A 288,358-nucleotide genomic window follows, 5' to 3' on the forward strand; every position below is an offset into this window, starting at 1 on the left:
GATCAGGCTTCTGTGATTTATTGTTTATTGCCTGCAACCTGCCCATGACTTTTACTAAAAATACCCGTGACAAAATGTTACGCTTCCCCTCTGCCTTCCCCCACACCAGGTTTAGTAACATCGTCTCAGCTAGAGCTGGTTCAGTATTAGAAGAAAAAAAGCAAAACAAAAACCACCTGATGCACAAATAGGTTTGTGAATAAAGGTGCTGAGTTTGATTTGCTGTGACACAAACTCATATTCGTCATCACTTGCGAGTGTGTAGATAAATCATCGAGCATTCACAAATCCTGTTTATGAAGCACCAAAGTTTCTTAAGGATAGGGTCACATAAGACAACAAACACAGTGAAATGGTCAAAGGAAACAGTTCATAAACAACCCATAGGTTGAAAAATATTCTTGCAAAGTATTCAGTGAATGCTTGGGAATAAACAATGCATTAAAAAAAAAAGGCTCAGTTCATGAATGATTCCTTAACTAGAAACAGATCTTAATTCATAACAAGTAGTTCAACCACTTCTAATCCGAACTGGTTCTGATACACTTATTCTGGGACTTGACGTTAAAAGGGCCCTTGACTGGATTGCAGGATGCATTTTGTTTGGATTTTTGCATGTCTTTAATTTTTCATACATGTCTCTAAATCTCCATTGCCAATATTATATTCTGCTCAAATGGATTTTATATCAGAGGAGAAATTTGGCAGCTATAGCTTGTTAGCTGTTATTCAGGGCTTGTCTACAGATACAGTGCTGCAGCAGCAAAGCTGCACCAATGCGGCTACGCCTCTGCAGCGCTTAGTGAAGAAGCTGCCTACACCGAGAGAGCTTCTCCTGTCAGTGTAGGGACTCTGCTTCCTGGAGAGGTGGTAGCTATGTCAACGGGAGAAGCCCTTCCATCAACATAGCACTGTCTACACCAGAAGTTTGGTCAGTATAACTGCATTGCTCAGGGGTGTGGAAAATCCATACCTCTGAGCAACATAGTTATACCGAGGGAAGTCTGTAGTGTAGACCAAGTCTCAGTAAGTGCAAGTGAGAGGAGTCAACACATAGGTAAATTTTATGTGAGCAACAAGTTACTTCTTTGTCCACCTAGATCTGTCAATGCTTGGAATTATTAAAGTTATGAATTTTGTTATAGTTTCATTAGGATTTAAAAACTAATTAAAAAAAATGATAACAGACCATCCTTGCCTTTAGCACTTCTGTCATTGTGATCCACAGTTTACCAGCAGTTCAACTATTTGCGCTGCATCCAAGAGTGCTAAAGGAGTTGGCGGATGTGATTGCAGAGCCATTGGCCATTATCTTTGAAAAGTCATGGCGATCCGGGGGAGGTCCCAGAGGACTGGAAAAAGGCTAATGTAGTGCCCATCTTTAAAAAAGGGAAGAAGGAGGATCCAGGGAATTACAGGCCAGTCAGCCTCACCTCAGTCCCTGGAAAAATCACAGAGCAGGTCCTCAAGGAATCAATTCTGAAGCACTTAGAGGAGAGGAAAGTGATCTGGAACAGTCAGCATGGATCCACCAAGGGCAAGTCATGCCTGACTAATCTCATTGCCTTCTATGATGAGATAACTGGCTCTGTGGATGAGGGGAAAGCAGTGGACGTGTTATTCCTTGACTTTAGCAAAGCTTTTTGACATGGTCTCCCACAGTATTCTTGCCAGCAAGTTAAAGAAGTATGGGCTGGATGAATGGATTATAATTAAGTATGCCAATGAAGAGTAGTTGAACTAGCTTAATGGAGCAGAGAAGTGGTCTTTTAAGTTGTAGTTACATTTAAAGTCCTTAATTTTATTAGAGATCATATCTGCCACAGATTTAGACCAAGCCTGCAGAAAAGGATTATTGGAGGCTTGATTTGTTCTACCACATGGATTTCTCCTTTGTCTGATAAGACTGTATTTCTTTTGGAGTGTAGTCAAATGGCTCACTGAGATCAGTGGAAAACTCCCATTTACTTCACTGTAAGTAGTATTAGTCCTATCAAAAAGACAACTGAGTCTGTTCTTTTAGGGAGTGAGGTGGCAAGGGATTGCTGGAGCCTCTGAGGATATGGTAATTTAAATAGCTGCATAGATTTATTTCAAATCACTAGTTTTTTGCACTTTGGTCTCTATCTTGCAAGTCTTTGCAGTATATAGAGCTGCTGTCATTGAGTCAGAATGTGGAGTGTGGCTGCATACACCAGAGATCATCCTCTATTTTGAATGTCAAGTATATGAACTGCAGGGACAGATAAAGCTGTGCTGGACCCGGAATTGCTGATTTGTGGGAATACGTTTATTTAGTTCTGAATTGGAACAGAACCAAGAATTTTCAAATTTCCCATAAAATGAAATCCCCCTTCCCCAAAAATGGTTTTAGGTCAATTGAAATGTTTCATTTTGATTTTGACATTTCAATTTATGTTAGCTGTGCTAAAATAAGCAACAGAGAAAAGAGAGGTAGCTAACCTGGAAGAGAGAGCCAATGTTAGATTTTTCTACAAGTTAGGTAAGACCAAGCTCTTCATGATTAAGGGCAAAAAATAATATAATGACAATTTTTGACTGGATAGAGAGATATGCCTATACAGTTGTGTAATAATGGTCATTTGGTTAGTCAGCCCCAAGTTTGGGGTTCTTTGTAAAATAAGATCATTAATAATCTCCAAAATTATTCCCTTTCAGACAAAGATGAGCAGAAGAGAAAAAGGAGTATGGAGATTAAAAAAAGGACCAACGAAAAGCCTGAGCGGTAAGCAAAAAAGAATAGGAGAGGAATGATAAGACTAAGAGGAGAGGGGGGAAAAAGGAGAGAGAGGGAGGGGTTGAAAGGGCACCACAAGATGGGTCTGAAGGGGGTACCCCAGAAAAGGTTACCTGATGGGGAATTTAACTCATTGTTCTGATACTTCCAAAAATGGGGACCATATATCTCAAAACTTCTCAGTTGTTTCTGTTGTGAAACATTAGTCCTTCCATTGCCTGCAAACTGTGCAAATCAGAGCACCATTCTTTGATAGTTGGACACACTTAAGACTTCCACCATTGCAGAATTAGACATTTGGCTATGATCAGAGCTCTACCCAACCATAATTTTTCAAAGATTTCAGTTTCCAAGATGGATTGGTTAGGCCTAAAGTGGCGCAGTGAGTGTGATCCATCAGATCCCCCCTTAGTGGTCTCTTTTCTAAGCTGAACAGTCCCAGTCTTTAAATCTCTCCTCATATGAAGGTCGTTCCAGGCCCTGAATTATTTTTGTGGCCCATCTCTGTACCTTTTCCAGTTCTAATATAACTTTTTGAGATGGAGTGACCAGAACTGCACACAGTATGCAAGGTGCAGACGTACCATGGATTTATAGAGTGGCATTCTGATATTTTCTGTCTTATTATCTATCCCTTTTCTAATGGCACCTAAGATTGTTAGCTTTGTTTACTGCTGCTGCACATTGAGTGGAAGTTTTCAGACAACTATCCATGATGACCCCAAGATCTCTTTCTTGAATGGAAGCACCTAATTTGGACCCTATCGTTTTGTATGTATAGTTGGGATTCTGTTTTCCAATGTGCATTATTTTCCAATGTGCATTATTTTGTGCTTACCAACACTAAATTTCATCTGCCATTTTGTTGCCCAGTCATCCAGTTTTGTAACTCTTCACAGTCAGCTTTGTAACTATCTTGAGTAATTTAATATTGTCTTCAAACTTTGCCACTTCACTGCTTACCACATTTTCCAGATCATTTATGAATATAGTGAACAGCACAAGTCCAGTACAGATCCTTGGGCAGCTGAGGCAGGAATACATACTAGACAATGGCCTGGGTAGACAGTGTAACTTTTTCAGAAATCACCAAGGGCCTGTGGGTCTGGTGTGGCAGAGCATGTTTAAGTTGAAGGTACTGACATTCCTCCTTTGGGTGGTGAGTTGATCCCAAAGGTGAGGAAAGAGCACAAAAGAATCACTTTCAGTTATATGGTTTATGCTCAAAAACCTTTCTTTAATCCAATCAGACCATAGAATGGATGTATGTGCAATTAAGATTCTGGAATTATCTCAGATTGAAGTCTCTGAATGTAACAAGGGATGACACTTCAATTTAAAAGCCAACATTTCAATGCTTTCAATGTTTTCAGAATATAAAATAAAACAACATTTTCAGCAAAGTCATTTTGAAACAAAAAATCAAAATGCTCCATTCCAAAAATGTAGAAACTGAGGGTATGTCTACACTGCAATAAATAATCCGTGGCACTGAGTCTCAGAGCCTGGGTCAGCTGACTCAGGCTCGTGGGGCTCAAGCTGCGGGGCTATAAAATTCCAGTGTAGAAGTTTGGGCTCTGGCTCGAGCTCTGAGATCCTCCCCATCTATGGGGTATCAACTCCTGGGCTCCAGCTCAAGCCGAACATTTACACTGCAGTTTTGTACCCTCACAGCCCAAGTCCTGTGAGCCCAAGTCAGCTGACCCAGGTCAGCCACGGCCATGCAGCACATCTTTGATCTCAGTGTAGACAAACCCTGAATGTTTTGACCTTCTCACAATATTCATTTCTATTTATTTATTTATTTATAAATGAAATTTCATCAAATCTACATGTTCCCACAGGGAGCTTCCATTTCAAACAAAACAGCATTTTCTGATGGGGGAAAAAGTCTGTCAGAAAATTTTTGACCAGCTCTAGGGACAGACCAGGGAGCTTTAGATTGCTGCAGACAGTAGGCTCTGGTTATTGTGTGCTACCGTGTTTAAATACAAAGAATGTAACTGTTATATACAAACTCTCCATGTCTTCATGCAAAGAACTATGCACTGCAGGGAGGGCAAAACTGCTGCACTCCATTGCAAGTGAGTGGAGGCCAAATGTGGATGCCCATAAGATGCAACACGAGATATAGCTCTCTACACTTAGGCTCTGATTCTCAGTTCATCTGTTTCTAGACATGGAGAATGCACAAGGTAGTTTAAATTACTGTTGCATTCTCCATGTTCGGCAGCAGCAGGGAGCATACCTGGGCCCCCTGTTTAAATTACAGCAGCCACAGGGTGGCTCTAACCTATGCCCTGATTCCATTGCCCTCTAAGAGCACTGAGAAGCAGAGAATAGCAGTTGCACAATGCGCTCCCCTCTTCCCCTCCCCCCTCAGCATTCCCCCTATATCCAGGGCTGGGAGCAAGGCTGCTGTAGAGTCTTAAGGCCACCTCTGAGCTGGCATTAGAAACTTCCAGTATGAGGGGTATTCTCTAGGGGACTTTTCTGCCTCTTTTACAATTCCTTTATGCCACCAGAGAAGCATGAAGGGGTCTTACTGTAAAATAGAATTGGGCCCTAAATCTCAAGTCCTGTTCAAGCCTGCATATTTTCTCTCAAGACTGCATGTTAATAAAGGAAGTGGGGAGGGGAGAGGGTGAGAAAGAGCAGATGTGTCTGAGGCATGGGCTTTAACACAATCCTTATCATGCTAATGAGGGATTTAGTTACACACTTTTGTCTTTGGTGTTATTCCTGCTCCTGGCCAAGAGTAATTTGGTGGCCCTGCAGCAGCTCTCATTATGCAGGATCATTTTCCCTGTACTCTCTCTGTCCTGCTCATCTCTTTCACCTTATGCTTATATATGCAACGTTCTGTATCCATGCCATGCAGCATCAAATCCCCCATGACTCTAGTACTATGTTCATTCATAGATCCAGAAATGTCAAGAAGAAGTGAAATTAGCCCACTCTTTACCCTGCTACTTTCTGGGTGAAATGTAACACCTTTTATAGCTTTCATTACCAGCTGTAATGTAATGAAATATAATTCTGTTCTTATTAGCTATTGGGAGGTTTCATTTTCCCAACAGTCAAATATTTCAGAAGAATATAGAAAGCTGGATCTGGCTGCAAAGATTGACAATAAGTCTAACGTAAAAAAAACAAAAACAGGACCAGATTCAACTCTATAGTAATAGGTTGCAACTCCCAATGAAGTAAGCTAAGTGCCAAATATGCTAATTTTGTTCACTATACAGACCCATAATGCACATTCAAACTTTCTCCAATTTGAAAAGGAGTACTTGTGGCACCTTAGAGACTAACCAATTTATTTGAGCATAAGCTTTCGTGAGCTACAGCTCACTTCATCGGATGCATACTGTGGAAAGTGTAGAAGATCTTTTTATACACACAAGCATGAAAAAATACCTCCCCCCCACCCCACTCTCCTGCTGGTAATAGCTTATCTAAAGTGATCACTCTCCTTACAATGTGTATGATAATCAAGGTGGGCCATTTCCAGCACAAATCCAGGTTTTCTCACCCCCCCCCCCACAAACCCACTCTTCTGCTGGTAATAGCTTATCTAAAGTGACCACTCTCCTTACAATGTGTATGATAATCAAGGTGGGCCATTTCCAGCACAAATCCAGGGTTTAACAAGAACGTCTGGGGAGGGGGGGTAGGAAAAAACAAGGGGAAATAGGTTACCTTGCATAATGACTTAGCCACTCCCAGTCTCTATTCAAGCCTAAGTTAAATGGAAATGGCCCACCTTGATTATCAATACACATTGTAAGGAGAGTGGTCACTTTAGATAAGCTATTACCAGCAGGAGAGTCGGTTTGTGTGTTGGGGGGTGTGTGTGAGAAAACCTGGATTTGTGCTGGAAATGGCCCAACTTGATTATCATACACATTGTAAGGAGAGTGATCACTTTAGATAAGCTATTACCAGCAGGAGAGTGGGGTGTGGGGAGGTATTTTTTCATGCTTTGTGTGTAGAAAAAGATCTTCTACACTTTCCACAGTATGCATCCGATGAAGTGAGCTGTAGCTCACGAAAGCTTATGCTCAAATAAATTGGTTAGTCTCTAAGGTGCCACAAGTACTCCTTTTCTTTTGCGAATACAGACTAACACGGCTGTTACTCTGAAACCTTTCTCCAATTTGACAAGCCTGTCCCAGGTACTGGAGTTTTTTAAATTTCTTTTGGATTTACTCCAGAATCTCAGATTGACAGATTATTTAAACACTGTAAAATGTTTTTACTTGGCTGAAAGGTGAATATTTTGTTTTAATGGAAGAGACTTTGGGGACCTGATTTTCCACGGCCTTGTACCTTGCATAGTCATTTATATCTTTTCAAGAGGGTACAAAACATTACAGTGGGAGGAGACTTTCAAAGGCACAGTGAGGCACCCAACTCTACTGACTTTGAAAATCTCCCCCTATGTGACAGATTCTGCATTCTGTCCTGGTTCCTTTTATGCTGCTCTGAAAATGGGACCTCAGAGCTAGTGCAACTGGTCCCACAGTATTCCTCCAGCGTAGGGGCTCTTTGCTTAGCATAAAATAACTCCACATCTCATTCCCCAACAGCAGTCCCCCGTGCAAGGAATCTATCAAGGAAGGGAGATTTGCACCTAGAGTGTACTGCACACCAGCTATTCTCAGCTGCTGAAATAGTCCTTGGTAGGCTCCCAGTCAACTCAAGAACATGGGACACACCAAAGTATCTTAAAGCCACCTATGCACTCTATCCTGATCTTGTGTCAATCACAGCTTGGTGACTCAGTCCCAAATATTCTGATTTAGTAATATTTTTCACTCCCTCTGCACATGTGCAAGGCTCCAACCCTGCAAATCTCTTAAGCACATGCTTAACTTAACTAAAAAATACTTATCTTCTTAGCCAAGGTGCAAGGCAATAGAAAGTCTCTGTTATGTCCAGGTTCTTTCACTAAGTAGCTTGTAAAACCTACTTTTCATCATCAGATAAGGACTGATCAGTTGCATGATTGATCCTCGGTGCTGGAACAGTTTCTCCTTGTTAAAATCTCAGAACTCTGGTTATTACTTTTTCTAAATATCATGCTTCATGGTTTCTTCCCTTGGACACAAACGATAATGGGTTTTTTGTTCTGTAGATGAAGTGGCACTATGTCAACGTTTTCTTGAATTTGTAAGTGTGCCTTGGTTTATTTTATCTTTCTGAGTTCCTTGGATACATCTTTCCTGATAAGAGTAGCAACATTTCAGACTCTTTCAATATATGTGCTCTTGTGCAGACTAAAGTTATTCTCATGCATATTGGACCACATGCCTTCTAAGAGTTTGATTTTCAGCTTCATGTCAACGCAGCTCCATTTTTTGTGGGTATAAAATGCAAGGTGATCAGCCCAAGCCATGTTTTCTAACCCAACTATCTGTGATTCAGTGACATTTTGTAAATATCTGATGCATTTGGAAGTACATTAGCAAAGTAGGTTACAATAGTGCCAAATTGTCGGTATTCAACAGATTGACTGAATATTTTTTCCATATGGAAATTCACATGTAACAACTGTACAGCCAAGAATAATTTCTTGTTTACCAAGATAATAACCATATTACTAGATGCTTAGCAAGAATTTTTCCTAAAACTCATCTTCATATTACGTCCCTGGCTTAAAAGTTTTTTTTATTCTGTAATCACTGAAGTTTTTTCAATACAAGACAATATATCTCTATTTAGTCCCCAATTTGCCTTCTAGAAGTCAGTTTGTTCAAAATGCTCTGAGTCATACAGTGTCTTACTTGTTTAAATTAGGGCTTCCCTGTTCAAACAACCCCACTCTATTTCTTTGCAAAGTTATTTAATTGACATCCTTTCGTCTATGAGAGATGGTGGGAATTGCAGCCTATGATGTAGATAGTTTGCAATCTCTCATGTGTCTTAATCGTCCAGTCCGAGATTTGCATGGTCTTTGACAGTTATTGCAAATGTATGTATCTTGGTTGGGGAGCTGCTTGCTTCCAGCAGGCTCTTTTCTCTTCAAGCTGTAGGAGCCAGCTTCTGTCATGGACTTTGATATCCTGATGGAGACGATGACGCCACTTGTTACAATCTCTTGCCAAGATTTCCCATTGGTCAGGGTTAATTCCAAATTCCTTTATATCTCACTTGTGTGTGTCTTTATAGTGAAGCTTGGGATGTCCTATTGTTCTTGTTCCCTCTGATATCTCCCCGTATAGCATGTCCTTGGGTATATGTCAGTCTTGCAACCTACTCAGATGGCCCAGCTAGCATAGTTATTGTCTTTGCTTTAGCAGGGCTTTCACACTTGGTAATTTGCCCTTTGAAGAACCTCTGCGTTGGTGATTTTGTCCTGCGATTTGGTGTTAAGTATGCAGCATAAACAGGGTAGGTGGAAACTGTTTAACCTTTGCTCCTGATGAGCATAAGTTGTCCATGTTTCCCCACCATACATGAGAGTGCTGAGGATGCACTCTTGGTACACTAACATTTTGGCCTTGATGGTAATCATTGAGTTGTTCCATGCTCTTTTAGTTAGTCTCCTAAGATGATGGCAGCCTTTCCAATGTGAACATTTAGTTCTTCATCCAATGAGATGTTGGTGGTCACTGTAGAACCTAAATAGCTGAACTTTTGGTCTACTTCTAGCTGGTTTGCGTTTAAGGTGATTGAAGGATCTTGTGGTCCCCCCTTTTCTAATACAACCATTTTCTTAATGCTGATGGTGAGAGAAAATGCCTGACAAGCACTTGAAAGGCGGTTCATTGTGGGCTATGAGGGCAGTATCATCAGCAAATAGAAGTTTCCTGATTAGCACCTTTTTGACTTTGGTCTTTGACTTAAGTTGAGACAGGCTGAGGAGTTTCCAATTTGATCTTGTGTGGAGATACACTCCATCTTTCATGTCCTTAAACGCAGAGTTCAGGAGTACCAAGAAGAAGATTCCAAATAGTGTAGGGGCAAGAACACATCCTTGCTCCACTCCACTTTTCATCTCAAAGCTGTCCGAAGTGGACCTGTCAACTGGACAGTTGTTCTCATGTTGTTGTGGAATGAACGTATAAGACTTAACAGGGTTGATGGGCATCCTATCTTTTCTACTATTGCAAATAGACCTGCTCTGCTGACTGTGTCAAATGCTTTGACTTCAATGCAAAGTTATTTAGGCAGCCAAAAATGGGACATTTATTTGAGGGAGATGTGAACATTCTGGCTCTGATGAGGATGATGAGTTCCATGTAGATCCACTGAGTTCCAGAGCATTTTGTTTTCAATCTTCTATGTTGGAGATGCTCTGAGTTTCTCTTTTTCCTTCAATAGTCTGATATCCTATGACTTGTATTTCTTATGAAAAGCTCTGCCACGGAACAGTTATTCCTCTTTTCCAGTCCTATACAAGGTCTGCTGCCAAAGCATTAGAATAGGATGGGAACAATAAACAGAGAGTCCCAGTTAAACAGTAGGCACTGGTGGGCTGAGCGACAGGTCACAGGAAACCATGAGCAACATCACTTTGCTGTGTGTGTGTGTCAGTATGATTCATACTGAATTTTGTATGACATTGTAAAGCTACAAGACTTGGCAGGAGTCTAAATCTTGTTTTAATAACTAGGTGGTGCCACACATCTAAATTTGTTAGTCTCTAAGGTGCCACAAGTCCTCCTTTTCTTTTTTGCGAATACAGACTAACACGGCTGCTACTCTGAAACCATTTCCAAGTGTCTGTCCTACTGGCTTCTGGTGAGAAGCCTGTGTTTAAACTACAGAAACACCACTGCTGATCTTGAGTGGCTTTCTTGGATTCTCATGACCATCTCCTGCCCTCTGGCTCCACATCACAATGACCCAAACTCCAGTTGAAGAGGCCTAGACAGAGCTTCATCTGTAGAATGTTGTTGGATCCCTGAGGGTTAGTCTGAGGCACCCGTTTCCAGACCAATGCAAGTCACTCTTTCTCCTGGAATCTGAGCATGCTGCCTCTACAGGGCTCCTAATGACCAGGCGGCGGCCAGGATTCCAACTCATTATAAGCTAGAAAATATTGTGAAACCTTGTTTCAAAAGTAAGTTAGGCTGCAAATGTAGGTCTGATTTAATGAAATGCTGATTTTATTTTTACCTATTTATTTCGTCATTTAAACATTCCCCTGTGTTGGACACCTAAACACACACACATTGTAGCTATGCATAAGGACCAGAAGGTGAAAGAGACTTTAAACAAAAAGCAAAATTAACTAATCTAATTACATAGTCCAAACCAAGATCATGATCCTGCAGATCTCCACATGGGTAGAGTCCTGCACCTGAGTAGACCACCACTGACTTCAGTGATGCTGTCTGAAAGCACAGGGACCACTGTCCAGAGTTCTTTGCTGTATCAGGGCCTTAGGGCCTGATCCTCCCCTTTATTGAATTAGTGGGAGTTTTGTCATTGAGAGATATAGCATAAAGCAAAAAGCATAAATGGTGTAAAGCAAAATAAATTTTAAAAAAGCCTTATATTATAAATAATTATATTTATACCTCTATTACTGCCCTTTATTTTAAAACCTAAAAGTGCTTTAACAAACAATTAACTGATCTTCTCAACACCCCTGTGGATTGTCATGTATAAAATTATTCCTTTCATAGAGGGAGATATTGAAATATAGAGAAGTTATATAATAACCCAAGGTGGTACTAGTACCTCAGGTAAGGATATTTTTTTAACTACAGTAAAACCCCTTTGGTTAACCAAGAGGTGTATACATTGGATAGCTGAGAACTGAGTTTGCTCTGTGTACCATCTTGTTAATGTGCTTTTAAATATATCCTCTCTTTCACAATTAGACTGAGTGAAGTTACTGAGAAGTCAGGTGAGCAAGGTAAAATTGGGCACTTAAAACTATGCTGTTATGTCAGTGTCAATGACTCCATTTGTTCATCTAGCACCCTCGGTGTTCCACACACTATGGGATTACCGTGGTGGGTATTGACTCCCAGTATTTGTTTGTTTGTTTGTTGTTGAAGACTCCTCTGACCCAGTTAAAATCTTTCCTGTGTGAAAGCAATTTACATGCATATGTGATTTTGCGCCTGTACATGGGATACTGCTAAGCAGCTGATATTTCATGAAACTTTGCTGACAGACACTCATAGCATGCTGTCTAGTTACATAACTGTAAGTACCCACTTTTATTTTATTAAAAGCTCACTTATAACTTGCAATTTGACCTCCATTGGCTCAAATCTAATACTTGAAGACATGACGGCAAAGCAAATGTCAGTAATTCTTTCCAGTCAGAGAAGATGCCTGTTTTCCATTCAACAGAATTATATCAACATTATTTTACTTAAAAAAACAAAAAACTGTTAGTAAATTTAGTATTCATGGAATGAGGGCCTAATATCACAAGGTTGATATGTGTGTTGTGCAAATAGATACTATATGGTTTGAGGAGGGCTTTTCCAGTGGCACTGTTGTGTTTCTCAGCTGTTACAGACCATGCCTTCTTTCAATTTACATATTGGGACTATTCCCCTCCCAAAGTACATGGATTATGTTTGAAGTCCTTTATGGAAAAGTCCTAGAGACTTTTTTTGAGCCATCATATAAGAATCAATAGAGAACTATGTAGGGTGGTTAAAAAACACTGATCTGTAGGACGATAATTTGCAAGAGCATTTAATATGTTTTCGAGTACATCTATAAAACACACTCACATTTCTGTCTAGCCCTATTGGTTTTATCTCTATTAAATTCAATCAGACTTATGGGGATAATAGGGAGCCTTTATGAGGGCATTCTAATGAAATGGAGAAGGCATTAGGAGGTCCTTTGTTATTGTACAGTGCCCAGAACTCAATGGCCCCCTTGTCTTCCCGGATTGCCTTCTCCTCTTGCACTTTCCCCAGCTCCCCCCAGCCAAGACTTTTAGGCACATGCTTCCTTTCACAAATCCACAGGCACATGTGGTTCCCAAACCAGTATTTTTCTCAAGAGTCACCAGATGCACGATATACATTAACCCGTAAGGCTTTTGCATCTTACCTAAACTCCTTGCTCTCTGGTGCCAGCCCACCACTGTGGGGCGGTATGGGGGAGGACATGTTGCCTACCGGTATGGTAATTAACATAAAGGAAATCCACTGAGGGTGTCTGGCTATAAACTATAAACGTATTATGTTTTCAATTTACCCATATTCAAACTAGTTTTTAATTAAAAAAAATAACTTATTAACAATGACACCTGCACTAGAGTGTATTTGTATAAAAAGGTGATTTTTAATGGATAGGCTCCTATATTTAAATTTAGATACATAGTGATTTAGCTATCAAATTTTCAGACAAACACAAGTTGCAGGGGGACTTGTGTGCATACATGTGACAAAGAGAGAAAGGGGGAGGGCTAGTGGGTGTGTGTTTTGGATTTTTGGAGGAGGAAGCTCTAAAGGGAACATTTGAAATCCAGGTTTTTTCAAATTACATATCGTTATTTCTATCGTAATGTTTGCAGGACAAAGATTAACAGTTTATGATCATGATGTAATTAAGCAATCTGGAAAAAACAATTTAGAAAAATATTGTGTGTATTTTTTCAAAACAGATACCATATATCAATTGAGTGCACAATAGCCTCATCATTAACAACAGAATGACAGACACAAAAACACTAACAGTAAACAAAATGACAGCAGAAATAGAAAATCTATAACAGAACAAGACAATACAGGCAAACCCCTGTTTACCTGTGTAAATTTAAAATCATTGGGAATATTCAGCGGAGTCAGAAGGGCAGGATTTGATCCCTTGATATAAATGCTCATGTAGAGCTGGCAGTTGTTTTAACCAGAGATTACACTATCCCTGATATTCATGTGTGATGTGATGTGATATTCATGTGTGATATAATGTGACCTATAAGAATCAGAGACCCAAAATGGAGCATGCACAACTTCTCAAATGTATATTTTAGTTCAATATGTAAACTTTAAAAATAAACCATATTTACACTAATGCTTCTCCTAAAGTCAGCTTATTCAAAAGCCACTGCTTCTTGAAAATATTATTCAGATGATGAGCATATTTGGATAGATGCCCTGTGGGCAACAAACTATCTACTCCACCCAAAAGACTCTGCTGCCCTGATCTTATTTCAGATTCTTTTGCACCCCCAGAGTTTTCACTTTTTCCAGTGCTGTAATGGCTACTGCACTGAAATGAGTCAGAACTTATTCCAGAATTATCTGCAGGTTAGAATCATAGAATCATAGAATATCAGGGTTTGAAGGGACCTCAGGAGGTCATCTAGTCCAACCCCCTGCTCAAAGCAGGACTGATCCCCGACTAAATCATCCCAGCCAGGGCTTTGTCAAGCCTTGTCAAGGTTGCATCTTAACAATAAATAGATGCATATTGAAAACATCTCCAGGCAATCAGAGGATCATTTGGGGATAATGTCATGTTTCTCTCTTCCTACCTGCCCTCTGTATTCCCTTTATTCTTTGCTGTTTATGAGACAAACTGTTGTCATTAGGTTATTATCACTGTTTTTTCCATAGACTTTCTCATATGTCAAGTGAATCTGATCCAGAGTTCGGACCCCAAATCCCTCCAGTAACTCATAATAAATCGGTGGAGGTTACTTTGGCTGCCAGCTCTCCCTGCCAGTTCTGCTCTTCTGAAGGTGGACAGGAGGCCCTGGCAGTTTTCTAAATTCTGCATTAGCCCCTGAGTTTTGCACACCTCCCTTTAAAAGACCCTAGGTTTTCTCATTCTCCCCTGGGGTAGTCATGCATATGAAGAGAAAGATATTAACCACACTTTATTGTTGAGGCAGTGGAAACATTTATCTGTCTTTTTCAAAGTCTGGAAACATCACAGGAGAGAGATATTCCTGTATCTACCTTGGGTTGTTCACATACATTAGAAATTTATACTGTGTTCTATGGCACTCATCATATTTATAGATAATACCCATCTGGATCTGAACTTCCCGAAAGTTCAGAGGTGTTTTTTGGACTCAGGTTTATGGTTTAAAGAGAAGGACCAGACCTCAAAGTTAAGATCCAGATCTGAGTTTCTGGGTGTACAATAACCTAGGATTTTGGTTTAGGCCTGTCTCTAAGTATATCAATGTGTTTTGAGCATAGTCTTTGGTTCCAAAATGGGGGCGTTTGGGCTGCCTGGGGCTGAGGCGGGGAGCCCGGCAGCTGCGGTGGGGGACTCTGACGGGGGGGCTAAGGGGCAGGGCCTTGGGGAGAAGGGATGGGGCCAGGGGCTAGCCTCCCCGAACGGGTGGTTACACCAATGCACATGTACCAGTGGCTGAAATCAGGGCTGATCCCATGTGTAGATTAGGTCTCAATTTGCTAACAGAAAAGGAGTACTTGTGGCACCTTAGAGACTAACCAATTTATTTGAGCATGAGCTTTCCGATGAAGTGAGCTGTAGCTCACGAAAGCTCATGCTCAAATAAATTGGTTAGTCTCTAAGGTGCCACAAGTACTCCTTTTCTTTTTGCGAATACAGACTAACACAGCTGTTACTCTGAAATTTGCTCACAGGTTCCAAATGCAGTGATGTTGTTTATGATGTAAATACTTGTATCTTACAAATAAGACTGAGATCAGCAACTCCTTTCAATAGCCCACTTAAGCACAATCAATTGGTAATAATGTTTGACCACTATCAACCTGGTTCAAATTCATACAAGGTACATAGAGATGAAAGGATCTGCATTCCACAGCAATTGATAGTATCATTGTGTCCTCTGCAGAGCACATTTGAAAACAAAGCAAGACATTTTCTGAAGTAAAAAGAACTGAATTGTCTGCTGCAACAGAATATTATTTTTTTAGATCTCCCCTAGGCAGATCCATTGTTTAAACAAGCATTTCCTTGTACCCCAAAGTGCAGAGTTATTTTGTTTTTGGCCCTTGAATAAATAAAAGAAGTTTGCAAAAAGAAAAGGAGTACTTGTGGCACCTTAGAGACTAACCAATTTATTTGAGCATAAGCTTTCGTGAGCTACAGCTCACTTCATCGGATGCTGTAGCTCACGAAAGCTTATGCTCAAATAAATTGGTTAGTCTCTAAGGTGCCACAAGTACTCCTTTTCTTTTTGCGAATACAGACTAACACGGCTGTTACTCTGAAACCTGTCAAAGAAGTTTGTAACTTAAAGACATTTTAAAAAGGAAGGAATTCCTTCCTTTTAAACCACATGGGTCTAGATGGTTTCTACTCACCCAAAGGATATTTTTTTATAATTCCAATTCATTCCTAGTTACCTTACTGTGTTTAAAGCTGTTTAAAACCAAGGATAACTTGAATAAAGTTGACTGTATAGCTCAGGAGTTCTCAAACTGGGGGTCCATGACCCCTCAGGGGGGTTGCAAGGTGGTTACATGGGGGTCGCAAGCTGTCAGCTCTGTGGGGCTGACAGCCCTGAGCTCCCATTAAAGTAAATGACCCCTCCTGAAAATGCACTCCATGCATCTGAAGAAGTGGTTTTTTATTCACAAAAGCTTATGCCCAAATAAATCTGTTAGTCTTTAAGGTGCCACCTGACTTCTCATTGTTTTGTGGATACAGACTAACATGGCTACCCCTCTGATACTGGTATAGCTGGTCCTCCTCATGAGTATTCAGAATAAGAATCTATGACAGAAGATGGCAAGTGATTTATGTACTGCTATAGACTAGGTAAAGCATATACTAAGAACCAGACACATCAATTTTGTATCCTGCTCAGATAATAGGGTTTTCAGTAAGAAGAAGTGCAATTTTTCAATTTTAAAAACTTCCATTATCAAACTTTTTCATTATTTGAAAACAAATAAGGAGACTGTTACGTCAATCACGAAGAAAACAATTTAGCACTTCAATTACTGTCTTTCTTTCAGGCAGTTTTCTTAGGCCCATCTTATTAGAGTGTTCTTCAGAGGGACAAAATCAATCTCTCAGGATTTAGAGATCCTGGTCACCATTTTTTCTGTAAAGGGAAGTGACAAACTGCTGTGTTATCAAATAGAAGCTTGGAACTGCAAGACAATTTTTGTTGATAGATTCCCTAATGCATGTGAGATAAGGAGGGACATTTTCAAGGCCACTAATTGGCCCAAGGTTTTTCTCTTTTCTATGGTTTATGCTTCCCCCTCTTTTTTGTTACCCTCATTTCCTTCCTTCTTCAGTCAATGTGTGGTCTGATTTATGGTGTTGTGAAAGGTGTGAATTACTTGCACATTAGCCATCATTAGTATATAAATACATAGCATGAAACTCCCAATAGAAAGAGTTACAGAGGCCATGCAGTACCTGTACCGAGCTTTGGTAAGGGTATCAGTCAGGTTAAAGCACTCTGTTTTGTCTGGCAGTTGTTTTGCAGTGCTGTGGCAACAAAGAAGGACAGATGCCTGGGCTTACCTTTCCAGGCCATGTGGGTCTTGGTGAGCAACTTTAGATGAGGTGGTTCCTAGGTGTAAACTTCAGGCACTGGGGCAGGAAGAAGAGGCTGTTTTGAAGCTGAGAGATTTCTATGGGTATTTCCATAGAGTCTACACTGCAAAGAAAACCTGCGTGTAGATGTTTGGGCTCAGGCTGCCCAAGCCCAGCCTCTGAGATCCTCCACCCTTGACTACATTGCTATTTTGAGCCCACAAGCCTGAGTCAATTAACACAGGTTCTGAGACTCGGCCCTGTGGGTCTTTTATTGTGGTGTAGGCCTGGACATATACAAAGGAATGAGACAGCTGCTTCCGGGGCTCAGTAGAGGTGCCTGACATGAGGTCTGTGCAAGAGTGAGTTGTGTGTGTACAGTTTGTTACCACTTCTGTTCAAGCCAATGGGACTTATGTACATTTTGAAAATGAACAAATTACATGAAGAAAAGGTCACGTATTATACTCCAAAACGGAAACTGACCTACAGGCCCTGAAAATCTACCAGTGCTCAGCAAAAAGGCAACATTAATAGAGGTAACCTAAGCCACGTTCAGTAGGGTGTGGGTGTGTGTGTGTGTGAGAGGAGATTTTGTTGTTGTTTTTTTTTAACTATCACAATTCATATATTCAAAAACAGATTCCATCTTCCCCTAAAATGTAAGGATGTTCAGATCTGGGATTCTGGTTCAAGCTTATCTCTATTTAATATGCTTCACATCTTATGCTTTTCCTGTGATTGCACTGAAGACTGGTGATCTAGGCAGGGGACACAGTGGCAAAAGGTAACAACTAACTTCATATAAGAACCTATATAGGACAAACCGAACCTCCCTTTTTTAACAATGTTTTCATTACAACGGCTCTCCTCTTTAGGCAGATTCATCAAGATGATTCCCTTTGTTGGATTTCTTTATGTAAGTGCATGTTATGATCATGTTTAGGTTGCTTTTTTCAATTTGATGGAGTTAAGTAGAATTAGGGTTCTTTATCAATGCAATTCTCTGAGTAGCAAATATGGTTAAAAAGGAAAAAAAAATACAACGCTCCCTCCTCCATCCTTTAAAATGACACGCCAGGGAAAGCTTTAAGTTTACCCTTCACCTCATGTGGACAAATTATTTGCTGCCCTGTTAGTAATGGTGAGACCTACAATGCTATATTTCCTCCATCTCAATGACCCCTTGCCTCTACAATGAGCAAGTTTGAGAAGAAAATCTCACTATTTTAATAAAAAGTAACGAGGAATGTCTGCTTCCTCCAGCTTTTAATAGTGGCCCAGTGGCAGAGAGGAAGTAGGCAGCACATTCACTGAAGTGAACTGTTTCTCTTGAAAGTTGTTCCCTTAGGGTTTCTCATTCCCAGCACCACACCCAACTCTGCTCCACTCCCAAGGAGAGCAGATTTCCAGTATGGATCTGCATTGCCTGGAAATTTGTGGAAATCAAGCTAAAAAGGTAAAGAAAGTGAGATTTCCTATCTCTGTGTGTAGACATTATGTAATCGGGGGAATAGTCCCGCTATTGTGGGGAACTTTCCTGGCTTCTGCACTACCCCGGTGAAGTAGGCTAGTGAAAGGATCTGAGTCCTCACTCCCACTTCCTTTACCCAGTGGCCTCCCTGCCCTTGAGGACTCCCTTCCCACTCTCCTGTCTGGCAGAGTCCTCGTACCCCAACAAGGCTGGGCCCAGGATTCCTGGGGGGCTTGACTCCCAACCCTGCTGTGGTCACCTAGGATAGGGGCTAGGGGTGTCCCCACTTTGGGATACTCTCTCTGCACTGGGCACTTCTCTGACCCACTGACCATTACATACAAGTTTAAGCAAATGCAAGTTATTTAATCAACAATTAATTTAAAAAGAATAAGGGAAAATAAGAAAGGTTAAAGGTCAAAGGTTAAAGGAGAAAGGTCAACCCGCTCTGCAAGCAGGGAACATCACAAAACAGTGTCTCTGGAATGTCAGGGCAGTTCACAGTCTGTTCCTTGTAAGTCCCAGGCCTTCTTCTCAGGCCTTGGCTGTGCTGCAGGGATGCTGTGGGTTGGACACTTGCTCTGGTGGTGGCCTCACGCTCTCAGACTCTAAGTGGTAGGATGCTTCTGCCCAGTGTCGCCTCCGCCCTGTCGGGGTTACGAGCCAAGCCTGGCCTGCAGAGCCTCCTGGCTGAGGCATCTCCCTGTGCTGGGCCCGCTGCCCAGGGTCCCCCTCGCTCTCCCCAGCTGCTCACCGCATCCAGCTCCGGACTGCTCCAGCCCCAGCTCCACCACTCTGTCTCAGCACTGCTGCTACTCTGCCTCCAGCTCCCTGGGCTGCTTTCTTTGGCCCCTCTGCCTCTAGTTGCTACAGCTCTGCTCCCAGGACAGGTTCTGCTCTGCAGGCTGCTTCTGTGACTCTGCTCCCAGCACTGACCTGCTTCGTGGGCTGCTTTTCTGGCCCCTCTGGCTCTGGTTGCTGCAGCTTTCTCCTCAGGGCAAGTCTGCTCTCTCTGGGCTGTGCCTCTGGCTTTGGGGCTGCAGCTCTGCTCCCAGGAGAGGGTCTGCTCTCTCTGGATCTGGCACAGCTCTGCTCCCCAGCTCAGCTCGGCCCCTGCTTCTCCTTAGCTCGGCCCCACTCTGTCTGACCCAGGCAAATCCAGCTCACAAGGAGGACGGGACCCTCCCTGGCCTCCTGACTCCCTGATTAGCCTGCCTGCCTGTCATTCAGGCTGACCTGGAGCATTGGCCTCTCCCCATTGTTTCCTGGGGACTATCAGTCTCAGGTCCTGATTTCCCATAGATCCTTCCCCTTTTAGTCCTGGGAGCTAGCCAACCAAAACACCCCCACTGAATATTAGTAAGGGGACAACAGTCCCCTTACATATAACAAACCCCATCCAGAACTGCTGCGGCTGGAGCCATTCATTTTATACTAATATTTGGAGTGGCATGAGCTAAACTGCTGTTTGTGTCTCCCATTTTGTGCTCCAATAACTTTTCTGAAAAACAGACAAACAAAAAAACCCCTAGAATTAGTATTTTCATCTCAATGAGATTTTTAAAAGTTTTATTAACCCTGACTCAGGCGTTACTGTCAACAGGGGAGTTTGCAAATAGTTTGAGAGGGTTCTGTGTAGGTATTTGAAAGCACCTAATCACCATAGTATGTAAGTGCTAAGCTGTCTAGTCTTTTTGATTTTAATATCCACCACAGGGTTTTATACTGCACCCATTAATACAATATCTGGGTGCCCATTGATTTTTATTGCTGGGCATTAGACTATGTCTTCCCTGACAAACAGTGCAAGAACTAACCTAGTTTAGCTCTTTTCACCATGAAATCCTAGTGGAGACAAGGTGCAGGCAGCAGTATTTACCACAACATAGTTAGGTGAACTTAACACTGTACCCTCCACCAAGGTGTCACTTTGCCTAGTTACATCAGGGTAAAAACTGCCCATGCCTTGTCTCCACTAGGATTTCAGAGTGAGCCAGTATGTTAAAAACGTAGATGTTCATCAATAAAGCGCCTTTATAAATATATTAAAATTACTGCTCTAACTCCTAGGGTGCTGTGAGAGGCCTAATTAGTTAATGCTAGTAAAGCACTTGGGCAGTGTAAATGTATAGTAGAATACATGTAACAAAGCAACTGCACCTAGGCACTATGCAGAGCAGGCTGCCTTTGCAAGCTAGGAATAGCAACTCTTTGGAGGGGGGTGGGCAGGTAACCCCTCCACACCCCTCGAATCTGCAGCTGCCAGACTAAGCATTTTTCATTCTTGCCCCACTGACTGATTTTACATTTTGACACAGGATACAGCTACAGCCCATGCCACCCCCAATACAGCTACAGCCCATAGCCCTAGGTTACAAGCTTCAGCTCCCTGCCTGCCCCCTATCAAGTTACACATACAGCTCCAGTCCAGTGACAGTCCCAACCCCCTGCCTCCAGGATACAGCTCCAGCTCCCCCACCAGTCAAACTCCCAGCTCCTCTGGATGTAGACACACCTCTCCCAGTCACCCCCTGGACGCTCACCACTAAGCTCCAGCACCCCCAGTCACCCCCCTACCTCCACCACAGAGCTCCATTCCCGCAGTCACCCCCCTACCCCCACCACAGAGCTCCAGCCCCCCGTTCACCCCCCTACCCCCACCACAGAGCTCCAGCCCCCCCCGTTCACCCCCCTACCCCCACCACAGAGCTCCAGCCCCCCCCGTTCACCCCCTAACCCCCACCACAGAGCTCCAGCCCCCCCCCCCGTTCACCCCCTACCCCCCACCACAGAGCTCCAGCCCCCCCCCCGTTCACCCCCCTACCCCCACCACAGAGCTCCAGCCCCCCGTTCACCCCCCTACCCCCACCACAGAGCTCTAGCCCCCCAGTCCACCCCCTACCCCCACCACAGAGCTCCAGCCCCCCAGTCAACCCGTACCCCAACCCACAGAGCTCCACCCCGGACCCTCACCACAGAGCTCCCGCCTCCCTATCCCCACCACACAGCTCCCGGCCCGCCCCCGGGACACTCCTGCCGGCGGCGCGGCTCCTTTAAGAAGTATCTGCGAGAGCAGCGCGGAAGCGGCCGGTGCCGGGGTGAGACCCGCAGCTTAGCGGCCGGGCAGGGGCAGGAGGCGGGGTGCGCTGCGCCGGCTCTGGGGCAGCGGAGCAGCCACTCCGAGGACCGGGTCGGACCCCTGCAGGCCGGCGGCAGGACAGTTGCTGCCGGGCTCGCTAGAGAGTTAGCGCCGGGGCCGCCGCCGGTACACGGGGCGCAACAGGGTAACTCCCGCAGCTCAGCTCCGGGCGGGGCGGGCCAGGCGCCGCCTCCCCCCGGGACAACCCCCCTCCCCCGGGGCACGGCTCTGGTCCGGGGGGTGGGCAGAGAATTACAACCCCGCCAGGGACGCCCCCCCCCGGGCACCGCTCTTTCCGGGTGTGGGCGCCGGGGATCCCCTCCCCCGGGCAGACTCCGCTCCTGGCGCGGGGGGCCGAGGGGCACGAGCTGACTGTGTCTGCCCTCCCGGCTCTGTCTCCCCGGCCGCCTGGGTCCCCCCCCACCCGTGCAGCTGGGGACGCTGCTGGGGAGGGGGCGCGGTACGGCCGCGGCTCGCTGAGCGGTGTCCCGGCCCCTCTCCCCCAGAGTCACTCGCAGCCGGGCTGCTGCGGGGCACTGAGCAGCGCCCGCTCCCCGCGCTGCGCCGCGCTGCGTGCCTTGGCCGTGCGCACGCCCCCCGCCGGGCTGGGAGCCGCCTGCCGCGCTCGCTCGGGGAAGTTCCCCTTTGTTGGTAACTCTCCTTTCTCCTGCAGTGCCGCGGGCGCAGGGCGGCGCCGAGCAGGTGGCCGTGCGGCGGGGCCTTCGATGAGCACACCCGCCTGCAGCGAGGTAAGGGCGGGGGATCCTGTCTTTGCCTCTCGCGCGTGCCGAGCGGGGACCCCCGCGCGCGCCGCGGTCTGCAGGCTGGGGACCATCCCCTGTGACCAAGGAGCCCCGCTCTCAGCTGTCGCCTGGGGTCAGGAGGCAGCATTTGCCTTGAGAGGGGCTTGCTTCAGGTAAAGCGGTGTGTTACCTGGTGACTGCATGGCTCAAGGGCTGTTTGCCCATGGCAATCTTTGGGGGTGTAGTGAGACTGAGAGGGGTGACGGACTTTTTCTCCAAATATCCCCACTCCCCTTTGTCCCCCACACCTACAGACTACTACTTCTTTTTAAAATCTGGATAACGCCTAGTAGATAACCAACAGCTAATCAGACAAGCGTTGCAGGAGGTTGTGCAAGCCAGTGTTAAGTCTCTTGTTGAGCCCAGGGGGAGTTTGACTTCTCCTCCCCACCTCACGGTAAGGACTGCTGGCAATACAGTAAATAAATGAGTGAGGTAGCGCACCCTTTACAAGAATCCCCTTAAAGGCCAAGTGACAGCTTTGTACTGCCCTCTTTAAATCATGCGCTGAAAACAGATATCACATGATTTTAAATGGACAGTATCAGTTTCATCTAAGTTCAGATATCTTGTTTACTTATCACTATTTATACCGGTTACTTACATTTTGCCTTACTTTCCACGTGAGCAACGATTCAAAGATCATTTCACCATTGTGTATAGTGAGTTTCACTTTCAGGGCCTTAATTTTGAAATATTTAGTTGTAAATACTTCAAGACAATGGTATTGTTTACAAATTGAAGAAAAACTTATGTTGGATTTAGGTTTTGCAAAAGCTTTTTTTCCCCTTAAAAACTTACCTTAAGTTGTCGTTTTTTTAAAAAAAAAATTCAGCTCTATTCAATGCAGGAAAAAAATCTTGCAGGGCTGTTGGTTGGTAATTTGCCTGCATTTGTCTAAAAGTAGCCTCATAACTTTTTGTTGTAATTGCTTATTTTAATACTAGGTCAGGTGTTGAAGTCTCTGCATATAGTTATCCATAGTGAAGCAGAGCTATGATAAACAATTGTCCACAAAATTTCTGTCTTGTACAGTGACTAGAGCATATAGGAAAATATTTAGTGCAGACACTATTGAACTGTATTACCTAGACAAGGACAACTTTCACTAAAATGAACTTTCCTTTATCTTGACATCCTCCCTGGACTCGGAGCTGGTAGCAGTGTTATCTGTAGTGCAGCAGAGGGTGCTCTTCCATTATTGCACTCATTCTTATTGCCAGGCAAGTAAGGATGAAGTTTAAAAAATATGAAGGAAGTGTCATTTCTCTTTACTGAAGAAGTTGTTAGAGGCGTGTATGTGTGAGAGAGATCTTCTGATTTTGGTTAGTTTGGAAGAGTGCGAAGAGGAAAGAATCAGCACAATATCTGGTTACTGTTATGCATAAACTCTTGATTTGGCCCACAAGCCCAAAACCAAAAGATGAGTTGATTAGCTGCCTCCTCCCGTAGGAAGTCTGCAGTGGGATTTTGGCCTGCCGTTTCCTATTGTCCCTTGTCTTTTTGCAGAAGTATGAGTAGAAGGGGAAACAAATATGTTTAGATGGACAGGAAAAATACAAGTAGATGAGTAGATACTAATGTTTATAAACTCAGTAATGTATTTGCAGGATACTGCCTGCAGTGCAGAAGCACTGTACTATAGTTGACTGTTTAAAGGCTTGCTTTGGAACTGCTCTGCTTAACAATGCTCCTTAGTTCAGGCATGTGGTTGTGGATTATGATTCTCATGAGAGCTTGAAGGGGTCTTGCAACAGACTGATTACATATGGATTTAGAGCTTGGCAGGGGGCAATAGGCAGAGGTTGGAAAGCAAACAAGAGTAGGAGACATTATCAGTTTATTCTTGATGTTGTGCTTGGGCTTCAACAGCTGTTAGTGTCATTTGAGCTAAATAGTCCCATGTTAATGTCCCTGGTACTAAAGAGTGGGGCTTTTATATTAGTTAACTATCGTTTTTGGAGGGGTAGTTCACATATACTCAAATGAAATATAGCAGCTAAGAAGTACAGTCTGGCTTAATACAAATGGTGGGCTTCTTAAAAAAAAAAATCATTTATTTTTGTTAAATGCTGACAAACATCTTTCAATATTTCGAAGTCTCATACAAATTTAAAAAATAATAGCCGTTTGAAAATATAATGGAAAACTCTTTTGACCAGCTGTTCCCAGTAAATCTGTAGCTTGGTTGGTGCTGTTCACAATAGTAAGACTGAACCATATTTTAACTATGATGGGATATTATTCAGGGTCTGATGTATACACCACCCTATATGACTCCATGCCCCAGCTCTACCCATATACCGTGGGCCTGCCCCTGTTACCATTGTCTGCTGGGATATCTGCTTGGGGCCTATTGCACTCTTCTGTTGCATAGGTCCTGCTAGGGACAGTGCTTGGCTGCTTCCAGGTGTAGCTAACACTCTATTGAGATGCATGCAGTAGTTCACTCCTATCAGAGTTGTTATTTCCGGCTGTCCGTAGAGTCTCTCAGACAGTTTATTATAAGGTGGGTGCATAACTGGTTGACAGACTGTACTCAACAGTAGTTTATCAATGGTTTGCTGTCAAACTGGAGGGTGTATTTAGTGGGGTCCTGCAGGGGTCAGTCCTGGTCCAGTACTAGTCAATGTTTTCGTTAATTGGATAATGTAATCGAGTGTGCCTATGAAATTTGCAGGTGACACCAAGCTGGGAGGGATTGCAAGCACTTTGGAGGTCAGGTTTAAAATTCAAAATGACTTTGACAAACTGGAGGGTTGGTCTGAATTCAACAAGATGAAATTAAATAAAGACCAAGTGGAAAGTACTTCACTTAGGAAGGAAAAATCAAATGCATAACTATAAAATGGGAATAATTGTCTATGTAGTAATACTGCTGAAGAGGATCTGGGGGTTACAGTGGCACTGGCGAGGCCCCAGCTGGAGTACTGTGTCAAATTCTGGGCACCACAGTTTAGGAAGGATGTGGACAAATTTGAAAGAGTCAAGAGGAGAGCAACAGAAATGATAAAAGGTTTAGAAAACCTGACCTATGAGGAAAGGTTGAAAAAACTGGGCATGTTTAGTTTTGAGAAAAGAAGACTGAGGAGGTGATCTGATAAGTCTTCTACTATATTATGGGCTGTCATAAAGAGGACGGCCATTAATCACTGGGGGAGTTGTAAACAAGGGATTTACAATTCTGTAAGAGGGCTGTGCAAGCATCACACGGTGGGATATTGCTCAACTTTGTGACTCAGCAAAGCCCACCAGGACATGTCTGGGCTAGTGTTTTCCAGGCACATGGACTGAATGTATAAAATAAGGGTCAGTGGCATCATGATTTTACCTTTCTTGTCCCCCCACCTACACTGGAAGCAACAAGAACACTGAGAAGACAAAGATTTGAACTGATGAGACTGGTCCCAGATTTAGAAGGGAAGCTTATGTATTAACAATTGTACATAGAGTGGGGTGAGAAAAACTGTTTGATTGAAATACTGCTTAGTCTAATAAGGTTTAAGATTTAAACTGTGTGCTTTTATTTTCTTTGGTAACTATCTCTGACTTTTGTGACTACCACTTATAATCACTTAAAATATATCTTTCTGTAGTTAATAAATCTGGTTTATATTTCATTTAAAACAGTGTGTTCTGCTTGAAGTGCTTGGGAAATCTCAGCTCGGTTTACAAAGGCCAGAGTGTGTTCTCTCCACATGAGGGAGGGGTGGACTGAGTAGTGAACTTACACTGGCCAGGCTTCTACCAGGGCAAGATGGTACAGCTCTGGGGTGCAAGGCTGGGGGCTTGGGAGATTTTCTGGTGCCTTTCTCTGTGTTATTTGTGAGTGGCTCAGGTACAATTCCTGCAATTTAGCTGGGTGTGGGGCTCCACGTGCTGTTGTACTGAGCGATAACAGCATGTTGGAGGAGTTTGCTGCTTGTCACTAGCAAAGCATTGTGAGAGACAGCCCAGGCTGGAGAGTTAAGGGGGCACATCACTACCCCAGTTCCAGGTTGTAGCCTGAGGATCTTGTCACAAGGGGTATCACAGCTTCTCTTCCCCTGGAGTTGCATACAGTCCCTTGCTCACAGTGATATATAAACTTAGTACAATATGGTCGCCAAAGATATAGCTGTCACATAAATGGCACAGAAATGTCTCTTCTCCTCTCCTCTCCAATGATGAATGTGTAACTCCCGTTAGATAGTAAATTCTGAGTTATGTGCATTTCACCAAAGTAAGTTATGAAGGTTCATTACCTAGTTTGTGTTTTGGTGTCCATCACAGCTGGAAGAAATGGAAGTCTCCTTCATGTTGCTAAACATCCATCATTTGTCAACACCACTCAATCTTGTATTATCCTCATTAACTTAAATGTATATCCCAAATTAAAAAAAAATAGTAAGAGAAGCAGAAAAGTGCCACCATAGCTAAACAACAAAGTAAAAGAAGCAGTGAGAGACAAAAAGGCATCCTTTAAAAACTGGAAGTTAAATCCTAGTGAGGAAAATAGAAAGGAACATAAACACTGGCAAATGTAGTATAAAAATATAATTAGGAAGGCCAAAAAAGAATTTGAAGAAGAGCTAACCAAAGACTCAAAAAGTAATAGCAATTTTTTTTAAAAGTACATTGGAAGCAGAAAACCTGTTAAATGATTGAGGTCCTAAAGGAGCACTCAAGGACGATTAGGCCATTGTGGAGAAACTAAATGCATCGGTCTTCATGGTTGAGGATGTGAGGGAGGTTTCCAAACTTGAGCCATTCTTCTTCCTTGGCAAATCTGAAGAACTATCCCAGATTGAGGTGTCGTCAGAGGAGGTTTTGGAACAAATTGATAAACTAAACAGTAATAAGTCATCACGACCAGATGGTATGTATTCACACAAAAATTCTGAAGGAGCTCAAATGTGAAATTGCAGAACTACTAACTGTAGTTTGTAACCTGTCATTTAAACCAGCTTCTGTACCAAATGGCTGAAGGATAGCTAATGTGACGCCAATTTTTAAAAAGTGTTCCAGAGGTGATCCTGGCAGTTACAAGCTGGTAAGCTTGACTTCAATATTGAGCAAAGTGGTTGAAACTATAGTGAAGAACAAAATTGTCAGACACATAGATGAACATAATTTGTTGGGGAAGAGTTTTTGTCAAGGGAAATCATGCCTCACCAGTCTACTAGAATTCTTTGAGTGAGTCAACAAGGGTGATCCAGTGGGTATTGTGTACTTAGATTTTCAGAAAGCCTTTGGCAAGGTACCTCACCAAAGGCTCTTAAGCAAAGTAAGCTGTCATGGGATAAGAGGGAAGGTCCTCTCATGGTTTGGTAACTGATTAAAAGATAGGAAACAAAGGGTAGGAATAAATGGTCAGGTTTCAGAATGGAGAGGGGTAAATAGTGGTGTCCTCCAGGGGTCTGTACTGGGACCAGTCCCATTCAAAATAATTCATAAATGATCTGGAAAAAGGGGTAAAAAGTGAGGTGGCAAAATATGCAGATGATACAAAACTATTCCAGATAGTTAAGTCCCAAAGAGACTGCGAAGAGCTACATAGGGATCTTACAAAACTGGGTGACTGAGCAACAAAATGGCAGATGATATTCATTGTTGATAAATGCAAAGTAATGCACATTGGAAAACATAATCCCAACTATACATACGAAATGATGGGGTCTAAATTAGCTGTTACCACTCTAGAAAGAGATCTTGGAGTTATTGTGGATAGATCTCTGAAAACATCCACTCAGTGAATACTGTGTGCAGATGTGGTCATCCCATCTCAAAAAAGATCTATTGGAAAGGGTTCAGAAAAGGGTAACAAAAACTATTAGGGGTGTGGAACGACTTCTGTATGAGGAGAGATTATTAAGACTGGGACTTTTCAGCTTGGAAAAGAGACGACTAAGGGGTATATCATAGAGGTCTATAAAATCATGACTGGTGTGGAGAAAGTAAATAAGGAAGTGTTATTTACTCCTTCTCATAACACAAGAACTAAGGGTCACCAAATGAAATTAATAGGCAGCAGGTTTAAAACAAACAAAAGGAAGTATTTTTTCACATAACACACAATCAACCCTGTGGAATTCCCTGCCAGAGGATGTTGTGAAGGCCAAGACTATACCAGGGTTCAAAAAAGAACTAGAGAAGTTCATGGATGATAGGTCCATCAATGGCTGTTAGCAAGGATGGGTAGGGATGGTGTCCCTAGCCTCTGTTTGCCTGAAGCTGGGGAATGGATGACAGGGGATGGATCACTTGATAATTACCTGTTCTGTTCATTCCATCTGGGGCACCTGGCATTGGCCACTGTTGGAAGACAGGATACTAGCTGAGACTGGACCTAGATGGACCTTTGTTCTGATCCAGCATGGCCATTCTTACGTTTTTATCCTCAACAAGAAAGGTGGTGCCTCTGATGTAATGCTTCTGAGGGAATGTCTACACCCTGCATGGGTGCCGCTGCAGGGTTTCTAGATACTCAGGCCTGGTTTACACTAGGAAATTAGGTTAGTACAACTACATCGCGTGGGGTGTGAAAAATCCACACCCCCATGAGCAACTCAGTTAAACCGACCTAACCCCCGTTGTAGTCAGTGCTAGGCTGATAGGAGAATTCTCCCGTCAACCTAGCTACTGCCTCTCGGGGAGGTGGAGTACCTGTGCCAACAAGAGAACCCCTCCCAATGGTGTAAATAGTGTCGTCACTGAAGCGTTACAGCTGGGTAGCTGCGGCTGTGCCGCTGCAGCATTTTAAGTGTAGACAGACCCTTGCCATGATGGAGGGGGTTCTTCTGCCTCTGTAGTCAGTCCGTCTCTCTGAGAGGCAGTAGCTAGGTCGACAGAAGAATTCTTCCATTGTTCTAGTGGTGTCTATACCGGTGTTAGAGCTGCTTAATTACATCACACAGGTCATGAAATTTTTCACGGCCTTAAGCAATATAGTTAGGTCAGCTTAACTTTGTAGTATATAGACCAACCCTAATAAGAGTTCATGACTTGGAAATTGGAAGATCACTTGGGGACTGGGGAGACAAAACTTTAATACAAGTCCTTATTTAAGTTCAGTATTTGGAATTTGTTACCGTTGCATTATATTAGGACATAGCTAAACACTGCTTGCAATATGTTACCAGTGATTGCATAACAACTAGCAAATGATGACACCCTCATGTGTAAAACGCAAACTGACGGGAGGGTATTGTCTTGCTGTTTTAGGAAGTAAGCTTGTATTTTCATAAAAGTAGGTCACATGAGATTTTCTCTTCCCAAAAAAAATAATCTTCCAAAATGCTAGATTTCTTTGTAAACTAGCTAACTTATATGCAGGCAGGCTCTATCTTAGAAAGTTTACAAACTTGGTTTTCTTTGCTTCCTTCATACTACCTCAAACTACAGTGGTAAGAAGGAACCTTTGTGTATTGCAGATGGCAACTTACACAGTACTGTAGAACTGAACAAACTTGTTTTGGCAACCACTGGTGGAAAGCAAACGTTAAATTCAGAACATTTTTAGTGACACAAAGGGACTATCTGTTTTCGAGGTTAACTTGTGATTTAGAATCTTGTATCTTTTTGTCCAATTGGAAAATAGGCTGTCTATTTTGGTGATCAAGCTGCTGCTTTTAGGATGAAAGTCATACTTCGTAAATGTGAACTCCATTTGTATCCACTTGCTGTGCTTTGTCTATGAAGAAAGGAGCAGCTGTAGTGCATGCGCCAGACCTGCATTTGGCTGTTGCTGCCATTGTGTTGTGTATAAACACGTACCATTATTTTGGATCACATAGCCTGTTCAAAAGTGTCTTGCATTCCCCAGCTGTTCCGCAACTTTTCCATCTCCGAGCTTGCCAGCTGCCTAGAACAGGCAACTGTAGCTACATGTGTTGCTTTTGTGTTAAGTATTAGAGAAGCTGATTTTTTTTTTTTTTTTTTACTTTTTGTTAAATACTAGTAATTGTAACTAGCTGTGTTATTCCTAATGGGTTGGTTACTAAAGAGACTGTCTGTATTTGTGTTTAAAATTTTTAATGTGAATAAACTAAGGTCTTAGAAGAAAATGTATCTGCGGTATGTTAGTGATTGATTTGCATATAAAACATCTTAGACATTTGATTTTAGGTATAAAATGGAAAGGTTCAGAGTTACTTAACTAAAAATATACTCAACAGCACTTGTTTTTGCTGTGGGTGTATTTTAGTGGCCTTTATAGAAAACTAGTCTAAAAGACCCCTGTGCTTTGAGGAGAAGTCACCTCTCGAAATCACATTAATAATCTGTTTTCCTTTCTTCCCCATTTCATTGAGGGATGCCTACTCTTAACTGGTAGTCTTCTGCTACCTTAAATAAAACTCAAGACCAAATAACTCAGAGGGTTTGGCCAAATGTTTTTGTTTCACTGATGATACTGTTAGGATCAGATGGTTAGGAATAAAATGTAGCTCTCAAAATTTTCCGAAGGATTAGGTAGGGCTGCTGCTTGTGGTTTAGGTGAGAGCATTTTATGTATATCTTGTATTTAAAGCAGACCCCATTTGTTTAGCAAGTTAAATTCAAAACTTTGCTGCATAGTGGAGCGACTTTGATAGCAGGGGGCCATTTGCTTTAACTTGCTCTTAGCTCATATCATTTTAAACATTTCTCAAAACAAGGTGTTGTGCAATGCAATGAGCTACTACATATAGGGAACTAACAAGCTGTCAGGTCCTGCATAGTAAAGGACTTAAGGTGGCTGTTTATTTGAGACATCCAGGCCAATGATGTTTTTGTCCATAGTTTGTATGTTTTCCTCTTTCTATTGTAACAAGACATCTGGAATTGTCTCTAGATGGTTATTTATCTGTTACGGTAACACGTAAAGGCCCCAGTCAGGTTTGCATAAATAAACTAGAAAGAAGATAAAAAGAAAAGGAGTACTTGTGGCACCTTAGAGACTAACAAATTTATTTGAGCATAAGTTTTCGTGACTACAGCTCACTTCATCGGATGATCCGATGAAGTGAGCTGTAGCTCACAAAAGTTTATGCTCAAATAAATTTGTTAGTCTCTAAGGTGCCACAAGTACTCCTTTTCTTTTTGCGAATACTGAATAACACGGCTGCTACTCTGAAACCTAGAAAGAACATGTTTATCTTGGCAAACCAAAGCTTCCTATCTCTCTGTGTGCTGCCTGTCAAGGGAGAGGTGAACTCCAAGACTTCCACTGGAGAAGCTGGATTAAACAGAGAGGAACCTGAACCTGATCATATCCTCACTCATTGTAAGGCAGTTTGGTGGGCTGGTGGTCTCTCCATGTGGGGAATGACCTCTTACAAAGCTGGGCAATGTCTCTGCCATATGCTTTCCCACCTTTTCCATTGTTCTCCAGGACCACAAAAAAGGTAGGAGGGCGAGAGCTGCGGTTATACGGTGGTATGCCTTTCTGGCTGAAGAGTCTGTGGCTCACAAGCCTGATTAATCTTTCCAATGTCTCTGTCTCTCGGGTGTTTTGCTATTGGGACCAGACACGTTTGATTTGGGTGAGGTGATCGTTCTCAGAGACCCCTAAAGAGAAGTCAACAAATAGAACATATTCTACTGGCTGGTGCAAAGCCCATAGTGTAACTACCATATGAAACAAATGAGACATAGCCTTGAGTTCCTCCAAGAGGATCTTGATTTGGATATGTGAGTGTCCAAGGAAAAGTCAAGACTGTGTCATTATCATCATGTTCCCATTACGCCTCTGGCATTTAGGGCAGCAACGAAGCTCCTCCACTTCTGTCTGTTTCTGGAAAGTCTTTCAGTGGTTCCCCAGCTGTGCCCCAGGTTTTTCAGCTCAGCTTCCACAGCTTTTCACCATGTTGTTTTCGGGTGGCTTTGTTTCCGCTTGCCTTCAGGTGTCCATATTATTGCTACTCTGTTGATGGAATCAGTTTCCATCCAAAGTACATGACCAATCCATCTCCAATGTCTCCTGGCAATGATGGTGCTCAGATCCTCTTTTTGTCAATAGAGCTTGGTTTGAGATTGTTCTGGGCCAAAAGATCAGGACAATTTTTCTGAGGCAGGTTGAATGGAATGAAGACAGTTTGGATATGTCATACTTTCTCATTCCTTAGCATTCTGCACTATAACGTAATGTTGAAAGTATGCAGCTCTGATAAGTCTTGAGTTTGGTTTTGGTGGTGTATTTTGATGGTTTCCAGACTGTATTTAAACTCCTGAAGGTGTTCCTGGATTTACTGATTTTGTTCCGGACATCCTGCCTCGTTCTACCATCCTGGCTGATGGTGCTGCCCAAGTATCTGAGTGTTTCTACTTTGGTGAGAACATAATCCTCTATTTCTGCTGGTGGTGGTGAGTCAATATTAAAGGTCTTGATATGTCTTATTGCGGTTGATTTTCAGTCCAGTTTGCTGGCCGAATGCGTTGAGTCGAGTTGTTTTTTCTTGTATATGATGTTGGGTATGTGATAGGAGAGTGAGATCATCTGCGAAGTCCAGGTCTTCAAGGGATGAGAAGGGTGTACGTTTAATGCCTCTTGGCATGTCTTCTGTTGTATGCTGCATTACCCAGTTGATGGCAGTGTTGAAGAGGATTGCAGAAGTGACACACCCCCGACATACTCCTGTTTTGACTTCAAAACTGAGCTCACTGTGATCAACACTGCAAGTAAAGTTGAAATAAAAGCTTTTGATGATGATGATTATATGGAGAGGGATTCCATATGCCCGCAGAATGAACCATAGGCTGGTCCTCTGAATGCTATCAAAAGCCTTCTCAAAGTCTATGAAGTTTATGTAGGATTGCCGTTGCCATTCTAAGCATTATTCTGTTATGTTTCGTAGAGTGAAGATCTGGTCTGTGCATCCACGCCCTTTCCGAAAACCGGATTGCTCTTTTCTGAGAAAGTTATCAACTGCCTCTGATATATGTTGGACTATGATTTTACACAATACGTAGCTTGGCACAGATTAAAGTTTGATACCATGCCAGTTATTACAATCACTGATAGTTCCTTTCTTTGGTATATTCACTATAACCCCATTGGTCCACTCATCTGGCACTTTTTCCCTTTCCCAGACTGATGTAAATAGAGGGGCCAGGATAGATGCTGCTAACTCAGAATTTACCCTGAACAATTCTACATTCAAGTTATCCTTGCCAGGAGCTTTCCCATTTAAGGATTTGGTGGCTTGAATGATCTTTTCCTTAGTTGGGGTGTCTGTGTTGATATCAAGATCATCTTCTGCCTCCTGGATGTTTGCTTCCTTTTTAGGTGGCTCCCTGTTCAGCAATTCTTTAAAATGCTCTGTCCAGCACTTCTTTCTGTTGATAGGTGGCCTTGTTTGTCCCTGATGAGTATTTGTTAGTGTCTGTGGTTTACCACTAATAAGCCATGTCATTGTATAGACAGTTCCTTGTTCACCACGAACAGCTGCATCCTCTGCTTGTGTTGCCAGCTTATCAATATAATGTCATTTGTCTGCTCTCATAAGGTGTTTGACCTCCTGATGTGCCTTGCTATTCTGCTTGCAATATTTATCCATTAGCTTCTGGGATTTTGTGTCTGAAACGTTATTGATAATGTTTAAGAAAAGACAGTTTTTTACAAATCCTAATGCTTAATGCTTTCTTAAGGTAACAACCCTTATTCCAGCTGCATAAGGTCATAGAGCCCAATCTTGGAACCTCATTCTGCTTCTTGCAGCACTATCCAGTTTGACCTCCCTGCAGGAGATGTCAGTTATATTTCCTGTCCATTAAAATGACCTCCCAATGGCTACCGTTTTTATTCAGATGAGTTTGGAATTTGGGGGGAGGCTCTTAGATGAGACCCAGTATTGTACTTTTAGTTGAGACAAGTGGAAATTCTCGCTATTGTCGTAGCATTCATTTCCAAAATAAACTGATGTTTTTTCTAGGGCTGTCAATTAATCACAGTTAACTCATGCGATTAACTAAAAAAAATTAATTGCGATTAATTGCACTGTTAAACAATAGAACACCAATTGAAACTTATTAAATATGTTGGATGTTTTTTCTACATTTTCATATATTGTATTTTGTGTAATTGAAATCAAAGTGTATATTTATTATTTTTACACTGCAAATATTTGTAAACAAAAGAAATGGTATTTTTCAATTCACATCATACAAGTACTGTAGTGCAATCTCTTTGTCGTGAAAGTGCAACTTACAAATGTAGGGGGGTTTTTGTTACATAACTGCACTTAAAGATAAAACACTGTAAAATTTTAGAGCCTGCAAGTCCACTCAGTCCTACTTCTTGTACAGACAGTCACTCAGACAAACAAGTTTGTTTATATTTACAGGAGATAATGCTGCCCTCTTCTTATTTAAATTGAGAACAGGCATTTGTATGGCACTTTTGTAGCTGGAATTGCAAGGTATTTATGTGCCAGATATGCTAAACATTCATATGCCCCTTCATGCTTCGGCCACCATTCCAGTGGACGTGCTTCCATGCTGATGACGCTCGTTAAAAAAATAATGGGTTAATTAAATTTGTGACTGAACTCCTTGGGGGAGAATTGTATGTCGCCTGTTCTGTTTTACCCACGTTCTGCTATATATTTGATGTTATAGTAGTCTCGGATGATGACCCAGCACATGTTGTTCATTTTAAGAACACTTTGACTGCAGATTTGACAAAACGCAAGATACCAATGTGAGATTTCTAAAGATAGCTACAGCACTCAACCCAAGACTAAAGAATCTGAAGTGCCTTCCAAAATCTGAGAGGGATGAGGTGTGGAGCATGCGTTCAGAAGTCTTAAAAGAGCAACACTCCAATATGGAAACTACAGAACCCGAACCACCAAAAATGAAAATCAACTTTCTGCTAGTGGCATCTGATTCAGACAATGAAAATGAACATGCGTTGGTCCGCACTGCTTTGGATCGTTATCAAGCAGAACCTGTCATCAGCATGTTTCCTGGAATGGTGGTTGAAGCATGAAGGGACACATGAATCTTTAGCGCATCTGGCACGTAAATATCTTGCAGTGCTGGCTACAACAGTGCAATGAGAATGCCTGTTCAGGTGACATTGTAAACGAGAAGAGGGCAGCATTATCTCCTGCAAAATGTAAACAGATTTGTTTGTCTGAGTGATTGGCTGAACAAGAAGTAGGACTGAGTGGACTTTCAGGCTCTAAAATTTTACATTGGTTTATTTTTGAATGCATTTTTTTTTTTTACATAATTCTACATTTGTAAGTTCAACTTTCATCATAAAGAGATTGCACTACAGTACTCTCGTTTTTTACAGTGCAAATACTTGTAATCAAAAATAAATATAAAGTGAACACTGTGCACTTTGTATTCTGTGTTATAATTGAAATAATATATTTGAAAATGTAGAAAACATCCAAAATATTTAAATAAATGGTATTCTATTATTCTTTAACAGTGCGATTAATTGCAATTAATTTTTTAATCTCTTGAAAGGCCTAGTTTTTTCTTATGTTCAAAACTCGACTTTGATGTTTGGGAGCACTGATAATTTCAGGGTAGAGAAATCTTGTCTCCTGTGTTGAGATCTGCTAATTTGGACACCAATGTAAATTCATCAAATTTTATATATTAGTTCTTATCTTCAGCCAGTGCCTTTTTTTGGCAGAAGACTTCTGAATGTCTTAAACCTGGAGAAGAGGGACATTTATATAACCTACTTCATTTATGATATTCAAGAATGATCTTGCTTTCCACTCAGGGGAGACACTGCTGCAAAAATTCCATTGCAACTGATCTGTGAACTTTAGCACAATGAAAAATAGGAGAATTTATCTGTGCATACCTGAACAATTTTTTTTCAAATTATAAGGTCCACAGATCCAGCCCACCCTGCAGACAAGTAGATTTCCCAGAAGAGGGACAGAAATTGACATCCAAAGATCTGGGTTCATTTCATTAAGAGGACTTTCCTACACTCTGCGCTAGGAAAAATTGTGCCTTTTCTTCAAAGTATATTTAACAATTTGTAATTATGGGTATGTTTACACTGCAGTTAGACACCCATAGCTAGCTCATGCCAGCTGACTTGGGCTCGAGCTAAGGGGCTGTTTAATTGTGGTGTACACATTTGGGCTCGGGCTGCCCTAGCTGTGGGACCCTCCCACCTCGCAGGGTCCTCGAGCCTGGGCTCCAGCCGAGCCCAAACGTCTACACCACAATTAACCAGTCTCCTTAGCCTGAGCCCTGCGAGCCTGATTCAGCTGACACTGGCTAGCCACGGGTTTTTAACTATCAATATAATGTCACGGGTTTTTAGTTAGTGTAGACATTCCCTTAGGAAAGTAGACTTGAATTATCCTGGCTGTGGAATTTTGTCTCAACTGAAGAGAACTTCAGTTGCTGGGCATTCCCACTGCTACCAGTTGATGAGATGTCTGATTCTTCCTGAAAGCTGTAAGCAGGTTGAAGTACCCATTGACATGGACCTTGTTACCATAAGAAGAAACTTTCAGATAATTTTTTTTTTTTTTTTTTGGTCCTATGTCCATTGCCAGTTCTAGTTGACTCTTGCCAATTCTTGTTTTAATGACTGTATTCAGCAACAACAGTACTACCTAGGTTATAGTAATAGGAGGATTTCTTTGGTTTAATAATAGTGCACTGCTTTGAAAAAGCCAATTGAAATTTTATTTGATGTTTTCAATTTAATGTAGCATATTTAAGGGTCTGTTTTTTATATGTTTCCAAATAGCTGAAATACATTTCCCTCAAATTGCTAATGGTCTTAAAAGAAAATGAAACCTTAACTGTTTCTGGATAAACACTTTTGCAATGTGAAAAACTATTCTTTCGGGATTAACATCAGAGCACTAATATTCAGATTTATTTTTGTCTTGAAAGTTACAGCAAAAATCTTGCTCTGCTGGTTGAAACTATTACTGTGTTTGTGCACTCAAATTAGTGTAACTGTGTACCAGAGTCCTAAAGTATTAGCTTAAAATGTATAATTAGTTAATTTGGAAAAAGTGTTTAAGAAACTAACCCCTGTGCTAACTCTGATAGTTCTACAGATTTGCATAGCTCTTTATGAAAACAAATAGACACAGAGTTCCTGCCCTGAAGAGCTGACAACTTAAATTAAGTCAAGAGTAGGTGTTCTTATGCTCTTAGGTGAGGGTAGGGGAAGATGAGTAAAAAGATAGTAATCCATTGTTGGAGGGGTCAATGGATACATTTGGAGACTTTTTATTGTTTTAAATGACTAATATGAGTCTCTCTACAGTGAGTGTCCAGAAGGGATTTAAAGGAAAGTGGAGTTGAGGCAAATATGATCAGGAAAGGGTTTCCAGGCTGCTAAAAGAAAGAACAGAGATATGTATTGGGTGAGGGGGGAGGACAAAGGAAGCAGTGGAGTGCGTGGCTTGGGCTGAGCAGAGGGAGAGGAGAGTAGTTGAGAGGTAAAAAAGAGAATAAGGAACTTGAACTTGGGAGGCAATAGGGAGCCAACTAAGGGATTTGAAATGGGACTGAATGTGGCCAAATAATCAGAAAGGTAGCCTTTTTTCAGGGGAATTTTGGACTAGAAGGGGATGAGGCTAGCGCCAGGAAAGCAAGAGGAGGCAGTTGAAGACCTAAGACATTAAAAGCTTTTTATGGTGGAAATCAAGATGTGTTTTGTAGTGGCAGTAGGAGAGTGGTGGTGGTGAAGAGAGAGAGAATGGCATGTTTGTAAATGTAGATGAAGAGACTATTTCACCCATTTTTCCTTAAACTGACACAATTTTTCCTCCCTGTTAACTGATTAAGTTTATAGTAAACACTTTTTCCTGTGGGAATGGAGTAAAATTCTCTTCAGTCAGTTTCACCACCCTTTTAAAGGCTAGTGGCTCTCCACCCTGCAACATCTTCTGCCCTCCATAAGACTGACAGCTGAGAGGGTTCCATGGGGCAAAGCTTTAAAGCCCTGAACACCCCTAGAGACAAGGAGACCAGCAGGGCAGAGAGGATTTTTGCATCAGAGCACTAATATTCTGACCTCAGAGACGTCTTGAATTCAGCATTTCAGTCTTTGACTCCTCCAGCTGTAGTCAATGGATTTCTTGTGGGCATCTAATGGTATCTGCCTGTTCAGTCACCATGCTTCCTACTTGCATCTTCCTTCCCCACCCCCGGCCTCTTCCATTGTCCACTATAACTTAAAGCCTCCCTGGATGTCTGTGTAGTGTTTCAAAATAAAACCTAAAAATAGGAAGAGGCTAAAGTAAAAAATGATTTGAACTTCCTAGTAGTGCATATTGTTACTTGCACATTCATTGTGTAATCTTATGACTGTTACCTTTGTCCTCCCTCCTGTCATCTGCCATTGACTCAAGCTGGATTAACTCTTCACGTTAGGTATAATGCCTTCTTATGTTTGTATAGCACCTAACACTGTGGGTTTAATCCTGACTGGGGTCTCTGAGCATACCAGAACATAAATAATTAACATATTTACAATCATGCCTTTAAACACAGGCTTACAGTTTTCTGGATATAGCTTTTCATGTTTTTATTCATCTTTAAATGTCATACTCCTTGACCTATTGTGTGGGGTCACCAATCTGGACTGTTTTCTTTCCAAAACACAGTTCCTAATTTCCTTGAGGTAATGATTGGTGGTGTGAACTCACTATCAGCAAGAATAAGTCTATCTGTGATCCTTCCTAGGGGAATCCAGAAGTAATCATTTCTTTACTTGGTGGCTATATGTTACCTCCTAGAATGCAGAAGACTGGTACAGGGTTATTTTTACATAATACCTGAACAGCATAATATCTGGCGCATGCATGACACTGTATTTGGCATATAAAATGCCTTTTCCACATTGTGTTTGTCGTGTTTTTGTTCCTCTTCTTGAGGGTTGGAAGAGAAGGTATTCTAATCTAATATTTTTAGGTAAAACACTACAGTATGAAGTATAGTAAATCTGCATATAGAAATATTTGTAGGGAGTCCACGTATGTGTACAGGATTCAAATTGAAATAACTTTTAGATTTGGATTGAAACTACTTTGAATAAAATGTGCTGGGGGGAGGAGCTGTTAAATAAGTGATGTGGGACCAGTCTGAACAAGCAAAAATAACTTCTTGAGATTTGTTACGTTAGTCAGATATGCTGTATTTAACTTCTATTGCTGCAGGGTATTGAGTGCGCTTTGTATTTTTAACATTTCAGGTCTGGAAGAGGTCACTATAGCTCAGCTAAGGTGTATAATTTTATTATATTACAATAATGCCCCAAATGTTTTAGGCACTGTGCAAATCTCAGAATGGCACAGTCCTTTTACAGCCTTAAAAAGAAAGGGGATGTGCTGGTGGGGAGTGGGGAAGTGAACATCCAAGGTGAGACCTGAATCCACAGTCCCTGGTTTGGGAACCCAGTGTCTTTTCCTTTAGGCAACTGGGGTAAGGGTAATGGATGAGTTATTTTTACCTGCCCTGCAGTCTATTTCTTGTTGACACATTATGTTGTGCATGCTCTTCCCCAGGCTCTGCAAGAATGCATCTATCAGTAACAAAATCTGAAACTGAATAGGCAGATATAGTGATAAAGAGAGAGGGGAGGGGTTTGGGTTTGCATATGCGTGGTGTTGCTGTTCAGCCTTTCTAAAAGACCTTTCCAAACACAAGAGTTTAAAAACAAAACAAAAACCAACCACCCAAACTTGTACATATTTTTAAAGAATTAACATAAACTCAAACACAACAACACTGGCAATGATTAAGTTGCTCTGAGAAAACTGAATTTGAGTGCAGTAGTTGATGATGTCCCTGTAACTCAAACAAATGCCACATTTGTTAAGCAAATGTATCTCTTTTGTCACAAGTTTGCATAGGAACTCTTAACCATACCAGTTTTTCCTGAACTAAGTCACGTTGTCTTGGCATTACAGAAATTAGTTGTTTTATGCAACCCCCTAAAAAAGTTTCCATGAACGAATTAGTTCCATTCTAGAAGACTAGGTATTCTTCCTCTTGCAGGAAACCACAAGTTCTTATTGTGTAAAACTTCTGTTACTTTTGTGAAACAGTCATTGGTTTTGTGTTAGGTGTTGAGAATGTTTAGCTTATTTGGACTAACCTCTAGAGAGCTGCTGTAAGAAATTTTACTGCTTGGTAATAAGTGAAAACTCACTTCCTCAAAGCTTCCTAGTCCCTAATGTTCACTTTGCGCATTATTGGGTAAGTTGTTTTTTTTTTTTTTTCAGGAGTTCAAACACCCCCCCCCCCCCCCCCCCCTACTCAGGAGTTCAAACACCCCCCCCCCCCCCGCCCCGGCCCAAAAATAAAAAAAATCAGTTGCCGTGTATCCACCAAAGCCATGACTTATGCAATCTAAATATAAAACAGTTGGCTATGTTCATTCAGTATAGTGTTTTAGTTGATTATATGCTGGAATTAACTGTCACTTTAGCTTTAAAAATGTATCGTACTGCATCACTTGCTTTTGTTACAACTTGTTGCCCTTTCTGCCTTTTTTCACACTGATCATGGGATATGTCTTTGTTTTCAGTGTCTTTCTCTTGCACTCTTATGTATCTGTTGCTACGTTATTTTGTCTTCTGTTTTTAAAAATCTATCCCAGTCTTCCAAAATCAATCAATATTCCTTTCCTCCCTGCAGCCCAGATCTTTGTGTGTAACTTGCAAGCTCATTTTAGATTGAAAAGCTGTTTGAACATTTTCTGTGAAGCACCTACCACTTGAATTTATTCAAGTGACACCATCATAGGACCTAATCACATTAGCCACGCCATCAGGGGCTCGTTCACCTGCACATCTACCCATGTGATGTATGCCATCATGTGCCAGCAATGTCCCTCTGTCATGTACATTGGCCAAACCAGACAGTCTCTACGCAAAAGAATAAATGGACACACCTCTGACATCAGAAATCATAACATTCAAAAACTGGTAGGAGAACACTTCTACCTCTGTGGCCACTCAGTAAAAGATTTAAGGGTGGCAATTTTGCAACGGAACAGCTTCAAAAACAGACTCCAACGAGAAACTGCTGAGCTTGAATTAATATGCAAACTAGATACCATTAACTTGGGTTTGAATAGAGACTAGGAGTGGCTGGGTCATTACACATATTGAATCTATTTCCCCATGTTAAGAATCCTCACACCTTCTTGTCAACTGTCTATATGGGCTATCTTGATTATCACTATAGAAGTTTTTTTCTCCTGCTGATAATAGCTCATCTTAACTAATTAGCCTCTCGCAGTTTGTATGGCAACTTCCAACTTATCTGTATGCATATATATTTTTTCTTACTATATGTTCCATTCTATGCATCCGATGAAGTGAGCTGTAGCCCACGAAAGCTTATGCTCTAATAAATGTGTTAGTCTTTAAGGTGCCACAAGTACTCCTGTTCTTTTTGCACCTACCACACTTGTGGGTGCTATAAAATAGCTGGTAATCAACCTTTTTCCAAACCACACTTATACAGCACCCAGCTTAATCTTTCCCACCACCCTATCCACACACAGCCCTGCATCCCTTATACTTGTTGCCCTCACCATGACTGTCACCCTCCTCTCTGGCAATTTTCTCAAGACTAATATATGAGATTGAGACAAACGCCTCAAGGATAAACTAAGATGAGGCTCTCCATTGTTGAGGGGTAATGCCCAGCAACACTCTTAGCTACTGGGGAAGGGAGCACGTTGGGATTGCTCCCAGGGTTCTGTTCCTGGATCTTCCTCAGTGGTTCCATCTTTTACTAACTGAATGCTGTGGGAGTTCGATCAATGTGGAGTCTCCCAGCAACCTTGTCAGTCAGAAGGGAGGAGTGTTGTGTTCCTCTACTACACCAAAGCATCCTGGATGCTGTGAGGCTAGAAATCGTACACCTTTCTGATAACATACCCCTCTGCAGCCTCTGATTTTTGGGTTGTTGTCCTCAGGGAATAGTTTTAGTGGCTATCTCTGTTACAGCTCTTCGCTTTTCCAGGTAGCCATAGAATGAAATGGACTGTGTCAATTTCATAGCTGCCCATATCCACCTCAATAGCAACAATGAAAACAATATTTTGGTCCATTTTTGCTCTGGTGCGACATTGGAAAGGTATGAGAAGTGGTAATGGCAATGGAGTTGTCTGTCCACAGACTTCAGTAAACCACACTGGATCTGTTCATGTCTATTATTTTGCAACCATAAGGGTTAGGAGCTCAGCTTTTTAAGAAAATGAAAACTAAAGTTCTGTAGAAGTTGATTGTGTCACCTGAATGCAATCTGTATAAGCAAGTGGATTATTTTTTAAGTCCTGCATGATGCAAACAACTGTGCAGCTCTTCGCTTGGAGGACTGAGATTGTGTGGAAGCTCGCCCAGCACTTAGCCACCACTGTTTATAGTAATAGACAAAAGTTCCTGAGAAACTTAATGGGTATAAAAACTTTTGGAACTCTAAAATACAGTTCACACCAGAAGTCTCTACTGCATATTACCAAACCCCTTTTCTTGTGCTATATTTTATAGTAACATATTAGGTCATGTATAATTATGTTGTCTTGCAGAGATGTGGCTAGCATGCAAAAGGAACATTGCAGCAGTCCAGGAAAATAATGAAGTAGCTTGAAAAATGGGGGGCAGTATTAGTCTTGTTTGTACTGCACCCCAAATGCAATGCAATAACTTTTCAGACAGATTGCTTAATGAATCGTGATCTTCACTTGGTTTATACAGAAGTTAAACATGTCCTACAGAATTTCTTGAAACTCTTTCAAGAATTCTGACTGTACATATGAGAAAAACACACAAACCCTTTCTTCCATCAGCTGGCAATTTGCCACTTCTCTTGCCACTCTAATTTTCAGAGATTGAATCTTTTCCCTGTTACACTGTAAATACATCTCTTGGAAAAGGCTCACAGAATTTGAAATAAGGCTTACCTGTCTAGTGACAGAATCATCTTTTGGATTCTTCTGTAGGAATGCCCTGTGAAATGTCTTTTGTACTGTAAAACGCACCCTGAATCTATTTGGTAAAAAACTATTTTTTGGTGCCGCGTCTGAAAATTTCTCAGAACTCAGAACTATTTTTTGGTGCCGCTAGCCTCGGGACCACCGGAGCAGCATAGGTCCCGGGGTCTCGGAGCAGTGGCTGGCTGGGGCCAGTCAACCCCTGTCGCCAGTGCAGGGGCTAGCCATTGGCCCCTGGAGCCCTCCAGAGCAGCAGAGCCCTGGGGCCCCAGGAGCTGCTAAGATTTAGTCAGAGGTATTTAGACAGTAAAAGTTATGAACACGTCACGGGCCGTGAATTTTTGTTTATTACCCATGACCTGTCCATGACTTACTAAAAAAACCAACCATGACTAAATCTTAGCCTTAATAATGAGAATTTACAGAAGTGTAATGCACTCTGCAATTATATTCACTTCAAAAAAACTCATACTGATGAAGGATTATATTGCTGTGCAGAGCTGGCTGGGTCCTTTAACTATTCAAATTTTAATCTGAAAGCGATGTTTGGGACTTCTGTAAAGTATAACACTTTAGTAAAGATGATGTAATGCTATTTTTGGGGTGGGGGTTGCTGGACTCTGACATACTTGAATGTCACTGCTGTTATTTCAGGCCATACATCTGTCATGATGTTTGAAGTTTGATTTCTCATTTCTCCAACACATTTTTTTACTTACTTACCTTTGTGTAGCTTATTTATCTGAGTTTCTCAGGTTCTTTGCAAGTGTTATGTCTGACCTCAGCCCTGTGACACAGATACTACAGATAAGCAGAGCCACAGAGAGGAGAAGTTACAGGTCTAAGGGGTAGCATCCAAAAGCAGAGAGTTGATGAGAATTCACAGTGTCTGGGTTTATCTGCTTTAAACACTAGACTACCCTAGCAAGATCAAAATACTTAAAACCATGTTCTGTGTTGAAATATCTAAGTGTTCTAATACCTCAAGTATTGGAAGGGGCACGCTAACTGAAAACATAACTCAGGAACAAAACCAAAATATGTTAAGCATACGGTCAAATCTCTTAAAATGTAGGTTTTTAAATTTATAGCAAATAGGTACAATAGGTATAAGAGGTATACGCTGTTGGTCTCTGTATTATGGCCAAATGTCTTGTCCCATTTGAAAAAGGCATGGTGAAGCAAATCAGTCCTACTGAAGTCAATGGGCCTTCTCTGGCCCTAATAACTTAAAACTTGCTAATGCACATCCTGATGTAGCCTGTTGCTTTCAAAGCATGGCTTATATGTGAAGTTCTTTGGACTATTTGGACCTCTTTCCTTGCTTTCGTTTCTAAAAGTTGACTGCTCTCTCAGTAGCAGTTTGTGGCCTGACCGCCATTAAAATTGCACCCTATTCTAAAAGCCAGTATTGGACTGAAGCCATCTGTTCCCAGCTCACTCCCTACTCATGCATGTGGGTTAACTATCTGCAGGTTCAGAAATTGCTGCTGGAAGTGGCAATTTGGCAGTCTAGGAGGAAGGAAGTAATTTAAAATAGTCACTTCCTACTTTCCGTAATCTTCGTTACCTTTGAAATTATACCCTGTAAACTTTATTTAAAGAGGCACTCTTTAAAAAACAAAACTGAATTTCATTTAAAAATGAGTTTCAGGTACAATGTCTGCCCTGAGTCCCATACTAACTTTTATGATTTTTACAGTAACATTATCCTAGTTTATAATGTCTTTTGTTGTCCTGTTGCTGTGTGAATTATCCACATAAATGGGAAACTGAGTCTACAGGAGAAATAGCAAGATTGACTATACAGTGTGTATCTGATAGCAAAATAAACTTTTTAAATTTTTTTTTCCTCATTTAGTTTTTCAGTTAGTAGATTTTTAAAAAAATAAATCATCCAATGGAACATAGTATAAGTTCAAACAGGGAAAAGGAAAAAAAACCTATCACTTTTTTTCACCTGTTTTCCTGAGCTGCTTCACTCGGTGAACATGAGCACTTTTTTCAGTGAAGTCCAGCTCTGAGGTAGTGAGGGTTGCTACAGCAATGTGCCACAGTTGGGCCCAATTGGATTGTGGCTCTGGATGATTGGCATCCCGATCTTTATTCTAATACAGTGGTGCACAACCTTATTACACAGGAGGGCCACAAAAACCTACGTACAACCTTGTGTGGTCCAAACAGATTCTACATATTTTAATAAGATTTAAAGTCACCTGTATTGATTTATATTTTAAGTTGAGCTTGTTTAATTTGTATTAGACAACACTATACCTAGAAACAAGCTATTTACAGACTTGTGGAAACGAAAATGATGTAAACCTGATGACAAAATGCTAATGAGATAGCTGTTAGTATATTGTGTTGAAGCAGGCCATGGGCCTTATGAAATGCTCTGGAGCGCCGTGTACAGCCCGCATTCCATAGCTTGGGTATCCCTGTAATATGTACTTAACACTGCAGGCTGTAAGGGAAATTTAGTGCTGAAAGTGGAGACATATTGGCATGAGATAGCATGAGCTGTCATTGAAATTCTGGAACTGATTTTGTCACTACCATGATGCATCTCTTCCAAACTTTAAAAGGAAGGGGGAATAATGGGGGAGGAGGGAAAGGAGAGGTTTGGAAGGAGCGATGGTTTCGTTGAATGTGGTCAGGATTGGAACATATTCTGGGTCACTTCATGCTGATGGAGGAAAAAAAAAAGTTTGAGACCTATTTTGTCTTTAACGACCTGTACAGACTCTTTGGGCAGGTTATTGGAGACACGTACCTTAGCTAAGATGGTGATGGGCTGCAGCATACGTTTGTTAATAAGGACTAATTTTTCAACAAACTTAACAATTGGGATTTACTTTGACTGAAAGGGGTCAAATGGCTTGCTTGAGTTAGCATAATGCAAGTATCTGGTTGATGTGATCCTGGAACTGATTTGGTTCCTAGCCATTTGCTGTAACCACTAAATACTGCCACCAGTGCATATTTGGTTACAAAGGAGTTATGAAAAAGCCGTATAAACTGCCGTGTATGTGAACATCATGCATAACTGTATTAAATGCTGTCTTAAAAGCGGCTTTTAAAAAATCCAGTAAATCTGCTGACTTCAAACAAGTGGGTAGTATCTGACATCATTGGCCCAGTAGACTCTACTGGCTTCCTAGAGATTGCTAATTGTATCAAGCTACTGTTGCTACTTCTCCTGGACCCTGACTTCATAGTTTTGGGAATCTGTGGCATCTGAGGTGCAGCTTGGCAAAATAACCTCTAAAACAAAGAAATTAACTGTATCAGCTCTATAGGTGGAAGGAAGTAGTTAATTTTCTTCTGGGAGCCAGTGCATCCTCAATCCTATTGATCCTGTCTCTGTAGGATTACTGTGAGGCTGTCAGAGGACTTCCTGGGTTTTTCCAGGTGGCTTCTACTGTACCTGCCAAGCACTGCCCACTATTTCAGGCTCCTGAAGGTACATAGAGTATTTTGGAGTTGGCTATTAAGTAATTGCCAGACCTTCTGTAGAGAAGAGACTGAGTAGGTGGGTTGTTGTTTTTTAAAATTAAAAGTCCTGGTTTCTGTCGCCCCAGCCGGCCCTCTGAAGAGCAAGACTCCTCCGTTATTTTTTAAAATTTGGTTCATTACATATGTCCTATAACAGAGTATTTTCTTAAACTATTAGCGATATGTAACTTTAAAAATGCTTTTTATTGTAAAATTGATTACGTTTGACTTCATTTCCCATGACAAACATTAATTGCAATATTGTGCTATAACTTCCTTTTACAATTTATAATTACAATTTTTCTATTTACCCTTATTTACAATCCATGATACAAATGAAGATACCACAGGTGATTTGAGAGAAATGGTCAAGATAATGTAAAGTAACTGTTGCATGGCCACTTTTCTTTCAACACTTTTTACCAAGAATTATGTGTTAATCCATAATATACAAACCCTGTAGTAAATTATGCTAAACAAAAAACAAGGAAATTCAAATATACAACAGACTTTTTATTTAATCTACTGTGTCATAAATATTTATTGATTTTTTTTTTTCCAAACAGTGGGCTATTTTAATCTGATGAATTTAATTGTTCTTTTTGTGTGTGGGAATCAAATCAGTTTCCAGCCCTAATTCTGTATTACTTTAAGTCCTGCCATTATCATTAGACTTCAGATTGGAAATTTAATTGTAGAATACCTTGAAGTTGGACTGCTGCTGCGCGTGTTGCCAAAAGCAGGTGCAGCCACTGTACAAGTTTACTCCTTTAACTTTGAGTTTTCTCATGATCTGCAATACCCCAGACTTCCAATTTTTGTCTAGAAGATCAAATATGACACTTGGATTGAATTCTGAGATTTCTGTGATTTATATCAATGGTGGTGAGTGGCTGAAATCTACGGCTTGGCTGCACTAGAAAGTTTTGCCATTTTAATTATACCAGTGTAGTTAAAGTCCCCTGGTATGGACTCAACTACACTGGTATAGCTTACTCTGATTCGGGAACTGAAATAAGTTATACTGGTATAAGGCACCTTTATGCCAGTATAAATATGTGACACTAGATGTTTTATTGGTATAAATGTATCCGCAAAATATTGGCATAGTTATACTGGTACTACTTTTAAGTGTAGACCAACCAATATTCCAGATATCAGTCTTCACCCATAGGTAAAGAGACTGACAACTCTGCAGAGGCCTTTTGGGGGTTGGGGCAAGAGAAAAGGGTGGCAGGCAGGTGGGTAGATTAAAGCTTGGAAACTATCCACATTTTACTTGAGTGCAACTGCTCAATTGCATTGAATTTGCCATATAAAAGCAAAACTCAGTAACAGTCTATCCTCAGATCAAAAGATATCTTTACTTCTTAACTTTTCCTGGCTATTTTACTGACAAAATATTACACTATACAACTCCAAGAGGGTTAGACTACTTTAGGGCTTGTTTAAGTTTGTAAGCTTGAAGTGCAGGACCACTGCCCACAAAATAATTCCTTAGAGCTCAAAGTTGACGTGTGTGTTGGACTATATTGACAATTCTTACCTCATTTTTCTCAAGCATCAATTGTAACATCAGCTTAATTAATCTTATCAAGACATACTATCTCCTGCACTAATGGAAGGGGAAGGACTGATCTAACTCTTCCATCTCTAATATCTGATTCATTGCTGAAAGTATTGGTATTTCATCTGGTTGTGGAATGTAGCAAAAGTATCTTTCTTCTTTTTTGAAAAAATCTCTATAGCCCCTCTGTACCCGGTATTGGATTCTAATGTTGTTGGCTGAGGAAATGTGGTCCCCATAAATTTGCAGTCTAGAGGATTTATCTGCAGAAGTCTTAAAGTTGTCCTTTGTTTTCTAAAATACTTCCTAGACTTGCTCCAACCTGTTTTGTATCTCTTGTCTCTGCTCCGTTCCCTTCCTTTTAATGTCAGTTGAAAGCCTTTCTCCCTTGCCTACAGCTCTGAATTTCTTCTCTTTCTGCAACTGTGTTTCTCCCTGGTTGCACCCCAAAGCACTTTGTAGAGTAAAACGTTAATTTGTGTGAAATGTGCCGTACAAAAGTTAGCATATACACAAGGTGGCGAGTATACCACCCCTAAATTCCTCAACTGGAGTGGGGGCAACGGAGCATATACTATGTATTGTAAGGGCTAAGGAGAAATTATTTTACTAAACTGGTTTCTGCTGCTGCTTAATGCAAATAATACTATTCAGCCTGATTCTGCAGAGTTTTTAAGAGGGGAGAGAGCCAGATGTGGAATTATAGGAGGAGGGAGGGAGGTGCTTTAAAGCAGGCACTGATGGAACTATATCTCCCTCTGGTCAGAGTTTTTGTGCTCTCAGACTCCAGCCTGAACTCCATATTGTTTATAGATGAAGTATTTTTGTAAATCTCTGCCAAAGTAAATAGGAATGACAGAGACAGCCTGTTAAGTCCAGTTTGGTCATAATTACTGTGGCTTCCCTCGAAAATCTCCCTCCTAGACTAATACACTTCTTCCTTTGTGAACTGAATCAAGGTAATTAAATATATTTTGTGAAAGTTTTTCTTCTCATGTGTTTTAAAAATGACAAGTAGATCTGCCATGTCTCAATGTCTGAACCCACAAAATGTGTCTTTCAGACACATTTCTCTCAGGCTTGGTCTAGACTAGCAATTTATGTCGTTATAACTACGTCACTCAGAGGTATGGAAAATCCACACCCCTGAGCAATGCTGTTATGCTGACTTGACTTCCAGTACAGACAGCGCTATGTCGATGGGAGGGCTTCTCCCAGTAACATAGCTCCTACCTCTCGGGGAGGTGGAGTACCTATGCTGATGGGAGAAACCCTCCCAGTGGCATAGGTAATGTCTTCACTGAAATGCTACAACAGGGAGCTGCATCAGTGCAGCTGTGCCGCTGCAGCTTTTTAAGTGTAGACAAGCCCTGAGTCTGACACATTCTTAAATGTAACCCGAATTAGCCACAGTGAATGGTCTACCAAGGATGATTAGGGATCCAGATATTGAAAGCAGAGGGATTATGGTCCAATCCTCTTGCCTTAAATAAGGGAAAGTCAAATGCCGAACGTTCCTTCCATTTCCTGATCTAGCCTTTTCTGGAGGCAGGACTTGTTTGTGACTGAATAGTGTTTGGTAGAGTAAGTTTCACTTTCCTTATATTCTGATTTCTGAGTTTTGTATTCTGTCATATTTCTCTCCTCAATCTCTTCTGTTGTTTTTTCCTTACTTCCATTTTCACTTCTGGGTCTTGGCCAAACGTTCTTTCCCAACCTGCTCCAGATAATTTTGGTGTTAGATACTGGTACTGAAGCTAACCATGATGCAAGTAATGCTGTTGAGGGCTCCTTGGTTATAGGGATTGCCATGATGTCCTAACAAGTTAGAAATCATGCACTATTGGACTGGGATGATGTGACTGTGATGCTTCCATGCACCTGAAAAGAACCCCCCTACCTCAGTTAGGGGGCATTATTGTGCAGCGGAGAGGAAAAGGAGGGAAATGAGACATGCTGTTTTAGGGGTAGGGAGAGATCTGCTGCAGAATAGGTATATGGTTAAATGAGCATTTCTGTTAGGAAACCCCTAATAGAGATTTCTACTTCTGATCCTCCTTTAAAATTCTATGAGTGACTTTGTTGCATCTAAACATAACCTCTGGTCAGGGTGGATAAAAATCAATTATTTTTTAAAAACAATCTGTTTTTTATTTAAATCGTTTTTTTTTATAAAATGTTTTTTTCCTCAAAAAGCATCCAAAGATCATTTTAATTAAGGTACATTGTAGCTCAAAGATATCTCATCATGGAATAGGGATTATAAATTCTATAGAGAGACAATATATTCATGTAATGTTTAAGAAAAGTTTTGAAAATGAGTTCCAATAGTTCATGGATTAGGGTCCCAATTTTATGGGGTTCCAGAGTCTCCTGTATAGATTATTTAGGTTAATCTTTATATCTACCCAATGGGATTCAGTGCTCAGTCTGAAGATACCATCAGAGATGCTTAGTTTTGCAATTCTCAAACTGGATTTGTGTCTCCAGAGGTAACATGCTTGTTAACAGCAAAAACGTTTTTAAATAAATATATAGGTGAGAAATAACAGACCTCAACTTCAATTTCAAAAAGTTCAATGAATAGAAGATTGTTGGGGGTGGAATAGACCTGGACAAGGAGAAGAACTCTGGAGATAAATGTGAGAAGCAAGGGACATGCAATATTTTAACAAAACAAGCATATGTTTGCCGTTGAAGAAAAATATCCAGAATACTTAACGTTGTTGTTTTAGTTAAATAAAACAATTTAAATGTCTGTCTGGTGAAGTTCTCCTCCTAATACAGCATGGCAAGAAAATCCTCCAAATATTAATGATTAACCTGTTGAATTGGAAATATTTATGAAGTCATTAGGAGGTGAACTATCTGCCTCAATTACCTTTGGTAAATGAAATAACCAAACAATTATTCATTTTCTGATATAGCTGTAAAACTAATCTGAAAAGTTTTCAAAATAAATCACTGTTTAAAAATGTATACAGGTGAGTCGTATTTAACTTACGCGAATTCAACTATACGCATTCGGCAAAAAAAAGAAAAGAAAAATAAGATACCTGTAAATAGTACGGGCGATTCCGCCCATCATTTCACTCAATGAGCATATGCCCTGGAGTGAGCGTGAGATGGGAGACGTGAATCTGCTGTTCTCCCAGTCAGTCTCACTTCCCACATGCCTCTCATTGTGTGAGCATCTCGCTGCGCTGAGTGTGATTCTAGCATTTCAAGATGCTGTATGTATTTTTCGTACAACATGGCCCCTAAATGCAAGCCAACTACTTCATCTGGTGCTCAACTGAAGAAACAGTGATCTGTTCCAATGCTGGACGAAAAACTGGCTGTGTTGGACTTATTTAGAGACATTGGTCTCCAACGTGGTGCGTAAATATGGCCGCAACGAATCTAGCGATAGTTGCCGATCACCATGTTTTTCAAGAAAAAACAACCAGCAGCAGATGAGCCTATGCAATCAACTTCTTGAGCTGAACCAGAGCCAACCACTTTGTCTATGACTTGTTCTCCGTCACCTCCGTCTCCTGGATCGACATCAAGCCCTGATGACCCCCTGTAATTAAAAATACAGTACTGTAAAATTATTTTGCATATGTACTCTTTATTATATACTGTACATTACTGTATACATTATACATATTACTGTACAGGGTTGTATACACAAAACCATGTACAGTATACCATACTTTATGGCGATTTTAAGGGATTTTCAAGGGTAATTTTGACTATATACACTATTTTCTCCTTATGCGCTGACTTTAGAACCTAACCCCCGTGTAAGATGCGACTCCACTGTAGTGTGTACCTTCTAAAAATGAAACCTACATCTCTCTGCATTGTGAAGAATATATGTTAAGGTTATAGCAACCAACAAGAATGCACTTTTATGTAGAAAACCGTGAGTAAATTGAGTCTTCCTAACTAGTGATTCAAATCATGATTTAAATCAATTTGTTTTAAATCAAATCCACCCTGCCTCTGGTTTTAGCCAAATATATACAAAACTTTTATTGTTGCACTGTTGTGCTGCTTTTGACAGGTGATGTTGTCCAGGATACAGAATTGTGGTTGTTATGCTAATGAAACTTCAGTGGGACATGACCAAATCATTAATGTTGTCTTGGCCAAATCTAGATTTGAGTCTGGCTCTTTAGAGATAAAAGGACTGTGAACTAATCGCTGCTCCGCATATCCCCAAACAGATTTATAGTACAGCTGAATGTTCTTAATGAAAAGGTCAAAATGATCTTCCAACTTTAATAGCCAGTACCATCTGTGAGTGTGTGACTTATCAAGTAATGAAAACTGACCAAGTGGAAACTTACTCTGTCTTCTTGCTTAAGAGTTAACTTGAGTGGAATTGAGACTTTGGCTGGTAAATGAGGCTGCCAAATTTCAGCAGGGTGAAGATCAAAGCCCCACTTTTGTCCCTTTTGTTGGCTCTTGTTTTTGGGACCGCTGTGGGTCCTGGACTCTCTACTGTTGTCTCTTAACCTGGATGTCTTGACCCTTTTATAATACCCACCACCTTTTCTCTCCCTTTCCCCATTTCCAAACTCTCCTGTCTCTCTGTTCCAGAAGACAGCATGATAATCCTGTTCTTCATCCACTCCTCCTTTCCTCTGACCCATGCTCTACCCAATTGGCAATCATACAAGAATGGGCTAGCAGTATGAAGGCAGAGCTCCTCCCGCCGGCAAGATAGTAGGAAGGAAGATATTACCATCTAAAAAAACAAGAAAAGTAACTAGGACCAAAGATTTTAAGTTATGTGGCCAAAAACTGGGCAGACATTAATTGAATAAGCTTAAAAATTAAAATGCACACATTTTGGTGTGCCGCTAGTTTTCTCCTTAATTCTTGCTGTGCAGAAATGGACACTTACTTTTAAATAGCATTTGAGCCTTTTGTTGGGGAAGAAAATTATGAAGAAAAGGTGACATTTGTGATTCAGTGGATTTCCATTCTATTAATAAGATTATAACCAGCTCCCTTGCTGCTTACAATAATGGTTTACAGCTTTCTATTCCCAGTATTGCAAGTATTGCTGCTGTTAAACCAGATGCTGAGAAGCAGTAGCGTGTGAAATGCCAGTTACAACAAACTTAATTATAAAATACTGTAAGTGGCGAAAAGTGTTTCATTGCAAACACTTTTAGGCTGACCCAGTAAAACGAATGTGGAATACTTCTATAGTGGAAATACAAACTTCTGTACTGCTGTTGAAAAAATAAGTGCTGGAGTGGTTCAGACTATTGTCATCTGTGGTAGATTTCAGAGTAACAGCCGTGTTAGTCTGTATTCGCAAAAAGAAAAGGAGTACTTGTGGCACCTTAGAGACTAACCAATTTATTTGAGCATGAGCTTTCGTGAGCTATAGCTCACTTCATCGGATGCATACTGTGGAAACTGCAGAAGACATTATATACACACAGAGACCATTTCATGCAGTTTCCACAGTATGCATCCGATGAAGTGAGCTGTAGCTCACGAAAGCTCATGCTCAAATAAATTGGTTAGTCTCTAAGGTGCCACAAGTCCTCCTTTTCTATCTGTGGTAGAGTCACTTTACCATAGAGGTTGCTTGTAATTAAGGCTTGCAGTGCTGGCACTTAAGAGAAAACTGATAGTGAAGCAGACTCTTGCTCTTAAAACAGTGCCAGAGGTGGGTATAGTAACTCTTCAGTAAATCTTGGTTGCTGCGTGGCCGGGGATCAGTGTCTGCTGCCTGTGGCTGGGGCTTGGCACCCAGGGCCAGCAAGCAGGACTGGGTGTCAGAGCACACGACTGGGGGTCGTTGCTCAGAGCCAGCGGCTGCTGCTGAGGTTGGGGGTCGGTGCCTGGGGCCAGCAGCAGCTGTCAGGGTCAGGGATTGGAGCCTGCCGCTGCATGGCCAGAGGTTGGAGCCTGAGCTGAAGCCCCATAGCTGAATGCCAGGGCCGCGTGGCCAGAGCTGAGGGTCTGAAACCCTGCAGCTGGAGCCTAGTGTTGGCGCATGAAGTCCCATGGCTGGAGCCCTGGTCTGTGCAACCCGGCTCCTAAGTCCCGCCACTGGAGCGCACCTCCCAGCCACCCCAGGGCTGAAGCCCGAGCCTCATTTCTCTCCCTGTCTCCCCCAGGTCGAGAACTCACCGTGCTCCTGCAGCGTTGTGCCCCACCTTTCTCCAGGGGCCATGCAGGGCTGCACATCCAGGAGGAACAAGGAGTGGGGAGGGGCCAATGCTCCTCCCCCCGCCCCCCATCACAGCTCAGGAAGCTGTCGTGGCCGCAGGGAAACCCTCTGGGGGCCATATGCAGCCATGGTGGCCACATTTGCGAAAGGCTGGGGATAAGTTACAGCTTTGTGGAACTATTACCCACTAGTAGTTTGTCTCCAGAAAGTGAGTTGCAATCTTGCTGATCACAAATCTGCTGTATCGGGAGGCTACAATCTCATATTTAAATAGATCAGTCTTTTCTGCATGCACCAGTTGCTAGATGCTGTATTTAGCATGCCAAAAGAATTCCATCCTTTGGTTCAAACCTGCTTCTGGGTGTATTGCAAAGATTCTGTAGAACTGTACACTAGATCTGAAAATAAATACATACAATTTTTAAAATAAATAAACTTTTAACTTCAAATGGGAGTAGATAAAGGAACAAGATTTTGGTAATACACCTCTACCCCGATATAATGCGACCCGATAAAACACGAATTCGGATATAATGCAGTAAAGCAGGGCTCCGGGAGGACGGAGCTGCACGCTTCGGTGGATCAAAGCAAGTTCGATATAATGCGGTTTCACCTATAATGCGGTAAGATTTTTTTTGGCTCCCGAGGACAGCGTTATATCGGGGTAGAGGTGTACACTGGAAATTGACTAGAGCTAAATATTAGCAGTATTCTGACTTTGCTGGGGTATACGTAGGACTGTCTTATTTGAAAAATTCTTACTCAATTAACTGACATTAATGTCCAAATTAAATGATGTTTCTTTGTGAGACATTTTGCTTCTGAACCCAGGTTAGAGTGGAAAATGTTTCAGATTTTCAGTACTTCTCCCCAAATTAAAGTGCTGTGGAAAGTAAGAGACCAAGGATAAAACAAAAGCTGATAGTGAAGACCATACAAGATGACCATCATCAGATATCAGGTGGAATAACTCAGGCTTTTGTGAATGAGTGCTTTAATTTTTTTATACCAGGCATCTACATTAAAAGCTTAGAATAGTTAGACATCCTTCCTATTGTGATTTCATATTCTATCATAAGTGCTTGTAAACTGGGAAATACCAAGCTAGACAAACAAAACAAAGTTTAGCTCCTGGCAGTTACATCTTGCACTTACCTTTTTGAGGAAGAAATATTATGCTGAATTTCAGAGTGCTTAAACAAGTATGTTGGGGGTGGGGTGGGGGGAAGGGAATTACCATAGATATGAAAGCCAGAACACTCAAGTCTCCAAGCATGGAAGAATGTTACTCAAAAAAATCCCTCTGAATGCTCAGAAGCCAGTCTAACAAATACAAGCATGGCTACTTAAACTTACTTATACACTTATTAAACCTGTTTTGCAGCCCCTGTAATGAAACTTTTCTTAAACAATTGATGCTTAAGGGCTGGAGAAAACAGGTATCATGGAACAGTGTCATGCTTCAGCTGTGTACAAGTATTGTTTGATCACAGAACTTCTAAATTGAAGAATTCTTTATAGTTTGTTGTAGGTGAGATAGGCACTCTATAACTGAAGAGTTTTTATATTTCCTTCAAGCATCTGTGAGAACTTCTTGAAACTGTAAAATTTTTAATATTTCTCTGAGTACCTAGTTTAATCTGATGGTTTATAATTAAGGCTAAGATTTTGGCATATGTATTTTTATAAAAATAGACAGGATGCTGGCAATAAACAATGAATCACTGAAATGTACACACTAAGGGTATGTCTACACTACCCGCCGGATCGGCGGGTAGCGGTCGATATATTGGGAGTCGATTTATCGTGTCTAGTCTAGAAGCGATAAATCGATCCCCGAGCATTCTCCCGTTGACTCCGGAACTCCAGCACCGTGAGAGGCGCAAGCGGAGTCGACGCGGGAGCGGTGGCAGTCGACTTACCGGTGTGAAGACGCCACAGTAAGTCTATCTAGGTACGTTGACTTCAGCGACGCTATTCTCGTAGCTGAAGTTGCATATCTTACATCGACACCCCCCCCTCCCCCCCCCGTGTAGACCAGGGCTAATGCAGTTTTCACTACATCAGTTCTGAAGCCTAAGCCCCACTGTGCGGGGCTAAATTACTGGAATTTTCAAGAAGTCACTGAGGTCTCGTAAAATCACAGAATCTGTGACCTCTTTGATAGATTCGTAGGCTTACTTGTAATGGCAAGCGACACTTGGCATTCACTATTCGCTCTCTTGTAGCAGCTCATCTTAAATTTGTAAGATGTATTGTGCAGATTAGCTGAGTCACTGAAATACAATTACAAAGGAAGCCTGACAAATTGAGCTTGATGTAGTAGTTTCTCTAAATTGCTGCAGATACTTAAATTACACAGCTATTACCTCATTAAGCATACCAACTAGTTCTATTTCACTGCAAAAATATGGAATCTATACATCAAAACTCCTGTTTAGAGATTTACCACGATATGATATATAAAAGCTTAAAATGAAGCAATGAAATGAGAAGAGCTTTGGATTCTAGTGACACTCCTACTCCTGGCACATGTGCTATGTTTCTGCATTTGCACACAAATTGGCTTTTATTAATTGAATTTTGGAGCTGGAGTGAGAAAAGAGGCTTATATGTTCCAAGTTGCCAAAAATTATTTTTACCAAGATAATCAAGGATGATGGAGTGAACTTAAATTGAACATTAGGGTAGAATCAACTTCCCTGGAGTGGGTGTCTCAGACACAAGAACTTAAAAGTCAAGACAGATTTAACAGATAATTGAAGTCCTGGCAGCGTACTAAACACTGTACAAGATCCGCCTCTGCCTTGAGGAGGCTGCAGTCAAAATAGCATCTTAAATATGATACATGCCCTGGAACTAACCAGAGAGTGCACCCTGGAAGTGTGCATGTTGCAGACTGGATTATTTGATTTGGAAGTCTAATTGTGAAATAGCTGTTTGGTGTAGAGGCCAAATCTAATTCCAGTAGCCCAGATGGGTGGATCCTGAGGACTAGCTTCAAATGGCTGATGTGAAAGGTTCCACACAGCACCAATCACTTCATCCTGAACTCAGTTTCTGACTGCTTGGAGGAGGCTATAGTCAACTCCCACACTTGCTGTGCCATCCTGGAAATATCCAGTTTTTGGACTTTTTCTCTGCTCCTTCTCCCCAGTTCAGCTTTTGCACATTCCAAAACTTGGAATTCCCCTTGAACTTGCTACAGCTGTGCCATTAGGATCATGGAAATACTCACTCACTCACCCCTAGCAAACTGAGGTTCCTATCTTACCATGCCTAGCATAGCATTGCTGTGCTCCTGAGGGCATTGGCTTTCATAAGACTTGACTAACTTGTTTAAACAGACATTGTCAGTCTAAAAATGTATAGACTGCCCCATAACCAATGTGGTACCTGAAACTGTTCAGTTTTTTGGGTTGTTTTTTTTTTTTTTTTTTTAAGTGGAGTGAATTTCAAATTGACTGTATCCATGTAATTTCTTTGGATAGTTGCCTGGTTTAAAAACTTGGAGCACTAGTAGCATACATACAGTACCAAGATATGCTGTGTAAACAGGAGATCACTGGGTAATTGACTCTAAAGTATTCCCAGGTCTTGAAAAATGCACTTGCTCACTCACTGTTGATAAATAGAACATGTTTATGGTAGATGAGCTTGATGGCAGTCAGGTGCTGAATAACTTGGTTGTTAGTGCTGTTCCAGATGCTCCTTCTAAGCAATGTGGACAGTAAAGAGAGGGCGTTCTTTTTGTTACCTTCCAGACACAGTGTCCAAGTAGTAGAGGATGGAGTCCGTGCCTGCTGTTGCTCATAGAATTCCAAGTAGCAGCAGTGTAATGAAGGTGGGGGGAGTGAGGGAAAATGGGATGGAGGGCTTCCCATTTGATCAGTGATCCAGACTTAAGACACTTGTTAACAAAGCCTGATATGAAAGATAGAGCCTCCAGGCAATGTTTAGGATGAGCATCCTGTTGGGATCCCAGCAGTTGTAAGGGGCGGTACTGGGTTTTTCACAGCCTGATGCTCCTGTAGCTGTAAGTGAAATGAACTACTCAGTCCCATCACTTATGTGTATGCCTGGTTACAAAGCTTTTCTTTTAAATATTTTAAAGTAGACTTTACCATAATGCTGTGCTGGTCCATTTTTTCACTTGGTTGATCGGAAACTGTAAAGTCCCATCTCAAGTCACTTCTGTACAGTAGAGACAACATAATTTGCCTCTTTAACAAGAGCTATATATATATATGCTCATGCACCTGTAATTCCTTTTCATTGCTTTTTCAATAGTCTGTCAAGAAGCTTTAATCTTTGTTTAGAATTCATCTATGTTATTCACCAGCTTTGTATGGTAGTGACATTGAAATAATTAAATATAATAGAAATGCTGTCTTCTAAATACAGTACATCGTCCTGTTGCTGGTTTGCAAGACATGGATTATAATAAATACACAATCAAATCTTTTTGACTTTAGATATAAAGTAGAACGTAGGTTTTTATCGTCCACAAGGTAGATCTATTGAAAGGTGACAAGAGAGATTGTAGGCATATGAAACAGTGCATAGCACATATTGCCCTTGAGTAGAAACAGTAAGAGTGGGGATAGCAAGGGGTAAGAGGAGCACAAAGTGCTATGAAATCTAATCCACTAGATGGCATATACTGCAATTGTTTTATCTACTTGGGTGAATTATCCAAAACTTTGTTTATAAATTGAACTGGGTTTTTTACAGTGTGATTGGAACTCTGATTTCATAAAACAAATGAGGTTACAAGAGGGGAGTCTGAAGGCTCCTTCAGCTTTTCAGATAAGGTGACATCCATTACTTACTGGTTTTAAAATACCTGGAGGAGATGCACATCTTTAGAATTGTGTGATTTCTCCAGGTAATGGCTAGGTAAGTTGGAGAAGGAAAAGCTTCATTAGAAGACTCACTCCATTCCCCTGTTCAAGAAAAATTGTTCTTTACAGTACTCTTCCTACTGTTCTGTCTAGTTTAGCGTTAAAAGTCAAGTGACTGGGGTTTCCAGCATTTCCTCGTTCCACAGGCTAATACATCTTGCTGTCAAATATTTCCTGGCTTATATTCTAGTTCTGCTAACAAAATGACAATTTTTTTTCTTCAAGTTACTGCTTTGGGGCTGTTTAATTCTCTAGTCTGAATATAACCTCAAATACATTTATCAGTTTGAGGTTGACTAATACTGGTTAGATAATTGAGGAGGTGAGAGTAAGGAAGAGCATATAATTTTTTCTCCTTCCAGATGGCTAAAAAACAGCTTCTTATCTTATCTGAAGGCAGAGGAGAGAGACAGCTAACAAGCAGAGTTCAGCCTTGACTATTCTGGGACACTTATTATACCCTTCTTCCCCTGCCCCTAAGTAGCCAGCTTGTGAAGGCATTCGTGGTACATGTCATATGGTTGATTTCTTTGATTAGAGAACTTACAAAGCTGCATGAACACTTTTGGTGTACAAATGTATATCTGCATGAACCTTCTTCAGCTTTTCTCTTTCTGCAATATTTTTACAAACAGATGTAAAAGCAACAGGTGAATAAGGAATCATGGATTAGGAAGCAAACTTTTGGTGGTGGTGATGCAAATTTCTGCTTTAAAGTACTATTTTTGTAGTATGTACCCAGCTCTTGGAAAGCAAGATGCTTTTATGTTTATTTCCATTTGATTCTATTGCATTTGGACTTCTTTAGATACTTAGTTTAGACAGCCATAAATCATTCATGTGGTCTCCTCTTGCCTTTACAGATTGCTTTGCAAACTGTCTTTGCTTCATGAAATCCTGACCTATGCCCTCTTGATAATGGGGACAGACTGGTTTTATGGCATTGTTAAAAATTACTACAGTTGCTTATGTGTCATACGAGCTTAAATCTTGGACCATGGAGTTTTCCTGTAAGGAAATGTTACAAGAAATCTTGGAAAAGAGGTCGCACAGGATGAACAAGCACTTCCTGTAAGTCATCATCTCATGGTTTCTGATTGGATAGTATTCTTAATGGTTGAACTAATCCATTCCCCATACTATATACTTGGAGGGTGTCATTATTACAGAGCTTTTCCAGCATAGCCACAGTCGAGACACAACATAAGCTGGTAGAAGGAGCTCTTTTGGCAGTGTAGCCACACCACCTCCAAAATGACATTAGCTACGTTGTCAGAAGCACTCTTCTGTTGGCAAAGAAGCATCTACATGGGGGTTTTGCCAGCATAGTTATGTCAGATAGGAGGTGAGGTCTTTCCACACTCCTAGCACACACAGTTATGCTATCAAAACTTTGTAGTGTAGACCATGTTTCATTGAGAGTGTTGCTGAATGTAGGTTAAGTTGAACAAGTGGAACTTTATTAAATCCTGCATTACGGGGTAGCTGTGTTAGTCTGTATCCACAAAAACAATAAGGAGTCCGGTGCCTCCTTAAAGACTAACAGATTTATTTGGGCATAAGCTTTCATGGGTAAAGAGGTTTTTTATCCACGAAAGCTTATGCCCAAATAAATCTGTTAGTCTTTAAGGAGGCACCGGACTCCTCATTTTTATTAAATCCTGTGCATGTGGCTGAGTTGCTTCCAGACTAACCCACATATTCTTTGTTCCCCTGGAGTCCTGTCAATAACAGTCCTTCCAGGGAACATTGGCCCTTTGACTCCAGTTCCACTAATCATAATATATCTTCCCTATTTTAGAAATATTTTAATATAAACATTTAAAACCAATAATTGACTCCCAGACCCTCACCTTGTGTCCCTTTGATCAAAGGTTGCTAGTACATAGCTAAATTGTTTTGCCATAGACTCAGGTGGTTACATAGTCTTTAAGGTAGTTTAGTGTCTTCAAAAGGCAACCACACCAGAAGCTGACCTATCTCCGTCTGAGTCAAGTTAGCAAACTATCTCTCTGTGGCGTCTCCTCCTTCCCTGTGAGGTTGGTTCTCGGCCTCCATTCTGTGATGTCCTCTGTGTGCTCTCTCGGTGTTGTCTTCTGGCTCACAAATGCCTCCTGTTCCTTTGGATCACTTGTCCCTATTGTGTAGACATTGTATGAGCTGGGTGACACTGCACCCCTCATGACTCATTAGTTAATGTCTTATGGTATTTCTCTAATGGCGGGATCCTCCCAAGAGTGCCTGTCTCTAGGGCCAGTGGTCCTTGGCTGACCTCCCAAAAATGTGAATCATAATCCACTGTAGTCAGATATTGCTTTTCTTGAAGGTAGGTAGGTGTTCTCCCACCTTTCCCCATGTCCGGATGTGCAGTTCATGCAGTAACAATCATTCTTCTGGCGGTTATCACATGACTGGCAGGAGTCGCACTCTTTTATCAAGGAGCTGAGTTCTATGTTCCTTCCTGGCCTAGTAAACACACTTGTGAGCCCATCTAAGACAGCTGTCAATGCCCAGGTGTGAGGTGCACCTGTGTGTGGTGTGAGGAAGGGAGGAGAAGTGTTTTTTGTTTTTGTGTGTGGTGTTTTGCATGACATCCTCACATAAAGAGTCAGGGACAACAGCTCAGTGTCTTCTAATATGACTTCATCCTGCACATTCAGTTCATCTTTAATTTTCTCCTACCACTACTTGGCTTTTGTCTGCTGGTCACCCTTCCAATATCACTCTCTTCAGGTTCCACTGTGGGGTCTATTTCCAGTTTGTAGCTTTTCTTCGAGGAATCCGGTCACCTTTGAAACATCCCCATATGCTTTTATAATTGTCTCCATTGTCCATGTCAGTCCTGCTTCTTGCACTGCAGCTGTAAAATTCTGCTTCCCCGGTGTTGATCTGATCAGATCCATGACTCGTACTGCAGTATTTCTACAAGAGGGAATACCATCCACCGCTACAAACTTCAGTTGGTACCAGCTGTTATTTTTCAGATTAATTACTATGAAGTCACATTTTCTTACAGACTGCATTGTTACTGTTAATGTACTCTTGTACGTTATTGGATTGCTTCTTCTCTTTGTAATGGGATGAAGTAGATTCTAACACACCCAAAGAATCACATTGCAGGAGGCCCCACTCTCCAGCTGAAATCTCACAGGGTGTTTCCCTATTAACATTGTTGTTGGCATAAAAGTTGGTATTGTCCCTTATTGCTTTCCTGTACTGACAACCTGACTTGATACGCTCTCATACTCAGGAGAGAGTCAAGATGTCATCACCACTGTCTGATGTAGAGTGTCTTCCTTTTGTATAAGTTTGCTTGAATCTTTCTGACACCTTCCTCTGCTCTTGCACACACTGCTGAAATGGTTCATCTTGCCTCATTCCTTTTCAATGCTGTCCTAGGTCAGGGCACGTCTCCTTTATCTGCTCATGATGTCTCCCACAGTAAATGCGATTCACTGTGGGTATGGGTCTCTGGCCTGCTCTCCTTTGCTGTTGTCTCATTGCATGTGTGATGTCTGAGTGTGTTGTGTCTCCTAGGGCTTTCATCCGTTCTCTGATACTTCTCCTGTACGCACCACATGTAAGCATCTGTCCAATGTAAGATTGCTTTCCTGGAGCAGCCACTCCTGCAGGTGTTTGATTTCAGGTGCCACAGACTTTCCTGTCCCAAATCAGGGAGTCTGTCAGGTCCCTGAAATTGCATGTAACAGCCAGCATGCGTAAGGCAGAATCATAGAGGTCTATCCCGTCCCTTCCCCTTCAGATTGGTCTCAAGTGAAAAACCTGTGTGGCTCCACAGTTTCGTTCTGCCCTGGAGTGCAATAAGTCCCAAGGGCTCTCACAACTGCTGAGAGTCTTGAGGCACTGGTGAGCTTCAGAGTGGTGCAGATCTGTTTGCCTTGTTCCCCATTAAGTTTGCTCCTGGGGGAATTCTGCACCACTGGATGTGCACATAATTAATGAGCTGTGCATATTTTTATTTTTTTGGCGCAGAGAATAGCTTCTGCTGGAAAGTTGCTGCAGTTCCTCCTTTTGCCAAACAGAGGGCACTATGGTGCTAGAACAAAGCAACCTCCCCTAGCAGAAAGAACTTTGGCTGGAAAGTTGCTGCAGTTCCGCCTTTTTCCCTACAAGAGGGTGCTGTGGTGATAGAACAGAGCAGCAGCTCCTGGCCAGCAAGGGAAGAGAGAGAGCCTGCAGTGCCTTCTTCACAGTGCCTGTCGGGCCAGGTCAGGAGGCAGGGGCTATGGGGAGACAGACAGCGTGGGACAGCTAGGGAGTCACAGATGGGCTCATAAGAGCTAGTGGGAGAGGACAGACTGGGGCAGGGGCTGAATGCAGGTGGAGGTGCAGGGCCACAGGGAGGGGAGGGGGTGACTGAGTAGGGCACAGAGACCCATGGGGAAGGGGTGCAGGGACACATGGAGATGGAGGAGGGGTGTCGGGAGGGGATAGGACACGTGGACAGGAGCAGATGTGCCTGACTGAATGGGAGGGGCTAGGTGTCAGCCAAGGTCTGCATGGGGAAAGCTCCCTAACAACCCCTTCCCTCCCCCCCCCCCCCAAAAAAAACCCAACAACAAAACCCCAACAACCCTGTTCCATACTTTTCCCACCCATACCCAACAACCATCCAAGTTCACAGGTTCCTTTCCTGCAATTACTTCTGTCTCTTTCAGCTCCTCCATTACCCCTGACTACCCGAAGCCTTTGCACTGCTTCTGAGGGGTGTGGGATATACGGTTCTGTACTGTAGTTTAAATGAATTATTATTCAGAATTTTGTATTAATATGCTAGTAAGGAATCTATTTGTCAAAAAATATTTCCTGAATTTCTCTTGTTGTCTGTATTGTTACAAACATGCTTGCTGACAAGTATTTTGAAATAAATTACCAAAAATAATTGAAACTGGTATGATTATATTGTGGTGTTTTGAGAAAATATGCAGAATTTTGCAGAATTTTAAAATATTATGCACAGAATTTTTAATATTTTGGTGCAGAATTCCCCCAGGAGTAATTAAGGTAAAGTAACAATTTTATTTTCCTGTTGCTGTTGTCCTCTTAGGGGGCCAGGTCTCTGTGCAGATCAAATGCCTCCTTCCACCTGTTCCATTGCTGGGCTAGCTTTGTGTCTGCAAGATCCAGAGCTCTGGAGAGCTTCAGACAGAGTTCCATGGCTCATGCTTCCAGCTGCTGCACTGCAGAGAGCTCACAACTCAGACATTGCCACCAGTGTTCCCTCTAATTTTTTACCTCCATGTGCAGAATGAATTTTGTTATGTGCACCAATATGGGCTGGGGTAGAGCGTTGGGGAACAGGGGGGTGAGGGCTGGGGGTGCAGGATTTGGGGTGCAGTTGGGGGCTCAGGGCTGGGGCAGAAGGTTGGGATGTGGGAGGGTGCAGGCTCTGGGGTGGGGTCGGGGATGAGGGGTTTGGGGTACAGGCTTCCCTGGAGCTACGGTGGGGAGAGAGGGCTTCCCCCAGCCCTCTCCCGGCTGCGGCAGGCCTGGGCCAGGCTGAGAGAGGGGCTCTTCTCCCCGGGAGCTCCAGAGGGCCTGGGCTGGGGGAGGGGCGCCACTCCCTGTCTGCCTGCGCGGCCCTTGAGAGCCTGCAGCGTGGCCGCGCAACTTACAGGGAACATAGATTGCCACCATGTTTCACTCACAAAGAGTGATGCTGAATGCTGTTAACTTGAACAAGTAGAGCTTTATTAATCCCTGTGCACTGCTCTGTCTATGAGGCTTGAAGACACTCAGCCAAACTCCCACCTTCACTGTTTCACTCTTGTCTTGTCAATGACAGTCCCTCCAGGGAACGTTGGCCCTCTGGCTGTAGTTCCACTGATCATGATGTAGACCAGGCCTAATACTCAAGGATGCCAAGCTGGCTTGAGGACCTCCATATAAGATAAAATTAAATTCAATGTTTCACAAGTAAACTGTGTACTTCTGACCAAGAATACACAATTAACTTCTGACACTCCTGTAGGAATCTTGTTTATTGGATTACAGTGCGTACAGACAGTGATCTAATCAGTGACAGGCCTGTTTATGTTAAGGACCACTGCTTTTTAATCAAGGTAGCTGATAGGACAGACTCTTGTGTCTGTAACAAATCCTTTATATGGAATTGGATTACTGATTAAATTAAACTAGGTCAATATATTCTATTTACTGACAACTCTACACTATAATATATACAATGCATCATGCTATCAGTGGCAAAATATGAAATCCTGCTTAGAAATCCTGCACTGGGGTTATATGATTAGTCACTAACAAGATACACAATGTATTCTGAGCCATGTTCGTTGTGGCTAAAATCATATTAAGCATAAGGCTTTGAGCACAAAGCTTAGAGAAAAGCTGGTGTATTCTACATGCCCTTTTTATGTGATTTTGTTGTTGTTTTGTTGTTGCATTCCTCCTAGAGGGGAGGTAGTGGGGGTGGGGAGCAAAGGAGGATAAATTGAGCAACTTGTGTCTAATATTCCCGTGTCCATTTTCTTAATGTTTGTACGCTGGCTGTAAGAATGGTTGACCTATCTCATCCATCTGTTTTTCCCATTTCCCAGGAAAAATGTCTTTTTATCTTTTAAAATCAAAAGCAAAAAACTTATGATTTCAGAAAAGACTAGAAATGTTATAGGTAATATACTTTTTTGAACGGTAGACATATGTTAGTCTAATTTTTAACTAGAATAAATTGTAGACCATTGTTCTTCAAAAAGTCTGTCATAAATTTTCAAGCTAACGCTTAAAATACTTTTTGCACTCTTAACTTTTTGAAACATCTAATAATGAATAGTTCTTTTGTTTAGTTTTTTTCTAAAATAGCGTCAATCTAGTATGTTTACACAAATATAAATCTTCTGGAAACAAATGCATTACTGTGCGGATTCTTACATAGCAGGTTTTTCAGATTAAGTTGTAATTAGAGACTCAACCTTAGTTACAAAGTTTGGAATATACCTCTCGCCCTTCGAACCTGTGACTCTGATACCAACAATCAAAATATGTAATAGATGACTGCAATGTGGAGCACCTGGTTTTTGCTTCACATTATACCATTCTTCTTCTTGTGCAATGTGCCTCAGGTGGCATGTGACCAGGATTCATCACCGAATTTGGTCTGCTGGCTGGATCATTAGTGATGGAATATAATTATACATATGCATCCAAAGGATGTTTTCTCCCTGTCAATTAAATATACCATTTAAAAAAAATGGAAATGCAAATGCAACCATAAGGATCTCCCACGTGGATCATCAGCAAAGTATAAACGCCTTGGGCCTTCAAATCCCTGCATAGACCTAAACCACTTGAGCTACAGGAACAGTTCCTCTCAGCTGGAGCCCCAGAGATGTCCTTGCTTAAACACTTTGTCAGTAGGTTGCATAACTGTTTGCTAAACAAAAGTAGACTATTAGCAATCAGGACCCTAAGTGGTGTCCGTAACTGTGGGTGGGGTACTGGTTATCCATAGGATAATAAAGGACATATATTTGGCACACTCAAATCAGAAATGAAATGTGGTGGTCTGGATAAGACCTGAGTCTGCCATATTAGACATCTGGATTCTATTCACAACTCTGCCTGAAGTAACCTTGTGCAACCTGCATTCCATTTTGTAAAACTGGGGTGGGAATACTTGACTACATACTACAATTGGAGTGTGAGACTTAGATATTAATGAAGGGCTGTGAAGCACATGGAAAGAAATAACAATTGGTAGAAGTGAGATTTGAACTTGGTGTTCTGGCTTCCAGCTCAATACTCTTTCTCCCAGACTACAGGTTATTTGGTGAGGAGGAGCAGGAGGGATGGACTTTTTTCACTCGTGTGTGTCTGGAACACTGCCTGTTTTGGGGATGTAGCAGACAAGGCAGCCAGCTTTGATCAAAATGCAGAGCCCTGCAAAATCAGTTATATTTGAGGTCTGGTTTGGGACTGCTCAGATTCTTGGTTTTGGTTTTAGGCCCCTATGTGAATTAGTGTATCTGGCATAAGCTATACATAATTTCATACTGTACCCATATTCTTCAGCAATGATGAGATTTTTGTCTTCCAACTATTTCCTTTTGGGCATAGAGTTTTAGAAGTAACCTCTAATTTTGGGTGCCCAACTTTAGACACTTGACTACATATTTTTTGAAAAGAACTGCTGAGTTTGACTTACCTGTGCTCACTGCCACTGGAAGGGCAGGTTTTACATGTCTAACACTGGGTACCCAACATTAGAGGACCTATACTTCTAGACCAGTATTGGGCAACCTGCAGGCTGTATGCGGCCTGTCAGGGTAATCTGCTGGCGGGCCACGAGACAGTTCATTTACATTGACTGTCCACAGGAACAGCCGCCCGCAGCTCCCAGTGGCCACGGTTCGCTGTTCCCGGCCCACCACTGTTCTACACAGTCTATAGTCGGTGTGAACTGCTTGACTGCTTGAAACTGAGAGCATGTTGAATTTTGCCCAGGTATTTATTTAAGTCCCTGTTAAGGACCATCTTTTGGAATCTTGAAATATTTTTTTCTGACTACAGTAGAATCTCGGAATTACAAACACCTCGGGAATGGAGGCTGTTTGTAACTGAACAAAACAAAGTTGTGGTGGTTTCAAAAATTTACAACTGAATGTTGGCTTCATACAACTTTGAAACTTTACTATGCAGAAGAAAAATGCTGCTTTTCCTTTATTTTTTTTAGTAGTTTACGTTTAACACAGTATTGTTGCTTGCTTTTTTGTGTGTGTATCTGCTGCTTCCTGATTGTGTACTTGCAGTTCCAAATGAGGTGTGTGGTTGACTGATCAGTTTGTAACTCTGAGGTTCTTCTGTACTGAGAAACTGCAATGGCTTTTTGGCAGTTAAGGTTCTCTCTTTAAGCGAATTTAGCATTGCTTGTTGACAATTTAGCATTCTTTTGTTAATCTTAATTGAGAACGTGTGCACAACATTAAAATTGCACAGCTTCTTGTGATAAGAATGGGGGAATAACTTAGGAACTTTGACTAAAAGTTAAATAACTGCTTGGGACGTGATAGCTGAGTTTATAAGTGCTTCTACTCTCCAGAGTAGACAAAGCACTTGGCCAAAACATAGCTGTGCGTGTCCATGAATTCCAGAGGAAGTGAGCAAGGAAATCTGAACACTTAAACACTTTTGAAAAGGTCACTCGATTCAGAAGCAGTTCCTGGATAACTTCCCTACTTTAAAGGGAGTTCTGAGAACCAAATCAAAGCTAGAAACCAATATGTCTTATGGGATTCAGGCTACGTCTACCACTGTAGCTTATGTTGGCGTAATTTATGTTGCTCATCTGAGCAATATAATTTACACCAACGTAAGCGCTGGTGTGGACAGCACTATTATCTGTGGAAGAGCTTCTCCTGCCAACAGAGCTTCTGCCACTCATGGGGGCTGGAGTAGTTAAGCGGATGGGAGAGCTCTCTCCTGTTGGCTTAGAGCAGCTACATTAGACAACTTACGGCAGCACCGCTGCAAACTCTCTCGTGTAGCTGTGCCTATAGTATCTGTAATCTTAGGGCCAGTGTCTTACGGAACTCCCACAAAATAAATATGAAGGTGAGTAATCATGGATTCAGCACAGCCGTTGAATCTTAAGACCATCCTATTGGACTTGTTTTCAACTTGTTACTGTTATGATAAAGGACATCTACTGAAAACTGAAATGTATTTAAAACAAAACCAGCCTCACAAGACAAAATCCAGATTCCATTGTGCCCAGTGAGTGTTGGGCACTCCTTCTGAAGCATCCCAAAGCAGGTTTGTATCTTCAAACTAAATACTAATTTTAAAAAATCAAAAGGAGTACTTGTGGCACCTTAGAGACTAACCCAATAGAAAGTAGCCCAATAAACTGGTTGCTATGCATCCGATGAAGTGAGCTGTAGCTCATGAAAGCTCATGCTCAAATAAACTGGTTAGTCTCTAAGGTGCCACAAGTACTCCTTTTCTTTTTACGAATACAGACTAACACGGCTGTTACTCTGAAACCTTTAAAAAATCAGTCATGGGTTCAAAAACAGCTTCAAAACGAACTTCTTGGCATCCTCAAAAATAGGTCTGCACTCAGTCCCTAAGAAGAGTCACAGCACCCTTACTGACTTGTGTGGGCATGGAATGCTTCTGCATGGAGCCTTGTCTCTCTTTAAGTTTGAAGGAAGTGGGGTGATATCCTAGGTGGTCCCCTCATTCCTAACAAAAAGTTCTTCTGTTCCAAATATTGGCTATAACATGTGCAGACTTGTTTGTTTTTATTTTGTAGACTCCATTGTGAAATTACTGGACTCAGTGGTGTTTGACCATCCCAATCTGGCTTTTGATGATTTTATTTAACTGTTTTACAAAGTTCAGTAAGCCTGCTGTACTTCACAGAATCTGTAGGAGTTAAAAATAAATAAATAAAGTTGGCGTTGAAAGTAGCCCAGTGCGGCTTTGATGTGGAGTGCATTATATAAACACAGCAGCAGTTTAAATCATTAAAGCATTTCAAATCTCATAGTTTATTTTGATATTTTTTCTCTCCAGTTTTTTTTAAATGTGAGTAATCGCTATGAGATCCATCTGACCTCAGTCTCTTTTTATTGTCTGAAAGGCAGATCATGGTGGAAATAACTTACTAAACGTTTCCTAAAGCTTTGAAACGATTCCTGATGTCTCAAGTTTTATTTACTACACTAGAGGTCAGTGTGTGATGGGAACTTCTACAAGGTAGTGTTGAGTTTCTCTCAGAATCCTATTTCATCAGATCCTGAAACAAAATTCTATGAGAAGCTATACTCCAGTACTATGGAAAAAAACTTCAAATTAATGTGTCTTATGACTTTCTTGGCTAATGCTCCTATTTGAGCTTCCTGCTTTTAATGTTTCCTAATTAAGGGAGGTACTTGGCAAGTAGTAGAAGTTGAACACGCTATTCAATCCTAATGCTCTACTGTTTTTATACATAGACAGTTTCTCCAACATGCATCTCAAACATTCATTTTGCGTTGCAGTGGCAAGTTTTTTTGGGGGTCCAATATCATATACACTGTGCTATTTACAGGAATCATCCTTACCCCATATGCTATATAAACCTAATCTTGGCACAGTGGAAGGAGTTACATATGCACCTCTATTTTTAGTATAGCACTCACAATTCCCTGAGCATATAAGTGATAACTTTAATTTTTTTAAAAAAAGATCAATGCATCACTCCTGGGCAGAGGGGAGGTGTTGTCATGCACACTTCTTTCATGATACAGTCACTGTCATTCTATGGAGCTGGTCTCCTCAGCTCTTCATAGAGCTTCATAGCTCTTCATAGCTCTTCTATGGAGCTGGTCTCCTCAGCTCTTCCTCTGGTCTTCTTCTAAACTACTGGGGAGGGGAAACAGCAAAGAATGTGTGAAAGAATTGTTGGCCAAAGGGACTATGATAGATGGACAGTCCATAATAGCATTATGGGAGGCAATACAGAAAAAAAATTAACTGAGGGAGACTACTATAACCAATGTCACTTTAAGATTGCAAGGGGGATTGACATAATGGGTTTAACTTCTAAAAATAAAGCTTTTAAATTTATTTGCTAAAGAAAGTGTCTAACATTCAGCCAATCACTGTCTAAGCTAAAACACCTAGCATCCTAAGTTGCACTTTTGCTTTAAATGGCTGGAAGTCTATCCTTTTCTTCTGATGTGTTTCTCTATTATCTCTACATTTACTCACTGTACTATTGCCCATGAGCAGACTGTATCTGTAGTAGCAGGCATAGCTTGGAATTGTGTTCTTTCCTTAGCTTTTAATTCCTTTGGTTTTAAGGCAAATATATGCATCTGGATATGGGCAGAAAATGATGAGTAAAGGCATTTGTCGTCTTTTCAGGGACGGTTTTAAAAAAACCCACAAACGTCAGTTAAAATAAACACAGGATTAACCAGTTTCCCACCCAGCACTACCTGCAGCCTGATATTGAAGGAATCTGTTATAAGAAAATTTTCATGATCTTTTAATTAAGTCTGTGTTTCAGCTTAACATATATGCTAAAACCTGGGAAGTTGATTTGCCACTCAAGTATATATTCTAATCAGCTGGTGCTCATGGTCTTTTGGCATCACTCTTGGTTACATGATTGTTTTACTGACTCCTAGTCACCACTCTGCTTCTTATGCTCAGTAACTTTAAATATGCTAATTGAGGCTTTGTAGCCTTACAATATCTAGTACTGCTAGAGGGCACATGCATACTGTGTTCAGCCAGCTATTGACTTTACTTCCTAATGGGGTCCTCTTCCCTGTGTGTGACGAGGACACCTAATGTACTGCACAGAGTAACAACTGCCTCATTTGGTGGCTGGGGAGGTGGCACCTCCCGCATGCACTGCTGAGAAAGAAGTACTTGTGGTACTAATAAACCACATGATTCTCCAAACACAAAATTTGAACCCATTTTGGCTTCAGTTTCGATTGATGTTTACTGTTTAAAACTGGCAAATAAGTCAAGAGTTGACACCCCCGGGCCAACAGTCGACAAATGTAGAATTTTAGCCAGATGTTTGCACAGATGACCTCTCAATATAGAGGCAAATCCTTCCCGAAATCTTATCCTAAACAGATGAAGCATAATACAAGTCACAAAAATGTTAGCAGAAAAGTTTCCTTTACCTGATGCCTGTTCCTGTTGTACTCCTAATGCTCCAAAGAAGGTCAAATTGTATAAACTAAAGGATGTTTCTGAAAGTGATTTCTGTCCCTAAAACTTTCTTGTTCAAACTTGATGCACCAGGATAATTTCAGTCCCTTCTCAGAGGGTTTATGTAGAACTTATTGACAGGAAAAGAGATGCTGCCTTAATGTAAGCTCAGTAAAAACTCCTCATGTGTACATGCATACATTTATACCTTGAGGGAAATTTTGTAATTTGAGGGAATGTTAGTAAAACTACAAAGGTTCCAGAAAAGGTTTTTTTTGTTTTTGTTTTTGTTTTTTTTTTAAATAATAACAAAAAAAAATTCCATCAGTTGTCTCATTTCTGAGGCATCTTTGGACATTCTCTTCAAATAAAATACAGCCTTAAAAAACCTCTAGCTATTCAGAACAGCTGTCTGAATTAGAACAGCTCTCTGAATTAATCCAGCATAGGACAACTTTGTTTCTGAAAGACATAAAGTAGTTGTACCCGTCCTTGAGCGGATAACTTAGAGAACCACTCTTCTTAAACATATTGTAGTAGATAGTCCACAGTGGCTAAAGAATGGGACAGACTGCCCCAAGGTAACTGTGATGCACTTTTGTAAACGTTTTGGGACAGGGAGTGTCTCTTCATTGTATGCATGGTGCTTAATGCAATGATTTTCTGATCGTGGTTGTGGCTTGGCTCTAGGCATTAATGCAGTACAAATAATAATTATATGATCTAGGCAAACAGGGAAGCAGAAGCTTTGATTTTACTCTAGGTCTGAACTTCGGTTCTGATGCATGTCTTAAACACTATTTTCTATTTGGGGCCAGGTTGAAATGCTTGCAAGCTAGAAAACAGAGTGAATGGGTAATTGCAAGTGTCCCAAGGATATTTGGATCTTCCTCCTTGCCTAAATCATTACTCTGCTGTAAAGATCTAAACACTGCTTTACTGGTATGAAATAGAGTATCCTATCAAAATATAAAAGGCAGCATCTGAATGATACTCTATAATTTCTTTACCTTGTTTTTCTAACTTCTAAAAATTTGAGTCTTTTTCAGTATTCTCTTCTAGGACTCATGCTTAGCACCACACTACTTACTACAAGTTCTTGCCAAAATTTTCTTGATAGTGGTCAAATACCTTAAAGAATGTATGGAAAGCCCCATACCTAACCAGCTAGCTAAAGAAACAACACTCCCTCAAGATAGCTCAAATTTTAGAGGCCTTTCAGAGGCTGGATTTTGATGTTTTAAAGAGAGAATTCCATTACGTAGGCTCCAGCTTTCTGTCATTGGCACTGATGGGCAACGAGCTGCTGCAGAAAGAGTAGACAAGTAAGTTGGTACAGTTATGGAGTGTTGATAGCAATAGGTATAGTTGAAGCAAGCTTCACACTTAAGTCCTGCCTCTTCAACTTGTTCCTCCCCCTCCTAAAAGAAACTGACTTTCATGAAGCTTTATGTGCTGCATCTGATCTCAGGATAGTCTTTGGGTAATTTGCTAAAAATCAGAAAATGGGGTTTAAAGTTAAATTTCATCTGAAGCTCACCTTTTGAAAATGTTTATATTTTTGGCTCTTCTCTGAACTTGTGGTTTTGGCCTGGCTGAAAAGAGCTTTTGTGCATGTATGGAAAATGTAATTTTTTTTGGAGGGGAAGAAGGAAAGAGATTACAAAGATGTAATTAAAAAAAGAATAGTTTGTAATGCTCATACTAAGGTAGAGGGGGAGTAGGTTTACTAGGACTATTAAAGCCGGATAATAAAAATAAACCAGCTGAATGTAAGGAGGAGGATTCTTGAGTATAGAAAAGGAGGTGGTACCTGCATAGCTGTGCCTTAGGGTCAAAAAGCAAGGAGGAACCAGGAGATGGAAGGATAATATGCTGTTTAAGAAACTGTCAGTTAAGGATTTGATTTTGGTTTATTTTCTTCTGAGCTTAAGCTTCTCTTGCTTGCTGTTTTGGGGGCCAGGGTGAAGAGAACCCCAGTCTTGATGCCCTGTACCTTTTAAAAAAAGGGAAGAGGAAAATTCATGCAGAGATGCATGAGACTAAACAACAATGGGGTGGGGGGAGGGGAACCTTTTAAGGCTGCATTTCCTTTTCCAGTATCTTGCTTTGATTGTGCCTGAGAATATGGAAACATAAATGTAGGTGGGCAATGTAAATTGGGAGGGTGAAAGTGATTTGATGAACTATATATATAACATTGGTAACAGGCTAGATCCCTTTCCTGCTCATTTCTAGTCATTCTGTGATTTGGGTGTTTTTAAGGAATTGATGATTTAGGTATTGCTGGACTCCATTTTAAAAACGAATGGAAATGTGTGTGTGTTTTGAAGCAGCTTTGTTTAAATCTCTGGCCAGTAGCAAGGGAAATACCAGTTTAGATAGGACTGACCTCTTGTTTAGATATTGTTCCTTGTGCTCAACTTTCCTCTTCTCCCCATGGTTTAGCCATGGCTGTGGAAGCAGAGCAGTTTCCAATAAGTTAGGAAATCCATGACTTGGTTTTATAGTATTTTCAGAATGCAGTAAAGCTTATCTTTGAAAGAGCTGGACTAGGCAATAAGTAACTACCAGTGCATCACTGCACAGATGTCTTTGGTCTCCTATCAGCAGCTGTACAGGGGCAATTGCCTCTTCAAGACACAATTTTTTTCTTAGAATTAGTTGTTCAGTTCTATTCTTGAATTTCATTGTATCCCATGGCAGTCCTAATAACAAACAACTGCATCAGTGGTCGGGTGTATATAAATGAGCCTGAAGTAACTTGCTAATCAATGAGTCTGTCTCTGTTTAATTTAAGGAATAGGCAACTAAGCACCCAGAGTTTAGGAAGTAAATAAAGGCAAACCTGGTTAGAGACAGTGATCAAAAAGCAGACGATCTGGCATACGTTCTGAACACAAACAAGTTTGCTGAGATACAAACATGTTCAACTAGGACAGTCCTCAGTTCTGTCAGGTGCTTGGTCCAGTGCTGGGAAGACTACCAGCTGCTCCACACAATCAAAAGACTTTAACGTTAAAACTTGTTGCGGTTACAGTTAGTAGCTTTCACTAGTTGCCGTGATCTGTCTCACTAGCTTTCCTCCTACTTCAAAACTTCTTGCAAGTAGCCCAACTGGAACTGAGGAAATAGATAATGTCCAGCCTTGAACACTGTGGAAATCCAGTTTTTCCATCTAAAATCTATTAAAGAAAACAGTATGTTTACAGAAAGGATTAAATAGGATTTCTTCTAGGTACTTAGTGTTCTCCAGTAACAGGAACTGGGATTGAGCCTGTAGTTTAAAAGGCCAATTTTTTCTTGGACTTTTAATTAAAACTCTGCAAAAGATCTTACTGTCCTGCCATATGACTATCTAGCCAGAGTGGATTGTCAGATTCTTGGAAAGTAGGTTTCCAAGTGCCGAACACTTTGCCCATGGAAATGGAGGGAGATTACAACCTTTTCCTGTAGGTTTTCCTTTCTCTCCCCACAGCCTTGTGATTAGATCAGTCCCTTATTCTCATTCCTAAAGTTTCTTCCTTATTTCATGTGAAGCAGAATGTATGCTTGTCTTTCAGCCATCTCCTACTTCCTAAAAATGCAGCAAGGGAAAATTCTCTAATGAATTTGAGAAGTTTTCTTCCCTTCCCCTATCATTCTTCAGATCCCAAGGCATCAGACACGATCCTGTAATTTGGATTACCTGTTGTGTTTGAGTCGTCTAAGAGAGGCAGGTTTGTAAAAGCCCATTCCACTAGAGCCCTGGCATTTTGCTGGGTGTCAGCCGTATCTCCATTCTGAAGAGATTTGCATGATAGCTGCAGTCTGTCCATTGTTTTACAATGCTTTGTAAGTTACAAAGTGGGGCCTTGCATGTAGCATCTGACAGGTTACTCAGTGCTATTCAAAGCATTAATGAGTTCCCATCTAGGATTCTGTTTATAGCAGTTTTCTAGCATTCTGCATCAATCCATACATCTGGGTTCAGTCTAACGAGCACATAAGAAAACTTGCTCCTGACTTACAAATTGCTCCAGTAGGGAAGCCTCCAACACAATTGGACACAGTAAACCTATTTCATTCCCCAGTAACTCTGGAGTGACCACTGTACCTTAAATAATATTTGTTGGCGATGAAGGTAAATCTGCTCACTTCTAAGGCAGAGATTTGAAGTTAGGAATAGAATGTGGAAGAGAATTCTGCTAAAAATTGCCAAGTATAATTGGTCCATCTGCCAGGTTAGAGTGCAAGAGCTGTTTCAACTGGTAAATCTAGTGAGCGGAAGCCTTGGTTTTTTGGATCGTAAGTGAAATACTGATAGTTACAGATAAATGTACTGGGAAAATATTTTTTTAACGAACTTGTACACAAGTGTCACATTTTAGTAATGGAAATTTGAATAAGAAGCAAGCAGGTCAGACTAACACTTGGTCATACTTTTCTTCATTTGTGTTTAGTATTTCTTACCTTTTTTGGTAAAAATTTAAAGATAACCGCACTTCCACAATTCCATGTGTGGGTGAGGGGGAAGCTGCATGATCACAGGGGACTTCAATTTGAGTGACATATGCTGGACATTTCATGCTGCCAGTACTAAAACATCCTTGGAATTTCTAAACATTATAGGTGGCAATTGCCTAACTCAACCAACACTGGAGAATTCTATATTAGACCTTGTCTTGACAGATAAAAGGGAACTGATCACAGAACTAAAATTTAATGGTATCTTGGGTAGAAATGGTCATAACTTGATCACATTTGTAATGTGCAAACTGAATGAAGTCCAAATCAGTAAATTATACCACTAGGTGCTTTAAAAGAGCCACTTGCACAAAGCTGAAATCGGTTACAAGCCACATCAGCTGTGAGGAAGAATGTAATCAGAAAAATGTGAATAATTTACTAGATGCCCAAAAAGTCACCTCACAATCAAGGAAGAAGTCTGTATTGGTTAAAAAAACAAAAACCTTGATTTAGAATGGGAGCGAAGGCAGCTATAAAATAAATATAAAAATAAATGGAAGAAAGGGGAATATAAATTAGAAGCTAGGAATTGTAGAAAATTGGGAAGAGAAGCAAAGAGACACATTATCTTTGAAGTGCCTTGCATAATGACAGGTTTCAGAGTAACAGCCGTGTTAGTCTGTATTCGCAAAAAGAGAAGGAGTACTTGTGGCACCTTAGAGACTAACCAATTTATTTGCGCATGAGCTTTCCTTAGAGACTAACCAATTTATTTGAGCATGAGCTTTCGAAAGCTCATGCTCAAATAAATTGGTTAGTCTCTAAGGAAAGCTCATGCGCAAATAAATTGGTTAGTCTCTAAGGTGCCACAAGTACTCCTTTTCCTTTTGCGATTATCTTTGAAAACTCATGGCGATCAGGGGGAGGTCCCGAAAGACTGGAAAAAGGCTAATGTAGTGCCCATCTTTAAAAAAGGGAAGGAGGAGGATCCGGGGAACTACAGGCCAGTCAGCCTCACCTCAGTCCCTGGAAAAATCATGGAGCAGGTCCCCAGGGAATCAATTCTGAAGCACTTAGAGGAGAGGAAAGTAATTACGAACAGTCAGCATGGATTCACCAAAGGCAAGTCATGCCTGACTAACCTAATTGCCTTCTATGATGAGATAACTGGCTCTGTGGATGAGGGGAAAGCAGTGGATGTGTTATTCCTTGGCTTTAGCAAAGCTTTTGTTACTGTCTCCTACAGTATTCTTTCCAGCAAGTTAAAGAAGTATGGGCTGGATGAATGGACTATATGGTGGATAGAAAGCTGTCTAGATTGTCAGGGTCACCAGGTAGTGATCAGTGGCTCCATGTCTTGTTGGCAGCCGGTATCAAGCGGAGTGCCCCAAGGGTTGGTCCTGGGCCCGTTTTTGTTCAATATCTTAATGATCTGGAGGATGGTGTGGATTGCACCCTCAGCAAGTTTGCAGATGACACTAAACTGGAAGGAGTGGTAGATACGCTGGAGGGTAGGGATAGGATACAGAGGGCCCTAGACAAATTAGAGGATTGGGCCAAAAGAAATCTGAGGTTCAACAAGGACAAGTGCAGAGTCCTGCACTTCGGATGGAAGAATCCCATGCACTGCTACAGACTAGGGACCGAATGGCTCGGTAGCAGTTCTGCAGAAAAGGACCTAGGGGTTACAGTGGACGAGAAGCTGGAAGTGAGTCAACAGTGTGCCCTTGTTCCTGTATAAGTTTGGGCTGTATAAGTAGGGGCATTGCCAGCAGATCGAGGGATGTGATCATTCCCCTCTATTCAACAGTGGTGAGGCCTCGTCTGGAGTACTGTGTCCAGTTTTGGGCCCCACACTACAAGAAGGATGTGAAAAAATTGGAAAACATCCAACGGAGGGCAACAAAAATGATTAGGGGGCTGGAGCCTAATGACTTATGAGGAGAGGATGAGGGAACTGGGATTGTTTAGTCTGCAGAAGAGAAAAATGAGGGTCGATTTGATAGCTGCTTTCAAAGAGGGGGGTTCCAAAGAGGATGGATCTAGACTGTTCTCAGTGGTAGCAGATGACAGAACAAGAAGTAATGGTCTCAAGTTGCAGTGGGGGAGATTTAGGTTGGATATTAGGAAAAACTTTTTCACTAGGAGGGTGGTGAAGCACTGGAATGGGTTACCTAGGGAGGTAGTGGAATCTCTTTCCTTAGAGGTTTTCAAGGTCAGGCTTGACAAAGCCATATCTGGAATGATTTAGTTGGGGATTGGCCCTGCTTTGAGCAGGGGGTTGGACTAGACCTCCTGAGATCCCTTCCAACCCTGATATTCTATGAAGGAGAAATCTATGGCCAACATTAAGGACAATAAGGGGTTAAAGTATATTAGGAACAAAGAGTCCTAATAACAGTATTAGTTCATTGCCAGCTGGAAATGGTAGAATTATCAATAGTGATGCAGAAAAGACATAAATATTTATTGAACACTTCTGCATTGGGGAAAAAACAGATGATGTAATCTCATAACACGCTTTCCATACCACGAATATCTGAGGAGGATGTTAAAAAGCAGCTACTAAAGATATTAGGGAGACAAGGGTAGGGTGGGGGTAATATTTGGACCAACTTCTGTTGGTGAGAGAGATGAGCTTTTGAGCTACACAGAGCTATTCTGTGCTTCGAAAGCTTGTCTCTCTCACCAACAGAAGTTGGCCCAATAAAAGATATTATCTCACCCACCTTCTCTCCCTAATATCCTGAGATTGACATGGCTACAAATACACTGCATGCTACTGAAGATAGACATTTTTAAATCAGCAGGCCCAGAGAACTTGCGTCCAATAGTTTTAAAAGAGCTGGCTGAGAAGCTTTCTGGACTGTTATTTGTTGATCTTTCAATAACTTTTGGAACAGTGGGAAGTTCCAGATGACAGGAAGAAAACTAATGTGCCAGTGTTTCAAAAGGGGGATGACCTGCATAATTATAGGCCTGTCAATCTGACATCAGTCATCCGCAGGATAATGGACCTGACTTGATTAGTAAAGAATTTAAAGGAGAGTAATATAATTAATGTTAATCAATATGGGTTTATATAAAATAGATCCTGTCAAACTAACTTTATATATAATTTTTTTATGAGAGTGCAAGTTTGGTTGATAAAGGTGGTAGCACTGACCTGTACGCTTAGACTCCCAGAAGGTGTTTCACTTGTTACCACGTGACATTTTGATTAAAAAACTAGAATAATGTAAAACGTAACACGAGTCAGACAAGATGGGTGAGATAATATCTTGCATGGGGCCAACTTCTTTTGGTGAAAGAGATGAACCTTTTTTCTCTCTCCTATCGTGGGACCAACATAGCTACAACAACACTGGAATTATAAACAGTCCATCATCATTAGAGAAATATGTGCTCCGTATGGTAATGCAGGGATCTGTTCTTGGCCTTAAGTTATTTAACATTTTTAACAATGACCTGGAAGAAAACACAAAATCATCACTGACAGCTTGCCAATGACACCCAAATTGGGGGAATGGTAAATAATGAAGAGGACAGGTTGCTGATGCAGAGTGATCTGGATCACTTGGTAAACCGGGGTGCAAGCAAACAATACACGCTTTTAATACTGCTAAATGTATACATTCTGGGGACAAAGAACATAGGCCATAATTAAAGGATGGGGGACTCTACCCTGGGAAGCAATGACTTCAAAAAAGATTTAAGGGTGTTGTAAAACTTGGCTACAGTGTCACACTGGGAGCTAATAAGGCCTTGGATGAATAAACAGGGGTATCCTGAGGAGGAATAGAGGCTGTTTTACCTCTATTTGGTACTGATGTGACTGCTTCTTGAATACAGTGTCCAGTTCTTGTGCCCACAATTCAAGAAGAATGTTGAAAAATTGGAGAGGGTTCAGAGAAGAGCCACAAGACCGATTAGAGGACTAGAAATCATGCCTTAGTTATAGTGGTAGATTGAATGTGCTCAATCCATGTAGTTTAGCAAAGGGAAGCTTATGGGATGGCTTGGTTACAATCTATAAGTATTGACATGGGGAACAAATATTTAATAATGGGCTCTTCAATCTAGCAGAGAAAGCTATAACAGAATATAATGGCTGGAAGTTGAAGCTATCCAAATTCATATAGGAAATACAGCACAGATTTTAAAATCAGAGTAATTAACCATTGGAACAATTTACCATGAGTTGTGGTAAATTCTCCATTGTTGACAATTTTAGAAAAACACCTAGTTTTGATTTTAAAAGATATGCTATAGGAATTATTTTGGGGAAGCTCTACGGCCTGTGTTACTCAAGAGATTAGACTAGATGATCACAATGGTGCTTTCTGGTATTGACCATCAGAGCCAGGTTAAATTGAGGATTTCTGCTCAGATTCAACCAGCCAATAATAGCGGAGAGCAGTGGTGGGCAGATCCACTGGGAGCTGTGGGCAGCCGTGCCTGCGGACAGTCAATGTAAACACTGTATCGTGGCCCAGCAGTGGATTACCCTGACGGGCCGCAGGTGCCCACTACTGGTGTAGACTCTTGCTTGAATCTGTATAGTCATCAATAGTCTTACCTATACTTCTTGTTTTCTCTAGGGCGCAGTGCCTACAGCTCAAAGCCCATCCTGTTTTGAGTAGTGAACATTTTGACGCAGTTCCACATGTGAAGCCATATGGCCTAATGATTAGCATTTGAGGTAAGCCCTGTATAGAAAAACTGTGGATTTTTAAAAATTGACTTTCACTTATAACTGCTTTCACTCGTTGAGAGGTTGGCCTGTGCAGGACTGACTGTTTAAAATGAGGCACTGTTTACCTCAGTGCTGACATGGACATTGCACTACTACTGCTGACAATACAGGGTGAGGATGAAAATCAGTGGTAGCCTCTCTGAGGGGCAGGGGTATTAGAGAGATGATAAATATTAGGGAAAATGTATACTACCCCTGTTATTGGAGAAATGCTTTTCCACATAACAGTTCTATTGAATGGAACATTAAAATGAGGAAAATGTTGGGATATAAGATATTTAACAGCACAGGTGCCATACCTACCCAATATGTTGTGAAGCTGTTGTCTCTTAAAAGTACACTTTTGTTTAGTTGAAAAGCAGATAATAAAACTAAAGACATAGATATCTATTTCACCTTTTAATACCTTGAATGCTTCTGATTTTATAGGCTTTTGAATATTTGCAGGTTAGATGTACGATTTATTTTCAGTTTTGGGCTGTGTCAGGATGGTTGTGCCTGGACCTGTTCTGTCTAGTTTCGTAATTTGTACCTTTATTTTCTGTAATTGAAATAACTTTCTAGGCTTCCTTTGTGTAATTGATAATGGTTCTAATGTATGTTTTGTGACGACCCAAAGTGTTGTGTGGACTACTGCTATGCAACTTACATTTGTACTGCTAGACCTCAAAGTTCAACTATCTGAACTTGTCTAGCAAAACACTTCATTGCTAGCTTCGTTTAGTATCCTTGTCATGCTGGGCAGTGCTCTTCGGAGTCCTGCTTTTTTATACAGAGGAATCAATCCCTTTTGAAAGCTAAAAGTTACAAATAGGCCCATAGTTTCCCATGCAGTCATTGTTTGGAAACAAACCTCATGATCCTTAGGCACTTATAAAGAATCTTTCTCCCTACTGATTTAATCCATTGTTTTCCTTTTCCTGATACAGAAATGCATTTCTTAGCATATAGCATTAGATCTTACTGTATATTTAACAGCTGTTCAGACACACCAACATAGAATTCACATAAAAATGTCTGTTTCTAAAGCACTGTGAAAATGTTGAGCTGTTGACAAATATAATCTTATGAGCATCTCAAACTGTCTTGTATGTCGCTTCTTACTTCTATTGATCTTAGCAGTTTAGAACTCTGGTTAACCCAGAAAACTGTCACACTTTTGGCAAATGTTTCTCTCCCATTTCATCTCTTAAACTTGGTCAATCTCTCTGCTTGGGCTTTCTGCTCACATTTATTACAAATGGAGAAATAAACTTGACTCAAACTGAAGTCCAAGAACAACGACGAGTCCTTGTGGCACCTTAGAGACTAACAAATTTATCATCTTATTTCAGGCTGCAAAATATGGATTTGTAGTGGGTAAATACTCTTCCCATGAACCAGCTGTATTTTAGTAGTATAACTACCCTACTATTGAGCTATGTTGGAGAAGTTGTGGCCAAACTGTCCTTCACCATGTGTAGTGATTGTGTCTGCTGAACTTATAATGTTACTACTGTTATGAGAGTGGCAGTGATTGCTAATGGTGAGGGTTGTATAAGAATTTCAGTTCGCATCCTTTGTTTTCAGTTGCTTATAACTTTCCTTAACTTTTATTCCTCAAGCTCAGATTCCGCGGGCTTGGAAAGTTTGAGGAAAAAATGATTCACTTACTCTTCAGGACAGAGTTGGGGAGTAAGGTGGGGAGGAGGGAAAGGGTGTGTGTGTGTGTGTGTGTGTTCCCTCCATCGAACCCTTTGTCCTCAAGAACAGGAAGAACAGGAGAATTATTTCTTATCTATGTCTTAAGAGCCTGAGGAGCCAAAAGGACTTGGAGTAGAAAAGTGAAACTCTGCATAGATTCATTGAGCAAGGTCTCTTCACTGTTGTAGTGAAAATTGGATTCAATTTAACTGTTATGAGTCATTTTAAAACTTTATTCATTAAATGAAACTTAACTTCTTTAAAGAAAAAAATCCATGAATATTAAGGCTGCACAACTAAGAGGTCAAGTCAATAAATGACAAAGCTAAGGTTGCATGTATAATCTTAACTAGGGCTGTCAAGCGATTAAAAAAATTAATCTTGATAAATCGTGCTGTTAAAAAATAATAGCATACAATTTATTTAAAATTTTGTGATGTTTTCTACATTTTCAAATATATTGATTTTGATTACAATACAGAAAAGAGTGTATAGTGCTCACTTTATATTTATTTTTGATTACAAATGTTTGCACTGTAAAAAATATCTCATACAAGTTCAGTAGTGCAATCTCTTTATCATGAAAATTGAACTTAAAAATATAGAATAAAAATAGAATACAGAAATAATTGCATTCAAAAACAAAACAATGTAATACTTTAGAGCTTACAAGTCCACTCAGTCCTACCTCTTGTTCAGCCAATCGCTCACACAAACAAGTGTATTCACATTTGAGGGAGATAATGCTGTCCGCTTCTTGTTTACGGTGTCACTTGAAAGTGAGAACAGGCGTTCGCATGGTACCGTTGTAGTCGGCGTCACAAGATATTTACATGCCAGATGCTCTAAAGATTCTTATGTCCTTTCATGCTTCAATCAGCAGAGGATATGCTAAATGCTGAAAATGGGTTCTGCTCAATAATGATCCAAAGCAGAGTGGACCGACGCATGTTCATTTTCATCGTCTGAGTCAGATGCCACCAGCAGACAGCTGATTTTCTTTTTTGGTGGTTCAGGTTCTGTAGTATCCACATCAGAGTGTTGGTCTTTTTAGACTTTTGAAAGCATGTTCCACAACTTGTCCCTTTCAGATTTGGAAGGCACTCCAGATTCTTCAACCTTGGGTCAAGTGCTGTATCTTTAGAAATGTCACATTGGTAACTTCTTTGCGTTTTGTCAGATCTGCAGTGAAAGTGTGCTTAAAATGAACAACGTGCTGGGTCATCATTCAAGACTGCTATAACATGAAATATAAGGCAGAAAATGTGGGTAAAACAGAGCAGGGGACATACAATTCCCCCCCCCCCCCAAGGAGTTCAGTCACAAATTTAATTAATGCATTATTTTTTTAAATGAGCGTCATCAGCATGGAAGCATGTCCTCTAGAATGGTGGCTGAAGCATGAAGGGGCATATGAATGTTTAGCATAGCCGGCATTGTAAGGTATTTATGTGCCAGATACAAAAGTGCCATGTGAACACCTGTTCTCGGACTCAGGTGACGTTGTAAATAAGAAGTGGGCAGCATTATCTCTCGTAAATATAAGCAAAGTTGTTTGTCTTAGTGATTGGCTGAACAAGAAGTAGGACTGAGTGGACTTGTGGGCTCTAAAATTTTACATTATTTTGTTTTTGAGTGCAGTTATGTAACAAAAAAAATCTACATTTGTAATTTGCACTTTCATGATAGAGAGTGCACTACAGTACTTGTATGAGATGAATTGAAAAACTATTTCTTTTATCATTTTTACATTGCAAACATTTGTAATAAAAATAATATAAAGTGAGCAGTGTACCCTTTGTATTCTGTGTTTGTAATAGAAGTCAATATATTTGAAAATGTGGAAAAACATCCAAAAATATTTAATAAATTTCAATTGGTATTCTGTTGTTTAACAGCAGCTTTAATCGTACTATTAATTGTGATAAATTTTTTTAATCGTGATAAATTTTTTTAGTTAATTGCATGAGTTAACTGCTATTAATTGACAGCCCTAATCATAACTAGTCTAATTACACAAAGTGAACAACTTCTGAGGCATATTAATTTACAGCTTTTTCACAACATTGGAGATATGCATACCGTTTAATGACTTGAAGCAAGGTGTAATTCTCAGTGTGATAAAACATTTTGATACAACTGCTGTGTATTTTTATATTATACACCATAGAGTTTATATATAAAGAGTTACACACTATATATTATTACACACTATAGAGTAGTAGAACAGAGAATGATAATTGAAAAAATTGCTGGCCTCTGTAGGCCACTTAATTTGTAGCTCAGCTTTGTAGTTCACTGCCACATCTGTTGAATTGGACCTGAGGAAGGCTGTGCTGCTGGTTTTGTGGGGTGTGGACTATGGTACCTAAATACTGACTAAATTTATTAGTCGCCTAATTTAAGGCCAGAAGGGACCACCATCATCTACTCTGACCTCCTGTATATCACAGGCTGCCAACACATGCACTCTAAACCCAATAACCGAAATTAGACCAAAATATTACAGCCCACAGGAGACTAAACAATTATGTGCTACAGCCAGAAAATATGAGGTACCAAGGTTCACCAATGCCTGAGGCCTCCGCAGTGTCAGAGGATTGATTGAGAGAGGTATTCAGAGAATTCTGGCAAGTGAGCTGTACCCACACGCTCCAAAGGAAGATGAAAAACCCCCTTAGTATCAGCCAATCTGAGTTGGGGGAAAATTGGTTCCTGACCTCACATGTGGAGATCAGTTAGACCCTGAGCCTCTGAACAAGCACTAGCCAACTAAGTATGAGAGTTGCTCGATGCCGCCTCAGATCACTGCGCTACCCTGGCCAGGGTCCCATTTCCAGGTATGACTATTTCTGATGCTTCAGCAAAAGAAGACCAAAGAAAATCCCACACAAAATACATAGGGAGGGAAATCCCTTCCTGACCCCTGCAGGTGATCGGTTGAAGCCATGAAGCATGAGCTTTAGGAACATAAGCCATAACTGGAAGGAGAACCCCAGGACTGCTGAGAACTGCCCCCTAATATCATGGACACCTCCATCATATACTCATAATCATAAATTTGTCCAGGTCTCTCTCAAAGCTAATTAAGTTGTTTGTCTTCCCTCCCACCCCCAACTCCTATTGGGAGGCTGTTCTTGAAGCTCACTCTGATAGTTAGAAACCTTCCAGTCTGAATTTGTTCTTGGCCAGTTTACACCCATTTGTTCTTGTGCTGATAACGTCCTTGAGTAGAAAGTGCTCTTCACCATCCCTGGAGTTTATTCCCCTGAAGTACTTGTAAAGAGTAATCCTATCCCATTGCAGCCTTCTTTTTGCTAGGCTGAATAAGCCAAACTTTCCCCATTTCCTCTCATAAGATGGGCCCTCATTACCCGTATGATTCTCGTGGCTCTTCTCTGCACCTGTTTTGAGCTTGAATTAATCTTTTTTGACCACAAGTGACCAGAATTGTACACAGTATTCCAGCTGACGTCTTAACAGTGCCTTTTACAATAGGATTAAACCACTGTACCTCTACTGGAAATTCCTCACCAGCTACATCTTAGATCTCATTTGCTTTTTTTTTTTTTTTTTTTTTTCACAGCCACAGCACAGTAGTGTCTTGTAATCATCCTGTGATCAACCCACACACCCAGCTCTCTCTCTTCCTCTGTTCCAACTGATGATCCCTCCAGTTTGTAGCAGAAATTCTTATGAGACCCTGTGTGCATGACTTTGCATTTTGTACTATTGAATTTCATCCCATTTCTGTTACTCCAGTCTTTGTCATCCAGATCTTCCTGTATAAATATATCGATTTTCCTCTGTATTGACATTGCCTCCCAACTTTGTATCATCAGCAGATTTCATTAGCACACTCCTACTTTTGTGCTAAGGTCATTTAATGAAAATATTAAAGATGATTAGTCCCAAGACTGATCCTTGATGAACTCCGCTAGTAACCTCCCTCCAGTCTGATAATTCACCTTCACACAACCTGTTGCATTCTCCCTTTTAGCCAGTTCCTTATTCACTTTACAGTGCTTGTACTGATCCCCATCTTCCCTAATTTAACCAATGATTTCCCACGTGCCATTATGTCAAATGCTTTTCTGAAGTCTGTGTGTTAGTTCTACTGCATTTCTCTTGACTAAAGTCAGTTATTTGCTTAAAGAAGGAAATTAAATTATCTGGCACAATTTACCTTTGGTAAACCCTTCTTCTGTTTTCTCTATGGATTTAATTATTCTTTCTTTCATAATTTTGTTTCAAAGGCTGACTACTGAGGTTAGACCAGGGTCGGCAACCTTGGGCACACGGCCCATCAGGATAATCCGCTGGAGGGCCGCGAGACATTTTGTTTACGTTGACTGTCTGCAGGCACGGCTCCCTGCAGCTCCCAGTGGCCGCGGTTCGCCATTCCCGGCCATTGGGAGTTGTGAGAAGCGGCGGTCAGCATTATCCTCATTTTTTCCATAGAATTGGTCCCTAGCTATCTTCATTGTCTCTTCTGCAGGGACTGTTTTTCCTTTTTTTTTTCTCCCCCGCTCCCACCCCCATCTGCCTGTTTCTCTTCTTTTTCCAATGCACCAAACTTATAACTCAACTTTTTTTTCACCTACACTAGCCAGTCTCTTCCTCTGTTTTGTCTGGTGGTCACATTCTGCCATGGATCACCCTCCTCTTCTTGCAGTTTTCCCTCCAGGTTCTTTTGTTGATCTGATGTCAGCAAATATTGAGTTGTCTGTAACCTCTTCTCTTCTCTCCTGTTTTTGTATCTTCAGATCACCATCTGAATTCTATCATTAGTCTGCAGCTGCTTATTTTTATCTTTTTGGATCATCTCTGCCCTGAACTATATCAGGTAACATTTCATGCATAGGCGCTTCCATCAGATACCCACTCAAGGATGTGGCACATCATGTAGCTTCCACATCCAACCACCTTCTGTCTCCTCTCCTGCTTGGGTCCTTGCTAGTTTCGCCTCAGGAGTCATCATTGTCTTCTCTTCCTAGTACTTATTCCTAGAGACAAAGAAGGAAGAAAGAAATTTTTAAAAATCCTCCCAAACTGCCACAGAAACTCTATTAGCTGCTAACTGTTAAAATATATACCTGAGGGAGGACTTACTTAAAAAGTCTAAATCAGTGTATATACTGGACCATAACACCAGTGAAAACAATATAAACAGCAGCAACAACAAAAATTGCCTTGTATCAAAGGCAATAAATTGTATGATACATACGTGTGAAATAGCATGTGACCAGGCAATTGGATTGTATCATGAGGCATACACAAAAGGGAGCAGAGTGAAGGCTCCACATGCAACTCTTAATTCTGTTACTTCCTGATTGTCACCTTGGGAGGGCTGCAAAATGTCAGTTTGGTGTAGCTTCATGAAATCAAATAAATAACTACACCTGGCATCCTCTAATCCTTCTCTTTTATAAAAGTTCAGCCATAGTGCAGCTTGTGACCTAGTGAAATTTTCACTTCTCTTCAATGGGTTGTAACTGAAACACTAGTGATACCCAATTTTTACAAGACCCATGTTTGTTTTGATACAGTGCAATAGTGTTTACACTGTTAATGTCAGAGATTGAACATCATCACTAAATCTAATTTAAATAAGCTAGAAACATACTCTGGCTCTACATGCCTATGGGGCTACTTTTATTTCCGCATTTCCATTGATACCAATCAAACTGTTCCTGCTTCATCTTTACTAGTTCGGAGTCAACTCCTTTCTGAGAACCATTTAATCTGTGTTTAGCATATGCACAGGTTGAGGAGTACTACCATATTTGTATCCATTTATAATTCTTTTAACGTTGAAATGATTTGTGCCTTTGCCACTCTGTGACTAGATTGCAGTAACTTCTACATACTGACTTGCCAAACCAGGTTCTGTATCCCTCTCATTGTGTGGCATTCCCCAGAACAAATATTTGATGCTTTAGTTGCAGAAATGAGTTTAAAGCAGGTTTGAATGCTTGGGAAGCTTTAAGGGCAGATGAGTACAAGAATTTTCTTCTATAAGTGGAAATGACTGTTCCTGCCAATTGTAAGACTGGGGACTGAATTGTCACCTGAGGTGACCGACTTTCAGGTGATAGAGAGGCTTATCTTCTGTATTCTAGGAACTGCAGTATGGGATGATACCAGTGGCCCATTTAGACCTGTGTCTTGTATCAGATAGGGACTAAGTACCAGCTACTTCAAAGAAAAATGCATGGAACTGTGGAGTAGGCAGTTAGGGAATAACTTTCTCACATGGAAAGTTTCTTCCTTGCTCCCATTAATTAAGGGTTAGCTTATGTCTTGAAGCATGAGAGTTCATATTTCTTCCCAAACTCTTGTTTTGGTGTCCTATTATTGTAACTCTGGATGCCAGGAATAAGTTGTCATCTTTCTTCATGTATTATTTTTCCAATGTGGTTAACAGACTGAATCAGGCCTGTATCCTGGTACAATGCCACTTAAAGCCAGAGTAGATGCAAAAAATATATTATGAAGGATGGTGATTCAGCAATATTGCTCATGCTAATCCTCCTAATTATGGGTTCCAATTTGTTTGGAAAGCCTTAAACTCAGTGTTTATAACATGCAGTTCACATCCTTAAAAAGAAGGGAGAACCCTTTGCTTGGATAGGTAATAATTTCAAAATTTTACTTGTGGCTTTATCATTGAGTTATGAGTCCTACCGTAACTAGTGTGCTGAGGTTACAGCTTAATGAGTATACACTCTTAATTTAGAAAAAGTGATGCTTAGCTGGTGCTTATCAGAAGACAGATAAAGAACAGTGGCATTTCATTCACTCTATTTGAAGCATGTGTATAGACATACATTCTGTTGATCATTCAAGCTATAAGAGAGATCACCTTAACTTTCGAAGTCAAACTTCAGATCTTAAGGATTTCACGATACAAAAGCAACTTTTATGTTTAAAAATTTTTTTATTTGGGCCTTCCTTCAGCTCCATTAAAATTGAGAATCCTGCCATCTCTCTATCAAATGGAAATCCCATTAAATTGTTTTTTGTTGTGGTTTGTTTATTTCCCCCATGACAAAGTTCCTGCTCTACCTTGGTGGGTCTTGCGCTTATTGGCAGATTTGCTCGCCTTGGAGCTTCACGGCAGCCCTCAGCTTGGCCGTTTTTCTGAATTCACAGTCCAGGTCGACTCCTCCTGTGTCTGACCAGGAGTTGGGAGGATTTGGGGGGAACCCAGGCCCACCCTCTACTCTGGGTTCCAGCCCATGGCCTTGTGGAATGCAGCTGTTTAGAGTGCCTCCTGGAACAGCTGTGCGACAGCTACAACTCCCTGGGCTACTTCCCCATGGCCTCCTCCCAACACCTTCTTTATCCTCGCCACAGGACCTTCCTCCTGGTGTCTGATAATGCTTGTACACCTCAGTCCTCCAACAGTCCGAGTTCTCACTCTCAGCTCCTAGCGCCTCTTGCTCCCAGCTCCTCACACGCACGCACAACAAACTGAAGTGAGCTCCTTTTTAAACCCAGGTGCCCTGATTATCCTGCCTTAATTGATTCTAGCAGCTTCTTGATTAGAACACCTGCAGCCAATCAGCCTGTCTGTCTTAATTGTCTCCAGAAGGTTCCTGATTGTTCTGGAACCTTCCCTGTTACCTTACCCAGGGAAAAGGGATCTACTTAGCCTGGGGCTAATATATCTGCCTTCTATTACTCTCCTATAGCCATCTGATCTGACCCTGTCACACCCCCTTCCCATCCTTAGCTGGAATGTTGTTTCTTAAATGGATTTAAAACCTCTGAGTATTTCACACAAGACCATACATTGTAGGAGCCATGAAACCAGTTGCTACTTTTATAGATCCCCCTCAGTGAGGAACAAGTAGTCTGCCAGCCCTTAGAGTTCTAGGTGGTATTCACATGTGCTTTTCATGCAGTCAGATTACTTCCTAACAACCTTCAAATTGTCTAAGGGTATGTCTATACAGCAAAGAAAAAGTGCAGCTAGCCTGTGCCAGCCGACTTGGACTCATGGGCTCGGGCAGGATGGGAAGGTCCCAGAGCTCGGGCTCCAGCCCAGAAGTCTACACAGCAATGAAACAGTCCCGTAGCTCAAGCCCCATGAGCCTGAGTTGGTTGGCCAGTCACAGGTATGTCTACACTGTGAAGAAAACCCTAAGAGGGTAAATCCTGCCTCACCATGGTATATCCAGATGTAAAAGAGAGTGCGGTTTTTCACTGCAGCAGGGTTGGATGACAGCTCTTTAGATGGGCCCCCAAACTATGTGGATCCTTCAGCCATTCGCCCTGTGGATGAGAAGCACGTTAGAATTCGGGGTTACTGCAGCGGGTGGGTGGGTGTTTTGTTGCCTCTCCCCAGCATACAGGCAGTGTGTTTCTCAGGCAGTGTGCTGGGGAAAGTATTTTGGCCCTATTAAAACGAAACCAATTGGGACTATTCAGTCATTGAAAGAGTGAACTTTTCCCTCTCCCGGAGGGAGAGAAACCAGGCTGGACAAAAACTATGTGGGTTTTTTAGGCTCGCACAGAAACATGAATATGCTAAATAAATGAGGTATTTTAAATGGACCAATAGGGATAGCTAGGCAGAGGGTACAGGCAGTGCTTTTATCCCACAAGAGGGAGGAGGAGTGTATGAGCCAGAAGATAAAAGCTGAAACAAAGCCATGCTGTGTCCCTTTGAGTTATTCACATAACACTGGATGGTAAGGCTTTCTGCTTCTGAGATACAGAAGTGGGGTCATGATTCTAACAATGGACGCTGGTAAGTTGCATTAAGTTTGCCTTTCTCGGTGTATAACAAAGCTTTTCACAGGAAGGAGCAAAGCTAGTAGCTAACTTTTTTGTAAGTAATGCAGTTTCTTGTATAGTTCTACATCTTACAAAGCCTGCAATAAACTTGGCATAGTGTGTGTATTGTACTATAATTATTCCATGACTGTTACGCATTGAAACGTGGATCCTCTCTGGAAATATGAGTCCAGGATACCACAATGAGCATGTTAATACGAGCCCTTCTGACTTCATTAAAGGGACAGTCGTCATGGGTCTGAATTACAGCTCCAGTGTCTCACTTCTAGAGAAGCCAAGATAACTGTCCATGAAATGTGTAGGCTGAATCACATATATGCACTGTGAGGTATCCTGGAAGGAAACCTATGATAATAAGCAAAAACTAATGGTGAAGCTAAAATTTGTAGCTGTAACTCCTCAGGGTCTTTGGGACCCTACAAAATCTTGTAGTGTGTGTGATTGGGGTCACAGCACTTTTACAAGATTCAGAACCTCTTCCCATGTTTTGTATTACAAAGGCAGCTTGTGTGAAAATAGGATCTTAAACAACGTTGGGGTTTGCTAAAAAGGGAGTAGTTCCCGAGGGTGGGAACAGGGCCTTAAAATTCCACCTGTGTTGGTAGTCACAATAAACTTACTGTTTGGCTGCGTAGTGGTTTGTGTGAAATGTGTTGGTAATCTCAGTCCAGTTTCTTATTCACGGGAAGCGGTGTCCATGTCATAAGGGTCAGTCATTTTTAGAAGTTTTCAGATAAGAGAGCCAGGATTTAAATGGATATGGAGAGAGCACTAATTGCCAGAACTTCTGCTGTACCTGTGGATAAATTTTCTTGTTGCTTTCAGTCTGATTCCCATCACAAGCAGATTATTTACTCCATTTTAATGAATATAGTAATATAAGAATTCTTTTGAATCCCTTCTGTTATCAGCCACAGTATACTCAGTTGTGGTGGGAAAGGCTACTGATCTTAGAAATTGTTTTACTTAAAAATGAAGGACTTTTTTGAATAATGTTCAAACGAACACAAAACAGTTGGGACAAATTTCACAGTTCTGAATACTTGTCAGCCCAGTGCCTTCCTCCAGTAATGTGCATCTGGCCCCATTTGAATTAAATATTTATTCTCTAGGGCCTGAGGAAAAAGTTGTCTCCATGCCCTCTTTCAATTCGTGGCCTTTCTGCTCAGACTTCAAAAGCAGGCCAGCTGAGGTGATTTGTTGATGGACATTTTTTCACCAGAAACTGAGCAAAGATTGCAAACACCTTTACTTAAGTCACCAGCATTTTACTGAAACTACTTTGAAACTAGTAACCTGGGCACGATTAAAACCAGTGACTCCGATGTGGTGCTCACAGTATGCTAGGTGCTTTGCAGACAAGGTTGAAACCAGGACCTCGCCACTGTCTAAGTTGACAATGTGCAGAATGAGGAAGGTGATGGAATGCAACACAAAGCTAACTGGTTGGTTTATCCATGGTTTTCCTTCTAGGTTTTGGGGATTTTCAAACATTACTTCATTTTCATTACATATAGGCCCTAACCAAAATTCAGACCCTCATTTTGCGAAGCACTGTGTGAACTCATGGTAACAGGGAGCAGTATTCCCATTTTGAAGAAGGGGAACTGCGTCACAGACTAAGTGACTTGTCTGAGGTCTCAGAAAGAAACTCATGCAGAGCTGGGACTTAAACACAGCTCTCTCAAGACCTACTCCAGTGTCTTCTCTGCACTACTCTTCTTCCAAGCACTGTAATTTGTAGGATTCATGGAAACAGTTGTGGGCTTGTTTTGTTTGTAAGGATGAACCTGAGCGAGAATGTGGAAGCATATAATTTAATCTTAAAGATTACATCTAATTTTATACTTTCAGTTCAAGAAAATGTACTTTAATTGGCGTGTTCTTTCCCTGTGATGTTGAGTAACTTAAAATGAAATGCTGTTCGGGCACCATTATTTGTAAGTTCTCTCTCTTAAATTTTGCCTCAGAACAATGTCACTATTTTACACTTCTCCAGGTGTCACTGTACTTCAGTAGTGCAGTTAATATTTTTAGAAAGTTACATTGCCTTGCATTGGTAAAACATAAAAATAGCCAGTGGCTTCAAAATGTTCAGGTATTTAAATGGTAGTTCTTGGTTTTTGGGGTGGGAAAACACTTCTAAATACTTCAAGGGAAACATGGTACTTTAAGCATGTATTAAAATGAAGGTCTAAGATTTTGCTCCAAGGATAATATTTTAATATTTGGTTTTTGTTTTTAAAAGTCATGGAAAAATATCTAGGCAGTTTAATCCACTCACTCTAATAAAAACACTCTAATTGTTACAGCGTTACTATCTGCTCAATTTCACTTGCTTTTAAAACTCAATTTGTTGTTCATTCTTCCATTTACTTATTTCAAATCATTTGCTTTGCAAGTCTGGGCTATTATTTTGTCTTGGACATCAGATTGTTAAAGTGCTTTCTTACACACTAAAACTCTGCTGGTTTTTAAAAGGATTTTAAGAGATACTATTTTAATAAAAATCTTTACTAGAAGCACTCTCTCTACTTTCCATCCCATTCCAAGGCCCTTCTCATATCTGTGATTGGCTTTCTTTGTTGTATTGCCCTTTAGTTTGTGCTGTTTTTAATTTCTTGGTTTGGTGGGGTGGGGGTGGGGATTTAAAATGAAAGCTGCAGGCCATAGTTGACAATATAATTGGATTTGAAGTAACTACAGACTGGGAGCGTTGCAACAGCTGATCTGATCCTTCTGAGTTTCAAGAGCTATTTATGGTAGATTAGCTGGTATCAAAGCTCTACTGTTCAGCCCATAAATGGTTGGTCCCATGTGAAGTTGCCACACTGCATTTGGCTTAGTCCTCGAAGGTTGGAGAGCCTGAAGTTTTATGTGGATAAATCAAGTGATGGATGGAAACACTAAAGGCAGATCAGGGAACTACATTGTTGAGGACTTTAGACGGCTGAGGACTTTTGAAAGGAGAGTTTTGCTAATAACTTTCTTCCCAAATATATCAGGAGCAGCACTTGGAATATAGCTTTTGCATATTTATTCTATTTGGCACCCACATGCCATAGGAAAGCACCGTTCTAAATTTATCTGTCTCTGAATCATCTTGGCTGCAGATGTTGCCAAGCTTGCATGTTGATATTTGGTAACTTGAGTGAGGTGTCATTTTTGTTTTCTTAGCACCTGAATGTTTTATATTCTTTGGAAAGAAATTTTTAGCTGAAGTGAGAAACTTCTCCAAAATATTGCTATGGAAGTCTAACTCTTACTGTTGGCTAGAAGGAGTTGCAATAATTCTGTGACTATTTTGTGAGAACTTTTTTCCTATATAAAAGCAGACAAGCAGTTTTTAAAAAAAAAAACACAGGATTTTGAAGTAAGTAACACCTCCTTCTAAACGCTTGAAAGCAGATGTTTAAAAGGCAGTTGTTTTGAGAATGTTTGAAGCTTTGTCAGGTTGAAGTGTGAGTAGTTTTTTTCCAGCCTGTGCATGCCAGTCATTCAGTCTTCCTTTGAGGCATTTTTATTCTTGTGGTTTTGTTTAAATGAAGAGTTCATTTCAATATGGATGGAAAGTCTGTCACTGACTGGATTGTGTGTGAAATGTGATACTTTTTGAGTGTATTAACCTGTTATACCAATATCTCGAATAGGAATATTATTTAAGTAAAAGATATTGCAGTGGTTTTTTCCCCCCTTCCTCCTCCCCAGTGTTTTGGGGCAGGTGTTGTAAAACCAGTACTTAAATGTATGATTTGAATCTGACAGAAGTCTTATAGTAGTTTAGATGAGATACAACAGCTGCATTTTAACAATTGATAGACTTCGAAGTTTACTCAGAATACTTATCTCCGACTCTCCAGTTTCCATTCTTTTCACATGTTCTCTGGCTTTCTCTGTTAAGATACCCTGGGAGAATACTGGTTGCACATTCATTCTTGACCATCAGCACAGCATTATTAGCTGTTGAACCTTTAGGGTTTTTCTTTCTTCTCTCCCAGTATGCCCCCTGATGTTCTACATTAACTGGTTTAGAGACACTAATTTACAAAACATCCTGTGAAGGAAATATAAATACCATCCCCATTTTAAAGATGGAGAAACGGAGGAAAGGATGATGTAGGTTCTCAGGAGCTAGTGATCATGAGTTTATCTCCCAGTACTTGAACTGCAAGACCATAACCTTTCCTCAAACAGTTCTAAAAACACGTTCCCTTAATCTACCTGCTGTCCCTTTGAGATTGTGTCTACTCAGGTGTTTCACTATGCAGCATCAAAAGGGCCAGACAGCTAGATTTTATGTATTTAACTGTTAACAGTCCTCTTTCATCAGTTGGTGAGTGGAGGTGAGACATTTTATTAAAAGTTTTAGTTGTTGTTTTTTGTATGCACTTGAGTTTTGGTAAATTCTGCTTGCATGCCCATTGAAACCTATGCATGCAGTCTAAGTCTGTCCAGTATATTACAAAAAGATGGATCTTCCCCAGTACAGAAGCTGTAGCCTTAGTCACATGCTGCATCAACCGAAACCATCCTTCAGACGCCATGTCAGCTCAGTCTCTGACAAACAGAAGTTAGTTGTGTTCTCAATGTCTTTACTATCTTATCTCACTAAAACTCTTGTAACTCTTTTAAAAAGAATTCCTCCCCTTATCAATCGGTTGACTAGGTTTGGATTTTAATAGCAGCATATTCTAAAACGTTACCTCTTCACATAAGTCAATTATTCCTTGTCTGCTGCCACTGAGAAAGAGGGCTGATAATAAATCATATCACTATATTAACATAGCTATGCTGTGCACTTATAACCACGCATTGAAGAGTGAAGAGTGCTTTTGGAAAATGTCTCATCTGTTTCTGAATCTGAGCCCCTGCATGGTGGTTTTGGGCAGGGGAATTGGGACTAACCCTTCTATGAATTAGGAATTTACAGGGCTAGTGCAGCATTCAAACATACATGAGGATGTGGTAAGTCTTATGTATTAGTTCAAATCCAGGGTTACCATCCTGTAAGAACAGGAAGATTGTGCTAGAATCCTTAAGCTTGGATCTAACTTCAAATGTACTGAAGATGTAGCTGGATATTTTAGGAAGCATTTTGGTTCATGAAAAGAAATGTTGTCGGTCCCTCTTCATACAACGAATTCTCAAATTACTAGGATTCAGCAATTAACCAATTCCCCCAAAGATAACAGGGAAAATAGTCAGTCTGTCAAGCATTAATCATTCTATTTTTTAGAAGTACTCTTTTCATCTGTCACATTCCTAGCAGAAACTGAGTCTGTGTACGAGTATTTTGAACTAGGAGCCTCCTTTATTCAGGTAGGACTACAGGTGTGTAACTCTGGCGTTCAAGCAAAAGTCCTAATCCTGGTACTATGAGGGGGTGGGGTGGGGGAGGAGGGCATGGAAAGGTAACTCCTTATCTTTAATCCATTAAAGATGTCCAAAGAACTCTATCTTCAATTCATTATGCAGAAAGGAAACATTACATACACTGAGCCTCTGGGATTCTGGTTAAGGAAAAACGAAATGGCATTTCTCCTTTGTTTTACTTATTGCAAAAGTATGATGGACCCAGTCTGTTGTAGTGAGATGACAAAGATGCTACAGTTGAGTCACAGGGTAAGTGTCACTTGCCACCACAGAGAAGTAAGGTGCATTCTGCAATCACTATAGCTTTATTTGTGAGGGGGAAAGAAAGCACACAGTAAGTTGTAAAAGCAAATTGGTCCATTATACACATCATTAAGCATCATGAGCTGAAGTTGTTTTCCTCTGGAGATCCAGTTTCTCCAAGTGGTGGTGTGAATGCTTTTTTTAAAAACCCAGGGCACTTGCTTATGCACATTTGTGTTCTCGCTAATTTGTGGAATTTATGTTTTGACATAGGAAAACCCATTACCTTCATTTTTTTCTTATAGAACAGGTCCACGAGATCCATGAGATCAGTTCATCCAAGTGAATTTTAATATGAAGAATGTAGCTAAAGAAATAAAAAAAAATACTGCCATAGGTTGTACATAGCATGGTTGTCACTAATTATAATTGTAAGTGAGTTGTAGCTTTGGAATGCAAAGGTGTAGCTGGCGACCTGAGACAGCTCACCTTCCACAGGCATTGCTTGTGATGGAAGATTTGTATTCAGACTGCCTTTCTGCACTGGGAAGGACTCTGCCCTCTAGCCAGAATTGAAGGGCATAATTTCCTCTTAAAGAAGCAGTAGGCAAGATTTTCTTCTGCTTTTTAATGACACATTCTTATCTTTGTGTTAACTCTAAACTATCTAGTTGAAGTAACTGAACTAGTTGAAGTAACTGAACCACTTGAAGGTCTCTGGTTTTAGTGAGCAAAGCATGTTCTAGCTGGAATCTGCCTTAAGCAGATGAGGATGCATTGGGTAACTGACGATAATAATGCTTTGTTCAATGAAGTCTTTCAGTATAGAAAACAGGAAAATTATACACCAAGCCTTTACTGATGGGCTTAGATTTATTAATGGAACACATTCTTTTCTTTGTAAGCTTGAACTGTTGTATCAAATCAATTTTTTATAACTTAAATGAAAAAAAAAGACATTGCATATCCAAATTGAAAATGTTTAGCTGTAGTCCTTGAAGAGAGAATATTTAAAGTAATTTGGCTAGGATAACAGTCTCAAAATTCCTCATATAATTATATGGTGAAGCATGTTTACTTAATGATGAGCTTGGACATTAAAAAGCATCATGTGTTGCTAGTAATACCAATGATGTTCTAGGAAAAAATTCAGGCCACATTATTTTGCAGCTATTTCCACAGGATTTGACATTTTGTAACATATGACTAATGAGATTTCAGTTTCTAATACTTTCTAACAGACTTTATTCAGGTATTTGGAGAAGTGCTGTGTAGACCCTCAGTAGATCAGAGAAAACTGTGCATGCCAAAGAGCAGTGGGGAGTTAACAGTATTATTTGTATGGAGTTAATTATTACCAGATGTTCACTGTGATTATACCTGCAAAATCTACTGTTAGAAAACTACTGGCATTGAGCTGACAGCGGTAGGATCTCATTTTTTGTTTAATCATATTGTTCTCAAATGTAAGATTTCTTTTTTGAAAGATGCACTAGATAATTTACGGTCTATTTTCCATTGTGGTGGAAATGGGCTTTGAGGTGTAGTATTCAAAATGAGATTGAACATGCAAGAAATGCTCTAAAGTATGTTCAGATTTCATGTGCTTCACATGAGCTTTCCTTTCCAGGTCTCTCACTTATGGCAATCTGTTCCATTAAGCCGCCAGGGAACACCTCAAATAGTAGTATGTATACTCTTAATTAACTAAAAAATAAATCACCTCAACCATTATATTGTACTGAAATATGAAACCTAGGAACCAGGGCTAGTATTCGCCGAGGCACTGAAATGGTGGCCTTGTGCTTACAACATGGTAGTGGCAGTAGGGACATCTAGGTTCAATTCCTATCACTTTTGGTGCCAAAGTCACTTAAATTGTTTGAACCTTCTTTTTCCCCCTGTGTAAAAATTGCACAAGGAACTATTACCTAACCTCTAAGGTGCGCTACAAGGCTTGGTATGTTTGTTTGGAGGGGGATATAGAAGTTCGCTAATGAATAGCATCTTCAGTTTGTACACTTAAGGCTAGTCTACACTGGCAATGCTAAAGCACTGCTGCAGCAGCGCTTTAACGTGCCTTGTGTAGTCGTGGCGCAGCACTCTCCCAGTGCTCTAAAAAATCACCTCCGCGAGGGGCGTAGCTCCCAGCGCTGGGGCACTGTTTACACTGGCACTTCGTAGCACTGAAACTTGCTGCGCTCAGGGGTGTGTTTTTTCACACCCCTGAGAAAAAAAGTTGCAGCCTGGTAAATTGCCAGTGTAGACAAGCCCTTAATCTGTTAACTCTGTAACACCACTTCCCTGGGCGCATCGTCCTCAGCAGTCATTGAACCACAGACCTCTAGATCTAACCTCTACTGCCTCAGCTAAGGCCCAGGCGTTTGGTCTCAAAGCCGCCAGTAGCAGACTTACAAATCTCCGTGATCTGGCTTCTAGTAAGGGACAGAGAGTCATGCTTCAAGTTTTGGTTACACTTGCAATATCTCTATTGGTTTGAGTTGCCACTAGCCACATATAATACACACATGCTGAGAAGTTAGATGGTTGGGTCAGGGGGTTGCAGGAAAAGAATGACATCAAACAGTACTCAATGTGTGTTTATATCCATGCTATTTAGAAGGCATGTGGAGATGCTGGCCCAGAAACTCAATGGAGTAACTCTAAGCAGTTTAATGAACTTCTGAAGCTAAGGCAAATGCAATACACTGCACATTTTCAGAATCCTGTTTCTACAAAGTTAATTTATTTCAAAATTACTTCAAGTCAAAGCATGTGTTCCTTGTTCCAGAGCACATAGCATCCAAACTGGGAGTTTGGGGGAGCAGGGGAGCAATTGGAAACGCCAGAGGCTGGGATTTTTCACAAGGGCTAAACACAGCCTGTTTCCTTCGCAAACTATTGGGATTTGAGCACCCACCCCCTTGGGCCCCATTGAAAAATCACAGCCTAAATAGTGTCTCAGATGAAATCTCACGTCTGGATGATGCAAATTGACATTTTTAAATTCAGTTTAGCCTTTACTGCTTCCTGGGTTCTGAGCAGCATTCATGCTCTTCAGTTCCAAAATAACTCTCCAGAAAAGTAAGTTCCATCTTGTAGCTGTAGTGCCTCATAAAATTGCATTGCAAAAACATTCTATGACTTAATTGTTGTAGTTTAAGTGTTGAACTGGAGCTTGTGTAATTAAACACTGTAATCTTAGTTCGCTATCTCTGATCATGGAAAATACTAGTGAAAATAATTACTGTGCCTGGCTGATAAAATCATGATCTGGTATCACTGATTCATGTGTAGAGCTCCATAAACTATAAAATATTCCAGCAATGAAAGTACAGAACAACAATGCTGTAAATTTCAAAGTTAACAATAAACGTTATTATTGTACTAATTGAAAATAGTAATTTAATATAAGCATGACTTTGTTTTATCAAACTACATATGGATGTTATAAAGACTGGACAAAGTATTAGCCCGGGGGCTCTCACTTTTTAATGAGTGCTCTCCTACTACATAAAGCCCTGGCTTAGCGTCTCTGTTCGGCTGCAAAAGTAACTTTGAAATGACCGAGTAGAGCCAAGTGTAAGAGAACCATTAAACCAAAACTCTTGCTCCAAAAAAACAGAACACCACCTTTGCAGATTTTCAATAAAATAGTGCTTTCCTTAAGCCTTCAATTGATGCACTAATTAATTAGCTAAAACATCAACGTTTATATAAATGTGCAACTGCACTTAAAAAAAAAAAAGACTCTGGAGTTTTACTAGTTTTATTTTGTGGAGAAAGTAAAAATATTTCACCTCAGGAAATGTATTCTTTCCACAGAATTGTTGCTTTTATTTTGTGTTCAGAAAGAAGGTAGTATTTTAAAGAATACTTTGGTAACAAAATTTATTTCAACCTACTTGCCATTATGATCTCTCATAAACACTGTTATGTGCATGTAGCAGGAAGTCCTGTTTGCCTTTAAACCCTATGATCGCGTCCCTGATTGGTCATGGTATTGCCTGCTAGGTGAACTCATATCATTTAATGCACAATAATTCAAATTAAGGTGGCAGTAATGGGGTGTGTTCTGTCCCTGTTCTATGATGCCCTGGAAGACTCTCAGACTCCATCAGAATGTGGCAAGTTCATGTGAATTTATTTATATTCCCATCACCAGTCTCATGTAGCAAAATATTTTGTTTCTTTCCCACAGGGCCAGGGAGGAACAGAGGTCTCCCTTCCGCAAGATGTCAGATCATATTGGGCTCAGTTAGCCCAGGTCCTCCCTCCTCACTTCCTTCTGGTGTCCTCTTTTATACCCCTGAGCTAATAGCTAATTGATTCATCAGCTCTCCCAGACTGATCAGCTAATTAGCTGCATATCCCCAATCAGCCTTTTCCAAGGGAACTGATTGGTGTCTAAGTGACCAGAGTGCTGGCTCACCTGTTAGCTTCCAGCACTCTGTCACAGTGGCCCCAACTAAAATTATCTACACTGACATGTTCCTCATTCAAAGCAGTCAAAGGTTTGCTTTTCTAATTTTAATCTTTCCTTGCTTTTGGCTTTTTGATTTATTTTTTAGTGTAGTACACTGCAGTCCTGTGCCAGGAGCCTGAAATCGTCAGAGTAAAGAGGGGGTACATATTGACATTATCTAACAGCCTATCCTGCTATTGCTTATCGCTATTATATTTTTTACTTCAATAAAATTAGGGGGAATGTAATAAACAGTTATCTGATTTGACAGCATTATCCTGTAGCTTTTAAATGGAAGTCACTTGCTGAAGTGCGGTTCCTAAGTAAATAGAATGTTGCCTTCAAACTTTCCACGTTATTGTATGGTCTCTATTATAATACTGGAAATGGATAATTGGATTCCTAACTTGATGCATCCCACATCTTTAAAAGTCCAAAAGGTAAAAGATATGAAGAAATACTGCATGACAATGTAATTTTGTACAGGTAAAGATTACACATAGCTTTTAACCTCCAACTTGATAGTTTGACTCTTCTGGCTTGAAAAAGAGGACAGCTTAGTCTTAGCATCCTTTTTGTCACATTATTGTTGGCACATGAAGTCCCCAGTATTAGCTTACCTTATTTTCATAAATAAAGGTTTCAGAGGCCATTACCTATCAAGTAACATTATCTGTGGGGAGGGTTCCTATAATCACTAATTTGGGTCAGATCAGAGGAAGGTATTTGGAAGTTGCACAGCCCACAAAGGTGTTTGATTAGCATTTCAACCAGGACTTTCCTCATGACTGATTTGGTTTCTGATGGGTGACTAATGGATAGATCACTTGATGATTACCTGTTTGGTTCATTCCCTCTGAAGCACCTGGCATTGGCCACGGTTGGAACACCACATACTGGGCTAGATGGACCACTGGTGTGACCCAGTATGGCTGTTCTTATGTACTAATTGGGGTTTGACAGAGTACTGTTAATTGTAGAGCTACTAGAAATGCAAAATCAAATTCCAGATTAGGAAGAAAGAAGACACTGATACCCACAGTTACAAATGTATGTTGTGGTTACTGCCGGTAAACTACAGCTCATAATAAAGATCTGATCTACACTCAGAACTTCGAACAAATTAGCTATGTCACTCACGGGTGCGTAATTCAAACCCCTGAGACACGTAGTTTAAGATGACCTAAATCCTGGTTTAGACACTGCTAGGTTGATGGAAGAATGCTTCCGTTGAACTAGCTACTGCTCCTTGAGGGGATAGATTTACTACAGAGATGGAAAATCCCTTTCTGTCTCTGTAGCAAGTATCTACACTACAGCAGCATAGCTGCAGCAGTGCCACTGTATTACTTGTGGTGTAGACATACACAAACCACTGATTTTGTGGCTCATTACATCGATTTGTAACATTCCACACTGCCTATTACCCTTAATTGTCCCTATTAATCCTTTATAAATACAATCTAACCCTTAATTGTCCACTTCATTTCAAGTGACCTCCTACAACCAGTTAGAAGAACATCTTCAGTCTGGGGACAAAACTTTGTTTAGAATTCTGAGGGTTAAAGGTGGCTACTTTGTGAATAACTAGCTGCCTCTGGACCTACAATATAGGCTGGATTAATGTTTATATAAAATATAAGATATTATATATTGGGCATGAATTGGAGGTCCTAGTGTAGGTAACATGTATTTTTGGCTCATGGGAACTTGCCAGGTTCACTAAAGTGAGCATAAAAGCAATTGGTCTCTACAGAAACATTTAAATGACTAGGTGCTTCTAAATCATGCCAAAGGCAATTAAGTGTTTTATTAGACTTCTGTGATGGATTTGGAGCTGCCTGTAATTTATGGGTGCTGTATCTTGACTGGGTTATGATGTTCACTGTAGCAAACACTTGAGACAATGCAAGAGGCCATTCATTTTTATGCTCTTGTTCAGCTTCCTCCTGGTCTTGCCAGACTGGCTTCTTCAGGAATGACTTGCTCCCTGTGGAGGGGGTTGGTCAAGGGATCCAGGAGATTTTAAAGATCCTTTGTTTCTTGAGTGGAAGACAAGTTTTTGGGACTATACCCTAAAATCAGCTGTGAGAAGGCTTGAGAGAGATTAGTCCTTCCAGAGTCTCCCTGAGAGTGGTTAGATTCTAGGTAAGATAGATATGCAAGTAGTCCTTTTTGTCTTTTTAAAATCCATTCTATTATGTTATGCTTTGTCCCTACTTTTAAGATTAAACAGTTTGTTTTAAGAAGGGTGTTTTGGGTCACTGTACTCCCCACTTGCCACAGGCTCCCAAAGGAAAGAACCACAGATACTGAAACAGAGTTGGGTGTGCAGGATAAGAACTCTTGGTAAATAAGTTACTATAGCCTAGGACCAGTCTGAGAGTGGGGAATCATGAATTCTATCCCAGGAGAGGTAAAGGCATGAGGCCTGCCATCTGAAAGGGTGTTCTCAGTAACCCCAGACAAGGGATCAGAGGTGCAGCTAGCCCTGTGACTGTGACAACTTCTTACTCAATAGCTTGAGATTCCTTTTTGTTCATTCTACACTGATGTAGATGTTACATCACATACTTAGTGGTTGTTTTCAAAATACTGCTTGACTACTTAATATTGCAAGTAAACTTTTAATTTAAAATAAATTTAAAGATTTGATTAACACTCTTAAACTACTTTCTTCCCTGAAATTTTTTTGGGACAATTACTTTAACATGCCATAAGAGACTGGCATCTATGCAATATTTATGGTTGGTCCTGCTAATCCAGATCCTTACATTGAGTGTAATTAGAGTTTACAATTGCATCCTTCTTCTTAATCAAGGTGCTGGCTGGCTAACAGTCCTCAATGTGAGAACACCTGGGATGGCTAGAATTATCTGCCCTGAAGGCAAGCCTGTGTTCTGCTCAGATTGAGCAGGCTTCTGATTCCAAGGCGTACATTACCAGTTCAGCTGGTTTTTAATATGTTCAGCCAAGTACAGTCTAATTTGTGGTGGTTCTGTTCCCGTGACCTTCTGGCCACACAATCTATAGATGGTCCAACAGGGCAGACAAGCTCAGAAATTAAACTGTAAACATTAGAAAATGCTTACATAATTCAGGTCCCTGACCTAGGCCAATGTGGCTGCATCATTCTGTATGCTGTGGGATGACCTGCCTCAGAGGGATCAGACACCAAAAAAATGAGGCCAACATCTCATACTCTTCTATTTATCTAGAGTGCCTTCCTGAACCCTTTGAAGGGTCATGGTCCTTTCACCTCTAAGGGCTGACAACTCAAATTTGGCCCTATTTGCAGCTTAGGTTTTGGCTCTCTAGGTTCTAAGGGCTAGAAACACAGTTCTGCAAAGCCAAACTTATTCTTGAGCTCTTGCAATGGGAGCAGCAAATTCAGCTTTTACTTCATGATCTCGGGAGGAGTAAATTAGTTTAGGCTTGTTTTCAGGGCCTATGGAAGCAGCACTTCAATTTAAAGCAGACCTTATATTTGGAGAGGGATCAACCCCAGCGTCCTAAGGATTACATTCATTATGGAAGCCCACAGGCTGCTTGTGATTTTTTTAAGTCTCCTGTGTTCTGGAAAGGACAATGGGGATGGGCTTTTACGGGGGGAGGCACTGGTGTTACCCGCATACTCTAGGGCACCCTACCTTCATCCTTCTGTGGGCTCAAGGTGTAACCCAGTCAATTCAGGCGCTGCCACCCTTCCCAGTTCCTAGGGCTTAGGATGTAATCATCTGCGGGCATGCAGGGTCTTTTACCAGTGAAAGAGCCTTACACAGTAATATCCTTAACCTCAATTTATTACCAGTTACCAAAACAGAATACACACATTTAACCATACAATTCTCACCACTCCCAATAAGGCAGACAAATTTTCCTGGTGACCATTCGGGATCAGGTCCTCCGGGGACTCCAGCTTCTGCATGATGTAGTTGGCAGGGTGTTGAGGTCTGGCAGCTCTGATCTTGGGCTGTGTCCTGGAGTTAGATTCCAAAGAACTTCCTTTTGGACCCCAGTTTATATAGTTAAACTTGAGTCTTGCTTAGCTCTACGTTAACCAATCGTTTTAAACTAAAGTACTATAAAGCAATATTTTTCACCAATCCTAGTCCATTATGAAGCAATTCTTTAAGCAATCAGACCCCACCACCTTAGTTGATCTAAATCTTGCAGAATTAGTTATGCAACAGACAGGAACAATGAAAGAATCCGACAGACCATACAGATAAACAATAGAGAAGTAGGGACCATAAAGGCAAAACAATAGGCGTCTCGATTTCACAATCACAGCTGTTGATAAGTCGTTCCTTGCCAAACAGAATTCTATCAAACAAAGTTGTTCCTAAACATCTCAAGATCTGTTTCTTTATCTGATGATGATGGGTACTATTAGGACAGAAGGGTCGTCGTAACAGACCGATATAACAGTCTTTGTTTTGAGGCAATTGAATGTGAGGATGTGACTCTCTGCTGCTTAGCTCATGGTTGCTACTGTCCTAATGTGGCTGCAGAAGAAGGCCTCAGACGTTACACTGGGAAAGGCGGAAAGAATCCTTGCCAAGTGGATTGGTGTCTCACAAGGGTAAACTGGAATACTGTAACTTACCAGAGACTTGCCTAGACTGCATCAGTGAGGGTTGTCTAGAACAGGGGTTCCCAAACTTGGCTTGCAGCTGGTTCGGGGTAAGCCCCTGGTGGGCCGCGAGACGCTTTGTTTACCTGAGTGTCCGCAAGTGCGGCCGCTCGCAGCTCCCAATGGAGCTGCCGGGCCACTGCTTCCCACCGCTCCCATGGGCCAGGAACGGGGAACCGCGGTCAAGGGAGCTGCCGTACCTGCGGACACTCAAGTAAACAAAGCATCTCGTGGCCCGCCAGGGGCTTACCCTGAACCAACCGCAAACTAAGTTTTGGGGAACCCCCGGTCTAGAAGCTGAGTTTAAAAAAAACCTCATTCTTAAAGTTCTCTTTGAAACTTCTAGTCTCTCTACAGATCCTACAGTAAGATAACTGGTCTGGTGGCTGCAGAGGTGAATGATACCTATTTGAAACTGGCCAAGTGACTTGCAGAATTTCATAACATTTGTTATAACATAACATCATTGATTGTCGTGTATCATAGTCTTGGTATTTCTGGTTTGGCTAGGGTGACTACCTAGTATCAGTCACAGTTGATACCCCTTCCTTTCAAACAAACTCCCATTTACACCCGAGATCTTCACCACAGACCTTCTCAGGTCAGTCCCCCAGACTTCTGTCCTATCCTGCTGGCCTCCATTTAGAGTGATTGGTCCTAGATTTTACTTACAGCCCTCTACCTTTCTCTTATCTGAGGGTTCCCCCTCCTCCCTCACACAATGGGAATATTCTACTGGTTAGATATGGAGACCCACTTTAAATATTACCTTTACCAAGGAGACATTTGGGCAGCAGTAGGAAATTGGATCCTTCCGAGTCCAGGCCTCATTACTGCTTTGGAAATAGCTCAAGTATCTCCATGATAGAAAAATGAATGATAACGTTAATACCTGGTTTTTGGACTTCTTCTATGCCACGCCAAATTTTGGCCATATTTGTTTGCACAGAAGCTGAACAAACTTGCTATAAATTGTTTTAAATTAGCTTTCAAAGGTGACTGAGCTAGTAAACTCAGAGCAGGGAAATGAGGATCAGAATTCTATACTGCCTTGTACTGCCCATCTGTTGGCAAGTAAGAACTATAGCCAAACGTCTGTGCAGTAGAAATGGTATGCTACTTAGCTTTCAACGTTTTTTTATGTCAACTTTGCAGTGACATTAGGAGGATGGCTACTGAAAGTTTAATTTTAAAAATCTCTGGATTAGCACTTCAAGTGTAGTTTAAATTTCACTGGGTTCACAAACTTGGCTTCTTCTTACTGATATATACCAAGGGCAAATCCTTTGTTATTTGAGCAGCCTCTTATATCAAATGACAACTATGCTGTTTTTTCTCTGTCCCATACTGCAGATAGCTGCCCTATGCAAATCAGAAGCTTGCATAAATGTGAATAGTCCACACCGTTAAATTCTAGCCAGTTCTGTTGCTCTTTTGAAGTTGGGAGCTGCTTTAAATCCCAACCCTGCACAGCAGCTTTTTGTGAATTAGATCGTGGGTGACATGTTGTGTAACTTAATTTTAAACTTGTTCTAAGTGCAGGACTGGATGCTACTGTTGTGGGCAGTGGGAAATAAATGACTGTCATATGAGTTATCATTTCAGTCCCCTTGATATGCAAACAAAAAACTATTCAGACTCCCATAAATCTTCTTGGTATTGAAATTCATGGAATGTGTCACAAACTTTATTTAGCTTCTGTAATGTACCAGTTTCCAGCAGGCTTGTAGCATGTATTGGAGTAAGTTGGGTATGTAAAACAACTGTCTGAACAAATCTCTCAGAATTTTTATGTGAATTATTTGGTCTTCAGAAGGGTGAAATTTGCTCCCATATGTGGGATAAACCTTGAAAATTTCTTTTAATTCAAATGGCATGTAAAGGTAGTGAAATAGGAGATAAGGGGAAAAAATTAGTTTTAAAAGCCTGTCACAGATTAACCCATGTGAAAGAGGCATGATGTCCGGGAAGGAGATTAATAGGTATCCAATCTGTGGTACTGTGATGTCTGCTGCTTCTGCTAATCTGTGTAAATGACCTAGATGGAAGGACCAACTACAGGCTAGATAAATTTTCTGACAGCATAAAACTGGGTTTGTAATAAACACACAAAGCAAACAGCAAGTATAATACAAAGGATTGAAAGCGGCATTGTCACTGGGTTTGTATAAATCTCTGGAAGTGTAATGTTGGCAAATTAGTATTAATGAATAGGCCATTAAAATTAGAAGCACCTTGAGAGGTAGTGATGAAAACTCCAGAGGTAATTATAGAGATGGCAAAATACTAGGCTATTTAGTTCAATAATTACCTTGTCTAGGAAACTATGATGAGATTATACCGTGTGGGAAAGCCTTTCGGGGAAGTTATCTGTTCTTTGCATTTTATAAATCGATCCCTGAATTAAAAGTATATCCAATATAGAGAAACTAAGTGCTTACTTCCATCTATTAAGTAAACAGATCTTCATTTCAAATGCTGAGACTGACCTTTCTCTTGTTCTGTTTTTGTGTTGATCACAATTGCTGGTTTGCTGGCAGAGGGTATCTTTGGACGAGGGAAGGGACATAGTGGTTATCCTCTTAAAAAACTGCCAGTTGTGTTAAATAAATAGACCTCAGTATTTGTGGTAATCAGTAGGGTAAGGGAATAATGCAGATACTAAGGTAACCTTGGATAAATATAAAGGCTAAAATTTGTACGTTTGAAGGATGACCACAGCATATAAACGGTTGATTCCCTTTCAGAGAGATGACGTTACCAATACTTTGCATGGTTAACAATAGTAAATGTTCCTTTAAAAAAAACCAACCAACCAAACAAAAAAACTTGTGTGGAGTCTAAGGAGAACTACAGATTCACAGCTTGTATCCATCCCCTGGCAAACAAAAGTTAATGGAAACTTCTATAACTTGGGTATAATATGTTTTGATGTTTGGGTTCACCCACGCCAGTAAGGGGTTGGTCATCATCTGCCTTATAACCCTAGATGTCTTGTGGCTGTGCCACATTGGTGCAGGCATGGACCCCAACAACCTGCTAGCACCGCACAAGCCTCACCCTGGCTTTGCCTAAGCTGGTTTCTGCTTGCAGGCTGACCTTAGTACCCTTCTAACTCTGAATTTGCCACCAAATCATTCTACTGCAGGGACAGTCCCTTTCACTGGACCCTCACAGAGACAGTGTTTAGGTTTGCAGCCTTACAGAGGCAGTAATACATTCCAACTTGTTAGCTTTAAAGAAGCACACACTTTACTGAAATTAAAAAGAAAAGGAGTACTTGTAGCACGGTAGAGACTAGCAAATTTATTTGAGCATAAGCTTTCATGAGCTACAGCTCACTTCAATGGATGCATGCAGTGGAAAATACAGTGGGGAGATTTTATATACACAGAAAATATGAAACAATGGGTGTTACCATACACACTGTAAGGAGAGTGATCAGGTAAGGTGAGCTAATACCAGCAGGAGAGAGAAAAAAAAAAAACCTTTTGTAGTGATAATCAAGGTGGGCCATTTCCAGCAGTTGACAAGAACGTCTGAGGAACAGTAGGGGGGAAAAATAAACATGGGGAAATAGTTTTACTTTGTGTAATGACACATCCACTCCCAGTCTTTATTCAAGCCTAAGTTAATTGTATCCAGTTTGCAAATTAATTCCAATTCAGCAGTCTCTCGTTGGAGTCTGTTTTTGAAGTTTTTTTGTTGTAATATTGCGACTTTTAGGTCTGTAATTGAGTGACCAGAGAGATTGAAGTGTTCTCCGACTGGTTTTTGAATGTTACAATTCTTGACGTCTGATTTGTGTCCATTTATTCTTTTACATAGAGACTGTCCGGTTTGGCCAATGTACATGGCAGAGGGGCATTGCTGGCACATGGTGGCATGTATCACATTGGTAGATGTGCAGGTGAACGAGCCTCTGATAGTGCGGCTGATGTGATTAGGCCCTATGATGGTGTCCCCTGAATAGATATGTAGACACAGTTGGCAATGGGCTTTGTTGCAAGGATAGTTTCCTGGGTTAGTGGTAATGTTGTGTGGTTGCTGGTGAGTATTTGCTTCAGGTTGGAGGGCTGTCTGTAAGCAAGGACTGGCCTTTCTCCCAAGATCTGTGAGAGTGAAGGGTCGTCCTTCAGGATAGGCTGTAGATCCTTGATGATGCGCTGGAGAGGTTTTAGTTGGGGGCTGAAGGTGATGGCTAGTGTCATTCTGTTATTTTCTTTGTTGGGCCTGTCCTGTGGTAGGTAACTTCTGGGTACTCTTCTGACTCTGTCAGTCTGTTTCTTCTCTTCAGCAGGTGGGTATTGTAGTTGTAAGAACGCTTGATAGAGATCTTGTAGGTGTTTATCTCTGTCTGAGGGGTTGGAGCAAGTGCGGCTGTATCGTAGAGCTTGGCTGTAGACAATGGATCGTGTGATATGGTCTGGATGAAAGCTGGAAGTATGTAGGTAAGTATGGTGGTCAGTAGGTTTCTGGTATAGGATGGTGTTTATGTGACCATCAGTTATTAGCACCGTAGTGTCCAAGAAGTGGCTCTCCTGTGTGGAGTGGTCCAGGCTGAGGTTGATGGTGGGATGGAAATTGTTGAAATCAAGCCCCCCCTCAAGGGCTTCTTTTCCATGGGTCCACATGATGAAGATGTCATCAATGTAGCGCAAATAGAGTAGGGGCATTAGGGGCTGAGAGCTGAGGAAGCGTTGTTTTAAATCAGCCATAAAAATGTTGGCATACTGTGGGGCCATGAGGGTACCCATAGCAGTGCCGCAAAAGGTTTTTTTGTTTGTTTTTTCTTTTTTTCTCTCACCTGATCACTCTCATAGAATCATAGAATCATAGAATATCAGGGTTGGAAGGGACCCCAGAAGGTCATCTAGTCCAACCCCCTGCTCAAAGCAGGACCAAGTCCCAGTTAAATCATCCCAGCCAGGGCTTTGTCAAGCCTGACCTTAAAAACCTGTAAGGAAGGAGATTCTACCACCTCCCTAGGTAACGCATTCCAGTGTTTCACCACCCTCTTAGTGAAAAAGTTTTTCCTAATATCCAATCTAAACCTCCCCCATTGCAACTTGAGACCATTACTCCTCGTTCTGTCATCTGCTACCATTGAGAACAGTCTAGAGCCATCCTCTTTGGAACCCCCTTTCAGGTAGTTGAAAGCAGCTATCAAATCCCCCCTCATTCTTCTCTTCTGCAGACTAAACAATCCCAGCTCCCTCAGCCTCTCCTCATAAGTCATGTGCTCTAGACCCCTAATCATTTTTGTTGCCCTTCGCTGGACTCTTTCCAATTTATCCACATCCTTCTTGTAGTGTGGGGCCCAAAACTGGACACAGTACTCCAGATGAGGCCTCACCAGTGTCGAATAGAGGGGAACGATCACGTCCCTCGATCTGCTCGCTATGCCCCTACTTATACATCCCAAAATGCCATTGGCCTTCTTAGCAACAAGGGCACACTGCTGACTCATATCCAGCTTCTCGTCCACTGTCACCCCTAGGTCCTTTTCCGCAGAACTGCTGCCTAGCCATTCGGTCCCTAGTCTGTAGCGGTGCATTGGGTTCTTCCGTCCTAAGTGCAGGACCCTGCACTTATCCTTATTGAACCTCATCAGATTTCTTTTGGCCCAATCCTCCAATTTGTCTAGGTCCTTCTGTATCCTATCCCTCCCCTCCAGCGTATCTACCACTCCTCCCAGTTTAGTATCATCCGCAAATTTGCTGAGAGTGCAATCCACACCATCCTCCAGATCATTTATGAAGATATTGAACAAAACCGGCCCCAGGACCGACCCCTGGGGCACTCCACTTGACACCGGCTGCCAACTAGACATGGAGCCATTGATCACTACCCGTTGAGCCCGACAATCTAGCCAGCTTTCTACCCACCTTGTAGTGCATTCATCCAGCCCATACTTCCTTAACTTGCTGACAAGAATGCTGTGGGAGACCGTGTCAAAAGCTTTGCTAAAGTCAAGAAACAATACATCCACTGCTTTCCCTTCATCCACAGAACCAGTAATCTCATCATAAAAGGCGATTAGATTAGTCAGGCATGACCTTCCCTTGGTGAATCCATGCTGACTGTTCCTGATCACTTTCCTCTCCTCTAAGTGCTTCAGGATTGATTCTTTGAGGACCTGCTCCATGATTTTTCCAGGGACTGAGGTGAGGCTGACTGGCCTGTAGTTCCCAGGATCCTCCTTCTTCCCTTTTTTAAAGATGGGCACTACATTAGCCTTTTTCCAGTCATCCGGGACTTCCCCCGTTCGCCACGAGTTTTCAAAGATAATGGCCAAGGGCTCTGCAATCACAGCCGCCAATTCCTTCAGCACTCTCGGATGCAATTCGTCCGGCCCCATGGACTTGTGCACGTCCAGCTTTTCTAAGTAGTCCCTAACCACCTCTATCTCTACAGAGGGCTGGCCATCTCTTCCCCATTTTGTGATGCCCAGCGCAGCAGTCTGGGAGCTGACCTTGTTAGTGAAAACAGAGGCAAAAAAAGCATTGATCACTCTCATTGCAGTGTGTATGGTAATACCCATTGTTTCATGTTCTCTGTGTATATAAAATCTCCCCACTGTATTTTCCACTGCATGCGTCCGATGAAGTGACCTGTAGCTCATGAAAGCTTATGCTCAAATAAATTTGTTAGTCTCTAAGGTGCCACAAGTACTCCTTTTCTTTTTTTGCAGATACACACTAACACGGCTGCCACTCTGTTTACTGAACTTACACAGCACTGATAATTTTATAATAAAATAAAATATGTTCAACAACAAAAGTGGATTAAGTGATACCACGTAAAGAGAGAAAGGTAAAGATGGTTACAAGCAAATAAAACTGAAAACATGCATCTAAAATTCTAAAACTTAATCTAGCAATATAGTCTTTGTTCAAGATGATTTCTGTCCCTGTGTCTCCTTTCCATTATTTACTGGCCACGACACATCAGAGATCAAATCGCTTGGGTTTTTTTGTCCCTAAGGTGAAGGATAAAGATAGAATCTCTCTCTGTTCCTTGAATGCCCAGTAGGGCTTCAGACAAAGACATCCCTCTGGGGATATATTTTCCTGAGTCTCTCTCTGAGGAACAGAAGCCATATTAATTCTCTCTCTCTTGAGTTTAGGATCAGGATAACCCCGCTGGTTTAGCTCGATGGCTTTGTTTACTGATGATACGTACATAGAGGTAATCTCATATTCCTTTGTCCAGAATAGACATGTTTATCCCCTTTACCCAGGCTAGGCTGTCTGGTCTGAAACATGTTCTAGTAACATCATACAGAGGCAATTCATAATTTCATTTAGAACGTTAACACATTAATTCTGAAATATTAATAACCAGCATGTTGTCAGCTTTCAGCTGATACCTCACAAGCCATATTTCATAGTAGTATGTAAGGTGTGACTACAGGGGTCACCTATGCTTGTATTTCTTTTTTTATAGAATAAATATAAAGGGAAACTTAATTTTGGAACAAATGCTGAAGCAAATCCCCACTGGTAAGATTAGCATTTGAAATTTGGGTAAACATGAAGCATTTGAACGTTCTTGAGTAGGTGAAGTAACAAACCTTTAAAGTTTGTTAGCACTGAGTGGTTTGTCAATCAGCTTATAAATTTCCACAGGTTTTAGGGTGGGACTGAAAAAAGAACACACCATTCTGACATTCAAAAATTAAAGATGTCCTTATATTATAGTTTATAATGATGATGAAATGCCTCCAAAATCCTGGGGGAAAAATATTATGGTCTGAAAAAAAAAATCCCGTAAAATTAAAAACAAGCCAAAAGGACCCTGAAGGGTTGGAAGCATTTAAACTGTTCTTCCAACTTGATTTCAAATTGAAAATAACACTTTTAGAAATGACTCTTCAGCCATTGACTTCAACAGATAAGCTACATACCCATGAAGATTTAGAAGCGCTCTGTTAATTTAGCATATGAAGTATTAATACTGTATAAACTAAAAGAGAAAATAACCATCACAGGAACTCTCCCACCAGCTGGTAAAATGCAACTGAAACCTACTGCCAGCTGGTCAGTTCTACTGCAGTGTTGGGGGAAGGGAGAAGACATTTAGATCAGCTCTGTCAGCACCAGGGCACTGAGGCAACAGGAGACCAAAGAGGATAGGCCTGCTTATGAGGGAGACGTCCTGAAGCAAGTATGCAATGAGTTCCAGAGCAATGGTCTGCCAATTCTGAAGACCATTCATGTGGAAGGCTTTTTAGATATAATCTGGTTGTGTACAGCAGTGGCAACTATCCCAGAAAGTGCTAAACAAGGTGAGAAGTGTGTGGTCCTGCCTCCCTGTTCATCAAATCAATCTTCAGAACAGTTAGGTCATTCACTAGAAATTACCCATAGAAACTATTCACCTTGTTTGATGCTTCTTACCCCAGAGGGCACTTACCTTTATAACCTTTGATTTATGTGTTTCTAATTCCTAATTTTAAAAATAAGGAATAAAACCAAATTGAATTATTTAAGGAATAGGCTCTCCAACTGTGGTTTGGGATTGTGCCATCAGCATATGGGATTGCAGGTCCAGTGGCCCAGATTCAACTTGAGATGATGCCATTGTACCCAAATGTGTCCGGACTAGCTCCACAAATGCTCCATCAGGAGGGCACTGTCTTGATCAATAAAATGGTGGCCTTCTTGTGGCGTGACCTCACATGTAACTGTGTGTGAGGTCACATGTGGAGGCTGCCATTTTGTAGATCAAAATGGCGGCCCCTGGTGTGGTGTTTGTGGAGCAGGTATGGACGTGTTGGCTGTGCGGAGATGGCGTGCAGATGTCAGTTTGGCTATTTTCACCACCTGTTTGTGGAAGCATCCAGCTGAGGGACTTAAGTGCAGAAGATCCTTGTCTGTGGCAGCCATCTCATCAACAGAGCATAAAAAAATCATAGCAAGACTGTTTCTATGCTGTCTTAGTATCACCACATAGGGCCTTTCTAAGTCCTGGCCTCATTTGCTTAACAGTGAATTCCTCTTTCTGATTTGCGATAAAAGGCACAACTGACTCATTTTTACGTAGAGTATCTGCTTCAGCCTCCAGCGGTGAGTCTAGTGATGCAGGAATGAATGAAAAACAAGAAACATACTCACAAGTAAGGCCAGGCTTTCTTTGATTATGGCATCAACAGTGTTTTGGTCAAGAATGAAGAAAGGCCAATATTCCCCTGTGTCACATTTTGTTATCTCATTTCACATTAGAAAGCATTAAATAATATACTTAACATATGGGTTTCTTGGCCGCTGTGTTGCCTTGTTGCTTTCTGGGATCACAGGAAAGAGGAAGTCTCAAAATGGGGTCATGCTGGCTTTAAGGTTCAAGGCTCCAGAGCAGTTACAGATAATTTAGTTTAGTGGAGGACTGTGACTGACACGAGTGATTAAAATTAAAAACTTTGCTTAACTATTTTATGTTAAATAAACAGGTATTACAATATAACCATACAATGCATTGATACCCACATTCTAAGATGAAATGATGCATTTAGGGATGATCAGTCCCTAAATGAGGAGAATGGGTATTATCCTTCCTCTAATGGTACCTTGATAGTGGATGGGCATGCCTAATCTTAAATTAGTAAGCTACCCTTTTTAGAATCCATTATAATAATGCACCTTAAGTAATTAGCATTAAATCCACCTTTTTTTTAACCATAAAATAGCCAGTGAGAAAATAGAAAATATTTATTAACATTAAACTCATCTTTAATATTTGCGTAAATGCCATACTAATAACTATCAATATAGGTAGCATTTTCCAAAACCTTAACACTTCATGTCAAACGCTTGTAAAAACCCAGTTAGGAGCAAAACATGTATACCATATGACCTTATTTTCAGCTTGCTTTTGAATGTTCTCACTTCACTTCATTTCTATATGAATGGAAGCAAGCATCACCTCTAAAGGCTACAACCTTCATGGCACTTTTCTCCCCCTTTGACAAATACTGGGGGAAAAATCAGGCAGGACAAAACCAAACTCACTTGCAAGGTGCACTTCTTGGTGGAATTGAGCTTCAAGATACTTCTCAACAAACAGTGCCCACTGAGTGCACCTTTCAGAGTACAACTTACTGCCAGCTCACACCCTATTGGTCACATCTGCAGTTGGGCATAAGGTATCGTGTAAGGAGACTACAAGGCCATCTTCCTGAGAAGAACACCATGCTCATCTTCGAGGATTCTCATGTAGTCTGGCTGTGGCTTGGCAAATGTCCACAAATCTTTCCTCTGGAAGGAAAGCTCTGTCTTGTTTTCAGTCCAAGATATCCCGCGTGAATGATGTTTCTTGAATAGATTTCTCCTCCCCCACCCCCAAAGTGTCTGTTCATAATTATCTCACTGTCACCTTGTGCACCCCTGTTCTGTCTACCTCCACCTGTTGTGTCTTAGCTTTTCCTTGAATTTTAAGGACCGGGACCACACCGTTGTTATGTGAAGTACAGTGCCTAGCAGAGGAAACTCTCACCCCCTAGGTGCTACCACAATACAAATAATATTCACAGGCCTGGGGACTGAAATAGACAGCTCATTCTGGGGATTCATCTACAGCTAGTTGAAGACAAACCCAAATCCATGGAAGTGTGGAGAAAAGGTGTTTGTTTCTTGAAGCCTGATATGTTGCTACCAGGGCCAGGCACCTGATTGTGAAACTATAAATTGTTTAGGTCAAGAGCCCTGAATCAGTTTTCCAGGGGAAGTGTAGGGATTATACAAGCTAAAGGAAGTGTGCAGAATTTAAACTTTGTGTGGCATTTTGTTTCAGTTCTTGTTTGGTTTTGGGAAAGATGAAGTACCTTGAGTAGAAACCCTCTCTCTCCCCTCTTCCCCCACTCACTTCCCAGTTCTGCTTTAACACCTTTTTCTATGTCCCTTGTCTCTGCTTTGAACATTGTCTTGTAAGAGAGATCCCTAAAAAGGAATGGTAAGTAGCACAGTGTGGAACTGGATCACTTCTCTCACTTGGATTGTTTCCAACACCTGGCAATCTGTGGTAATTCCACACCATTCAACCAGAAATAGACCAAATACTCTCCAAAGAGAGGAGGTGAGGGGGTAATGGAAATACCAACTGGCCTGAGTGACCTGTCAAACTCAAGACCAGCTGGGTGCTGAGGTGTGTCCTCTTTGTCTCGTACACTGCTGGCATAGCTGAGATTTCTGGAAATTAGGATTTAAAGGCACCATATAGAACCAAAAATAGACTAAGCCATATATTTTCTCCAGGAAGGGTAGGCTGGCCACTATGCAAATGTTGTCTTTATCTACTCAAGACCTCTGGTGGAGTTGAAGCAATCAATGGAGACGACTTAATGTTCTAAGTCTATTCGCTTCAAGACCTCTAACTTTGTACATTCATATATTGGTTTCTCGGGCTTGTCTTTATCACAGTATTGCATGGCTTAAGAAAACCAACATTGGGAACTGTCAAGAACATTCACATTTTTGAATGGGTGATTTATATAACCACAGAATATTTTTGTAACAGTTGCCCATCCTCCATTCTTTTGTTTGTCATCCTTGCTTCTTGTCTCAAATTAAACTGTAAATTCTTCAGGGCAGGGACTGTTGCTTGCTAGAAGTGGGTGCAATGTCTAGCCTAATAGAGACATATTTATAATTGGGCTTTGAGGGTGCCATGGTTAATACAAATAGTAAAGAATTTTAAAAGCACAACAACATCAATCTTAAACCAGTCAGTTTAAGCAATGCACTTCTCTAAATACAGATAGAGAAATGGTTTCTCCCCTCCACATTTAAGAGATTACTAAATAAAGGGACTATTGTGAATGGAATTAGTCATTGTTTTGTTAGAAACCATAAAGCTTTTGTAGAAGAGTATAGCTTTTTGAAAATAAACCCTGAAATTCAGCACGTTTTTGAGTGGCTAGAGTAACAGAGGCAGCACAAAGCTGAATTGATTGTGCCAAGCTGTCAGTCATTTTGCCAAGTTGTTGCTAGTTGACATGTGGCTGAATACCATTTAAGAAAACAGTTATGCACTGCCTGCTCTTGATTTGTCTCCAAATAAAGGCACATCTGACAAGAGAGGAGTTAAGCCTCTAACATCAGACGTTGAAGGAAAGGACCTTTACTATGAACTGAATAGAAGTGATTTTCCTGTAGTAAACTGTTTCCCAAAAAAGTTGATTTAAGCTTTCAGTTGTGCAAACTTGAAAGCTTATACATTTTAAAAGCATGTTTATAGCTTAAAATATATTTTTTTGTGGAGCCTAACTTTCAGGCCTGTGGCTTAGCCCTGTAGTTGCTTGAATAGACTACTCAAATGCCTAATCTAAGAATTATCTCAGGTAGTTAAACAGAATATTTACCGTTAACACTAAAGGAATGCAAAAGTGAGCCTTAGCTTGCATATGAGCTCTGGTTGTTCCACAGAAGCATGGTGTAGACAAGGGTGTACAACATATTGTAGAGCTGTGTATGGGCCCTGGAAGGCATTCTGCAACATGGAATCTAAGGTAAGCCTTTGATGTAGTCTTCTGCTGTGGGTTCTGTTGAAAGGGTAATGATGATTTTCTCCTCTTAATATGAAAGTAGTTTTTACTGTAATTTATTCAGAAAGGTTGTGGTGGCTCTATAAGGAATATGGTGGTAGTTTAAGAGACTTGAATTTTTCAGATAAAGTGTATTTCAATTGGGTTCACATGGTTGTAAGTTCTTTAGGGCTGGTTGAGAAGGGACACTCTCCTTCCTAGGTCTGACCCAGTTATTTGTAGACCCAGGTCTGGTTCCCTCCTGCTGAACCAGAGAACTCCTGAAGTGGAAGGAAGTACTTGTGGAGCTGCCAAATGGGATGTGAGACCTGTTAGGGAGGGACGAGGATTCCTTGTGGCACCTTAGAGACTAACAAATTTATTTGGGCATAAACTTTTGTGGGCTAGAATCCACTTCATCAGATGCATGGAGTGGAAAATACAGTCGCAGGTATATTTATACATAGTACATGAAAAGATGGGAGTTGCCTTACCAGGTCTGGGGTCAGTCTAATGAGACAATTCAATTAACAGTAGAATACCAAGGGAAGAAAAATCACTTTTGTAGTGGTAATGAGGGTGACCCATTTCAAACAGTTGACAAGAAGGTGTAAGTAACAGTAGGGGGAAATCAGTATGGTAAAATTAGGTTTTGTAATGACCCATCCTCTCCCAGTCTTTATTCAGGCCTAATTTGATGTTATCCAGTTTGCAAGTTAATTCCAGTTCTGCAGTTTCATGTTGGAGTCTGTTTTTGAAGTTTTTTTGTTGAAGAATTGCTACTTTTAAGTTTGTTATTGAGTGACCAGGGAGATTGAAGTGTTCTCCTACTGGTTTTTGAATGTTGTAATTCCTGGTGTCAGATTTGTGTCCGTTTATTCTTTTGCGTAGAGACTGTTCCGTTTGGCCAATGTACATGGCAGAGGGGCATTGCTGGTACATGGTGGCATATATCACATTGGGGCATATGTCTGTTAGGGAGAGTGACTGACTATGCACCCCTTTAAACTGCCTTGTCAGTGTAGGATCAAAATTTTTCTTGGCCTCTCTGAGACCTGAATTCTCCCATTAGCTCTCTCCGGATTAAGCCATATCTATAAAACTATTCATTTTTCATTATCTCAGACAATACAATTAGACACATTTTTGTTGAGTTTATAAACTTGGTGAGAGTCATAATCCCCGCTCTGCCCCCTTTCTCTCCTCCTCCCCCCCCCCCTCCGATCTCCACCATGCCCCACAGAGTTGGAAACTGTGACAAACCTATACACCTTCATACTTGTTTGAATTTGTAAGAATTGTTTCATTGTTTAACAAAAATGTTGTATGTTCAAATACAGCTCTAAGGGCATGCATGGTGCCTGGTATGGAACCTGCCCCATGGAGCGTACAATCTGAGCGTGAACAGGTAAGGTGTTGGCAGATGACCTCATCCAACAGGAAGGAGGAGCTAAACAAACGGCTCTGGGTCTGTGTGGCTGTCATGGTATTGCTATATTATCTCTTCTTGATCTAGAGGGTAAGCCTTTTAGAAGGGCATTTGGAAAAAGGTAACCCTGAGCTTACGATAGGAATCCAAGGTAGTATTGTGATTTGGGCTAGTATTGGAGTAATCGCTATTCAGATAGAGATGGAGGGGAATAAGTTATGAGATGATCTGGTAGGTACTGTATCTGAAAAGGGCTAATGTTTCACAGGACTCCAGAACCCCATTCGGTGGAGACAATTATAGTATATGGTACGGTTTATGACACACATCTATGTTTAGCCCTCTTTATTCCTGTTCATAGAGAGGTGGGGTTTTTGTTTGTTTTTTGGCAATCTAGTCTTTAGATTTAATATACAGACAGCTAATATAACTCTCTCTACCTTTTCTTGAAAGAAAAGTGTTCGGGATCTCCCAGGACAGGATCCCCTGGGAGAATAACATGAGGGGGAAAGGAGTCCAGGAGATCTGGCTGTTTTTTAAAGAATCCTTATTGAGGTTGCAGGAACCAAACCATCCCGATGTGTAGAAAGAATCGTAAATATGGCAGGTGACCAGCTTGGTTTAACAGTGAAATCCTAGCTGATCTTAAACACAAAAAAGAAGCTTACAAGAAGTGGAAGATTGGACAAATGATCAGGGAGGAGTATAAAAATATTGCTCAGGCATGCAGGAGTGAAATCAGGAAGGCCAATCACACTTTTGGAGTTGCAGCTAGCAAGGGACGTTAAGAGTAACAAGAAGGGTTTCTACAGGTATGCTAGCAACAAGAAGAAGGTCAGGGAAAGTGTGGGCCCCTTTCTGAATGAGGGAAGCAACCTAGTGACAGAGGATGTGGAAAAAGCTAATTACTCAATGCTTTTTTTGCCTCTGTCTTCACGAATAAGGTCAGCTCCCAGACTACTGCACTGGGCAGCACAGTATGGGGAGGAGGTGGCCAGCCCTCTGTGGAGAAAGAAGTGGTTTAGGACCATTTAGAAAAGCTGGACGAGAACAAGTGCATGGGTCCGGATACACTGCATCCGAGGGTGCTAAAGGAGTTGGCAGATATGATTGCAGAGCCATTGGCCATTATCTTTGAAACTCATGGCGATCAGGGGAGGTCCCAGGTGACTGGAAAAAAGCTAATGTAGTGCCCATCTTTAAAAAAGGGAAGGAGGAGGATCCGGGGAACTACAGGCCAGTCAGCCTCACCTCAGTCCCTGGAAAAATCCATGGAGCAGGTCCTCAAGGAGTTAATTTTGAAGCCCTAAGAGGAGACGAAAGTGATCAGGAACAGTCAGCATGGAGGGCAAGTCATGCCTGACTAACTTGCTGGCAAGAATACTGTGGGAGACCGTATCAAAAACTTTGCTAAAGTCAAGGAATAACAGGTCCACAGCTTTCCCCTCATCCACAGAGCCAGTTATCTCATCATAGAAGGCAATTAGGTTAAAGTAGTATTGGCTGGATGAATGGACTATAAGGTGGATAGAAAGCTGCCTAGATCATCGGGCTTAACGGGTAGTGATCGATGGCTCCATGTCTAGTTGGCAGGATATCAAGCGGAGTGCTCCAAGGGTCGGTCCTGAGGCCAGTTTTGTTCAATATCTTCATTAATGATCTGGAGGATGGCGTGGATTACACCCTCAGCAAGTTTGTAGATGACACTAAACTGGGAGGAGAGGTAGATGTGCTGGAGAGTAGGGATAGGATACAGAGGGACCTAGACAAGTTAGAGGATTGGGCCAAAAGAAATCTGATAAGGTTCAACAAGGACAAGTGCAGAGTCCTTGTTGAAATTCAGACTTCTTTTACCAGTGTTGCCAATCTCAATCTTTCCTCTCCCCTTTCTTTCTTTCATGTCCCTTTATACTTGGAAAATCATTCTTCAAGGCTAGCTGCCAAGAAGGAGCTTTACCACATTCAAATTTCTCCCCAAAAAGCACATTTTTGCCTTCATCATGGGAAATGAACAGGAGACTAGGTAGATAAGAACCTTTCCTTGACATGTGTGCATGCGTCCTGAGTAACTGTGAAATCTTAGGGTGAAGCATTACTGTATCTATCTTGTTGACTTTAGATTGTCTGTTCTTTGAGGCTAGGGCTGTCCGCTCATTCGTTATATAAAGGTATAGTAGGTCTTTGGGTACCTGAAAAATAGTAACTCTGTTAAAATAGCCTATAAATTGCAAAAGTCAGAGCCAGCTTTATGTGGTATGAGTAAGTTTTCTGTTCATGTAGAATTATATTAATAATCCATTATCAAAGGATTTGCTGATCAGTGCATATTATATTGCTCTTCAAGAGGAGGGGAAATACAGATCAAACAATATTCAGAACTTCCACAAAATTGTATTTATGGTGTCTTACTTTTTAATCTGTGAATTTATTAGAAATTTTAACTCCAAAGATTTAGAATGTATAGCAGTGCAGGTAAAAGACCTGTCTGGTCTGTCTTTAAGTCCTAGCAGCAAATTTGCTACATTGTTCTACAGCTTTTTTTAGGATGCAGCACTGTAACTGTCATCCTGCTTCTGGTAAGAGATATTGCACTATTCAGTTTAAATACATGCTCAACCAGTGGGCATAAACCAAAAATCTCAGATGCTAAAATAATACTGATTGTCCAGACTGCCTGTCACTTGCAAAAAAAAAAAAAACGGTATGTGACCACTACAACAGATTTGAGTGAAATCCATCTCCCTTCCCTGTAGTTAGGGTAAACTCCCAAGTACCTGCTCTTGTCTCGTTGCTCTGTCTTGGTGCTCAGCTAGCCCTCATTGACACAATGTCAGTCTCACGACCATAACACATTTTTCACAGAACACACATGAGGTAGGGCAGTAGTATCCTCATTTTACAGATCGGGCCCTTGTGCACAAAGAGACTATGTGATAGAGCTCAGAAATGAACCTAGATTTCATTAGCTTCAGCCTAGTGCCTTAACCACAAAGTCATCCTTTCTCCTATAGACCATGCTTCCTCCATAACAAATTCGTTCTCCTCAGGCTATTTACCCACTTCAAAACTTCGAAAGCTCCAGCCTGCATCCATGGAGGCTTTTAGCATCTTCTTCCTCCTGATAACTTACAATAAATTAGAATAGCTTTTGGCAAAAAAAGAAAAAAGGGGAGTGCTCACAGATGGCAAGTCACTTAATGAAATGTTCTTTTATCGTCCAAAGTTGATTATTAAAATGAAGTGGTACTGTCCAATAAAATCCCGATGTAATGTCCTCCTTAGCAGCCATCCACTAGTTTGGATCAGTCTTATAAAATATGTTCTAGTGCCCCAAATTTGCTTGGATATGCTTTCCTTCTTTTACAGCACACTAGTGTGGCATTGTAAGCTAATGCAACTACTGGATCAACTCCAGCCTCTTCTGTACTAAATCTAGATTTAAGGTATAAGCTGATTATTTTTGTTTCTTAGGAAGTCAGAAACCAGAATTGAGCTGAAGAAAACGTTGCAGCCTTTCACAAAGATCCCACTTGTTCCCACATGCTATTAGAATTATTTTAAATTTCTTGAACTGAATTTTAATTTAGGGATACTGTCCAACAGACTTCAAAATACTACTGTAGTTTGACTTGAAGCCATTGGCGGTAGGTCCACTTACAAGAGAGATTAAATTACTCTAATCACAAAATGAGCTGAGCTTTATTTCTGTTTAGTTGGCTTCTTGAGAATTAGATTTTGAGGTCAAACTGAGAACACTTCAGTGTATGTTTTGCAGCAACTTTTTGGTTTAGACTTTATCTGGAGAAGCTCTGTTACTACCCAACTTTTCTGCTATTTCCACTTACTTATTCAGCCTGATCTGACTTTTATTTCTGGAGGGGTGTCTGACCAGAATTGTGAAATTTTTGATGTGGGGATCATGTCTTAATTGGTTTGTGAAGCACCAAATACACTTGGTGCTGAAAGAATGTTCACTAGTGGCATTTAGATTGGGACCACAGTCAGAGGGAGAGCTGTTCTCACACACATTGTAAGAATCTTGAATATCTTTCCAGAGGCCCTTTCAATGTGACACTTGCTAGCAGTGTAGACTTTGTAATCTTCAGTAGTTTGTTGTACCCTTTTTAATAGATATACTGTGTAAAGTTTTCTATCTGTTGTATTCACATTTTACATCTACTTAGAGCCGTGGTTTTCAAAAAATTTTCCTCATGACCCAGTTGAAGAAAATTGTTGATGCCCGTGACCCAACATAATTATATCTTTTGACTAGCGTTTTCATAAATTCATAATATTGCAATACATTCCAGCTTAACCCACTTTACATAACTAACACTAGACACTAGCCTTAGTAAACCTATGGTAAGGAGTGTGGGAGGTGGCCCAGAGCAGAGGGTGGGGTGTGGGGGTGAGGGCTCCAGGGTGAAGCTGGAGATGAGGGGTTCAGGGTGCTGGAGGGGGCTCAGGGCTGGGGCAGAGGGTTGGGATGCTGGGGGGAGGGGGAGCGTGAGGGCTCTGGCTGGGAGTGCAGGCTCTGGGGTGGGGCCAGGGATGAGGAGTTTGGGGTGCAGGCAGGCTGACCCAAGGCTGGGGCCAGAGGATTCCCCCCTAGCCCTCTCCCCACTGGCAGCAGCTAGCTCCGGTGGTGGGGCCCCTCCCTCACCAGCAGGCAGCACGGAGCACAGAGTTCTGAGGGAAGGGTCTCTCTCTCCCGCTGCATGGAGCTCTGGGGGAAGGGTCTCTTTCTCCCCGCCTGCAGCAGCCCTGGGGGAGAGGGCCGGGGGAGAGGCCCACAGCAGCCCTGCAAGCCCCAACTTGCTCCCCTCCCTAGTTCCTGCCCACCCCCTACCTCTCTCCTCTCCAGGTCCCTGCTGCGTGGCCCTTTAGAGCTGCTGCACGGCCGTGATCGTTATAATTTGAATCAGCAAGGCAACCCAGTGCCTGACAGTCCGCGACCCAGACCTGTACTTTGAAAAACCCTGACTTAGAGGATGCACATTTTAAGGTTGCATGATTAAGCACTGGAGTCAGGAATTATACGTTTAACTCTAGCTACAGTGCTTGTGGTTTTTATTCCACTGCTTCTCAACTTTTCTGGGATATGTTTACACTGGAAACTTCAAAGCGCTGCCACGGGAACGCTCCCACAGCAGCACTTTGAAGTGTGAGTGTGGTCGAGCGTGAGTGCTGGGAGAGAGCTCTCCCCGCGCTCCTGGTAATCCACCTCCACGGCTTCCAGTGCTCAGAGCCTGTCTACACTAGCGCTTTAAAGCACTCAGACTTGCTGTGTTTGGGGGATGATTTTTCACCTTGCTGAGCCAGCAAGTTAGAGTGCGATGAAATGTAAATGTAGACAAGCCCTGAGTCTGTACCCCAACTAGTTGTCCTGTGAGCTACCGTATCCCATCATCCCTTTTTAGCTGTAAAGGATTGTGTGGTTTGGTTAACAGGAAGACACAATGGGGATACTAGGTGGAAAGTGCCACCCCCATCTACTCACCTACATGGCATCTACTCTTCTCCAGGCTACTGCTGCTTCCAGAGGCTGTGAAGTCAGCGCCACAGTCCTTTGGAGCACTGGTTCCTCTGTCCTGGAGCTGAGCACTTATGACTATGGGTTGATAAAAATCTCTAATTTTAATCATGATTTAAATCATCAAGCAGGAAACTTTGATTACAATCCATTTTAATCTTGTTTTGCCTTTGTACTTTCTAGTTCTTTTGCTAAAGAAAGGTTGATTCTCCTTGGTTGATAATGATTAAAATATTGATTTGCAATGAAATATAGCCTCTAAACTAAATTTGATACTGCTTTTTGCGAACCAGGAGAATATAGTATAGCGATGCATATTTATTTAAAATATTATATAGCTTAATTTACATCTATGCATATTCTCAATTTTTACAGTTTTTATGTTGTCTTTTTATTCAATAGATTACTAACTTTTTACTTACGATTTTTTTAAATCACGCTCTACTTAGATGGAAATTAAAATTAAATTAAAGTTGCACAAAAACATTTAAAAATGTTTTTATTAGTTAAATAAAACAATGCTAAATGTGCTGGATAAGTAAAAAACAAATGTTTTGCATTTAAAATTAACTGATTTATTAAATCAAGGAAGTATTAACTGTAGTTAGTGAATTGAACTGATGGTCCTTCAAGATTTGAAAGTAATAGATCTCATAGTCTCTCACATAGTTTTTATTCATAGATTGGAAGGGGAACAAAATCGTTTCTGCTTCTTCAGCTCCCAATTGGTTTCTCATCTTTAAATGAGCTAGTTCAAATAAACTGAAAAGAAAATATTCTCGCTGTACCTACAGAAGAGGCTACTACTGTCAAAAGCTGGTTTAGCACTTCAACAGATTCTATGGTTCACGTGCTTACCAGTGACTTCCCCAGTTCAGTTTCTTGAGTTTCTTTATAACTTGGCAGCAAACGTACTACTTAATGTTCTTTTATTTAAATGATTTTATTAGATTATAGTAACTTTAGGCCTTAATACAAGTTGTCATAATTTCAAATTTAATGTAAAATAGGTTTCTTTAAAAAAAAAAAAAAAAAAAACCATCCGATTTTAAAAATCCATTTTTGTTCACCCTAGTGTGAAGGAGGGGGAGAAATCTCCAGTGTGATGGAGGGGTGATGGAGGGCTTGCAACTGCAGCAGGAGTGGGGGTGGTAGGAGATGGAGAAGAGAGCATGTTACAACAGGAGCCAGGTAAGACATCTGCGCTTGGGCTAGAGCCCTTGGCTCTCGGACCCTGCACGGTGGGAGGGTCCCAGAGCTTAGGCTCCAAACCGAGCCCGGAAGTCTACACAGCAATGAAACAGGCCTGCAGCCCAAGCCTGGCAAGCCCAAGTCGGCTGGCATGGGCCAGACGCAGGTGTCTAGTTGTTCTGTAGACATACCCTTAGTGACCACTGTGGGTTTTATGACTCCCTGTGGACCCCCCGCAATATATAGTAACCCACCCAGTGCTCCCTCATGACCCGCCTGGTGTTTGTGCCCCACAGGCTGATAAACACTGCACTGTGTAATAGTCTTTAATTATATGATCATAGACTATTATGAGAATATACTTTTCTCTGTACCTTTAAATAAACATTTAATTATTACATCTTTGGATTAAAAACCTGGGTTGTAAAGTCTGTCTCTTACAAAGAGTTTGTCCATTACCATCACAATTGCAACCTCTTCCTAAGTGGTACCCCTGGTGTCACTATCATGCAAACAGAGAAAACCTGTTTCAGAGTAGCAGCTGTGTTAGTCTGTATCTGCAACAAGAAAAGGAGTAGTTGTGGCATCTTATAGACTAACAAATTTATTTGAGCATAAGCTTTCGTGAGCTACAGCTCACTTCATCGGGTGCATGTTTTTTAGAGAAAACCTGGAATCCTTCATTCTTTACTACTTTATTCTGTCCTAGTTAGAGAGACACCCAGCTTTTCTGGGGAATGTCAACTGCCTTTTCTGAGGAATGTCAAGCCCTATGGGCTTGTCTACACTGGCAATTTACAGCACTGCAACTTTCTGGCTCAGGGGGTCTGAAAAAACACCCCCCTGAGCGCAGCAAGTTTCAGCGCTGTAAAGCGCCAGTGTAGACAGTGCCCCAGCGCTGGAAGCTACGCCCCTCATGGAGGTGGGGGTTTTTTAGAGCGCTGGGAGAACTCTCTCCCAGCGCTGCACCACGACCACAGAAGGCACGTTAAAGCGCGGCCGTGGCAGCGCTTTAGCGTTACCTGTGTAGAGTAGCCCTATGTTGCTGTGTTGGTTGAAGACAGGCATTCTTTTGCTGCTATTCATGGGATGAACTAGTTAACTCTGAAGCAAATTTAGCTGCTAGCATAAGTGGCATGTATAAGAGCATATTTCCATTATCGCTCTGTGGTGGTAGACTTATCTGTAGTAAGTGGTGGTAGACAGTAATCTGCTGCGTAAGTACAGTTAACGGTGCACTCTTCATGTGAATGGGTTTCATCGACTGTCTGGGGTATGCAGTAATGCACTGTACTGTAAGATACATTTTCTTCCACTAATTTATATACATTTGAATATTATATTTCAGAAATGGTACAGGATCACCCCATATACAAGGGACTCCTCATAACTCAGCTTGTGTATGTCTTTGCAAAGCTCACAAGGGTGCCCTCTCAATTCATTTTAACCTTACTGGATACACATGAGCCTTTTCTCCAATCTTAGGCATCCCCACCAATGTGCAGCAGTATATTTAACTAGACTTTTCCCTGTATAGCTAAATCACCTTTGTAGGCATGCCCGGTAGGCTTTTGTAGTGAAAAGCTGCCACACAGGTTAAGTACACAGCTTTCAGAATACTTAGAAATGAGTCAAAGCAAAATCAGTTCCCTTCAGAACAATGTAGAGCATTGCTTCTTAATGAGGATGATTTCTTGCCACAGCCCTCTTTGCCCTAAGACTGTTCAAAATAAGAGTGCAACAAAGAAAGTGTGGAAGTGTTTTTTTCCATTGTGCTCAAAAATGAACTCTTTATCAAACTGTCCAAAAAAGTGCACTTTCGAGCAAGTACATTTCTGGAAAACTTCACCCTGGAAGTTTGAGCATTTCAGAAATCTGTGAATGGTAGAAAATGAATGATTAGAATGGAACCAGTTATGCATTCTCTACTACCAGTGCAGCAGTCACTTTCACTCCTGCTTAAATTCAAGTTTTACAATATTTTACATGCATTATGACTTTTAGCATCTGCTAGTGTGTAGTTTTGTAGGTGTTCTTAAATTCATTTGTGAAATTGAGTGTGGAATACTAAGAGATATCTGTAAAAATGGCATTATGGGATTTTGTCTCATTGATTTCTGTATTTAATTGTTACATGTAAATTGAAGGAATGTTCTGGTTTTTCCAGCCTTGCAAAATCAGTCTGCACTCTGAATCAGACTGGGGGGATTCTTGCAAATCACTCCCTGCACTAAAAGTTTTGTAGGCCAAATTGGATTTGTTACAGATGATCTTCAAATTGATCGCCATGACATCTGTAAATCCCACTGCCTTCAGTGGTTTAGTGCCACTACAACTGATTAAAACTTAGTTAATAATTCTGTTAATGTGCAATAAGCAATAGAATCCAGCTCACTGCTGCTTAGTTGTTTGCTCCTGCAGTGTTGGAGGGAATAAAAAGCAGTTGGAACATACTTGTTAAAATGAGCAAGTTGGACCATGAACACACACAGGCAGCAGATCTGCTGAGTAAGGTGCCGTTCTTACATAGTCACACTTCAAAATACAGCTGCACTAAAGTGGCTTTTAGAGGTATTTCCTCGTTTTGCATTGGGAGAGCATAATATAGTTCTGACGTTCTGTACCTCGAGGGAACACCCTACACCCCATGTTCATCCTTATAATGTGATTGTGTGGTGTCTAATGCAAGGTTTGTCATGTCGGGTGTCTTCGGAAGGCTCATGATGCACTGAGTATTGTTGTTATAGTAATGTTATGGTAATTGTTATAGTAATGTTATAGGTTGTAATTTCATGTATATGGTTATGAGGCTGAAAATCTATCCTCATGGCTTAAAGCAGGCCCAGGCAAAACTCTCCAAGGGCAGTGGGGCAGTTCACACCTCATCAGGGCATGTATGGGACAAGACAAGCCCAGCCCAGCCTCACAGGAACAAAGGACAATGGCCTAGGCAACAACAAAGGATCTATTTGACTCTCAAGTGAGTCATCCCCCCTTCCATTGGTCAGTTTGGGACTGCAATGAGATAATGCTCACCTAATCCTGAAGGGGGTAGGCAAAGCCAAGAGGGAAGAAAGAACATGATAAAAGGGAGAGACTTTGCCACGCTTTCTCTCTTCGACCTCCATCTACAGACATCCGCACCAAGTGACTGAAGCGCTGATCAAAGGGGAGAGCCTGGCTGAAAAGCAACCAGCCAGCCTGTGATGAGAAGCATCTAAGTTTGTTAGGGCATTGAAAGTGTTACAATCAGCATAGCATATGTTTTGCTTTTATTTAATTTGACGAAATCCGACTTGTTGTGCTTTGACTTATAATCACTTAAAATCTATTTTGGTAGTTAATAAATTTGTTTATTCTACCTGAAGCAGTGTGTTTGTTTTGAAGCGTGTCAGAGACTCCTCTTGGGATAACAAGCCTGGTGCATATCAATTTCTTTGTTAAATTGACAAACTCATATAAACTTGCAGTGTCCAGTGGCCGTAATTGGACCTGCAAGACAGAGGTTCCTAGGGTTGTGTCTGGGACTGGAGATATTGGCTAGTGTCATTCGGTTGCACAATCCAAGGAGCAGCTTACATGCCAGAGACTGTGCCTGAACACCCCAGGAGTGGGGGTTCTCATAGCAGAGTACGGTAAGGCTGGCTCCCAGAGTCGAGGATTGGAGTGACCGAGCAGATCACCGGTCCAGATAACACCGGAAGGAGCGTGACAATAGTTTGGTGGGAAAATAGCATTTTTAATGGAAAAGAATAATAGGCAGGTTTGATCCAAGAGCTGCTGTTACACTTTGGCACAACTTGGACAGTAAATGGTGATAGAAGCTAAGTTTACCAACTGTCAACATGATTCCCTGCAGTGTTTTTAATACATTCTGTTTATAAGAGCAATTCAGCCATATACATTTGTACTTTTTAACCATGATTGTATGAGCATGAGACTCATTCTAAGTGTAACTGCACAGTTGTTGCCATCCCCTGTCCCTGTCCCACAGGGTGGCAGATTTGGTTTCCTTTATTTAGTTATTGTGGGCTAAAGATTTTTCTAACAATGGAAGTCACTTGGCAAATGTGTGGCTGTTGTGCCCAATAACACTGGATAGTTATTTTGGTTTTATGCTGTGTCAGTATGTTTCACTATTTCAAACCAACATATACAGTGTCAAAATCCTAAAAGTGAAGAAATATTTCCAAGTTGTCAGACAGCATTTTTTTGTTGGTGTCTAGTGACCTGGTGACTATGCCCTCTTTCTTTTATAATCTTTCCTTCCCTCACCCCTAATATCTGCTGAAGAGTGGGAGTCTTCTGTCCTCTGGAAGGAAGTTAGTCAATAAATTGTGCCTTTGGGGGAGACAGGGTCTCAAAAAAATAATGACCCAGATGTTGGAAGTGGTCATTTGGGGAATTGCAGTTAAACTACTGGTGTAGGGAGGCCTGGTGAAAAAGCCAGTTGCAACGTGAAGGGGAGCACTCACTGCAACGTACAAGAGGGAGCGTGTGGAGGCAGCTCCCTTCTGCTATACCTAGAATGGGATTTGTACTGCCCTCCACTCCCCACCCTGATTTTTACCTGTGCTGTAAGCATAGGGAATGGTCTTGCTGCTCTTCTCTCAGAAGCACCTCTAGTAAACATGACACGATGGCAGTTTAGCATGTGAAAATTCTGTTGGGAGCTGCGTGAAAACTCTTGTGAATAACAGTAGGAGCTATGGGCATCGAAAGCTAAAGAATTACCAGATGATAGATTTGGTGTGGGTACTCCACTGCAGAACTCTTCTGTACCGTTGTACAACGGAAGTCTCTCACTACCGAAGATTAGCCAAATTAAAAAGTGTTTCAAATGAATGTTTGTTTTGCTTTCATCTAGTTCAGGAGAAAATACATATATTGGACAGGTTTCAGAGTAGCAGCTGTGTTAGTCTGTATTTGCAAAAAGAAAAGGAGTACTAGTGGCACCTTAGAGACTAACCAATTTATTTGAGCATAAGCTTTTGTGAGCTACAGCTCACTTCATCGGATGCATTCAGTGGAAAATACAGTGGGGAGATTTATGTACATAGAGAACATGAAACAATGGATGTTACCATACACACTGTAAGGAGAGTGATCAGGTAAGGTGAGCTATTACCAATTCAAAAGTCTCTCGTTGGAGTCTGTTTTTGACGTTTTGGACAGTTAGGTGCCTTACTGTCTAGAACGTTGGAAAGTAGCTGTTTGCAACTGATGTAGTGGCCCATTTTTAAGCAAGCAGCAAATGCGTTTATTTGGGAACTGATTGACTTTGAAATAGCAAACGGTGCTAAAATGCGTTGAATGAAAAATAATTGCACTTACCATCTGGGGCTTTATGTTCATGTTGGTAAAACAAACTAACAAAGCTGTAAGCTGCTAGTATCATGAAACGGCAAATGCAATATGTTCCAGCCTCTGCAAGTGAGATTCAGCATCTTCATCACTTTGTATCTAGTAGTCTCCTACAGTGATTCCTATTGCTGTGTTAATATAGTGAAGCTTTTTTCCTGCTGTTGACAAGAGATAGCTGAGCACCCTCTGTCTGCCAAAAGGTAGGCTGTCAGTTGCTTGCATGCTGTAAGCTTGCAGGGTAAACACTGGATGACCTATAAGCCAGCCAGTCAACTTGCACGTTGCCTTATTAGGTAAGCAACTGAGAATGGTGTCTGGGGACAGTATGCTGGATGGCAGCTAACTGAGCAGTCAGCTTAGAACTAGATACAGCCCAGATCTATGCGATGTGGCCCAGTACTGTTGTACAGATAATCCATTGCATTTCAGTTCAGTTTTCATAAGAGAGAAAACTTTAGTTTGCAGGTGGCACAAACTAGGCTAAAGAGGATGTGAAGCTCTTTGTAAACACTGTGATTTAGAACAGGGGGCTTCAGTATTGCTCTTCACCTGCACAGTGAGCACTTTGATGATAATGTGCATTAGCTTACCACTCTCTCTGATCATCTTGCCGGGGCTTTATGAGATATATTCCTTGTGGAGCCTGTCGTGTCAATCGCTTTTTGTCTGAATACCCTATTAACAGAGAAACCAGTTTTAAAAAAATAATTTGTGACTTTGTGTCTTCAGGTAATGTTCTTTTAGCACAGCAGACATGCAGTTTCATTTCCCTTCTCAGAAGACTGTTTACTGGCTGAAAGAGTGAATTTATCCTATGTGAAAGAGAGGGAATAGCAAAACAATTACACATACACACCTCTTTCCTCCCCTCTTGTCAGCCCCACTGTTAGTAGCTTGTTCCTCTCTTGAGTACACTGGAGACTGTCTGGTATATTTGCAATATGCACTAAAGGGGACTAAGAGAAGCGATCTTGCTTTTAGCCATTCAACCCAGGTCACTATGGCAACTTCCCTCTGGTCACTGTGCTGGCCAGTTCCCTTTTCATATATTCTTACTGCATTTTGCTCAGAACTTCAGAATGTGACATCAGACTGCAAGACACTTGTCACCATGAATGAGCAATAACTTACCAGAACATTTACAATTGGGCTGCCCTAGGGCTGGCTTTCTAGACAGTTGTCATAGTGAAAACTCCTGAGATGTCACCCCAACAATGTGACAACCTAGAGAAAGAACAAAATGTAGTGTGAAGCCAGCACTAAGAAAAAATAGCAGTTAATGTTAAATATTTTGTTTAAACATTATAGCTTTTTATAGTGTCATAGGCTCCCTTATGACTTAGTGTCTGCCTCATCGCAAGGCTTGGAAATGACCATTATATTTCTAAGTAACTAGTCATGGTGTAGCTTGTGAAATGGGGACAGTGCTGTAGTGGTAAACAGAATTGATGTTTTCCTTTAGCAATCAAATATCTTTGTTTTGAAGGCTTTCTTGCAGCTGGTCGACTCTTCCTTGGGCGAGTCCTGATCTTTGCATTAGAATACACTCTTATATTGTAGAGTAGCCTAACTGAGCTCTTTGTCCTGGCTTAGATGCACAGGACCATTTTCCATTTGTCTGCCAACCAGACTGCTTAGAGCGGGGGTGGTCAACCTGTGACTCCGACGCCACCTGTGGCTCTTCAGAAGTTCATATGCTGCTCCTTGTATAGGCACTGACTCCGGGGCTGCAGCTACAGGCGCCAACTTTCCAGTGTGCCGGGGGGTGCTCACTGCTTAACCCCTGGCTCTGCCATAGGGCCTACCCACCCCTCCCACATCCTCCCTGTGCCTGCCATTCCCTCACTTGTCCCCATCTCCCCCCCGAGCTTCCTGCACGCCACAAAACAGCTGATTGAGAGGGAGGGGGAGGCGCTGATCAGCAGAGCTGCGGTGGGTGGAAGGCGCTGGGAGCGGGTCGCAGGGGAGCTGGTGGGGGGGCTGCTGATGTATTACTGTGGCTCTTTGGCAATGTACATTGGTAAATTCTGGCTCCTTCTCAGGTTCAGGTTGGCCACCCCTGGCCTAGAGTTAACAGAATTCCACTCAGGAGGATCATCTTGTAGTTGGGAGGAGACTGAAGTGAATATAAGTATGGGAAGGTGGAGAGGAAACAGTTTCTAGGAAGGAGGCTGGCACTCCCTCACTGACGAAGCTTGTCAGGATGGCAGGGTTTTTGCAAGCAATGCCTCTGAATACTGACTAGGCAAGTCCTTGTTCAATTCCAGGAGAAGTAGGGTTGCCTATTCCTGGAGAATTCATCACATGACTTAATCTTTATTTAAAGATTAATCTTTAATTTCTGGAGAGTCTAGAACAATCCTGGAGGGTTGGCAACCCTAAAAGAAGAGATCCAGTTCACCTCAGAGTTAAGTAAGAGGTGAATCTTCTTGCTGAGCAGGTAGGGGGGAAAACAGATGTTTTTACAATGCTATGGCTAAATGTGGCAGACCTGCCTGCACAAGCAATTATGTGACAGGAGACTGAGAGCGTCTCGGAACGTAGCTGTTTAGAGAAGGAGGAGGATTTTGAATTGGAGGTGGGTTTAAATTACTTAACCTGTTTGAACAAAAAAATTAAAAGCCTCTGGAGGACAAACACTTTATTGTGAACCACATCCAGAAGCTTGCAAGCTTACAGCAATGGATTTCATGGACAAGGCAAAACTCTGGTTCACAATTGCCTCCTTTTTGTATACTGTAACAGGAGAAATGTGGTTTTAATACATTTCAGCCACTGGTGATTTCTCATGTTGATATATCTTTAACCTGGTTTTGACTTCATGCTTCATGAACTACTGATATCCAAAACCACACAAGATTTTAATTTAAATTACGTATGGCTTTATCTCCTATTTTTTAAAATCTTTAATGTTATGCATAGCAAAAATTCAATGTGGGTGTGAAGATTTTTGGCAAAATTGCTAATTTAATGGATTGCAGTAATTCAGTATTGTAATGAGTTACATGTCGACTTACTTCAAAGACTCTACAAGCCATCTTTGCTTTAAAAGCCTCAGACTTCTGAATAGAGAGACCAGGTAGAGGAAGTAATATCTCTTATTGGACCAACTCCTGTTGTCTCTTTCACCAAGAGAAGTTGGCCCAATAAAAGAATATTACCTAATCTACCTTGTCTCTTAAATATCCTCAGACCATCACACTGTATACAGACTTCTGATTTTCATTCACTCACAGAGGGAATCAAAGATGGTGTCTAGACACTGCAGTTTGTCCATATCAGCTTTCAGAAGGTTAAGGGGTTCTTGGTATAATAGAATACGTAGATTCTGTTAGGACTACACTAAGTATTGACTGCTATATTTACAAATGGTGCTAGGTCACCCTAATCAAATGAATGAAACCATACCCAATGTACATGCAAATAGGTCTATAATGCATATTTCAATGTGTTCATTTTCAAACAGTGGTGTACATAATTAAAAAAATCAGTTCCAAATGTATGGCAGACTTGAGAGAGTAAACAGGAGATTATTTTCCTGGGGATGCCTAACAAAGAAGGGTCTAGAAAGGATGTACTGTATACTTCTAGAACAATAAACCTAACACTAGCACAGAAAGGAATGTAATAGGACTTGAATTGGTTTTACTGTGTATTGATACAGTTCCTCTGTTTAAAATAGTGTTAGAATTATTAACTTAAAAGAATTCTTTATGAACTCTGAAGCTGTATTATAGATTCAGGAGCATTTCAGGTAAGTCTGATTTTATTTGGGTCAATTCTGTGTCTTGCTGATACCCCTATATGCTACAGTAGGTCACTGGGATGGGGAAATGGGCTTTTCCGACATGAGCCAGAACTTACATGGATGCGTAATACTTTTTTTTTTAAGTATTGATCTTAAATCATGCTATAGGCTTGACGTACAGTCTAGTGAATATTGACATGCATTACGTGAATGCTGGAATAAATCCCTCCATGCCTCCATCTTTCTTAAAACTTACTGCTCTTGGAAGCAATAGATAATCTTTTTCAGGAGACGTGTTAAAATTGGTGCCTTTTTCAAGAAATGTCGCTTCTTTTGTTCTTTGCTTACTGAAACAGTAATGCAAAGAGTATCTAGATTCTTGGGGTGCATATAGAAGTACTGGTTCTTTTTCCCAAGTGAGAATTCATGTGTAAGTATATAGAACAGGTGGATGGGCACCTTTTCAACACATCTGGCATTTTACAGCAGATAGCTCAGTACTCAGAGTGCCATTTTACTGACCATAAGAATGGCCATACTTCCTTTTGTTTGTTTTAAACCTGCTGCCTATTAATTTCATTTCGTGGCCCCTAGTTCTTGTGTTATGACCACTAACTTTGTTTTTGATCTCTTCCCATGTGACCTATTTTAAACTACCTGACACAAGTGATGCAATGCAGAGTTCTATTTATCTGAAGATTTGTCCAAAATAGCGATACTAACCAAAGAGCACAAACCTGTTTGCACAATAATTATATAATAATTACACAGAAACATAGGATTCTGGAACTTACTGCACAACAATAGAAGTGATAAAAGGAAAGTGAAAAGGATTAAACATACTCCCCACTCAAGGGATGATCTCATGTCAGGAGATTTTATCCCAGATTAGAAATCCTGCATAAATTACTTTCACTGAGGAAAATGAGAATACCACTTGCAAATATACATAGGGGGAGGGGGTGATGAGAGTGTATGTGAGGTTGACTGATGTCATCAACACACAATATATTGTATTTAAAAAACTGTGTGCAGTCTTGCTTGAACATAGTGTGGATCCTCATTTTCTGTTGAACGTACCACAGGACAAATACTTTAATTTTATATAACTTTATTTTGTGGGCTGTGTTGTGGTCGTTCATTTTTCTTTCTTTCTTTCTTGAACCATTAGGAAAAAATGCCAACTTTGTCCTGAATTTGTGTGATTTTGTTTTGTTTTGTTCTTGTTGCATGTGGCCACAGTCCCCTGAGTCTTGTGATTATGGCACCATCTAAGATGCCATTTGCAGACAGGCTTGAAAACAAACTCCCAAGAACTAAAATTCAAAATTTAATATTTTTTTAAAATGTCGTGATTGGGGGTGGGGGTGGGCTGACTCCTGGACAAAGCTGTATTGTATGTTGAGAGCAGCTTACAAGCAGTCTGAGCTCCAGCTTTGTCGCTGTCCCCAAACAAAATGATGACATTTTGCGGCAGTTCCTGAGGGAAGTTACAGAACAATCTTCAGCTGCCAACAGATCTTTTGTGGGCAGTCTGTTTTTGATTAGAAATGTATGCTTAACCTAATTTTTTCATTAACTGCAATTTTAACTTCCAGCTGTGCTCATATGTTAGAGGCATCTGACATTTAAAAATTGGTCTGGGGGATGGGATGGGCAACGGCAGACCTATAACATAGCCTTGCTATATCACCGAGATGGACATGCTTCTGCTCTTGCTCACTAGATCATTCTAAAGGACAGAATGGCCACCTTGAAATATTTGGAGATCTCCCTCTCCATGGAAAAGATTCCATCCTAGGAAATGGCAGCAGCTTCTAAGCAGACATGCAATAGAAAACTGAACTGGCTGATACTTTCATTTTATCTTCTTCTTGCTAACTCACACATTTTCATGTATAAAAGGTTTGGGATTTTTCTGTTTTTTAATGCCAAATTGATGGGTCTTCTCACGGGACTGGTTTTAGTGTAACAGCAGTCTCGTCACTGTGCTGACCCCATGGGCCCTATGAAACTAGGTTTTGCCAAAAAGGTCAGGTCAAATTGTGTGTATTGGGGAGAGGGTGGACTTGCTCATTATATAAAGGATGGAGAAACTCTTGAAGACGGAAGTATGTGTCCAAATTCCCAGTCTCTGTGTGGCGCCACACTGCTATTGTATTTTAATCCTCTGCCTCCAACAGAACTAATTCTGAAGGACCGGAACAGACCCATTATCCGAGCGTGGTGTGACAGTAATGTAGGGTCACAGAATGCTGTGTTAGAAGTAGTATTCAGTGCTAAGATCAGATGGGGTGTATTCATGGCTATCCTGCACAGAGCGGCACTTGGCGAATAATTCCAGTTTCAGGTGAAGAGAGCTTGATGCTGAACTCTAGACCAAATGATCATTTGGAAAAAATCAGATATGGATATTCTCTGTAGCAGTTCATCTATTCCCTCCCCCCACCCCCAACTTAAGCCCTTCATAGTAGTTATCTTTACACTCATGTGCTACCCCCTGCATTCTTGAACTGTCAGCCCTGAACGCGAGGAGAGGAAGTCCGACCCACAGTAGTGTCTGTCATAAGTTCTGCTTTCACAGTGGAATTGGCAGCTGTTCTGGAAACTCAGGCTTATTTACACATCCTATAAGTAGCATTTGAACACTGAGTAAGAATTCATTTAAAATTACTAAGTTCATAGAGGGGTGTTTTGAAGTTATGATGTTCTTCCAAAACTACATACACTTTTTTCCTGCTCATTGTATCTCTACCACAAGCAAGATTTTGGCTAAAGTCCCAGAGGAGACTTACATAGAGGGTGAGTGAAGGAGTACAAGATGCCTTCAGCTTATAGGGATAAGGCATTTGGGCCTATCACAAAGAAGGTGGGTCCATTTTAGAGATAATGGCCATAGCCTACCTCCCCACCCCACTGTACCCCCCAAAATTGCAACAAGTAGACCTGGTAACCAGGAGATGTCTGGCTATACCTCTGGAACCCAGATCCGGTCTCCTGTATTGAACATACTACAGGCTGTTTAAGGAAACTGGAAGAAGGAATAGGCTTTCCCCCCCCTAAATCGAGTCATAAATTACTCCTAAAAACCAAAGAAAATAAAAGCAATCCACTTCAAACAACCTGGCAGGCATACATACTGCTTCCTGGTAAACTGGCTGAAATTAACATTTTCTTTTCTTTTGAATGGACAGTATATTTTAACTTAGCTGTCTCCTAACGTTAAATCCAAAATAGCATCTTTCCTATGTTTGTATTGGGGTAGTGTATAGAGACCCGTATGATGGATTAGGTCCCCATTGTATGAGACACCATACAGGTGCATAATTTAGCACAGTTCCTGCCCCAAGGAACGTACAGCCTAAGTAGGCAGTGGCTCTACACCTGCACACCCATAAGCTAGTGTTTTGTAAATCTAACACTCCTGGCTGCTATTTAGTTTTCTACTGGTATTTAATCATTTAAGTGGTTCTGAGTGGAGGAGGAGGGGGAAGGAGAGTACTAGTTATACAATAATTGCCTTTGGCTATTTTGGGTTTGTGCATGAATTTTTCTGTCACAGCCATGTTTAACACCTCTTTGTTCTTTTGGTTACTTCATTTTACTCCTGAGATGATCAAACAGGTCTGCTTTGTAAAACAGTTATTGCACCATTCTGAAAAAGTGCTTCCAGATTTTTAGAATGGAATATAAAGGTTCCTGAAATTCTCATTCTTGAAGTCCACAGTGAATCTAAACCCTATAAAAACTAGTTTAAAATAAACGTGGCACCTATGCTATACTTGTTAGATAAATTGTCTGACAGTTCTACACCACCTGTCTCAAATTAAAATGAGTGTCCGGGTATCTGTTCTTAACTCCCCTTCTCCGACCAGTAATTTTGTTCATATGTTACCCATAAATCTTGGCTGCTTAAACATTCCTTTTTGGCCTATCGGATGGGCAAAATGTTAAGCATAATGACATGATTAAAAGTCAGTCTTTTGACAGCCCAGTTGCTGTGCTTTACTTTGTGCTTAAGCATTCTTTGCAGTTTATTCTGATTAGAGATAAGAAGGAATTACTTGTCTTTTGGAGAGAAATTTATTTTCCTGTAAAGAATATTGGGTTTCTACAATATCTTCTTGCTAGAATATAATTTGTGATTTGGCTAGAGCTTTGAAGTAGTAATATTATAAAGCTCCCAATCACCATTGTCCAATTTGTTTTAGCATTCATGTGCCTAATTTCGCTTGTAATCTGATTACTGGGCTTGAGCTGCTCTACTTTGCAGCCTATTGCTATGCATTTACTATACTCCCTGGGACGCGGTAGCCTGACAGCTTCAGTCCTGTGCTATGAAAAATCTCTACACAGTATTGCTTAGACGGGCCTAGGGCTGTGGCTGGTTGAGAATTAGCTCCCATTGTAGTTTCTCATTGCTGAATCCTTTGTTTGTGCAACCATGTTCAGAAATCCTTGGATCTCCAGCTATTTGGGAAATGTTAAATACTCTGAGGAGCAAGGTAAGAGTTCAAAGTGGATAGAGAAGAATGCAGTAGATTTCTCTTCTCTTCCCCCCCCCCTTTTTTTTTAATGTGTATATATATGCATACTATTTGTCCTTACATAGAAGCATTTGGTACTTTAATAATTACTACTCAGTTTGGCATCTAGTCTATTTTATAATTTCCTCAAAGGTCACTTTTCAAAAATCCGATTAGATGGATCTTCTAATTAGCTTAGCTTGCAGTTGAATTAAGGCCTTCAAATGTACTGAGTAACAATGGAGTGTCCAGGTTTCCTAATTCAGTATTCTAACTGAATATATTTTAACTGCTTTTGTTTTTAACCACTATTTTTAAGATTGAGTGGGAATATATTGAATAGTTAAACTCAGAAGCAAGTTCATAATTTAACACTGAAGTAAATATACTCTGAATTGTAAATACAAATACTTAACATTATTTCTGATAGGATTATAAATGTGTTTATAATCTTCCTGTGACTGTTGAGGGAACACAATATTGTTACATTTGTAGTGATTTCTCTTTAGCATACTAGACTGTGTACATTTTTAGATTAACCATTGAAAGAGCCACCTTAAAATGATTTTTCTGTGGACTCCTTAAGTTCTCCTGAAAGGAGCCTTTTTTGCCATTCTTTCAATTCTTTTTTAATAACTAAATTTTAAGGTTTAGTAGATTGTGACAGTAAGTTACTTTATTACACTCTAACAAGTCTTCAACATGTGAATGAATCAAGGCAAGGGGACCAATAAAATATCATAGCTGTATACCAGAAACAAGTTTTTGTGGGAGCAGATTCATTTGCCCTATAAAGTGAACAGCAATTTAAAAATGTTAAATGTTGATAAATGTGTTTCATGGGTAACAAAGAGTCCGTCATGCGTCTCTGCGAGCCACGGCCCCTTCCCCCTTCTTCAAATTTCAGATGGTGAAAGCTGCTCTCTCCCTTTTTTGGCTGTGGTGGGAAGGAATTTTTCTGTGGCCTACATGTGGTTTTCGTAGTGGACAGCTGTTTTTGTACCAAATAGTATAAGATGGGTTATATACTGTTAGAATGGTTATAAATTTTATGCATGCCTGGTTTTGATTAACCAAACTCATACTGTGTTGGATTTTTTGTGGAGAATTTTTATCCACTGTGCTTTTACATTATTATAAATCTGCCTTTTTTAGAAAATGCTTGGGGAGTATTTTTTTAAAAATTATTAGTGTTATGATTTGTAAACCATTCGTAAATCTTTGCTTATAACACTTTGTAACTGGTCTTACAAAATGTCTCTGCTGTGTGATTAATGAGCTTTATTTTCCATGTAGTTAGTTGGAAAGAGAAACAAAATGCCAACAAAAAACAGGAAAGATGATAATGCCTATGTATACTAGAAGAATGCTGTTTACTTAACAATATTGCTTGAAATATTGAATTATTTCAGTGTATTTCAGTATTCTAGAAAAAGGTCGTTGGTTTACATGTTTTCTAGCCTTTTTATAATCCTATTTAAATGGTCTCCATTTAAATCTATGTATCTCTGAGGCGTGGGAAGAGAGAATGAGCAAGCAAATTTTTAAAGGTTGTACAGACATCAGACCCTTTGAAAATGCAGCTCTTGGTAACCAGCTACATTAAACCTAATTACACCATTATTGTACCAATATCCCTTGGTTACATCATAGGTTCCATCAAGCTTATATATAGCTGTGTCAAGTACTGGTTACAAACCTGTTGTTCCTCAACATGGTTACACAACAGTACCATCTTAGTGTAGATGGCACATAACCAGCTTTTAACCATGTCCTCAAATCATGTTAAAGTGTTGGTCATGTAGCAGTCTACATTGCAAGATGCAACAATCCCTCAGTTATGTCAAGGAACAACCATTCTGTATCTTGGTCCTCTGAGACAACTCACTTCAGTGCAGATGGGACCAAAGTCTGTTTCCCCACTAGGAGCAAAATCATAGTAGCTTCATCTGTGTTTAAATATCTGCTAGCTAGTTTCTAGCACAATGTCCCTGATCGGAATGTTTCTCAGTCTCCTAACCTTACTGCACTATTGACTGCTTACCTCCCTAATGGTTCTTCAATATTAGGAGTTCTGTGCGAGAACCCTGCCAGCTATAAATGTTTAAACAGGATTATATCTAACACAGCTTTACACCCACGGTGAACAAGACCCAGGGATGGAAATGACTAAACATATTTCCAGTTTATTCACGAAGATTGTTGGTTGTTGCCAGATACTAGGGGAACCTTTACTAATGTTTGTTACTGACATCAGAATAGGGTGACCAGAGGGCAAGTGTGAAAAATCGGGATGGGGGTGAGGGGTAATAGGTGCCTATATAAGAAACAGCCCCCAAAATCGGGACTGTCCCTATAAAATCAGGAAATCTGGTCACCATACATCAGAATACATTGCTGCATCAGACATTTACTTAGGTATGTCTGATTTTTGCAGTGAATGTGCAGTTTTTATAATAATGCTAGGGTCCAACCCATGTTTGTTACAGTATGCTTTTGTAACCCTTTTCATCTTCAAAGTACTTTATAAACCTTAAACTCGATACTCCCATGTTAAGCAGGCAAATATGTCCATTCTACAGTCAGGGAAACTGAGTAAGTAACTTGCCCAAGGTCACAGAGGAAGATGCAGCCAGAGTCAGGGTTAGAATTTAGTAGTTCCTGGCTCAGTCTCTTGTGTTTAAACGACTTGAACCATAAATATTTAGTTGTCACAAACAATATTAAAAACTTATTGGAACATATGGTCTCTGTACTTTTTCTTAAGACTTTAAGTTGTCACCATTTTAGGCCTGCAGCTGTACATATGCATTCAACTATAGAATCTAAGACACTACTGTTTCCAACATCAGAGAGTTGAGATAATGATACAGCCATTTAAATATTAATACATGGCCTCTTTACTGTGTTTTTCCTTTCTCATAGATTTTGACAAAGAGAATTCAATCAGATTTAAAACCTCAAAACTACTCCAAAGAAGGAGAGCATTAAGGTAAAACATTGTAAAATTCCTTTTATCTGTCCAGTTTCTTGATAGTAAGATTATAACCTGTAATAACCATTTGAATCTGTGTTGCTTCTGACATTTTTGAAAATTATTCTTTGCCTTAACAACTTGACAAAAAGCTATGTATCTGACCTGGGTATTCAAAGCTCTAAATGCCTATTAGTTAGGTGTCTTGGAGTAACTTATTTAAGCATTTGCTCAACAGGACTCTAATATACCAAGTACCTCTTTTTTTTTTTCGTGGCTCTTTCTCTCCACCCTTATTGTTCCAGGCCCCCCATTCTTTGTGCATTGTAGGGGAAAAGGGAATAGGAAAACCTTAAAGTGGGCGACATAGGAGAAATCAAAATGAACACAAACGAGGAGAGGGACTTAACTGTGATATCGAAATCTTTCCCTTTCAAAGTACAAGTGGAGGAAATGATGTAAGGAGAGAATGAGAAACAAGAACTGTATGCCCAATTTGTAGGGTGGCAAATCTATTTTATGATGGTGTATTTCTGTTATAATATTAAATCCTGAAGAAAAATATCCCATAGTATATGGGAGGAAGCAGTGGCTGAACACTGTAGCCGATGGGATTTGAGTCAAATTGCTGTTTGCTTCTGGATATGTAACTAGGTTAATGGAGCAGCTAATTCAAACATTACATGCTACAGTGGCAGGTAAAGTTTTCAAATGTTAATCCTGGTTGTCTAAAAACAACTGCCTGTCCAAAAATTGTCACAGGAGAGCAGTACAGCTAGTTTGATTATTAAATTCTCTTCTTATGCACCACAGAAAAGTGATTGCATTTAGAGGAATTAACTAAAATATGGAGATTAGGAAATGCTACCAGACACATCTGACATATTCGTGTGGATTCCTGAAGATTATTATTTTATTAAACTTTTCACTGGGGAAAATACTCCAACACTTTTTATCATGTCTGGAAATAAACAGGTGCTTGTGGCACCCCATGATCTTGATGATGAAATATAATTACAAGACATCTTCCAGCTGAGGATGTTGGATGCATTTCTTTTCTCTGAATCCTGTGCAGAATCCAGATCTAACAATGGCTTTGTTAAGGAGAAAACAGAAGAGAAGGTGATAAAATAACTTTTTCAACTTCAGCCAGAAAAATGCAAGAAAGGCAAACAGTAAAAATCCTGAGTGTGTGCCATAAATCATTTTAATACTAAAAAATGAAGTGTTTAACAGTAAAGTACAGCAACACAGAAGTTTCTAGTGCAGCTGCCAGAATCAGCATCTAATCATATTAAGTTACCTTTTTAGCTTTTTGGAATGAGGAACGAATATTCCTAGAATGTGGGAGTAGGGGGAGGGAATTTAAAGATTTTTTTTTTTTTAATACTAGATTACATATAAATCAAGAGACCACAGATTATCTGACCCAACAGAAGCAGCTAATGTTGGGGCTGCAACAACTCTTCCAGCAGAAAATAACTAATGGAGCAAAGGAGGGAATTTCTAAATACTTTCCCCATCTACAAAAAGAAAATCAGTGAGAAATAAATGAATTGTCAGCATCTTATTAAAACCTTTGCCTCTCATGACCTGCAGTACTGAAACCATAGTTCTCAGTTGCCATAATCTCACTACTTTTAATTCAGTTGAGCTTGCAAATAAACATTTGTATTTAATGTTATAAGGAGGGGATTTGTCCCACTGTAGGAGGGGAATTTCTGTATGTACGCAGTACCCCAGCTAACCCAAGCAACGAAAGGATCTCAGTCCCCCCCCAACTCACTTCAGCCAGTACCTCCCCACCTTGACTTTCCCTCCCAGCTATGCATGAGCATGACTCACACCATGCAAGGAGGACTGAGCTCGGGCGTTCCTTCACGTTTACCTCAGTCTCTCTATGGGCAAGGATTGCCAATGTATTTCAAAAATAAGGGACTGCATTCTTAGCACCCACACCCCACCTTCCGATGATATTCTTATTTATTTATTTATTTATTTATTAAGAATTATTAACCAGTGTTCACCTACATTTGCTAGGACTATTTCTTGCTGTTTTTGCAGCACTCAACACCTGATTTTGCTGTACAGAGATGAAGAAATAAGGGACGTCCCTAGTAATAAGGGCCTGTTGGCAACCCTAAACTCTGGGCTGGGATGAGGGTGCCCCTACTCCAGGATACTCCTAACTCCCTTGTTACCCTGTTAACCCGTAATCACTGCCATTCACTTAAACACATATACAGTTTATTTACACCAAAGCTGTTTCTTTGGGGATTAAAGAACACACTGGAAGCATTGTGAGGAGATGGCTTGGGTAGGGGGTCAAAGCAGTCTCTAACATGCAATAAACTTTACAGTAACAACAAATTTACGAGTCCAGCAAAGTCTTCCTGGACCTGGATGTGCTGCTGTGATGCTGCTGGTGTGGCACTGCCCCAGGATGGGGTTTGGCTCGGTGACAGAACCCATTCTGCCCTACTGTCAGGCCACGTCCCCCTATGGCTCTGGCACTTGATGCCCTCCATCTCTTCCTCTCTCCCTAAACCAGTGCACACGACTCTGCTGCATGAGCAGGAGACTCGCCCCAGCGCTCTCTCCCCCATCTGCTGCTGCTCTCTCCTCAGCCGTGTTCTGAGCAGCTGCTCTCTTCCTGGCTATCTTATTCTGCCCTGGCAGCCCCAGCTCACACTGAGGAAGACCCTGGGCTATTGACTCCCTCATTGACCTGCCCACCCTGCTGATCCGATTGGCGTGGATGCTGGCCTCCCGCATTAGTACTGGGGACTGTCGGTTTCAGGATCCTGAGTCCTCTTTCACCATTCTCCTTTCTCCTGGAATTGGGAAAGGGCCAACCAAAAAAATCCACACAGATTTCAGTAAGAGGCCCCTCACATTGTGATAAGTGCTAAATGCATCTCTGCTTTCTCAGGACTACTGTATTTCTTTATACCATATTCTTTGGATAAATTGTATTGTTTTTAAAGAGCAATATCTTCCTTTTTGCCTTTTACTATCGGTATAGACATGCTGTCTGGGTAAAGCAGTAGAAGGCATTGATTTGATTAAGTAAATGTTTTTGAACTAGTCAGATGGCAGCATGATGAATTCAGGACACATGTTCCCAGAGCTCCCTCAGCAACTTACTACTAAACCTTCCTCAAAATTCTTTATGCGAACTGAAGCTACCTAACTGGCATACTGCCACACCAGTTTACAGCACACATGGTCCCATGCAGAAGACTTTTAAAACAACAACAAAAATCTTGAGGCCTTGAGAGAGGGGCTGAGGAAAAGCAGAAAACCCACAGAAGATATAGTGGCCAGTATAGGCAAGGGTTTACGCCCATTGAGTCAAAGGGGGATGTAAGCACATGCTTAATTGAAATGTGCTTAAATGCTTTCCTATGTCAGGAGTCTATATTGAACTAAACTCAAAGTATAATGTTATTTCACATGCACTATGGCAGCATAATCACTGTTGTCAATGGTACTACTAGCCCTATGTCAGTGGCTCTCAACCTTCTAGACTACTGTACCCCTTTCAGGAGTCTGATTTGTCTTGTGTACCCCCAAGTTACACCTCACTTAATAACTACTTGCTTACAAAATCAGATGGAAAAATACAAAAGTGTCACAGCACACTATTACCGAAAAATTGCTTATTTTCTCATTTTTGCCATATGATTATAAAATAAATCAATGGGAATATAAATATTGTACTTACATTTCTGTATATGGTATATAGAGCAGTATAACCTGACGAGGTTCAATAAGGATAAGTGCAGGGTCCTGCACTTAGGATGGAAGAACCCAATGCACAGCTACAGACTAGGGACCGAATGGCTAGGCAGCAGTTCTGCGGAAAAGGACCTAGGGGTTACAGTGGACGAGAAGCTGGACATGAGTCAGCAGTGTGCCCTTGTTGCCAAGAAGGCCAATGGCATTTTGGGATGTATAAGTAGGGGCATAGCGAGCAGATCGAGGGATGTGATCGTGATCGTTCCCCTCTATTTGACATTGGTGAGGCCTCATCTGGAGTACTGTGTCCAGTTTTGGGCCCCACAATACAAGAAGGATGTGGATAAATTGGAGAGAGTCCAGCGAAGGGCAACAAAAATGATTAGGGGTCTGGAACACATGACTTATGAGGAGAGGCTGAGGGAACTGGGATTGTTTAGTCTGCAGAAGAGAAGAATGAGGGGGGATTTGATAGCTGCTTTCAGCTACCTGAGAGGTGGTTTCAGAGAGGATGGTTCTAGACTATTCTCAGTGGTAGAAGAGGACAGGACAAGGAGTAATGGTCTCAAGTTGCAGTGGGGGAGGTTTAGGTTGGATATTAGGAAAAACTTTTTCACTAGGAGGGTGGTGAAACACTGGAATGCGTTACCTAGGGAGGTGGTAGAATCTCCTTCCTTGGAAGTTTTTAAGGTCAGGCTTGACAAAGCCCTGGCTGGGATGATTTGATTGGGGATTGGCCCTGCTTTGAGCAGGGGGTTGGACTAGATGACCTCCTGAGGTCCCTTCCAACCCTGATATTCTATGATTCTATGATAAACAAGTCATTGTATTAAATTTTAGTTTGTACTGACTTTGCTAGTGCTTTTTATGTAGCCTGTTGTAAAACTAGGCAAATACCTAGATGAGGTGATGTACCCCATGGAAGATCTATGGGTACCCCCAGGAGTACATGTACTGCTGGTTGAGAACCACGGACCCAGGGATTCAAAAGTCATGAGTCAGGCTAACACCCAAAGCTTAGTTTAAGTAATCAGATTTTTAAGTAACTAATTTTGAGTTCATTTACCTTTATAAATTTTGAGCCAATATTGTTCATATTTTCAAGGTTTTCCCCACAATCATGAGGGCTAGGAACTTTTTAAATGAAAGCAGGGATTCTCTTGTAATCAAGCAATGCTAGGATCTCTGGCTTAATGAAAATGACACATCAGGAGAGTTTGGCAACACTGGATACATGGAAATATGCAGTGGGCTTTTCTTAGCCTCTGGCAGCCTAAAATGAAAGCCAGACTTACCCCATTTGCTGATGGCCACAGTATGGTTTTTGAGCCATTAAATTGTTTTATTCCATGCTGAGGTACGGATTTCTGTTATCAACAAGTTAATGGGAATCTGAGTATTCAACTTGCTATTAGCTTTCTTTAGCAGTTAACACAACTTGTCCAGCCAGCATATATAGTAATTTCATCCTCACTTGTAGGGAAAACCCCTCGTGCCTACTTGTGTCATTGTGGGAGACTTTGCCTCTCGTGCACACATCTAGTGGTCACTTCCTTGGTTCAGCAATGGCCAGGCCCAGCCCCAGCATCTTCTCCTGACTTCCATCTCTGAGTCTTCTGTGGCTTGGCCATGTGCGATGTAATTAAGCCAACCTAAACCACAGTATAGACGCTGCAAGATCTTCTGTCGACCCAGCTACCACTTCTCAGAGAGGTGTAGTTAGTACGGTGATGGGAGAACCCCTTCCATCACTGAAGTAAGTGCCTACGTTACAGCTGTGCTGGTGTAGCAGTTCTAGTGTAGGCATACCCTGATTCTCTCAATAGACTCTTCCTAACTTAACATAAGGGATCTCGGTGCCAACTGAAGATGTCTATACGGTATAACACCTGTATTTTACATAACAATCTCAAAAAATGCTAAACAGTTGAATTTCAAGAAATATTTTTCACACGTAAGTGGACAGTTGAGCCTTTTTTTTTTTTTCTTAAACAATGAAAGGTGCTGGATGGCCTGCTGTTCTAAAAGCCATGATATGTGTACACACACATATAGATGTATGTGTGTCTGTATCATAAATGTCACGTTAATTGTACCAAGGGTGTTCTGTTTGGAATGTGTCATAGTACCGAAAAGATAAATATAACCTGCAACATTGTGTGAAATGTTAACATTAAAGTATTTATAAGGAATGGTTTCACCGAGACTATTTCAGATATAAATTAGGGCTGTTAAGCGATTAAAAAAATTAATCGTGATTAATCGTGCGATAAAAAAATTTAATCGTGATTAATCGCACTGTTAAATAATAGAATACTATTTCTTTAGATATTTTTGGATGTTTTCCACATTTTCAAATATATTGATATCAATTACAACACAGTATACAAAGTGTACAGTGCTCACTTTATATCTATTTTTTTATTAAAAATATGTGCACTGTAAAAAACAAAATAAATAGTATTTTTCAATTCACCTAATGCAAGTACTGTAGTGCAATCTCTTTTTATCATGAAAGTTGAACTTACAAATGTAGAATTATGTGCCAAAAAACCCCCTGCATTCAAAAATAAAACAATGCAAAACTTTAGCGCCTACAGTCCACTCAGTCCTACTTCTTGTTCAGCCAATTGCTCAGACAAACAAGTTTGTTTATATTTACAGGAGATAATGCTGCCCACTTTTTGTCCACAATGTCACCTGAAAGTGAGAACAGGTGTTCGCATGGCACTGTTGTAGCCAGCGTCGAAAGATATTTACATGCCAGATAGGGTAACCAGATGTCCTGATATTCGGAGCTTTTTCTTATATAGGCGCCTATTACCCTCACCCTGTCTCAATTTTTCACCCTTGCTGTCTGGTCACCCTAATGCCAGATGTGCTAAAGATTCATATGTCCCTTCATGCTTCAACCACCATTTCAGAGGACATGCATCCATGCTGATGACAGGTTCTGCTCGATAACAGTCCAAAGCACTGCGGACCAACACATGTTCATTTTCATCATCTGAGTCAAATGTCACCAGCAGAAGGTTGATTTTCTTCTGGGGGGTTCAGATTCTGTAGTATCTGCATCGGAGTGTTGCACTTTTAAGACTTCTGAAAGCAAGCTCCACACCTCATCCCTTTCAGATTTTGGAAGACACTTCAGATTCTTAAACCTTGGGTCGAGTACTATAGCTGTCTTTAGAAATCTCACATTGGTACCTTCTTTCCATTTTGTCAAATCTTCAGCGAAAGTGTTTTTAAAATGAACATGTGCAGAGTCATAATCTGAGACGACTACAACATGAAATAGATGGCAGAATGTGGGTAAAATAGAGCCGGAGACATACACTTCTTCCCCAAGGAGTTCAGTAACAAATTTAATTAACACATTTTTTTAATGAGCATCATCAGCATGGAAACATGTCCTCTGGAATGGTGGTCGAAGCATGAAGGGGCATACAAATGTTTGGAATGTAGGTACCTTGCAATGCTGACTCCAAAAGTCCCATGCGAATGCCTGTTCTCACTTTCTGGTGACATTGTAAACAAGAAGTGCTCAGCATTATCTCCCGTAAATGTAAACAAGTTTGTTTGTCTTAGTGATTGGCTGAACGAGAAGTAGGACTGAATGGACTTGTAGGCTCTAAATTTTTACATTGTTTTCTTTTTGTGTGCAGTTGTGTTTAAAAAAAAATCTACATTTGTAAGTTGCACTTTCATGATAAAGAGAGTGCATTACTGTACTTGCATGAAGTGAATTGCAAAATACTATTTCTTTTATCATTTTTATAGTGCAAATATTTATAAGAAAAATAATAATATAAAGTGAGCACTGTACACTTTGTATTCTGTGTTGTAATTGAAATCAGTATATTTGAAAATGTAGAAAAACATCCAAAATATTTAATAAATTTCAATTGGTAGTCTAACATTGCGATTAAAACTGCTATTAAGCATGATTAATTTTTTAACCACACTTAATTTTTTTGAGTTAATCGTGCGAGTTAACTGTGATTAATCGACAGCCCTAATATAAATAATAATTTAATGCAGAATGGTCTACTATCTGTTGCAACTAACTCTTCCAATTTCAGTAAAGCCTAGCATTGGTTTAAGTTTCTTTACTCTTTCATAGGTTTACTACTTTATTATATTATTATAAACCTAATGTAGCACTTACATTGCTTCTGTTTACTGTACTACTTTCATTAATTTTCCCATTAATGGGAGTCTGGCCTTGTTTCTGTGTCTCCTGAAATCATGGCAAATACTCTTCTTTGTGTCTGTATGTCAAGGTATCATGAAGTAAATCTCTGTATATCTTGGCTTAATTTGATCTGTAGCTGAAGTGTTCACAGCTCGGTAAACCAGATATTATTTTCAGTTTTCAGAAAGAATTTTCATTTGAGGATAAAGAAGAACTTGCTAATAGCACAAAGGACATTGATGCTAATCTTTTAGCAGTGCTTCCAAAAGGTAGGTAAAGTAAGTGTGCGTGGGTGCACGCGCGCACATTGGGTAACAAAACTTAATATAGACAAATGCAAGGCACAGTTGAAACTAATAATAGGCGCATGGGGCATGTAAATTAGTTTTCACCTCCCTGTGGAGGCTGTATTAATAACGGAGGAGAACAATACAGAAATTTAGATGCTCTTTTATATAAGTCATTTATTAAATCATTGCCTGTGGAGTTCAGTTTTGTTTTCCTAACTTCAAAAAGGTCAGACAGAAGCTGAAATTCGAAACTTCCTAAAGAAATTATTAGTAGAGCTAGATGAATATTTAGTATAGAAAAAGAACTTGCTTAAATTTACAAAAGAACTTTCTTTGGTTGTGTTTGCAGCCTTTTCTGTTCATCTTTAGCAACTATCCAGGTCACTGAGTTTACTGTATGTAACTCCTCACTTAACATTGTAGTTATGTTCCTGAAAAATGCGACTTTATGCAAAATGATGTTAAGCGGATCAAATTTCCCTATAAGAACTAATGTAAATGGGGGGGTTAGGTTCCAAGGAAATTTTTTTGCCAGAGAAAAGACATTATATACATATACATTATAAGTTTTAAACAATTTTAAACAAACAGTTTAATATTGTACACAGCAATGAATGATTGTAAAGCTTGGTTGAGGTGGTGGAGTAAGAGGGTGGAATATTTCCCAGGGAATGCCTTGCTGCTAAATGATGAACTAGCACTTGGCTGAGCCCTCAAGGGTTAATATGCTGCTGTTAATGTAGCCTCACACTCTACAAGGCAGCATGGACTGAGGCAGGAGGGAGGAAACACAACAGATGCAGGGCAGTAGCTGCAAACACTTCCCTGCAAAAACTGAACATGATAATGAGCCCACGCTATCCAGCTGGAGCGCACCAATCCCTCCTCCTGACAGCACATGCACAGCTGCACTGGTGCTGATTTTCCAAAGTGCTGTGGGGTGCGTGCATGAGTAAGAGAGAGGGAGAGACTTGCATTGCCCCTTTAAGGACACTGACTGCACTTCAAGTACGTTGCCCTTTTAAGCAGATCAGCCCGTTCAGACAGGAACCAATAGCTTCCTGCAAGCTCTCCGCTCCCCCGCTTCTGTCCCCGAGCCCTGTGACTGTCCCTTCCTCCACTTTGTGGAGAGGGGTTATGGAACGGGGGGGGGAGGGGGGGCAGGAATAGGGGGACATCCTGACATCAGCACCCCTCTGCCCCCTGCCCTCCCCACCAAGAAGGAAGCTCCCGGGAACAGCTCCAAGGCAGAGGGCAGGGCAGGAGTAGCATGGCAGTGGGGGAAGGGCCACCTGAACTGCTGCTGGGCAGCTGCCAAGCCACATACCTTACAGGGAATTTAGGGGAGCCGATGGGGGGGCTGTTGGCCCCCCCGGTTCTAATCCCCACAAGGAGGGGCTGCTCTACCAGAGAATCCTGCAAGCAGTGGACAAAGCAGGCAGCTGCCAAACGACCTTATAAGGGAGCACTGCGTAACTTTAAACAAGCATGTTCCCTAATTGATCAGCAACGTAACAATGAAACGTTCACCAGGACAGTGTTAAGTAAGGAATTACTGTACTTATATAAATACTCGATGAATTTGAAGCTTATGTGCTAGAATATCTGCACAGGGCATAGTTATAGTACATCTTATTTCAGATGAGATCCTCAGGGGGACAGCCAGGAATGAGACAGTGTTCCCCAAGTCCCTATCTCATGCAGTTAAACAATCCAGATAAGCATGTGATGGTAACCTTTGTGCCTAGAACCACTCAAGCAATTATTTGAATGTGATGAGAAAAAAAGTAAACCTAAAGTTCACAACTAGCAAGTAAATGCCATCTAAGCCTAATTACCCTAGAAATCAGAGTAGCAGCCATGTTAGTCTGTATCCGCAAAAAGAAAGGAGGACTTGTGGCACCTTAGAGACTAACAAATTTATTTGAGCATAAGCTTTCGTGAGCTACAGCTCACTTCATCGGATGCATTCAGTGGAAAATATAGTGGGGAGATTTATATACACAGAGAACATGAAACAATGGGTGTTACCATACACACTGTAACGAGAGTGATCAGGTAAGGTGAGCTATTACCAGCACGAGAGCAGGGGGGAAAAACCTTTTGTAGTGATAATCAAGGTGGGCCATTTCCAGCAGTTGACAAGAACATATGAGGAACAGCGGGGGGGAATAAACATGGGGAAATAGTTTTACTTTGTGTAATGACACATCCACTCCCAGTCTTTATTCAAGCCCAAGTTAATAGTATCCAGTTTGCAAATTAATTCCAGTTCAGCAGTCTCTCGTTGGAGTCTGTTTTTGAAGTTTTTTTGTTGAAGAATTGCCACTTTTAGGTCTGTAATCGAGTGACCAAAGAGACTGAAGTGTTCTCCAACTGGTTTTTGAATGTTATAACTCTTGACGTCTGATTTGTGTCCATTTAATCTTTTACGTAGAGACTGTCCAGTTTGGCCAACATACATGGCAGAGGGGCATTACTGGCACATGATGGCATATATCACATTGGTAGATACGAACGAGCCACTGATAGTGTGGCTGATGTGATTAGGCCCTATGATGGGCCTATGTGATTAGGCCCTGAATAGATATGTGGACACAGTTGGCCACGGGCTTTGTTGCAAGGATAGTTTCCTGGGTTAGTGGTAATGTTGTGTGGTGTGTGGTTGCTTCAGGTTGGAGAGCTGTCTGTAAGCAAGGACTCGCCTGTCTCCCAAGATTTGTGAGAGTGTTGGGTCATCCTTCAGGATAGGTTGTAAATCTTTGATGATGCATTGGAGAGGTTTTAGTTTGGGGCTGAAGGTGATGGCTAATGGCGTTCTGTTATTTTCTTTGTTGGGCCTGTCCTGTAGTAGGTAACTTCTGGGTACTCTTCTGGCTCTGTCAATCTGTTTCTTCACTTCAGCAGATGGGTATTGTAGTTGTAAGAACGCTTGATAGAGATCTTGTAGGTTTTTGTCTCTGTCTGAGGGGTTGGAGCAAGTGCGGTTGTATCGTAGAGCTTGGCTGTAGACAGTGGATTGTGTGGTGTGGTCTGGATGAAAGCTGGAGGCATGTAGGTAGGCATAGCGGTCAGTAGGTTTCTGGTATAGGGTGGTGTTTATGTAACCATCGTTTATTAGCACCATAGTGTCCAGGAAGTGGATCTCTTATGTGGACTGGTCCAGGCTGAGGTTGATGGTTCTTGTCAACTGCTGGAAATGGCCCACCTTGATTATCACTACAAAAGGTTTTTCCCCCCTTCTCTCCTGCTGGTAATAGCTCACCTTACCTGATCACTCTCGTTACAGTGTGTATGGTAACACCCATTGTTTCATGTTCTCTTTGTATATAAATCTCCCCACTGTATTTTCCACTGAATGCATCCGATGAAGTGAGCTGTAGCTCACGAAAGCTTATGCTCAAATAAATTTGTTAGTCTCTAAGGTGCCACAAGTCCTCCTTTTCTTTTTACCCTAGGAATGTTGCCTCTGGTAATGCCTATGCTTTCTAGCAAGGGAAATGGTTATATTTCCTTCTCCTTTAGCCATTCTACCTAAGAGATTTAAAACACCACTAGCTTCTTCAATCCTCATCACAAGTTACTTAATCAATTAGGGAGCTGTAAAAATGCCATGTGACTTGTGACCCTAACACATTTTACTGGGGAAGAAACGATGAAAAAATCCAGATAAATGGAAATGTCTGTCTGCTCACAAATAGCCTTTGAACAGAAAAGGGCTAACTTCATCAAGTGAACTATTGACTTGAGAATAATATGTAGCAGGAATAGGAAGTCACCCACACTCCAAAGCATAATATTGCAGGGCTCAGGATGTTGGTACACAGCATTCATTCCTCTTTCTAAAGAGAACAGTATTTGCCATGGTCAGACAAGGTAGCATGGTAGACTGGTTTGTTGCATCATGATAATGCCTGTGTGCCTCCATGCATACAGTTTGTGGCAAGACATTTTAGAATGGAACACTGTTTCCCACAATGCCATTGTCAAATAACATGGCCGATCCTGCACTCTTTCTGTAATCACTTTTGTGATGTAAAATCAATATACATTTTTTGATGTGTGAAAAAAGCACACATTCATTGAACTGGGCACTTCTTGCAATAATTGAATAACACGATAGAAAAATGTATTCCTCAGATATAGAATATAAGCTATCCGTAATACTACTGAGCTGTAGCAGTCAATACCCCCTCAGCCTCTTCATATACTGTACCTTAATCTTTACTCTCCAAGGAGGAAAAAAATGGGCTTGACAACATGCTTGGAAGCTTAGTGAATTGGGCACTGGCTGACCAAGATGGGAAACAAGTTTGGAGTCAAAGGGCCTTTATTAAAAACACCTTGTCAGCTAGTGCCTTGTACTTTAAACTGATTGAACCTTCCAGCCCAAGAAACTCTTCTGATCATAAATGTGTCGTTTAAATGCCATTTTATCATAAAAAGTGATGTAGGAACAATGGCATTGTGAGGTTCCATTCTCGCTATACACTAGGTTCTCAATAGGGCTCAGCTACCAGCAGCTCTTTTTAATTTACATAGGAACTACTTAGTACTAAGCGTTTTTTTGGATAGTCTAGCTCTAGGTATCACTGACTTTTCAATATCAGATTTGTTCAATTTTCTAATGAAAAGATGGGAGGACGGGGGGTTTCTAACTGCCAGCTCAGCAAACTCATTTGAGGCTCTAAGAGTCAAGTCTGGAAGCTTTTATACTACCTGTAATTAAAGGGTCTTCGGTAGGAATTAGGCTCTGTGACACCTGTGTAACTCTGTTATCCATAAGTGGGCCAGCACATGTCCCTGATAGAATAATCTGAAGATGGTGGAGTTTCCTAGTTATATCTGGTATAATTTAGCCTGTAGAGCACCATAAAACCAAAAACATTTATTAGTTTACTGGATTTTCCTCAAAACAAAGAGATTTAATGCGTGATTTTAGGTTTATATTATGACACACGTTAACTGTAAATGAGGAGTGGGCTCTGGCGGGTGAATTTTGATCTACCAATATGACCAAACAAGCCTATATGCCCATCCTCTGAGGGAATTGTGAAAGGTTTAATTATTTTTGCTCTTAAAACGGAGCTGTAAAAATGTCACGTGACTTTAAATCTTACATGATTGGGTCCTCTCTCATATCTAAAAGATTTATAGCCAAAACATGAAGGTGCTCTTACCTTAGCAAGAAGCGTGTTCCTTCCTGAATTTTTTATGATTTTGAAAAGCATCCAAGAAGAATTTTTTAACAAAATAAAAATTATTTGGCCTGTTATCTTTCGTCCTTGAATGACATGTAGCTGCATTGGAAGATGAATACTGCATCTGCTGAAATGGCCAGTTTGGTGTCACAGGATAAATCCTGCTTGGAAGATCAATAAATATTAAAACAAAGATAAATTCAGTGAGTCTTCAATAGAGGATAACCAACATTTAGTGTCCTAACCAACATTCTAAAATCGGTTCTAATGTCAAAGGCTTGAGCTGTTGCTGAGGGCATAATGGCTGTCCCACTTAGCTACAACATAGACCATCAGTAACTATTTATGTACTTTATGCCAAAACAAAGTATGGAAGTTTCAATGTAAATTAAACACTTTACATTTTACAGGTGTTTCTCTCTTCCCCCTTTCCCAAGTGTTGCACATTTTAGAGTCATGCAGGGATAAGTTCCCCACCTCTACCGAGTTACTAATTGGTTGAAACCAATATTATCCCCAAATCTGCCATGAGTGTCTGTGTGCGACGGTATAATTCTGTTTGGTCACAGAACAACAAATTAGTGAACAGGCAGGGCCTTGGCATCAGCCCCCATAGAATCACAGACCATAGTAAAAAGAGAAACCCAAGTAGATAAAGTCGCAAGAGCCAGTCAGCGTCTTTAGGAGAAAAATGTATGAGTTTCAACATTTTATCCAGCAAATAAGAAAACCTTGCAGTAGCTGACTACCTGCCTGTTTTTAAAAATTTCCCAAATAGAGAGTGTGAGGGCATGCGTACTCTGAAATCTTTTTTGGGAAAGTGCTATTCAGATGTTGATCTACATACCTGAAATTGCCTTTTGGAATCTCAAGCTTGGGGAAAAATGCAAAGCAGTATAGAGTAGGTCCGTGATATTTTTGTCTCCATCTTGTTTGCGAAGGTGTTGGAGAGATCCTTCATGAGCCTGATGCTCTACTCAGAACTGCCGGCTAAAGTGTATCTATATGATTTATAGTGTGGTTAAATTGCTAAAGTTTGGCTTAAAAAAAAAAAGAGACTTCCTTTATTTTATGAAGTTGTCTTTTTGACATTTTGTAAAATTAATCAAAAATAGCTGCTGCCTGATATTGTCTGTAGGTAAATCCATCTGTAATTGGGGAAAAAACGAATGGTCAGATAGTAAACATGAGAGCTCTCTACTCTCTTTATGTAACCGAAGAATTCTCTAGGGAGTCTGTGTGTAATCATTTCACTGCTCCTTTTAATTGCATATAAAATTGTGGCTGGGGATGAAGAGGTTATGAGGGAAAGAGGTCTTCTGACCAGCTTGAAATGGTGTAGTGTGTTTTGTTTTTTTAAATTTTGCCCAAGTTGTGTATGTATAACTAATAAATAATGTGGAAAGGCCTAAATAAATTTGAAGAAGCAGAATTCTGCAGGACTAGCCTTTAAGGTAGGTGATGTCTGAGGTGAAGCTGTTTATTTAAGCAAAATATTAGTTAACAGAATTTTAATTTCTTCAGTCCTGATTAACTAGCTATAAGACTAAATGAGTAGTTTCAGTAGATGCTCCAGGCTCTTTCTCCCTCACTTTTAATTTCACTCCTCCCCAACCCATCATCTTTAAAGGTCCTGTATTGCAGCAACCACTTACAAATTGTACTTAAGGTGCTTCAGCTGTACCTCCAGAACTATTTATTTAGCTCAGTTGTCAGTCACTGTTTAAAACCAACTGGACCTTGCTGATCACCGGGGTCTGACCTGTAGTCCCACATGGCATTTCAGCACACATTATCCTCATTAGGCAATCAGAGCAACGTATACTAAATGAATGCTTTAAGAAAACAAAATAAAGTGTGTGTAGGTGAGGAGTGGATTAATTTAAATCACTGATTTTAGCTGTGACTTCAAATCAGCAAGCAGGAAACCTTGATTTAAATAATCAGTTTTCAGCATCTTTGCATTGGTGGTACTTAGTTATTTTTTCCAAAGAAAGGTTGATTTTTTTTTCAAGGGTTGGGTGCAATTAAAACACATTGATTTGCAACTTAATATACTCTTTACACTAAATTTTCGTGCTTTATTTTACTGACAAGGAAGATATACTATATTTATACACATTTATTTAAGCATATATATAACTTGCATCTATTTATAAAGTATTCTCTGTAGTTAGTGAATTGAACTGATTGTTTCTGGTCACCATGTCCTTCAGGATTTTAGATCTAGTAGATCTCATCTTCTCACGCCTAATTTTTATTCATGGTTTAGAAGAGGGGGGCGGAAAAGCATTTCTTCTTTTTCAACTCCTATCATTTTCTAAACATTGAATGAACTAGTCATTGAACTGAAATAGTTGAATAAACTGAAATGGAAAAAAAATCACTGCACCTGCAGAAGAGGCTACTGCTGTCAAAAGCAGGTTTAGCACTTCAGCAAACTCTGATTCCAGCTACATAGTCAGTGACTTCATCCCATTCAGTGGTTTGACTTTCTTTAAAACTTGGCAACACACATGTAATGCTTAATATTTTTTAATGATTTTAATAGATTTAGTAAATGTAGGCCTTAACACAGGTTGTCATAATTTCAAATTTAATTTTAAAATTAAAATATATAATATATATAAAATAAACCTGTATTTAATTTAGTCAGATTTTTTAAAAAAAAAATCTTTTTAAAAATCCGTTTTTCTCTGACTTTGAGGAAGCCTGCCCATAAAACCTCCACTCTCATTATCCAGCTATCCTCGCCTTGTGTTTAACATGCAGTTATCTAAAACTAAGAATTCAACTTTGCTAGGGTTCATCCTTTCATAATCAATATAACTTAAGTGTATGCCTACAGAAAACTTGACAACTGATATGTCAAGCTCGTATGTTGAGACCACTACCTCTCATGCTGATCATTATTGTGTCATTGTTTCCATTTGCTTTCTCTGTATCCACCTGTTGTCTCTTGTCTTCTACTTAGATTGTAAGCGTGTTGTGTTTTGTACAGCACCTAGAACAATGGAACCCTGATCCAGGACTGGGACTCATAGGCACTACTACAATATAATTAAAAAATAAATAAAAAAGTAGATTTTTGCATGTTGTCTTTATTTTGAACCTCATAGTCCTGTGTTTAAACACTATCCATTTCTTTATGGCCACAGAAAAGGAAAGTTAACATATGCCACTTATGTTGCAACCCACATTGCCTATTATACAAAGCCATTCTGTAGAACATTTAAAGTTTCAACACATCATTCCCCTAACACTCCCTGCCCTTCTCTCAAAATACACTAAAGTAAAATAAAAAAATTTTTAAAGCAAACTACACATGGCTGGCCATGAGACTGTTCCAAAGTCCAATATTTAAACCAAAGATTGATGATAGTGCACACTGATAAGTGGTAGTCTACTCATGCTTTCATACAGAAATCCTGCGACCAGTCTAAGACCTTGTGGTGAGTCCAGTACACTGTGATTAATACATTTTTCTTAAAAAAAAAAAAAAAAATGATGGGATTGAATCCCACACTATTACTGCTGTAACATTTTTACACCAGTTGGTATCAGATCATCCTGAATAGTGATATCCAGGACATACTGTCTATAAGGTTGCAGTATTTTGTTAGTTAATAGTGCTCCATATGCATTCCATTCAATCCATTTTAGTTTAATTTTAAAGTGAATTTTAGTACTTGAGGGAAGCTCTGTTAAGAGCACTGAGGGCTGAGATATCTGTCCTTCAAACAGGTGACTTCGTATACAAATTGCCCGGAATACCTTACATCTGTGCTTTGATCCTGGTCTGATCAGATTACTCTGGACCAATATTTAAACTCAACAATCTTCATATTGAATTTGATCAGGGAGACTAATATTGGAGATAACTGGGGAAATCCACCTGATCTTATTAAACATTTGTTTTTTTCCTTTTGAAGAGTGTGCATGCTGTGGCAAACCACAAAAATGATTTTTAATGGTGGAATGGGAATCCAGCAACTGACTTTTCCATTTTCCAGGGATCTCCTTTTTAATTTGAAGTTGCTTGTTTCCGTGAGTTACAGCTGCATCATACAACTTCTCTCTGTGATGCTATCACAAATTCCAGTCTACCATTTGACTGTCTGTTATATTGATAGCATCACATGAGTGCTTCTATTTAAAAACAAAAAACATAAACCCTGAAAAGCACAAAAAACACACAACTTCAACATATTGTTTTATATATAGCTATGATATATGTCAAGGTCAATCTGAACACTATAGAACAAGTGCTTGGACCATGTCCCGGAAGTTCCTGTGCAACAGTCTTCCACACCATTTTAGCAACCACTGATAATTCATGCACCACTAGGATCAGAAATTCACATCTTGTTCCCATTGAGAGCTACATTTCCAAACTTACAGGGAGTGGAAGGGCATCTAGTTTCTAGCACTAGCGGTTGACCAAAAAACTGGTTGAGAAAAGCCAGTGGAAAGGAACGAAGTGAGGGAGAAGAAGCCCAGTGCAATTTGAATGGTGCTTATTGGTAATGCTTGTTACCTTATGTCCCACCTAAACTACAAGGACTAAATCTGGTAAGCTTACCTTTGCAGCCGTGTAGAACATTCTCTTCCTGTTCTAGCAGTTCACAAGAAGTCAGGCATGTTCTCCTCCTCCCCCCCCCCCCCCCCCCCCCCCGGTTCAGGACTAAATAGAGCAAGTCTCACTTTGGCCCTCTTTAATTTTCAGTCCCTGTCTAAATGAGATAAGGATAAAGGGGCAAGAAGTGGTGTAATGCTTTAATACAGTTGCCTTTCACTTGCAGAGATCTTTCAGGTATGCAGTTAGGTATGTTCATCACCCATATTGTGCAATGGAAGTTAAGTCCAAATGTGCATTCATGTTACTAAATACTAGTGGTACGTTCTAAAACCTCCTCTTCAGGGACTTAATGCTGCAATAAAATTGAGTTCTTGGTTGAATGCCAGCCTTTATCTTGGAAGCAAATATTTTAAAATATGGTTAATCTTGTCCTTCCATAAATTGAATATTTATTTTTATGTTGATTTATTGATCATACTTACTATGGCCAAGACCCTGAGTTGACACTGCTGTATTACTAACCAGACCTCATTTCTACAATACATCAGTCTGTATATTTATGGAATACAGTTGCCGCACCTAAACAGAAGTCACAGGAAAAGAAGTAAATTACCAGTTTTAGGTAAAACAAAACCCTAAACTTTACATAAAGAAACAGCAAGTCTTTTAAATATCAGCGGCAAGGTCAAGCCACTCTATATTAAAACCCAATCAGAGGTCTGCATAGTGATTCAGCTTTTAGTCCTATTCTATTGCAAAGGAAATCAGGCTTCTAGCTTCTCACTCCCCAGCCCCTGTGGTAGCATACATGGAGTTTGTTGCCTGGTGAAAAGAAATTGTACCACATTTATTTATATAGCATCTTTTTGTTCAAAGGGGTTTACAAATGTTGACTGAAACTGTGTACATAGGGATTACTTCACCCATCACTGAAATGCTAGTGAAATGACAGGAGATGAAATGTGATAGTCGTCTAACAGCAGGTAACACTATTAAACAGTTTAGGATAAGAAGTAAATATTTATAGGGGGAAATTATCTAAGCAGACTGTAACTAACAAAGTAGGAAAATAACCAGGGTACTGGGGTTAACTCTGGGAAGAGTTGGTGAAAAGTACTATGTGGTCTTTGGCCACAAGTCATCAGGACTCTTAGGGCTTGTCTAGACTAGGATTAAATGGATTGACTTGGTGTGTTTTTAAAAATTTATTAGCCAACATATTTAGCTAATAGTAAAAATACAAGTGTAGACAGACCAACCTGTATTAACATATTAACTCATTGTGATGTCACCTAAATTACCCATCAAGATTAACCTCAACCAATTAATGTGTTAACTTTTAAAACACTAGTGTATACAGGGTAAATTTGTATTTTAACATGTTCTTAAAATACCATGTTTTAACCTAGTCTAGCTAAATCTTTAGAGGACTCCCTGGTATTTACTACAGTATGTGCAAAATGTGTTTTAAGGAGGCTAGTAAATGAGGAACCCAAATAGGAAATGTTTACCTACAAGTGACTGGTTATGTGAAAACCTACTTTTCTAGACCATTCCTTCTTGCTCTGATGCTTAAAATAGAAGCTTATAGAGATCCTGCTGTGATGCCTGAGAATTCCTAATTTATAAAAGGTACACTGCATCATTTTTTCTTTTTCTTTTTAGTTTCAGAATTAAGAAAACTCTTTGAACCAAACAAGCAAAATATTTTGGAAATGAAAAGGTAAAATAGCCTTTTGTCTAACTGCTGTAAAATACAAATAATTTAGTAATAGAATTATTTTGTGACCTCCTCTAGAAACTATCTCCAAATCCTTAGATAACGTTTACACATTTTCTTCCATCTTTTGCAGGAAAGAGAGGATCGCCAGACGTTTAGAAGGAATTGAAAATGATACACAGCCCATCCTCCTACAAAATTGTCCTGGATTAGTTACCCACCGTTTACTAGAAGAAGATACACCAAGATATATGCGTGCAACAGACCCATATAGTCCCCACTTTGGTAAGAAATATGTTTACATATATATATATATATCTCAAACTGATATTGCTGAAGTACTTCATGCTTGGTATGTTATCGAGCTTGCAGTAGCAGATACACAGTTCTCACACTTAATGGTTTGCTTTCAGAGAGAACGCTGTCACAGAGGCTTTTAAATTGCTTTTCAGTTTTCTGTCTGGCTTTGATTTATTTTTGTACAGAATCTCTGTTCTCCCACCATTTTAGAAAGAGACATTGGTTGTATTTTTAAAATCTGTGAGTTATTATAAGAATCCTAACTTCCTTTTGAAGGTGAAATACATGCTCAGTATTCAGGAGCATTTACTTCACGTTCCTCATTCATTGTATGTGTTTTGGAGATGTCAGTGCAAGAAGTAGAGGGTTATTTTGGAGTAGTTCATGGGAGTAGCCATAAACAGTTTTGCTAGTTAATTTTGAATCGCAAAAACCTATAATAACTAAAAAGAGTAAGTCACACTATATACGTTTGAAGCCTGCTTACTGAATGGCAAGTGTGATACTCAAAGAGATTTGAATAATATTTTTAATAAAGTGTGAATTCAGGACAAGTCACTAAATCCCTCTTAATTATTCTACTTACATACTTTTTGTAGGAAGATCAAATGAAGAGGAGGAAATTTCAGATTCTTCTGTAGAAAAACAACCTAGGTCATCCAGGTATCGAGCAGAACCTACAGGAGCACATTCAGAGCCTACATATAGCACAGGAGCCATGGATACCCAGGGACTTGAGTCTAAAGCAGAAAGAATAGCTAGGTACAAGGCAGAGAGGAGACGCCAGCTAGCAGAAAAATATGGATTGCCTTTAGAATCTGAGGGAGATTCTGAATATTTATCCAGGTATACCAGGGCAAGAAAAGATCCTGACACTGGTGAAAAAAAAGAAGTAAAAAGCAACAAGCAGGAGGATGAAAGTAAGGAGTATAGTTCCCTGTACTCCTCCAGGTCTGAGAATAAGGAATCATGGAGTACTGCTTCTGAATCAAAGGAATACTCCTTCCATGAAAAAGACAGCATTCCAGATAGAGAGGAGCTTTCAAACTTGGAGAATAAAAGAGCACAGGATGTTAGTGCTCCTGGACAGGCTCAGAACTTGTCATCAGAAGTGGATGGTTCTGCATCCTTTTCATATTCTGAGCAAGAATCCTCCTTTAAGGAAGTGCCAGTGTCACCAAAGCAAACTTGCAGGGTATCCCTTTCCTCACCAAAGCAGCCAGTTTCACCAAGTCATTCACACAATGACCAGCTCTTGTACAGTGACACCAGACAAGGGTAAGCATGCTTTTACTATACTGGTATCCTTTGACCTTTATAAAAATCTCTCTACAATACAGACAAGACTTAAAGATGATGTACCTGAATAAGCAAATTCTCCGCTGGTGCTAATGTCTTGTGTGCCTTGAGCTGAAGATACTCATTGTCAATCTTGTAAAACTGGATTACTATGCTTACATGCAATAAGGTTTTACAAGTCCATGTGAGTGTTTGCTGAGTGCTGATTAGATTTAAGCTACAGTAACAAGAAGGTCCTTTTATGAAAAGAAACTATCTTTTTTTAAGAGATTTCTGGAGAAATTAAGAATGGGGGTGGTTACAGTACTACATTTGTTGCATTTTGAAAATGTTCATTTATTGTTTGATCTAGAAAACACTTTCAATTTAAATGTATTTACTTCATATTCAGTATCTTTTTTTAGTAAAAGTAAATTTTCTATATTATTTTCTCTCTATGAAGAGGAGTTTTTTGCCAATATTAAATAGAAGTAGCCTATTTCCGTAGCCTGCAAATGAAAGTCTTAAACTAAAATGTATGTTGGGTAGGTTGAAAAGAATTGTCCGACCGTTGTAAAAAATTAGGGCCATCGGATTCAGGCAAATTCTGATTCTGCTGGTAGTCTCATACATCATATAAATATTGCTTTATGAGATCCTGCATATATTGAGTTCCAGAACACTTGAGATGTAAACTTTTCCACTCTGTTTTCCCCACATAAGTTTTCACATACTCTTATGACTCGAGAAATCTGATATTTGGTGGATAGGAGATTCAAATTAATTTCCCAGTCTTCATTTGAGAGCTGCAGCATAAGATTGCTGATGTTACTTTGAAGTCTGAGAGCCTCAAATGCTTTATTGTAGCAAATGAAAGCAAAGTCTCACTAGTAATTCTCTAAATACTTCATCTTCGAACAACTTCTTCCCCTAAAAATATGCATCTTTAGTTGTTTGGCTCCCTGAAGGTTAATGTAAGCGAATGTATTGCAGGCTGTAAAGAAACAAGATGAAATGGAGACATCCAGTAACAGTAGTTTGACAGTGTACCATCTAAAAAATGGACAGTAAGCTGTTGTCAGTAAGATTTAGCTGTGCTAGGTAATCTTGACTACTTCAGAATAATTTACATGAACTAATATAAGTGGAATGATTCGTGAGGTTTATGTAAATTTAACCAGCAATGGGAAAAGATTATTAAAATCAGGTTAATTTCATTTAGTATATCATATCTTCTTAATGAAGTTATTAAATTCAAATGAGAGAAGTAAAACTCCTCAGAGTCTTTAAATTATTCCTAAATTCCTCATTTCATGGTATTTATGTACCTTTCAAGTAGTGTAAGGAAAGTCTCCCCTATCGCCTCCCTGTCAAAGGCTGTAGTATGAATGTCTCTTTTCGGTTTCCCTTTTCCTGCCGGTAGATGGATGCAGCCAGCTATCAATTATCCATATTCACTAAACTTGTGCAATTTCGCTTATTTCCCCTTTCTGTTTCACATAGGACAGGACTGATGATAGTACAGGCAGTCCTTGACTTTGACGTTCGACTTACAACGAACGGCACTTACGATGTTTCTGAATTGACACCCTGATTCGATTTGTGACAATTGGTTTCAACTTTATGATTCTCGGTCCCACAATGGAGTATACTGTGGTTCCGAGGTACAACGTTTCGACTTCCGAAGCAATTTTCAGGAACCAATTGTGTCGTAAGTCTGAGGACTGCCTGTACTTCTAATATTTTAGAGCCTTGAAAACTCAATTTTTAAGATAGCTTCCTTTATGCATCTGCATACAGCTGTCTTTGGACACTCCACTTAAGCAAAAGTCTGAGAGGAAAAGTGCTCATCTAAGGGAGCTATCGGGAGAAAGTTGAGAAGACCGAGACTGTGTTATTATATATGCAAATAACTGCACTGCAGGCTTTTGACCGGCTGTTCCATTCTACTGAGATGTTTCAGGGAGCCTGGTCCAACAGAAGGTCTCAACCAAGCACTGCACACTTCTATGTCGAGCTTTATTCAGTTAATCTAAAGATAAATCACTCCTGACTAATCCTGTTACTAATAGGAACAATTAAAGTGTGAGCCCCCAGGACTCTTCCTTCTCTGGTTTATAAATCCCTGAAGCTAAAGGAGTGGACCAAATTCTAGCCTTAAAAAAGGCACAGAGATTAGACTGTCACTCTTCAAAACCAAGAACCTGTCCACTTCAATTTGAGGTTCTTGTTCTCCCCAATAATAAAGTAACCCTAGTGCATACAGCCATGAGGAGATGCTTTTAGAATAACCCTCTGTTCCATGTTTTTTACCACTTTTCAGCTCCAGAACATGTTATTTCAGCTTTCCCACCACTGTAGGATGGTGGGAAGACCAGACTATGTTCCTCGTAAAACAGCGTAAAGATCTGTTTGAGAGTAGAAAACTGGCCCTAAAAAGTAAATTATTTGTATTTACCTGAGGCTGTCTTATCTTGCCATTGTTTTGTTTCCTGTGGGTTTCCCCCTTACTCTGGTCTGACTTAATCCTTTGAGTTTAAATGGACAGCAATACAAAATTGAACAGGAACGCTAAGGCTATGTCTACACTACAGCCTATGTCCGCAAAACTTATGTCGCTCGGGGGTGTGAGTATTCCACCCCCCAAACTACATAAGTTACGCCGACATAAGCGCAGATATGCCCAGTGCTATACTGGTGGGAGAGCTTCTTCCGCCGACATAGCTTCTGCTGCCCGCGGAGGTGGGTTGTTTTATCCCAACGAGAGAGTTCTGTCCCATCAGCGTAGGGCATCTTTAGCATATACGCTGCAGCGCAGGGGTACAGGAACAATTTGCATAGTGGGGGTGCTGAGAGCCATTGAACCAAGCTCTAAACCCTATATATGAGGGAAACCATTTCAAGCCGGGGGTGCGCAACACCCCTAGTTCCAGCACCTATATTGCAGCAGTGCAACGGTGTATGCATAGACATGGCCTAACGCACACAATATTCAGAAAACTAATGTGAGTGTCTTCCAGTTCAACATAATAGGCTTTAAAGAATTCAGAACTATTTTTAAGAAATGCTTATAGTTGTTTCAGGAGGGTAAATAAGCTGTTGTCTCATGCAGTCTGTTCTACTAATGTTGCAATGTTGTATTCTCCATCAAGTTTGAATATGCAGGTATGACTAAAAATCAGTTTGCCTGGTGTAGAGCTTTGAAAATCAGAGTTTAAAATTTCAGTGTTCTTTTAACTTTTGTGTTCAGCTGACTTAAAATTTAAAAACAAATACAGCTTGCCTAGAACAAATATGAACATTTTGTGACTTCCTGTGTTAAGAAGGTTTGATTATTAATTCTGTTTCCATCACTGAGCAGGCAAAGCCCGCACAAAGATATTCTTTGATATTGGCTGCATTTAAAAAAAATAACCTGTCATCACCTGTCAAATTATCATGCAATAACCCACATTTTTAACATGGTTCACTTATGTTTGACTGCTCTTTTCAAAGGACAAGAGATTGAATACAAATGCTCCTTGCTCATGCCCATTGTGATAAATGCCAGAATATATACTAACAAGCTAAGAGGAAGTTTCGTTGTTTCAAAGCAACCAAATCTCTGCTGGGTCAACGCCCCATGGAGTGCTTTGAAAGGCTTTTTCCACCCTTTGTGTGCAACTCTCTTTGGTGATCTTAATAAGATGAAAAACAAAAATTGTTTTAACAGTAAGGGGTAGATTTTAAATGAGAGATGTGGAGAAAGTCGTAATGGTTGAGGTTTCAGACTGAACATTATAAATAGGCAGATTTATTTACAGTACCTATATATGATTTCCCTGGGATCTTTTTATCTGACCCTTATAGAAAGGCAGAATAACAGAGTTTTTAATGAGTTTAAGGCTTACTCTAAATTCTTTTCAATTTAATAAAGATCCTTTTGCCAAATTCAGCTGTTAAAGCAGTGTGTAAATCCAGAGTGACTCTAATAAATCATAAAGAGCTACTCCAGATTTACACCAGTGTAACTGAGCAGAATTTGGTCCATTATGCCTTTACATTGCATTTTGTACATAAACTTCATCATTGTCTAAAAAGGTATATGATCTTCTATGGAGGTTGGACTCTTTGTGGATATTATAGATATTGAATGCATCTGTGAAAGAGTGCAATGGTATATCAGTTGTTTCATGAAGGGCTTTTGAAGCCTTCAGTGCTTTCAGATTTCAGGAGGCGCTCATATATTGTTTCCATTTTGGAGTCTGATGCAAAAAGTATTAGGCCAAGAATGTGTTTCTTTGCTCATTTAGAGTATTTTAACTCTTCCCACTTTATCCTAAAAGACCGCATACTCCCCACTCAGTGGGGTGGTAGTTACTGGATCTGAACTCTGAAACCCGGCATATTGCTCTCAGAGGAGGGGGTTTTCTGATGTTCACTGTCCTTATGCAAGAATTTCATGTAAGCTATGGTAATACATTCTCCTAGCTTCATTAAACTTGTGTTTATTTGGGGCTAAAGATCTTTTGGTAGACTTTAGTTCTTTAGATTGCAAATAGAAGGAATAGTCCAACAGTAATCCTATGTGCAATATAGTGCTTCTGTCCATGTAACTTATATAAAATATCAAACCAGGAAGTAACATAAAATTACTTTCTATGTAGCTTCCTAATGATGATTTAGATGTGGCTGTCCAGGTTCTGAACAATTTGGGCATGGTTAGTTAAATGAATTGACAAAATGTTTAGGTTTCTGTGTGTTTTCAGAGGGGATGGATCACTTGATCATTACCTATTCGGTTCACTCCCTCTGAAGCACCTGGCATTGGCCACTGTCGGAAGACAGGATACTGGGCTAGCTGGACCTTTGGTCTGACCAGCATGGCTGTTTTTATGTATTCTTTTGTATGTGAAGGTGGTTATTTGATAAATTATCATGCAAATTTGTTAAAGTTAGAAGTGTGCAGTGTCAGTACTTCATAAACCAAGACTTTATAATTGAGAAATTTGAAAACAGTTTTAAGATTAAGGCGGGGAGGGAATGAGTGTGCATGTATTGACGTCTTACCAGAAAGTTATCTGAAATTCTGTTTTCTATAGTAGTACAGGGAAAGCAAAACCTGAATGGTTTCTTCAGAAAGATTCAGAAGGGGACACACCTTCACTTATCAGCTGGCCCTCCAGGTATCCTAGAATGTAGCTGTGTGGCTAATAATCGGATTATACATATTGTTATTGACTTCCCTCTCCTTCTCCTTTCCCATTCCCTCATTTAACATTTGTCTTTTATATCCTTTAACAGCAGTGAATCAGAAAATACTATTTCTGTTCAATAAACTGCTGCGGAAACTTGTTTCTCGAGCATCTGCTTTTTGTCACTTATAACTAATTGATGTTTTCATGAAGAACTAGACATTCCCCTAATGTTTTCTTCACAGCTATTATGATATTGGTCTTTGGTTAACTTCTTATCTTATCTCCAGCCTGTTCTTAGCCATTTTCTTCCCCCCACTTGCACTCTGCAGGCCAACAGATTTTTGTATTACAAAATGCTTTATGCCCTGATTGCAGGATTTGACTAAAAATAAGACTTTATCGTTTTATTTTTTAAGAATAGAGTGGGGGAGGAGGAGTAAAAATGAAGCCACTGGAAAGACAAAACAGCCAAATTCAGAGCTACAAATAGCTGCTACTCTCCAGTTTGACAGAACATCAAAAGAGTTCACAACTGGAAAAATGCTTTCTGGGGAGGAGTCTTCATTGCATTTCAGACTGTTGGTTAAACTAATTATCTGACTCTGAAAACCTCACCAGTGACTGTTCTGAGTAATTGGTGGGTGCATAATACCCTAAAAAAAACATTTTTTTTAAGCTTTGAGAATGAGCGCTCTTACTCGTGTTTTGAAGTAAGTCACTGTGAGGTGCTTTGTTTTAAAATGGATCAGTCCTCATAAGAGAGAAAATATTAAGCAGATGCAAAGGGTGATGTTTCAAGTAGTTGGAGATATAATGGATTATACTAGCGCTCAAAAGCATTAGTTTATTTTTTTTTAATCTTGTTTTTATGTAAAATAAATTCTGCAAGTAGGAAAAGTCTGTTGGTAGCAAGCCTTGAATTGCACTTACTTGAGGGTTGGAATATCTGTTAATTGCCACTAAATAGTTAGCTTGGTACTGTACATGAGCTTTTCCCAACCTTAGGGCAAAAAAACACCTTACTGATTACTAGTTGCATGGTGGGTGTGGGGAAATAGCTTTCGATTTTAATTTTTTATATGACATTTTAAAATGTTATTCAGCTGTCTCACTGACTTGCACTTTTTGTGGTTCTAAAAATTATGCTAGAGATGTGTTACAATTATGTGGTTACGTGTAGGACAAATGCTGCCCTCAGGTGCTTATTATGCTTAGCTCCTGTTAATGTCAGTGGGAGCCAGCAGCCGGCATCCAGAGGCAGAATATGGCTTGTATTTGTGCATGTACATCGTAAAGGTTGAACAGAATTGCTAGAAAATAAACCAAAGTGGGATAAGTTTCAGTACATTTTCAGAAATTTAGCATGTTGGGATGTGGTGAAACTTTTCTTAAATGTTCATACAATGTAAGTTTTTGTACAAACCCACAAAGAGTGACAACCATACTGGGCTTCCATTTTCTACCGACATGTTTTTCTTTTTTAGAGAGGCTCCTTAACATTATTTGGTTTCATTTATCAAGATAGATAAAGTTGTGTGCCACGTTTGAAATGCTCCCATTTCTGAGGTTCACATGGAGATTTTGACTTGTCTATGTAACATGTTCTGTAACTTTTTTTTTTTTTTTTTTTGAAGGGATATGGGGAGATACCAAGATGTTTGACTAATTTGTTTCAAAGTGAGCAAGGATCAGTATGTTGGCAGCTTAAAAGTACATATAGCAAAAGGAGGTTAGAATTTCACACTAACGACACCCTTCCAAAAACTATATTTTTTAGAAAGCAACTCTTAATTCTCTATTTTGAACAATATGAAAATGTATTACGTTCAACAAAGGAGTGGAATTGTGATTAATAGGAACCTGCTCTAAATTTGATTCCTTGCTCAGTTATCTTTCTGAAAGGTCACACATGTACAAGGTGCCTGTAAAATAATTTAAAATGTCCTTAAGGCTGGTGTTAATGCCAAGATTTTAACATGGGGAGGTTGTTTCAAAGTATACCCTTAAAATACTTAGATGCTTATCTTTTTATTTTGTTTACTATATGATGTTGCTCTCTGTTCCCACAATTGATATATGTTTTCCCGAAAACTAGTTATTGCTGGTCACAGCTTTAATCCTTTTTCTTTCTTAAAGAGTAAAAGTTAGAGAGAAACTGGTGAAAGAGGAAAGTGCTCATGGAAGCCCTGAACTTGTCACAGACCCTGTATCTCAGAAAAAATCTCATCCAGTGCCAGTTGATTACATGCCTCTTCAGTCAGAAACTTCTTCCTTTCATAGGGTTGCCACCCAGACACTCAGTTCAGTCCGCCAACCGATACATGGATATATTCAGCCTGCTGGTGTTGCTCAAACTGCCAAACTGATGGCAACAGAAGACCCAGAAAATATCTCAATTAGTAGCCTCTTATTACCAGACAATGCCAGCGTCATGACAAAATCCCCACCAGCCACTGCACTGGAAAAGGAAAAAAGTAACATACTTCAGAATTATGGCTCAAAGCCTGACGAATGTCCTTTGGGGACAGAACAGCTTTTGAAAAACAGAAAACCAGTTTTGCCATCTGAGGTTCTCAGGCAAGGGAAGAGCAATGAAGACCATTTTAGAGCAAGTGAATTTGACAAGGCTACTGTTCCCTCATCTCTTATAAGCAAGCTAAAGGCTAACTCATCAGAGCTTCAGAAAGAGCAAGAGTGTACTAAGCACCAGGTGCCTGAACCCCATTTTAAGACTCATGAGAACACTGAAAGGAGTGAGACCGTTATGTACATACAAAGTGGATCCATATCACATTCTGCTAAGGCGAAAGGTCAAGCTCAGGAAGTGTCTACAATGAAGCATAAACTCCTGACTCGCTCAATGTCTGATTATACTGGTTCTCCTAAGCCAGAGGCTTTAAACAGTAAGGAAACTGTTACAAGAAAGGAGATGGTGTTCCAGAGTGCTGAAGCAAATGTGACCAATGGTGAGATTGGCATGGTTGACACAAAAGTCTCTGTTGCTCAACTCCGTAATGCCTTTCTGGAAACTATCAATGCCCACAAGAAAACTGAACTGTAGGTGACATTTCAGAAATATTTTCGTGTGACACTTGCACGCCCTTGGCAAAATGACAAACTCAACATCAGTAGTGTTCTGCATTAAACCACACAGCTTAGCTCTCACCAGTGTGTATTGGAGGCTGAGTCAGCCTGAATCTGCTCTTATGCTTCTGCTTGCTACTGCAAGTTATGATGTTGGGTAGCTGGAATGTTTGCTATACTTTTGTGCATGTTACTGTAGGAGCATGCAGAGTGATCTTTAGTGGATTGTTTTGGTGGGATGCTTATATCTGTGCTTTACTTTTCTCTTCTATTCTCTTTTCTTTGCACTTTCTATCATATGATTAAAAGTGAATCTCGATTTGAGATGTCAACATCAGGTACTGATTTGTCTGCCAATACTGAACCTGAAAGAGTGTCACGAAGGCCAAGGCGCTATTTTTCTCCTGGTGAAAGTAGGAAAACTTCTGAGAGATTTAGAACTCAACCAATCACTTCAGCAGAACGAAAGGAAACAGATAGGTAGGCATGTGCGAGACTGTATGTAGTGTTCTGGTCCAGGTAAATACGAATGAGTTTAAGAAGAGAATTTTGTCACAGTAATGTTAGCAAAACCATTGTACAAAGGGTTTTGTTTCACCATAAAAATAGTCACAGTCTTCATTTTAAGATAAGAAATGTAGTTTTTCTGACACCTGACAGTTTCATTTCTTTAAAAAATAGGATTTGCTTTAGGTATCTAGTTATAGGAATAGGTAATGAATTGTTGTAAAACACTGAAATGCAGCTATGTGATTGGTTCTCAGTAATAATAGATTTGTGTGTGTGTATGCAAAGTTAAGTCTTTCAAAAAAAAATAAACCAAAACTCAACATTGTATTAGAGGAACTGGCAGAAAATCTTAAACTACGATCTTCTATGAGTTGTACTTGAAAAAATTTTCTTTACTAGATTTAAGTTTGGCTGGAATTGCTCACTTTTCTGCTTCGTTAGAGGTTGTCCTAAATGAAAATTATTGAAACTTTGAAAGCATCCATGATTTTCCTCATTCGTAAGACATCCAGTACCCCATCTGACAATTTGAGTGGAAGATTTATGTTTCTAGATTTTCTATCCAACTGACTTTTTTTTTTTTTTATTTGCTGATTTTTTTACTAGGTCCACTCTGAGTCCAGAAATGCCAGCTGCTGAGGGTAAGTCTGTCTCTTTATCCCCATTTCCGCTTGGGTAATTGTGGACTTAGTTTTCTTGAAAAAGGAATTATATCAATATGAATCACTAAAATATGCTACTGTTCCTTGAGCTGTATCTAGAAGGGTTGATTTGCCATTCAGTGTTAGGCCCAAAAAATTGCTTCTGCAACTTCCTAATGAAAATTACATTACAAAGAAGGAATTAAGCCAAACTGCTTTTTTCTGTATGTAATCAGTTGTATCTGACCAAAAGTACAGATGAGTTTATACCAGGAATAAAAATCTATTACTTCGAACCAGTGGTCTGGGACCAGTGCTTAGAAAAGCTGTACTGCTCATGGAAACACTTGTACTGGTCTAACAAAATGTTCTAGCCCAGCAAATTGCAAGATATTGGATCTTAAAGCTGCATAATTTTGAATACCATTTTGCTAATCTCTTTGCCCCATACACATACTTCAATTCTGACTGACACAAATTAAGAAGCTAGTTTCATGGCTAATCTCATGGATGGCTAAATGTAAGAGTTTGGTGTTGTGATAAAAATATTGTAAAATATTCCCACTTTGAGTCCTGTTTGTGCCTTAGTTTCCCCTATATGCTGTCCTGTTCATAGGCGCCGACTGCGTGGGTGCTCTGGAGCTGGAGCACCCATGGGGAAAAAAATGGTGGGTGCTGAGCACCCACTGGCAGCCCCCCATCAGCTCCTCCTAACCCCCCCACCCCCATGCCTACTGCCTGCCAGTGGGCCCCGCGGATCAGTGCCGCCTCCTCCCTCCCCATGCCTCCTGCCCGCCGCAAACAGCTGTTTCTCAGTGTACAGGAAGTTGGGGGGGGAGAAGCGAGGACATGGCGTGCTCGAGGGAGGGATCGGGAAGAGGTGGGGTCTCTGGGGAAGGGTTTGAATAGGGGGCAGGTCTTGGGGCAGAGCCAGGGGTCGAGTACCCTTTGGCACTTTGGAAAGTCAGCACCTGTGTGGGTAGAACATATCTGTTTGCTCTTGGGGGAGGCTAAGACACGGGTTAATAGCATCTAACTGTCTGGGCCCTAGGCCCCATATCAGTGGAGCAGATAATGGGAAAACCAATTGCCCGGACATTGACACTTAGCAACCAACAACCCAGAGGGATATGGACTTTCCACCTCTCCTTAAGGAGGCTGAACAGCATTTCCCCAGCTTGAGAACAAAGGAATAGAGAGGTTTGAGGTGGGGGATAAGATTTGACTGCTGGAAGGAGTTGGGGAACGTGATCAGATGGAGGGAGACAGACTGAGCATTTGTTTCTAGGCCATAGTGAGGTGAGATATTGAGCCTTAAAATGGTTACTGGTCCTTCTGACTAGCAGTGTTCTCCTGGTACATGACTAGGGCTTAATACAAAATCTAAACATGGGCCAGTATTTTATTTTATATTGATTTTATTTTATATGCTTATTAGAATGACATATCAAATTAATGCTAGTATGTAAAGTAACTGTCCAGAAGAAAAATAATTTTCCGTTCTTAAATCATGTTATAATATGCTGCACCTAAGAATGATTCTGATTTTTAAAAGTCAATTTTACACTACTTCATGCATATGCATGGTCACATTACTTTTGTTGAGCTAAACAGACACTAACTTGCCCTGACATTTTACTGTTGGTCATTCTCTTGGTGATTCTGATGCTATTAAATATGCTTGTTCTTGAAGTTAAAAGGATTTCTGGACTTGGTCTCTGAAACACTTACTTACATTTAGAGTGTAACATTTCAAATTCCTGCTATATCGTGTTGTTTGATTTCTGTAGATGAAGAAAAACTGGATGAACGAGCCAAGCTGAGTGTTGCTGCAAAGAGGCTGCTTTTCAGGGTGAATGTCATGTTTTCTCAACAGAAATATTTTTGCACAAGGGTAACATCAAAAACTGTAATGTTACCTTACCGTGTTTAATCTGTAGTTGCATTAGCATCCATATCCCAATACAGGTCACATAAATTTGCCCTGTTCTCCCCTATATGAGTGCTAGACGTATTGTTTACATAGTTTTCAGGACACTATGTGTCATCTGGAGATAGGTAGACATATATGTATATATAGAGAGCTGTATTTTTATCTCTTGGTACTGGTTGTCATAGTACATCTTACTGCCAATTCAGAGAAGTCCATCCAAAATATTTGACACCTGGCATCAAGGAAAGCCAAACAAACATTTGCTACACTAATTTATCTTCCTCTGGGTTATTGATACTGACCTGTATCTGATCCTAGGAAATGGAAAAATCATTTGAAGAAAAAAATATTCCTAAACCACGGTCAAGAAATTCAGCAATAGAGAGAAGATTGCGGCGTATGCAGGACAGGTCACGCACCCAACCAGTTACTACCGAAGAGGTGGTCATTGCGGCTACGTAAGTTCCACGAATGCACTAGTCTTGGCATTCGTTCAGAGATTAAATTTCATACCTGTGGTGTTTACAGCTTGGTAATCAGGAAAAAGCTTGTTTGGAACCAACTTCCTTCAGAAACGTATGGGGAGAGGCTACGTAAAGATTGTTTTGGGGGGCGGGGGGCGCAGAGCAGCGAAAAACGCATGAACTATAATCCGGCAAAAGGCTGAGAAGTAATATATTTGAGGAGAGAAATTAATTACAGCATTGGTTTGTAAGCCAAGTGAAACAGATTTCTGCCTTGAGGAGGTCTGCACAGTACGTTATGGAACATATTTGTATTGGAGAAAATCGGCAAACTCAATAAATCTCACATGTATGTTTTGAAAACAAATTTCTTAACCTCTCTGTTCACGCATCCTGTAACCCCTCTGAAAAATACAAGAGCAAGCCAGTTGTCAGAAGAGAATACATGCACATAGCTAATTACTAGAATTTGAAAACTGGTTTATCTTGTGAGAAACCAGCAAACTCTAGACAGAGAAACTATTTGTCTTAAGGTTTTAGTTCCTGGCATTATTTTGCAAAAGTTCACATTAGATAACTTGTAGTTGTTAAACATTGCTGTTTGATTTTGTCTTTTCTGTTAACACTTCATACAATGCTTTTCTTAATGCTTTTTTCTTCTCTCTCCTTGTGAATTTTCCCTCCTTTGGCAATTCTTTTTAAAGTGAACCTACCCCTGCTTCACGTACTGTGAATACCCACACTGTAGTGACAAGAATACCTAGCCCCACTGTAGTTAAGAGCACTGTACAACCTACCAGGTACTGGGGTGGGGAAGGGGGAACCTGCATGTTACATGGAGCACAAGGGTCCTGGATAGCAGATGCATCTTACAATCATTGAATGCCTTATCAATGTGTCAAACAAGTCAATGACATTTATTTTAAGAATGTTTTAAAGATACATGTAACTTCATTTAGTTTTCTGCATGGTAAAATGTTAAATCTTTTTGCTTGTTAAGCATTTGACTTAGGACCTTTCTAACCACTATAGTTAACTATATGTTCTAGAGCATACATGTTTCCTATATGGAAGACATGAACTTGCATGCTGAAACCCTAGCAAAACCCCTCCTTGCTTTTTAGTTTTTTTTAAAGTGCATTGTGTCTCTAAAATGAAAATACCAAAGCTAGTGGTGGTTGATTTCACAAGTAGTACATCCCTATTTGTCTTTCTCAATATATATTTTTAGCTTGCAGAATTAATGGAAGGATAAGAAATTGCACCACCTATAGGTGTAAGCATAAATTCCCATTTGTTATAATTGCATTTAGTTCATAGAATGAGTGTTTGTTGTTACAGATAAATACAGCAAACTGTATTTACAGAATACATTATAGAAAAATAATCAAATATCAAAGCACTTTAGAACTTGGATCTGTAACTAAGTTTAAGTGAAATGAGGTATACAGAGATGAGAACAATTATGCCTATATGAACAAACATAAACCTATATGCTGTCAATGTTGATCAAATTGCCATTAAAGTACTGCAGTGGACTTCAAAATTACTATACATAATTCCACTCAAAATTACCAAAGCAGAATTCTAGAGATATATACTAGCTCAAATTCTGAGTGTGCAGAAATGGAAGTATTTTCTAGTTCTATCAAGATAACCTATAATCTTCAGTTAAATAAGTATACTTCTTGAAGTGAAAACTGCAGTTCTTGTGTTGCCTTTAAACAAGATGTTTTACCCCTGCCAAATAAATCCATAAAGAAATTAACTTTTAATTTTTTAAGTCTGCAGCTGTTGAATCAAAATGCGTGATGCCAATGTTTTACACTGTGTAACCACTTAAGCTGCTGTTTTATATTGGCTGTTATACTTTGTGTGCAGTTCTCTTGGCTTCATATCAAGTTAAAATATTAAACCATAAACTCCTACAAAGAGGTTTTTTTAATTAATTTTTAGTTCCACTGTTTCAGTTTACAGGCATCAGCACACCAAAAGACTTTAGATAAAGAAGAAATAAGAGAAGCAGTCGAGCAAGATCAGTCTGGAGAGCCAGACTCCTCCACCCTAAGCTTAGCAGAAAAGATGGCCTTATTTAACAAATTGGCTCAACCAGTATCGAAGACCATCTCTACACGGAGCAGAGGGGACATTAGACACAGGAGAATGAATGCTCGTTACCAAACACAGCCTGTCACGCTTGGAGAAGTTGAGCAGGTACTTCCAACTTTAACTTTTCGCCATAAAACAGGCTAAATTCAATTTCAATGTGAGTTTCCTTAATAGTTGTGCACGGAGGTCAGCTGTATACTGACAACAGAGGTTATGGCATGTACTTCTGCTTACAGGAAAAAGCTTGTCAGGAAGCAGGCTCCTGGCACAAGGGAACATCATCCTGTAAACTCTTAATCTAGTTGTATTTTTTTAACTAGTAATTTAAGAACAGCAGCTCTTTCTGGTCTGAAAATTCATACATTGTTGTACCTTTCATAGTGCGTACAAGAAAAGATGTTCTGTTAGACTGAGCCCATCGTGTCAGAACAATTTTCCAGGCTGAAGTGAAGCAAACACTGAAGCACAATGTGCCTAAAATATTTTGAGAGCTATTTGGAGCCCTTGTTTATGCACATTTCTTTATTAATGTTTTCTACACTCCTTTGCAGCCAGTGTGTGTTCCTCTTACTTGTCGGGATGCTATTCTTGGTTGTTTCTGCATTTTTTCTCTATTTGGAGATGTTGATAAGATCTTCAAAGGCAGAGTTTTCATCAACTCTGATCACCCCTGCAATGGCAAATTAAACTGTATACTGGGGTGATTTGTGCAGTGGAGTTTGTCTGCTGTGCAATGGACATTTTCTGCTTTGGACCTTATCCTAGCCACTGAATTGCAGAGGAACTCCCTTTGCTGCAGAGGTTTGAGTACAGAATGGCCACACTGCAGTCCTGGCTAGCATGAAAGGCAGCAGAAATGTCACCTGCTTAGTATTACCACACTGAGAATGAAATCACTTGAGTAGCTCAGACCTTATGGGTGCAAGGGACATTTCTACGTATTTTACATCAATCTGAGTTTAAATAACTGCTTGTTCTTGATTCTTGGACAGCATGGTGAGTGTTAAGAAGTCTACACCCTTTCCTCAAAGATCACGCCCCATTTTCTCACTTCACAAATGGCCATGTTCACTAATTTATCCACACTTTTCCTAACAGCAAAAACTTGAGTGATTTTAAAACAGGATGTCAGACTTCCCTGCTGCATGCTTCAGTTCCACTTCCATTCACACTATATACCCAACCATGTGGACACAGAGCCCAATACCTTTGCTGACAGAGATGGTGTGGGAATCTGAGGCCTGGTCTACACTGGGGGGGATCAATCTAAGTTACGCAACTTCAGCTACATGAATAACGTAGCTGAAGTCAATGTACTTAGATTTACTTACCGTGGTGTCTTCACTGTGGTCAGCTGATTCTCCCCCATTGACACCACCTGCGCCTCTCGCTCTGGTGGAGTCCTGGAGTCGACAGGAGAGCACTCGGCGATCGATTTATTGCATCTAGACTAGAGGCAATAAATCGACCCCCGCTGGATCGATCGCTGCCCGTCGATCCAGCGGGTAATGTAGACCAGCCCTGAGGAATGGAAATGGGACTGGAGCATGTGGGAGGGAAGTCTGTGATGGCCGTGTATTATAATCTGCAAAACTTTGTGCTTGCTGAAGTTGATCTTAAAACATGGAAACTCTTTAGGCACTGGGGCTGTGATCTTTGGCCTCGTCTTTATCCCAGCTAAGGAGGACTAACAAATTTACCTGTAATGAACACACTATAGTGCAAATATCTTTTGAACAGATGAGCCAGTAGTGAACTGCGTAGATGGGGGGGACTAGGATTTAGCTGTACTAGGGCAAAACACATAACAGAGAAGATTGTGCAAATAAGCGCTGCATGTGCATTACTAACAAAAGAGCTAAAATAAAATCTGCTGCATAAGAGAACCTAATTACAAAGTAGTAAAGATCTACTCATTAAAGCTTAAATCCTCTTCTTGTTGTTGTTCTCCTCAACCTCTGTATCTGGTGACTCACTGCATAGTCTGGCTTTTGAGAACCTGTGGACCTCTTCCTTTCTCTGGGAGTCTCTGAGCAAGTTCAGTGACATCAGCCTTGCTTTCCATTTTGGTTTAATCTAACATCATTTCACTCATGGTTCCACTTCTTCTGTGGCGTAATGGAATTTGCATAAACATTTTACATTTTTAAAGACAGTTTCTTCCTTCTGTGTGGAGCCAGGAACTCCCTATGCATACTAAATAGGTCTAGTGCCATACCTGAAATGACTAGTGTCCCTCAATTTGTATAGAAGTGACTTGTATCAACTCCTGTGCAGCTTTATTCTCTTCTGGGCAGGCAGAATTAAACCCTTTTATTTCAGTTTCACATGGACTGTTTAGTCTCTTAAACAATAGTAGAACAAACTAGATAGAAAAGATCAAGAACATGCCATGTTATAAAGGCCAAGTCATGTAACAGTTTACAGAACAAATTAAGTATTTGCGAGGGGGGTGGGGATTCAACCTTTATATCACCGAAGATGCAAACACGCTGATTTGTAGCACAGGGGACTAGCAAAAGACAAACTTTGATGTTCCAAACATTTTCCAATAATGGTCTCATGTCAGTGTCTTGTAGTTGCTTGCATGGAGAAAGACGTGTGCTTTTTCCTCAGTTGAGGGGAAGACAAACAGCTTGCTACTGAAGATGCTAGCATTTTGATCATCTATGGAGTTGTTTCTTGTTTACGTGCTATTCTGTATTATGTCCCCAAGCCAAATTGTAATGACATGATTCATGCCTTCATCATCTGTTCCCCCTGTATATTTAGATAGCATCATACACTTGCACAGGCAGTCGTTCCTTGCATTGAAGAACTTATAAGATGCTTATAACCCTGTACTTGTGAATTACTATTAGAGCTCTGTTGAAGGTCACACTTTTTTCAGTAATGGTTTTATTATGTATAGGTACAAAATGAAAGTGGAAAAATTACTCCCTTGTCACCTACTGTTGTAACATCAGTGTCAACTATGGTGTCTGTGATTTCTCCAATGTATGCTGGGGATCTGCATGCGAAGTCAACTTTTGATGAAAGTGTAAGTGCTACCAGTAAACCAGATTTGAGATTCCACTCTTCAGTAGAGAATGCCGATACTCCAGTAAAAGGCATACTGAAATCAGAACATTGGCAGCCTTCAGTGGAAGCAATGGAAAGCAAACAAGCATTGAGGGAGCATGAAGAGGGAGAGACAAACAGATTCTTAGCATATGAAGATAATGACCTCGAAAAGTACAGCTCTTCTGAAGAAGTAACCACACATCCTGTTCTTAGTAAAACAGAGGACTACCACAAAGAGACAAAATACACTTTCCCAAGAAAGAGCAGTATGGAATTGTTTACCCAACAAGCACTTTTACAGCCTGTGGAACAGAAGGAATTTGTTTCTGATACTATCCTGCAGGGTAAACAGGAAGTCAAAGAAGGACAGTTCTTGGAGGAAAAGATGGAGTTGGAGAGTGTCTTGAAAAGCAAGACCTTGCTGAGAGGTACAGTAAATAGTTGCTTTCATTGTGGATGTCTGACATAACCTGGAGCTTTTTCTAGCCTCGTAGTGTGATCATTTACCAAAATAGAAAATTAGTTATTTATCTTTAAGCCTTTTTTAAAAAGAGTGATGAACAAATCTTGTAGAGTTTGAGGTTTTTGCAACCATCTGAGTTTCTTTAGTTTCCCATACTTAGTTTGCCGTCCCCCCCCCCCACCCTTTTTCTTTTAAAAAAAACTTTTAAAACTCATTGGTCTTCAAAGGTGAAGGAAAATGTTGCTTTTAACTGTCTTAATTTAAATGAAACAAGCACAGAAACAGTTTTCTTACCTTGTCCAAACTTTTTTTTAAACTTTCCCTTTTTGTATACAATGTACAATATGGAAATATAACTTATTTTCCTTACATTTTCACTTGTCCCTCTCCTCTTGTCTCTTCAAGGTGATATGTAAAACCAGTCGTATTTGAAGTAGTAGAACTTTTAATCCAATGATGTTTGTGTGGATTCAGTATTAGTTAAAATAAGTTTGCCTGTCCATACTTAAATGGCTTCTTGGCACATGATCACTGCAATCCAGGACACTCTAGTAATTACACAAATTCTGCCTATATTATTGAGTTTGAGTTGTAGAAGATTCTTAGATTAAATTGGTTTGCTTCTGTTTTATTAATGGGGAAAATTTGGCCCCTGCATTGTTAATGTGTTGTGTCTTCACTCTGAAGTTGTTCTTTAACTTCAGAATAAATGAAACTCATCTCAGAAGACAAAAATGCCAGAAGGGCCTCTTTACTACTCCCACCCAGCACGCATTCAGCACAGTTAATTTCTCAGACAGTATTGGGAAGAGAGAGCACTAGAGTAGCAGCAATTGTCCCTATTCCATTGTACCTCAGAGCTATAGCGTGCCTGTCAAGTTTTCAAAAAAAAAAAGGAAGGTAATCCATATCATCCTAATGGGTAGTTCTTCAGTATTGGGTTTTCCCATTGTACATGTTTATAAAGAGATTTTCTTTCCAAGCTGTTTTGTTGATACATTCTTTTGTAAAACCCCTCTTTTTCTTAGATGTCCTGATATGCACTTTCACTCCATATCCACTTACCTGCAATTCATTTTCTCTCTCCTTTCCTCTCCCCCTGCCTCTCTACCATTGCCTCTTCCAGTTACACTTCTCCCTCCACTTCCTTGATTTTCTCTCTTCCTTTCCTATCTTTGGTCCCTTCTCTCTCCTCCCGTTGTTTCTCTTGAGATGGGAGCTGGAGCGTGAGTTCTGCCTTCTTCAAATGAAGGGGACCTTATGACCCTTTTTAATCAGTGCAAGGTTGAGATTTTATAGTGAGCACACTACCCCTGGGGTAATAGTTATTTTTGAATTCTTAAGTCTAGTCAAATAATTTAAGGTAGTGTATGATCTGAATGTTAAATAGAAAATCAGCTGGTTCCTGGTTAATAATATAAGAAATGTTTGGTTACAGCAGTAAGTGCTAATTCTGCACTTCTCAATACGCAGACCATGTTGAGCCTACTTCTGAACTTGGCGCGACGGCAACAGAGAGAGTAACGGTGGTATCCTATGGACAGCAGGAGGCTTTTGAACAGCTAGAGGGAAAATTCTATACGAATCCCTGTGAGCTGTTTGCTGCTGGAGACAACAAAACAGAAACAACTGAGGACACCCTGGACACACCCAGCAAAACACTGTCCATTAAAGAAAGGTAATTGTGATCTCTGCATATACTCCTTTATAAGATCATGGTGTACACAGGATCATTTGTTTGGGATTGTTTTTAAAAAGCTACATGTGTGCTAATGATCAGATTCTTTACTTGTCAAACAACTAAAAGTGAAAACATGTAGCTCATCTGTCTGACACTAGACTTGTAAAAAAAAGTAATTAAGGAAGCAAGTAACTCTAAATGCATATTTTAGGTACCTTTTGTGCTAGTGTATTTAATAAATTTTCTCAGGTTTTACTTTTACTTGCAACACAAGTACAGTAGAAAATTATGACTATTTTGTACTGTACAGTAATCATGTGCTTTTTGACCTGGAGCAATCTGTTTTAATAAGCAGGCTATTGATAATTTAGCAGTAGAATCTGTGTGTATAAAGTGTTGGTCTTTGCTTTAGAAATGTGTACGTGGCTTCAGTTCATTTTAATTTAGGAAACTGCTGTATGGGGTAACATTTAAGCATCTGTGTGGAAATAGGAGTGTTTACAAGCTCGTTTTCAAAACCCAATGACATGTTGAAATAAAATATAAGGACTATCCTATGTCTGCAGAGCACCTAGCATGATGGTGTCCTTGACTACTATTTGCAATGTTAATAAAAATAATAATAAGATGTTAATTTAACTAAAAGAGAATAAACAGTTCGAGACTGAGTTCAGTCCTCAACTGGCATAAATGGATAGCGTTTTAATTGGGTCAGTGAGGGCATGCCAGTTCACAACAGCTGGAAGACCTGACTCTATTCTCTATTTATCTCTAGTGACAGTACATTGAGAAACAAAAAAAGCCAGTGAGGTTATCAAAACATTGTGTTCCCAGAAATATTTCCATGCTGAATTCATGTGGACCTTCAAGTTTGGACACCCAAGTCAAGGTTTTCAAAAACAGGAACCTAAAGTTTGGTTCCTAAATGCATTTTCAGGCACCTAAATACATGGCATAGTTTTCTACTTCATTTACTTCAGTGGGAATGATTCATCTCTCAATGCAGTTATTCTCAGACTTTTTCCTTCCTTCCCTGGGTAGCTGGAAGGCAAGTTTGGTGTGGGGGGTAACTGTAATTATCTCATTTTAAAAACCAGCAAGCCGCCACATTTTATGGTTCAAATTAGACAATACAAGTTTAAACTGCTGAACTTGCTGTTACATGATCAGGGATCAGGAGCCCTCTGTTTTCTTCATTTGTAACAGCATATCCTTCATGTAAAGGATCTGTAAAGCCAAACTTACTTAGTGGATGCTGAAGGAAGGGAGCCAGGGGGAAGCCAAGTCCTGGCACTTGGATAAGAACAACTGATGGCATATTTTTAATATCCCATAAAATCCATACTTTCTGAAAGCTACAAACTTCACGTTAATGTACTTTTGGTGAGCTAGGGTAGAAATCTGGGATTTTCCCATATTTTCCCCTCCTTTTTACTTATCACTGTCCACTAGTGTCTGCAGAGATCCCCCTATGCAGTTCCCCTTCCAGTAGAATAGAGCCTATGCCCTCCAGTGACAGTCACCACTTCTTCATACTTCAGCCAGAGGTGGTTGCTCATGAGTAAATATAGTAGTTGCGAAAGCTTCTGCTGGTTTGAGAGAGAACTGATTCTGCTGGTGTTCTCCATTTTAAATGTAAGGGCTTGTCTACACTTTCCAGAGGATCGAGGCGCAGTGATCGATGCGTCAGCGGTCGATTTAGCGGGTCTAGTGAAGACCCGCTAAATCGGCCACAGATCGCTCTCCTGTTGACTCCTGTACTCCACCAGATCGAGAAGAATAAGGAGAGTCGATGGGAGAGCGTCTACCGTCAACATCGCGTAGTGTGGACCCTGCGGTAAATAGATCTAAGCTATGTTGACTTGAGTTACACTATTCATGTAACTCAAATTTGCACAGCTTAGATCGACTTTTCCCTGTAGTATAGACAAGGCCTAAGGAATATCTCTCAAACCAATTAAATCTTTTAAAGCTGGAGAAACTTAAGTGCAACCGCTGAAGTATGACTAGTTACTAGTGCTTACATGCTTACAGTTACTAGTGTGATAGGCACTAAGATACATATGAAACACTCCCTATTTCCTAGGTGCTTACCTTGAAACTTCCAGTGTCCTAGGCCAGGTACTGACTGAAAAACTAGGGAATTGGGTGGCTGCTGGACAAACTTGCCTCCTTATTGCATTTCAGAGAACATAAAAATCTCCTTAATACACTGTCAAGTGTAAAATACAAAATGTCCAAATAACATCTTTGATATTTTGTCTTCAGGCTTTGGGCTCGTTTACATGGCAAGCTAACCTGTGAATCTACAGCACGCCAGTTTGCCACTCACTAACGTTCTGTGTAAACACTGCTGCAGCACAGCGAATGTCCTGAAGTGCAGTGTAGTGCCCTGCTGTACTAAGCTGCACTGTGGGAATTTCACTGCACCATACCAGTGTCCATATGGCAAGTCGGTATCCTGTAGATTCGCACCTTGGTTTGCCATGCAGTAACTCAGCATGTAGACAAGCTCTGTGTATGTGTTTTTTGAGTTTCACGTGGCTAGACTAATCGTAACACATTTAGAAGCCTAGTCAGAGGCTTACTTAAAAACGTCCTGACCAAAACATTCTTGAAATGATGCAGACCGCTTTCCTGGGTAATGTTGAAATATGCATGGTTGACATTTTTTTTCCTTCTTAGGCTGGCACTGTTGAAGAAGAGTGGTGAAGAAAGCTGGAAAAGCAGGCTTAACAAAAAGCAGGAGTATGGGAAAGTGTCAATCACTGAGCGTAGTGCACAACTGCAAGAAGCTGAGCAGTTGTTCAAGAAGAAGGTAAAGCTTCCTATGATAGGAAAAAGTATTCCTCTGCATTGGAGATGCATCAGATGAGACAAGCATGCCTAACATTGGCTAATGACTACAGCTTGTAGGATTACAGCCATCCTTAACTTGCTTCAGGGTTTATTTAAAAAAAATTCTGTGTCACAAGAGCTCTTAAATGAGAAGTTGTCTTGTTGACTGTCTGCTGCCTCAGTATTTTCAACGTTGGCCAGAGTGTATTTTCATCAGCAGACTACCAAGAAGTAAATGGGCTTTTAAGATTTTGAGGGAGGTTAAATAATTTCTGAAACATTTGGATTTCACGTGTTCACAAAATCAAGAACAGATTTCAGCTTAACTATTTAACTTACATGAATATTTCTTGCTATTTAATATAAAATGGTTTTAAGATCTTAAGTTTAGGGATTTTTCTAATGAAAAAGCTTTTAAATCTTTGGGTGGCCTTTTGCTGTCTTCATGCACTGAGAAGCATTTTCAGTATTTCTGATGGAACCAAGGATTAGTTGTTAAAGTGAAAATATTAGAATACCCATGAATTACTTCTCTTTTTGAGTACCTTATATAGTCCTGGCTGTTAGTGGGTGTCTTGCTTATAATATGCTCTTTATCAGTTGGGACAAGAATCTTTGTCTCATTAGTTAATAATAAAAATGTTGTTTTTATTAAATAGTCAGTGCAGGTACCCAGCCAACAGTAGAATATATGTCGTATTCCTATCAATATATGAGTAAGAGTAGGGTTGGTGATCAATCTGTCCTTACTGAAATAACTTTTGTTGTGTCTGAGTACCTGAATCATAAGTGAATGTCTCTGAAACATCTGTTACCTGCACAATAAGACTAAGAAAAGAATCAAAGAATCATTTGTAGCTGTATTTTTCCTCTGTAGACTATTTATTTTTAAAATATGCATTGCATTGCATGGTTGATAAAGCAAACTTCATTTGATATCCCAGTGTAACAGTTCAGTCTCCAAAATCACCACCTTTAAGGTCATACTGGTAACATCCTCCAGATGAAAGCAACCTAAGAGAATCACCAATGAACTTAAAGTAGCCAAGCTAGTGTAAATCCAAAAATACACTGATGGCTCCCCAGCACCTATCAATGAGCATATCCTTCCTGATTTAATTCAACTCCAGGCCAAAATAAGTTTGAAGTGCTTTGAAGTGTGTTTAGGCCTGGATGTGATCATATTAGCAACTTGTCCCCAGCAAAAATTGAGTGTTCAGGAGTTGCACAGTATTAGTCTCAAAATAGGCAGGAGCTATGCTGAAAGTTTATCAGTCCCAGCAAGCTGCTGATGAAACCTGGGCCTACCTGAATGAAGACACAGTACAAAAATCTGACTTTGTGGCAGCCTTACTTGTACTGCAGCATTTGATGATTCCCAGTACTGACATCAGTGATGCTGGTAAACAAAGCAATTTAAACATAAAGCTTCACTAGAAGTAGTTTGTGTTTCTAAAGGTATTACAGATGCCTAGAATACTGTCTGACTCTGTAAAGTTTTGAAATCACTTTCAACCTTAGTGTCTTCCATTAGAATCTACTGTGAATGTTGTTACTAACTGCCATTTTGGCTGCAAGGCCAGTTATCAGTAAAACTGTCCCGATTCCGGAAGACCACGAAACAGTACTTCACTCTACAAAACAACTGTGTGTTGGGTATAGCTTGGATTCTCCTTTAAAAGTGTACAGTATGTCTGTCTGGATTTGCAAGAGTACGGGAATTGTATTGACTGCTAAGCTTTGAACTAGTAAAGAATACAGTCTTTGCTTACTAGAATCATGTCTCAACAGAAGGGAATAAGTTACATTCACAGACTTGTTCTTATTCAGAATAAGGCATGGATTTTCCAAATGCTACTGATTTGTCCAATTTTACTGATTAACATGCTTGGATGCAGTTTTAAAGAGCATGTGGCACAACTTACTAACCTTGCTTTAGAGGACTTGATTTTTGTCTCATGGTGTGTAAACATGTAAGTTATCGAGTTTGTCAAAAGCCTTTTAAAAAAATAAACCATGCAGGTAGTAAGATTCAAATTCCACAAATTAGCATGCGTGCACTAACTTTGTACAGTCAATAAGTTTTAATCAAAATGCTTAAATTATCAATAGGTAGGTAGTTGCCTACAGATGAGATCTTTCCAATACTCCAGAAATTAAGTTTCTTATAAATGTTCCAGTAATTTACATGTAGTTTAAAACTTTGAAGATCCATACAGTTCCAGAAGAACTTGCCTTCATGTCCTCAGATGAAAGAATAATATAGAGAGGAAATGATAAAATGGAGGAGCTTGATAAGCTCTGGAAGAGTTAAGGTTTACAAGAAGAAAAGTAAACATTTTTTAAAATAAACTATCCTAGTGTATTCTGTATATGTTTATTTTTATGTTGAAATTTGATGTGAGGATTTTTAGTTCTTCATGTGTACTGTGGAGCCTGTTCATACAATTTATAGAATACCCTGTATACTAGTAGATTGCCTGCATAGTTCCCAGCCTGATAAAAAGATGAAGTGCTTTGACATACGGAATCTAAATTATTTAGAGAGATAACAGATTGGATTTAGTATGTTGTTGTATCAGTCTGTCAGGTTGGATAATAGGTCATCAGTTTTCAGGGGGATGGAGGGTTGTTTCCCATGAAAAATAAAAACACAAATTAAAACCTTTCTAGCATCAAAAGCACAACATTTTACTGGAATGAAAATTCCTACGTCATAGCCATTTTAAGTGTAAATCTACTTAGCGTCTCAGATTAGTGTGTGATCTCCACCCACCCCCCCAACTATGTTGCAGTAGTTTTAAAACAGTGAATCAAGTTTGAAATCTGTTTCGTTCCCACAGCAAGTTCCTGCAAACTTATATTGTAATCTGTTACATTGCTAAAAGCATTTGTTTACTGTTGTCATGATTTGGAATTACTCTGAGGATGACACTTTTAAAACCCTGATGGGGAAAGCCTTTTAATAATAATAATAATAATAAATAATAAATAAATAAAGCATGTGTGCCTCCAGACAAACAATTTGTCTCTTGTTTTGGTAATAAGAGATAGTTATGCATACATAGCATCTGCTGGATGTGCATGCACACAGTTCTAATTGTACCTGAAGCACTAGTCACTGGAATGTGAGTGAGCTGCTCTCTAATGAACTGCATGTTTCCAGCGTTCTGTGCAATGTTTCCTGTTTGTTTTAACCTGTAGGAAGAAGGAGGAATTACAGATGATAATGCCGTGTCTAATCAGCTTTGGGTAAGCCTGACTGTACTGTTAGGAGTTATTCTAGACTTTGGCTAAAGTAGTGAATTCGCTTTTGCTGGGTGCTGGGTGTTCATATTTCCCTCCAGACGTCTTTCCAATTTGTATTCAAGTTTTAGAAAACGTTGCTTCATTTTATCTGGAAGATACATGGTTCCTTGTTCCAGTAAGGGCTGAGGACACTTCCAGTGGAAACATCCATGTTGCGATAGGCATGCTTCAGTAATTTAATGGGTCATGAAAGCAGAGACCATTAAAAACATCTGAGTGTGAAAAGTGTTTCTCCTGTGCGTGCAGCTCTGTTTCACATCAAATGGCTGTGATGTTGTCACTAATTCGTTTAATTACTGCATGAAATGTCGGTGGTAAACATGCTATAATGTGAAACTTTTTCTTGCACTGACTTTTCAGTAGGGAAAACGTTTCTAAAAGATTAGGGTTGGAATTGCAATAAGTAAATTATTTTTTTTTAAAGAAATCACTTGATTTTTCCTCCATTGTCTGACAAATCATTTCCTTCCCCACTCTAATTCTCTTGCTGTGCTTTTGCCCCTACCATAGGAACCTGTCTATGCTTCTATTTATTCTCCTGCTATACCTGTTGCCCATAAATTTCATCCTTTTGTACCTATTCATCAGGTGAGCAAAAACTTGCACACTTTTACATGGTTGTTGGAATTCCTGATCACTTAAAGAGTACTTAGTTATGTGGGGAAACTACTATGTGTTCTGCCTAGTAAATACTTCTAAAGAAATGTACCATAAGGAGTCCCTATACTACATACTTTCCACCAACATAAATTCCATTAGTATTTTCTAATACATCTCTAAAAATTGCATTTATCTTTTCGATTACAGATGATAACTAAATCAGGCTAAATATAATCTGCCCAAGAATGTTAGTGTGTTCCCTTATAGTACCATGAATCATTAGAAACTCACTAAATAGGATTATGAATGGAGTAATTCCTAAATGCTAAGCATTTTTGCTTCTTACAATAACTGCAGTGCATCCTGCATCTCTTTGAATTAAGTTTCTATGAAAAATATATATTAAAAAGACTGATCACATTTCAATTCATTAAATGAACAAAGCAGTCTGTCATAGATGGTTTTTATTTCATGCTCTAGTTTCCTCCAGAGATGTTTTTCCTACGTTGCATTCACTACTCTTTTGTTCTAAAAGATTTTGTTAAGGTTGGTACATCCTGCTTCTGTTTTCTGCCTCTCCTGTCTTTCCTCACTCTTCTGTTTCTCTTCCTTTAAGGTCAGTAGTTCTAGTTTGAGAGCATCAAGCCAAGAACAGCATCCTTGGAGATGGAAGGTGAAATATTGCATAAACTTCCTGTTTTAGTTGAAGGAGGAGTGAGACAGAAAATAAAATGATTTTAAGACACATTCCCAAAGCAAATTAGCATAACCAAATGGATGCTTTGGTTGCTAACAGCATTCTTTTGCTGTTCTAGTAAATGTTAGGAGTGAGTCATATGACATTGCAAAATATATCTTTATAAAGGAATTCCAGGTCCATATTCCAAACAAGTTTTAAAGAACTAATTTAAAGCAGTTAATAGTTAATGAGGGCTTATAAAGTAATTCCCTTTCTCTCAGCCTCTTATTTAACCAGCTAAGTACAGCAGTCAGAGTGAGCAGAACCAGAACACCAGCCCTCCTTCAGAAGAGATTAGCGAAAAATGGGAGTGGGAGGGTGGGGAAGGAGGACTGAACGTATAAAATAGAGTTAAAAGAAATCTGAAAGAAAGTGAAGGAAGGAGCAAGAACAGTTAATTTTAAGGTCTGAACAGCTCTGGCAGCTTTGGTCTTGTTTTATATCATCACCCAGTCCTCTACCTCCCAACACGGATCTATGGCTGCAGCATTATAGCAAAACTTTTGGGCTTTTCTCCAGATTAGATACTAGCTGCAGCATGTGCTGTGATTGTCATACTTAAAATATATGGCTGCATGCCTTTGAGTAAGATACATATTACTGATAGAAAGAACAAATGAGAAACTGTCCACACACATCTGGAGTTTCTAAATAAAGCTTCACATTGACCATGACCCATACCACTTTTATTAGCTTTTCATGACTATTTGTATGAATGAAGTTTTGTCTGTACCAATGGTTCACTCAAAATAAAACCTCTGATTTTGGGCCTGCAGCTGAAATTTGCTAAAAACTAGTTTTGTGACTACATTAAATTCATAATTTATAAAGAAGGCATCTAATAAGGCAACAGATACATTAACCTTTAACCTTAGGAACCTGTAATTCTGTTCAGATATTGGACTGGTAATATCAAATTTTCAAGATATACACAAACTGTTTGTTTGCTGCAAGGGCAGTCTGCTTGGTGTCTGCACAAAACATTAATCAAATAACTTCAAATAGCAAACAGTCTAATAAAAATGGTCTTTTGTTCACATTTGTGAACAGGAAAAAGGGCTATGTTACTATAAAGTCGCATAGGAAACAAAAATAATTCTCTCATGTGCTACATGCTTTGGAAGCTCTGTTCCTGCTGTTCTCTAAACTAGCACCTTTCTTCCTACTCCTCTGCACAATTCGCAGCATATAGTTTAAAGGAACTTCTTGTTCTTTTGAAAACGACATGTTTTGATGTTTCCTCTCTCTTCATTCAGTCTCTTCCTTTCAGGCAAAGACAATCCTAGTGGTTGCCGTCCTTAACTACAATCCATTAATTCTCTCATCTCTGACATTCAAACATACATGCAGCAGTGTCACGTTGGGCTGTGTTCTCGGAAGGCAAGGAGGGACATGATGGGGATGGGAAAATCCAGTGTTGCCGGCAGTGGAGCATTTACTTAGCTGTAAGCCATTCTTCCCTCTGAATTGGTACTGAATAAATGTCCAAGCACAACATGTTCTGGAGCTGTGCTGCTGTAGATTTTAATGCAGAAGGGACCATCATGATCATCTAGTCTAACCTCTGCAGGAGGTTAAGCCTCCTTTAGTAGTTCCTGCATCACGCCTGTAACTTGTCTTTTGAGCTAGAGCATATCTTTTAGGAAGATATACAGTCTTGCTTTAAAACCTTCAAGTGATAGAGAATCCACCACATCTCCATGCAGTTGTTCCAATAGTTAACTGCCATCACTATTTAAAAATTTTACCTTAATTTTAAGTCTGAATTTGTCCAGTTTCAGCTTCAACCATTGGGTCTCATTATGCCTTTTTCTGTTAAAGAGCCCCCTGCTAGCCAAAGTCTCTTCCCATGAAGGTACTTGTGTACCATGATCAAGTCACCTTGTAAACTTCTCTTGAATAAACTAAATAGATTGGGCTGCTTTATCCCTCATCAGAAGGCATGTTTTCCAGATGTCAAATCATTCTCCTAGTTCTTTTGTGAACTATTTCCAATTTCTCAACATCCTTTTTGAAGTGTGAACACTAGAACGGGACACAATTTTCCAGCAGTGGTCTCACTAATCCCTTATACAGATTAAGGTACCAATCCTACTCCTACTTCCCCCATTTATACATCCAAGGATTGTGTTAGCTGTTTTAACTACAGCAACATGCTGTGAACTTATGCTCCATTATTTATATACCATGACCTCTAAGTCTTTTTCAGAGACACTGTTTTCAAGGATACAGTCCCCCATCCTGTTCTTTGTTCCTAGATCTGTGATCTTGCATTTTACTGTTAAAATGAATGTTACTCAAATGAGTCCTCCTTACCAAGCAATCAAGGCCTTCTTACCAAGCAATCAAGTGTAAATGACCTGTCTCATCATTATGGGCCAAGAACAGATTCCTGCAGCAACCCACTAGAAATACCTCCATTGAATAACTACTTCCCATTTACAATTATTTTTTGCAATCTATCTGTTAAACAGTTTTAAATCTATTTAATATGTGCTGCATTGACGTTTGTATAGTGCTAACTTTTTCAGAAGATCATGCATGCCTGCGTCAAATGCCTTACAGAAGCTTTAAGTATATTATGTCCACACAATTACCTTCATCAGGCAAACTTGTGATCTCATCAAAAACAATAAGTTCTACATGCCAATTTAAAAATGCTTAATACTTGGTGTTTAACATCCTCCCTCATTAGTGATGAAACAGAAATGTTCATTATTACTAGAAGATTTGAATACATGATCCTGCTTTTTTAATACAAAAGAAATATTTATTGAATATTTTACCATTTCTGCATCCTGATTGATAATTTTATTATCCTCATCTACAGTTGGATCTATACCATTGCTAGAATTTAATTTGTTCCAGGTATATTTTAAAGAATGTCTTATTGTTTTTAATGCTACTGACTGAAGATTTTTTCATTGATACGTTTAGCTTACCTTATCAATTGTCTGTATTTCCTAAATACTGATTTGTACTCATTGCTATAAGTTTCTCCATTGTTCTGTATTTTTTATTTTCTATTGCTGTCTTCATCTCTCCTCTTCACTAGGATGTTTTTAACCAAAGAAGCCGTCTTCCATGCCTGGAATTGTTTTATTTGGGCCTCTAAAAACATTAATTCCCAATTATGATTCACATTTTTGTTTAAATATTTCCTCCCACTCATTTTTGCTCATAATAGTTTTCAGCTTTGGGAAATTGGCTTTTTTTAAAGACTATGTGTGTCTATATTACTGGTTAATAGTATATAAAATCAGATCATGAACACTTGCATATGTGTAACCAACAGTTTTTAGTTCAATAATCAATTAATCTTTCTCCATCAGAATGAGCTTGAATATGGAATTACCCCAAATTGGTTGCAATACTTCTTGTGTTGGAAAATTATCAACTATAATTTTAGAAACTCCAGAGATGTTTGACCAGAGGAAACATGAAACTTCCAACATGTGTCCCCCAGATTGAAATCCCTGATGACATATTTCTTTCTACACATTATGGATAAACGTTTAAGGAGCTGTTTATCCAGATCCCTTGTCTGATGTGGTAGTCTAAACTCACCACTACCCCCATCTTGAGATTTTTCAGTACACTGATCCATAAGCATTCCTGTTTCTGCCCTTCTGAATTTTCAATAGCCAAGAAGTACAGGTGCTGTCTTTCAGCCAAAATTTAAAAGTAAACCACTTGGGGTTTGTTTGTTTGTTTTCAAAAAGCCATTTGATTTTTCCCCACACAAAGAAGGTTCAGTTAATGCCAGAGTTCTTGCCAAATTACAACTTCATATTCAATTTGCATATAAAATCCCCCTTGTGGTTTCAGTAGGATATTCAGATGAATATTTATTTCCTGTCCAGATCTCCTATGGAATGTTGCTCTGATCTAGGAAACCAAAATTCACTCCAGAGGTGGCTGCACTTCCTGTGGGGGGTGAAATGTTTCTTTTAGTTTGTAAAGTATTCTGGGGTCCTTCTGGTTGAAAAGGTCATTGTCATTCCTTGATGGTGGGTCAACTGGCAGCATCCAGGCGGAATTCAGCCCATAGGACAATTCATATCCCCTCCCCTCCAAGGCCTTCCAAGGTTGCCTCCTGCAGCAGCAGCTGCCTGGAACAGAGCATTTGCACAGTGAATGAAATGGTGCTCTGCAGCACAATCAACGTGTGGAGACAAAATGGCATCCTTCATGAAGCGTGACCTCTCAAGCACGATATGTGATAGGTCATGCCATACACAGGATGCAATGTTGTAGAGCTGGTCTTCCTCCAGCACATGCAGTAAAGAACAGCACTTAAGTATAGTAGCAGAGGATGAAGGAAGGTAGCTGGTGAGCTGCAACAGCAGGAGAGTAAAGGTAGCCCTAACCAGCCCTTCCTCCGATACCCGCACCTAGAGCCCAGTCTCCTGTAGCATTCAGTCTCAGGTAGTGAGGACTGACCGGTTTCTCTCAAGTGCAAGGGAACAAGTAACTGTAATGGCTGCTAGCAATAAGAGAAAAGTGAATGCAGAGAACAGAGCATTTCAAGGTAAATGGGAAGAAGTCTACTTGTTCATTGAATGTAATGGATCACCACAATGTCTCATGCACTTGGAAGTGATAGCTGTGTTGAAGGAGTACAATATCAGTTGACATTAGAACACACTTCACAAGGCAAAATGCAAGAAGTACCCTGGAGAGTTACTCGCCGCTCTAGTTAAGGACTTGAAAAGCAAACTTCAAAAGCAGAGAAACATACTGATGAAACCTGCAGCTGTACTAACTTCAAGTCCAGCTGCCTCTTACAAGGTGTGCCTTGAGCTAGTGAAATGTAAAAAGCCTTTTAAGGATGGTGATGTGGAAAATGTATGCTATCAAGCTGGCTCATCCATTTGGGAATGGAAAAAATGAGAGAGAATTTTGAGTGTGTCATTGCCTCAGCAAACTGTAGCTAGGAGAATAAGTGACATGAATGATCCTGTGTCCTCAAAACTGAAGACAGTTGGTGAAAATTGTAAGTGCTTTTCATTAGACTAGCTCCAGACAAGAGTGCTGACATCGGTGATATCAGACATTTATTGCTTTTCATCTGAACCATTGATGAGGATCTCTTCATGCATTAATAGTTACTGGAGGTAGTTCCAAACAAATGCAGTACAAAGGGAGCAGATATTTACTTGTTTCTGCTATGAGCAGATATGGTGGCTTCCAACAGTGCTGCTGCATTGTCACAGCTAGTGCACAAGCAACGATTGGCAGTAAAAATGGATTTGTAGGTTTGCTGAGAGAAAATGGAATAGGAAATGGAGGAAGTTTGTGGGAAATCTGTTAAAATTAGTGTGTGATGACCAATGTAATACAAACAGTCATCGTCATCTGTGGAGGAAACAGAGCACAGAGGCACAAAAAAAGTATCCGTTTCCTTGAGGAGTTGAATGCAGAATGTGGGATTTGCATCGCCGGTCACAAGTTCAGTAGCTGAGTGGGGGGCAGTACCTGCAATCTTTTTTTTTTCCACTCAGAAAGGAGATTCTTGCTGTTCTGAAAAAAGAAAAAGTAAGAAATGCTGACCAGTGTCGAGCAGTTGGAAGACTGAGCATTTCTCTGCTCACTGGCCTTCCTAACAGACATAACCAGCTCATCTCAATTCACTCAGTCTCCAGCAGCAAGATAGAGATCAGAATATCTCTACACTTTTATGGGCCATGTTGACGCATTCCACAGAAAGCTTGGTATCTTCAGAAGAATGGCATCACCCATTTTCCATCATGCAAGGATCTCTCAACTGAGACGCTGGTTGTTGGTTTTCGCAGCTTCTTGACATTTATATTGGCTATCTCAGCAGAGTTCAGTACCAGATTTGCAGATTTTGAGAGTTTTGAGATCCAGCATTCAACTGTTCAACAATCCAGTGGAGGTACCAGTTGAGCAGCAACTACAAGATCTTTAGCTAGAGCTGTGTGAGTGGCAGATTTATCCTTGGTTTCTTTCAGAGAAGAATGGAGCATGTGAAAACTTCTGGAAACTTGTCCCTAGTTCAGAGGCTTCTTGTGCTGAAGCTGGGCTCAATATTGGGAAGCACATACACTTGCAAAAGCACATTCTGTCATGAAATAACATGTGAAGTCAAAACATGGCAAGATGTTGGATACTGAATATTGATACTGACATTGGAATTGTAGTGCAAGGGGAAAAAAATTCCTTAGTGTTCTCACTGAGATGTGCTATTCTCTGATAGACTCGTTTTATTTTAATGTTTTTTTATGGCTAAAATAAATTCTGACCTTAATAAAAAGCTGATTCTAAAATCTGGAATTATATTTTTGTATATGACCCACCAAGGTGCCCCAAACCTAGCATCTGGCCCACAGCATTGAAAAGATTGCACTACACTCTGAATATTTTATCTAAGTTGCCATGTGTCTTGTCAAAATGTCTGGCTGCCCAGCCAGTTAACGTTTCTATTGAACTCCGAACAAACATAATTGTGGAGAGGTCTGTGGAAGAGGCACAAACAGAGAAAGGAGGGGAAGGAGAGGGAGCTTCCAATCCTTATGTTAGCTGCTTCTTACCCTGTAATTCCTCTTGCTACTGGTGGATGATTTTTTATCTTTTCAGATAAATTCTTAGTTACATGGAATTCCTTCCCTGTCTCCCTGCCTCTATAGTCACGCTATTGGTCCCTTAAAAATACTGAATTGTGTTTAATTCATTCAGTATTGTCAACACAAGCATTCAAAAATCATGAGTCAGGCTCTTTTTTAAAAAAACGTGATTATTTATCTATATATATAAATTGGGTTTTTCTATTTTTCTTTCTGGTTTCAGAGCCTGTAGGGTGCATTCATTTCAAGTTTTCAAGCTTTTCTCTGTAATTGTGAGGGCTAGAAAAAAATTTAAATGAAAGCTGATGTTCTCATGCCATTGTTTGATTACAGCAGCTGGGTTTCTAAGAAAAGCACCAAATAGCACAAGAGTGGCAATAAAATTGATTGTTGGCAATGCTATTCTTTGGTGTGTCCTGTTCATGATTTCTATGTAACACAAATCCCAAAAATGTTAGCTTCTTTTTAAGGTAACTTGATTTGTAGAAACTGAACTTATTCCCTGATCTGACTCAGCTAAGAGGAGGGAGAAATTTATGGTGGCTTTTTTTCCTACTTAATGTACCTTCTTCCCCAGTCTCCTGTATGGATGGAGGGCACTGAAATAGTTCCTGCTCATAGCTGTTTCTAATCACTGAAGCTATTGAATGTCTCTCCCTTAAAGCAAACTGGCAAAAGCTCCATGTGGGTGAGACAAACAGCATTTGAATGATCACAGAATGAAATTATTCAAAAGAACAAGCTGGAGCAGATCCCAAAGTGATCAGCCTCTAGAGACAAGGCTACTAAGCCAGCTTGGAGAATGTACAGCTAGAGACTGAATTAAAAATCATTAAACTCGGAGGTTAAAAATTCTATTTATAATCCACTGTGCTACTTAGGAATTCACATTTGGAAGCTTCTCACAGAAATCAGTCAAATAGATTACCAGGAAATATTTCAGCAGTACAATAATTTAGAAAAATTTAAACCACCTAAAGTTTTAACGTTATTAATCAATTTGTTTATTTTTATTAAAACTAGGCTAATTGTCTTGCAGTGAATGTTGTCAATTTCCTGAACCAAGATATGCCATTGACTGAAATTTCATCTTACTACTGTAATAGGGTAGCAAAACAATAAAGCTTTTTAAGGAGCAGGGTCCCTGGGCTGTAGCATCTATGGGTGTCCCTTTGTAACATGTATCTCTTTTCTCTCAATTTAAAGGATAGTGGTTGCATTCATTGGTATGTATTGCAGAGTTTACAGCAGTTAAAATCTATTTCTTCATTTCTCAAAAAAGCAGAAAATGGCAGACAGCCATGAGAGTCAAATGACTATTGAAGAAAGAAAACACCTGATTACTGTTCGGGAAGAAGCCTGGAAGACAAAGGGTAAAGGAGCAGCCAATGACTCTAGCCAATTCACTGTAGCTGGCCGAATGGTAAAAAAAGGTCTGTAAAGAAATCATCTGCAGAAAAATAAGCAATTGCTTCTCTATCTGATCAAAATAAAGGGCTAATATTAAACAGAAACAGTATTCGTGTTTAGGAAGAGAGGACTGTTTATCTTCAGCCAAGTGTCATTGTGCTGTTTGTTGTAACTTCCAGTGGGTGCTTCTGTTGGTCATTTTGTCTTGCATTGTTTGCAGTTGCATCCAGTTATTATGAAGCTCAATAGTAAATTGTTTGTACACTCATACTAATGTTCAGTTTTTGTCTCCAGTCCTACCCAGGGGGCACAATTGGATTTTCCTTTATTACAGATCTCTCATTTGACAATGGAAGCACTCTGTCTCAATAAGAACAGAGAGAGTTCGCTATTGACCTGTAACTGACTTCTTTTTGCAAGACGCTCTCAAAATATTTAGCAAATGTACATCTACTGATTTAATTTTTTGAGAGAGAGAGTTGCGTTTAGGCTACGAAACAGAATTCACCAGTAACTTTACTGTTATGCTGGTATCCTTGAGATACAATAATCAGCTGAAGGCTTTACAGCAGATTTTCTGCACGGAACAAATATTGGGGTCTCTTAGAATCATAGACTCAGCCAACCACAAAACCCTTGTTTTTGATCCTAAATGGTATAGGGGTCTGTATAGTGTGTCCATTTCAAGGTCAAAATATCAAGAAAGGCTCACCCTCTTAAGTCAGTGGACCTAGAAAGGTCGCCTGTGTTGTGGGAATGGATGTCTAGCATTGGGATGGTGGGAGTTACCTCATCTAAAAGGGTCTCAAAATTTGTGGATGTAGCAGTAGCCAGTGGTTTCAATAGATGCTGGTCCCTGCCACGCTAATTTTCTGCCATCCTGACCATGTTGTGTGACCAGGGCCAGAAACATCACTCTTGTTAGCATTCCTGTGTGTCACCCATATTACAGAGCAGGCCACATCTTAACAGAAAACAGAACTGATCTCAGGGACAGAGCTGGGTGAATAACTGATTTTTTTGTTTGTTTTTCATTGGCAGTTCTGAAAAATCAACAAACACTCGGTTTGGGTGAAATGGAAAAATGTGTTTGACCCGAAAGGAAACATTTTGTTTCTGTTTTTGGGAACTTTTGTAATGTAAAAGCAAAGGAGGGGTTTGGGCTTGGGCTTGGCACTCCCATGTTGTGGGGGAGTGCCCTAACCACTGTGCTTTGCGTTCATCTAGCATGGGTCTGTGGCAAAGTTTCTACTCCAGTCCATCCCCTCCTAGCTAGCTGTGGCACTTGTACTTTGGTTTTCCCCTACTGTCCTTCAGCCTACTCAGGCTGTAGAAGTCTCCTAGCCCTCTGGCCAAACTACTTCATAGGCCAGGGCCCCACAGGGGTCCAGCCCAGGCCTGTGCATATACATAGCAATTTTTAGTCCTGCAGCCTGAGCCCTGTGAGCCTGAGTCAGCTGACCTGGGCCACCTGCGGGTTTTTTATCCCTATGTAGACATGTCCAGAGTGCTTTATCAAAGTCCAGCAGAAATACTCAAAACGATGGAATATTCAACCCACCTGGGCTCAGTAGACCACCTCTTCCTGCAGGCATGCCTTGACCACTGTAATCATAGAATCTCAGGGTTGGAAGGGACCTCAGGAGGTCATCTAGTCCAACCCCCTGCTCAAAGCAGGACCAATCCCCAATCAAATCATCCCAGCCAGGGCTTTGTCAAGCCTGACCTTAAAAATATCTAAGGAAGGAGATTCCACCACCTCCCTAGGTAAAGCATTCCAGTGTTTCATCACCCTCCTAGTGAAAAAGTTTTTCCTAATATCCAACCTAAACCTCCCCCACTGCAACTTGAGACCATTACTCCTCACTCTGTTATCTGGTACCACTGAGAACAGTCTAGATCCATCCTCTTTGGAACCCCCTTTCAGGTAGTTGAAAGCAGCTATCAAATCCCCCCTCATTCTTCTCTTCCACAGACTAAACAATCCCAGTTCCCTCAGCCTCTCCTCATTAGTCATGTGTTCCAGTCCCCTAATCATTTTTGTTGCCCTCCGCTGGACGCTTTCCAATTTTTCCACATCCTTCTTGTAGTGTGGGGCCCAAAACTGGACACAGTACTCCAGATGAGGCCTCACCAATGTCAAATAGAGGGGAACGATCACGTCCCTCGATCTGCTGGCAATGCCCCTACTTATACATCCCAAAATGCCATTGGCCTTCTTGGCAACAAGGGCACATTGTTGACTCATATCCAGCTTCTCGTGCACTGTAACCCCTAGGTCCTTTTCTGCAGAACTGCTGCCGAGCCATTCGGTCCCTAGTCTGTAGCTGTGCATTGGGTTCTTCCGTCCTAAGTGCAGGACTCTGCACTTGTCCTTCTTGAACCTCATCAGATTTCTTTTGGCCCAATCCTCTAATTTGTCTAGGGCCCTCTGTATCCTATCCCTATCATCCAGCGTATCTACCTCTCCTCCCAGTTTAGTGTCATCTGCAAACTTGATGAGGGTGCAATCCACACCATCCTCCAGATCATTTATGAAGATATTGAACAAAACCAGCCCCAGGACCGACCCTTGGGGCACTCCACTTGATACCGGCTGCCAGCTAGACATGGAGCCATTGATCACTACCCGTTGAGCCCGACAATCTAGCCAGCTTTCTATCCACCTTATAGTCCATTCATCCAGCTCATACTTCTTTAACTTGTTGGCAAGAATACTGTGGGAGACCGTGTCAAAAGCTTTGCTAAAGTCAAGGAACAAAATGTCCACTGCTTTCCCCTCATCCACAGAGCCAGTTCTCTCATCATAGAAGGCAATTAGATTAGTCAGGCATGACTTGCCTGTGGTGAATCCATGCTGACTGTTCCTGATCACTTTCCTCTCCTCTAAGTGCTTCAGAATTGATTCCTTGAGGACCTGCTCTGTGATTTTTCCAGGGACTGAGGTGAGGCTGACTGGCCTGTAGTTCCCAGGATCTCCTCCTTCCCTTTTTTAAAGATGGGCACTACATTAGCCTTTTTCCAGTCCTCCGGGACTTCCCTGGGTCGCCATGAGTTTTCAAAGATAATGGCCAATGGCTCTGCAATCACATCCGCCAACTCCTTTAGCACTCTCGGATGCAGCGCATCCATCCCCATGGACTTGTGCTCGTCCAGCTTTTCTAAATAGTCCCAAACCACTTCTTTCTTCACAGAGGGCTGGTCACCTCCTCCCCATGCTGTGCTGCCCAGTGCAGCAGTCTGGGAGCTGATCTTGTTCGTGAAGACAGAGGCAAAAAAAGCATTGAGTACATTAGCTTTTTCCACATCCTCTGTCACTAGGTTGCCTCCCTCATTCAGTAAGGGGCCCACACTTTCCTTGACTTTCTTCTTGTTGCTAACATCCCTGAAGAAACCCTTCTTGTTACTTTTAACATCTCTTGCTAGCTGCAACTCCAGGTGTGATTTGGCCTTCCTGATTTCACTCCTGCATCCCCGAGCAATATTTTTATACTCTTCCCTGGTCATTTGTCCAGTCTTCCACTTCTTGTAAGCTTCTTTTTTGTGTTCAAGATCAGCAAGGATTTCACTGTTAAGCCAAGCTGGTCGCCTGCCATATTTACTATTCTTTCTACACATCGGGATGGTAATTTGTCCCTACACCTACTTCCATGCCCCTAGAGGCTAGCACGTTCTTCCCTTTTTTTTCAGAGGTTCAGGCATGCTTTCACTCTTCGGGGTTCCAGCTCACCCTGCGGGTAGCCTGTGTGCTCTTTTTCCCTTCCCAGCCTCCTTTCAGTCTGTTTGCCAGAAAATAGACACTTCCTCCTCCTCTCCTCTGGTTATCCCCCCGTCTAACTGGACTCACCTAGCTCTTTATGAGAATACCCTGCTGGGTCCAATAAATAAGTTGAGCTACCTGTTCTCCAGTCAACTTGATCTGTCACAGGCTGGACCATTAACGGCCAGCCAGCCTGTGCTGGTGTCATTCTCAGTCTCTCTTGTTGAAGCAGTTCTGTTTGGTATAAAATACTTGAATAGTCACTGAGCCAGAGAGCATGAATGACCCTTAGGTTGGTAGTTAGGGCTCTCATCTGGGAGGTGGGAGACACAAGTTCAGATCCCTGCTCAACATCAGACAGAGGGGGCAATTGAACCAAGGTCTCATACATCCCCCGTGAGTGCTCTAACCACTGGGCTAGGTGGTTGTTGTTTCTTTGCTCACTGGAGCAACCAGAGGAAGCTCTTCATCTCTATGCCAAAAATGTAACTGACAGCAAAATCATGGAGTACACTCACAATGCAAGGTTGGAAGGTTCCACCTGTTGATGTTGGGAAAGCAGGGATGCAACCTCCAAACTTCTCTAGCTTTGGACTTAATTGTCCAGTTCTGCACTAGGGACTTTAGATCCAAAAGTAAAATACTGCATGATGGTATATTTAAAAATTAAAAAAACAAACAGTAGATTCCTTGAATAGACAACTCAAGTTTCGTTTAGAGTATGTTAATTTTAAAAGTAACTGAATTACATGGGATCATTTCAAACTTCCTGAAATCTTTAGTCATTTGAACCAGGAGATAAAATGATATTCCTTCTTTCCACTAGGGTCTAAGATTGAAAATGATAATGCCTTGATTCATAGAATTAGTACCATAATGACATGACAGATTGTTTTCAACACACAGTGGCAAAGACAAACTGTCACACTGAAGAGCTGCTAGAAGGTCCAAATAAGATTTCTAATATTTTCTTATTTCTGTTTCAATTATGATAATGACAACAATTTGTAGGGTCAAACTCAAAGTTCTGTCCTTCAATTTAAAAAGTGCTAATTTCATAAGCCAGAAGGTAGCATTATTATGATCATCTAGTCTGACCTTTTGTATCACACAGGCCGTAAAATTTCACCAAGTAGTTCCTGCACCATACTCAGAACTTCTAGTAGGGCTGAAGTCGTGGAGGTCACGTATAATCCGTGACCAACTCATAGCCTTAGTTATACCCATAGTACACTTGACAAACAAGGAAAATTACTTTGGTAGCAGCATTCTATATGTATTTAAGGGCGAAAGTTGCAAACATCAAAGCCAGAGAGAAGGTTGCATGCCTCAAGAGGGGAGAAAATTAGGGCCTGAACAAGATTTTAGTGAGCAGGGGCAGAAAGGAAAAGTCAGGTCCTGGAGACATGATGTAGATAGGTGTCTACCAAATCCACAGCTGTGAAAATTGCATCACAAACCGTGAAATCTGGTCTCCTCTGTGAAATCTGGTCTTTTGTGTACTTTTATTCTCTAGGGTAAAAGTTCACAGTATTTCTCAAACTGTGGAATCCAACTCAAAAGGGGGTTACAAGTCCACTGTAAGGGGGTCACAGCATTCCCACTCTTACTTCTGAGCTGCCCTCACAGCTGAGCGACTGACAGCCACCCGCAGCAGCACAGAAGCAAGGGTGGCATGGTATTGTATTGCCACCCCTACGTCTGCACTGCTGCTGCTGGCCGCTGCGCTGCCCCTGGAGCTGGGCACCCGGCCAACAGCCGCCACTTTCCAGCCGTTATAAAGGAGGTACTACCACCTCCCCCCTGTTTTCTGATGCTCCTCTGTTTCAGCAAATTCATGTCAAATTTATGTATTGTTTCAGCTCAACCAAAACAGCATTTTTCGCTGAATAAACTATTCATCTGAAAAATTTCACCCAGCCCTTCTCATTGGCCATTTCCTTGTCCTAGTTGTGATCTCTCAGACCTTCTCCACGCACGCTACCATATGTGATCATGTAACGTCTTTGTGGGAATTGCATTAGGTGTTTAATGAAGAAGTAACATTAGGAAAGTATTTAATGTATTTCTATCTGCTGGTAATCAGGGAGCCAGTGCCATGTGACTTACCATATCTCTTTGGGCCTTCAGCAAGTCCTCAGTGGGCCACACACTGAAGGCTGAGAACCTAAGCCAAATATCCCTAAGTGCTTGAGGCTAGCAGTTACTCTTTAAAAAAGAGAGAGAGAAGAAAAGAAAACAATTGTGTTGGGGGAGGGAACTGGTCAGTTGCTGTGGATGTCAGTGTTGTGGAGGAAGCTGGAGAGCCACTGACATCAGTACTGGTTAGAAGTATTCTGGGCTGGATTTTATTTACATACAGGCACCATTTGTGTATTGTCTAGATGAAGGAATTATCAAAGATCAGATTTAAATTAAATGGCAAGGTTAAGATGCAACAAAACATACAAAATCAAATGACTAGTATTTTCCTTCAGTCTTAATCACTTTGTGGTTGAAGATTCTTGTGTCTCCAAATTGGCAAATGAACGTTTTTCACCCTCTCTGCTCTCTGCACTGATTTGTTCATCCAGCAGCAGGGGGAGTTGTGTGATCAGTTCAGGCACTCTCTCCCCTATATTCCAATGGCCAGAGGCTTTACCAGCTACTTTAAAATCTGCCCCGAGCTCAGGCCTCTTAATTAGTAGCAAAATGTGTCTTCCTTAATAAGCTGCCCAATTGTGTTCTATTTTCACTTCAGTGTTTGGTAATTACTGCACGCTAGGGCCTGCTCCAGGGTGATGTGCCTTTCATATAAAAATAATGAAAAGAGTTGTTAAACTGATGCAGCTTCAATTTATGTTTTTTGAGGAAAACAGTAAAGTTTCCAAAACAAGACTTAAACTTGAGCTCCTCGGTAATTAACAGACAGTTACTACATAGAAAAATAGTCGTTACATTTTTAAAAGGTATTAAGATTTTTCTTCTTCACTGTTAAAGCTAAGGAATGAGGGATACAATTCAGTGTTGCAATGTACTATCCCAACCAATGTGGCATACCTTAATCCTGAATAGTGTTACTTCTTACTGAATCTCCATATGTTCATTTAAAAAAAAATGTTGTAAATTTATGTACTGAGTTTAATTTGTTCTGGTCAACCTTGTGCTAGTTATTAGGGAAGAGAGAATAGTGCATATTGAATTGGGACTGGGGTTTGAAATATACAGGATGCAGCCCCTGAATCTGAGTCTACTGCTTTGCGTCCCCTGTAACTCCTGTCTTCACACCTGCATATGCAAGCCAGGGGGCCCCATGGACTTTGGCTGCTGGTGGGAATGGGGGAGGGAATTCTCTTGACAATTCAAGCCTTTCTTTTTGCTACCTTGCTTAATAGATTTGTGAAGATACTTTCCATAGATTATGTTCTGAGCACGAGCTCAGTAGATTCCCTGCAAATCATTTGTTTTTTGCACAAAAACATTACAAGTGTCTGATATGCACAATGGTACATACAATCCAAACCATATAAATTTTAAAATAAGCACAAAGGGTTGTTTTAATAGAAAACCCATTTCCCACACTAGGTTACTTTAACAGGCATTAGTTTGCAAGAATAAAGCCTCATAGTTTACAATGGACGTGGCAATCTGAAAGACTCTGCTTATTCTGCAGGCTTGGCATCACCTACTGCCATAACTCCAGTGACCTCCCCTTTCTGTAACAGGCTGAAGTCTACCACTCCAGTTTCAAAGCCTCTGGAAGGTAGGTAATCAGAAATAGCTGAAAATTATGATAAGGCTTTTATAGATGTTTAATCACACTGTAACTATTTTTAATATTTTCATACTGCTTAGAAATAGAAGCCAGGCCTGATATGCAATTAGAATCAGACATGAAGCTAGACAAGCTGGAAACATTCTTGGGAAGGCTGAATAACAAAGGTATGTAAGAGTAATTTGAGAATGTAATAGACTCTATACCTGATTTTTCAAATCAGTTAATGTATTTTAGTTACAGTACCTGGTAGCAGAACTTTGTGTACTTGTATTGTTCATTTCACCAAGACCATAGTGAAGGTTGTACACTTCTTTTCGTGATTCAGTCTTTGCAAAATTTTGTTAGTCACCACCTGCTATTTGTTTTGTAGACAACAAAAAGCCTTTTTAAAAACTGTAATTCTTGTTTTGTACTGTCTCATCCCCACACACATACCCCACATCTTTTCCCATTACGTTCTTGCTTCTAGTTAGTGCTTAATTTGTAATGAAAACATGCCAGGGCTCAAGCAATTTTTTTACATTCATAACTGATACAACAAGCCCAGAGGTGCCGAGGCTATGAATTGCCAAGCTTAGAGGTGCCAAGGCTCAGCCCTTGCAAACCCTGGCACAAATTAAGAACTGCTTCTAGCAAATTATTCAGATAACATTATAAAGTTGTATCACCACTTCGGACCTTGGTCAAGAACCTATCATTACTTATGATAATCTGGCTTCAAATGCTGGTTCATTGTTTTAATCGTACTAATATCAAACCAGTGCATTGGTCATCTTCCCCACCCTCTTCATTGAAGTAATATTTAAAAATCTTTTTTTAGTGCCTTTTTATAATTCACTTTATAACTTAGGTTTATAACCAAAAAGACACCAAGTTGTCCCCACATCTAGACAGTTCAAGTTTTCCCATCTTTGTTTTGGGACCAAGACCTTATTTTCGTATTTGGCATTGTGTCAAGCATGTCAGAAATAAATAAGAGTGTTTACTGTTCACTGGAGGAGGTTAAAATGAGCAATTCAATGTGGTGAGGCACTAAAATAAGATCTGGATTTTGCCACTCTTATTAATGCTGAGTAGCGTCTTTCCCTACAAGTAACCCTGATACATTACTTGAGGTGAGGATGGCAGAATTTGGCCTTCATTCTTTAGTGTAGGAAATTCATGCTACTGAGCACCACAGGCCCTGCATGTATCACCATTGTGTCAAGCTATCTAATAATCTTAGGCTAGCTTTTAAATTTTCTCTCTGTTTAAAAAAAAATGCACAGAAAAACAAAAGACTGCCCCACACAACTTTAAGGTCAGAAACCCAGCATGGTATTTAAGAGAATATTTCTTTTATCTGTATTTGCAGTTGGTGGGATGCAAGAAACCGTGCTAACAGTCACAGGAAAATCGGTGAAAGAGGTGATGAAGCTGGACGATGATGAAACCTTTTCCAAATTTTACCGTCACATGGATTGCCCCACTTACACAGTGCCTTTGGAGCTTGATGAGGACTTTGATGCCATCTTTGATCCTTATGCACCAAAGTGAGCTCCTTCTCTTTCACTATTCTGAATGAATAAATACAAATTTTTCCATGATGTCTTACAAATGGCCGTTGGTCTCCCCCTTTTGCCCCTCCTCTCCCCTCCCTTCTTTACCCCAACAGGAGAAACCTTCCAACTTAACCAAATCTTTGCCCAAAGTTGCATAACTTTAATCACAGATATGCAGAGCTCGACAAAATGTTCAGTTGTAGAAATTGTTTTGTAGATGTCTCTTAACGGTGGTCACATCCCATTCTTCTCTGGGTTTCTGGAATACCCCTACACATGCATCAGTGAGCTGACTTTTTAGCTTTAAATATCATCCCAGTACAGAGCAAGTCTGTAATCATTAGTGGCTTTTGACTAAGACCAATTATGTCATCTGAAGATTATAAAACTTTCATTTGCTGCTTAGGTTAATTTCTTCTGTAACAGAGCACAAACGTGCCGTGAGACCTACGCGCAGAGCTCAGGCTTCAAGGAACCCCCTGAAATTGCTGGCAGCAAGAGAGGACATTCTTCATGAATACACTGAACAAAGATTAAATATTGCCTTCATGGAATCAAAGCGAATGAAAGTAGAAAAAAGTAAGTCAATTTGATGGCTCTTATGTGCCAGTATCTTTCTAGTAGTGAAGCTCTAAAAAAAACGTATGCATAACTCTCTCTGAGAATTCATCGTTCGGTTTTCAGTTAGAAGGCTGAACATCGGTAAAATATTGAACCCCAGTGGAACAAGAAAAAACTGATGCATTTGGATCCTTGAGGGAAGGTTACCTACTTCAGTACTCTGACACCAACTTTTCCAGTCTATTCAACCAGTGAAGAGAGAGCAACACTGAGTTTTTGAGAGATTGGGTCAAATTGCGGGAGAGGGGATGAACATGCCACTAGCAGCTAAGGAGCAGATAAAATGGTTGCTTAGTATGACGACAAACTATTCTTCTGTTGGGAAAAGAGAGCAAGTCTAGTTTAGAAATAGACCAACTTTTGTTCTTGTAAATTGCCCTCCATCTCATGGCCATAATTATCCCTCATGAATTCAAAATTGACCTTGTAACTCCAAACCATTAGCTTCCCTACAGAGTAATTGTATTCTGGCAGGAACTTGCAGTGAAGTGGATTAGTGACGTGTTCTCATGATAACCACAGTATTAACAAGTCACAGTAGTGTAATGTTTCTTCAAAGTTTATTTGGCAAACCGTCATAACAGTGCATTGGTTAAGAGTTTCCCTTTTGCCACTGCAGTGAAGAGAACTAACCTTTATGTTGCCTGTATTGATGAAAACAAATTCTGTGTAGTATTGTACTTTTCAGTGTTATACGAAACAATCTGTTCCACCTTGTATTTAGCTGTGACACTCTGAGTAACTTTCCCAGACCTGAAGAAGAGCTCTGTGTAGCTCAGACGCTTGTCTCGTTCACCAACAGAAGTTGGTCCAATGAAAGATCTTAGCTCACCCACCTTGTCTCTCTAGTATTGTGATGTAATGTAAAGAGAAGCATTAATCTGAATTATAAACTTCTGAAATCATCATTTGCTTTGGTTGAGAGAGAGGCATTAATTGTGAAGAATTGAGATTCTTTTAAAACTTTACAATAAGCTGACTCTGAGACTTTGGAGTGTGTAAATGTCTGTTGTATCACAATGGCTGAGATAAATTTGAGGGGAATTGAAACTTATTAGTCTTGGCTTCTCTGTCAGCACCATTAATCATTTATATTTACATCACAAATGTACACTGCACTTCCCAAAATATTGAGTAAGATATTTCTTAAGTTGGAATTTCTGAAAATAAAATATGTTTGGTAAACTGATCATTGACAGTTTACTATGGGATGATATCTAGAAACTTGCCTAACGATTAAGACAAGCAGAGTCTTTGGATTAACTGTTAACTTAAATTCAACCTGTTTTTTGTTGTCTTTTTCAGTGGCAACAACAAAAAAAACCTGAAAATGAGCCATGCAAGAAAAAAACTCATAAAATATAGAAACGAAACATAATGTGTTTTTTTTGTTTTTGTTTTTTGCTTTTTGTGTCTCCTGTTTGGTTTTTTTTGTTCTGTTTTGTGTGTGTAAGTGTCTACAAACTCAAATTTCTCAGAAGTAGCACTTGCTGGCTTAGCAAGCAAAGAAAACTTCAGCAGCGTCAGTCTACGAAGTGTCAATCTAACTGAACAAAACTCCAACAACAGTGCTGTACCATACAAGAAACTGATGCTGTTGCAAATTAAAGGTATGCAAGAAGTTTTTATATTACCAATACGTATTCATTATGGTAATATCCAAAGGCTCCTGTAGAAATTGGAGCCCCACTATACTGACAAAAAAAAAACCCTGCCCTGAAAAGTTTACAATCTAAAAGATTCAAGAACAAGTGAATGTTAAGATTCATGGATATAACATGCCATGTAAATGAACATGGTGGTGACTGGCATGACTTTGGTAAGGAAAGAGAAGAGGATAAACTTCAGAATTTCAGTTTTTCTGTACTATGGAGTTTTATTTAATTTTTTTGCTTTATCTCCCTAATATTTGCCTCCATTCTGGTACTCATTACTATCCACTTTCCACTTGCAGTAAGAATACCATAATGCCATTTCAGTTATTCTTGCAACACATTGTTACTGTGTTTAATCTCTGCCAAATACTACTTGTTTGGCAAGTCAGAATCTTTAAAACTTGTTATTGATTTTATAATAGTCTAGTAAGGCAATAAAGCAGTTTCACAAATGGAAAAGGCTATGGATTTTGGCTGCTTTTTATGCCATTTATTATTATTCTTTTTTTCTCCAGTGGCGTATAAAATTGTCAAGGCAGGAACAAGTGGCAATATAGAAATATCAGTTAATAAAAGGAAACAAATTGTTTTCCCCAAGCATGAACCCTGTGCTGTTCTTTATTCATTCTTCTAATGAAAGACTTTTGGAAATGGATTATTAGTGCAATGGGATCAAGTTTGTCTTTCATTCAAAATAACTAGGTCTTCAAAGATTGATGGCAGTATTTTTAGGAATATAATTATCCTGGTTTTCTATTTTAGGAAGAAGACATGTTCAGACAAGATTAGTTGAACCAAGGGCTTCATCACTGAACAGTGGTGACTGCTTCCTGTTGTTAACTCCACATTACTGTTTCCTGTGGGTAGGAGAGTTTGCAAACGTCATAGAAAAAGCTAAGGTTAGTCCACTAAAATGAGATCTCACAGGCCATTTCCTCCTTTCACATAATCACTCTTGATGCCAATTACCTAAATAGTCCAGTGCTGGAATATGTGCACAGTAGCATATCATTGATGATCAGCTGGAGGCAGATATGTCTTATTCCCCTAACCTCTGCATTTATTGGAAGCTGACGTGGGACATGCAAGTTGCAAAACCACAATAGAAAATAGGAAATCCTCAGGAAAGGGATTTGTATTCAAACAGAAAAATAGTTTGAATTGCAGGATGTCCTTTCTGTTTCTGCATTCATTAGGATCAGTTCTCATTGTAATTACAAATAAAAGCACTGGTGTATTTGTCATTTTTCTCTCGCTTCTGGGTGTTTAATAAAAAGAGAAGTAATGACCATTACCACTGCTACCAACCGTGCTGTCCCCTTTCTCACTCCTGCACTTTCCCTTGACTGAACGTGCACAAATGACTTAACGATCCTATTCAGATAATTATGTTAATCTCTTAGGCTTCAGAACTTGCAACTTTAATTCAGACAAAGAGGGAACTCGGCTGTAGAGCTTCTTATGTACAGACCATAGAAGAAGGGATAAATACCCATACTCATGCAGCCAAAGACTTCTGGAAACTCCTTGGTGGCCAGACAAGTTACCAGTGTAAGAGTTTTTATATTTTCACTGTTTCAGCCCCTTATGTTTTATCACAGTAAAATAGCTGAATTAGCTGTTCCAATGTAGAGAAATTTGATATTAGAACATTTTTGTATTTGTGATTTTTTTTTTCTCTTCAAGCTGCTGGAAACCCCGAGGAAGATGAAATGTATGAAGCTGCAATAATAGAAACAAATTGCATCTATCGTTTAGTAGATGATAAACTTATTCCTGATGATGACTACTGGGGAAAAATGCCAAGATGTACTCTGCTACAATCCAAAGAGGTACAGTAAGTTACATTTAGGAGTTTGAATTTGGAACACTTACCACTTCCTCTGGAAGATACCGATGGTCTGATCTTTGGTAAGTTTGTAGGCACACAATTGCAAATACCCATCTGCGAACTTATTGAAAATCAGGTCCTTTGTACTTCTGATACTTTAAACTCTTCACTGTCAGAGACTGACCATCTGCAGAGCCCTTGGTACCAAGAAAGTAAAGAAAAATTAGAATGCATTATCTCAACACTGACAACTTTTAAAGACTTCTAACCCCTTTTGTCCATGGTGGGTTCCTTTGCTTCCAGTCCATCCAAGTACAAACCAGATAGTCCTAACTTTTTTCCCTCTCCCCTTCCCAAAACTCTTTTCCACCCTCAGTAAAGTCTCACTTCAACAACCTCATCCAACCAAGAGGGATTGAAAGTAGGTTTTTAGAACAGGTCAATATTGCTTTGTGATCAGTAAGAACTTTCAGTTCTCACATGACCTCACTCCCTCATAAGCAAATTCCCCTGTAGAATTCCCAGTATTGGCTTACCAAATATGCAAGTAATCAGGCCCATAAGTCAAACCCAAATGCTATGCAGTGGCTGCTATTTCATTTTCAACTCCTTTCGTCACATAGGACATTTGTAAGTATTTGTTTCACTACATTAATTATATCACAACCTGGCCATTGTTATACCAAAGAGTTTTTGCTATAACTGAGTATATTTTCCCTGCAGTTAAATTACTACTGTAATTATTTCTAGGTTCTGGTTTTTGATTTCGGCAGCGAAGTATATGTGTGGCATGGGAAAGAAGTCACATTAGCACAGAGAAAAGTAGCATTCCAGCTGGCCAAACATTTGTGGAATGGAACATTTGACTACGCCAATTGTGACATAAATCCTCTAGACCCTGGAGAGTGCAATCCCCTTATACCAAGGTACCAAACTTACAGCTGTTATAGTACTTTTGCTCTCTTATTGATACACTGGGGACATACATTATTGGGAGTTAATGCAACTGAATGCTGTTAGACTGGGTCAGTGTGTAAATGCCAGCTGCCATTTTTCTTTGTGGAAACAATGACTTTTAATTGCCACGAACCGGCATAATATAACATGTAAAGTTGTGCCAGCTATGTATTGGCAAATAAACATTCAGGGAGGCGAAATCTTTCAGGCTGCCTTTGTACATCATAAAGAAGATGGTACACAGCCGTTTGCTTTCCTTTGCTGATCACTTTTAAAATCCTGCATCAAGTCAGTGGCAAATGTTTGATATCTGAATAGCTTCAAACTTTATAATTAGCAAACTAGAGTAAAGACTTGGAAACCTGTATTGCAAATGAGTTTTCTCAGGGATGTTTAAAACATTTGATTTCTTGCATATATGTTACAGTATGTAATTTAATCCAGTTTTTTTGTTTTTTCTAATATAGAAAAGGACAAGGGCGTCCTGACTGGGCTATCTTTGGCAGACTCACAGAACATAATGAGACCATATTGTTCAAAGAAAAATTTCTTGATTGGACAGAATTGAAGAAACACAATGAGAAGAACTCTAGTGAATCTCTTCACCAGAAGGTAGAGCAAATAAACTTACTGAGTATTTTCAATATTTGATTTGTGTGTCTGTAATGGGAAGACAAATTTGAATTCAAAACATATAAATGACTAATATTAATCAGTAGAGACGTAGGTTTTGTCCTCAGTGGTCTAAATTGCATTCTTGATCATTCTGTCTTTAGAATGTTGGCCAGAACAATATCATTGATGGTAAACCCACATACATGCTCTTAATCAACTAGTGTTTGGGGGGTTGATCAATGCTTCAAAACTGGCTTTAGTACAAAGGGAAAACTGTACCACTGCATCACAAAGTATCTCATACATTTGCTACTTGTGTGTTTATAATTAAATCATTGGGTAAGAAGAAAAAAATCTAAACATAGACCAAAAAAAAAAAACCTTGTTACGTGTCTTGTCACAGGAAGACTCCAGGTCTGACTTGAAACCATATGATGTCATGCTAATGGTACCAGTGCCCCAAACTACAGTTGGCACAGTCTTGGATGGAATAAATATTGGCCGTGGCTATGGATTTATTGAAGGAGAAGATGGGAGGCAGTTTGAAATTATCACTGCCTCTGTGGATGTCTGGCACATCCTGGAATTTGATTACAGTAGGCTTCCTAAACAAAGCATTGGACAGTTCCATGAGGGAGACACGTATGTGGTTAAATGGAAGTACATGGTGAGCACTGCAGGTTAGTGAACAACTGAATTTCTTCATGCTAAATACTGATGTCTGTGGCTAAAATAACTAATGTTCTAGCAAAATCCTGAGCTAAATTTCCTTGCATGTGATGCACCCCATTAGGCAAACAAGGCAGGAATTCACTTACAGCATGTGGCCGTTAAACGAACTTTGCAAGCAAGATATAAAGTAGAATTCCTGGTAAAATCATTGCTGTTTTTCCTCTTCCTCACACCAAATGTAATCTGTGCTATCACACAGCAGTTTTCCATGTGTATTCGCTTACTTGCATCCAAATTGTAGTCGCTTAGTTCTGGTTTGCAAAATGGCTTGAGTGATGACATCAGGAGTAACTGTAATCTACTTTAACCTAGAACTGAATCAGGTAGGGAGCTGGACTACTGGCAGTGCTCTGAACTGACTTATAAGAGATGTAGGTTTAGTTCCAGGTGAAGCCTTTGCCAGGTAGTGGAGAGAGGAACCCAGGGGGAAGAAAAAGTCTGTGCTAGATAGTGAAGCCAAAGTGCCAAGAGGGAAGGAATCTCTTTTTATGCTGGCTCTCCAAACACTCCTCAATGCATTTCAACCTTGATTTGAAAATTCTTAACTATGCTCCGACAAAAAGTCTGAGTAGGTAGATCTTTGGCAAACAACCAATTCGGGGTGATCTTTGCTCAGGTAGGGAACTGGTAGGGCTATGCCTCACTCCATGCTTTCAAAATGGGGGATGAACTCCAGAACAGGAGATCGCCTCATTAGTAAGTAAAGTACAAACAGCCCCACAAATGAAAAGTGTGTTCCAAGTGCAAGTGCGCTAATCGGCCACAACACAAATATGGCTTCACTCTTAAAAGATGCAGATTAATGCTTGATTGTGGAGTCAAGATAATGGAGAATCCAGTTAGAGCACAAAAGGGTGTGAATCCGAGAGTAGCTGCTGATGAAGTAAACCCAGACACATGTGCTTTGTTGCAGAAGCTATTGAATAGAAAACGATCTGACTTAAATATGAAACGATAAGCTGATTCCATATGTAAACAAAACAAAAGAAAACCAACTTCTCGCTCCTTGAAGAATTTTTAGGGTTGTTTTTTTTCCTTACACTTTGCAAATAGTTTGACTCTGAAAGTACGAATCTGCTCGGTTGGGCTGGTTTTGTCAAACGAGACAGCGCCTTTCACTGTTTTGAAGGGTTTAGGAGGGGACTGAGGCCAAGATTTTCAAGTGACTAGTGATTTTGGGTGTCCAATTTGAGATGACTTTAGAGGGCCTGGATTTGCAGAGTGGTTGTTCAGCACTTCTGAATATCTGGTAGGTGTCAAAATAGATTTAGGAGACTAACTTTAAACTCCTGTTTTTGAAAATCTTGTCCTAATTGTGTCACAGGTTATTCAGAGTGTTCAGTAACTAAAGTAAAGCTTTCCATCAAGGGTTTTAATGTAGAACTTGTCTTTTTTCACACACACTGTTGATTACTAATTGTAATATTCAGATAATGAATAAAGGTCTTTTTTAAAAATATTCTTGGCTCCTAGTCCTCTGCTCAGACTAACATGGAGCATTTAGTTAATTGGAAAATGAAACTTTTACAAGTAATCACGAGACTCTTTTCATGAGAGTAAGTTATTAACTTAGTGTTCTCTGATTGTCATAACTTGGAATCCCCTTGCGGTTTTCTTTTTTAATATAATTATACCAATAAGAATTTTCATGTTCTGCCTGTAGCTGTCTCAACTGCTGCTGTTTCCAATATCGTTCAGCAGCCAGCTAATCTCTTGCTGCCAAAGAACAGTGTAATATGGAAAATGAGACACTGTGTGCTTTTTTTGTTGTTTGGTAACATGACTGGCTACACCATTTCATGTTTGATTCTCTCGAGTGAAGTTAATTATTTTGTATGATCCTCCTTCTGGTTTGGAGGCCTTTGGCCAGTCAGTGGAGTCTGTGCGTGCAGCTTTACATCCACCAGATGATGTATGTCCCTGTGAAGAATTGGCACATGCATCTTGCACAGCTTGACTTAATGTTTCTCAGATTATGCGTGTAGTCTGTGCTGCACTGGATTTCACATCACTGAGCTGGCTGGCTGTGCACTCCACAACGCTAGCAATAGCTGTTTTCCTTCAATGCGAGCCATTTGTTTTGCAGTTGGAAGCAGACAAAAGGGAGAGCAGCAAGTAAGGGCTGTTGGAAAAGAGAAGTGTGTGTACTTCTTTTGGCAAGGGAGGCACTCCACAGTGAGCGAGAAGGGAACGTCAGCACTAATGACTGTGGAGCTTGATGAAGAGAGAGGATCACAGGTGAGCTGCCAACATACCCACTATGTAGAAACCGCTATGGGAAACCTGTAGTTAAAAAATACTAGTACTGTCCAAAAACCCAAATCTGGTGAGTAAATGGTGGGATTTGGGGATCATCTATTTTTGGCTCCCTTCTAATGCAGAAGTTGTACCTATTGCCCCTGCATATACACAGCCCCCCCAAAGTCCCCTTTGGACTTGCAGAACAACATTCCAGCATTGTAAAAAAAAAAAAAAAAAAAAAAAAAATTGGCTTCTTTGTGGATTATGTAATTCCAAGAGCTGCCTTCTGGGAAGTCTGTTTCTTCTCTCCTCCCCCTAGTTGTAGGCAAAGGCATGAACTGTAGACACCTCCCCTGCCTTCAGGTCCAGAATCCAGTTAAGGAATTCATATTCTCTCACACTGCAAGTATCAGAAGAGCTCCAGCCATTCTGCTGAGCCCCATAAGAAGCGTTTTCTGCCAGGCCAAGACATAAAATTGAATTGTATTTGGAAAGTATTGTAATGACATAGCTTGGGGAGCAGGCATGGGGTGAAGGGAGCAAAGGACATGATCACATTTGACACCTCCCGTATCAAATTCTGTGCAAGTGATTATAAACCAGTCAGTCCTATCCATTTAATAAGCAGCAATGTCAGTTCAATAATGACAAAACTTTTTAAGGCTTCATAGAAGCCAGCATTTTAAGCAATATTAAAGCATATTTGTATATCATTTTTACAATCTTAATAGGGCTGCCATATACCTGTTGTCTCAATGTCTCAGTTCTTTGAGAAGATGGCTCCTGCCGTTAATGGACTCCAATGCTGTTTGAAAATAAACCAATTTAAATTACAATATAGTCCGTGCTAATTATCCTCTGAAATTTAAGATTGCTGAACACTGCAACATGGGTACAGGTTCCTCTTAGTTATGCAGTTCCTAACCAGAACAACATGTATGAGTCCCACTGAATGTTGATGCATTTGGCAGCTCAAACAATAGTCGGTGTTTTAACATATTAGAAAAACCATCCTTGTGGGTGGCCAGGACTATATTATTTTTAAGACTCTGCCAAGAGGCAGTTTTCCTCAATCTCTACATTCATTTGCTGTGGTTTTGGTATTTTGGTGCTCTCCATTTCTAGGTACAAGTACTTCAAGGAAAAGAACCACCATGCTTTCTGCAGTGCTTCCAGGGAGGGATGGTTGTGCATGCTGGAAGAAGGGAAGAGGAAGAAGAAAATACACAAAGTAAATCACTTATTAGATACAGGTTTTCTGCTCCAAGATCCTCCTTTTCTGGAAAAATGGATTTTACATGAAGGCTAAACTAGCACTCATTCTATACCAAAGGGAATAGTGGAGCTTTTTCTGTAGATGATCTTTGTCACAGGGCTTATACTTGTGCTTTCATTTTAGTTCACTCATCACTTAGACTTAAAATGTGTTTTGTCAACCCAAGAGCAAATTCATTTTGCTGTACATACATTTAAATTGTTGCCTCTGCTTTAAGATGCTCCTCTGTTTTACAGAGCAAAAAATGATTATTTGATTATGGACTTGCGGTTTTGCATGTTGTCATTTTGGACTTCTATTACTCAAACAAAACTTCGGTGACCTTTTTACCACACACTGAAATTCCTACTGTGTATTCTGTGAATACTAGGCAAATTCTTTTCACTCCAGTGGTAGCTTGGAAGGGCTGCAATTATATTGGGATAAACCTGAACTTGACTTGGTGTGCCTAGGTATTGCAATTCACCAAGTGGAGATGACATTAAAAGATAAGGTATCATTATTATATGGGTCCCTTGTTCACCCTAAATAGAAAAGGGGGAGGGTTAACAAGCAGTGATAAAATTAACTGTGAATTTCCTTCCATCACTTTGTGACAACTTAAGGTTGTATAATACAATGCAGTGCTTGCCATTTATCCTAAAAGATCTTGAATTAGAAGTAACTTTGCCAGACTGTAATAAAGCTTTCGTCCTATTTGCGCCCATTCCAGGTGACTGGAGGCTGTACTGTGTGCGAGGAGAAGTTTCCATTGAAGGAAATTTACTTGAAGTAGCATGTCACTGCAGCAGCCTAAGGTCCAGGACATCTATGATTGTTCTCAATATAAATAAAGCCCTTATCTATCTGTGGCATGGCTGCAAAGCACAGTCTCACACAAAGGATGTAGGAAGAACAGCAGCCAATAAAATAAAAGAACAGTAAGTAGCTGACTTATACCTTGGAGACATTTGTATTTTGTAGCTGGATTATTAAATGTAGCTGTCTGCTGGAAAAAAAAAAACCAGCAACCCTCCAATAGCACTGATCTTGAGTGGGTTGAGAGATTGCAGCAAGGATGTGTGTTGGGAGAGGAGGAATGGACAGGGCACCTAGTTCATTATGTGCATATTCTGATTTTCACACAATCCCAATAGGGTGAGATACACGTACTGTTCTTTGCGGTATTGAATTGCAATTCCCTTTAAAGCAATATGTTTTCAATCTCTGGGAGACGGAAAAGCATCTAAAAGTGAAGATTAAACTATGACCTAACAGAGGTGATAGGATAAAAAAAAAAGCCTTATGAGAGAGAGGGTATGACAAGGCTAGGGAAGGAAGTTTGCAAGAAGCACTGATGGGGGATGGAAAGGAGAAACTGAAGAATTGGTAAAGAGCTCACATGAGCATTCTCTCACGCTCTGCATACACGATCAGTCGTACAAATAAATACCATTACTGAAATGCCATATCTTACATTGGTATTTCCCGTATTGATTTTCATATGGATCAGGCTGGCAAAAAGGAAGTGCCAGTGTCCATGGAGTCAGTCTTTGGACTGGCTTGGGCTGCTGACAAGTGCATGAAGCTGTATGTTGCTGGAAGTAAGGGTATTGGGTTCACCTAACTTCTTTGTGTTGCAGATGTCCATTGGAAGCTGGATTGCACAGCAGCAGCAAGGTGACAATACATGAATGTGATGAAGGGTCAGAGCCACTGGGATTCTGGGATGCATTAGGAAGGAGAGATCGAAAAGCCTATGATTGCATGTTGCAAGGTAGTATTGCAGTCCAGTGATGTTCAACTACATGTTACTGCACTGTAGGACTATAAAATACATTGTGTTTTAGTTGAACATATTTCCGTTGTTGAAGTGAAACTTTAGGAATAGTCAGGGCCCTGGTGAAGTCAGGACACTCATTGGAGAATAAAATATGCTTCCTGCCACACACACACGAATCTATTGGTGTCTGGGGATGCAAGGGGCTGGAGAGTGAAGTGTCGTCCTCCCGCACATGCATAGAACAGAGCAGCAGCTAACTCTTCGCCCACCAGATATATTTCAGTTCTCCTCTGGAGGGATTGGATGATGGTTTTATGTTTAATCATTGACCGCTCTTCTGGAACTGCCAACAAAGATAGTAGTTATGGGATAGATTTACAATATGAAAATCTGTCAGTTAAGTAGTAGATTGTGAGAGAGGCTAACTTCACATAAGCCACAGAACAGTCAGCCACCAAGGGTATGTCTAAACTGCAATTAAAAACCCATGGCTAGCTCATGCCAGCTGACTTGGACTTACAGGGCTGTTTAATTGCAACATAGACTTTCGGGCTCTAGGACCCTGTGAGATGGGAGGGCCCCAGAGCTCAAACTGCAGCCTGAGCCTGAACGTCTACACCACAGTTAGGTAGCCCCTTAGCCCGAACGCCATGAGTACCATTCAGCTGGTGGGACTCTAATTGTAGTGTGGACATACCCCAAATGGCTGGTCACAACTAGCGAGGGTTGGATTCAAAATGGTGGCTAAAGCTGAAATGCTTTATATGCCAGCCGTTGCCAGTCTCCTTTCCTGATTATTTAAAAGCCAAAGTGTAATGTAGCAAGCGTAAATACAGCTTTTCAAATTAACTGTCCTGTTGTACTAAACATTTTTGGTTTTTGTTTTATTAGATCCTGGAAAGTTTAACTTCACCCCCCGCCTGTTCATCCTCAGCAGTTCATCAGGAGACTTCTCAGCCACTGAATATATATATCCTGCAAGAGATCCCACTGTTGTCAATTCCATGCCATTCCTGCAGGAGGATCTCTACACTGCCCCGCAGCCAGGTACAGAAGCAGACTATTGGTGTAAATACTCCACTGATCCCCACTATGATACCCATGAATAAGTGTGCCAAATACAGAGATCCCTAGTATAAAGTTATTCTAACATGTAAGTAGGGAAACATACTGACAGGAGTTATTGAACAATGGTGACCTATAAAAGTATTCGTGCAACAAGCAAGTAGGGAGGCAAAAGGCATAATGCAATGCTGCTTTGCTCTGGGACGCAGTAAGCATTACTTCTGGGGGAATTCTGCACCTAAAAAGTCTGCGCACAATTAGTTAAAATTCTTCATATTTTGTCAAAATAACATTGTATGATCATGCCAGTTTCAGTTATTTTGGTGATTTATTTCAAAGTACCTTTCAGCACTAGATTCCCCCAGGAGTAGAAGGTTAAAGAAACCCCTACGACAACCCAGTTCCTGTTTCTTTGCATCCTCCCTCACAAAGCCCAGTTGCGGGACCAGACTCCCATGCCCTCTCCCCCCCAAGAGCCCAGCTGTGGGGTCCCCGCAAGCCAGACATCCACATCACTCCCACCCAGCGTCCAGCCTTGGTGCATTCCCCAGGCCAGACACCTGCACCTTCTCCCCCCAGGGCCCACCTGCAGCTGCCCGGAACCCTCCAGCTCCCCCTCCACCCCAGCAGTGTCCTGTATTTGCAAGCTGGGAAGCTGGGCTCTGAAGAGGAAAAAGGAAATTCTGCACAGAACATTAATTCTGCACAAATTCTGCATTGCTCAGTGACTCAGAATTCTCCCAGGAGTAAAGCATGGGTCTGTTCAGATTTAATTAATAGCAGTAGTGCTTCAGTGTGCATAAAACCAGGAGGGGTTCAACCTTTAGCAACAAAAGATTGAAATTTCCACTTTGCAGATGCTTAAAACAAATTAAACATATTTGTACACAAACTATTATTAAAGAGAGCACACCGTTTCCTGTGGGGAACCAGAGCTCAGCCCCTTGCTTCCTGGGTTTACAGAAATCTCTATGGTTAGATAACAAATGACACTGGTGGACTCTAAGATGAGTCTCATCTGTCCAACCAAAATAGGCTGATTTTAGTCAAGGCTATGCAGTTTATCTTATGAATAAACCCAGTAAAATATATACTGACTAAATCTCTGGTATTTTTGGTTCTTCTCTGGTTCTTCTTTAGCACTCTTCCTTGTTGACAATCACCATGAAGTATATCTTTGGCAAGGCTGGTGGCCTGTAGAAAACAAAATAACTGGATCAGCTCGAATCCGATGGGCTACAGACAGGAAATGTGCCATGGAGACAGTACTCCAATACTGCAAAGGTAATAAGAAAGCTACTTTGTGCCAGTGTTGATCCTGACTATTTTAAGGTTTCTATAGTAACGATCACCAGAGTATTTAAGTGCTCCCCAGGTAAAATAAATTGGCAAGGTGAGGTCCCTAGTAAACTTCAAGGAATTTGTCTATTCTTTCCCCCAATACTACCATTAGGATTAGAGGCCTGTGTTTGGGAAGCAATGTTTTACTATATTTAAATCATCTTGCTTGTAATGTGAGTGTACTTCCTCAAAGAGGAAATTGGGCAGATGGTGGATTAGTTTGATCTCTGGAAATTCATGCTGTTATAGAACCCCCTTTAATGCTGAATGCTGTGGCTCCAGCTCTAATGTACTTTGTCCTGGGTTTTGTAAAGTGTATTGTCCCAAAGGAATGGTTGGAGATGCAATTGCTGATGTAACTGGGTTCTGATTTGTTGATGGCTTTGAACTAACACTGGGAGCTCGTGTAGGGAGCAAAGCATGGGGTGATGTGCTCACAGTGGCCTGCCTCACAAAGGAGACAACCGGATATGATCTGCACAAGTTAGAGCGCGGGTGGGCAAACATTTTGGCCTGAGGGCCGCATCGGGTTCTGGAACTGTATGGAGGGCTGGATAGGGAAGGCTATGCCTCCCCAAACAGCCTGGCCCCCGCCTCCTCCGAACTCCCGACCCATCCAACACCCCCCGCTCCTTGTCCCCTGGCCGCCCCCCCCTCCCCCCGGGACCACCAGCCCCTAACGCCCCCCTTCCCAGTTACAAGTAAAGAGCTGATCTCTTGTGGCACTGTGGATCCTCGATGGCATTGGTTTCAGCTGCAGTAAATGACCTGTCCAACTCACGTATTGTTGGCAGCTGAATCAGTGGCACCTTCCAGCTTCTCCAGGGGTCTCGCTCATATGCTGAAGAGTGTTAAGGAGCTGGAACGGGGGGAGGAATACATGTTGAACTCCACGTATGTGGTCCCTTGGGGAAGAAGGTGCCAGTGACCGATCACTGCTCTCTGGGTCTGGTAGGAGAGGAATGATTGTCATTATGATACTGTACCGTCTACTCCTGTTGTGTCACCTAAATGGATCAGTAACACCTTGTGGCTGAGTGTGGAAAGTCACCGAAAAGCTGAGCATTGAAACATGACGTGTATCCATTGCTATGCAGAGGTCCTCTTCCTGTGCCACTGGAGTACTGTTTGTGCAGAATTCTGATGAACATCCAGGATTTTGGCAGATTTTTTTTTCACATGTTGGCCTTGAGTTGTTTCCAGTTGGAGTAGGAATTAGAGGTTAAAGATGGAGCAGTAGTTGTGAAGGCCCTTGTGCACCACATGCTGGTTTTTTGAGGACTGGGAAGGCTATTGCATTTCTGAGACTCTGAAGGACATGTTGGTCACAATACCACCTAACTCTTACATAGCGTTTTCCATCTGTAGATCTCGGAGCACTTTACTAAGGAGGTCAGTATCATTATCCCCATTTTACAGATGAGGCACAGAAATGCAGTGTCCAGGTCAAGCAGCAGGCCAATGGAAGAGTCTTGAATAGAACCCAGGTCTCCTGAGACACAGTCCAGTGCTCCAGTTGCTAGACAATACAGCCTCATGTTAATGGAAACTTTTTTCCCCCCTGGCTTTCATCAAAGAGCAGGGGGCAGGTTGCGACTTGAACATGCCTCAGGACTTCCTGAATTTCAGTGGCTGTAATGGTAGCAGGGTGGCGAATGCTGTCTGCAGTGGTTTGGATTTTCTGCCTCTCTGTTCCCCCGTATTTGAATGCAAAGTAGGATGAGAGCTCCTCGGTGGTCTGTGCTTGGCATTATGAGTCACAAACTGATTAATTGCTTCGCTAAGTGCAGTAGCTCTGCTGGCTATGATTTTTCAGCTGCGGTTGCTTTGGAGTTGAAAGCTCCCTTTGCTCCCTTTCCAGGTGTGGTATAGTTCTGCAAGAGCTATTTGTGCTGTTGATGTAGCAAGTTTTCCACCATTAAAATCCTAATATTTTACCTGTGCACTTCCCCTGCCAAAATCAGGCTGAATCCCAGGGTGATTTCAATCACTGTGAAGGAGGAGGAGCTAGGTTTGTGGCTACAGTCTCAGTGGGAGCAGGTACCCTTTGACTATGATGATCTACTGGTTTGTTAGCCTCTTGGGCCTGTGGGTGATTCTCCTGTCAGATATGCTGAAAACTTTACAGGAATTAATCTTTCATGGGTTAACTAGCGCTGGTCTTTCATTGCCCTAATAAGATGGCACACTTAAATAGCAAAAAATATAAATACTGCAGTTATCCTAAAACTAAGAGATAATGGCAAGAAGGATCTAGTTGAGTGGGTAATCAGAAGAATTTAAGTGTGTTCTATTTTTATTTTATTTTTTTTGGCTTACAGCCAGCATTCAAACTACAAGATTATATGAAGTACTTTGGTTTGTATCCTTGGATAACAGCTTGAATATTCCTAGCAGCATGCGTTGCTTCATTTGTGCACAAATCTCTTTATCTAACCTCTCAGATTTTCTTGAAACTTTCTGAAGCTTTGTCTGATAAATCAACAGGCTGCTTTGGAGCACTGAGCTCCAGCATAGGGGGGAGAGAGTGTGTGTTGCAGTTCATATTCTTGCATAAGAAAGGCAAACTAGCTTGAGTAGAGGGAAGAGTTCACTTCATTACCTGAAATGAGGAAAATGTTTCTCCACTCAAAAATTAAATTGTTCTACCAGACGGCTAAGCCGATATTAGAGTGTTATCTGGCACAAGCAACCCTTCCTATACTCCTCCACTAGTATCACTGAACTGTGTTGCTTACTGTGTAGGCTAGGCTGACAAATTTTGCAAATTGCAGAGTTTCAAATCGCTGTCGTAGTATTATATGGCAAATTCAAGCAGTTTCCGCAGTGCGATTGTGGAACAGGAGGATTGAAAGTAAAGCAAAGATTCAGATGATAAATCCCTTGTCTAAATTGTGTAGTTGAAGGATTCTGATTTGTTGCTAATTTGTTTGTTGGGATACTTGAGATTAGAGCTCTGTAGATTAGTCTGTTTCATGCGAGTAAATTCTTTCTAATCTGTTTGCAACCACATGTTTGACCTCAAACAAAACATGGAGTGCTCACAGTTTGCAGAATTATTGAGAAAGTGGTTGTGATGGTTCTCTGGGTACCCAGGACTGTGAGTCACCTTGTTACCACCCCCTGCCTCTAGTGTGAGGACAGATTCTTCCTTGTGTTTATCCGGGTGTCAGCTTCCCACCAGCCTGTTAGCCACCCAAACACACTCCTTTGGGCTATGCCAGCCCTAGCTTTTCCTTGCAGTATAACACTAGGTGCACCCCAGTCTCTGAGTTCTTTTGAAACGTTCCCCTGTGATATCCAGCCCGTTAGGCTAATGTAGTGCCCATCTTTTAAAAAGGGAAGGAGGAGGATCCAGGGAACTATAGGCCAGTCAGCCTCACCTCAGTCCCTGGAAAAATCATGGAGCACGTCCTCAAGGAATCAATTCTGAAGCACTTAGAGGAGAGGAAAGTGATCAGGAACAGTCAGCATGGATTCACCACAGGCAAGTCATGCCTGACTCATCTAATTACCTTCTATGATGAGATAACTGGCTCTGTGGGTGAGGGGAAAGCAGTGGACATGTTATTCCTTGACTTTAGCAAAGCTTTTGACACGGTCTCCCACAGTATTCTTGCCAGCAAGTTAAAGAAGAATGGGCTGGATGAATGGACTATAAGGTCGACAGAAAGCTGGTGAGATCATCAGGCTCAACGGGTAGTGATCAGTGGCTCCTTGTCTAGTTGGCAGACGGTATCAAGTGCCCCAAGGGTCGGTCCTGGGGCCAGTTTTGTTCAATATCTTCATTAATGATCTGGAGGATGGCTTGGATTGCACCCTCAGCAAGTTTGCAGATGACACTAAACTGGGAGGAGAGATAGATACGCTGGAGGGTAGGGATAGGATACAGAGGGCCCTAGACAAATTGGAGGATTGGGCCAAAATAAATCTGATGAGGTTCAACAAGGACAAGTGTAGAGTCCTGCACTTAGGACAGAAGAATCCGATTTACCGCTACAGACTAGGGACTGAATGGCTAGGCAGCAGTTCTGCAGAAAAGGACCTAGGGGTTACAGTGGACGAGAAGCTGGATATGAAGAAGGCCAATGGCATTTTGGGCTGTATAAGTAGAGGCATTGCAGCAGATCGAGGGACGTGATAGTTCCCCTCTATTCGACATTGGTGAGGCCTCATCTGGAGTACTGTGTCCAGTTTTGGGCCCCACACTACTAGAAGGATGTGGAAAAATTGGAAAGCGTCCAGCGGAGGGCAACAAAAATGGTTAGGGGACTGGAACACATGACTTATGAGGAGAGGCTGAGGGAACTGGGATTGTTTAGTCTGCGGAAAAGAAGAATGAGGGGGGATTTGATAGCTGCTTTCAGCTACCTGAAAGGGGTTTCCAAAGAGGATGGATCTAGACTGTTCTCAGTGGTAGCAGATGACAGAATGAGGAGTAATGGTCTCAAGTTGCAGTGGGAGAGGTTTAGGTTGGATATTAAGAAAAACTTTTTCACTAGGAGGGTGGTGAAGCAATGGAATGCGTTACCTAGGGAGGTGGTGGAATCTCCTTCCTTTGAAGTTCTTAAGATCAGGCTTGACAAAGCCCTGGCTGGGATGATTTAGTTGGGGATTGGTCCTGCTTTGAGTAGGGGGTTGGACTAGATGACCTCCTGAGGTCCCTTTCAACCCTGATATTCTATGATTCTATGCTGGCTTCTCGCAGAACTACTAGGTTCCCAAAGGAACAGAACACACCAACTTGTAAGAGTCAATTCAGGATTAGCATTTTGCTTAATATCACACTTGGATATATTTATAATGTAAACAAGGGTAAGTTTATCATCAAAGATTCAAATGATAGTGAGTAGGAATATTGGAAACAAATGAAATAAAATCATAACACACTAGCCTAACTGACAAGTTTACCTGTCTAAAGAAATTTATCTCACCCAAAGTCCTCTGCAGCATTTTCAACCAAGGCTGCTTGAGAGCCCATTTTTATGAATGCAGATGCGCTGTCCATTTACTTCCTAGATGCAGGGTGAGGCTGTGTCTTATTTGCCTCCTAGATATACCCCCAAAGTTCATTATTTGCCTCCTAGATACACCCTTTAGTCTTTACTTTTAGCCAGCATAACCCCCCTCTCCTCCTCCCTGTTGGATTGTTTTTTTCCCAGTGTGCTCCTTCCCTGTTGACTTCACATCTCTTCCTTAAAGTTTGAGTTCATGTGTATATGGGCATCCATTGTGTTAGCTTACAATGCTTAATTTACATCCCAACAGAGAGAGACATTGCTTACCTTACCTCACCTCGTCTGGAGGAAAACCTGTTTTGCACCTTTGCTGTTGCTTAATGCCATGATACAGACATGAAAACCACATTTTCAGGATAAGAACGTAAGAACGGCCATACTAGGCCAGACCAAAGATCCATCAAGTGCCAGTATCCTGTCCTCTGACAGTGGCCAGTGGCAGATGCCTCAAAGGGAATGAACAGACAGGTTATCATGAAGTGATCCATGCCCTGTCACCCAATCCCAGCTTCTGGCAAACATAGGCTAGGGACACCATTCCTGCCCATCCTGGCTAATAGCCATTGATGGACCTATCTTCCATGAATCTATCTAGCTTCCTTTTGAACCCTGTTGTAGTATTGGCCTTCACAACACCCTCTGGCAAGGAGTTCCAGAGGTTGACTGTGCGTTGCGTGAAAAAATACTTCCTTTGTTTGTTTTAAACCTGCTACCTATTAATTTCATTTGGTGGCCCCTTGTTCTTGTATTATGAGAAGGAGTAAATAACGCTTCCTTATTTACTTTCTCTATACCACTCATGAGTTTATAGACCTCTATCATATACCCCTTAGTCACCTCTTTTCCAAGCTGAAAAGTCCCAGTCTTATTAATCTCTCCTCATACAGAAGCCGCTCCATACCACTAATCATTTTTGTTGATCTTTTCTGAACATTTTCCAATTCCAATATGTCTTTTTTTAGACGGGGCCACCACATCTACGCGCAGTATTCAAGGTGTGGGCGTATCATGGATTTATATAGAGGCAATACGATATTTTCTGTCTTATTATCTATCCCTTTCTTGATGATTCCCAACGTTCTGTTTGCTTTTTTGACTGCCGCTGCACATTGAGTGGATGTTTTCAGAGAACTATCCACAATGACTCCAAGATCTTTCTTGAGTAGTAACAGCTCATTTAGACCCCATCATTGTGTATGTATAGTTAGGATTATGTTTTCCAATGTGCATTACTTTTGCATTTATCAACATTAAATTTCATCTGCCATTTTGTTGCCCAGTCACCCAGTTTTGTGAGATCCTTTTGTAGCTCTTTGCAGTCTGCCTGGGACTTAACTATCTTGAGTAGTTTTGTATCGTCTGCAAATTTTGCCACCTCACTGTTTACCCCTTTTTCCAGATCGTTTATGAATATGCTAAATAGGACTGGGCCCAGTACAGATCCCTGGGGGATGCCACTATTGACCTCTCTCCATTCTGAAAACTGACCATTTATTCCTATAGTTTGTTTCCTATCTTTTAACCAGTTACCAATCCATGAGAGAACCTTCCCTCTTATCCCATGACTGCTTATTTTGCTGAAGAGCCTTTGGCGAGGGACCTTGTCAAAGCCTTTCTGAAAATCTAAATACACTATATCCACTGGATCTCCTTTGTCCACATGCTTGTTGACCCCCTCAAAGAATTGTAGTAGATTGGTGAGGCATGATTTCCCTTTACAAAAACCATATTGACTATTTTCCAACAAATTATGTTCATCTATGTGTCTGAAAATTGTATTCTTTACGATAATTTCAACCAATTTGCCCAGTACTGCTTACATTGTATTTATACGTGGAATTTACAGCGACATTAATGACCCAGCTGACACACTGGCTTTCATTTGAGACCTCTCGTGGCATTCTTTGGTAGACTAGCATGTACACACCAGTCTTATGAGATTTCTGCAACCCCTCTGCTCCCCTTGTCATTTGACATTATGTGGTTCTTGGGTCACAGTGGTGAAGAGACAACTCTGGCAGTGTCTGGACTCCTCAGATTTCATTGATTCCTATCTGGCTGGTTTATGTGTAGGTATAGTGTGAAGCTGGCATTAGTTTCCACGACTGACTTTCTCGTAACAGATGAAGTTTAGGTATCCATGCTGACTCTTCTAGATCCGCCTGCTGCTGCTATTACCATGAACCGCACACATTTTTAAGTCCAGACAGTGAGTGCGATAGGCAGGATCACTCTTGATCCTGGATTAGTGCTTTGTCCTATGAGATCCTAGAATGCTTGGTAATAGCTCAAGTGTGTCCTCTTGCAAGGTTCTGTTGTTATTTCTCATACTCAGTGTCTATGGGAGGCTGCTAGAGGAGACAGCAAGGTGGTTTAAGCCAATGACAAGCTGCTCTGTCGTCATTTCATCTAACCCATGAGTTGCCTACCTGAGATAGGGACTTGGAGTATTGTGAGCTGGATGAGGCTCCAGATAAAATGGGATGAGGCTGTTTTGAGAAATTATGCCTGTCTCCATTTTAAGGATGTTTGTCCACCCTTCTTCAGGAGTATCCACCATCTAGGAGCACTTGTGGGTCCCTCATTGCTATGCACTGAGCTGGCCAAGAGTGCCTTTTTTCCTCTGCGCTTGGTGTAATAACTGCAAACATTATCTATGGGCATGTCTTTCTGACCTCCACGTAGGATTATTACAGTGTTCTGTGTGGTGTGCAGGGCATCCTTTGAAGATCCTTCGTAAGTTCCAACTACAGCAAATTAAAATGGTCCAGCTGGCCATAGGGAACATATTATGAGTGCTGCACAGACTGCAGTGATTTCCTGTTCACTTCTAGGTACCGTTCCAGGTGTTTGTATTGCTTTCTAAAGGCCTGTATGTTTTAGCTTCTAACCACCATTATCACCTTGCATTCCCCATATACTGCAGTGACATTGTGGGCAGCTGAGAGGTTCTCACCAGGGTCTCCAAACTTGAATTTTGCATGCTGCTGACATTTTCCAGTGCAGGACACTCTGTTCTGGAATTCCCTTCTTTTGGTAAAATTATGCAAAATTCATCTTTCCATTCAGGCTTTTTTGCAGGTTGGTGGATTGGGCATAGGGTAGGGAAGGCTTATATTGTGCATGTTAGGAGAGGAGTCCATTTTGTTTTGTTCTTTTTCAGTAGTAAGCTACGTATTTGGATTTGTACATATGCCCGGAGATGACATGATAGGCACACTTTTAGAATATTGAAAAATACACCTTTTTAAAGTTGCTCTGATGCGCAAAAGAAAGTTTGTTTAATAAAGTCTAGATCAGGGGTTCTCACAACACATTTTTGGTGGTCTCAGAGTGTGGCCACCAACTCTTGCGTGTGGCCGCTCTGACAATTTGTCCAAAAATACTTACTTAATTGTAGGGAGAGAAAAATGCACATATACATGTCCAAATTATTAGTCACAACAGACTAACTCAGCCCCAGCAAGCCTGGGTTAAATTATCCCCTGAATGGGAAGGTGGGTACAGAGGCAGTGGGGGCCAGGGCGATGGGGGGTGGTGAGCTTGGGGCCAGAGTCCGTCTCTGTGCAGCCAGGGAATGGAACCCGAAGCCTTGTGGCTAGAGCCCCCCACCCCAGGGCTGAAGCCTGACCCCACCACCCCCGAGAAAGTGCAGAACTCACTGTCTGCCTGCTCCTCCAGCTTTTGTGTCTCCAGAGGGGGGCATGGACCAAGCACTACTGGCGGCCTTGGAGGAGGGGCTGCTGCTTTGTGTTTCTTCCCCCACTCCCGCCCCCATCACAGCCCAGGAGGTTGTGGCTACAAGAAAAGCCCCATGGTGGCCGCATTTGAGAAATGCTGGTCTAGATCAGTGGTTCTCAAACTTTTTTTTTTTTTTTTTTTTGTGGACCACTTGAAAATTGTTGAGGGTCTTGGCAGACCACTTAATGATCTTTCCAGATGTTTTTTTGTACCGTTAGCTATCTATTGTAGAGTGCTTTGGATAAAAGTGCTATATAAAAAAAATAATAATAATTGGTTTTTTGTTCTACAAATAAAAATACACAATTCATATTTTAATATCAGTAGTATTATCTTTCTAATGCAATGGATGTACCATCTCTCCCCCGCTGCGGCAGCCCCTGAGTTGAGACTGGGAGGAGTGGGGGTCTCTCCCCGGCAGCCGCAGCCCTGGAGCTGGGGAAAGTCGCCTCTTTCTCTGGCTGCTGCAGCCCTGCACGTCCCAAATTCCAAGCTAATTAGGTGCCTGGACTCTGGAGAAGACACACGTAAGGTGAGATGGTGGCCTTGGGGAGCCCTGCCTGCGCGGCTCCATTAATTAGGTGGGTGGCCGTTCGTTTTTTTGTGTGCGGCCGCCCAGGCGTGTACCTTAGAGGGAACTGTCCGCAGACCATCTGAATGGAGCTTGCGTACCACTGGTGGTCCGCGGACTACAGTTTGAGAACCTCTGGTCTAGATGAAGGGCCTTGCTAAAATTTTACCCGGTAATATAGAGTGACAGAGCCTGCAAGATAATTTGTGTTTTACAACACCTCTGGTTTTGTATTTTGGACGTTATAGGAAAAAACGTAAAGAAGCCTCCCAAATCCTACCTAATTCATGCTGGTCTTGAACCCCTGACGTTCACCAATATGTTCCCTAGCTGGGAACACAGAGAAGACATAGCTGAGATCACAGAAATGGTAAACAAACCTTCTATTGCAATTGTTTCCTGTTGCTGCGCTTGTATTTTTCTGTTTGATATTGTTAGTACCGGCCCGCACGTTTTCTGCTGGGAAGTCCCAAACTCCAGAGGATTAACCTAAATAATGCACTTCAGGAATCTGGAAGAAATAAGTATCGTTACGTGGCTGAATTTTGATAAGTGCACGATAGATATTTTCAATGAGTTATAGATTTTCATACATTCTAGTAAATGTTTCATTCTTTGAAGACTTAAGTGGAACTAAAAGATTCTTAACTTGATTCTCAACACTGAATCCTACCTAAAAACTAGTAAGATAAAATAGGGGTGCCACCTCTGAGCTGCACAAAACCTTGATTAAGCTCTGTCTCCCAACAAGGCAGGCTCCTGTTTTCTTTGAAGCCATGGACTGGAATATTGTCTGTTTCCATACAAAATATTGCACTGTCTTTGGTGGGGATGGCCCACCTGGAAAAGTCTCAGTGTAACTGAACAAAACAGGCAGCAGTATGTTTTTGTTTATGTAATTCAAATCAGAATCTCCATACTAGCATGGCAAAGTGCCATTCTACAGGGATTTCTTTGGGCCTCTGCATCAGTTTCCCCTTCAGGAAAACAAAGTTAATTCCAGCCCATGTGACTACTTTAAGAAGCTCAGATGCAGGGTGTTTTTAAGTGTAAACTATGGCCAAGAAGGGACACTGGCTATCTCCAGGAGTCTTCTGCAAGTCTTCCTCCTTCGTCAAAATGTGGTGGCAGGAGTAAAAAAATGGGTGAAATGGGGTTTCTTAAGGAAGAGGAATGCCCTCGTGTTCTTAAATACAAATATTTTATAATAGCAGATTGTTCCAGTCAAAGAACTGGGCTAACACCAAATGTGCATAGTCTGCTTCTAAAATACAGGGGCCAGCTAACCATCCCCAGCTAGGGCAGAATTGGTACCAGCTCTGTAGTAGGCTGTATTTAAAATCAGCAATTGCTGATTTCAGTAGCATGTTTCTAAACTCTCCTTTTATTCCTCTCTCTCCTCCAGGATGCTGAAGTTTCTAATCAGATAATCCTTGTAGAGGATGTGTTAGCCAAGTTGTGCAAAACTGTGTATCCACTAGCAGATCTTTTAGCTAGGCCTCTACCTGAGGGAGTTGATCCACTGAAACTTGAAATTTATCTTTCAGATGAAGACTTTGAGGTAAGAGGGTGGGGGGTACATTTTTTGTGTACATGCACGTATTGAATCATTCCCACACTCTTGTGACAGTTTCACTACTCGACTGGTGAGCACTTTGAGTTTAGTAAATTACTTTCCTATAGCGATGTGTCTTTTTGTCTTAAATTCAGGCCGCCTTAGAGATGACGAGAGACGAGTACAATGCACTGCCCTCTTGGAAGCAAGTTAACGTGAAAAAGGCAAAAGGACTTTTCTAAGTAATGTTATCGCTTAGTGATAGTACCAGAGGGATCTGTATCGTCACTTTCAACACCTTGGAATTAGCAAAATGAATTGCTCTGGATTAGTGTTCAAAAAAGAAATTAGAGATCTTAAATTTTTAGATACTGCCTGATCTTGAGTTGTGTAATATTGTAAATGTGCAAGAGAACTCTTTGGAAACTTTGTTTCAACTCCAAGGGTAATGTGTTTAAACTTTGCTCTCCTGTGCACTTAAACAGTAGTTTCTCAAGCTACTACTGCAACAATCCTTTGGCTATATATAGTACTTGCCATGTGTTTTTTTTTTTTTTTTTTTTTTGAAGATGTTCTCTTTGTAAAGTGTTATTTTGTTAGTTTGTGGATTACAAAGAATTTATATTTATATAAACACATAGAACAAGTATGTATTTAACAATGCAATATGTATTCACTTTCAAGACTTTCTTGTAAAAAAAAAATCTCTACAGAAAGGTAGTTGGATGGCAGTTGCTTATACTGAATTAGCTGTACCACCCATATATATCTTATGCATTCTGAAAAGTTTCTCTTTGCAATAGGTAATGAATTATTCTCAATGCTGCTTCAGGTGCTAAACTAAACAAAGCATTTGTATTTATGGCATGGGTTTCTTTAGAAACTATGCAAATCAACCTTTATATTTCAATATCCAAAAATGTATAGTGCCTTGTTTTTGTGTACAGTTTATATACAAACAAGATTGGTCTGCATTTTGAAGATGGTTTAGAACGGTCTCCTATATTACTTTTATAATGGTAGAAATAAAAACATCTCAGTTTCTAATAAACGTTGTAAAGATTAAACATCTTTCATGATATAAGAGCTTAAAGTAAAAGCTTCAGAATAAACTCCTAGTAATGCTCTGGCTAGTCATTATTTACACACATACCCTTTGCTAGCATATAAAAATGTTCCATAATATTGTATTTACATTTGAAATGTTTGTAACCTGAGGCATTTAGATGATTTGTACAGTGTTATGATTTAAGAGTGGCAGATAATACAGAGAAATTTAAGATGATTATACAAAGATAAAATTAGACTGTACAACAGTCTTAACTAGTGCTACCTCTTGAAACAATTATATAACTATTGAATTATTATCAATTGCCCCTTTTTTATACTTGATGTAAAATGTTTGGCCAATTGAAAACCTATCAAGAATATGAATCATGGTGAGTAAAGCTCTTGAAACAAAATTAACATGGTATTGAATGTTAACTGTATTTTCATTCTCAAAGAAAGTGATAGAACTGAAAACATGGCCATTTGCATTAGTTTGGCCAAGCAACTGTTTAATCAGGTTTCAGATTCTGTCATTGCTTGAATCTTTATTTTCAGGTAGTTGCTATCTCTGACTTTGAATTTCTGTAAGGATTGCTACTATTACCTTTGCAATATCATTGTACCTTTCAAATACTACATCCTGTGACCCCAGAAAGCTTGCCTTGTAGACTGTAGCCACTGGAAATCTCCTTTCTACTTATAAAGGGAAAACACCTTTGTTATCTATCAGTGCCAAGTGACTTTGTATTTTTGTTAATTTGCTGCTCTTGACCTGACTGTGACCACAGGGAAATAAAGTGGATCTTGAGTGTAGTGGGATGTATGTTTTGTCAAACCTCCATACAAAATCTGATTATCCACATGCTTTCAAAAGGATAGGCTTTGTAAGTACTCTGGCAGATCAGTGAAAAGTTTTAAATTAACGCACACCTTTTTTTTTTTTTTTAAAGTCTAAAATATTTTTTCCCATCTCTGGCATAAGTACCATGTTAAGTTGCATTCAACAGATGTGCAGTTATTTCAGCAAAAGGATTTTTTTTAAATGGTATATTTTCTTTTGTTACTGGTATCTATGAAGAGTTAGAAATAATAGGGGAAATACTGCCAATATTTCCAATCCCTGTAAACACTTTATCTTTCACCCTTTGCAGTGATAGGATCAAGCTAGAATTAAGGATTCGTTCTATTTATTCATGCAGTCACTTTCTTTCTTTTTTTTTCTTTTTTTTTTTTTTTTTACTGTTTCCATTTTGTCTCTACAACAAAAAGCTAATCTGCATAGTTTGACTTTGTTTTGCCCCACTGTGGGAGACCATCACTGGATTTTTTGGATTGGTTGGTTTGTTTTAAAAACACCAGCAGGTTCTGGGTGCTGATCACGACACAGACAATAGCCACCCCTAACTCTACAGTCTTAAAAAACAATTAGAGAAGCAGGCACAGAGATCCAGAGGTGGATAATATAGAATGCAGTGTTGTCAGCTCATGATTTTTGACATTTCTGGTGCTATTTGGAGGGTCTGTTAGTCCCAGTTCCTGGAGTTTTGTGATAGTATGAGACTCTGAGCTTTTCGTCTTAAAGGTAAATTTCTTGTTCTTATGGTTGCAGAAAAAAGTTTGAAAATGTGAGCTCGAAAGGCTGAAAAACGAGGAGGCAAATAAAAAGAACCTAAAAATTATTATTTAATTTTCATTTTTGATCAAAACTCGTACTTTGGTGGGGGGCGGAGGAGAACTCAGATGTTTTGAACACTTAAGGCTGACATTACTGAGAACTGAGTATGTGTCATGTGTCCTTATAAAGCAAAATCATTGCACATGGGTTTTTCACAGAAATTGTGCCAACTGTGATGTAGTTAGAAATGGCCTGTCCTTTCATGAAGGAGGGGGAGCCTTTAAAGCATTTGAATTCTTGTGATTGCAGCTCTCAGTGAAATGGAAGTGCAAGCACTAGCTGTTCTTAGAGCAGTCTCCTGAGAACACAGCTAAATCTTTGGAGTGCCCTCAATAAGGCAAAAGCTAATGCCTGGCACTTGGGCTCTGTGGAAAAGACAATTGTAGCTTCAGTGTATCATCCTGGCTGGCTATTAAGCTTCTAGATGAAAACAGCATTCTGGACAGTCTCACAAATAGTGATAACTTCCATCTTGCAGACTTAAGTGTGTCATAATTAGGAATTTGATCTCAAAGGCTTTTTTTTTCCTCTCAAGTGCACACGCAATCTACACATCTGTAGCAATGTTGCTTCCCTTTCTCCCCCACCCCCCCCCCCCCCCCCCACCCGCATGTGCAGGAATGTTTACGTAAGGATTTGTTAGGTGTGAAATGGGCTGGAAATGAACACACCAAAACAAGAAATATAACTTCATGTTTGAATAACCCACAGCTGGTATGTTTCAGCTACAAGAGGAGGCTAATGAAGTATAGGAAGGAAAAGAATCAAGTAATCTTACCTTTGATTACTGTTTTTCTCCAATTGGTTTCAATACTTGGTACCAAGAATTGTGGACAGGCCCTTACTGAAAGCAAAAGCTTCATCCAAACTCCTCCAAAAGAATGCACTAATCTCTCTGCTTCATCAGTTGAAGATGGCTGGATGATGTGGAGACTGGTAATGTAAAACGGGGTGGGCAGGACTCCATGAACAAGAAACCATAACACTATGTTAGTGGCCTTGGTCAGTAAGTTAAGTGAACCACTCATTTCAGTCTGCATGGAGTGTGCCTTCTATCTTATAAAAGAACTAATGGATTACTTCTCTCTCAATTCCAGGTGTCATGAGCTGGATGTTGGGGCAGTGGGAGACTCTTAAAAAGGGCACTTCAGCAGGCAGAGAGCAATTCCACTGGGAACGCCTGCATCTCTCTACCAACTGCCTCATAGTTGTCTGGAGCTGGCTACCAAGGCCGCACTGTGAACTCTTGCCTTCACTCTACACTGCCAGCTATGCAGCTCAGCCAGTACCTGAACTGGGGAGAGGGTGAAAATAACAGGACAGAATCTCCACGACTTGCATGCTCTACCTAAAATGTTCTGTTATCACTTGCATACGGTTGCAGATGAGCAGTGGAAAAACTAGTATGTCAACCCTGGTACATAGCTGGAGAGCACACCAATTTCCCTTGCGTACAGGCATATGGGCATGGGTTGGTAGGTATCATCGAACACCCTGAGAAATGGCTGGGAAGGCAGCATGGAGACCTCCTGCCACCTGCTCAAGTGCACAAGGATATCCGTTTCAGTCAGACACATGCACAACCAGTGCTGCTAAGGAAGCTAATACTTGACCTTTTTAGCAGATTTTTCTATTCTAAGAGGTCAGTGTTAAAACTGAGTAAAGCCCTACCGCACTTCTTGGTACAGTGCTAGGTACAGCTACCATTGCATATCTCCGGAGAGGAGAGGGGGACTGGATTGATCAGATATGCCCAAGATGTCTCCTCCTGTGGGAGGAAATTGTTTTGACTTTGCAGCTTGTCCAGGCCAAAAGCTGGGCATTGTTAGGGGGTTGGATTTTTTTGGTATAGTGAGGTACGGGAAGGTAGTTTTTGGCACAGATCTTCCTTGCCTACCACCATGTTTATATTCATTTGCCTTCCAATTTGACTCTTGCCCTTGTTGACCGTGGCTGCCACTTCTGCATTGTTTCTCATAGTCTATTTATCTGTATCTAATCTGCGGTGTAAGACTAGCACACAGACCAATGAACTGACTGTGAATAATGGTGCTATAAATGCCCCGAGAACTCTGTAGCTAATGTTATCCAGTGTCAGAGCAGATGATGGTGATCCCAGAACCCTGGAATAACTCCATGAGTCAGAAATGTTCTGGTTTGATTTGAGTAGTGCAAGGATTAGAGACTCTTATCCAGTACCTCCTGCCCTCCCCTTGCAGATCTATAGAGCTCATGTCCTCCAGCCTCCCCTCTTTTAGACCACCAGAGGGTCAAAGCAGACATTCAGAGCCTAAGCCCAAGAGAGGAGGGAGGACGGGGGGAAGAGCCCCTAAATGTGTGCAAGGGCCCCAGCTAAGCTTGGTTAAATTTTGCCATGGTGCAGTGTCACACTCACAATATCAAACTGCATTGTCCTTACAGGATGGTGTCTGACTAGGGTGAAGGGGCCTGGCCCTGCAGCCAAGGCTGAAACTGGGGGCCTAGGCCTCCTTTCTTTTTCTCCACATTTGTGTTTGAGGGTGTGAGCCTGCCTGCTTCCCCAGTATCACTGCCATGGGACCATACGCTACTATCCTTTCCAGGTTCTCATCGCTCCTTCACCCTGAGAGTAGCTGGAGAGAGAGGCACAGCCCAAATGCCAGCAAGGTCAGTCCAAGAATGGAGAGTATCAGATAACAAATGTTCTATTCAGCATTCACTAGCACCAATCCAGGGAAGATGCTGGTAGAAATTCAGCAGTGTGCCCGTTGATTTGAACATGCTGGACTGACTCGGAGGGCCAGCCCTGCTCTAGGACAGTAGCCAATGCCGCTGCTCCTTTCCTGAAAACCCATTGTTCTAAAGTGGCAGCCATGAACGCGGATTCCCCCGAGCCATGGCTCTCACCCGTCTGGCGAGAAACGCCTGCAGCTTCCAGTGTAGTCCCTTGACCCATCAAATCACACCAACTGTTCCTCTGCCTGCTGGGCAGGTCTCAGTCAGTGTCAGGGACGGTGGCGGGTGGGCTGATCAGTTTTGGTGACATTTAGGAGGGAGACCTGGCAAGTGTTATGTATCCTGCATGACATGCTTTTGGCAGCCCTGTCGTGGAGAGACCGAGACCGTCTCCCACAAAGTGCCCTTTGGCCTAGAGGAAAGCATACTGGGCCATGGCCTCTTCAATTTGTCTGATCTTCCTAACAGCGCAATTTAGCTGCCACATTTCTATATAATGGTGAAAGCACATGAGGGTCAGCCGCAAGCAGCCTGTAGAGCTGTGGACTTGGTGCTGAAGCAGATTAATTTTTGATCTCTGGAGAGCGCTCCTGCTACCATTCAATGTACTTGAATGGAGTCAGGGAAGAGGGCTGCTGTGCTGCATAAGCGATGTAGATTCTTGTGTTCCAGGCTGCCTACAGCCCTGCTCTGTCTCCAGTCACCCCCCCGCCCCAGGCTGCTTTGGAGAATCGGAGTTCTCTGTGCTGTAAACATATGGTCTAGGCATGCAAAGTGCTCCACGGCAAGACTTCCCCCGCCCCCCAGGCTGCGTCTCCAGGATAATAGGCCAGATTCTGGGACATCTCTCAGGAAGTGGGGGCAAAGGTTGCTTTACACCACTTCTGTGGCTCCTGATTACAGTCAGCCCCAAGGCGGCAGAACAACCCCCAGCACAAGTGAGAGGCGCCCAGGGGGCTGCTAACAGTTGATCTGCCACCCAGCATTGGCTAAGCATAGGCCACACTCTGGCTGCTGCCTCAGCATGCCCCTAAACTGAGACCAGTGAAGTGCTGTGCAAATCAGTTCCCCAGCACTATAGCTGGGAGTCTCTTAAACACACACAGAAGTATTTGTAGAAGTACATGTGGGGAAAAGTACATACTCCATTTCTTCATCCCTCTTTTCGCCTCTAGAGTGGACTATAGTGGTCCCAGCTGAAGACCACTGAAATTTCACCTGTCTGCTTAGCAGAGTTTCTCTCTGTGTTGCATAACTTTTGTGTGCCATTGTCTGTGCTGGCTTCCGATTTGGTTCCAGGAGCAATTCAAAAGCTGGAGTCTGACTAGAGCTGGTGGAAATTTTATTACAAAATGAAACAGAAACACCTCCCACCCCTTTCAGAAGCAAAAATGTTTGTTTTTAATGAATCCTGAAAACAAAAAGGGGGGTGGGTTTCAGGTTTTTTTCCCCATTTTTTTCACTTCCCTCTTCCCTCTGACCCTTCTTTAAGTGGTAACATGGAAATAAAGGGAAAGTGAGGAAAGAAAAGTCAGAGGGGGACCCATAAATGTGTCATTTAAAAAGAATGAAAACTGTCCAATAAACTAAAAGTTGGTTCCTGTCTGAAATTTGCAGAACAAACATGACTGAAAATTTTGGGAGTTCTTTGTGAAAAGCCCATTATATTTTTTTCAATCCAATCTAATTTTGACCTTTGTCGAAAGCCTCTCTGTAGAAGCTGCCTCTTGCTGTGTTACCAACGCCACCAGGATCATCTCAGGCACTGGAACAGATAGCCCCTGCTTTACATGACTCTGTAATTCAGTTCCCACCCTTGGTCACAGAGTGTTTGAATGTATTGATTCTCAGGTGCGTTTTCAAGGTCAGTCGATTGTTTTGTTTTGTTTTTTAATCAGGCCTTGAAAAAAGGGGTGGGGATAAGAGTAGGACTTCGGTGTTTGTTGTTAAGAGTGATAGATCCTCTTCCTGCTCGACACAAGGGAAAGGGTTTCTACTTGATGTAATTTCTTGTACCACAGGCAAACTGAGGATGGAGACCGATATTAGATTTAAGGTTACTAAACAAATTTGTAAACCCGCAGAAGTTCAGTATGGTGACTCTGGCAGCTATAAATCCTTCACTAAATTCACGGGATTGGTTTTTGGTCCTCGACCTACAAGGTGCTTATTTCCATAGAACGATACATCCACCTCACAGAAAATACCTACCTTTTGTTATAGGCCAGGTTCATTTTCAATACTGGGTGCTCCCCTTTGGCCTCTCCTCAGCTCCAAGAGTGTTTTTAAGGGTTCTTGTGGTGGTGGCCATTTACTTTTGTCGAGAGTCCATTGTAATTATTTCTGTACCTCAACGATTGGCTGTTCCAAGGTCAGTCTTATGAAGCAGGGCTGGCAACCACGCAGAGGTTCTTTTAGCTGTTCCTGGAATTGGGTCTTCAACTCAATGTAAAAAAAATCCATGCTGACCCCTGTACAGCAAATACAACTCAGAGCAGCATCCTTGTATTCATTGGCAGCCAGGTCCTACCTTCCCATGGACAGATTCATGTTCGCAAATCTATCCAAGACTATTCAAACCTCACTGAGATATTGCCTCTCTCCTCCCTGTGGGGATATGGCTTTCAGGCATAACCTGTAGCGGAGTGCACCCCCAGGGACACCAGTCAAAAAACAAGAGGTTACTCACCCTGTGCAGGTGACCTAACTCTGGTTCTTTGTGATGTGCCCTCCTCTGGGGGCTCCACTCCCACCCTCCTTCCCTTTTACTTCAGAGTTTCCAATGTGGGCCTTTGCAGTAGAAAAAGAACTAATGATTGTTCACCCACTCAGACCTATATAGCCTCGATGCAGAGTAGGAGGCTGTGCAGGATGCATATGCAAGCCAAATGGGCACTGCTAATGAAAATCTCTGATCAAAGGCACATGGGATGCACAGAAGTGAAGCACTCATAGGGACACACATCTTGAAGAACCACAGTTACTGTACAGGATGAGTAACCTCCTCTTCATGAATGGTTTGCCCATGCAGCTCTTTTATAGGGCTTAATTAATACAGGGGGCTGGCAGCAGAAGTGTACTTCACTAACAAATGAAGGGAAACACCTTGTAACAAATAATGATTCATGCAAAACAGAGAAGGAGAGAGTTGGAAAATGTTCCTATGGATGAATAGCCACTCCATAGGTTCACCATGCTTGTTTTACATACTCATAATAATCTAGTCACCCATCAATTTTTGTTGTTGACAAGCAGCAAAAATATAAGGTTTTTTCATTAACATTATGGCACAGATGGCCAGTTAATTTTTGGCCTAATCTTGGTAATTTTGGAAGCATTTTCACAAGGCTGCATTGAGTTATTTTTTAAAAACCGAAGGGGAACTGAGGAGGCGCCATGCAGGACGTCTGGAGAACAGCAAATGCAGGAACAGTTTTCCAAAAAGACTAGGAGAGCCTTCCTGTCAGTTGTCTGGTAAATGTTAATTATCTTCACTTCCTTAGTACTTTAATTTTGAGTTTAAATTTACTCTTATCCAAAATTGGTATTTTGTTCAGACCCTCCAATTGAAGTCTCTGGGCTCCAGACTAGCTGCTCCTTAAAGATTTGACCCTTGTCAAATATCTTGAGCTGTAATGAGATCAGTCTATGACATGCAATCATCTTATTGAACAACTAATTTTTAAATTGCACTTGTGGTTGAGTTTACTTTATGGGGATATTAATTGTTTTTTATGCAGCCAGGAAATATATAGTATCCTAGATTTTATTGCCTATTCTAGATAATGGTGACATATTACTAGGAAATGCATTTGCTTCCTAACTTCATAAATTGGATGTTGTTTAAAATGTAGCTGGAGTGGTAACAATTTGATATAAGTGCCTTTGAACCCATGGAAAACCATTGTTTTCTGTATGCTTGATAAATTGGTCGTCACTTAGAGAAAGCAAATAAATTGATCTGTCTTGTTTTATTTACCAAGTAGGCAAAATTGTATCTACTTGTATCCTTTTTTCACTAAAAGGATCATGTTTATTCTGGAGAGTCATTCAAATAATTAGTTCTTTATTCATGTAAAATTCAAGCTAATCCTCTTGCTTTTTCCTTTTGTTTCTCCATCTTTTCCCCACTGAGAGCACTACTTCCATTTCTGTAAAGTCTTAAAGAATAAAAAAGGGCCTTTCTTTCATGATCCAGGTGTTCTGTCCTTACCTATGTTTGTGTGAGCAGGGCACCAAGTCTACACTTCTGGTTGCTAAAGGGTTTCCAGTGGGTGGCACTGTTTCTGTTTCTGCTACTTTAGTGACTTCTCAGAGTTGCTGAGCATTCCAACTTTCCTGTTGCTTGTCTAGCTAGTGTCCTTAATATTTCAGGTTCATCTGTCCTCAGCAAGAAGGAAATTACCATTTCTCTCTCGAGAAACACAATTACGGCTGGTGCTGTCGGTCAATGAATATAATGCACTTAGAGCAACTTTCTTTTAAGTGTCTCAAACCATTTTATTAGAGCTGTGGAGAGGATGAAGTTCCATTTCTGGAAGGATTAAAAGTTTTAAATTTTTTACTTCATTTTTGAATCAGAATGAAAATCGAAATTTCAAAATTCTCCAAAGGAAAGTATATTAATACATAACAAAAAATAGAATTTGAAATAAAGTAGTTTCAAAAAATAAAAATGTCTTATTCCAAGAATAGCGAGACAGGATATTGCAACACTGTTGCAACTTTTTTCCATTTTTTTTCCGAAATGAAATTCCAGGAAAATGACCCAATTTAGAAGCATTTTGAGTTCAGCAGAACCATATTTTCTGTTGGAATATGGTTCCATCAAAATTTTTCTAACCAGCTCTACTTTTTACAAGTGTGAGCAAATTACACATCACACCCCCCTGCAAGCAACATTGGTATTTGTTGTTCACATATTTTTAACTGATAGATAAACTGAAGCACACAGTGACATGCCCAAAGTTATACAAGTCAGTGGTGGAGTCTGACATAGATTTAAGTGATTTCAAACAAGTGTGGAAGAAAGACGGAAGGCTTAAATCAGTGGCGGATTATCCAAGGGCGCCTGTGCCCAGGGGTCCTGGCCAATTGGGTGCCCCTGAAAAAATGGGCTCCCCAGCAGAAATCTGCTGCAGGGCACTGGAAGTTCAGAGCCCTGGCAGAAACCACAGGGCAGGCAAGGGAAGCCCCAGGGCCGTGACCCCGGTCCCAGCAGAAGCACCAGGCAGGGGAAGCCTCAGCGTCCCGACCCCAGTCCCCATGGGCAGCGAGTTCTATGGGCCTGTGGTGTCCAGGCACCAGGAATATTCCTGGCCCAAGAGCCCGGCTCCAGCAAAGTTTCCCACCTGCCCACACTCCCCCCACACATACCCTGGCCCTGCCTGCTGCCCCTGGGCAATTTGAAACAGCCCGGGGGCGCCACCCGGCAGTGCAGCGGGGCTGAGCGGCTTCCTGTGCGCTCATTCCACGTGGCTGCCAGCATGTCCTTGCAGCCCGTGGAGGGGGGTTGTTTTTGTTTTAAACCCTGCACCCCACAGCCCCTCCCCCCAAACTCCCTCTTGCACCCCCACCCTCCCTGACACCCACTTTTTCCCCCAGACTCTCTCCCAGAGCCTGCACTCCTCACCCCCTCCTGCACCCCCACCACTTCCCCCAGCCCAGAACCTGCACCCAGCACCCCAACTCCCACCCTGAGCCTGCACCCCAACTCCCGCCCAGAGCCTGCATCCCCTGCCCGAGCCCAGAGCCTGCACCCAGCACACAAACTTCCTTCCAGAGCCTGAGCTCTCACCTCTTCTGCACCCAAACACCCTCCCAGAGCCTACACCCCAATCCTCTGCCCCAGCCCAGAGCTTGCACCCAAACTCCATCCCAGACCCTGCACCCCAGACCCCCTCCCCCACCCAAACTCCGTCCCAGAGCCTTAGGCAGGTGGGAGTGGGGGAGTTTGCAGGGGGCGGGTTCTGGGTGTTCTGGGCACCACCAACATTTCTACAAACCTGCCACCCCTGCCAGTCCCTGGCAGAAGTGCCAGGCAGGGCGGGGCAAGCCCCAGTGTCCAGACCCTGGCTGCAGCGGTGGGACTGAAGCCACTCTTGCTCCCTGCCATGGCCTCAGGGCTGGGGGCGCTTTCACTCCCTGCTGCGGCCCCGGGATGGTGGCAGAAGTACAGAGCTTCTCCGGTTTTGGAACCACAGGGAGGGGGCAGAAAGGAGCAAACGGGTTGTGGGGCCACAGGGGGGGCAGAATAGGGTGGGACAATGGGTAGAACAGGGGCGGGGCTGTGGGTGGGGCCACAGGGGGAGGGGTGGAATGGGGGCAGGATCATAGGCAGAAGGGGTGGGGAGGGCCCCCCCTGAATTGCTGGGGCCCAGGGCCCCAGGAAACCTTAATCCGCCTAGGAAGGGTTACAAACAAAAAGAACATGTTTATAGTGTGTAAAACTTAATTCTAGCAAGATACAGCTTTGCCTACTCTAGTTTCTTTCTCACACCAAGTTGTCAGCATTCTCCACCACATTTAGCAGGAAGGATCCATCATTCATAGCTACAAAGTACTGGCTTCTTTATTCACTCAGGTGATGGAGCCCCAAAGTCTTTCAGCAATTGCTGAAATCCCCAAAGTTTATCTTTGTCTTCAATGTCAGGAAACCTGCCTGGGGGCTCAGTTTTCTTTGTCCCCCATGGAGCCAATGCCATGTTTAATTTTGCAGTCTCCTGCGATTTTACGGTGCAAATGAAATTCCTGCAATCTCCAATGCAAATTAATAGCTGGTTTTTCTTGTCCCTGGTCCCACCTGGCTTGATTTACGATTGAGCCAAAGAGATGTTTGCCTTTCTCCTTTGTCTGGAACAAAACCTGTCTTGGCTCCTTTGTCTATTTACAGACTCCAAAACATAATACTGGAGACTAGCTATAATTCCACATACAGCGTTGTTACACACGTTTCCCAGTGATATTAATGACCAGTGTGGTGGTAGTTTTTCAAATGATCTATTGCAAGACACCTTTTAAACCAATATCAAGAGAACAGTGCGTGAGGTGTACTGAGCTGGTCAGGCCAGCTGAACTTTACTGTTCCACACCAGGGAGCCCCTTGCCAATGGCACTGGGGAGCTCTTAGACTTAAAATACGACATGATCAAAAGAAGTTTCCTGTAGGGGAAAGTTTCTGCAGGAATGCTGTATTTCAATGGTTCTCCAGCCATGGGCTACAGCTCCTCCTGCGTTCCAGAAACTAAATAGCATTAAAAAAAAACACACATAACAGTTCCATGTAAGGAATTGCTGTATTTGTCATCATAACATTTTGTGATAGCAAATGAATCAGTGGGTGGGCTGTGCAATTTATAATGGCCAGTTAGCTGGCTTGAGTTAAAGTTTAATTGTCGGGAGCAGCCTATATAGACAGCCTGATGTTTTAAAAATTCTTTATTTCTTATTGAATATATGAATCATAAGTTAGAAAACAGAGCTATGCAAACATTCTACCAGCCACGAGCAAGACCAACAAATGTTTGGCAACCTACCTGCTGCCCCGTCACACCTGCAGCGAAGAAGAAATGGCAGTAAAAAGTGTTCAGCGAGAGCGACTTGAGAGAAACTCCTAAGAAAACAAAAGCCAAGCCTCATCAGGAATAACACCGCCACAGTTAGGCTGGTCAGTAACAAATTCAGAATGCCTCCGTTTAGTTAGAGCAATCCTTAGTGGTGCTTGTGGTTGAATAGCACATTGATTAATACCATGTTCCAGAGCGCTAAGAACAGAAGCATCTTACACAGAAATCCACGGGGGAACAAGAGAAGGGGAACGGCTGCCTTCCATTGGATCATTCAAGTAAACGCATAGTCTACTTTTTGTCTCGCCCTGAAAGGCCACAACTCCCGCCTATATCAGGGTTGAAGCCATGCAACAGACATGATTGAACTGTCTAGGGCACCGTGGTTTCCCTGACACGTGGGGGCAAGGATGAGAACCTGCAATGGGCGTGGAGCTCTTGCAATTTTATAAGAATTTGAATTAACAAAATACTGAACTCCACAGGATCCTAAAACTCACCACATTGCAAACCGTGCAGTGCTAGACTAACCAGGGAAGAGAGTGTCTATTACGCTGATAATCTATCACATTGTTTGGAAGGGGAGTGGACTCCCTATTTAAACTGATCAGGGAAATCATACTAGCAACAGTACTTTAACAGGATTGCTGCAAGCAGGTTCAAACACAGTGTTGGACAAGGCCAAATACAGAACTGAATTTGGAGTACCCGGTCTCTTGCTGGAAACCAGTTCTATATCACTCACCATGTTTTGCCTTTGATTTTGTTGACACAAAACAAAAATGAAGAAAATATTAGAAAACTCAAGATTTCAATGGCATGTTCATTCTAAGCTCTCTTGGCTCACATCTCATTTCCTCAACCTTTTCTCTGACTACCAGTTCCACTTTATCCTCTGTTAGCGCTTCCTCTTTTTACTCAGTTTTTAATGATTTCTCTTCCTCCGCTGAAAGAGGATCTTTATTGTGCAGCACAAAACACATCTTGCCCCCAAAGTTATTGCACTCTTTTTTCCTAAAACCATTTGTAGTGGGCCTGGCCTGTTAATCAAGCACCAGCTTTACGTTTTTGAAGTCCCAAAGGTGTGTTCAATCACTGCTTCGCGGTGTGTTTTAAATTAAACTGATTTATTCTTTGCTGAGCCAAATTAACTGAAATCAGCTGGGCTGTTGTCAAGTTAAATCCAAGATGATATTGGGCAGTCGGTACCTAGAACAAGTGTCCAAATGAGACTTTGTCCAGCATCAAAGGGAAATTGCTTAGAATAATGAAACAATTCATACAAAGGCAACAGCACGAGTGCAGTGGTCATGCCCACAGCGTGCAATGTGTCCTCGATAGCTTGAAGATAGATGTCTAATACGCAGATCATGGTGTGATGTTCTGCTCAGGACACACACAACCATAAGCCACTGTGTTACCCTGCTGCCCCAGCAAGTGAACTGTTTGGCTACTGCTAACCTCTGTGTCAGCTCCCTGACGCTCCAGCCTGCCAGCGCTGGTAGCAAACTCTTCGAGGAGATGCCATTCAAAACCTTGCCTTGCGGGTAGCAATCAGGGAACTCCAGTTCCCAAGTTCTCCAGAGACATCTCCCTGCAGTGTCTAGGCCCCTACACTGGCCGCTGTCAGAAATAATTAAGCTTGCTGTCTCTGCAGAGGCAGAGCGTGCACCACCAGTCTCTTAGTTTAGCTGGGGACTCCCATTTCACTTTGGTATAACAGCACTGAGCTGGTTTTGAAATAAAACAAGACTAAGATTATTAAGAAAGAGAGTGAAAAGAGTTACAAACAAAACAAAAATAACACGCTTTCTAGTGCCTAAAACTTAATTCTAGCAACCTAGAACTTTCCCTAAAACAGTTTCTGACTTACAGCAAGCTATCAGCAGCTCCTGCCCTTTGGGCCAAGAGACTCCATTGTTCGCAGGCCCAGAGGGGGACTGTTCCCTAGGTGATGGATTCCTGGGAGTGCAGACTTTGTCCCCTGGTATGCTTCCTAAGCTGTTTCCTCAGCCACTTGTTAGTTTGATTGCTTTGTTTACCTTATATGTAAATATACTTTCATTGTCCTCTGCCTATAATCTAGCCATGTAATTCCACAGTCTTTTGCCTAGGGCCATCTTGATCTATTTGTAACTTTAACGCCCTCGTGGCCAAGATGGAGTCTGCTCTGCAGGCAGCTCTGGCCAAGAGATGGCGGGCGCAGGAATGCAGCAGGAAAAATTCCTTCCACCCCAGGGCACCTGTTCCAAACCCCCCAGAGTGAACACACACCCCCACAGGAAAAGTACTATGGATATAATGAAGGGAGATATTTATTTACAAAAAAAAAAAAAGAAAAAAAAAAAGGGGGAAATGTAGGGGGAGCAGTAGAACAGGGTTGCATTCAAACCAAGGCCCCACATGTCCAGCGGTAGCACAGTCTGAAAGGGCAGACACTGAGCAATGTGTCTGCACACAGAGTTCAGGAGTCCTGAGCTAAGTTCCAGTCCAGTGCTGAGTCTTGGGTGCTCCTGGTCGTCTTCAGCGCCAGTGAACTTACCCCAACAACCCCTCCAGTGCCCTCTTCTGCCTCTCTCTGCAAAGCCACACAGAGCAACAACCTCCCCACTTAACTAACTAGCAGCCTCCCTCCTTATTCCCAGAGTCACAAGCCCCAGTACTCACAGCCCCATGCAGCTCTGGGCAGCAGTGATACCGGGTCCAGCTCCGGCCTGTCCTTCTCTGGCAATTCCCCCCGGGCACAGTGCTCCTCCTGGCTCCTGTCCTGGGGTGTCCCCAATCGGCCGCCCTGTCCTTCCCAGGCTTCAGGCAGGTTCTCTCTCCTTCACTTTACCCAGGGCCTCCTGGCTGCAGCCATTTTCTCCCAGGGCTCCAGAGCCACACCCCAAAGTTTCCCTCCTTTCTCTCACTGCTCCCCTTCCCCAATAGGAAAAAGATTTAAAGGGGCCATGCTCTCTAAACCCCAAGGGGTTACACATTCATTGCCTCAAAAATGAAATTTTAAGAACATATTTTCAGGACGCATTAGTAAGTCTTTATACACAACCAGTACCTATGTCATACAATGCTATTCCTGACCAGTGCGTGACCAGTCTACATCGATACCTTACAAGCCACCTTTAGGTACATCTTATGACAACAGTGTGCAGGGGCCAGTGGGTGTGTCAGGCCTGATGAGAGTTACAGTATGGTGGGCCCTCTGCCATGGTTCACTGAGGAGTCTTACGGTCACACATGGAGTATTAGCTAATACAGTATTTATTATATTGGTTGCATCAGCATCTACCTGCATGTTAAGTGGTGGAACTGTTTTTCTGTATTTCCTCATTCCCAGTGGAGTGAAATCCTTGGCTCCTAGCACCTCAGGTGTCGTGAAAAGTTTCCTTCAGTGACAATTACTATATTGCTCATGAACATTCTGTCTAGGAATGGCATAAGGCACCTAAATTCAATTGTCCAATTCATCTGGGTGACAACTCCTCTGGCGTACATTTGGCCATCTTTGTTTTAATGCTATGTCACTTTGCTTTAACCATCTCCTCTGCAGTTAATTATACCTGTATTGCTCATCCACCTTCTGGCATATTACTGAAAGGCTAGCAAGTCTGATGCAAGTGTTATTTTTCATGTACACATACACACACACACACACAGCACCATGAACTACCTACTGTGCATGTTTTCAATTCATTTCTAAGCGTCATCCATGTCTTCATTTTTCTTTTCTGAATTTGTTAATGTTTTGTTTTAGAAAAAGCTTGAAGCCACTACTATATATATATACTCTTGTATTCTATGTTAAGAAGCCAATCAAATGTGCTATCCTTATCTGAATTTAATATGAGTACATTCTGTTTCATGCAATAATAGCCTATGTCTCATCATATGATGCATGGTCATGAGATCTTGTGAGGACAGATGAGTAGCTACAGTACCGTACAACATAGCTCGTTTGAGGGCAATGCTCTTTCCAGCCACTTTGGGAACAATGGCTATACATAATGTATATGAGTGTGATTGTGTCTCAGTTCTCCCACACTGTCACCATCTGTATGGATGGAAAGTCAGACCAGCTCAAGAGTGTCTGATCATGTCAAACTGGCTAAAAACTTCTCCAAGAATGACATCGCAACAGGTCTTGTCCTCCTTCACTGGCCGATGCCTACAGCGGATCCAAGCATGGAGACTTCAGACGGTATCATAAGATGGTTATGGCCAAAATTTTCAAATCTGAGTCTCTAAACTTAGGCCACTAAATCCGGAGTTAGACACTTGAAATAAGAGAGGCCTGGTGTTTAAGTGCTGAGCACCCACAAATCCCAGTGAAGTCACTGGGAGCTGCTCGTACTCAGCATCTTTGAAAATCTGGCCACTCTTATGTAACTAGTCAGATTTCACAGTATTGGCCTATGTGTCTGTGTGTGGCTGGACTTTGGTCATACAAGTGTATGTATGAGTACACGTGTGCAATTAACAACACTGGTATTAAACTACAGCCAAAGAGTAAAACACTTGAGTTCTCAAACACAGCCTGAGCATGTCATTGCCTGGCTTTCAGTCGAACTCCTGTAAGCTGGGATTTAGTGACTGCTTTTTTCTTTAACCTCTCACACACCTCGCACCCCCTCCCCCGAGTCTTTTATTACATCCTGTGAAGTTGCTCGTCTGTTCATGGCTGTTATTTAGGGGCAGGGGAGCTTGTTTTAATGCAGTGGTGTTGGGAGTCCGGATTTCCTGATGCTAACAGCCAATGGAGCCTCTTACTGCTACTGCACTTGCTGTTATTGTCAGGAAATCCTCTCTCTCTTCCCCCTCCCGTCCCCCCAGCCAAAGATTAAAGCCAACAGATGGTCTTTTTTGGTTTACGTTGGCTATTGCCCGTCCATATGTGACCTGTTGCTCACCGGAGTTGTCTAGGCAAAAGCTGAAAGTGGAGAAACCTTTCAAGGTGCTTTTTCACCAAACAGCTTCAAAACCCTAGGAGGTTTAAAACAAAAACAAAAATCTTCCTTACTTCAGCTCTCCCTTAGAGACAGTAACTAAAAGGGCAGCTATCACTTTTTCCACCTTATGGTTGCACTGACTGGGTGAATATCCAGAGGTTTCAGCATCTCTGAATCCTTTGGGCTGTGCAAATATTTAAGTTCTAGTAACGTAATTTATTTACTTCCAGTTTAATTCTATATCCCATAAATTCTCTTGAAAGCTACAGCCCAAAATGGTGTAGTTATTTAACAGCCTCTTTACTTAATGTTATGATTTCTTATCCCACCATTTTGAGGACTGCCAGAAAAATATTACATTTGGGGTATTCCAAGTTGAGGTCTAAAACCTTGAACGTTACAGTCTCGTGGCTGAAATCAGAATCATGGGTGTTTGCAAATAGCAGTGGGGTGGGGGAGAAATGTGACATTGATACATACAACCAGCAGATGGCACTTCAGGCTAATTAAGAGAGCTAGTCTGGATCTCAGTGCACTAGTAAATGCTATGGAACAGGTTTCAGAGTAACAGCCGTGTTAGTCTGTATTCGCAAAAAGAAAAGGAGTACTTGTGGCACCTTAGAGACTATTGGTTAGTCTCTAAGGTGCCACAAGTACTCCTTTTCTTTTTGCTATGGAACAACTCAGGGGGCAGGCCGGGGGAACAGAGTGTGGGTTTTTTTTGTCGAAAGCGTCACTAACATGTAGAAGGATAAAGTTGCTCAGAAAACTATTTTCAGGCTCTCCATGGGGTGGGGGGGGGGGGGAAGTGCTGGCTACTAGTTTAGTGTGAATACGATGAGCTGTAAAGCTAGCAATGTAAACTGGAAAGAAGATGTAAACATCTTTACTGACCAGTATAAAGACTACAAAATAAAAGGAAAGAAACAGCAAGTTAGCGTGGGCTGCTAAGCTTCCAAGCTGTACTAGGCCAGGCCAAGATAGAAAGTGAATTGGCACTAGTTAAGGCTATCACATACAGTAAAACCACCAGATTGCTAATCTATACAATCTGGGTTAAAGGCGTGATACTAACTAGGGTAAGGAATGTTAACCCCAGCAGCCCTAAGCAAGCAGGCAGCTTTCACACTGATTTCACCCTGCTATCAAGACACAAGCACAGAGCATCGGCTTGTTTTCTGTGAGGCACAGAGGTCGAGCAGCTGGGACTGCATGACACCATCCCTGCAGTAGCAATCAGCCACCCTCTTTCACTAGAGACGGGGGTGGCATGGAAATTCAGGAAAATGTGATCTCATAGAAGATTCTTACTTTATCTGGGCAACATTGGCATGTCACAGTTGCCATTGCCCAGGGGGATCTGAACGCGGGCAGCCCTTTTGGGTTTGTTTGCCAAAATTTCACATTTAAGATTTATAATTTAATTATTGCACCATACTGGGATTCCAAAAACGTACACCCTCAGAGTGCCAGTTACGTCATTATGGCATGATACATAGTGGTGTATTATTCAGCACAGAGCGGCAGCATCAATAATTTATTGTACAAAAAAAAATCAGATACTTGAGGGAATACTTCAGCAACACTACTGGAGCCTGCTAGCTGCTGCTTTCTTGAGGGGTCTGTCTTTCTTACGGTTCTGCTGGGGCAGTTAGGCTGCATCCACAGCATTCACAACTCAGGCTTGGAAGGGATTGTGGTTAAATCCCGTTCTCGGACATGAGCTTATCCCCATTGCTGACACTGTGCTGTATAGGGAGATGACCCATTCTTCAAATAGGATTTTAAAACCAGGTTTCTCTCTGCCTGTGTTCAGGGGCTATAGAGAGTCGGTGTTTCTATGCTTGTAGCTCACACTAATGCAACAAGGGGCTTTGTTTCTCTCTAGTAGCTGGACCATGAAGGAGATTTTTCTGCCTTATTGTGTTTACGTTAATCAAGCTGGTTGTTTAGGGCAAGCAGTAGAGGCTCCTGCCTTTAGATTCGGAAGTCCCAGGTGTCAAGCCCTATAGGGACCGTCTGTTCCTATCAGTGGTGAGGCACTGGGCACATCAGTTCATCTGCCTGTTATGGAAGTTACAAAGGTGTTGTCCCCTGCAACGTCTCTGAAATGGTAACATCTGTGTGATGAGGGCAGCAGCTTCCTTCATACAGCAGCTTCCTTCATACATCCGACAAATCGAAGATGGCAGTTCTACTCTTCCTCCCAAAGTGCATTTTGTCACTTAATGAAATACAGTCACAGGCTCCAAAGTCCTTTCCCCATGACCATTAGCACAGACAAATTCTGTCTTCACATTTGCCAAAATATTTACAAATATTTCACCCTGCGCTAGTCATGGTCTTTGGCTCCAAAAATCACAGCCAAAGGACTCTCTGGTAACTGGTGGTAATATTATCACTTATTATCTGGCTTCAGGTCAGCTACTGGAAAGCAAGATGTTTACAAATGGCTAAGCACTGGAGCACCTTAATAATCCATCCAGTAGAGGGCACTGTTGAACACACACAGGCCAGTCTATTATATAATATGTGGCTGGATTTACATATAAGGAAGTCACAGAGCACAATCTGACCCACTCCTTCAATTTGTACCATATATTTGCTGAAATACCCAGGGAGGCATTTCTTCTATAATGGAACTATTGATTCAACTTATCCAGTAGGTTGGGGGGCAGGGAGAGGGGAACACTGTGGCATCCCCACCAGCAACAGAATGTGCATTGTTCCTCACGTAACATTGACACTAATGTCTGTCTTTATGCAGGCTGGTGTGACGCTGAGTGTGCTCTGCCTTGTGGGAGATGCTCTGGCCTATCAGGCATTTTCCTCTTAAACTTGGCTGGAAAATGTCCCGGTGTCGTTTAACCCTTGCTCACCGTTCCTGTTTTGAATATTTCAGCACTTGCTCACTGGGACCCGAGGCAGGCTGAGTGCATGGATCAGGCCCTCTCACTTTAAAGGCGTCTTAGTTACGGGAAAGAGCAGGCCAGCTTGTGAGTTTGCATTTGGTGTTTTAGCAGCACAGTACAGTTATGTGGCTTTTACTCTGTTTACAATTATTAGCTGTAATTAGGCCTGGGTGAGCTCAGGGGAAGGGCTGCCTGATGGATGCTCTCAGAGAGGGGGGTGGTGCTTGGAAAATTTCCCTATTATGCACATTGGAGAAGCTCACTTAGGACATCCTAAATTAAAGGCGCAAGGGAATTTTAACAGTGAAGGGAAAAAAGAGTTGTGTGTCTTGGCAGCGTGTGCACATGTAACTTTATGCTGCAGATTTGTTCGCTCCCTCCCCCTCCCGACCGATCTTCCTCTCGGGCCCAAGCAAAGCAACTGGCAGTTCTGTGACCAGTTCAGCAGTGGCATACATCTGGCACATATCAGCTATGGATATCTGGCTCACAGCTGTTCGATTTGGGATTTGCTAACTTGCTACATTTCTGTGCTGCCCACAGAGAGAGAGAGCTGCTTTAGTCCACTGCTAACACTAATTACAGTCAGAATCACCTTGCCAAACCCTGCTGGAGTGAGAGCCACCAATGCTCACTCCTCCCGCAAGTGCCCAGCTCCACCCCCTACTTCTCCATGAGTCACCCTTGTGTTCTCTTGCCTTCAAAACTGTCAGGAAATTTTACCCACATTTAGCCCAGTATGGGGGAGGGAGTAACACCTGCTGCTATTTTTTAGCTCTTGGATTTACAACAGCTCTTGTGCTGGATAAATTAGTTCGTTCTTTTTATTCCATTTGTGAGGTACTTTGTCATCTCACAGCCATCGTATCTTGCAAAAAGTTGAATTTCTTTAAAGACAAAGGTGCGCTGAACAGCGTCAGTATTTCCTAGCTGAGCCCCTTATACTTTTGGCAGGATACTGTGCAATGGGGGATTTTTTATTTTTTTTGAAGAGTGTGTCTTGTATAGAACTTCTAAATGTGATACAATAACATCTCACAATATGTTACTAAAATAGTGTGTTTCCAGAGCGGTAGAAAGGCTTGTTTGGGCTCTGCGACATTTTCAGTGGTTGCTTATGCTTTTTGTTGGGGGGGGGGGAGCATGCTATTTTTAGCCCCTGTGTCAATTGTTAATATTTGGGAACAGGGCAAATTGCAGAGTGTTTTAGGAGAAGAATAGTGGTATTTGTATTGGACATAGGGCAGGGTTTCCACCAAAGGGATGGGGTGGGCTGGGACTATTCCCCAAAGAAGGGCTGAGCTGGTCTAGCTCCCAGCTGCCAAAACACTCACCGAAACCAGGGTGGCACCAGAACATGGCTGCTTCCTTCCAACAGCTCTCACCCCAGCCACTGAGCCCAGAGGCAGAGTCAGCACAGCTGAAGGGCACAGGGAGAGAAATGGCCAACAGTAGGGAGGAGAAAGGGATGGAAGGAAGGGTCCTCAGAGATGGGGGAGGGGCAAGTTGTGGAGGGGTTGATAAGACTGAATGAGGTTGAGTCCATTTAGTAGTCAAGTGATACAGAGGTGATCATAGTATCTGAGCACCTTCCGTAAATCCTAGCAGGGGGCCTGCACATACACACACAGTCTGTTCTCTTTCCCTTCCCATGAACAGGCAGAGGTTTTATTAATGTATATGTTATTATGGGAAACCCAAGGCAAAGGGTAAGGCCTTGCATTCTTAGCTCTTTTGGAAGGAAATGGACAACTCTTGACGGGTGCCTTAGAGGCCTGTTCCCTTCCACTAATCTCAATGTTCTGTTGCTCCCAAAGACCACTGATGCCACAGGAGCTCTTGATTGCGAAGGGAGAGACAGCTGAGCCCTGCCCAAGACAACCAAGAATTCTGAATATCGAGAGCAGCTTTTGCAAAGAAGGATTCAACACATGGCAATTGACCGCTGAAATCCACAGGACCAGATAAGGACACTCCCGTGTGTGCCACAAGGTCAGGGCTAGATCCAGCTAGGGGAAGTGTAGATATACCCTGCAAAAACAAAACAAAACAACCTTACAGCAAGACTCAGAGCCCAGCTCTGCAGACTCCGGCTTGCACTGGATAGCATGTAGATGTTCCGGCTCAGGCTGGCGCTTGGTCTCTGAAGACCTCCTCACCCCGACCCAGGCTTCGGAGCCTGAGTTCCAGCCCAAGTTGGAACATCTACATAGCTATTTTTAGCACCATAGTGGGATCCCTGCAGCCAAGTCTGAGACTCATTGCCATGGGTGTGTTTTTTGCAGGGTAGACATACCCTTAGACTCCCCCTCACAAGACAGTGCCCTAAGCATGGGGCTACAGGATATTCTGGGGCAGGCCTCACTCAGTCTGTCCTGTTGCAGCAGCTCCACTGTGGATAATTAGTTAAATATGCATTGCACCAGGGGGACTTGAACTTGGCTCTCCTGTATCTCAGGTGAACACCCTAAACCAGGTATAGTGTCACGCTCCTATGCTCTGGCTCAATGAATATTTAAGTATTTATATAAAGTAGAACCATATCAACAGGAGAGTGAGGAAGTCCTGCCCAGAATCCCTCATCACCCAGCAGTTAGGGCACTCGTCTAGGAGTGGGGAGGGACAACTTCAGATTCCTTCGCCAGAGCAGGCTGAGGGGGGATTTGAATCTTGATTTCCCACAGGGCAGGTGAATGTTCTCATCACTAAGCTAAAGGAGGAGGGTGGCTGCAGCACCAGCAGCAATGTTGCGTTGTATTGTATGGTGCCTAGGGGAATGCCTGCCAACCAGGGCTTACAAGTGACATAAGCAGAAGAACACCAGGTCTGAAGATCCTGCTGGACATAGGCCTGAGATAGGGGTCTGAGCAACTAAACTGAGGCATCTGTCCACATCTCTGCTGGCCAATTTTTAGCTGCCTTTACCATCAAAAATGTAGGCACCTACAAAGTGAGTCAGCAGCTAAGTGGAGGTTTTGAGGATGTGAATTTTGGATTTAGGTGCCAAAAGTGGCAGTTCAATTCATTTGTGGATCTAGCCCTGGCAGTGCCAGGCAGTCCACTGGAGCCACGCGGGGTTGGCAAGCTCCTTTTACAGTCAGAAACAATTATGCTGGATGAGACTTTGCAGCTGCTATAGCTGCACAGAAGATCGAGCTCTCCACAGTTTCCATGGTCCTGGCTTAGGACTGTAGGATTTCTCATGGCAGAAGCTGCCTGTGGAGCTGAAAATGCGCTTGTAGCGTACTTAGTTTTGAGCCCTTAGAATAGCGTACATACTCTTGTTTTGATCAACCCCATTCCATCAGAGTCTGTAAAGAGGATCCTTGCTTTCCAGAAGTCATACATCGGGATATTAGAGAGTGTTCTAGGGATTAAGTCTGACTTCAGTGAATATTAGTCTGCAGGATCCTTTACAGCCTAGTGAAATGGTGAAACAGAAACCATTTCCTGTAAGAGATCCATTTTCCTCAAACCTCAAGGCAGTGAAATTAAAAATGCTCAGTTCCTGGCAGCAGAGGCAACTCCTCAGTCATCAAGTGGAAAATAGGCCCTCAGGAAGTGAGTGATGCACTGATGAAAGGCCGTGAAGCAGCTGATAACGTCCGAGAGCTGAGAGGAACCTTTGTTAAAAGAAATAAAATAAAAGCAAAGCCAGAGCTGACTAAATGGTCCAGTAGCTGTACTGGAAGGCATTTTGGGTGGGCTTGAGCTGGTAGAGAACATTGCTGAAGAGAAAAATGTAACACCATTCACGTTAGAGTCCTGAAGCACAGTAATGGCACAGGCTCTCAGGCCCCAAGGCTCAAAGATATTTAGGCAGCTAACACCCATTGCAATCAGAACTGCATCTCCCAGAATGCCCTGTGAGGAGCACCTCTTCTTAAGTAGATGTTATAGCCAAAATTATTGATGGGAGCTACGAGCGCTCAGCAACCCTGAAAATCAGGACATTACTGAATGAGGGAGGCAATCTAGTGACAGAGGATGTGGAAAAAGCTAATGTACTCAATGCTTTTTTTGCCTGTCTTCACGAACAAGGTCAGCTCCCAGACTACTGCACTGGGCAGCACAGCATGGGGAGGAGGTGACCAGCCCTCTGTGGAGAAAGAAGTGGTTCGGGACTATTTAGAAAAGCTGGACGTGCACAAGTCCATGGGGCCAGATGCGTTGCATCCAAGAGTGCTAAAGGAGTTGGTGGATGTGACTGCAGAGCCGTTGGCCATTATCTTTAAAAACTGGCGATCGGGGGAAGTCCTGGATGACTGGAAAAAGGCTAATGTAGTGCCCATCTTTTAAAAAAGGGAAGGAGGAGGATCCTGGGAACTACAGGCCAGTCAGCCTCACCTCAGTCCCTGGAAAAATCATGGAGCAGGTCCTCAAGGAATCAATTCTGAAGCACTTAGAGGAGAGGAAAGTGATCAGGAACAGTCAGCATGGATTCACCAAGGGCAAGTCATGCCTGACTAATTTAATTGCCTTCTATGACGAGATAACTGGTTCTGTGGATGAAGGGAAAGCAGTGGATATGTTTTATTCCTTGACTTTAGCAAAGCTTTTGACACTGTCTCCCACAGTATTCTTGCCAGTAAGTTAAAGAAGTATGGGCTGGATGAATGGATGATAAGGTGGATAGAAAGCTGGCTAGATTGTCAGGCTCAACGGGTAGTGATCAATGGCTCCATGTCTAGTTGGCAGCGGTATGAAGTGGAGTGTCCCAAGGGTCGGTCCTGGGGCCGGTTTTGTTCAATATCTTCATTAATGATCTGGAGGATGGCATGGATTGCACCCTCAGCAAGTCTGCAGATGACACTAAACTGGGAGGAGAGGTAGATACGCTGGAGGGTAGGGATAGGATACAGAGGGACCTAGACAAATTGGAGGACTGGGCCAAAAGAAATCTGATGAGGTTCAACAAGGACAAGTGCAGAGTCCTGCTCTTAGGACGGAAGAATCCAATGCACCGCTACAGACTAGGGACTGAATGGCTAGGCAGCAGTTCTGCAGAAAAGGATCTAGGGGTTACAGTGGATGAGAAGCTGGATATGAGTCAACAGTGTGCCCTTGTTGCCAAGAAGGCCAATGGCATTTTGGGATGTATAAGTAGGGGCATTGCCAGCAGATCGAGGGACGTGATCGTTCCCCTCTATTTGACACTGGTGAGGCCTCATCTGGAGTACTGTGTCCGGTTTTGGGCCCCACACTACAAGAAGGATGTGGAAAAATTGGAAAACGTCCAGCGAAGGGCAACAAAAATAATTAGGGGACTGGAACACATGAGTTATGAGCTGAGGCTGAGGGAACTGGGGATGTTTAGTCTACGGAAGAGAAGAATGAGGGGGGATTTGATAGCTACTTTCAACTACCTGAAAGGGGGTTCCAAAGAGGATGGATCTAGACTGTTCTCAGTGGTAGCAGATGACAGAACAAGGAGTAATGGTCTCAAGTTGCAGTGAGGGAGATTTAGATTGGATATTAGGAAAAACTTTTTCACTAGGAGGGTGGTGAAACACTGGAATGTGTTACCTAGGGAGGTGGTGGAATCTGCTTCCTTAGAAGTTTTTAAGGTCAGGCTTGACAGACCCCTGGCTGGGATGATTTAATTGGGGATCGGCCCTGCTTTGAGCAGGGGGTTGGACTAGATGACCTCCTGAGGTCCCTTCCAACCCTGATATTCTATGATTTAACTTTAAACAACTATGTTTGAAAATGTTGTCTGCTCCTTTCCCCTTATGACACACGGGACCCATTGCAGGTTATTCTGGGAGATGTAGTTCTGAAAGCCTCTGTGATCAGAAGTGTGGGGCTGCAAACCACTACAATACATCTCTTGGTAATCAGACAACTATCCTAAAAAAAGAAAGCAAGGTTTTGTATTTGCTTCTTGTTGTTGTAGCCCGTGAAGGGATGGAATCTGATGAACTGGATGGTTCCTTTGCAAAATGGCTGGCAGAGTTCCTGGATTCACATGCTGGCTCATGTCCATTTTCTCCAGATTTTGGCCCAAACAATTTGAAACAAACAGAGGAGGATACAGAAATAATGCAGAGGGACTGAGAGGTTAGAAATATGAGCAGGAAATAACAGAATTAGACTGAGCCTGGGAAAATGGAAGTTAATACATCTGGGGAAAATAATGCAAAACACAGCTATTCAATATAAGGGCGAAACCTGGAAAGCAGAGCACTGATAGTAGACAACAAGTTAGATATGACCTGGAGTTGCAACGTGGAAACAAAATAAGCTGGTGTGATTTGAGGCTGTATACACAGAGGTATCGCATCACAGAGCAGGGTCATGATAGGCCCAGGTTACAGGATGCTGCTGAGACTGCACCTGGAATATTGCACTCATTTCTGAGGACCACAAAGATGTTGACAAATTGGAGAGAATTCAAAGAATACCACCACAAATAATTAAGAGGCTGGAGGGAATGACTAAATGAGGAAAGGCTGAAAGAATTCAATATGAGTAGCTTGGCCAAATGATGACTAAGGGAGGAGGATATGATAACCATCTACAAGTATTTGAAGTCTATAAAGGCTATAAACACCCACAGTGGTTCATGTGGAGTAAAACTTGGTGGAATGGGATGAATTTACTCAAAAGAAAATCAGTTTTTCCCCTAGCGCACAAACTCTGAATGGTGAGATGCGCCAGAAGAGTCTCCCTTTGCTTGGCTCATGTAAAACGGGTTTAGATAAAATTCTAATATGGAGTTGTAGAATCCAGGAGTAAAACACTACTTCAAGTGGGTTCACTGGCAGACAGCAGAGTAGAACCCCAGCAGCTTACTCAGAGTTCACCTTTATGGCCAGAAGGGACTATCATGCTCATCTAGTCTAACCTCCTGCACATCGCAGGCTGCAGAACCTCACCCACCAACCCCTGTAATAGGCCCATAGCCTCTGGCTGAGTTACTGAAGTCCTCAAATCTTGATTTAAAGTCTTCAAGTGCCAGATAATCTGCCATTTACTCTAGTTCAGACCAGCAAATGACCCAGGCCCAACACTGCACAGAAGGGTGAAACCCCCCAGGGTCTCTGGCAATCCGACCTGGGGGATGGTCACAAGCTTACTGTATGGGGGATTGCAGTACTGCGGCCCTTACTTCGGCGCTGTTGCTGGCAAAGGCAGTGCCTTCAGAACTGGGCAGCTATAGAGCAGTGGCTGCTGGCCAGGAGCCCAGCTCTGAAGGCAGCGCTGCTGCCAGCAGCATCACAGAAGTAATCATGGCATGGTATAGTATTGACACCCATACTTCTGTGCTGCTGCCTGCAGACCTGGGCCCTCCGTCAGCAGCCACCACTCTCTGGCTGCCCAGCTCTGAAGGCAGCAGCGCAGAAGTAAGGGTGGCATAGTACGGTATTGCCACCCTTACTTCTGAGCTGCTGCTGGTGGGTTGCTGCCTTCAGAGTTGGGCAACTGTCCAGCAGCCGCCACTCTCAGGCCACGCATCTCTGAAGAAAGTGCAGAAGTAAACGTGGCAATACCATGACCCCCCTAAAATAACCTTGTGACCCCCCTGCAGCTTCCTTTTGGGTCAGGACCCCCCAATTTGAGAAACGTTGGCCTCCCCCGTGAAATCTGGTCTTTTGTGTGCTTTTACCCTACACTATACAGATTTCATGGGGGACACCAGATTTCATGGTCTGTGAAGCATTTTTCATGGCCATGAATTTGGCAGGGCGCTATATATCAAATATTGCTACTATCTCATGACAGGTTCATACCCCATGTGAATACAAAATGAGACTGGTGGGCTAATGTTTCCCTAATTGACAGGAGTCCTCATCCTAAAGGCCAGCATCACAAACCTTGGAATTAAGATAATTGTTGACAGCCTCAGTAGAGAAGCCAAGGACTGAATGGATCATGGGACCTGATCTGACTCCGGCCCTGCTCATAGAGGTGCATTCCCCCCCCGCTCCGACCAAGATGAACCCACCTTGGAGAGGAGGTGTGAGAGAAGCACACACAGCCTTTCTGTGGCAAATGGAGCGCTCCAGTCTGCAGGGCTGCCAAGCCACCTTTCACAAGTGGAAAATACCACCATCACCACCAAGGGACAAAGTATCCCTCTTCAGGGACTTGCATGGCATGCCAGCTTGTGAGCATACAGCAACTGAGGCAGCCCAGTAAAAAGGAGATTTCAAATACAGATTTGCTGCATCAAAGCTTAATCCTGCAGGCTGCTAGGCCCCTCTTGAAAGGTGCTTAGTGTGCCCTCAACCCCAGCGTAAGTCAACACTAATCCTAACTCCAATGAAGTCACTGGACAAACTCCCACAGAGTTAAATGGGAGCAGAAGCAGAAACCTTTGGTAGAAAAAATATTTTTTCAGGTGTGGTTCATTCTCCAGAGTTGATTAATTAAACACATTTTAAAATACACTTTCCATACCACACCTTGGAAGTCTCCTGATTTGCCTGGCATTCAATGGCTGAGCCGTCGTTCCTGGGTCGCCGTCTAGATAACCAAACCTGCAAGGTGGCAGCTTCCTGTTTCCCTGCTAGTTATTCAGCACTAGTTGATTTAAGACATTTTCAAAATATCAGGCCAAATCCAGAAGCTACCCCTCACATTTTACTCACTCTAAGCCCTGGTCTACACTAAGAGTTGAGGTCAAATTTAGCAGCATTAAATCGATTTAACTCTGCACCCGTCCACACGACAAAGCCCTTTTTTTCAACTTAAAGGGCTCTTAAAATCGATTTCCTTACTCCACCCCCGACAAGGGGATTAGCGCTGAAATCGGCCTTGCCGGGTCAAATTTGGGGTACTGTGGACACAATTAGACGGTATTGGCCTCCGGGAGCTATCCCAGAGTGCTCCATTGTGACCGCTCTGGACAGCACTCTCAACTCAGATGCACTGGCCAGGTAGACAGGAAAAGGCCTGCGAACTTTTGAATTTCAATTTCCTGTTTGGCCCGCGTGGCAAGCTGCAGGTGACCATGCAGAGCTCATCAGCAGAGGTGACCATGATGAAGTCCCAGAATCACAAAAGAGCTCCAGCATGGACTGAATGGGAGGTACGGGATCTGATCGCTGTATGGGGAGAGGAATCCGTGCTATCAGAACTCCGTTCCAGTTTTCGAAATGCCAAAACCTTTGTCAAAATCTCCCAGGGCATGAAGGACAGAGGCCAGAACAGGGACCCAAAGCAGTGCCGCATGAAACTTAAGGAGCTGAGGCAAGCCTACCAGAAAACCAGAGAAGCGAACAGCCGCTCCAGGTCAGAGCCCAGAACATGCTGCTTCTATGATGAGCTGCATGCCATTTTAGGGGGTTCAGCCATCACTGGAGATGGAGGCAACAAGGAAGCAGGTTTTGGGGATGAGGAAGATAGCTCACAGCAAGCAAGTGGAGAAACCGGTTTTCCCGACAGCCAGGAACTGTTTCTCACCCTGGACCTGGAGCCAGTACCCCCCGAACCCACCCAAGGCTGCCTCCCGGACCCGCCAGGTGGAGAAGGGACCTCTGGTGAGTGTACCTTTTAAAATACTATACATGGTTTAAAAGCAAGCATGTTTAATGATTAATTTGTCCTGGCATTCACGGCTCTCCTGGATGTACTCCCAAAGCCTTTGCAAAAGGTTTCTGGGGAGGGCAGCCTTATTCCATCCACCATGGTAGGACACTTTACCACTCCAGGCCAGTAGCATGTACTCAGGAATCATTGTAGAACAAAGCATTGCAGTGTATGTTTGCTGGCGTTCAAACAACATCCATTCTTTATCTCTCTGTGTTATCCTCAGGAGAGTGATATCATTCATGGTCACCTGGTTAAAATACGGTGCTTTTCTTAAGGGGACATTCAGAGGTGCCCATTCCTGCTGGGCTGTTTGCCTGTGGCTGAACAGAAATGTTCCCCGCTGTTAGTCACGGGGAGGGGGAAGGTGCTAGCCACGTGCTGGGGGGAGGCAAAATGCGACCTTGGAACAAAAGCACATGTGCTATGTATGTAATGTTAACAGCAAGGTTTACCGTGAAAGAGTGTACCCACTGTTCTATAAAATGTGTCTTTTTAAATACCACTGTCCCTTTTTTGTTCTCCACCAGCTGCATGTGTTTCAAGGATCACAGGATCTTCTCCTTCCCAGAGGCTAGCGAAGATCAGAAGGCAAAAAAAACGCACTCGCAATGAAATGTTCTCTGAGCTCATGCTGTCCTCCCACACTGACAGAGCACAGATGAATGCGTGTAGGCAGACAATGTCAGAGTGCAGGAAAGCACAAAATGACCGGGAGGAGAGGTGGTGGGTTGAAGAGAGGGCTGAAGCTGAAAGGTGGCGGCAGCGTGATGAGAGGAGGCAGGACTCAATGCTGAGGCTGCTGGAGGATCAAACTAATATGCTCCAGCGTATGGTTGAGCTGCAGGAAAGGCAGCAGGAGCACAGACCACCGCTATAGCCCCTGTGTAACTAACCGCCTCACCCAGATGCCCAAGAAAGAGGTGGGGGGGCCTCTGGCCACCCAGCCACTCCGCCCCGCCACTCCCCCCCAGAGGATTGCCCAAGCAACAGAAGGCTGGCATTCTATAGGTTTTAAAGTTTTAAACTTTTAAAGCGCTGTGTGGCCTCGTCCTTCCCTCCTCCACCACCCCTCCTGGGCTACCTTGGTAGTTATCCCCTTATTTGTGTGATGAATTAATAAAGAATGCATGAATGTGAAGCAACAATGACTTTGTTGCCTCTGCAAGCAGTGATCGAAGGGAGGAGAGGAGGGTGCTTAGCTTATAGGGAAGTAGAGTGAACCAAGGGATGGGGGGTTTCATCAAGGAGAAACGAACAGAACTTTCACACCGTAGCCTGGCCAGTCATGAAACTGGTTTTCAAAGCTTCTCTGATGTGCACCATGCCCTCCTGTGCTCTTCTAACCACCCTGGTGTCTGGCTGTGCATAACCAGCAGCCAGGCGATTTGCCTCAACCTCCCACCCTGCCATAAACGTCTCCTCCTTACTCTCACAGATATTGTGGAGCGTACAGCAAGCAGTAATAACAGTGGGAATATTGGTTTCGCTGAGGTCTAACCGAGTCAGTGAACTGCACCAGCGTGCTTTTAAACGTCCAAAAGCACATTCTACCACCATTCTGCACTTGCTCATCCTGTAGTTGAACAGCTCCTGACTACTGTCCAGGCTGCCTGTGTATGGCTTCATAAGCCATGGCATTAAGGGGTAGGCTGGGTCCCCAAGGATAACTATAGGCATTTCAACATCCCCAACAGTTATTTTCTGGTCTGGGAATAAAGTCCCTTCCTGCAGCTTTTGAAACAGACCATTGTTCCTGAAGATGCGAGCATCATGTCCTTTCCCAGCCATCCCACGTTGTTGTTGGTGAAACGTCCCTTGTGATCCACCAGTGCTTGCAGCACTATTGAAAAGTACCCCTTGCGGTTTATGTACTTGCCAGCTTGGTGCTCCAGTGCCAAGATAGGGATATGGGTTCCGTCTATAGCCCCACCACAGTTAGGGAATCCCATTGCAGCAAAGCCAACCACTATAACCTGCACATTTCCCAGGGTCACTACCCTTGATAGCAGCAGCTCAGTGATTGTGCTGGCTACTTGCATCACAGCAGCCCCCACAGTAGATTTGCCCTCTCCAAATTGATTCCCAACTGACCGGTAGCTGTCTGGCATTGCAAGCTTCCACAGGGCTATTGCCACTCACTTCTCAACTGTGAGGGCTGCTCTCATCTTGGTATTCTTGCACCTCAGGGCAGGGGAAAGCAAGTCACAAAGTTCCATGAAAGTGCCCTTACGCATGCGAAAGTTTCGCAGCCACTGGGAATCGTCCCAGACCTGCAACACTATGCAGTCCCGCCAGTCTGTGCTTGTTTCCCGAGCCCAGAATCAGTGTTCCACCGCATGAACCTGCCCCATTAGCACCATGATGCCCACGTTGCCAGGGCCCGTGCTTTGAGAAGAGTCTGTGTCCATGTCCTCATCACTCTCGTCATCGCACTGACGTCACCTACTTGCCCGGTTTCGCTTTGCCAGGTTCTGGTGCTGCATATACTGCTGGATAATGCGTGTGGTGTTTAATGTGCTCCTAATTGCCAAAGTGATCTGAGCGGGCTCCATGCTTGCCGTGGTATGGCGTCTGCAAAGAAAAAAAGCACGGAATGATTGTCTGCCGTTGCCCTGACGGAGGGAGGGGCGATTGATGACATGGCTTACAGGGAATTAAAATCAACAAAGGGGGTGGCTTTGCAAGAAACTGAATGGCCCCCTCAAGGATAGAACTCAAAACCTCAAGGATAGAACTCAAAACTGGGTTTAGCAGGCCGTTGATTTCACGGAGGGAGGAAGGAGAAAATGAATACAAAACAAACCTGGTCTATTTCTTGTTTTGAGCCACTTCATCTATCTTTATACATCTTGCTGGCAGCAGACTGCAGTATGACCGCTAGCCATCGTCATCTCCTGGGTGCTCGGCAAAAGACGGTGCAGTATGACTGCTGGCCATTGTCTTCTCCTGGCTGCTGATTAAAAGACGACATTGCACCGTCGGTAGGACTCAATGGCCATGAGACGAAACTTAAAAGGGAAATGACCTGGCTGAGTCACTCCCATGTTTGCCCAGGCGCCCCTGACCTCATTGAGGTCGGTTAAAAGAGCACCCAGGACTACGTCGACGACGGCTACCAGTCATACTGCACTGTCTGCTGCCAAAAGGCAATAAACTGCTGCTGTGTAGCAATGCAGTACCGCGTCTGCCAGCACCCAGGAGACATACGGTGACGGTTACCTGAGCGGGCTCCATGTTTGCCGTGGTATGGCGTCTGCACAGGTAACTCAAGAAAAAAGGTGCAAAACGATTGTCTGCCCTTGCTTTCACGGAAGGAGGGAGGGAAGGGGGGGCCTGACGATATGTACCCAGAACCACCAGCGACAATGTTTTAGTGCCATCAGGCACTGGGATTTCTACCCAGAATTCAAATGGGCAGCAGAGACTGCGGGAACTGTGGGATAGCCACCCACAGTGCAACGCTCCGGAAGTCGACGGTTGCCTCGGTACTGTGGACACTCTCTGCCGACTACATGCACTTAGAGGATTTGTGTGGGGACACATACAATCGACTGTATAAAAACGCTTTCTACAAAACCGACTTCTATAAATTCGACCTAATTTCGTAGTGTAGACATACCCCAAGTGCCTAACGAACTCCTGAACAATGGCCTCAGAATCTGGGGCCCAATTCTCTCCGATGTTGACTGCTTTCAATTCCAGTGGACTTCAAAACCGGCAAAAAAAATCTGTAGGTGTTGGGAAGTGGTGCGTATTCAGCACCTCTCAAAATCAGGACTTTGGTCCATAAAAATGTAGGGCTTCATGCTGCACTCTCAAAATTCCTATTGCTATCAATGGATAATGAAATCAGTGGGAGTTTGGGGAGTATAAAAACGCACCCAATCTTATTTATAATGAGATGTAGTGACCAGGCTAATGTTACATTGCACTCCTTTCATGCCATTAGTTCAGTTTTCATGTTGCCCTGTCCAACATAAACACACAAACACTTCAATAAATTTTCCCTTCCTGTGTAAGTAACTCAAGAAAGAAATGAGTGTTGGACAATAATCCTCTCTGCAGGGATATTTTGTACGAAATTTTTCATGTATTTGATGAACTGCAGCACATGGGGAAAGGTTATTTTGCTGTTTGGTTTCCAACGTCTCTCAATGCATCAAACAAACCATTTAAGAAATGCAGCGTAAAGCCAAAATAAATCATCCTAAGGGAAGCCTGAGGTGCCCTGAAAGGTGGGCAGTAAAACTGTCTCATGGCCTCCCTGGACAAAAACCCTGCCATCATTTGTTTTTAGAAGACAAAATTGATTTAATGTCCTATTATAAATTGCATTTTCCTTAGTTCAGTGGAAGCCAGAGTCCTTTCGTTCTTATACCTTATCTAACAATTTTCCTAATGTAAAAACAAAACTACTTTGAAGTCGTCATGCAGAATCTGAAAAGCAATTTTCTAGTTAACTAAGGCTCTGTTTACAGGCTTAAACAAAGCCAGTGCTTTTTGTTACCTATCCCATATTTAAAGAGGGAGCTCTGTTCGCAAGTGGCTTTATATATCTATCTTTCCCATTTAATCAGATGAGGCTAGTGCACCCAAAAACATGCCGGATAATATTTCTAGTTTAAATCATTAGCTGATTTTAATGAGAAATTTCTCACTTCTAATAAACTGATATAATGGAAACTCATTAAATATAATCGAGAGGCTCCTCCCACAATAAATCATCATAATATTTTATTGCATGCTAAAGTGTAATGGTTTCTGACATTGCTAAACATTCCATAAGTGAACTGATCTTCCAAGATGTTACTAAAGAATTAATTTTTCATGGGGCTGTCCAAAAGAATAACAAAGAGTTAATACCCCAGCTTCATTTCAGTTTGTCTGGTAGGTCAGACGCTTGTCATAGTAGCTGAAAGAAAGAACTTGCCAGATGCCTGACATTAAAGTTCAGTCTAGCAGGAGATAATGCTGAGGTACTGTACCTAATAAAAGGCAGCAGGTCTGGAAGTGCTGTGCAAATCTATGGAATGGACACAGACAATGGCTCCCCCTGGAATTTTCCAATACGTGCTAAAAGGAGGCTGCTCCATGTACAAGCCATTTAGTTAGCATGTTAAATAGTCATATGCATATGTCGAAATGGTGCCAATAGAGCACACTGCTTAACTAATTAGCCTTAAGGAAGCTCTCACGTTTGCAAATCTTTGTTGCTCTTCAAGTGGAAAAGGGGATTTTTATTTTATTTTATTTATTTGGTAGCACATAGGGTGATGGCCATTAGTAAGTTCCCTGGCTTGAACTATTGTGTAGTGCAGCAGCAGTGAGAACTTTCTTGTGCTCTTTCCTGCATGAGATCGTACTGAGAAGCATCCTGTTATGTTGAGAAGCTTTAGGGCAATGGAAGTACATTGCAATGCTAAAATCTCCCAAAGAGTGTAGGCAAAACATGGGGTCATTATTCTGGAGTTATGTGGATTTACAAGTGCAGGAGACCAAGTCATTTCATTCCACAGGGGGCTCAGTGAACCTTTCCTTTCGGTTTTGTGTTATGTTATTTCACTTTGACCTTCTGGTCTGAATGAACCTGAAAACAGAGTGAAACTGCCAAAATCACACGTTTTGATGGATTTCAGATTAAACCTATGAGAAACAGGTGCCTTTTCCAGGGCTTTCACATAAATCCATCTCCAGAAGACCTCTAACATCCCTGGTACCCAGAGGGCCTGGGGAAAGCCCCATGAGGCTCACCTCACTTCAAACCAATTTCCACATCTCTGAAGATGCCTTAAGCTCCCCCTTCCCTTACTATTTACTGTCATCTTGCAGGAAGTCCAGTATTTTACGACTTTTCTTATTTCATAGATCTCCACGCAATTGCCAACTGGCCTCCCACCTCCTTCCAACTTTTTCACTGGGTATTCAGCTAGCTTCAGTTTTCATGGCTCTGACAAGCTAGGCCAGACCCAATTTGGTCAGTGGGGAGGGCAAGCCATCTGCACAAGCTGCCAAAATGGATATGTGGTTTGAGTCAGTTCTCACTGAAACTGTTAGTATCTAACACTTGTACATAGCTCACTACAGTACCCCCCTTTACAAAGTCCATTCCTGTTTTTGAGATACAACAGGTTTTGAAGATATTTCCTATATTTAAAATAGGGTCTGCTGCTAGAACTGGTAATCTCTCTAGCATGGGAATGAAGTGGGAATTGAGGTGCTCCCACTGTAGGTGTGTAATTAACTGGCTAGTGAGTAAGCCTCTCCACAGAGTGGGAGCTCCATAGGTTAGGAGGGAGATGAGGAGAGCAGCTGCTTATTGGGGCATGCTCAAGACCTCACAGGTCTCCTAGAGACTAACCATGAAGGAGTTAATGCTGCTTCAGGCATTAACTCCTGGAGTCCCACCTCCCCTCTGCTCTTGACTTGTACTGCTCAGTCATCTGGAGAGGCAGCCAACAGGCAGGGTGTTGCCAGTAGAGAAGAGCATCCTGCAGAACACAATGCCAGGGGACGTCAATGGGAGTTGAAGGTGCTGAGAACATTGCAGGATCAAGCCATTCATGAGGGAAGGGAATCTGAAGAGAAGGCTCACAAGTAACCAACATGTTTGATCAGTGGGTACTGCTCATTATTAGTCATATGTTGCCAGAGGAGCTCTAAATATGTATGAGATGACAAGGACCTGGCCATGAGGAGCTGACAAAAGTGAGAAGGCGCTAGTGGAAATCTGTAAACCAGCAAGAAATGGGAATGTTGGAGACGAAAGTGCAGTTTTGAATTCCCAGTCTACCCTGCAGTTTCACAGTCCGCTGGGCTTGAGCCGAGCTGACACGAAAGAACGAGTGCCTGTGAAAAACAACACACATTAGCCCGAGCAAATCACTGTTTTCTTAAAACTGGATTTCACACCTAATTTTTACTAAAAAAATATGTATTGTGAGATTTATAGCTCGGCTCTGCCTGGCTTTCCTCATTAGCTGTGACTGGTGTTTCGGGAAAAATGATGAGATGCTGGGCCTTGCCGCCAGTGCCCGTTGCTGCCCAGAGCCGACTCAACGGTGCCAATGGGCCACCTGCATCTTTAATAATGTCAAATGGATCCAAAAGGCTGACATCTGCTCATGAAGTTTGCAGTTTAAGTGCTTTCTCAGAGATGCAAGTCAACGGACACTACCTGGAACCTCGCTTGGAAAATGTTTGACATTTCTATAGCTCATTTAGGAAAAAGTTATCCAGAGAAAATAAGGGCTTTGCTCCCTAGCCAATTCCTACACACAGTGAGAGTGAGCTGCTCTCTTGCTTCATTTCTAAGTTGTCATGTTTCTACAATAGGGAGACTCACCGTGGCTATCAAGCTGAATGCAGGCTTCTCACCTCCCTGAGGAACTTTATTTCAGTGCTCATAAACTGGCAACTTTTGTTTTATTTCCTCTTTAATAACGGCGTAGCACAAGACCAGTAAAATTGTTTTTGTTGTTTAACTGGAATTATTTATCACTGTGCAATAATGTAATGAATTTAGTACAGAGATTTAAATTATTACCCAAACATCAAAGCATTGGCAGAAATACAGGATTTCTTACAACGAAAACAGGCTTTTTCTAAAGACCAACTGTAAGTCTTAAATTTATATTCTCTTATAAGTGCCACATATATGAGCCTCATATGTTCACAGGGTACAGTGTTGGGGCCATATAAGTACTTAGGTAAGATTAGATTAAACTCTGCATTTTGGTACAAATACTGATCAGATGCTTCTACACAAACAAATCTGAATAGTTCTGCCTCAAAATAACAAACCAAGATCAGAGTTAAAGCACCTCAGCCCTTCCAAAAAATCGGAGACACAATCAGGCATGGTGAATTTGTGACTGGTTTAGTCTCTATGCCTAGGAAAATGTAGAATTCAGGGCCAATATACCAGATAGCATGAACACTATGTACTGTTGATGCATGGCTAAGAGATTAACCATGAGTATCAAGGGGTTAAGGTAAAGTAGTTTAGTCAAAATATGAATGGGGTACACAAATTAACTCAAATGAATCTGATTGGACCATAGGCACTGACTCCGTGGTGCTCCAGGGCTGGAGCACCATGAAGAAAAATTAGTGGGTGCTTAGCACCCACCCACAGCCAAGCTCCTCACCCCCCTCCCCCAACTCCTGCCTGCTGGTGACCCTGCTGATCAACTCCTCCCCCTCCCTCCCAGTGCCTCCTGCACACCACAGAACAGCTGTTCTGCAGCATGCAGGAGGTGCTGGGAGGGAGGTGGGAGAGCGGGGATGGGGTGCACTCAGGGGAGGGGGCAAAAAGAGGAGGGGCAGGGATGGGGCGGGGGGCAGGAAGAGGCAAGGTGGGGGTGGAGCTTTGGGGGAAGGGGTGGAACCTGTGGCTGAGCAGAGGTTGAGCACCCTCAGGGGAAAATTAGAAGCTGGCGCCTGTAGATTGGACTCTGGTAGATGAACAGAGAGCGGTAGACCTATGAGTCATCAGCATACAGATGGTAGTTGAATTTTTACTTGTGGGCAAGATTACCCAGAGAAGGTACAGAAGGAGAAGAGAAGGGAACCAAGGACAAGCCCTGTGAAACACCTACGGAAAGCTGGAGGGGGAATAAGGAAGATCTTCCAAAGTACACACTGCTGGAGCAATTAGCATGAGAGGAGGAGAACCAAGGAAGAACAGAGTCACAGAACCCAAGAGAGACCAAGATTTCAAGGAAAGCATTGTTGATGGTGTCAAGGCGGGGGCTGACACGTCAAGGCCGATGAAGATGGGTTCTGAGCTTTGACTAGGAAGAGGTCATTAGAGACTTTGGCAAGAGCAGTTGCCATGAAATGCAAGAGACAGAAGCTGGATTGGAGACAGTTTAGGATGGAATTGGAGGCGAGGCGCTCCAGGCAGCAATTGTTGAATTGTTGTTCAATAAGCTTAGAAATGAAAGCGAGGTGAAGCAGTAGCTGGAGAGGCAAGTAGGGGGTCAAGTATGGGTTTTTTTTAAGGCTAAAGCATGCTTCTATTGTTAAGTTTCAGAGTAGCAGCCATGTTAGTCTGTATCCGCAAAAAGAAAAGGAGTACTTGTGGCACCTTAGAGACTAACAATTTTATTTGAGCATAAGCTTTCGTGAGCTACAGTTTACTTCATCGGATGCATACAGTGGAAAATACAGTGGGGAGATTTTATATACACAGAGAACATGAAACAATGGGTGTTACCATACAGACTGTAACAGGAGTGATCAGGAAAGGTGAGCTAACATTCAAAAACCAGTCGGAGAACACTTCAATCTCTTTGGTCACTCGATTACAGACCTAAAAGTGGCAATTCTTCAACAAAAAAATGTCAAAAACAGACTCCAACGAGAGACTGCTGAATTGGAATTAATTTGCAAACTGGACACAATTAACTTCGGCTTGAATAAAGACTGGGAGTGGATGGGTCATTACACAAAGTAAAACTATTTCCCCTTGTTTATTTCCCCCCCTGCTGTTCTTGTCAACTGCTGGAAATGGCCCACCTTGATTATCACTACAAAAGGTTCCCCCCTCCCCGCCCCACCCTCCTGCTGGTAATAGCTCACCTTTCCTGATCACTCTCGTTACAGTGTGTATGGTAACACCCATTGTTTCATGTTCTCTGTGTATATAAATCTCTCCACTGTATTTTCCACTGCATGCGTCCGATGAAGTAAACTGTAGCTCACAAAAGCTTATGCTCAAATAAATGTGTTAGTCTCTAAGGTGCCACAAGTCCTCCTTTTCTTTCTCTTGTTAAGGGAAAGTGCTAGAGAAGAGCGAGAGGCTGAGGAGAAGAGTAGGGGAAGAGATGGGTGGGCATGAGGGACACCAGGGATGGGATGGGGTCACTGGGATAAGTGGAGGAGTTAGAGGAGAAACTACTGGGTATGTGATAGGGAGGAGGTGAGCATTTTAAGTGGGGGGAGCGGAACAGGAGGGTCATGTCATATTTTATCAATTTTCTCTTGGAAAAAATCAGTGAGATCCTGTGTCGAGCGAGATGTGGAGGCAGGACGGGGGGGGGGGTTTGAGGAGCGAGTCAATGAGTTTAAAAGGCAGCTGAGATTGTGGGGGTGGGATTCAGTTAAGTTCGAGTAGCATTGCTCAGGTAGCAAGTTGGCAGCACATCGTGAAGGAAATGAGCCTGGTCGTAGAATTTCTGCAAGGGCATGATTTCAAAAAATTCAGGGTGGGGAACGATGTGTCAGCACATAGAACATTGTATGGGATTATATGCAAAGTCGGCGGGGAAGTGGAAGACAAAATGGAGCATACAGACCTCTGAAAAGTCTGAGGGGGGGAGGCAAATCATGATCTGGGAGGGGCAACAGCCCCCTTGTCCTATAGCAATTAGCAAATGACATCCTTGGATTTCTGCCAGAGATGCTTCACTGCATGAGAGCCAGAGCACAGAAAGCAGATGGTGGGTGATCCAAGACTGGGAGGGTGCCAGAGTGGACCGGGATGGGATAGAGGGACAAGAGTAGGAGAATGAAGCATGGAGAGAATCAGTAACCACGTCACTGGAAGAAAAGGAAGGGAGGAGAAGGTTGAGAGCAGAGGAAATGACTAGTCAACACTGATGGACTGGAAGACACAGGTAGGGGATGGGGGAGGGAGCTGATTAAAGAGACAAGGTGAGGGCTGGAGAGGGGGAACGCAGCAACAGAAAGAGAACTGTGGAAGGAGTGACATTCTATATAAGTGGGGAGAGGAGAAACCCACACTATTGTGGAAGGCTTGGAGGTTTTTAAAACGGTGTCTATATGAGGATGCTCAGAGTTTGGATCGACACACACACACACCCTTTTTTAAACCCCAAAGAATGACACTGCATCCAGTATGCCAAAGTGGGGCCAGAAGGACCATAATCGGACTTCAAAATAATCTGCAAGGGTTTGTTTTCAAAGTCAGCTGAATCTTAAAAAGAAAAGGAGTACTTGTGGCACCTTAGAGACTAACCAATTTATTTGAGCATAAGCTTTCGTGAGCTACAGCTCACTTCATCAGATGCATACTGTGGAAAGTACAGAAGATCTTTCTATACACACAAACCATGAAAAAATGGGTGTTTACCATTACAAAAAGTTTTCTCTCCCCCCACCCCACTCTCCTGCTGGTAATAGCTTATCTAAAGTGATCACTCTCCTTACAATGTATATGATAATCAAGGTGGGCCATTTCCAGCACAAATCCAGGTTTTCTCCCCCCCCCCCCCTTTTTTTTCCACACACACAAACCCACTCTCCTGTTGGTAATAGCTTATCTAAAGTAATCACTCTCCTTACAACGTATATGATAATTAAGGTGGGCCATTTCCAGCACAAATCCAGGGTTTAACAAGAACATCTGGGGGGGGGGGGGGGGGGAACAAGGGGAAATAGGTTACCTTGCATAATGACTTAGCCACTCCCAGTCTCTATTAAAGCCTAAGTTAATTTTATCCAATTTGCAAATGAATTCCAATTCAACAGTCTCTCGCTGGAGTCTGGTTTTGAAGTTTTTCTGTTGTAATATCGCAACTTTCATGTCTGTAATTGCGTGACCAGAGAGATTGAAGTGTTCTCCGACTGGTTTATGAATGTTATAATTCTTGACATCTGATTTGTGTCCATTTATTCTTTTATGTAGAGACTGTCCAGTTTGACCAATGTACATGGCAGAGGGGCATTGCTGGCACATGATGGCATATATCACATTGGTGGATGTGCAGGTGAACGAGCCTCTGATAGTGTGGCTGATGTTATTAGGCCCTGTGATGGTGTCCCCTGAATAGATATGTGGGCACAGTTGGCAACAGGCTTTGTTGCAAGGATAGGTTCCTGGATTAGTGGTTCTGTTGTGTGGTATGTGGTTGCTGGTGAGTATTCGCTTCAGGTTGGGGGGCTGTCTGTAGGCAAGGACTGGCCTGTCTCCCAAGATTTGTGAGAGTTTTGGGTCATCCTTCAGAATAGGTTGTAGATCCTTAATAATGCATTGGAGGGGTTTTAGTTGGGGGCTGAAGGTGACGGCTAGTGGCGTTCTGTTATTTTCTTTGTTAGGCCTGTCCTGTAGTAGCTGACTTCTGGGAACTCTTTTGGCTCTATCAATCTGTTTCTTCACTTCCGCAGGTGGGTACTGTAGTTGTAAGAATGCTTGATAGAGATCTTGTAGGTGTTTGTCTCTGTCTGAGGGGTTGGAGCAAATGTGGTTGTATCGCAGAGCTTGGCTGTAGACAATGGATCTTGTGGTGTGGTCAGGGTGAAAGCTGGAGGCAAGTAGGTAGGAATAGCGGTCAGTAGGTTTCCGGTATAGGGTGGTGTTTATGTGACCATCGTTTATTAGCACTGTAGTGTCCAGGAAGTGGATCTCTTGTGTGGACTGGACCAGGCTAAGGTTGATGGTGGGATGGAAATTGTTGAAATCATGGTGGAATTCCTCAAGGGCTTCTTTTCCATGGGTCCAGATGATGAAGATGTCATCAATATAGCGCAAGTAGAGTAGGGGCATTAGGAGATGAGAGCTGAGGAAGCGTTGTTCTAAGTCAGCCATAAAAATGTTGGCATACTGTGGGGCCATGCGGGTACCCATAGCAGTGCCACTGATTTGAAGGTATACATTGTCCCCAAATGTAAAATAGTTATGGGTGAGGACAAAGTCACAAAGTTCAGCCACCAGGTTAGCCGTGACATTATCGGGGATAGTGTTCTTGACGGCTTGTAGTCCATCTTTGTGTGGAATGTTGGTGTAGAGGGCTTCTACACCCATAGTGGCCCGGATGGTGTTATCAGGAAGATCACCGATGGATTGTAGTTTCCTCAGGAAGTCAATGGTGTCTCGAAGGTAGCTGGGAGTGCTGGTAGAGTAGGGCCTGAGGAGGGAGTCTACATAGCCAGACAATCCTGCTGTCAGGGTGCCAATGCCTGAGATGATGGGGCGCCCAGGATTTCCAGGTTTATGGATCTTGGGTAGTAGATAGAATATCCCAGATTGGGGTTCCAGGGGTGTGTCTGTGCGAATTTGATCTTGTGCTTTTTCAGGGAATTTCTTGAGCAAATGCTGTAGTTTCTTTTGGTAACTCTCAGGGGTATCAGAGGGTAATGGCTTGTAGAAAGTGGTTTTGGAGAGCTGCCGAGCAGCCTCTTGTTCATATTCCGACCTATTCATGATAACATTCATAAACCAGTCGGAGAACACTTCAATCTCTCTGGTCACGCGATTACAGACATGAAAGTTGCGATATTATAACAGAAAAACTTCAAAACCAGACTCCAGCGAGAGACTGTTGAATTGGAATTCATTTGCAAATTGGATACAACTAACTTAGGCTACCTTGCATAATGACTTAGCCACTCCCAGTCTCTATTCAAGCCTATTTCCCCTTGTTTCCCCCCCCCGCCCCAGACGTTCTTGTTAAACCCTGGATTTGTGCTGGAAATGGCCCACCTTGATTATCATATACGTTGTAAGGAGAGCGATCACTTTAGATAAGCTATTACCAGCAGGAGAGTGGGGTCGGGGAGAGAAAACCTTTTGTAGTGGTAAACACCCATTTTTTCATGGTTTGTGTGTATAAAAAGATCTTCTATACTTTCCACAGTATGCATCCGATGAAGTGAGCTGTAGCTCACGAAAGCTTATGCTCAAATAAATTGGTTAGTCTCTAAGGTGCCACAAGTCCTCCTTTTCTTTTTGCGAATACAGACTAACACGGCTGTTACTCTGAAAGCTGAATCTTAGTGTTCGGTTCTTAGGGTTCAGTCCTGCAGGGTGCTGAACAGAGTACCCTCAGAGGTGTGCTAAGCACCCTCCACCCTTACTGACACGAGTGGGCATAGAAGATGTTTAGCAGCCCTCTCAAAGCCCAAAGCATCTTGCTGAATCAGGTCCTTATTGCCCAGATAAACCAGATTAGCAACACTGCAGCAAATATCATTTTACCTTCATGGCTGTAGCACAGTCCCTCCTTCACCCCATCCTGCTTCACAGTCTCCACAGATCATTGTTAGAGAACGGAGTCTGGCACCTGGCATGATGAAAATACACCTTTTTTGCTTATAAAAACCATTAACTGTTGTGGGTAAACATACTCAGCAGGGTTCAGAATAGTGAATGGGATATTAGACTTCCATTATGATAGGGCTAAAGTATAATTAATCAATTCTAGTTTGCATTTCCTATTGCATCTTCAGTCAAAGTACCACATTTGCAAGTACTTTACAAGGATTAATGAATTAAGCCTCCCAGCAGCCGTGTGAGGCTAGGTCAGTACTGTTAGCCTTGTCTTACAGGTGTGGAAGCTGAAGCATAGAAGAGTAAGCAACTGGCCACAGTTCAAATGAAATGGAAGTCAGATGTACCACATGCCAGTGCTATGCTTTGAGCACAAAACGATGCTCCCTCTCATCCACGATAATGTGTCTTCTCTCCAGGAATGGTACATTTGGTTTTGCCCACCACATCCAAACAAAAAAGGCAGAGAAGGACCAGAAAAGATCCAGGGAACCGCAACCAAAATAATTAGAGTCTTGTAGGGAGCTTCCATATGAACAGGCTTGAAGAGAGAAAAAGAGGGGCTTAGCTGAAGATATTATATACTAAATAGCAAGGGATAATGCATGACAGACAGCAAGATTATAGGGTGCTCTAATGAGGCAGCTGTCACAGTCAGCTTGTTGGAAACAGGGACTTGGCATCCGGAAACCTGGGTTCTATCCCTGGCTCTATTGCTGATTTTCTGTGTGCACTCGGGCAAGCCTTTTAACCCTTAGTTTTCCCATCAGTAAAATGGGACTAATAATACCCAGCTTTGTAAAACACCCTGATAGCCCCAGGTGAACAGCAATAAAAAAAGAGCAGAGTAATATTTTATTTTTTACCTTTCATTTTTTGTTCCTGCATGGCCATTCCTTTGTACCCCCGGTCACTGACCCACCTTAGCAGCACAATGAATAATGCAGTATCTAAGCAGAGCAAGAACTAAGTGGGCATGTCAGAGACTTGACAGGCACAAAGGAAAATAAGTTTCAAATGGCCACAATAGCCCTCTTGGTTATTTAGACAAGCAACGCCAGGATTTTTTTTTTTTAAACTGCTCAGATCTCCTTTAAGGACTTTTGACACTGTATGGAAGTCTTCTTCCACTCTACATCTGCACCCCACCTAGCAACGCAATTTATTTCACAAACCTTACTTTGTGGAGGGCTATATGGCTGAGTATTAGAGCTAGTGATATAAACATTGATAAGGATGATGCTGATCAACTCAATTTAGCAGAAACTGAAATATAGTTACAATCTGATGGCTATTCGGGGTTTAAGCAGACTGTGTCGGTGCTCTTACTCCAGGTCATAGGGAACGAACCCCATCACTGCTGGTACTCTCAGTAGAGATGCCTAGGACTTGATGGACCATGGAGACTGAAGCACCTGCAGTGGTGATCCCTTCCGAATAGTGTCCAAGCACATTGGCAGGGTGCTGTGGAGGAGCATGAAATGCTACCTTCTCTGCTATACCCAGTTTGTGAATAGAGGACCTTGGCTCCCCAGGCTTCCAAGCTGGGTTAATTCATGACCCCAGTTTCACACAAAAACTAATTTAAATGAAAGAAAAAACCTGGTTTGCTTCATCGTTGAGGTTTTCTCAACTAGCTACAGAGCTGTCAGAGTTGCCTTTGGGGTGACAGTCACTGTGTAAATGCAGTTTGCTGTATAGATGTGCAAACGCTGCAGGGCCCAGTGAATGATAGTATTTCTGACATGAACTCTGCAGTTCACTTCACAAGTCCTCTTAGCTTATAAGTTCAAGTTCACTTAACTCAGTCCTTCAACATCCCGTTCTCCCTTAATCCCCAACCATTCCCCCCAGTTGCCATCTTTCCCAGCATGCCAGGAAACTGCCTTATTACAGGAGAGGCCCAGTAGTTCCTTTCCCCCTTCTGCTGCTTCTTGGGTGATTGCTCATAAATTCATGCTCTCTGCCTCTGTGCATCCTGTATCTGACCAAGGTAAATCACAAGTGCCTTTTGAGGGAACAGAAAGTGACTTGAAATGTTTCTGCGGCAGCTAGCTTTGCACTAAAAAGCAGTGGAATGCAGCACCCCCATGAAGTTCAGCCAGATAGCTAGAGAACCTTCAGGGGACTCCTTCTACCCACATGCGAGGAAATCAATCTCCATAATTCCCAGTGCATGATTTCTAGGGAATCCCTAAGAATTGCCTAGCTGCCATGTTAAGCTTTATGGGATGCTTCTTGGGTTTATTACAAGGTTTACCTCTGCCCTTTGTATATGTAGGGGACAAGCTGCTTCTCACTGAAGACCATTGAGAGAGAAACAGATAAGAGGCAGTAGGAATGGGGAGGAGGCAACCTGGAGACACCCATGGTAAACAGCGAGGATCCAAGGAAGTGACAGGGGGAAGCAGTGATTGCTGGTGGGAGAGAGGCCAGCTGGTTGCCTGAGGGGAGGAAGTTTGTAAGTATAGATAGCTGCAGTATATTCAAGAATTACAAGCTAAAGTTACCCACATACACAAAACCCCCTCAAAGGCAGATTGTATAAAAACTGAGAGGGGGATCCCAGGAGAGTCCAGAGATGCAAAATTAACTGAAAATCTGGCCTCACTTCTGCTCTTCCATCCCAGATGCCATTAGAGCAAGAAGTTTCTTTTCCAGCTGCTGTATCCAGCTTCTTTGCAGCTCTGGAGGCTGCTGAGACTTACTTGGGTTTCCTTGCCCTTTAGACACCATTTCCTTTTGTCTCATCTTTGACTGTGAGAAATCCCCATGCTGTTTTTCCATCTATCTGCGCACAGCATTCCTGACAAAAATTGTTCTACCTTACATCAGGTGGCCTTTTGCAATAAAGCATCTTTTCCCACATCCGCAGACCTTGTCAATGTTCCCAAAGCCACCCAGAACCCAATATGTACTTAAGGTCCTACTCTCAATGCGTGGTACACATGTTGATGTGAATATGGGGTTTAAGAAAGAGCTGTCCCATTAGGTCCCATATTTATAATCTGCCTGAAACCCACAGTTGGGAAATCTAAGCTGAGGTTTGTCGCACTGTGCATGGGAAAGAACAAGCAATAACTTATCTTGATGAGCAAGCTATTCCAGCTTTCATCTCCTATCAGATCAATTTCAATACCACAAGTGTCTGCACAGACTTTAATGTTTGCTTTTATCCTGGTCATAGGATTTTAGCCCATATACTTCCGTTTTTCCCGAACATGCCCACATATACCTCATTCTGAAAGCCAGCATGCATAAGGGGTAAAATAAGTTAAAACCTTTACTTTACAATTTCTAAAGCATTCACATTTGAAAATACCCTAATTCTCTGACACCCAAAAGTGCATTACATTATAATTTATCAATCATCACATTTTTAATGATGTCAGACATTTGTCATAAAATCACTATTAAATTGTTATCTAATGGCTCCCAATAAATGTCAAAACTGACTTGCCTCTTGAAATATATTAGGAGCCATTAAACAGCAATTAAAGAGAAGTTTTACAAATAATATTTTGTCAGATTTGATGCAGATCCACACAAAAAAAGCCAGCTGACATTTTAAAGTCAGTTTGAAACTTTTTTTTCACTTGCTATTAAAGAGTGTCAATCTCCTATAAAACACATTCTGACATGGATAACTGTGATTAACAATGCCAAATAACAGTGCACTGCCCAATGCCTTCTGTTGTAAAGAGTCGCCAATTACTGGGCATACCAGGGGTACTGACTCACTACTGTAATGGAGCCACAGCGATCAGCACAGAGTGGCTTTTAGCAACGCATAGGAATGCTACGCTATGGCTTAGCACAGGAAGTGACGAGTACAGAAAGCAGCTGATGTGTGGGCCTGAGGTAGGTAGGCAAAATATAATTGCCCAAACTGGGGTGTAAATCCCATCTCTGCAACTCACCCCACATTGCTTGGAAGCCTGAAACAGCATGGGGCCCACCAAGGCCACTGCAGAAAATCTCAGCAGCTACTGCTGCATGGTCAGCTTGCTTTCACGGGGGCTCCTACTAGTACAGTTGGGAACAGGGTCATCACCTCCTGTGATTTTTCCAGGCAGCTGCAGCTCCTGCACTTTGCCCTCTTTTCCCGCAGTTACCACCTATGCTGCTAGACTGCCAGTAGCTGGTTAGCACATTCAGGGAGCAGGAGTATAGATGTAGCAGAGACGCAAATTAGTGGGGTGTGGAAGGATAGGTGGATGTTGGGGGCTGAAGTGGAGACACGTTTGAGGGGATCTGAAGCAGAGAGATACACCTGCTGATGGAGGGGCAGAGTGACACAGGGGAAACTATGGGTCAGAAGAAAAGCGTTACAAATGCAATGGGGACATTAGGGCAGAGAGAGAGAAATTTTGGGCAGTCACACATTCAGTGAGATTTGGAGGCTGCAAGCAGAGAGAGATCTTCGGGGGGGCCACAAAGGGCAGAGCTATGTGGGGCATGGGGATATGGAAGTAGAAAGGCACACTTGGGGGGGGATTGGTGGAGGCTATTTGAGGCTATTATATGCTCAAACTGGAATTTGCAGAACCTACGACTAACTGAAAGGGAAAAGTGCCGCCTCCATACCTAACTCTCAGACGCCACTTCTATATCGTGAGGCCAACTTTTCCCAACCTAGTGCTAAAAAATTCCCAAATCTGGTGAAAAATTCCCAGACTCTGGGAATTTACCAATTTGGGAAATTTTTGTGCTAGCCAGTGCTTCTATATCCTGGGAAATTTCCCAAAATCTGGGAATTTTTGAGTAAAATGTTTCACCTTGGGAAACTGCAGGGTACATGCTGTTAAACAGTTCCAGATTTTTGGGAAATTTCCCAGGATATAGAAGCACTGCCCTGGGTGGGGAGACCCAGATACTGGGTTACTGCCAGGGGCAGGACCCTGACAGGGAAGGGGTCCGGGAGGGACATGGGGGCAAGCGGCGAGTGGGACGGCGACCAGCAGAGGGCGCTCCGACGGCTGGTGAGCTAATTCCCAGACAACCAGCAGGAGGTGCCGCTGGGTGAGTCCCACACCGTTACTGGGTGACAATATATAACTCTAATTTCTATAAACATGAATAATAAAATCAAAGCATTTAATGTTCACACACCTGCATCTAGTCCATGCAAAGCTTGGAAATGGTTACATAAAAATACCAGAAATTAAATCTAATTTACTGCATACTGTAGCCTTTCAGTTTTAGGTTTCCTTAAAGAAAAAGTCCCTTTTTTTCTCTCTGGTTTTAATTTTATAACCTACAAAAGGCAAGGAAGTAGGTATGTGAATGTTAATTGTCACAGGGCTTAGACCAACACAGTGGGAATTATCTCACGCAGAGGATGTACAACCCAGTAGGGAAAGTACATTCTAATGTAGTTAAGCAAGTGAACAACAAACCATTTAGTTACACACGTAGGTATTAGCGGCCAATAATAGAACCATTGTGTCAGTCCACAAATATGTTGTTATGCTCCACCTTCCTTCGTATTTGTTTCTTAGAGTACTATGGCTACTTTCCTCTCTTTTATGTATCCTAGAATTATTATTGAAACAGAATAACAAGAGAAACATTTTTGTTAAAGTTAACCCTGTAATCCCTCCCTTTTTAAGAGAACCTCTCTATATTGGTAAATTAGTGTATTTGCATATTAGAAGGGATCAAGTAAACGTGTAACATATGTTGTAAACAGAACTAATGTCTAAACATACATGAAAACCTGGGCTAACAGGTCCTGCCAACATATTTTAACCATCTGTTTTTGCTTAGCTATTTTTGAGCAAATTATGTTTATTATGTTAATTTATTTTACTGTCAACACCACCAAATGAGACAGTTGCCGCTAAACAACATCATTATATATCACATTCTGGCATAATACCAGCAGGTTTTTTTTAATGCAATTGGAATAAATGCATATTAAAATGTCAATTTGTTTAAAATCTAGTTCAGGATGGTAAATACATCTGCACAGATTTGTACCATTCCAGCATACACTGTTTGCAAAGAGACGGTTAAGGATAAGGCAGCATGACAGTACTTGGAGAAGGCAAGAGAAATATGCTCTAGTACAGAATTCCTTTTACGGGTCATGTATCAGTCTCCCAAGTCATGTATCAGTCTCCCAAGTTAATTCAATTGGGAGGGGCTGTTTTGACTTTGTTTCTGTGAGTTTATTGGGTGTCTTGGTGTTTTTTTTGTTTTGTTTTTTGTTTTTAAAAGTAGTTTGAAAAATGGCGACATAACCATGATGAGTCTTTCCTTCAGTGTGACCCCAGGGGCTCTGCTCCGTTCAGAGGAAAACTGAAAATCAAGATTAAAAAAAAGTTGACCCTCAGCCTAATTCTATGCATAATCCATGTGATCACATCTCACTCCAACTACGACAACCTGCTCCTTTCTCAGAAGAAGCAGGTCTTCCTTTTGCTCAGATGAAACAGGCTTGTGGTTTTGGTGACGAAGGTCCCAGGCTCGAGTCCCGATGACGACTTTGGTGTCAGTGTGTAGAGGCCACATAAAACGTGCACATACAACATCCAGGACTCTCCCTTTAACACCATGGCATTTTTTTGTCTTCTGATGCGGGTCTATGGCAAGGACAGAAGTTTCAGGAGTATATAGTACTCATCCCCATGGGCGCTCCGGATCAGCACCTGCTGGTTTCATCCTCCACCCAACAGCCACACCAAAGGACTGATGTGCACTGCCAAACATGTCCTTAAGCCCTTACAGAAGAATTGTGGCCTGCTGCCATATTGCTGTGGGTGGTGTGTGATATGGAGGGGATGGGGGCAGGGGGAAGAGTATCGCAGTACCTACATTGTCCAATCAAAAAGCCTGAGAACTAATTTGCGTACTAGTTGCTAATTCACTCATTTTTTGCCTCTTCCCCTTTCTCCCTCCCTCCCTCCCCCTCTTCCCTCCCCCCCCGCATTACATTTCCTCCTCACCATCCTGTGCTAGAGATAGAGCAAATCCTGTACTAGAAAAGATTCCTAGCTGGAACCTCTGTTAATGGCTCCCACAAAAAGCAAAACACCCCCACTATGCAGTTCTTTTAGTATCCACGAATGCTGCATCCATCCCTGTAGCAAAATCATTCATCGTCCCATTGCCAAAAAACACTCAATGCTCCCTTCCCTCCTATCTCCCTGCCAACAATTCCCCCTCACATGGTTTCTCCCTCCCTCCGCCACAAAAATCAACTTTTCCTGCAAATAACTTTTCCCCTCCATCCAAACATCAGTCCCTCTCTCCCCCAACACAATGCAATTGCCTCCCCAGGTGAGTTCCTCTCTCCAGTACCTTACTGGGGCTGGGTCAGGCTCCTCTTCATTGGTTCCGCCCCCCCTCAGATCTGCCTCAGCATGGGTTGTCTTCTTTCTCTGAGTGCTGCTTCCTACCAGAGAGCTTGGAGATGCCTGCTGGGGGGCTAGACCTGGGCGTGCCTGGTCCCTCTGCTCCCAGCTCCACAATGAGGCTGGAGGAGCAGAAGCTGGGCGTCAAGAAGCCCCTTGCAGGGCAGGAGGCATGAGTGGGCCCTCTAGCTGTCATGCCACATTGTTCCTCTTGCCTGCTCTGGCAGTAGAGGGTGGGGCAGCTCAGAGCCCAGCACACCTGGAAGGGGATTTTAAAATATTCCAGCAGACGGTCAGACATACTGAAGAGGGAAAAGGCAGAACCTCTGGCCCAAAATCAGGTCCTAGGCAGGTTTGTTCTCACCCAAACACTTCCCACCTCTGAAAGGGCAGAAACTCACACTCCTTTCCCACGTACCTGCTTAGTCCTTGCTCAGGCACAACTTCTCATTGACATCAAACTAGTGGAAATGCAGTAAAGGAGATTCCAGCATACGAGTTAAAGAACTGCCCGTGATGTCTTTATACAGCCCCCCAGTAAGAGTTGCCTAAGGGAGGACTGGGAAGAAACATGAGTTAGGACTTCAGAATTTGGTCCTTGCTGAAGAACTTAAATGAAGTAAGATAAAGGTGAGTCAAGTGGAAAAAACTGGAACGGGGCCATGAAACAAAAGCATAAACAAGTGATTTCTGCCAACCCATATGGCCCCACTCCAATGTGAAGTAATCACCAGTAGTACTTGTATTGCATCAAACGTTGGTTGTACTTTAGCAGTTGCTTCCTTTCTCACAGTGTATCCACAGTTCTATGCACCATATTTATATACGATGTAGTTACTATATGGTACATACCGAGGTGCAGTATACTAAGGCCACAATCCTGGCAAAATTTATGCACGTGCTTAACTTTAGGAATATGAGTAGTCCCGTGGGATTATCTGTGCGTATACAGTTAAGCATTTGTATACGGGATTTCAGCTCAGGGCCTAAGAGTACAGTGTCTCCAGTGATGACCTGTCTAGAGCTGAGGAATCTCAAAATAGCAGCTCGCTGCCTCTAACAGTTAATCGATGAAGAGGTAACATTAAGTAAATACAGAAAAATTTCCTAAGAAATAAACCGCAAGCGCTCTGGGGCAAGATGTTATTTAATAGAAGGAAGAGGGTTCATTTTTGTTAACATCAGTCATTTCAAAAAGTCTAATGAAGAGATATTGCACGCACAAATATCTCATGATCCCTCGCTGACCATAAGTCATGCTGCATTTGTTTAAACTGCTTTCTCCAACATAACAAGGACTGTTCATAGCGACTTGTAAGGAAATCATTGTTTTCTTGTAGTATCAGACTTTGTCAGCACGCTAATAGCTGAGAGGCAACGCCAAATTGTGTCTGAGTTTTTTCCCCACTCTCTAAATTCTAGTTGTGTAGAGAGGAATGTTACACGGTTTATATTTCAGGAGTTTAAGTCCTGAGAAAATAAACCAGAGTCCAACTACTTGTCCAGCACACAAAAGATGTTCCATAAAATGTATGGGCTGATTTCACACATATGGCTGTTCATTTTACAAAGGGATGATTAAGATGGTCATGGTATTGTTGGCTTCTAGTCTAAAATGCCTCAGCTGTTCTGGATTCATTTAAAATCATAATGTACCTCTGCGTTTAAAAAAAAAAAGCCACCTAGCGCTCCCCTGCTTTTGCAGGCAGTACTTTGAACCCACCAGTTTACCTTTGACACTGTCTCTACCATAGCATATTAGACATTATTTACTTAAGCAATCAATCTTTTCATCCTTTTTAGTTGACTTTCATCTCACTTTGCATTTTCAGCTGGCAGACTTGCTAAAAACGCAGAGCTATCTTTGGCAAGAGGAGGGTTTTCATTGTAGTTATTGAGTTTTTTTTTCCTTTTTCTTTGATTTTTCGAGATTGGTATTTCATAACTCTCCTTATAAGAAACATGGGCCTGCTACATTTCCCTGTACTATGCACCTGTGGATCCTTAGGTACTTTCAGACGGATGATTTATTGATGAGGCGCGTTCCTAGGGGTGGTAGGATCGGCTGGACTGCAATGTGAAACCACTCTTCCTCTAAATTGAAACTTTAACACCTGTAGTCCAACCCTAACCTGGTATTTCTGACTCCCTTGAAAAAACAGTTTTTCCTTTGTACAGAGGGAGAGATTTTACTGAATGTTTTTGGGTGGAGTAGCTTTGCAAGGTATTATTCTAAACACAATCAGTCCCCATCCCATAGGATGGTGAGTACAATGGGACTGATTATATAGATGTAGTGATAAAATACAACCGTTTGATGCAATACAAGTACAAAGTCTCTTCCCATTTTAATCTGATTGTGTCACCTTGGTCTCTTTCAATCACATTTTATCTGTTTCAGAATGTGAGTTTTTACACTGTACCTCAGTGATGTCCCCTCCCTCCCTTCACTTGGTTTATCCCTTCACCATCAAAAGAAAAGGCATTTATTGCTTTATTCACATAAAGTGATTATCATGTGTCAGAAATAAACTGCTTGTTCCTATATAATCACAGATTACTTTACAGAACACAGGCTC

At 41.4% G+C, this 288,358-nt stretch overlaps 1 protein-coding gene across 20 annotated transcripts; it reads left to right on the plus strand.

The window, feature by feature from the left end:
- The first annotated feature begins 21,667 nt into the window (after nucleotides 1-21,667).
- SVIL (supervillin) lies at nucleotides 21,668-235,873 on the plus strand. Of its 20 annotated transcripts, XM_043541407.1 has the most exons (41): nucleotides 21,668-21,757; nucleotides 22,472-22,547; nucleotides 144,011-144,077; nucleotides 152,173-152,264; nucleotides 163,731-163,788; nucleotides 163,919-164,070; nucleotides 164,685-165,363; nucleotides 170,445-170,528; nucleotides 172,677-173,597; nucleotides 173,934-174,104; nucleotides 174,741-174,775; nucleotides 176,566-176,627; nucleotides 177,027-177,166; nucleotides 179,143-179,386; nucleotides 182,193-182,772; nucleotides 184,281-184,485; nucleotides 187,174-187,306; nucleotides 190,531-190,578; nucleotides 191,146-191,223; nucleotides 191,852-191,908; nucleotides 199,844-199,994; nucleotides 207,384-207,473; nucleotides 207,566-207,652; nucleotides 208,843-209,020; nucleotides 209,436-209,608; nucleotides 211,105-211,260; nucleotides 212,068-212,204; nucleotides 212,709-212,856; nucleotides 212,992-213,137; nucleotides 213,887-214,062; nucleotides 214,561-214,705; nucleotides 215,112-215,388; nucleotides 217,527-217,678; nucleotides 218,807-218,912; nucleotides 219,670-219,877; nucleotides 220,580-220,713; nucleotides 221,611-221,766; nucleotides 222,925-223,068; nucleotides 232,704-232,825; nucleotides 233,861-234,016; nucleotides 234,166-235,873. In XM_043541407.1, exons 5-41 carry the CDS (start codon nucleotides 163,781-163,783, stop codon nucleotides 234,250-234,252), a joined length of 6,726 nt encoding a protein of 2,241 aa, XP_043397342.1. In that variant the 5' UTR covers nucleotides 21,668-21,757; nucleotides 22,472-22,547; nucleotides 144,011-144,077; nucleotides 152,173-152,264; nucleotides 163,731-163,780; the 3' UTR covers nucleotides 234,253-235,873. The 20 variants fall into 20 exon arrangements, with proteins under 20 accessions (XP_043397342.1, XP_043397355.1, XP_037746859.1 ...); XM_037890926.2 differs by lacking the exons at nucleotides 21,668-21,757; nucleotides 22,472-22,547 and adding an exon at nucleotides 91,941-92,010; XM_043541406.1 differs by lacking the exons at nucleotides 21,668-21,757; nucleotides 22,472-22,547 and adding an exon at nucleotides 127,398-127,447.
- Nucleotides 235,874-288,358: the final 52,485 nt, after the last annotated feature.

The sequence above is a fragment of the Chelonia mydas genome, chromosome 2 (assembly GCF_015237465.2).
Source record: "Chelonia mydas isolate rCheMyd1 chromosome 2, rCheMyd1.pri.v2, whole genome shotgun sequence".
Lineage (NCBI taxonomy): Eukaryota > Metazoa > Chordata > Testudines > Cheloniidae > Chelonia > Chelonia mydas.

Coding starts and splice junctions, on each gene's coding strand:
- SVIL (XM_037890926.2), top strand. CDS start 91,989: ATGATTCTAACAATGGACGCTG. Junction 165,364..170,444: donor TACAGTGACACCAGACAAGG/GTAAGCATGCTT, acceptor TGTTTTCTATAG/TAGTACAGGGAAAGCAAAAC. Junction 223,069..232,703: donor AGTACTCCAATACTGCAAAG/GTAATAAGAAAG, acceptor TGGACGTTATAG/GAAAAAACGTAAAGAAGCCT.